Consider the following 276,628-nt stretch of genomic DNA (forward strand, 5'->3'; position numbering starts at 1 on the left):
CCCCCCACCCCCCGCCGCCTGGGGGTAGGGGGAGATGTCTCTTGTTCTTCCCTCCACCCCCAGTGGTGCTACAAGGGGTGGGGGCAGGATGAGTGGGGGGCGGCCAACCTCAGCTGTGTGAAGGATGAAGGGGCTGGGGAAGCAGGGCTAGGTGCCCAGGCGGCCGCGTGTGTGGGAGGGGATGTCCTCAGATGCCCTCCGCCCAGGCAGTCCCCGCTCTGACGTGGGTGCCCCCCCTCCCCGCCCGGATTAGTGGCAGCTTGGCCTGACTCTCCGGGGCTCCTTTTCGCCCCCCGGCCCCGCCTGCTCGCCTACCCTCTGAGCAAGGGGGGGTGGGGGGGCTGCTCGCTCGCCCACCCGAGGGGGCACTGGGTCTGCCCAGGTAAGGGGCTCTGGGGATGGCCAGGGCAGCTGCCGTGCCTGCCAGCACGAGAGAGCGAGTGAGCGTGTGTGTCAGTGCGTGAGGGGGCCGGGGTGGGTGCAGGCTGGGGACAGGCCCACCAGGCAGGCACGCAGGGCTGCCTGGCCGGCTGGCTGGCTTTTGTCCACCGCTCTGTGCGGGCTTTTCTGGTGTGTTTGTGTCTTTGTGCGTCTCAAGCCCTGCTCCATCCTCAAGCCCAGAGCAGCCGTGACAAGGATCAAGGATTCTGCGGGGCCTGTGGCCTGCAGGATGGAGTGGGGTGGGGGCGTGGGTGGTGGAGAGCTGGTGAGCGTGGGGAAAGGAAGCTTGCCCCCGCCCCCTACCCGGACCCCCGACCCCAGCCCCCCACGAGCCCTCCCTCCTCTCCTGGTGTGGCTGCTGGCCCAGGCTCTGTCCTAGCAGCCAGGGTCTAGTGCAAGGACTATGACCTGAGGAAGGTGGAGGGGTGGGGAAAGGAAGATGGTGGAGGTGGGAGTAGTTTGGGGGTGACGAAGGGAGTCACTGCCTACAAGATGACAGTGACCAACCCTCTCGGACCTCCTGGCCAGCGCCCCTCCCCCCAATCCTACCATGGCCTCTCCCAGGTCCCCAACTACCAGACTGCCCCACAAGCTGTGCCTGCTGAGGACGGAGGCCCAGTGGAGGTCAGGGGTCAGAGCGGGGAACCTCAGGACACCCCAGAAGTCCATCTGGGAAAGGGAGGCCGGGCCTCAAGGCCTAGACTGTTGCAGACCACGCATGATTGACTGATCCAACTGCGGCTCTTCAGCCCTGACAGCCTCGGGACCCCCTAATAGCCCCTGCCCCCAAGGACCTGACATGTCCCTTGGGCCTGTCTCTAGCCCCGTGAGAACCCCTCCCGCAGGGTGTGGACTAGAAACCCTCCCTCCTGGGCCACGCAGCCACGGACTTATTGCTCCAGGACTATCAGGAGGCAGGCTCCCCTGGCCAGGGACCAGAGTTGGGGTGTTAGGAGGGCAGTGCGAATACAAGCTGGGACCAAGCTGAAGGCCTCCAGAGCAGCTCTGCCTTCCGTGGGGTGGTCGGTTGTGAGTGGTGGAGGTTGGGGGGAACACTCCTGGCCCCCCACACACCCCAGGGGGAGAGCTGAGAGAGGCTGGCTCCCACAGGGAAGCAGGGTGCCTTCGGGGAAGGGAAGCGCCCACTGGGCGTGTGGGTTTCTGTGTGTGTCTGAATCTGTCTGTTTGTGTCTGCTCTGCTCTGGAACCACCCCCGCAGAGCGGCCGAGATGCTTCCAGGGTGGAGGGTGCCCTGCTCACAGATCTGCTCCCTCCCAGGAGCCACTCCCATGGGCGCCTCTCCAGTCTGGCCTGGGAGCGTTGGAAACACTGGGGGGGCCAGAGCCGGGCTACAGGACAGACTGGGGAACCGGGGAGTGGGGTGGTCCCGGCTCCTCGGCGCCCATCTCTTAACTCTGGACACTGATTGAAACTTAAGGCCCTAGGGGGCCAGACCCAGGCTCTCCCGTTCACCCACAGGACTCCTAGACCTTTGGGCCCTGGAATGGGGGGCTGGGAGGGGGGTTCTGAGTAGGGTTTGGGGGTGTTGGGGGAGAGGAGAAGGCCCACTGATGTGCCCCAGGTGCCGGAGTTGGAGAGAAACAGCAGACAGTGGTCCAGTGGGCAGGCTGGTTAGGTCGCCCCCATCACTGACCCGTGAGAACCCGACTGCCCCTGCCAGCTCTGGCACTGCCCCTTGGCAGCCAAGGGGGGGCACCCCGCCCGAGCACCCCGGGGGGGCACCCCGCCCCACCGTGGCCTGGGCCGGCCGCTCCCGCCCTTTGCTCTAGTTCCCGGGCTTGGCACCTATAGTTGGGGGGGGGGGTGCTGCCCGCCTGCCAGGCTCCGGGGCCGGGCCCACGGGAGGGTGGGGCGGCTGGGAAGCTGGCACGCTGCCCTGGGGGAGCCTCTCTCGGCAGGCGCCCGGGTGCCGCGGGGGGGGGAGGTGGAGGGGGTAACAAAGGGCTCATTCTCCCCGTGCGCAGCCGGTGGCATCGCGGGGCGTTGGCGGAAGCCCCCGGGGCTCAGGAGGGGGCAGGCCCAGGCGGGGCGCGCCGAATCACGGGCTCCTGTTTCCCGCAGGGTGCTGGAGGAAGAAACCTGCGGAGCAGCTTCCTGACTCTCAGTTGCGCGTCTGGCGATGGCGATCGGAGGTCCCGCCGCGCTCTCCCTGCATTAGCCGCTCGGCGCGGTTGCTGCGTCCTCGCTGGTGTCTCTCTCCGGGTCACCGGATCGGCCCGTCGCCCTTCCAGGCGCGACCCCCTGTCCCCCGGGGCCCTCGGCCTTTCTCTCTTCCCCCGGACTCGGACACCTCCGACCCGGGGTGCGCGTTTTCCCCGCTCCCCTCCCCCCCGGGGCCCCAGCTGCCTCTCTCCTTCTGGGGGCACCCCGCTCCCTAGCCCCGATCCGGTCCTCCCCGCGGCGCAGCACGGAGTCTCAGCGTCCCATGGCGCAACCCACGGCGTCGGCCCAGAAGCTGGTGCGGCCGATCCGCGCCGTGTGCCGCATCCTCCAGATCCCGGAATCCGACCCCTCCAACCTGCGGCCCTAGAGCGCCTCCGCCGCTCCTCCGTGGGGGGAAAGGAGAACGCGAGAGCGGTGAATAGACCGAGCCGGAGAACGCGTCGTCCCCGCCGGTCCGCCCGCCAGCCGGGAGGCCCGGGAGCCGGCCCATGGGGAGCGCGCGCCCAGCGCCGGCCAAGACGACCGCCGCCCCGCCCGGCCCGTGAAGCCCAGGTAAGCGCGTGCGACGCTGCGCCAGGGACGCGCCCTCTGGACGCTTTGCGAGCTGAGACAGTTCTTCTGGACCCCTTTGGGCCTGACCTGGCCTCCTCAACTCTCAAACTCAGGGTACCCATGCATGCGTGGCTGGTCCGCGCACGCAATGCCGTAACTCCCACGGCATCCCGCTCTCGGGCCTGCGCAGGGGAACCGCACCGCGCGCGCGTGCCACCTGTCATCCCGGTCTCTTGCACGCACGGTTCAATTTTCCCTCCCTTGCCTCTCTCTGGGGCTCGGCTCGTTTTCCCCGCCTCCTGCCCTCCCTCTCTCCCCCAACACGCGGCCAGGCTGCAGGCAGTTCCCAGCAGCGGCCTGGTACTGCCGCCCTGGGGAGGGGGAGAGAGGACTGGAGTGGCCGGTCAGCCGAGGCCCCCCTCTCTCCTGGGCTGGCTAACCAGGCTCATCTTCACGGCAAGGGCGGAGATCCCAGCCCTAGCACACTTGTCCTGGGACCATTCGCTGGAGAAGCCAAAAAAATCTTAGAGAACTGGGAAGAGAAGGGCTTTCTGCAGCCCCAGGTGTAGGGGGAGCCAGCAGCCAGCAGCCCTGGCTGGTATCCTTGCCCGCCCCCAGCCGGCCAGACCTGTGCCTCTCCATCTTGCTAGACTAGCTGGGGGATGGTGGGGGGAGCGCAAGTAGCACCCTCAGGCACGGGGTGGGGTGGGGTTAGCAACGTGGAAAGGGTCTTCTGAGACCCCAGTCCTGTTGACACGGGGGCCGGGAGAAGGAGTGACACGATTTACTCAAGGGCACGTCAGGGCCTCCTTTGTGTCCTGGAATCCATTGTTGCTCCATTCTCTTCCCCTGTGGCTGGAGACCAGGGTCCCGGCTTCAGAAGGCTAGAACAAGTCACCCTAAGAATGGCAGCTTCTGGTCAGGGCTCTGACCCAAGCAGACCATCCAGGTCCAGGGGTCTGGTGGCCGGGAAAGACAGAGGGGTCAACTCCCCACATCCCAGACATGCAGGACCCTGGGGTAGTGAGGTGGGCCAAGGGCCTGCCCTCGATACTGGCAGGGCGCGTGGAGCCAGGTAGCGAGGGGATTTTGTTGTTTCTGCGCCTCCCTCCAGGGACCCTCTCTGGGAAGGAGCCCCATGAGGGCAGGAGAGCGATGGAGACTACACCCAGCTTTCTGAGGGACGCCCCGGCCTGGGAGAAGACGGCCCCTGAGAACGGCCCCGTGGGACAAGAGCCAGGTCCCCCACTGCCCCATGGGGCACTGTGTCTGGGGGAGCCTGCCCCCTTCTGGAGGGGCATCCTGAGCACCCCGGACTCCTGGCTGCCCACTGGCTTCCCCCAGGGCCCCAAGGACACGCTGCCCCTGGCAGAGGGTGAAGACCTCCACGGTCGGGAGAGGAAAGCTAGCTGGCTGGGCGCCAAGGAAGGCCTGCGCTGGAAAGAGGCCGCGCTCACCCACCCGCTGGCCTTCTGCGGGCCGGTGTGCCCACCTCACTACAGCCCCTTGATTCCTGAGCAGGCTGCGGCCACAGCTGGCGCCACCAGTCAGCTGAAGAGTGACCCCTTGGCCTTCCGGCCCTTGCACTGCCCCTTCCTCCTGGAGACCAAGTTCCTGGAGCGAGCTCCCTTCTGGGTGCCCACCTGCTTGCCACCTTATCTGGTGTCTGGCCTGCCCCCAGAGCGCCCGTGTGACTGGCCTCTGGCCTCACACCCCTGGCTCTACACTGGAGCCCAGCCCAAAGTGCCCTCTGCCTTCAGCTTGGGCAGCAAGGTGAGTCGCTGGGGACTTAGGCCATGGGGTGGGAGGGGAGGGCCGGACAGCTCATGATGGTTCCTGCTAAGGCAGCCCCCAGTGGAGGAGTCCCAGCTCTCAGCAGTCCCACGCCCCAAAGTCAACCCCGAACAGTCGGCTCTGAACACCTCACTGGCCCTCGCTGCCTTTAGGCCACGGCAGCCGCTGACTCACCCATTATGCACCCAGGGACAGGCTATGAACACCCTGAGCTTGGAATGCACGGCCTTGCCCAGGGCAAGCTGGGGCAGGGGGTGGGCGGTAAGACGCAAGACCCTCCCCTTCTCTCACTCGACAGCCCTGTAACCCTGTCTAGGACCCCTTCACCATCCAGCTAACCCCTAGACCCAAATATCTCAAACCCTTCTTGGCTCAGGGCAGGCAGGTATCCAGGCAGATCGGGCCTTAACCCTTTTGTTGCTGGATGGTGAGGGCAATGGAAGGCCCTTGAGGGGAGGGTGGAGGGAGGGGAACATGAGAGGGGGTGTCCATGAGCAAGGGGACTCCTGCAGCCTGTCTGTTCCCTGGGGTTCTCGGCTCTGCCCGTCCTTGGTGACACAGGGAACCCACGCCAGCTGCAGCATAACTCTTTCTCCCGTCCTTAGGGCCTTTACCACAAGGATCCGAGCACGCTCAGGCTAGCCAAGGAGCCCTCAGCAGCTGCGGAGCCTGGCTTGCTGGGTTTGACCCCTGCTGGCCGTCTCCTGAGAGCCGGGGAAGGGGAGCGGCCAGAGCCCTGCCCAAGGAATGGCGAGACGGGAGCCGGAAGGCACCAGAATCCAGGCCCGCTTTTCCTGGGGCACACCGACACCATGCCCCGGCCGCTCTGGCCCCCTTGTCCTCCAGGCCTAGGCCTGGTTCATACCTTCAGCAATGTCTGGCCCGTGCCAGGAGGTGGGAGCCTCGGATACCAGCTGGCATCACCAGCCATACCTAGGTGCCCCTCTCCTGGAGCTCCTAACACCCAGGGTGGCTGCTGCCCATCCCAGCCACCTGATAGAGATGAGGGACTCAGCCCATGTGGAAAATGCCAGGAGGGCCTGGATGGGAGTCCCAGTGAAGCAGGGGACTCCAGCGAAGAAGCCTTCAAGGCCAGGGGCCCCAGGGCCTGCCCCCCTAGCCACCACACCAAGCTGAAGAAGACATGGCTCACGCGACACTCTGAGCAATTTGGGTGCCCAGGGGACTGCCCTGGGAACCAGGAGGGCCCAGCAGCTGGGTTCAGGAACCTCAAGAGGGCAGGCAGCCCTGAAGGGCAGGGAGCCACAGGCAGCCCTGCTCCCAAGCGCCCACCTGACACTGCGTCGGGCGTCACAGGCCAGGGCCCTAAAGGCTGGCAGGAATTGCTGGGTGCGTCAGCAGGTGACCAAGCAGAAGCAGAAAGAAGACCGCGTGCTGATCAGAGAGGTAACTGGGGGCAGGGGGGGAGGCAGAGGGAGCTGCCTGCCTGCCTGGGGGTAGGGGAGCAGCCGGCTGAGCTTTGCAAGACAGGGGCCAGCTTCTCCTTCTGCACCTCCATGGTCTGTTTGGGTCTTGCTTCTGTCCGTCCGTCTGCCCGTCTCATCTCCTCCCCAGCCTTGGCATGCTGGCGCCAATGTGATGACACAGTTCAGGGCATAGGCTCTGGAGCCACAGTGCCTGCCTGCCTCCTGACCTTGCCAGTTGATAACAATGTGACCTCGGGTGAGGGACGGCCACCTCTCCTGGCTTCGATGGCTGCACCTGTACAGTGAGTGACAAGGTGACACCTGCCTCATGAAAACAGCTGTACAAGTGAAACCCTGAGATCACGCACATCAGGGACTCGGCGCGGGCAGATCGTGCACGCCCCATGGATATCTGCCACTGCGATTGCCTGCACCGCAGGACCCTTTGGGGGTTACTGCTCTACAAGGGCCTCAGGAACCCCACATTCTGCCCCTTTCTTTCCCAGCCAGCCAGATCATGGACTTTCATACGGAACTCTGCCACGCTTGTAGAGGGTCCCCTCCGCCCTGCTGTCGCAGCCTCAGTTCTCAGCTTCATGGACTGTAAAGCCACACGGGGCAGGACCGTGTCCACCCAGGCACTGGCCACCGTCCCCTTGCACCTGGTGTGCGTCTGTCAGCACCCTCCTGGGCATCCTGGCTGTTCTGAGGGTGTTGCTGGCTCCTCCTCGACTTCTTGGGTTGCTGCTCCTGTGGCTCCGGAGTTGAAATTCCTCTGGCCAGCTTCCACTCCAACGTCTGTCCGGCATTGGGATTGCCTTGTTTTGTTGTCACATGGCCAGTGACGTCACTGGATCAAAGCCAAGGCTAACACTTGTGCAAAGAGGATGAGCACCTCTGCTGCCCACAGCCTGGCTCCCAGCACCCTGGACCACCCCTCTCCTTGCCTCCTGTGCCCATTGGGGCGCTTGGCTTTTGCTCTGCTTAGCCATCTATCCGTTGGTGGGGTGTTGGGGGGAACTCCAACTGCTTCTGAATGAGGCCTCTTGGGAGGATGTTCAGCCATGGGCTTCCCATACGGCCAGGAGAGCCAGACACCTGACCAGCTCCTTTGTCTCTCAACCTCTCCCCCAGGACCCCAGGATGGCAGGGCTGGCCCCCAGGATCCAGCTCTTCCAGCTGGCATTGCTCAGTGCCACAAGTGTGCCCAGGCAGCCGGAGAGGGGGCGGGGCTGAGCTGCCACTCACAGCAAGTACATAGGTGAGTCCATTGGCCTCAACCTCTCCTCTCCCCTCTCCTCTGCCCTCGCCACACCCTCCTCACCTTCTCCTACTTTCTCCCCAGACTGCCTTTGGCAGGGGAGCGGCGGCAGCAAAAACACCAGGAGGAAGAGTGGGTCCCCAGCTCCGAGGAGGGAAGGGCAGCAGCCGACACAGAGAACAGCACCCACCTTGGCCTTGCCAAGCACCTGTTGAGCGGTTTGGGTGACCGACTGTGCCGCCTGCTGCGGAGGGAGCGAGAGGCCTTGGCCTGGGCACAGCGTGAAGGTGAGCGGAGAGGCTCCAGGGCCTGTATTGGGGGTGGTCCCCCCCCCGCCCCGCCACGTGCATCTCCCTCCTCCCCCTGCCCAGCTCCTAGCCACCTGCACACTGCCTGCCGGTTGGTAGGTGTGTGCCAGGATCTGAGGCTGTTAGTGCTGCCAGCATTTCTGGCTGGCTGGGTGGTGGTGATAATGGTAATGGTTGGGGGTGGTGAGTGTGTTTGCTGGGAAATGGTACAGCCCAATCCTCTTGCAGGCTGCAGGGCTTGTCAGAAAACAGGAAAACTGCATGCCAAGAACCCTGGTGGTGGGGGAAGTCCCTGAGGGGCGACTGGGACTGATGGGAGACCCGGGGGCGGGGGGCAGACGCCTAGCAGGCAGGTGTTCTTGTGGTTCTTGGCTCTGGCTCCATAGCCCCATGCAGGATTGTCTCCTCCTGTTCTCGGTTTGGAGTCACGTTGCACACTCCCCTTTCCGGAATCCAGGTGCTGGTCCCTCCCCAGGGCCCTGGTTGCTCACTTCCCCCCTGGTGCAATGAGGAGCCTCTCAGCCTGCAGAGCCTGCCTGGTGCTCCCCACCACCCCTGCTCCTTCCTACCCTTATCCTCTGGAATGTGAGCATCTGTATGGCAGGGTAGAGGCCGAGCAGTGGGATGCAGTGCCCCCTTCTGCTTTCCATCTGCTAACAGTGGATTAGCAAGGATCTTCTCCCCTTAAACTCTGCTGCTTTGGGGTGATGGCAGGACCCACCTGTATCTCATTTTTTTGAAAGGTAGAGTTACAAAGAGAGAGAGAGAGAGATCTTCCATTCACTGGGTCACTCCCTAAATATTTACAACAGCCTGAACTGGGCTGATCTGAAGCCAGGAACCAGGAGCTACCTCCAGGTCTCGCACATGGGTGCAGGGAGCCCGAGCACTAGGCCACAATAGCAGGAAGCAAGATGTGAAATGGAGCAACCAGGATGCCCCTAAGATGCTGACATCTCAGGCACTGCTTTTCCCTGCTGTGCCATCGCGCGGGCCCAAGGAGCCATCGCTTAAGGTTTCCTCTTTTGATAGGAGAATGCTTGAAGAAAAGGTTGCGAAACAGAGTTCATATTTTGTCACGCAGGCTCTGTCCTCCATGAAATGCATTTCTTTCTCCCATGAAGCCCTTACCGTGTGCGTGGATGACAAAACTAGATTTGTACTCAAATGTTTCCTTATATTTCCATTCTGTGTGTGTGTGTGTGTTTTTTTTTTTTTAAGATTTATTTGTTTTTGTTGGAAAGGCAGATTCACAGAGAGAAAAAGATACAAAGGGAAAGATCTTCTGTCTGCTGGTTCACTGCCCAAGCAGCTGCAATGGCCAGACTGAGCCAATCCAAAGCCAGGAAACAGGAGCCTCTTGTGGGTCTCCCACGCGGGTGCAGGGAGGGTCCCAAGGCTTTGGGCTGTCCTTGACTGCTTTCCCAGGCCACAAGCAGGGAGCTGGATGGGAAGTGGAGCATTTGGGACACAAACTGGCACACATATGGGATCTTGGCACATGTAAAGCAAGGACTTTAGCCACTAGGCTGTCTCATTGGGCCTGAAGGGAGAGGTGTTTTTTTTTGTTTTGTTTTGTTTTTTCTTTTTTTTTTTTACGGAGAGAGGCAAGGCAGAGAGGAAGATCTTCTATCCACTAGTCCACAAATAGCTGCACTGGCCGAAGCTGAGTTGATCCAAAGCCAGGAGCGAGGAGATTTTTCCAGATCTCCCGTGTGGCTGCAGGGACCCGAGACTTAAGGCATCCTCCACTGCTTTACCAGGCAAAACGCAGGCGGCTGTATCAGCAATGGAGCATCTGGGACATGAACTGGTGCCCATAAGAAACACCAGACGGCAGACAGAGGCTTAGCGTGCTATGCCATTTCACTGGCCCCTTCATTCTGTTTTAAGAGGGCTGTTGACCCTGGGCTTTTAAATCTGGTGGCACAGTCGACTTGGGAGGGAGGGAGAAGGACCATTATCAGAACTGTAGGGGACAGTGACCAGGGACCCATCCCTGGAGCAGGTGGCAGCGGGGCATGGTTGGGAAGGGGCTTGTTTCTTGCGCTGTTTGGCTCCTCACCGGGGGCCAGCATCACTTTGGCCCTCTGACCCTGCTCTCTCCTGCGGTCAGCAGGCCAGGGGCCAACTGTGAGCGAGGACAAGCCGGACAGTGCTCGCTGCTGTAGCCGTTGCCACCATGGACTGTTCAACACCCACTGGAGATGCCCCCGTTGCAGCCACCGGCTGTGTGTGGCCTGTGGCCGCATGGCGGGCGCTGGGAGGACCAGGGAGAAAGCAGGTGAGATGGGGGTAAGGGCTGGTGGTGAGGTGGGAGTCAGGGCCTCTGCCTTCCACACAGGAAACAGAGTGGTTCAACAACTTGTGCAGGGTTGCACAGCCAAGGGAGTGCTTCCTCGCTTGCCCAGGAGAGAGACTCGGGGTTTCTGGTCTGGCCCTGCCCCCTCCACGGGTCTCAGCTTTCTCTGCATTGGCTTCACTTGGCCATCCAAGGACTCCAAGTTTCCCAGTGTTCCCAACAAACTGCCTTGCAGGGTGCAGTCTGTTCTGGAACATTCTCTTCGGCGTGACCACCACCTGGGGCTCCTTGCGCATTTCGGGGTCTGTGTGTTCTGTAAGCAGCTGAGGCCCACTCACAAGGTCTGCGGCTTGGACCGGGACGTCACGTCCTTGGCCTTCACCCGGCGTGACCTTGCTCTCTCATAGACCTGCAACCTCTCCCTTCCTCTACCCCCACAGGATCTCAGGAACAGACCTTGGAGCCATGTGCCCAGGAGGCCGGGCACCCTGCCTGCTCTCTGATGCTGACCCAGTTTGTCTCCAGCCAGGGTGAGCCATTGTGGAGGGGTGGGGCGTGCAGAGGGCGGAGCCCCCCTGCGGTCTGGCTGTGCCCTGGCCCAAGGCCACGCCCTCCCGGTTGGCTGCGGGCTGGGCCGGGCCATCACGGTCCCTTCTTCCTTCCCACCTGTCTCCACCCCAGCTTTGGCGGAACTGAGCGCCGCGATGCACCAAGTCTGGGTCAAGTTTGACATCCGGGGACATTGCCTCTGCCAAGCTGATGCCTGGGTGTGGGCCCCTGGGAACGGAGGCCAGCAGGTGAGAGGCTGTGGCGGGGGGCCCTGGGGACAGGCGTCCTGCCCGCACGTGGCTGTCCTTAGGGGGTGGGGATTGTCAGTCCTCTGATGGGGTTGGACAGGGACAAGGGAGCGAGTGGCCTCAGAGGCCTCGCCATTTGGTATGCACTTACAACGTTTGTGTTTTTATTATAAAACTTGTCCGGGGTCAGAGCTTGGAATGTGTGTTGTGTGCCAGGCTCAGCGCTGTATAGCTACCACAGAACGTTTGGGAAATACAGACAAGTATAAGGAAAAAATTCTGATTCCACCCTTAACCGTCTGTTGTACTCGCTTCCATCCATTCGTCTACGTATCTGTTGGCGTCTAGTTTGGTACCTGAGGGAAACCTCAGAAAGTTCATGGAAAATGGAATAAAAATATAAGTTTATTTTGATAAAAGAAAGATTGAAATCTCTGCATTTTTTTTAATGATTTATTTGAACAAGTTAGAGAGAGGGAGGCAGAGAGAAAAAAAAGTAGTATGTTTTGTCTGCTGATTCACTCCCCAATCGATCCCAACGTCCCAAGGTGGCGCAGACTGAAGCCAGGAGCCAGGAGCTTCTTCCTGGTCTCCCAGGTGGGTGCAGGGTCCCAAGGCTTTGCGCCATCTCCCACTGCTTTCCCAGGGAGCTGGATGGGAAGTGGAGCAGCTGAACTGGCACCTAACTGGTGGCGTCACGTGCAGTGGTAGAAAGAACTGCTTTACACCAGCTGATGTTGTGTCTGACCCGTTTTAAATCTCTGTGGCTTTGGGGTGGGGGTGGTGGATGGGTTGAGCAGAAGGAGCTGCCAGAGAAAACTGTGCCAACGTCACAACCCTCCTGCAACGGAGACACCCACAAGACCAAGGACATCAAAGAGGGTGAGTGGCCGGTGCAGGAGGGAGGCTGGGCGGGCTGGTTAAGAGAGCCAGGGCAGAGTTGGGGTGAAGGTTGCTGATGTGGGAAGCGCCCCACCCATTCCCACAGAGACCCCAGATTCGACCGAGAACTCTGCAGAGGACGGCGCAAGTGGAGGGCCGCTGCCTTGTCCCTCCCTCTGCGAACTGCTGGCGTCCACCGCTGTCAAACTCTGCCTGGGACATGAGCGAATCCACATGGCTTTCGCGCCTGTCACCCCGGCCCTGCCCAGCGTAAGCAAACCCGTGGGCATGAGGAAATGCTGGGAGAGAGCTGGGGTGGCGAACAGGGGACGGGGTCCCTGGAAGCTGGGGCCAGGGGCCAGGCCAGTGCTGAGCCTGCCTGCCTGCCCTGTGTCCCTCCTGCCCGCAGGATGACCGTATCACCAACATCTTGGACAGTATCATCGCGCAGGTGGTGGAGCGCAAGATCCAAGAGAAGGCCCTGAGGCCAGGATTGCGCAAGGGCCTGAGCCTGCCCCTGTCCCCCGGGCGGCCTAGGCTGCCTCACCATGGGGCTCTACTGTGGCTGCAGGAGCCCAGGCCGGGGCGGAGCCTCCACCTGTTCCAAGAGCACTGGCGCCAGGGCCAGGTGCGGCTGGCTGACGGAACTCCTACTCCTTGAGTTCTCCACCCCCAAGGCGTGGGGGCGTGGGGACGTGGGGGCGTGGGGGCGTGGGGACGTGGGGACGTAGGGCGGGGGGTGGGGGAAGCAGCAGGGCCTAGCCCCGTCCCTGACAGCGGTCACGGCGGCCCCCTGCCCCCATTCATTCCCAGCCATATCTTGCTTCCTTCAGCCCGTGTTAGTGTCAGGGATCCAGAGGACACTGCGAGGCGACCTGTGGACAAGGGAAGCCCTTGGGGCGCTGGGGGGCCAGGTGCAGGCGCTCACCCCGCTGGGGCCTCCCCAGCCCAGCAGCCTGAGCAGCACAGCCTTCTGGGATGGATTTTCCCGGCCTGAGAGTAAGCAGCCGAGAGAGCTACAGCGATGGGGGTGACCCGGAGGAGATGGAGGGGGTGTGGTGGCCATGTAGAAGCTTGGGTCAGCGTCTCTTCTGTCTGCAGCTTCAGGTCGCGCTTCCAAGTCAGACGAAGGCTCTGTCCTCCTGTTGCGCCGAGCTCTGGGGGACCAAGACACCAGCAGGTGTGTCTGAAGCCCAGGTTCCCTTGACCACACCCTGCCCCTGGTCCACGCCTCCCTCTCCCCTCCTCCCCTGACCCTGGCCCTCCACGGTGACTGCAGGCTGCCCTGGGGTGGGGGACAGGCTTGTGCTTGGGTTGAGCCCGCTGACACTGATGGCCCTTCTCCCCTTAGGGCAGAGAACCTGGCTGCCAGCCTACCTCTCCCAGAGTACTGTGCACGCCATGGAAAACTCAACCTGGCTACCTACCTCCCGCCAGGCCCTTCCCTGCAGCCACTGGAACCCACACTCTGGGCATCCTATGGTGAGTGAGCCCTTATCGCTGCCCCTCCCACAACAGACAGGAAGTTTTTTTTCATCTGCTGCTTTACTCCCCAAAAGGCCACAACAGCCAGAGCTGAGCTGATCTGAAGCCAGAAGCCAGGAGCTTCTTTAGCGTCTCCCACATGGGTGCAGAGTCCAAGGCTTTGGGCCATCCTGTACCACTTTCCCAGGCCACAAGCAGGGAGTTGGATGGGAAGTGGAGCAGCTGGGACTTGAACCAGCACTCGTATAGGATGCCAGTGCTTACAGGCAGAGGATTAGACAATTGAACCATCGTGCCAGCCAGGGCACATGTTTAGTTCATGTGCCAAGGTCCTGGGGGAATCCGGGGTGCTTCTCTGACTGCTCCCCATTCCTCTTGCAGGCGTAAGCCCACACCGTGGACACCTGGGGACCAAAAACCTGTGTGTGGAAGTGGCCGACCTGGTCAGCGTCCTGGTGCACGCAGAGGGTCCGCTGCCTGCCTGGCACCGGGCACAGAGAGGTGGGTCCTGAGCCAGAGATAAAGCAGGGTGGGGGGCAAGGGGGAGAACAAGCTTTGCTTGCAGAAGTCCACCTCTGCCTTTTGGGGGGCGCTACCTGAATGGTCCATTCTTTCGCAGATGTCCTGTCGGGCCTGGATGGGGAGGGGCTGTGGTCTCCGGGCAGCCAGGTCAGCATCGTGTGGCATGTGTTCCGGGCACAGGACGCCCAGCGCATCCGCCGCTTTCTGCAGATGGTGAGGAGGGAGCCCATAGCCCTTCTCCTTGCCCCTTGCCTGACCCCAGAAGCTCATACTGTCTGCACCAGCACCCCGCTGGGTGTGCATTCCCCAGGCGCAAGCACCCCCACCGCAGCCCAGAGGAGCCAGCTCAGACATCAGGCCAAGATAATGGGCAGGAGAAAGGGATGATGCGAGTGGACAGAAGGTAGCAAACTCCAGACAGGCAGCGGGAGATAGGACGTCAGAGTTAAGGTCAGGGCAGGTCCCAGGTTGTGGTATTTTGTGTATTCCCATGATGCACACACACAGGCAGGAGCAGACAGAGCAACCTCTTCGTAAACAGGTGGTGTGACTGGGCGTGGCTGGCTGTGGGCTGTGGCATTTTCCCTGGCAGGCTGGGACACCCTGCACTTGCCCCTGGATAGATTTGAATCTCCAGAGCAGGGGAGTCTTGGCCCCCAGCTGGGGCTCTCCCCAAAATCCCCCCTACCATAAGTGCTGACTGCATTTAGCTGGTGACCAACTATAGAGCGTGATGCTGGCATCATAGCTCCTCAGGCTGGACCGGCAGGTGCAAGGTACCCACCCCCTGGTAAGTGGGAATTCCTGGCTATTCTTACCTGTTCCAGATCCATGCTCTCAGCAGAGCTTGATAAAAGTATTGGGTCAGTTACACCTGCTCACCCATAGCTCAGTGCGCAGTCCAAGCCGACTCAGAAGGTTAAAAGCCACTGGGACAAACACCATGTGAGTGAGGGTTGTACACCCAGTTGATTTCCTGGGCGTCACCATGGAGAAGGGACAGAGCAGCCACACGTGGGGTCCCGGAGTCCACCAAAGGCCTCTCCACCCTCAGGAAGAGCAAAGAGCTGAATGCCCTGCCATGGCACCTTGCATCCTTGCTTCTGTCCAGCCAAGTGTTCACTCTGCCACTCCAACTGCCCTGACCACACACATACCAGGGCCCCTACCTGATCTCCCAGGCTCCAGGACTTTGTCCCGCACCCCTGTCCTCCCCCAGCTCTGCCCTACCCTCCTAGCCACTGCTGCCCATTCATTGATCCTTCTCTTCTTTGAGGTATGTCCTGCCCGGGCGGCAGGCACCCTGGAGCCCGGCGCACCAGGCAGCTACTATCTGGATGCGGGGCTACGGCGGCGCCTACGGGAGGAATGGGGTGTGAGCTGCTGGACCCTGCTGCAGGCCCCCGGAGAGGCTGTGCTGGTGCCCGCGGGAGCGCCCCACCAGGTGGGGCTGGCAGTGGTGGGTGGGCTGTGCAGGGGTGGAGAGAGGAGGAGCAGGTGTACCATGCAGAGCTGGGTGGGGTAGGCAGTGGTACCTGATACAGGGAGAGGAGGAGCTGAGACAGGTCAAGGTCATTGGCATTGGCCCCTGCGATGGCATCTGGCCCTGGTCCGGCCAGCATGTGTACTGACAGGGAGGGACTGCGTCCCCTGTGGCACTCCTGTGGCCCCCCCACGCTTGGCCGTGCCTCTTGTGTTACCTGGCCTTGTGCTCTCTGCAGGCTCAGAGGAAGCCAGGGCTGGCAGAGGGAGGAGGAGGAGGCGAGATCGGGAGCCCTCTGCTGACCCTCCGCATCCTCTCCCCACTTCCCGGGTTCTTCCCGGCACAGGTGCAAGGCCTGGTCAGCACGGTCAGTGTCACCCAGCACTTCCTGTCCCCTGAGACCTGCACCCTCTCTGCTCAGCTCTGCCACCAGGGACCCAGCCTGCCTGCCGACCACCGCCTGCTTTTTGCTCAGGTGAGAATGACCCTGGCTGACCTGCTACAGGTACTGCTTGAGGTCGTCCCCCTCTCGCTCCTTCCGCCCCCAATACACACACACACACACACACACACACACACACACACACACACACCCCCACACCCCACCCCCCCCCACCCCCACCCCCACACACACCCCCACACACACCCCCCGGCCAAGGCACCTCTATGGTGGGTGGGTTTAGCAAGTCCAGTTCTTGTGCCAAGGCAAGGAGGGAACTAGGGGTGAGAGTTTGGGACCAGGAATGTGGTAAAAAACAAAACAAAACAAAAACCCCTCTGGGTCTGCTTCTTCTCTCCTAGATGGACTGGGCTGTGTTCCAAGCAGTGAAGGTGGCTGTGGCGACGTTACAGGAGACTAAAAAATAGGGGGCCCCTGGGTGTTGGAGGTGACAAGGGGTGGGGGACGAGAGCAGGTGGTGCCTCTGGAGGGAGGCACTGGGGAGCTTGGGGTTTTGAGTCCATCTCACAAGCGCCACTCTGGGCAACAGGAAGGCATACTGGTACTCGCTGGTGCCTGCCTAGGTCCCAAGGCCGCCAGAGCGATGCCTGCCCCACCCAAGCTCTCCCTAATCCACGGGGTACCAAGCCCACATTGGAGGCAACTGCCTCCTTGCAACTCGCCCCCCTCGTGGCCCCCAACATCCCTGGAGACAACAGCCCTCCCATCAGGGGGACTTGGAAATCATTCTGGCTTAAGCAACTCTGACTTCCGCTGCCTCCCATACTGCTGTTCCTGAACACTTCAGTTCCAGTCGAACACCTGCCCTTCTGGCCGGAGGAGGCTGCCAGCCTGGGGGAAGGCTGGCTGGCTGGCTGGGGTGGGAGGGGACATGGGCAATGCTACTCTGCCGTGCCCCCTTCTCCTTGCTTCCCCATGATATCCGTTAAAGCCTGTGTCCTGACCGCCACTGCCACCATGAGGTTGCCCAGCTCCTGTAGGCTTTGTGGTCTGGGGGAGGGGGAGGCTATGGGAACTAGACCCTTCAACTGCTCCTCTTCCTGGCACCCCTCCCACTAAGGAGCAGACAGAGCCCCTGGGGGTGGGGGTGGGGATGCTTGCTGAAGATGCTTTGGAGGAAGAGTCCTGGACCAACAGCAAGGTGGCCTGCCTCGTTCTGTCCCAGCAGCAGATTCCCAGGGCTCCATCCTGACTTGGAGAGAGCCAGGCCTGGGGCCCCGGGAGAGCCCAGGTCCAGCTCCTTCTGTTCTGGGTGGCCACGGCCACTGTCAGGTTCAGCCTGCCCAGTACGGAGCTTTAATCACACGCTCCCCACCTCCTCCCCACGGTCCATCCAGCCTTCCTTCTGGTGTAGCTCTGCCCACCCCGCTCCCTTCCCGGTGTATCTCAGGCCCCAGACATGGTCCAGCTCTTGTTATATCCAATTTTTCCTGCTGTGGTTTGGGGAATTTTTTTTATTAAATAAAATTTTTTATTATAAGTATAAAATGCTGTCAAAACATGTGGGAAATTGCAGAGTCACCTGTGTCTACCTGCCCCAGCCTAACCCCCACCCGCGTCTGTCCATTGCCTTCTTGTATTTCCTCCAAGGATCTGTTGTACCTAGGGCGGAACAAGTACATTTTGTGCTTGTTCCTGCAGCATTGTAACTGTTAGCATTTCCCTGTGTTGTCCTAACCTGTATTTTATTTTATTTGAAAGAGTTACACAGAGAGAGGGCTTGGGGGAGAGTGCTTCTAGCTCTGGTTCTCTTCCCAAGTGGCCACAACAGCCAGAGCTGAGACAATCCGAAGCTGGGAGCCAGGAGCTTCTTCCAGGTCACCCGTGGGGGTGCAGGGTTCCAAGGACTTGAGTCGTCCTCTGCTGCTCTCCCAGTCCCGAAGCAGAGAGCTGGAGCAGACGTGGGGTAACCTGGACGTGAACTAGCACCCATACGCTGGAGCCACAGGTGGATGATTAATCTGGCATGCCACCATCCTGGACCCCTAACTTGCATTTTTTTAAAAAGATTTTTTTTTTTTTAATTGGAAAGTCAGATATACAGAGAGAAGGAGAAACAGGAAGATCTTCCGTCTGCTGGTTCACTCCCCAAGTGGCTGCAACAGCTAGAGCTGAACCGATCTGAAGCCAGGAGCTTCTTCTGGGTCTCCCACGTGGGTGCAGGGTCCCAAGGCTTTGGGCCATCCTCAACTGCTTTCCCAGGCCACGAGCAGGGAGCTGGATGGGAAGTGGAGCAGCTGGGACAAGAGTTGGTGCTCAGATGGGATCTTGGTGCATGCAAGGTAAGGATTTAGGCACTGGGCCATCATGCTGGGCCCTGCGTAGAAAGAGAGAGAGAAAAAAGAAAGAAGGGAGGGAGGGAGAGAGAAAGAGAAAGAAAAAAGGAAGAAGGAGAGGAAAAGACTAAGAAGGAATGCATTAGAAGGATGCTCTAACTTCCCCTGCCATTCTTGTCCCATGAGCATCTTCCTCCTCGTCGCTCGTTGGAGGTTGAGGTGGTTTCCCTACAGCTACAGAAGAGGAAGTAGGCAGGTTGGGGCGAAGTAAACCATCCACGGGCAGAACTGGGATGTGAGCCAAGTTCTCTGACAGGCAGCTCACTGACTCGCAGCTCTCTGCTGGATTCAGAAACGGGCTAGCCCTCCTGTCCCTCACGCACTGCGTAGCTCACGGCGTTCCAAGCAGCATCAAAACCCATCCCTCATCCCGTGTGACCTTCACTGGCTGTGCCCTGCTGGCACTCCAACACAGGGCCTTTTCTGGGGGGAAGACGATGTCCCCTGAACTATGCCCATCAGGGTCCTTGCAACCCCAGATGGGAGAGACACGGAGTTCTGGGCTCCTGACTCTGACCTGGTCCAGGCCTGAATATTGTGGGCATTTGGGGAGTGAGCCAGTGGACAAGAGTCCTCTCTGTCAAATATTTTTTTAAGAAAATAGTTTTTGGGACACGTGTGCTATGAAAAACACACACACACACACATGGATTTTGAAAGAAATTTTTGGACCCAGATGAGCATCTTTCAGTTCTGTCTTGCACGCACTTCTGGAAGCACCCTCGTGTTGGGTTTTGTAAACAGCAGGTGAGTCAGTGCCCATTTGTCCTTGGACCAGGCACCCTGGGAACAAAGCCAGTCCCTGGGGGGGCCGACCCTGGGACACAGCTGAGGTCGTTAGGCCTCCACGTGCACCAGAGTCAGGAGTTCAATGTCCGCCTTCTGCTGCCAGCCCAGACAGGGCCATGGGCATACCATCCCCGGGTTGGTAACACCTCTTCTTCCTTCCCTCATACAAAAGCCTCAGCAAAGGGCCCGGTGCAGTAGCCTAGTAGCTAAAGTCCTCACCTTGCATACATTGGAATCCCATATGAGCCCTGCTTCCCATCCAGCTCCCTGCCTGTGGCCTGGGAAAGCAGTGGAAAACGGCCCAAAGCCTGGGGACCCTGCACCAGTGTGGGAGACTCAGAAGAAGCTCCTGGCTCCTGGCTTGGGATTGCTTCAGCTCTAGCTGTTGGAGCCATTTGGGGAGTGAATCAGCGGATGGAAGATCTTCCTCTCTTGTCTCTCCTGTTCTCTGTATATCTGCCTTTCCAATAAAAAAAAATAATAATAAATCTTTAAAAAAAAAAAAAAAAGTCCTCAGCAAAGCTAAGGAGTCCATCATCCGTAACAGTCTTTGCCTGGGATTTCCTGTTTGCCCACTAATCCTCTGTGCCAGAGCCCAGCAGTGCCCTGTCTGACATTAACCTGGAGGCCACAAGAAGCCACTCCCAAGACCAGGACACTGCCAGCCCCAGGTGGCTCTGCTGCCAGGCCACTCCCCATCCCCACCATCCACTTGGTCCTGAGCCAGGGATCGCCTCTGCCCTGACCTGCTTGACTGTCCAGCCGTGTCCCTGCCCCTGTGGCTGCCAGCCCCCAGGACCTTCCAGGTCATGTGCTGGCATGTGCGCGCACACACACACACACACTCCTTGGTCCCAAAGTGGCTGGCTCAGCGCTGCCCTGGTCAGCATGCCAGCTGGGGCACGTCTGTCCACCAGGTGCTGTGGTTGCCCACTCCAGCTGGGGAAGGTCCTCCGGGCCTGGGAGCCCCCACTACATCTCCGGGACTAGCCCCTCGCTTTCCCACCCGGGACCAGTGGGGCCTGCTGGACAGGACAGGAGCCTCTCCCTGTGAGAAGTGGTGGGCGGGGGCGGAGGTGCTGTGGAGTTGTGGTTTGGGGCAGCCTTCGCTCAACTGCTGTCTGCTGTTTATCTCGGGACGCCTCCAAGCTCCCAGGGCCCTGCCCAGACATGACCTCACTCGCTTTCTCTCAGTCATGCCCTGGAGGCAGCAGGAGGGAGTCTGGCAGCCATGCTGCGCCCACTTCACAGATGGGAAAATTGAGGGATCACGCACACAAACAACAAATCTGGGTGGAGGGGCTGCTAAGCCTAGCCGCAGGGAGCCAAGTTGTTTGAGAAATGTTGCAGAGCAGTTGGGACCAGCAGCTTTTTAAATTACATTTTTCTTTTCTTTTCTTTTTTTAAGGAAGCCTCTCAAAAGCCAGTGAGCCCACCAGGGAAGCCCCTGCCACCCCGGCCCCCTGGACCTCAGCAGGGGCCATGGCTGGAACTCCTGGGGAGGGAGGCAAGTGTGAGTGGGGGGTGGCCAAGGCCTAAGCCGTAGCTGGAGGAGTTACAGGGAAGCCTCCGCTGGGGCTGGTGCTGGCGCTGGGGCACCCTGCACGGGGTCACAGCGTGGGAAAGCTGCCGAGGCCAAGCGGCCTGTTGAGCCTGCTGGGCCCCCAGCCCTGCCCTCTGCTTCCCTCCTTGGGGCGCTCCACCCGTGGCCCACACCCAGCATTTTAGCTCCTAGCCTGCAGCCTGATTACACGTCTGCGTCCCATCTCTTCCACCAGATCAGCATCTGGGGTCCCTGCATCATGGCCGGCTGTACATGCTGGGGGTGGGTGAGAAGAAAGTCATCTGGGTCGTGACCATCTCTTAGGCCAATGTCCTGAGGGTCCTGAGGACGAACCAGGGACGCAGGTGGAGAGGCACCTGGGGAGGACGCCCTAGGCCGCCGTGACGTCACCGCGCCTATGACCTCATCGCCGCGGCGCCCCGCGCCGCAGGCAGCATGACGTCAGCCTCAGAGCCTGGCGCACACACGCGTGCGCTGCTGGCGTGGAAGGTGAAATGACGTTATGGGCCGCGGGAGCCACAGGAGAGAGGGCGGCACAGCAGGGCCCGAGGCGAGCAGGGGGCTCACTGGGGCTCCCCTATCCCCGGCGCTCCGTTCTCCGTCACGGGCTGGTCCCGCCTCCCGGGCGCAGCCGGCCAATCCGGGCGGGCCGCGGCGGCGCGCAGCCAATCAGCTGACTAGGGCTCTCCCGGCGCTTCCGCGTTGGGCCGGGGCCTCGGGCGGCGACGGGGGCGAGGGGCTCAGGGTGCGGGGCCTTCCCCGCTCGCCCGCAGCCCGGCCGTGGCAGCACCGCGCGGGGCTCGGGGCGCCCATGGCCTCCGAGGACCTGACGAGGGCGCTGGCGGCCGTGCTGGAGGGCAGGGGGCTGCAGGTGCAGAACTGGGATTCGGGGCCCGCCGGTGGGAAGCCGCCGCCCCCGGCCCGGCTGCGTGCAAACGTGTCCTACGTGGTGCTGGCCGTGTTCCTCAACGAGAAGGTGAGCGGACTCCTTCCGGGCCGGACCCAGGCTGGCTCGGGGCGGGGGGCTGAACGGACTCGTAACGGGACCTGTCAGCGGGCTCCAGCCCTCACCCCCTTTCCCCGGTGCGTGACGCCCCTCGTCCAGTTATACAAACACTTGCACCACACGGAGGGAAACTGAGGCCCGGGGTGGGGGACGCAGGTTTTCTCCTTCCCTTCCATCTCCAGAGTGGCCCATTGGCCTCACCTGCGTCTTCACCACTAGCCTGGTGATGGCATAGTCAGACCTACACTGAAGCCTGCCGACGGATTTACTCCCCAGATAGCTGCAGGGACTAGAGTGTGCCTATCCAAAGCCAGGAAGGAGCCAGGGGCTGCTTTTATGTCTTGCACATGGGTTCAGGGTCCCAAGAACTTGAACCAGTCACTGTCCCAGGTACACTAGCAGGGAGCCAGATTAGAAGTAGAGCAGGTTCTGTAACTGGAACCTGTCCATATGGGATGCTGGCCCCGCAGGCAGATGAATATGCAACACCATGGCACAGGGCTTTTGTGGGGAGTGGGCGTTTCAGAACCTAGATGCCATGCCTTCCCATGCCACCTCGGTTCCTCACTCCCAGGACCCCAGGGCCGGGGGAGCGGGCGGGCAGAGATGGGGTGGTCTCTGGCAGTGGCCGGGCAGGAAGGTTGCCGCCAGGGGTCTCCTGTGTGCAGGCTGGAGGGTGAGTTCTCCTTGTCTCCCAGGATGAAGTGCTCCTGATTCAGGAGGCCAAGCGTGAGTGCCGGGGCTCCTGGTACCTGCCGGCGGGGAGGATGGAGCCCGGGGAAACCATTGTGGAAGCCCTGCGGCGGGAGGTGAAGGAGGAGGCCGGGCTGCAGTGCGAGCCAGTGACGCTGCTGGCCGTGGAAGAGCGGGGCCCCAGCTGGGTCCGCTTTGTGTTCCTGGCTCGCCCCACAGGTGCGAGCAGTGGGGGCTCACCTGGGGACGGTGTGGTTCTGGGCTGGCTACCTCCATCCCCCCACCGCCGCTCCCCTCCATCCCAGAGCGCCCGCTGCTGTCCATGTCCTCTGCCAGGTGTGGCACACACACACCTGGCTCTCTTCCTTGCCCCCTCCCCTTAGGTGGAATTCTCAAAACTTCCAAGGAGGCAGACGCTGAGTCCCTGCAAGCTGGCTGGTTCCCACGCACCTCCCTGGCCACGCCACTACGTGCCCATGACATTGTGCACCTCCTAGAGCTGGGTGCCCAGTACCTCCAGCAAGCCTGGCACCCTCCCTTGCTGCCCCAGGAGCTTCCCTGCAGTGTGGTGTGCCAGCGGCTCATAGCTGTCTTCATCGGTGTCCAAACGCTGTGGGTGCTGGTGGGCACGGCGGGGACACCTCACCTGCCTGTCACTGCTTGTGACTTCACCCCCACGGAGCAGAGGGGTGGCCTCAAGGTGGCCGTCCTGCGGCTGCTCCAGGAGTGCCTGGCCCTGCACACCTTGACAGTGGAGCCCAAGGGCCTGCTGGGGCTGCAGCACCTGGGCAACGACGGCTCAGACGGCATCTGCCTGGACGTGCTGGTGGCCGTGGCCTTCCACAATGCGGGTGTCCGAGCCGAGGAGCCCCCGAAAGTTCGGGGTGAGAACTACGCTTGGTGGAAGGTGGCAGATGAGGACCTGCAGAGCCAGCTCCGCCAGAGGCTGCGGGATTGCTCGGTGGTGCCGTTGAACCGATAGAAAGGTGCGGGGGCTCCCCGAGGGAGGCAGAAGCAAGGGAAGGCCAGCAAGGGAAGGCTCCATGTTGGGAGCAGAGCTTGGTCGGGTCCCCAGGGTTTCAGGGGCCGTGGGCCCAGTGACGGGGCCTGATGCTGAGGGACATCCATTGCTCTGCCACACCCTTTTAGGTACCTGGGACTCGGATGGGAGCCACAGGGCCATGGCTGAGTAAAAGGGCATTGTCGTTTATCTTTCCTGCCCCAGTGTGTCTGTGTGGGGAGCACACAACAGGGCCTGCTTGCCCAGTAGCTCCCGGGCCACTAGCAGCCGCCACCCAGACCTCCTTCCCCGGATAGCGTATGCGAAGGTTTTCCTTTTTCTTTCTTTTCTTTGTTTCTCTCCCTCTCTCTCTCTGTCTTACTTGTTTGTTTATTTTTATTGGAAAGTCAGATACACAGAGAGGAGGAGAGACAGAGAAGATCTTCCATCTGCTGATTCACTCCCCAAGCTCCACCACGGTCTGAGCTGAGCCGATCTGAAGCCAGGAGCCCAGATCCTCTTCCAGGTCTCCCACACAAGTGCAGGGTCCCGAAGCCTTGGGCCGTCCTCGACTGCTCTCCTACGCCACAAGCAGGGAGCTGGATGGGAAGCGGGGCCGCTGGGATTAGAACTGTATCTGTATGTGATCCCAATGCATGCAAGGTGAGGACCCCAGCTGCTAGGCCACTGCGCTGGGCGCTGGGCCTGTGGGATGGTTTTCAACTGTGCTTAAGTGTCAGGGAGTGACAACCAGTTGCTACATTGAAAGCTCTGGGTATTGGTCATGAATGACCAGGCTTTCCCTCGGCTGTATGGTAACCACGCTCCAGCTCTGGAGGGCCAGGAGAACCTTAGAATTCCCCGTCCCAGCTGCTCCACCACCAACTCCCTGCCTCTCTTTTCTTCTTAGTGCTCCCCTGGAGGCTGGAGGGAGGACTTAACCCACCAAAGACAACATGTCTTCCAAAGAATGGGACCAAACCCTTGTGTTGGGCCCAGCTCTCGGTCTCTGGGGGGCCTTTACTGGTCCCCCGGCATCATATTGCCAAGACTGGGCACTCATCAGTAGGCGAAAGCTATCGGATGAAGCCCTGCCCCGCGCCACCACTGCCATTCAGCCATGCTGGGCAGCTGGGACAATTATTGCATGTGCAGCTGAGTCCAAGGCAGCCAGTGGTCACAGTCCTCGCCTTGGAGTGCTCCTTCTGCACCTCCCCCCCCAGGACCTGTCAAATAACCATAGTTCCACCAGGCATACCGATATGCTGTGTGCTCAGATGCTGCCTGCCATTCCCACCCCGCACCGGGGTGTCTGCAGGCCAGCAGGCAGCCGTAGGTGAGCCAAGTGCACAGCCAAGAAAAGTCTGGCTCCTGGCAGGCTTGGAAGAGCGTCAGGATTGCATTGCCAGAGCCTGTCTCTATTTACAGCCCCCTGCCGCCGCCGCCACCACCGCCCAGGGCTGGAAAAGGAATTTGTCTGGGGTGGGGGGGTTGAGGGGGTAGAAGATGGGCCTGAATTAGCAGTGGAGCCCCGGGCGGGAGGAGGAGAGAAGAACATACACACAGCCCAGGTCCACCAGCTCACACTGTTTATTGCTGTGCTGTCTTGGGGAGTAACCGTGCAAATAGCAGGGCGTACCGCCGAGAGCTGAGGGCCTGGACCTCCAGCTCTTCATCCGCATGGTCCACCTGCTGGCCGTTGTCCCACACCTGCCATGTGTTCATGCAGGCTCCCAGCAGCATGCAGGCTACTCTCCATCCCGGGAGGCGGGCAGGGAGAGGAGGCGGAGGTCACCAAGTTTTCTCTTTCATGTCACCTCCTGGCAGCCCGAAGCCAGCATGGGCAGGAAGAGGAAGCATGAGGGGGGCTCTGGCCTGCGCTTGCCTCCTGGCCCAGGAAGCCCAGCCAGCAACAGCAGCTCGCCTGTGAGGTAATGCCTGGTGCCGCCTGCCCGCCCTGCGTGCTCCTACAGGTCAGGACAGATTTGAGCCCCGGGGTGGGGCTGCCGCCCGCCCGCCCGCCTGCCCACCCGCCACAGAGGGCATGCAGGGGGAAGGCCACCAGATACCTGTGCCTCTGCCCCTTGCTGCCAGGCCTCTCAGTCAGTATACCCTGAGTAGTCCCCACTGGCCCAAGGAGGAGGGGTGTTCCCTCGGGGATCACCAGACACGGGGCAGGGCCAGCCTCCCTGGTCTCTGACCTCTGTGCCCAGGTGTGCTGGACCTGCTGAGACGGGTTCAGAAGGCGCCAGAGAACACGGCTGCAACTGTAGCCTGGCACCAGGCTCCTGCCCGCCCCCTCCCCGGGGCGGGGCGGGGGGGCCCTCCTTGCCTGCCCCTGGCTGCAGCTGCACCTAAGTTCTCATTAGCAGCTGCCCCCGCCTGGGCACACAGCATGCTTTGGGCACTGGCCATGAGGCGGTTGGAAATTTTGCAAGAGCCTCCAGGAGGATGAAGTGTGATGTGGGCGCTTCCGCTTCAGTCCCCTTTGCTGCCTCGTTCCGTGGCTCAAGACAGCGAGGCAGGGGAGTCGGGCCTCGGCAGCTGCTGTGGTCCTGGGTGTTACACACACACGACTCCTGACCCACGTGTCTTAGCCTGAGATTCTGGCTACCTCGCAGCCATTTCCGTGGCCCTTGCAGTTCAGTCACAGACCTCGGCCCTGAGCACCCATGGCTGGTCCAGAGGACAGCAGGCGTGTGGCACGTGAGTGTCTGGGGGCTCACTTGGCATATGCCAGCCTCACCTCCAGGGAGGGCTCCCAGGGCAATGGGCTGCCTGCCAACCAAGCCATTTCTCTTGCCACCCCCTCCCATGGCATCCCTGAGACCCAGTCCACTGTGGCCCACCAGGTCCCAGAGTTCCTTGACCTGGAAGCTAAAGTACCCCCAGCCCCCGAGGACAGGAGAGACGGAGGGAGGCCACGTGCTTAGGCAGAGGTGCGTGCAGGAAGCTCCTCTGAGCTCAGACCTGCCCTTCCGGGGGTGAGGGGAACTTGAGCTGGGGGCCGTGTGGGGGGAACTTGACAAAAGCGATGGCGGCCAGCTCCTTGCAGAATTCTTCTAGCACCACCACACCCTGCAGGAGGGTCTGGTGGTCCAGCCTAGGAGGAAGGAAGAGAGAGGACAGAGATGGGGTAGGGTGGGGCGAAGGCTGTTAGCTGCTGTGGCGTGCCCAGTGGTCAGGACCTCCCTGGCGGGAGGCTTCTCCCACCCAAACCACCTGCTGGCCCCTGGAACTTACTGTTCTCCAGGGCCCTGACCAGTGAGCTGCTTGCGCACCAGGAGCAGTTTTCCTGGGAATTGGGGCACCCTTTGAATCCTCTGCATCAGGTCCCCTATTACCTACACGGGGTAAGCGGAGAGTGTGAGACGGGAGCTGGCAGGATACCCCCACACACAGCCCGGGCATCCTGCAGCCCTTCCCGTCCTTACCCTGACCAGCACAGAGAAGAGGCTGCGGCAGCCAGGGGCCAGATTGACATAGGGGTCCAGCAGGTACTCGTGGACGTGGGGGTGGGGGAAGAGGGCAAGCCGGGACAGGAGCGAGGTCACTTGCAGGTTCAGGCTGTAAGGCTGAAGGGAACACACGGTGGACGATGCCCGGCGGCAGGGAAGGGGGCGAGCTGGGACGCCAGGCGGCTCTGCACACCCCTCTGCAGCTCTGCCAAGCCTGGGGCCTGGACAGTGGGAATGTGCGGGGGCGGTAGGCTCACGTGATGTGCGTGTGTGTGTCGAACTCCCCAGGGCTGAGGGCCCAGGACGTGTCCCGGCGTGTATAGTAGAGGCCAGATGGCGCCTCCCACCCGAGACGGGGGCAGGGCGGGGGCTGCCCGCTTTCACTCGCGGCTCCCCAACACCCACCCTGTCCCCCCCCGACCCCCGTAGCTCCAGTTCTGGGAGGCCCACCTGATCCAAGATGCGGGCCATGCGGTCAAACAGCACCCGAAGGAATCGGCCCTCGAAGAAAGGCCTGTCAGGTTCCTGGACGTCCAAGGGTGCAGGGGTTGGGGGCCAGCCCCAGGGGGCCACGCGGGAGCTGCACTCCTGAAACTGAACCGAGCAGCAGGGGAGATGTGAGGTAGGGTGCAGGAAGAAACCCAGCCATTGCCAAGGGCTACAGTCGGCTGGCACTCACCAGGCCGTAGGCGTCGTGGACATACGTGTCATAGCCCGTCTCCTCCAGGAAGGCCGAGGTCTTGGCCTCCTCGGGGACCAGGCAGAGGAAGCTGAGAGACAAGAGGCTTGGGTGTGCAGGCGCCCTGGTCTACCCACTCACCCTGCCACGGCAGGGCTGCATCCCACGCCGGACGTGGGGACGCCAACGTGGCTGCCATGGTCTAACCTGCTCCCCACCTGTTGACGATCTCCGTTACTGCCGTCTGACCCTCCTGCTCAGAGCCAGGGCGGGTGGTGGGAGCAGGGGGCCGGACCTTGGTGGAGGGCCGGAAGCTGGAATCAGGGAAGCTGTCGGGGAAGTAGGGGTCCTCTTCCAGGTCCCTGTGGTTGGGCACATGTGTGAGTGTGGGCCTGGCAGGGGCATGAGCGCTGGGCAGGGCTGGGTGGCACTTACAGGGTGTCTTCATAGTTCTCGGGCTCTGGTGAGCCGCGTGCCACATAGAGACGGCCCTCGAGGTGGCGCAGCACCAGGCTGTGGAGCACCTGTTGGTGGGGCTGCTGCAGCAACTCCTCAAACAGCCGCAGCGTGGCGATGCTGATCTGTGTGAGGGACAGTGGCCAGGCAAGTCTGCCACCCACCCCTCCTCCAACCGCCCACCGAATTCTGCTGTCACTAATTTGGTCCTTTCTCCCAAGGGGCCAAGCACAGCGGAAGACAGAATGTGCAGTGAGAACTATGGGCGGGGCCAGCATGGTGGTGTAGGCAGCAAAGCCTCTGCCTCCAGTACTGGCACCCCATATCGGTGCCAGTTCGAGTCCGGGCTACTATGCTTCCAATTTCGCTTCCTGCTTATGCACCTGGGAAAGCAACAGAGGTTGGCCCAAATAATTGGACCTCTGCGCCCACATGGGGGATCCAGGATGGCGTCCCAGTCGCCTGGGCTTCCCGCTGGCCCAGCCCTGACTGTTGTAAACCAATGATGGATGACGTCTTTCTCCCTCTCTCTATAGCTCTGCCATTCAAATACATTTTTTAATAAAAAACTGTATGTCATTCCAATATATGGGAAATACGTCTGCCAATCACCATGAGGCTGGTTTTGGGGGTGGCTCACCCCTTTGGACTGCTAGCATGGCAAGCAGCATTTGGGGAGTCACCCCAAGCTTCCCCCTGGGGGCGGAGCGGCAGGCAGAGTCCTTTCCACCATACCTCATCTGACAGGTGGTCGCAGTGCCCGATGAGGTGGGCACACAGGGTGCAAGGGTCGTCCTCGGGGGTGTCGGGTTGCCGCTCGGTGCCCAGGAGGAAGGCCACGGCTTCCTGCAGCAGCGCCGGGGAGCGCAGCTGCCGCAGCATGGCGGTCAGCAGGGCGGTAGAGGTGAGAATGCTCTGCTCAGACCTAGAGGGAGGGGCGCCTGAGCAGGTGCACGCACAGACAGCTGAGACGGGGCAGGGAGCGACAGCACGCCCAAGGGACAAGGGATGGCACTGTGCCTCCCTGGGCGCCTACGTCTTGGGTCACGCCCCCTTTTCTCTCCAGCAGCCGGGAGGCCCCCAAACAGCCCACGTGGCACACGAATTACACAGACTGTGCGGGTCTGGCAGACAGGAGCCCTCAGAGCCCAGACAGAACCTGCCCTTAGCAGAAGCCAGGTCAGGGCCAATGCCCAGGGGACCTGGACATACTCACACGTGCAGGAGCTGTGGCTGCAGAGTCTCCACAAACAACTTCTGTGCCACGGCCCTTGCCAAGGCCTCGGCAACCACCTGAGGACCACACAGCACCGTCTTACGCCCGCTGTGGTGGTTTCCCACCCACCAGGCAGTACCCGCCCCCACGGCTTGGGCCCCTTGACCCCACGCATGCTGGGGCGAGTAGAGAGAACAGCAGTGTAAGGCAGCCCTGCCTGTGCCCAGCCCTGCTCACCGCCTGTGCCTCCATGATAAGGTGGTCGCAGTAATCAAACCAGCCCAGGAAAGCAGCCAGGGCCTCCTTGCCCGGGAAGGAGGCCTCGTCGGATGGGGCGCTGGGTAACCTGAGGGAAGAGGGGCCCAAGAAGCCTGGCTGAGTGCCCCCTGCCCCTTCTCCTTCCACCTTCTCTTGGTGGGGGTGGGGAAGGCTCTGTGATCAGACGCTTCCCTGCAAGGTACAAACAGCCTGATGGAAGAAGGCGGGGCAGGGCCCAGTGCAACCTCAGGGACAGCGGCTGAGGGCGCTGCCCAGCTGGGCACCCACCTCCAGCTGATGCCCTCTGCGGCAGCGATGTCTGCGGGATCCAGGAAGGCGGGCATGGCGTGGTAGAGCCTGCAGAGGTGCTCGGCGATGGCAAGGCAGCAGGGGCTGCTGTGTGCCAGGTAGGTGGCAGCCGCCGGAGAGGCCACACTGACCAGCAGCAACAGGTTCTCCTGTGCCTTCAGAGCCACCCGGCTCTTCTGAAAAAGACAGGGGTATGGTTTCTAGGGACCCCTAGAATTGCTGCATAGCCCCCCCACCCCATGCTGGGCCACCCTCCCCACGTGCTTGTACCTTGCTCCTGCACAGCCCGAGCAGGGCGGTGATCAGACTGCTCTCCCCGCTGCCCCCATCCGTCTCCTCGGCTTCAGCAGACGGGGGGCTGCTCCAGGCCTGCGCTCCCCGGGGCTCGCCAGGCCGCTGGGGGCCCCCGGCGGGGGCACTGCCGTGGGCTGGGTCCTTGTACCCAAGGCTGGCTGTGTCTCTGGGTGGGGCAATGGTTTCCCTGGATGACTTCTTCCTTCCTATCATCTTTTTCCCCTGCCGAGAGAGGAGTGAGACAGGCCAGAGGTGGGGGGGACGGACGGTCCAGGAGCATGCAGGGTGCGTCAGCGCTGGGAGGGGGAGGAGGCTTAGCCAGCAAAGCCCCCCGAGGGCCTCCTGACCCTTCTGCAGGTGCACCCCCATCCCGCCCAGCGGCCAGTGCTCACTTCCAGTAGGTAAGCCAGCAAGTCCGGGTCCTGCTGGATCTTGGAGCAGAGAACTGTGGTGAACTGTACCTCCTCCTTTTCTGTGAGGGACCCAGGGGCTGGCCCCCCAAGCCGGAGAAGTTTCTGGAAGACAGCGGGAGAGAAACGGAGAAAGAGGGTGCCCTCCAGCCCCACCCCCAGCCATCGGCAGCACCCCTGGGCTCCTGGGCCCCTTACCTGCACGGGCCTGTGGACGCTGAGGTAATGCAACAGTGGGTGCCGCACCTGCGCCAGGACCTTGCTGAAGAACTGGAGCACCTGCTGCCGCATGCCCGGTGGGTACTGCGGGCCAGGGAGAGTGCCCCGTCACAGCGGGCCGCAAGCCGCCTCACCCTACAGCTGCCTCGGCCTCTGCGCCTGCCGCTCCTCCCGCCAGGCCATCACTGACCACACACCGCAGCCAGCCGTTCCCAGCTGCATGCTCGGCGTCTATGGGTGCAGCCAGCCCCAGATCAAAATATGTCTGTGTGTGTTGGGGATGGGGGCAATTGGCACGACGGCAGAGCAGGTTAAGCCTCTGCCTGAGGCTCCGGCATCCTGTATAGGTGCTGATTCAAGCCCTGGCTGCTCCATTTCCAACCCAGCTCTCAGCTAACGCACCTGGGAAAACAGCAGAGGACGGCCCTGAACCCACACGGGAGACCCGGAAGAAGCCACTGACTCCTGATTTCCAATGGGCCCAGCTCTGGCTGTTGTGGCCATTTGGGGAATGAATCAGTGGATGGAAGCTCTCTCTGTCTCCTTCTCTCTGCAACTCTGCCTTCCAAAGAAACACATGGTCTTCAAAAAGAAAAAGTATAGTTATGACAGGCTGTTTGTGGTTTACACGCAAATGGTATACCCCCTCCTTTTTTTAAAAAAAAAGATTTATTTCTTTTTACTGGAAAAGCAGATTTACAGACAGAAGACAGAAACATCTTTCGTCCACTGATTCACTCCCCAAATGGCCCCAATGGCTAGAGCTGAACCAATTCCAAGCCAGGAGCCAGGAGCTTCTTACAGGTCTCCCATGCAGGTGCAGGGTCCCAAGGCTTTGGGCCATCCTCTGCTGCTTTCCCGGGCCACAGGCAGGGAGCTGGATGGGAAGTGGAGCAGGTGGGACAGGAACCAGTGCCCATATGGGATCCTGGCACACGCACGGCAAGCACCTAGCTACTGAGCCATCGCGCTGGGCCCTGTTGCATCCTTTTGTAGGCTGCAGCTGACAGCCCTGCACTTGGGTGTGTTTGGGGGTCCTGGGGCCGGCCCCCATGGCTGCGTGTCATCCTGCTCCTCTCCCAGCACCAGGGCTTCTGTCCACTTCAGTCTGGCACAGGTCAGGGACCTGGGACGCCTTGGCTGGAGCGATGCTGACAGAGCATCTGCCACGAGCGGGATGCTCTGAGTGACAGTGCCAGCCCCCCTCCCCTGCCCATCCCCACATGTTGGAACTAGAAGGAGCAAGGAGAGGCCCCGCTCCGGGCGGCAGGTGCAGGGTGGCAGGGGCCTGCCCACCTCGGCCTTGCCCAGCGTGCACAGAGTCTCCAGGATCTTGTGCTGTAGCAGGTACTCCAGGCAGGGCCCGGCCTCCGCAGCGGCCGTCTGCTGGCCCTCCTCGTACACCAGGATGTCCAGCATCTGCTTCAGCCGCCAGGGAATGTCTGTCTTCTTGGCCGGGGTGTTCTCATCTGATGGAGATTCAGGCAAGAACGGGGTTAGAGAGCGGGATGGGACCCTCGGAGGGGGGCCTGAAGGCAAGCAGGAGATACACAGGTGGAGGTTTAGGGGTGTAAAGAGACCAAAGCCCTCCAGGCAACGCCCAGGTCCCAGGATGCATGCCCAGCTGGAAGGGCGGCCCCAGGCCTGCCAATGCCTCCCCACCACACCCACACTGGCAGGAGCCCATGCTGATTTCCCATGCACAGTCTTCTGAGCAGACAGCTGGCTCACCCCTCTTCCTGTCCGCCCCCAAAACACTGGTTTAGGGAGCATTCCGGAAATGTAAAGGCCTGCTTCCGGGTGAAGCCCCTGTGGCTCACAGGCTCTTTTGGAACTCCTGATGGACAGGGATGTCCACGGAGAGCCCTCCAGGCTGCAGCAGGGACCTCGCTGGGATCTGAGGGCAGTCCTGGCCCCCGGAGGAGTGAGGCCCAAAGGAGAGGCACAATTGGGGTAGGGTAGCTTCTGCCACCTAGTGGACACAGGCAGCATTACTGCTCAACCGGCCACAAGGCAGAGAGCCTGGACCGGCCGGGACAGGCTCTGCGCCCGGGGAGGGAGCAGATAGGTCTACCAGGCTGAGGTTCCTCCCAAGGTCCACAGGGCACTTTTCAACTTTTGGGGGGCTTCTCAGGTTACAAAGAATGCTTTTAACAAAGGCATACGCTGGGGATTGACGCTGTGGCACAGCACATTAGGCTGTTCTTGGCAGCACCAGCTTCCCACATGGGCGCCAGTTCAAGTCTCGGCTGCTCCACTTCCCATCCAGCTCCCTGTTTGTGGCCTCGGAAAGCAGTAGAAGACGGCCCAAAGCCTTGGGATCCTGCACCTGTGTGGGAAACCTGGCAGAAACTCCTGGCTCCTGGCTTGAGATTGAGTCCACTCCTATGTTGGAGTTCTGGGGTCGAGTCCCACCTACTCTGTGTTTCCGATTCAGCTTTCTGCCAGTGTAACTGGAGGCAGTAGATGAAGGCCCAAGGACCTGGGCTCCCGCCACCCCTGTGGGAGGCCCAGACGGAATCTGGCCTTAAGGCCTAGGCTTGGCCCAGCCCTGGCTACGGTGGGCATCTGGGGAGTGAACCAGTGGATGGAAGCCCTCTCTGAGAGCAACAATGTTATTTTTCAAATGAATAAAGCAATATCTAATTAAAAAAAAAAAAACATGAGCGCAGTAATGGGGTCTGCCTACCCCAGGGAAGCTGGGGTGAGCGGAGTACCTCTGCCTTGCACAGTCGGGCCAGGGAGACCCTCAAATGCTCTTGTCTCCACTCATCCTTTCCACAAACTGCCCCAAAGAGCGGCAGGGAGCTGAGAGACCACAGGAGGCCCCAAAGTGGGTCTCCCAGCAGCTCTGTCCTGCCGGCGGCCCCACCCACACCTGGTGTGTGAAGGAGAGATGGGGGGCTCACCTGTGCTCTCCAGGTAGTAGTGCGTGATGCCCTTCCAATGATCCACGAAGGCCTGCAGCAGGTCGATGCCAGGCTCCCGCTGCACAGAGAGAGCAGACGGGCGACTCGTCAGAACACATTGCATCCCGCATGCGTGCCCGCTCGGGGCCGTGGTGGGCCCGGTCCTTTAGGGTCAGGCCTTGTGATAGAACATGGTCACTCTATAACAGAAGGACCCGGCAGGGACACAACAACATACCTGGTCCCAAAGGAAAGGCACCACAAAACGGCACCCGGATAATACATGGCCAAGACGCGGCTTTCAGGTCCCCCTCGAGTCCAGCCCAGGAAAACCCATGTTCCCAGCTGCCCCAGGCCCATTCAGCTGGACAGGAAACACTAACGGAACAGTGCAGAAGGGCCCGTCCAAGGCCTCAGACTGCACCCCACACCCCCTCCTTAGGTGGCAGTGGCCCCCCCTTCTCAGAGGGTTCCTTGACCTTGGCGAATGCTGTTGAGTCCACTCCAAGCAAGCCCCTAGCCTCGCCTCCATCTCTAAGCTCCAGCTGGAACTGGCCTTGACCATGTAACACTCCCCCTGAACTTCTCCAAGGAAAAGGCCACTCCTGGGGCCGGCGTATCAGGTTGAGCCTCTCCACTTGACATGCTAGCGTCCCATATGGAAGCAGTTCAAGTCCTGGCTGCTCCACTTGCAGTTAAGCTCCCCGCTAACGTGCCTGGGAAAGCAGGGACAGATGGCCTGAGGGCTTGGGCCCCCACATTCATATAAGAGGCCGGTAAGGTGCTCCTGGCTCTGCCCTGGTCCAGACCTGGCAGTTGCAGCCATTTGGGGAGTAAACCAGTGGATGAAAGATCTCTAATTCTGCTTTTCCAATAAAAATAATTTTCTCTCTTTTTTAAAGATTTTTTATTGGAAAGGCAGATTTACAGAGAGAAGGAGAGACAGAGAGAAAGATCTTCCATCTGCTGGATCACTTCCCAACTGGCCGCAATGGCCAGAGCTGAGCCGAACCGAAGCCAGGAGCTTCTTCTGGGTCTTCCACAAGCGTGCAGGGTCCCAAGGTTTTGGGCCGTCCTCCACTGCTTTCCCAGGCCACAAGCAGGGAACTGGAAGGGAAGTGGAGCAGCCAGGATATGAACCAGCACCCATATGGGATTCCAGTGAATGCAAGGCAAGGACTTTAGCCACTAGGCTATTGTGCCAGGCCCAATATCCCTGATTTTTAAAGGGGACAAGTGACATTTTCAAGGGGTCACAAGTGAGCCAAGTGCATGCCAAGGACTTAGGTCATCCTCATCTGCCTTCCCGTAAGCAGGGAGTTGGATGGGAAGTGGAGCAGCTGGGACACAAATTGGTGTTGCTATAGGATGCCAGCACTTGCAGGTGGAGGATTAATCCCTTGAGCCACTGTACCACCCCCTAAAAAAAATAAATACAGCATCAAACAATCCCTACTACCCACAAGTGCTCGTCTCTATTTCCTGGTCTTGCACGTCCCCTGCATGTGGCCAGAGAGAGGACACAGCCGGGGGCAGCTCCCTCAGGCCCTCTGCAGGCGGCCCAGCTGCACGCAGCTCCTTCCAGCCTCAGGCCCTAAGCCCAGCAGCACCTCGGGAAGCCAGGCAGCGCTTGCTACGTGTAAGATGCACAGATGTCCTGCGCATGCACCTCCAGGACCGTGCTGTGTAAGGCACAGCAAGCCATCAGGGCAGGGCATCCGGCCGCGGAGGAGGTAGGGGTGTCCTAAACTGCCAGGACTGGAGGGGAAGGAAAGATGGTGCCCACGGGGGTTGTGAGAGGTGTTTGAGGGAGGCTACAGCAGGTGCTGTGGGAAGGAGGGCAGCATATGCCAGGAAGAGCCCAAAGAACGGGGCAGCGATGGGGAGAAGTGAGGACATGGGGCCGAGCACCAGTTGCCTGGTGGCAGCTTTCAAAGCGCCAGGGACCGCAACCCTTCCTCACGCGGGACGTCACGCACACACAGTCCTCCGAACACTCCCTGGGGAGTCCCAGCATGCCATCCCGACGCCCAGCCCTGCGCCGTGGGCTCTGCACACCTTGTCCGTGAGCTTCCCGGGGACCGGGGAATATACATCCCCCAGGAGCTCGCTCAGCCAGCTCCAGGGCATCCGTTCACGCCAAGGCTCCTCCTCTCAGAAAACAGTTATGCCTGTTTCTGAGACAGGGTGTCATCTAGTTACAAATCCCACGGACAGTCTCCAAACCCCTGGCGCTGGACTCCAATCCCTCAGAATACTCCAGCAGGGGAGCTGGCATCGGGCTGCAGTGCCTGGGGTCACCGCCCGTGAGGCTGGCTTCCCATGTCGTGCTGGTTCCAGTCCCAGCTGCCCCACTTCCGACCCAACTCCTTGCTCACGTGCCTGGGAAGACAGCAGAGGACGGCCCAGGACTTGGTCCTCCTGCACCCAGTGGGAGAGCCAGAGGAGCGTCCTGGCTCCTGGCTTTGGACCTGCTGAGCTCTGCCCGTTGTGGTCATTAAGAGGATGAACTAGAGAATGGAAGATCTGTCTCTCTCTCTGCACTTCTGCCTTTCAAATATGAATGAATCTAACAAGGAGAGAGCCAGTTCAGGGGACAGGAATGCTGGGGACATGGAGGGGGTGTGGGACACAGGCCGCTCTCCATGAGGACTCTCTCCTGCATGGGGGAGGGCGCAGTGGGACTGTTCCCCCACCAGGGTCACCCAGCGCTCCTCCAGCCACAGCTGTCACCCCGCGCACCCCGTGAAGACAACCTCACACTGGGTTCCAACAGCAATGCAAAAACAAACTCGGAATTTAGCAACTCCTTATCGTTTCCTGTTACGACGCAAGCACGCATGCGCGCACACACCCAGCCCCCCACCACGGGCTGGTATCAGCCTCACTCCAGACCAGCCTAACTGGCAGCTGCGTCTGAACCCCCACACAGACAGCTGAGAGGCAAGGGCCAGGTGCCCACCCACCCGCACCCTCGCGGTCAAGCGGGTGGCCTGCGCCCGAGGCTCAGAGGGGCCTGGGGGCTCAGGGCGAGGGTACGGAGGGCTCCCAGAGGCCGGGGAGGCCACGCACGGGACAGAAGAGCAAGGGCCCCAAGCCGCATCCCGAGCCGCAGGAAGCAGGAACAGGAAGCTAGCTGGCAAGCTGGGCCTTCTGCCGGTCCCGGACCGGGCAAACCCGAGCCGGGCGCTCCATTCCCGAGAGCGCACCGGCCGGCCGCGCGGGACACCGGAAGGGGCGCTGCGGTCCCTTCCAGGCCGGGAGTTGGGGGTGTCCCCGGCGTCCCCTCTCCACCCCGGGGTGCGGGGAGGAGGGCCGTGCGCGCCCCTTCCCCGCCCGGCCTCCCGCTCCGCGCCCTCCCGGGCCTCACCGCCCCCACGGCCTCCTGTAGCAGCGCCCCGAGCCGGCTCAGCATGATGGCGGCCGGCCGGCTGCGCGCGGCTCCGAGCGGCGGTGCTGGCGGCGCGGGAGGCGGCCCCGGTGCGGCGGCGGCGGAGGCGGGGCCGGTTGCTCCGCCCCGCTCCGGTGTCCCGGCCGAGCCCGGCCTTGGGGGGCGCCCCCACTCCGAGAGACCCCCTTGGCTTCAGGGGGAAAGAGGACTGAGCATTCCTCGGCGCGCAAGGGAAAAAAGTTGGATGGAGCATTCTATGCATTCCGCCTTGAGATGCCGGCAAAGCAGACACGCTGGTCGGGTTAAGCCAAGTTGTATGCTTGAGTCAGCTTGTTAGCTTTCTAAGTGGGCTGATTGAAATCAGCCTTTTCACCCCCACTCCCTCCCCAGCCGCCGCCCCTCTGCCACCCCCAGGTCTTTCTGGCACCAATGGAGGACTGGTGTGTGGTAAGCACAGTACTGCTTAGCACTGACACAGCTCAGCTCAGAAGGGCAATTACCCCCTTCTGCCAGCGTGGGGGTCTGCAGGATCCTGGGACCTACAGCCAACATGGGCTCTCTCCTGCTTGTTTTCTCTGCTCTTATTCCAGGGGCTGAGGTCTCCAGAGGGTGGAGTGGGGAGCTGGGGCAAGCTGGTGGGTGCTGGGTAGTGGAGGCTGCCAGCAGGCTGACCCAGGGTTCTCTAGCAACTGCTTGGAAACCTGTTTTCCAGGAGCCCAGACATGCAGGGTGGTCAGGCCTGTGTGTGAAGAGCGAGCGAGCTCATTTTGTGTTGGGAGCCCTCATGCCGGGTGTGCTTCTGCGGCCTTGACAGGTGCGGGAAAACCAGCGTCTCCCATTCCGGACGATGGCAGGGAACTCCAGGAAGAACAGCAATGAATTGGCAACTTTGTACTGGCATCCCATGTAGGCACTGGTTTGCATCCTGGCTGCTCTACTTCCGATCTATTTCCCTGCTGATCCTGCCTTCGGGAGGGCAACCTGGAGGAGGCTCCTGGCTTCAGATGGACTCGGTTCCATCCACTGTGGCCATTTGGGAAATGAACTAGCCATGGAAGGTTTCTGTCTCTCATTCTCTGTCACACTGCCTTTTGAATAAAGATATTTAAAAAAAAAAAAAAGACACAGCACATGTTCCCCATGAATGTCTTTCAGCTGCATTTCTTTGAAAGACAACAGAGCGAGCTCCCATCTGCAACTCCTCTTGAAATGTCGACCATGGCCAGGGCTGGGCAGGGCTGGGCTGAAGCAAGGAGTTCAGGCCAGGCTCCCACGTGGGTGGCAGGAAGCCAAGGGCTTGCGTGGTGCCTCCCAGGCTCTGCCTTAGCGGGGAGCTGGAGTCAGGAGCCGGAGCCCACGGGAGTTACATTAGACATTATGCTGAATGCTAATAAGTCATCTTGCACGCACTCCCCATGTTCTATACTAAGCATTGGAGAAGACTGATACATTCAATTCTGCTGCCAGGGAAATTGACTGGAAAGGCCTTGCAACAAAATCTCTCCTGTCACCTGCAGGGCCACAAGCAGGGAACTGGATGGGAAGTGGGGCAGCCGGGATTAGAACCGGTGCCATATGGGACGCTGGTGCATGCAGGCAGAGGATTAGCCAATTGAGCTATCATGCTAGCTCCAATAAGATCTTCTTTTCAAAAAAGTTTGGAGAGTACTCTCTAGTTGAATGTTTTACATCTGCGTGTGTCCTTTGAGATTCTCCCCCCAGGCTTTGTTAGAAAGACCGGCCAGCTTCACGTTGAGTGCTCCCAAGCCTCTGGAACCCATCATCTTTCAGAGCTTAGGGTCCAATCTGCCCACCACAGGTACCTTCCAGCGAAGGGGAAGGCGTTTGGGGCAGGAGTTACTGTACTACTTGGGACAGCTGAATCCCACAGCGGAGTACCTGGTTTCCAGTCCTGGCCCAGTTCTCCCAGCTCCTTACTGATGGGCACGCTGGGAGTCAGCAGTGACAGTGCAAGGGACTGGATTCTTACCACTCACGTGGCAACGAGCTAGACTGAGCTGCTGGCCCCTGGCCTCAGCCCCACTGCTGGTTACAGAAGGCAGAGCACTCTCTCAAATCGCCCATTCCAATGCGATTCTTAGCTCACTGTTTATTTCAAAAGTCTTAAAATGTTTATGGGGCCAGCATGGTGGCGTGTTGGTACATCTCCCGCCCGTGGCATCCTGGAAGAGCGTGGTTCATGTCTCGCCTGCTCCACTTCCTAATCCAGCTCCCTGCGAGTGGCCTGGGAACGCAGCGGAGGATGGCTCAAGTCCTTGGGACCCTCTTTCCACATCAGCCAGTCTCCTTCCTGTTCTTCCAATGGAATCTGCACTCCCTTGCCAACCCCCCTTCCCTCTCATGCCCTCAACACGTGGTTCCAGGTCTGTTCTCTTGGAAGGCCTGGCCTAGCCAGCCAACACCAAACCATACCTTCTCCTGTGGCCTGGGCTGAGTCCTCCACCACCCATCCTCCAAACTGCCTGGCCAGTGACAATCGGTTCGTCCGTGGATGCTATACGCTGAGCGTTTCCTGTGTGTGTGTGTGTGGCATGGTGTATGTGGTGTGTGTGTGTGTGTCCCAGACCATGTGATGGACCCTGGGTACCATGGGACCAATGTTGAACTTGCCTGTCACAGCGGGGCGGCAGGGTCTTCAAGGTCTTGGTGGAAAACAGGCCTCATCTCCTTCCACCTCCCGGCTCTTATCTGAAGACCCCCGAGAGAGGAGAAAGACAGGACCCTGCCTGGACCAGCCCCTGCGATCTGGGACAGTGTCATGGATGCTTCCCCCCCTGTCCACCCCGATGGGTCACGGGTCCTCAACTGCTCAACTTCTTCCCCTCCCTCTCATGCTGTTCTACTGGTGGCCTTTGAAGAACAAACAGATTTAGGGACCCAATGCAACCTTTTAATTCCAAGCAGACAGTCAGTCCCCGTGCCAGCAGTGTCACACACGCAGTGGAGAGGGAACAGCCAGGATCTGGGCACGAACCAAAGCCAGACCTGGGTGAAAATATATATTATATATATATATATAATTATATATACACGTACGATCTGGAGAGAAAGCCGGAGTGTGAGTGGGTAGGGCACAAAAGTGAGGTGCGGAGAGCAGCCGGGGGGTGCCCCAATAAATTACATTCTTTAGAGAGCGCAGTGGAGGAGGAGGGGGCGCCTGGGAGTGGCGGTGGGCCCTGGCGGCCAGGACCCTCAGAAGGGACCCACCCAGCCTGGCATGTTAAACCCCCACCAAGGCAAGCAGCAGGCCAAGGTTCCGCTGGCACCTACTCCCGGGGGCGGGGGGACTCTGGCTGCCAGGAGACGGAGTCGTCCGGGGCAGGCGATGGGAGTGGGTCCTAGCTCACTGTGCTAGCAGCGAGGGGATGCTCTGGGTAGACGGTGTCTCCACTCGGGGAAGCCGGGTCTGCAGCCAGAGGCTTGGAAGCTCGGGGGTTGCAAGTGGAGGACAGGACAGTGCCTGGAATGCCAGTGCATTGCTCTCCACCTGCCCCCAGCTCTGGCAGGCAGGGTCCCGCAGAGCTGAGCTCCGCGCGTGGAAAGGGGAGAGAGAGAGAGAGAGAGAAGTGAGCCCTCCCTGTTGGCCAAAAGTGTCCTACTGGGCCCTGCTCCAGGCAGCTGGCTGGCACACCTGGCCCCCTTCCTTCATCCTCCTGGCCTCCTCTGGGGACCCTCATGTTGGAGTTGGGGGCAGCGACAGAGTACGGAGTTGTACCCTGCTTGTCTGGACCTGGATGGACAGCGAGGAAGGACCGCGGAGAAGGAAAGGTGGCCCCCAGCCTCCCTCAACTCCTCTTGGGAACCAAAGCCACGGCTGCCTAGCACCCGTGGGCCCCCACTTCCCAGTGCTCGCAGCTCCAAGTCAAGAGGAGGCTGATTTGGCTTTCCGCTTCCCCTGTGCCCCCACCCGCCCCGCTCCAGAGCCCTGCAGCAGTAGGGAGGGGTCGGCCACAGAAGGGGAAGCAGGGGCGCCGAGAGGGACGGTCAGAAGAGCGAGGCCTTCTTCTTGAGCTCATTGCGCTTCCACAGGGCCAGCTTGCCGAACTCCTCGGGAGACATGGCGAAGACTCTGGAAAAATCCTCGGCCGATAGGTGCCTCTGCGGGAGCGGAGGGGAAGTGGGTGGCCCTGGCAACACACCCCAGCTCTCTCTTCCCACGACCACCACGTGGTGACAGCCCAGAGCCCACCCACCCGCTTCATCCCTGCATACCTCAAGCCGCATGCGATCCACCCCGGGAGGCAGCTTGGTGCGCCCTCTGTTGGTCACCATCAGCATTTCATAGGGGTAGATCTGGGTGGGGTGGGGGGGAGCAGGGGACCACCTTAGCCGGACACCAAAACCCACCCCTTCCTCCTCACCCTGCAGAGGCCACCGGGGTTCATGCCATGTTGCCATCCCTGTCCCCCACCCCAGCCCTGCCAATCACCGACTCCAGGAGGCCCCCACCGCCGAGTGCATTGGGCTCCGCGGGCATGGCCCCGGCCGCGCCCACCCCCACGCTCTCCAGGCAGCGGGGGTCCCCTGCCCCTCACCTTCTGCTCCAGTACACAGGGCAGGGAGTTCCCCCGGTCCATCCTCCCCCTCTGGCCCTCTCCGTTCTAGGGAGACCAAAGCCGCAGTGAGCCAGAGCGGGCAGGGAGACCTGCCCAGCCTTACCCGGGCTCTTTCTTTCTCCAAGTGTCTTCCCCAGGCAACGTGGTGGCCCCACTACCCCACCTGCCCGCCGCCACCTCCAGCCTCCAGCAGCTGCCTGGCCCTAGCTGTAAGGTGCTCCTTGGCCTTCGGCTCCATCAGACGGTGCTCACCTGCAGGCCTGCGGAGAGAAGGGTCAGGGCTCAGAGGCCTGCGCCCCCTACCCGGGCGCTGCCCTGCCCCTCCCTCTACCCTGCCCACATCCCTTCACCAAGGACGCAGGGGCTCACCTGAGCTTCCAGAATCACTCTCCGAGGGACTGAAGTCTGTGGACTGTAGCTGGCGGAGGACATTGGGGGGCGGATCAGAAGAGGCTGAGGAGGACCCCCCAAGCTGGTCCCCTTGGCTTTAAGGCTCCCCCCAGCACTCAGAAGCCTCCCCCCGCACCCCACCATGCACAATGCTCTCAGAATCTCCGGTCCCGAGGCAGACCTTACCCGGCTGAGGGTGGTCCTGCCGTAAGCAGGCAGAGAGGAGGACTTGGATGTTCCTGGGTGCAAAGCTGCAAGACAGAGCAAGAGACCCTGGGTGGGTCAGCCCCTATCCCCTACCTGGCACCAGCAGGGCTCGGGGGAGACCCTCGAGGACTCCCTTGCCACCTGACACGGGCGGGCGTCACTAACTATAAGTTAACGCGCTGAATTCACGGCTCCTTCCGCGCCCGACTGCGCCACGTGCCACAGCCGTATGCGGCTGTCGGGCAGAAGTCATTCGTGACGACAGCAAAGGGAAACATGATTTTGGTGCGAGAACGTTCTGAAAAGCCATGCCCACAGGGGCCTTCAAACTGCTGCTGCAGAAAATGTGTCTTATGGAGTAACTCTCCCTGGGTTTCAAAACAAGTCTTTGAATCACAATAAACCTATCTTTTTCATCTCATTTTCCACTGATTTATTTTTTAAGATTTTTTTTTTAAATTATTGAAAAGACAGACTTAGAGAGAGGAAAGACAGAAAGATCTTCCATCCACTGGTTCACTCCCCAAGTGGCTGCAACGACCGGGGCTGAGCTGATCCGAAGCCAGGAGCCTGGAGCTTCTTCCAGATCTCTCATGCAGGTGCAGGGTGCCAAGGCTTTGGGCCGTCCTCTGCTGTTTTCCCAGGCCACACGCAGGGAGCTGGATGGCAAGTGGGGCAGCTGGACACACACCAGTGCCCACGTGGGATCCCAGTGCTTGAAAGGGGAGGATCAGCCCACTGAACCACTACATTGCGCCCTCCATGAGTCTTCTGAGGCATACTTCGTACAAATCAATCTAAAATTTTAAAGTGACTGAATTATTCTAATTTTACTAACACTGTTAATCAAATTCTATCCTTTTTTTTTTTTAGAGGTGGGAGAGAGGACAGAACTTTTATCCGTCTGCTGGTTTACTCCCCAGATGGCTTTTAACAGCTTGAGGTTGGGTCAAGCTAAAACCAGGAGAGCCACCATCCAGGCTTCCCACATGCATGCCAGGGGCCCGAGCACTTGGGGCCATCTTGCACTGTGCTCCCAGGTCCCTTAGCAGGAAGCTGGACTGAAAACAGGAAACTTGAACTAGTATTCGAAGATGGGATGCCAGTATGAGAAATGGTAGCTTAACCCACTGTACCAGCATGCTAGGATCTAGTCACAGCACGTTATTTTATTTGAAAGACTTACTTAATTTTTTTTTAAATTCAAAAGTCATATATACAGAGAGGAGGACAGAGAGGAAGATCTTCCATCCGATGATTCACTCCCCAAGTGGCTGCAATGGTCGGAGCTGTGCCTATCCGAAGCCAGGTGCCAGGAGCCGCTTCCGGGTCTACCACAAGCGTGCAGGGTCCCAAGGCTTTGGCCTGTCCTCCACTGCTTTCCCAAGCCACAAGCAGGGAGCTGGATGGGAAGCGGGGCTGCTGGGATTAGAACTGGTGCTCATATGGGATCAAAGAGAGGACTTTAGTTGCTAGGCTACTGCGTTGGGCCCTAGTCACAACATTTTAAAGGCTTGGCTTTGGAATACAGAAGTAGTCATTTCCTCCCCTCACCACGGAGACAGGTGCAAACTCACAGCTGTAACACAGCTGTTGCCTTGAATAGGGTCTCTGCCCTCGGGCCTCCACTGACTGTGGTGCCGTGGAACGCGGCCCCTGGGACTCTGCGCTGGAGCAGGTCTCCCATCCCCTTGGTTTCCAGGGATCATCACCGCTCACTGCCGACTGCTTCAATCAGCACTTTTGCTTCCATATTTAGCCTCTGCAGCCTCAACACGACAAAGAGGTTCTGACCATTCTAATACGTTCTAACACACATGGTGTGCAAGCTCCAGTGGACAGAACGACACGGGTTTCGGGACAGTGAGTGGAGAATGCCCGGCTTATCCGATCGCTGTGTGTGATCGAGGCGTTGCGAACGCGCCACAGGAAGTGGACACACCTGCGCTGCGCCTGACTGCTGCAGGTGCATCAAAGCACAGCCGGCTCTCACACTCCCTGGGACTCCTACAATGCGGCTCTCTGACAGTGTGGCTCTCAGAGTCACTGCGCCTCATCACAAGCCTGCAAAACGCACAGGCTCATCAGCTGGAACAGCACAGGCCTCTGCACACAAACGCAGGAATCCGTGTTAGAATCAACAAAGGCAGAGCCGGGCACGATGGCTCTGTGGCTACAGCCTCACCTTGCAAGCACTGGGATCCCATATGGGCACCAGTCCATATCCTGGCTGCTCCACTTCCCATCCAGCTCCCTGCGTGTGGCCTGGGCAAGCAGCAGAGGATGGCCCAAAAGCCTTGGGACCCCGCACCCTCATGGGAGATTTGGAAGAGGCTCCTGGCTTCGGGTCAGCTCAGCCCTGGCAGTTGTGGCCATTTGGGGAGTGAATCAGCAGGTGGAAGATCTTTCTCTCTGTCTCTCTTCTCTCTCCATGAAGTCTGATCTGCCTTTCCAATAAAAATAAATAAAGCTTAAAAGATTAAAAAAAAAGAATCACCAAAGGCACTGGCCTTTTGGCAGAGTAGTTCAGGTGCCGCCTGCAATGCCTGCATCTCACCGCGGAGGGTCTGGGTTCGAGCCTCCTGCTAATGCCAACACCGTGGGAAGGCAGAAGGTGACAGTTCAAGTCATCAGGTCGCTGCCACCCACTTGGGAGGCCTCGAGTGCGTTCCTGGCTCCTGGCTCCAGCCTACTCTAGCTGCAGCTCTTAAGGGCTTTTGGGAAGGAAAACAGGTAGACAAAATATCTACCATGGCCAGTGCTGTCACAGTGGGTGAAGCCTGGAATGCAGTGCCAACATCCCGTACGGACACCGATTCAGCTGCTCTGCTTCCAGTCTACGTCCCTGCTAACGGCCTGGGAAAGCAGCAGGAGGCTGGCCCAAGTGCTTGGGCCTGTACATCCACATGGGGGACCAGAAGAAGCTCCTGGCTTCTGGTTTCTGTTTGGCACAGCCCAGACCGTTGCAGCCACCTGGGCAGTGAGGCAGCACATGAAGGCTCTCCCTCCTGTTCTCTGAAAGACAATTAAAAAAGAAAAAATTCCAAGCAAGCAGGCTGGCTCTTTTTCAGCTAACACTGTTTTTCCTCAAGGCCTGCTGCTCCATGCCCGGCACTGTCATGGCCAGTGCCATGTGCGCTGAGGACGCCAAGTGCAAGTGTAAGGAGCCCCTCCTCCCACCCGGCCACCTCCACCCCGGCACTTACAGCTGTGGAAGGGCGTCCGGTCCGGCAGAGAGCGAGTCTTCCGCCTGATGGGAAGCGACTTCTCCATCTCTTCTTTCAAGATCATCTTGCCCAGGTTGGAGGTCACCTAGCAGGGAGGGAGGGGGTAGGTGCCAACATTCAGATCCTCATCTCTCATCCCTACCAGGTGCAGAACTGGGGACTGGAGGCCGGCCCCATGGTATAGGAAGCTAAGCCTCTGCCTGCGATGCCAGCATCCCATAGGGAGACCCAGAAGAAACTCCTGGCTTTGGAGCTGCTTAGCTATAGCTGCGGTGGCCACTAGAAAGTTGAGCCAGTGAACAGAAGCTCTCTGTTTTTCAAGTAAAATAAATATTTTTTAAAAATCAGAATTGGAAATGCCGTGGGAATTGCAGAAGAGTGGGAAGGAGGGACTGAACATGGTTCCCTAATGGTCTTTGTTTTTTTAAGATTTATTAATTTTTATCACAAATGCATAGAGGAGAGACAAAGAGAAAGATCTTTAGTCTGCTGGTTCACTCCCCAAATGGCCACAATGGCCAGAACTGAGCCAATCTGAAGCCAGGAGCTTCTTCAGGGTCTCCAATGCAAGTGCAATTCCCAAGGCTGTGGGCCGTCCCTGACTGCTTTCCCAGGCCACCAGCAGGGAGCTGGATGGGAAGTAGAGCAGCTGGGACATGAACCGGTGCTCATTTGGGATGCTGGTGCTTGCATGGTAAGCATGTAGCCAACTGAGTCACTATGTTGGGTCCCCCAGTCCGGGTCATTCAGCTCTTTTGAGTCCAAGATGAAGCAGTGGTGGGTCTGGCTGCTCCGTGGGGCTCTGTCTCCAGCCCTTGACCCCGGCAGCGGCCCACGCTCTCATCCTCCCACTCTGTCTTTCGCCATGCCCCCCGTGGCTAGCTAAGGACCCGGAACGGCCCAGGCTGCAGTGGGAGCGCAAGACGGTACCTTACTAAGTTCTTCCTTCTGCCGCTCCCTGAGAGCCTTCATCTCATCTCCGGAGTCATCCTCCTCCTCTTCCTCCTCTTCTTCCGCCCCTCTCCGGGATGCCTTCCGCTTCCTCCATTCCGTCTCTAGGAGACACGCAGGCGGTGTTGGGAGTAGATGCTGAGGTTGGGGGCAGTAGCGGAGGGATGGCGGGGGGAGCCTCCCCAGCTGCCTCTCCGCTGTCGCCCAGTTTCTCCTCCTACCCACGACGGCCAGCGATGGGGGGCATGGCCAGTAGTCCGTCTCGATCTTGGCTGGCTGGTTGGGGTCGGGGGGCTGGGCAGCAGGGAACCTGGATGACTCGATGATGAGGTCCTCAATGAGATGCTTGCTCTGAGGGCTGCCTCCCAGGGACTCTGCCAAGGTCAAGGGCGGGGTCAGCAGATGGGCACCACAGCCCCAGGTCTCACCTCCACCCGCCGAACCAAGAGGAGGTGCCATGCCACAGTCACTCACTCCCCTGCACCCCGCTTCCCGTGGCTGGCAACATGTGGTGGGAAGTAGATGTGCTACTGGGGGGGCCTCACCTCTCTGCTTGTAGATGGGCGGTTTCTTATAGATGTTGAAGTCTGGGGGGGTGGTCTCTGTGGGAGGAGGCAGATGCCAGAAGCCCAAAAGGAAATGGGAGGTCCTGAAACTGGGGGACCTCCCACCCATTCTACTGGCGGCCAGGAGCCCTGGCTGGGGTCCTGGCTCCAGCAAAGCTCACAGCCCAGCCATGAGGGGTTCCAGAATGACAAAGGCAGTCTGCTGGGTCGGGGGGAGGGGGTGGGAGAAGGACAGCTTCACTTACCAGGGTGGTGGAAGTGGGGCAGGCTGGTGCGTGGCGTCCCGGTGGCTCTCGGCGTTGCTGCGTGTGAGAGGATCCCAGAGGCCGGCTCTCGGCCCACACCTGCAGGGAACAGGTGCGACTGCTCCTTGCTGGCACCTCTCCCTACCCTGCCCAGGCAGCCATGCCTCCCACGCCCCACCCAGGGGTTCCGGCTGCTGACAGGCCTCTGGGTTGCACAGGCAGAGAGACACAGAGCTGGCCTGGGGGCCCAGTGCGGCCCTCTGACTCTAGTGACCCCCTGGCCTTTGCACAGCATAGCTTGAACATGTGGCAGAGGTGTGGAGTGGCGGGGGGCATGGGCACAGAGCTGGGCCAGTTGCAGGTGCATGGGGTAGACTCACCTCTGGGGAGGGCGGCGGCGACGTGGACTTGGGCGACAGTGAGCGCTGTGGAGGGAGATGTGAGGGCTGATCAGAGCCACAGCGGTGCGGGGGTGCGGGGGAGGGATTCTATCATTCCTGCAGCCACCAAAGAACCCTTCCACCCCAGCCCAGCCTCTCCTCGCCAGGAGCACCCCCTGCCCCCATCACCCTGTCTCTCGGACCCTTGCTGGCTCCCAGGCTGACCCCCGCCCCCCCCCGCTTCCCAGTCCATCTTGGGTGAAGTCCCAGATCTTGCCAGAAGCAAGAGGAAGCACATGGGCCTAGGAGAAGGTGCCTGGCAGCCCAAAGCCAAGGGAAGCCTCATGGGTGTGTGTGTGTAGTGTGGGGGCAGCCCTAACCTCAGGGCCTAGGAGACAAAGAAACCGGCCTGTGACTGGGGGGGGGGGGGGACCCTGTCCCTCAGTGCAGGTGACAAGCACCTGCTAGGTGTTGATCTCATGCCCCGGACTGTCCTCCAGGGTGGAGGGGACACGGAGCCCACCACATCACACAGCTTAGGAGGTCTGGCTCTTCCTGCCCGTTGCATTCCCCTTCCAGGTGCTATGGCCATGTCTCGCTGAGAGCCACCTCAGCTCTCCACGTGCCAGACCCACTGACCATCCTCCATGTACAGTGCGTTGGTTGACTGGTGGGTTCTTGCATTGCTGGGGCTCCAAGAAAGCCAACTCAGAAGGGCAGGCATGTGGCCAGCACCATGGCCTATCAGGCTAAGCCGTCTCCTATAATACCAGCATCCCATACGAGTGCTGGTGGGTGTCCCAACTGTCCCACATCCAATCCAGTCCCCTGCTGATGGTCTGGGAAAGCAGCAGAGGATGGCTTACGCCCTTGGACTCCGGTACCCATATGGGAGACCCAGAAAATCCCCAGACTACTGGCTTTAGATCTACCCACCTATGGCCACTGCAGCCATTTCAGGAGTGAGCCAGCAGATGGAAGATAACTTACTAGCTCTGCCTTTCTAATAAATAAAGATATTTTTCAAAAAGGGTAGGCATTTGGGACTGGCACAGTGGCAGCTAATTCTCTGGGCCCATTTTACAGATGCAGAAATAGAGGCACAGAAAGGTCAAGTGGCTCCCTCCCCCCCCAAGATTATACACTGAGCCGCTGGCATGGTTAGGAGGCAAACACAGTCACTTGGGGCTCTGAAAGTCACACCCTCCTGGCACTGTGGCATAGCAAGCTAAGCCACCTTCTGCAATGCTGGCATCCCATATGGGTGCAATCCAACTGCCCCACTTCCAATCCAGCTCTGCTAGTGGACTGGGAAAGCAGCAGAGGATGGTCCAGGTTCTTGGGACCCTGCATCCATGTGGGAGATAAGGATGGGTTCCTGGCTCCACCCATTGAAGCCATGTGGGGGAGCTACCCAAGGGATGGAAGATCTGTCTTGTCTTTCTAACTCTGCCTTTCAAATAAATAAATAAGTAAATAAATTTATTTTTGAAAAGGGTAGGCATGTGGTGCAATGGTTAAGCCATCGCTGGAGACACCTGCATTCCACATCAGAAGGCCTGGGTTCGAGTCCTGCCTCTGCTTCCAGTGCTAGGGCTCAAAGTTAGTGTGCACTGTGGGAGGGGGCAGGCGAGGTGGTCCTGGGCTCCTGGCTGTGGCTAGCAGGGTCGGAGGGGGGCAGGGGGTGTAGGGGAGACGCACTGAGCCAACAGATAAACAAGAGGAAGGGCCCATGGGGATTCCACCCACTCCCCGCGCACCTCGCGGCTCCTGGGCAGTTCCACGTGTTCCAGGAGGGAGTAGGTGAAATGCGGCTCGTAGATCATGAGGTCAGGCCGCTCGATGTCCAGGATGGCCTTGTCCTTGGGGATGGCCGCCAGGTCCTTGTAGCCCAGCACCTGATTGTCCATCTTGGTCTGGTGCGGGGAGGGGTGGAAGACAGCACAAGTGGAATAAACAGCCAGGATCCATCTGAGGTCCAGGCTGGCCTGGCTTGGGCAACCCAGGCTTCCAGACAGTAAGACCTTCTAAGCGGTCACTCCTCTGGCCTAAGCCCTTTGGGTGTCCAAGGAGACAGAAAGAGCCTAGCAGAAGCGAATTGTGCAGAGGGGACCTTCTCTACATCTGGGGCGTCTCTTCTAGCTGGCACCGGCAGGTGTCCTGCCCCTCCCCCTCACTCCCACCTGCAGCTGCTGCTGGTCTCGCCAGGGGTTACTCACCACGATGGTGGAGGGAGAGCCGGGCACACTGGAGTCGCGGGAGGAGCTCACGCTCCCGGGGGAGGTAAGTGGTTGCTGGGGAGAGCGAGAAGGCGGGCGCGTGGGCATGTGGGTGTTTGTGTGCGTGTGGGTGCGGGGTCTACCCTAGGCTAGGTGGCGCCCTCGACTCCTGCGCCAACCTCCCCACCCTTCCCCCAGACGTCGCCCGCTTTCTTGGGGGCCGGTGCAGTGCCCTGCAATCCTCCAGCCCCCTACGCACCTTCTGTAGCCGTTCCATGCAGCAGGTGCGCGCTCACCAGGCGGGGTTACTGATGGCGCTCCCTGCGCGCGGTCCCCGGGAGAGAATGAGGCGAGGCGTCAAGCACCACGGTGCACCACGGGAGTCCCAGCTGGACGTAGCGTCCTCATCCCTTGGCGAATGTGGTCCAGGCCGGGTCTGGAGGGAAAAGGGAAGTCGGGGTTCTAGAAGGGGAGGGTGGGGGTGGGGTCCCGGAGCTCCCCAGGCAGCCCCCAAGTGAGTGTGCAGGCGTGCCGCAGGCAAGGCAACAAGCCATTGTCCGGCGGCAAGGGAAATGACGGCAGGGGTCGGTCACTTCCCATTGACGCTGCTATTGCGGGCCCTGCCCCTGCGAGGCCACACCTGCGCTGCCCCCGCCCTGCCCAGGCCAGCAAACCCAGCACACACCGAGTCAGACCTGGACGAGGGAGGAAGCAAGCCTGGGGCAGCTCACACACGGCCTCCCTGTCCTGCCATCACGCCCTTGGCACAGCCTGGCTCCCACCAAGCTCTTGCCGGGTCCTCCTAGACAGGCCGCCCCGGAGCTGCTGTGCCTGCAGTCCCTTAGGCAGGCATTAAATAAATACATCTCAAAGGATGCCCGCACCCCACGCATATCAGAATGCCTGGACTCCAGAACCTGTTCCAGCTCCTGATTCGTTGCTTGCTATAGGAGACCTGGGAAGGCACTTGCCAACCTGAACGGAGATCTCAGCTCCCTGGGCCTTAATTTGATGTTTGGGAAATGAACCAGCAAGACAGGAAATCTGTTTCTCAAATGGTAACATTAAAAAAGGAAAAAAATAAGTATATTAAGGGCTGGACCAGCACTGTGGCACAGTAGGTTGAGCAGCCACCTGCTAACGCACCTGGGAAGGCAATAGGGAGCCAGGTGGGGTTCCTGGCTCCTGGCTTTCGATGGTCTTGTCCGGCTGTTGTGACAAGTGAAATCAGTGAATAAAAGATCTCCTTGGGATCGAGGCGGTGGCATAGCACGTTGATCCTCAGCCTGTGGCACTGGCATCCCATATGGGCAACCAGTTGATGGAGGAGGCCCCAGGGGTAGAGGGGAGCGCATGCCAGCACCTTTGCCCCTAGCATCACTCTGTGTCTACTGCTGCACTGCGGTGGGGGCGGGGGCGGGAGGACGGGGGGGCGGCAGCGAGACCGGAGGGTCATCTGGTTTCTCCAGGATTTTTGGAATCCGAGCCCCTCAGCGAGACCGTGGCCATCAGAGTCCCACGGGGAGTCTGGTGCCGTGGCAGACTCCACTTGTTTTGCAAGTCACCACTCCTTGTGCTGTGCTGCTCAAAAGGTGTCCGGGTGTGGGCCGAGTGGCTCGCTCTCTCCCATCCCTGTCTTTACTTTGCTGCTGTCAAACCTGCTTACTCCCTGCGACCTACGTCCCTCCTGCCGCCTCAGTCACCTACTGCGTTATCCGTCCAAGAGAAGCTTTTGGAACAGCCTCCGACAGCATAGGCCAACTGGGGGCAGCACCCATGCCAGACCAAGCCACACACTGCCATGTGCTGATAAGATAGGACAGACGGCTGCAGGGGCCACGGAGACAGGGGAGGCGGCACAGGTGGGATTTGGGGGCGACATCTGAGGCATACCCCAGTTGCAGTCATAGTCTATGGAAAAAGAGCGTCTTTTTGCTTAAAGGTTTACCTGAAAGGCAAAGTTCCAGCAAAAACAACAACAACAAAAAGGAGCGAGGGAGGAGAGGAGACGAGACAAAGATCTCCCTCCAACTGGCTCACTCCCCAAAGGGCCACAACAGCAGGGAGGCGAAGCCAGGCTGAAGCCGGGAGCTCCATGGGGGTCTCCTGCATGGGTGCTGGGGCCCAGGCACTTGGGCCATCTTCCACTGCCGTCACAGGCTCATGAGCAGACAGCTGGACGGGAAGTGGAGCAGCTGGGACTTGAACTGGCACCCACAGAGGATACAGGTTTCATGTGTTTTGCCTCCAAAAAGGGCTTCTCAATGGATAAAGCGGTGGGCATGGGGAGGGTGGGGAAGAGGGCACACTTGGTATATGTGCTGCCGAAGCGAGCACAACATGGGGACACTTGGGATGTGTCTGGGGAATGGCAGATAAGGCTGAGTCGTGGCGTAGGGGGGTGGGTGGAGGCAGACATGCGTTTGGAGTGGGATGAGGGGGCCCAGCCGAGGGCAAGGTGGGGTTCTGTGGGCAATGGAGGCCATTGAAGATTAAGAATTCTTCGGAATCCATTGCTCAGATGTAGCTGCCGCTTGAGACCAATCAGTTAGGCAGAGGGTGCAAGGTGCTCAGGCTGGGGGGCAATGGGGGCGGGAACAGAAAGCGGGCACATGGAAGAGACCCCAGAGACAGCAGGTGCCAAGCCTGAGGTGGGGCAGGTGGCAGTGTGTGTGGCCATAGCACAAGTCAGGTTGGAACTCACCTTAGGAGACAGGTGAATAGAATGAACAGGAGGCTGGAGGAGGGGTGAGGCTGAAAACAGAGATGGGGTGTCCCTTTTCCTGGAGGTAGGAGACTGCCAAGGGAGGAGGAAGGGACTGGATCCCTTTAGAAACAAAGTGCAGGGTCCAGTGTGGTAGCCTAGTGGTTGAAGTCCTCACCTTGCCTTCACTGGGATCCCATATGGGTGCCAGTTCTAATCCCAGCAGCCCGACTTCCCATCTAGCTCCCTGCCTGTGGCCTGGGCAAGAAGTGGGGGATGGCCCAAAGGCTTGGGACCCTGCACCTGCGTGGGAGACACAGAAGTTCCTGGCTCCTGGCTTCGGATCAGCTCAGCTCTAGCCATTGCGGCTGCTTGGGGATTGAATCAGCAGACAGAAGATCTTTCTGACTCTTTCTCTGTATATCTGCCTTTCCAATAAAAACACATAAATCTATAAAGAAAGGAAGAAAAAGTGCCCAAGTGTCTGCTGAGCTTGGTGCTGATGTCACCCCCTCTCGGAGTAGGACAATGGCCTGAGTAATGGCTGCCAGATCAGGGCGTTGGGGTGGGGAGTTCAGAGCGAAACTCATCATAGGTATATGGGGTCATCCAGGAGGACCCATGGCAGGCACGTGGCTGAGCAGTTACGACACAGCTGGGACACCTGCAAATTGATACAGATTGCCTGAGTTCAAGTCCCGGCTCTGCTTCTGATCCACCTTCCTGCCAAAATGCAAGTGGCCCGGGAAGCAACAGGTGCTGGCTCCAGTATTTCGTGTTTACTGCCTCTCAGAGAGGGAGGCCCTGGATGAAGTTCTGGGTCCCTGGGCTTTGACTGAGCTCAGCCCTGGCTGTTCTATTTGAACAGTGAACCAGCAAGTAAAAGATATTTCGTCTCTTCTGGGCTTTCAAGTAAATAAATAAAATAACCATTATTTGGCAAAAGACCCACACTCACGTGTGTGTACAAACGCTAGGCTTCTGCACAGCCACCTGGAATGGGATTTAAAATCATGTCTGAGCAGCAGCTACTATCCCCAACGAGACTTGGAAAAAATAACCAGGCTTGGACAAATTATTAAGCTCCCATCTGCTCCACTTCTGATCTAACTCCCTGCTAATGGCCTGGGAAAGCAGCAGAGGGTGGCCCAAGCCCTTGTGACCTTGCATCCACATGGGAAACCCAGAAGCAGCTCCGAGCTTCTCTGTCCTGTCCCCAAGCTCCTTTTATGCACCTGTTCATGTGCACACCAAGCTCTTGTGGCCTGTCAGCATCAGCTCCGTGCAGGGAGCCTGGCTCAGGCCTCCATCTCCCTGCCTGTACACTGCTTTGTCTCTCTTTCCCCCAGCATCTCCAGGAACGTCTTCATTTCTCCCTGGTCTCATGGCCTGTCTATAGTCACAGCAGGGGTGGGTGTCTAGCTGAGCTATGGAGCTTGGCAAAGCCCCCAATCCCAAATTGGAGCTCGAGGATTCCAATTTCCTAAAAATGTGCACCTGGAGGCAGGCAGCACATGACGGCTCAAGCGCCTGGGCCCGTGCCACCCACATGGGAGACCCAGATGGAATTCCTGGCTCCCTGCTTCATTCAGCCTGGCCGAGCCCCAGCTACCAGACTTGGGTGGGGGGCATTTGGGGGAAGTGAAGCAGTAGATAGAAGATCTCTCATCCTGTGTGGCTTTCTCTATGCCTCTCAAACAAAAGTTTTAAATATTCAGCGCACACAAAGTGTGTTTCCGACCCTTGCGAGGTCATGTAGGACTAGCCTTACAGAATCAAGTTCTTACTGCTAGAATTTCAGGCTATTGGAGTAGAAGAGTGAATGTATGTGTGTGGTCAGAGACAGAGAGAAGGAGAGAGAGGTGGGGAAGATTCTTCTTTTAAATCACACTATGCCAGAAAGCTGTCTACACCCACAGACGGCCCCGCCCCCACAGCACTGTTGCTGCACCTGTTCCGGGTCTGCCCCTCTCATCCACGCACACTCCAACCGTGCCGTGAGCTCCCAAGGCCCTAAATGACCTCTGTGGACACAGACCCAAAGGGCAGGCTGCAGCAGGAAGGGCGGAAAGGACAGAAGGAAAACAAAAACGCCATGGGGGGCGGAAGGCAAGCCCAGGTGGCGGAAGACACTCCTGGCTCCAGGCAGACACGGGGCACAGCTTCCCTCCCCCCCCATCTCAGTCCCACCCCAACCCCCTGCCTTATCTGAGCCACCAGCCCAGCCCCACCTCACACCACCCACCCTTGCATCTCCAAGGCAACTGCAGCCTGCAGGGATGGTGCGATAAGACCCGCCCACAGGGACCTTCCGCCTGGTGCCCATCCACACCCATCACCACACGGCCCTGGACCCAGGTAAAGATTCCTCCTGACTTTGCCTTCCTGCACAGGGCAGCCTGGCAGCCTTGGGCAGTGCCTGTCATGATAGGGACAATCTCACATGTTCTGTCAGCCTTCCTGCTTTAGAGACGAAGACAAGATCCGTGGCGAGATTAACTTGCCAAAGGCCCCACAAGGCAGCAGTTCCTCCCAGATCTGTCCACCGGTCCCCAGGCTACTTCAGCCTGAACCAGGGGCCCGGGTGACCCTGAGGGCTAATCCTGCCAGAGGGAGGCATCCTGGCCCTATGTCACCAGATCTCACCTCTAGTGGGGGCTGGGGAGCTGGCAAGGTGGCAGGCTGTAAGCGGGTCTGAGCTCAGGGCGCACTCTGCCCAGTGTTCCCTCCCCCTCGTTCACAAGCCTGGCCACCTCCTCCCCTGTCTTTCTCTAGATTCTTCCTGCTTTCCCTTCTCCTTTCCTCTCTCTTTCTCAGTCTCCCTCCCACCCAGCCACACCCCCGCAGTTACTGTAGCAACAACTCAAAGCCAGAAATAAAGGCAGGATCCAAGCTAGGTCACCAGTTCCCAAAAACAGCATCCTAGGGTGGAGAGGAGTGAGGTGGGTGGGGCTGGGGCAGGGCAGGGCTGTGTGTGTGTGGGGGGTGGGTGGGGCTGGACCAATGGGGTCACCCCTTTGCCAAGCCAGGTTGCTCCCCCTCCTCTTCCCTGCCTTCCCTAACTCCTCTCCTGGTTTTCCACCCCTGTTCTGTGAGCTAGGGCCAGGCCTCCTGCTCAGGACCCAGCAGGGATCAGCCAGCCCAGGGCCCACCTGCTCCAAGTCTGTATTTACAGCTGGTTGTGTGGCCCGTGTTGATGGAAGGGACTTGCATCTTCCACTCAGCAGCTCCGAGAGGAACTGAACAGACAGCTACCCACCCACCCAGAGGTGGGGCTGCTGACCCAGGCGCTTGCCGGCAGCTGCTGTCGACAGAACAAGACTCCCAGGTGTGCGCAGCCCTCATACACACAGCTGCACACGGGACACCCCACAGCCTGTCCTGTGGCCACATCACACCCCCACTCTCCCAGCGAGGCCCCCCACACCATGACATGCTCTGCTGCTGTAGAAACGCCCACTGGCACCCACCCACGTACCAAGCGCTCCTCCTTGGGACCCAGAGCAGGTGCCAGCACTTGCCCCCACGTGGGACACGTGGCCACACACACGCACACAGGCCTCACCTGTCCTGGCACCCCTGCCCTCTCATTTCACAGCTCCGCAGCCTGCCTCCTAGTGCAGCTCCCCTGATTCTCATAACCTGGTAACCAGGCTGGGGGTGGGGGAGCACAGGAAGGGCACAGCCAGGGTCAGGGAGCCCCAGACACCCCCTTCCGGGCACCATGTGGGCCTACTTTGCCCCAGCCATGGCAGCACATCAACAGAGCCCAAAACAGGGCCCCCCCTCCCTCCGCCGCGGCCTCCAGTGTCCGGCAGCCTGATGGGAGGGAGGGAGACAGTGGCTTCCTCCACCCTTTATTCTCAGGGCCCAGCATTGGGATGCCCAGGTCAGGGCAGCTTGGCAGGCAGCTTGGCAGGCAGCAGGCATCTGCATGGATCCCATGACCCCAGCAGCCCCTCCCCAAACCACAGCGCAGTTTGATAAAAATCAACCCCGGGCAGGTAGGACAGTCCCAAGTGCCTGTGCAGAGGGGGAACCTGGCGCTGACGGCCCCCATCCTCCTACTCCCCGTCCTCTGGCCACCTACCTCTTCCCCACGCAGGAGGCCCAGATACCCCGAGCCCCCCCAGGGGGTGGTGCGGGGCAGGGGGAGGACCCAGCCCCCACCCCCGGTGCTCAGGAGTCTAGGTGCAACCAGCCGCGTCTCTTCCAAGAACCCAGCTGAGCGTTCCCCCAACGGAGCACAAATAACAGGAAGCGCGCAGGCTTGGGTGGGTAAGGGTGGGAGCGGGCGTAGGAGCGGAGCTGGTCTGATCTCCAAGGGCTCTCAGCCTGCTGCTCCTCTCCACAAGCCAGGGCCGTGGGGAGGCGGTGTGGTGCGCGCGCACGGGCGCGGCCAGGCGTCCCCGCGCTCTGCCTACACTTCTCCCCAGCTCCGGCAGCGAAGCGCGTGCAGCCAGCGGTGGTGGCAGCGGCTGGGAGCCGGAGGGCCGGGGTGGGGTGGGGTGGGGTGGGGTGGGGGAGGGCGTGGGTTGGGATGCGCGAGCTCTTTTCCACCCCAGCGGCTCAGTTTCAGACAAGAGGAGCATTAACCCGGCGTCATGACGAAGCACAATCTGCCGGCCATCCTCTCCCTGCACGCACACAAACAGCAGGAAGAGGGCGCGTGGCGGCGGTGGGAGCCCCATGGATAGCTAAGGGGAGCCGGGCGGGTATGGGCTTCTCCCGGACCCCATCATCTTTATCAACAGCAACAGGGCCCCCTGGGAGAGGGCGGGCCCTGCCCCATTGGAGGGTAGGAGCAAGTAGGTACAGGTGCCAGCTTGGTCACCCCAGGCGTAGCCTTGGCGGGAGCTTGGAGACTGGAACAGCACTTGGGTAACCTGAATCCCCTGGGAACCGCGATAGGGCACGGCGGAAGCCATGAGAAGCATCCCGCTTTCCCTCACAGGGCAGTTTCATGAAAAAAAGGAGCAGTACTGACCGTCCACCACCCACCCCCGCCATTCCGGGAGGGGGCTAGGGCGCAAGGAGCGCACTAGGGAACGTGACTTGCCGCTTTGGGGGCAGAACCTCCGTCAGCCCAGGCTCGTCAGTCACTCAGTGCCTTTGGGGTGTGCCCTAAGCAGGGGAGGGTAGCAGGGGCCAGACCCCCATGACCCAGCTCTGCCTGGCTGCAGACTTGCCTACCTAGGCAGCCTGGCCGTCGCCCTAGCAACCACTGCCGGTAGCCGGTCAGCTGATGCCATCAGTTGTGGCTGGGGGAATCTGGGGAGGGGGCTCTGGGGCGTATAAATGGAAAATTACCAGTGTAGGAGTGGGTGGGGTGTTGGGGGTGGGGACAGGTGCGTGTCCTCAGGGTCTCTTTCTGGAAGAAGAGGAGTGCCGTGCACGAGGGGCAGGCAGCAGCCTTGCCACCTCCAGGGTGGGCTCCTGAACGCACGCAGGAGCGGCGAAGCCGAGCGCCGCCGGAGTGCAAAGCAGGCTGCGCCCGCCAAGGCAGCGTCAGAATCCCCAGAATCACCTCGCAGGGAAAGGCTGGTGCGAGGGGGGAAGGGGAGGGGTGCTCGCTGTGTCAGCGCTGCCAGCTCTGCCCAGTCTCGTTCCTGCCTTTTATCTCCTCCAGCCCCACCCTACTAACCTGGCATCGGGGTCTGCCAGAGGCCAGAGGCCCCTATTACATACAGTCCCCCAGCTATCCATTTCCCAGTCCGCCGCCACCGCCACAGTGGCTAGGTGTTGGGGGAAGGACAAGGGCAAGCACCAAGGACTTGTGTATCCCACCCCTGCCTGTATGGTCCCTGATTTCCCGACCACCAGCTGCTGGCTTGTCTAACCCTCCCCCACCAGACCCCACCCCAAGAGATATGGCTTCCGGTGCAAGGGCCCCCAGAGGCTGGCTGGAATGAGCCTGCCGCTGGGAAAGACTGGAACGAGGTGGGTCCTAAACCCTGGGCGGGGAGGACAGAGCGAAGATGGGGGTGGGGGAGTGGGGCAGTGAGGGGGAGGGGCCCACGGGAGAGGGCAGAGCGGAGTGGGGAGAGGGGGCGATTCACGCGGTACCTTCAGGGGCCCGGGGCCTGCGGCAGGAGCGCAGCAGCCTCCCTGGCGACAAACACCTCCATCACCGGCTGTATCTCCTCCCCGCCTCCCGTTGCTAAGACAACCCACCAGCAGCCCGGCCGGGGCTCCGGCAGGGGCGGGGAAGAGGAAACGTGGCTCCCACTGCCTGCTCCCCAGTGATGGAAGAAGACTGCCTGATGGGAGCTTCTTGGGCTGAGCAAGGTTTCCGGAAGCCCGGGCAAGGTGAATCTCCCCTCCCTTGTTCCCTCTGGGGTTCCTTAGGGTGAGGAGAACCCTAACTCAGGGACACTCGGCTCTGGGAAGATTAGTCCCCTGCATGGGTGGCAGGCAAGGGAGCGCTAAAGACCACCCCTGGATGGGAAGTTACCCCGTCTCCATTCCTCCCAGCCCCCACCCAAATCCTTAGTCTCCTGGACCTGGAGAAAAGCCAGATCCTGGGCTAGCTCCCTGCTAGCTGCTGAACCCCAAGTTGAGTCCCTCCCGGGAACTCATGCTGGTCACCCACTATGGGCAGCCGTCTGTGGCCTGTCCAGCCAGTGGGGACCTGAACCCCAGGGACATTGCAGAGTTAGGGCTCCCTCTGTCGACCCAAGGAGTGCCAGTTGCCAAGGTCACTCTAGTGCAAGGGATCCTGGGGCACCGGTTTCATGCACATTCCTCAGCGCAGCCAAGAGGCTGCAACAGGGCCATTATATCCTCCTTCCCCTGGCCTGCCCATTTGTGCCCTGCACCCAGGGCACCGCACAAGCCTTTGGTGCCCCTAGCTGAACTGAAGGGCGCCCTGTTCCCAAGTCAGGCTGGGATGACCACAGGCCAGCTTCCCCAGCCCTACACTACACTACCGCACTACACACATACACACACCTGCCCACCTGCCCGCTGGCTTACCTTCTGAAGCCCTGAGTGCTTGTGTCCACGGCAGGCAGGCAGGCAGGCAGGCAGGCAGGGGTCTCAGGTTCCCATCCCCAGCCAAGGTCACTGGGCGCCAGCGTCCTGAGCAGGCCCTGATCTTCCCCCCAGGACACACATCACAAGCTTCTCTTGTCCACCTCTCTCTCGGTCTCACTCCAGTGCCCCCTGGACCCGCCCTGTGCACTGACCTACCAGAGCCTGGGAGCGCCAGGGGTGCCCCTCCACTGTCTAAATATTAACTCCTGTGCAGAGGCTGGCAGGCCCAGGGCATGGGGAGGCGGGCACAGCTGCAGTGGAAGGCAGGGGAGAAGCAGGGAGGGGGCCGCACCTTCTCCCTGCCAGCCTCCAAACCCTTGCTTCCTTGAGTTCCAAGACCACGTGCTTCCTAAGTGTCCCAGTCATTCTCTACCCAGGCCAGTTGCCCCTTCAGCATCTTCCCACCCCCTAGGGATCATGCAATACCCCAAGCCTTGTGCCCTGACCACCCTTCTCAGTGCCCACTCGGCTGACCACAGACGGTGCCCATCTCCAAGGGTACATGTGCCCATACCTCCACGTGGGAATTAACTGAAGGTGAGGGGAAGCGTCTGGGCCACCTCCAGAGCTCGCACATGCTCCCAGCAGTTCTCCCTTCTGTCCCAGCAGCTCCTGTTCTGTCTCTGCCTCCTCTCGGAGATCCCAGAGGCTGCCTCAAGAGCCCAAAGTGTCAGAGATTTGGAGAACGCCCAGCCAAGAGTTCCAGTTAAATTTCAAGGGCCTTGAGAGATCTATGCACCGTATGCACTAACTCGTGGGCTGGTGTGGTGCCTAGAAGTTGCTCGAGAAGATATATTTAGATTAGCTGTTGAAGTACCCCCAAAAGACCCTTTGTTCCCCCAATCCACCTAAGCATGGAGGGTGGACACAAGCCCACAGCCCCTTCAGTCCTCCTCTGCCTTGAGATGCAGCAGGCTTCCTGGCCAATGAGAACGCTTCTGCAGCTGCCTACAGAACTTAGCAAACGTGTGCTCTGTGCTAAGGTCAGGGGTCACCTGCTGACGAACAGAACCCGGACAGAGACCCGAGTCACTACAGTCCAGGACAAGCTTAAGGTGAGGGTGTTGCACCAAGTTTGCTGGAAGTAGAATTAAAGTTTATCTTGATGCCAAAAATGAAAAACAAAATCTAGGGCTAGTGCCATAGTGTAGTCGGTTAAAAGCCCCTGCCTGCAGTGTGGTACCCCCACACGGGCACCAGTTCAAGTCCCGGCTACTCCACTTCTGATCCAAGTCCCCTGCTAATGTGCCTGGGAAGGCAGTGGGGGAGGGCCCAAGTCCCTGAGCACCCACACGCACACGGGAGACCCGGAAGAAGCTCCTGGCTCGAGTCCAGCCCACCTTTGGCCACTGCAGCTATTTTGGGAGTGAACCAGTGGGTAGAAGACCTGTCTTGCCTCTCTTTCTGTAACTCTGCCTTTCAAATGAAATCTTTTTTTAAAACTGAAAATCCATCTAGACAGAAGATTTCCCAAATAGCCCATGGAGGGTCAGGTGTTTGGGGCAAGTAAGAGGGCCCATGGGTGACGCCTCCATCCCACGTGGACCGTGTGCCTGGGTTAAGGCCTAGCTATGCTACCAGCTAACATGCACCCTGGGAGGCAACAGCGGATGGCTCCAGTTCTTGGCTCTTCAACCCCCACATGGAAGACTCTACTTTAGCCTGGCCCAGCCCCATCTGTCTCCAGCTTATAGGGGAGTGAACCCATAGATGGAGGATCTCTCTCTCTCTCTGTCCTTCAAATAAATAAAACAAAAACCAGGGGACTCTAGAGGGGTAGCTGTTTGGCCCCGGTTAAGACGCCTGTAGCTGGGGTGAGCTTTTGGCGAGGAATTAAGACATCACTGAAGAAATCCACACTCAGAGCCCAGCATGTTGGCTCAATGAACTAACCCTCTCCCGTCAAGCGCCAGGATCCCATGGGGCACTGGTTCATGTCCTGGCTACTTCACTTCCCATCCAGCTCCCTGCTTGTGGCCTGGAAAAGCAGTGGAAGGTGAGCCAAAGCCTTAGGACCCTACACCGATGTGGGAGACCCGGAAGAGGCTTCTGGCTCCTGGCTTCAGTCTAGTCCAACCCTGGCCATTGGGGCCACTTGGGGAGTGAATCAGTGAACAGAAGGATCTTGCTCTCTGTCTGTCCTCCTGTCTGCCTTCCCAATCAAAAGGAATCTTTAGAATGAAAACTGAACAACGAAGTTCGCCTTTCTGCCAGCGCACCCCCGGCAGGCGGTGGGTAAAGGGTGATTTGGGTACTTGGCTCCTGGCTCTGGTCTCCCTATGGGAGCAGCTGGCGCCAGGAGATACTTAGGGTTCCAGTCTCCCATGAATGAAGGTTCTCAAGTCCCCTTGTTGGTGTCATCAAGTGCTTGCAAGCCCACAGGGGAGGCTGAGAGGGCTCTGTCTGCGTGCACACATTCCGGGGGACCTGGCGAACAGAGCTGAGGACAGCACCCCGAGTTCCAGTTCTGCCAGTGCCCTGAAGGGGGGCTGGCCAGGAGTCCCAGCAGCCACATGAAGGAGCCGTCTGGTGCCAGCGTAGCCCACAGGCAGGGGAGTTTGCACCGTCTGGTTCATGAATTCATTTGATCTTGGTTCCATTGAGGCAATCCCTTGGCATTTGATCAATGGATAAGCAGGCTCACAGAGGCCCTTATGAAGATCCAACAGCACTGTGCTGAAGGGCAGGGGGGCACTGCCTCACCTGGTTTAGGGTGAGGTTTGTTGGGCCCACGATGCAGTGCCCAGCTGTGGAAGAAGGCTGCGAAGCATACTGTTGCAGTCTCTGAGAGGGTCCCAGGGGGTCCCCGATGGTGCAGAGTCTGGGGGGGCACTCACAGCCCAAGGGCACATGGGGTGGCCACGTGGGCTCACCTCTCGTGGAGGGGGACAAGGAGGCCAGTGGCTGCCCCCCCGGACCAGGCTGCCCCCTGCTGATTGCCCACGGTAGCTTTCTCCTCTGTCTCACATTTTCAGGGCAAGGCAGGGCTGGGTGAGATGGGTCTCAAAGTGACTCTCAGCCAGAAGTCTCTAATCAAAACAGACATGGGGCAATGGGAAGGCTGCCCCCGCTTCACTGCATCCCAACCCCAAGAGGTTTTTATTAGCAGCTAGCACCACCCCACGCCTGGCACCATGCCACCTGCCTGGGTGCTCACAGCTTCAGAGGCCAGGAAGCCTGGTGAGTATGGTTTAGGGTCCCCGAGGAGGCCTCCTTCTGCTGCCCACCAAATCCCCACCAAGGGGTGCAGCACCCAGCCAAAGACCCAGGGCCAGAAGCAGGGCAGCGGACACCCGAGGCCCAGGCCGGGGGAGGCTGCTCCCTGCAGTGGCACCAGCTTCCCTCCCTGTTTTCTGTCCGGCCTGGCCAGGTCTCACCTGCAAGAACCAGAGAGCCAGAACAGTGAGGGCTTTCTGGCCCTCGGCCCCCAGAGGCCTGCCAGTACCGAGCAGGTCAGAGGGAGCGAGGGAGGGGCCGGAGGCCGGCAGCAAAGCAAGAGGCCAGACAAAGGGGCCGCTTCCAGCTTTGAAGCGGTCTCTAACCCCAGCGAGGGTCTGGATGGGGCGGGGGGACCTGAGTGCCCGGCTGGTGGCCAGGAGTGGGGGGGGGTAGAGGGGAAAAGGCGGCTGGAGTTTTAAAGAATGTCTCAAATTCCTGAGGAAATCGGAGGCTTTGATAGGTCGCCCCCCCAACACACACACACACACACACACAGTCCTTGCCTCCTCACCTGGGGAGCCCCCAGTCCTTTGTCCTGAGGTAATTGGAGGCTGTTGCGCGCCAGGTTGAAAGTCCCATTGAACTCGCCAGCTATCCGCCAGCTTCCCATACAACACCCCGGAAAACTGCCCCCATCCCGACGCCCCCACCTCCACGCCAGGATAAAGGTTCTTTGTGATGGGGGTGCGATTATGATAAGTGGGAGGGACGGGGTCCCCACCTTCTAAATCGTCCAAGCTTTGGGGAAGGACTCTATCCAGCCCTGGCCATTATCAGCTCGCGCTGCAGGCGCGCCCACCTCTCCTATTTGCAGGCGACTCCGCGACCCCGGCGAGGCAGACACGGGGCTCCTCTCCGCGCGACCGGGAGCCACCCCTCCTCGCCCGCGTTTTCTCCGAAAGGCGCGGGGGCAGGGGAACCTGAAACTGGGGGCGCGCACAAGACGGCGGAGCGGGGAGCCCCTGCCAGGAAGGGCCGCTCGCTCCGCTCCCACATCCCCGTGATAAGACTCGCCCACTCGCGAACGCGCACCTGGCGGCCCCTTCCCCAGCCGCCGCTAATTGGGATTTACCTCAGGTGTGGCCCCCGCCCGCGCCCCAGCGGGAACCCGGGGCGGGAATGATGGAGAGGGGGGAACTGAGACCGGCTTCCGCCCGCCGCCGCCCTCCTTCTCCGCCCCCGGCCCTCCTCACCGGAAAAAAGCAATGTCGCCGCCCGCGAGGTGTGCGTGTGTGTGTGTGTGTGTGTGTGCGCGCGCGCGCGTGCCGGGGAAGGGGCGGCTCCGGGCCCCTGCGCGCCTGGCGTTCGTCCCCCAACAGGTAGCACGGGACGCGCCGCGCGAGTCCAGGAAACCGGAGCCCGCGCGCGGGGAGGGCCGGCCCGGGGCCCAGCACGCCTGCACCTGCGCGCATCCCGCGGCGCCCCGCTCCCTCCCCGCCCCAAGCCCCGGCCGGCGCGCCGACAGCCCGTGTGCGGGAAAATTTGTTTTATTCCGGTGCTGGAGGCGGGTAGGGGCTAGTGCGGGCGGAGACGGGGGACACGCCGGGATCGTGCCATTCTGCGTTGTGGCCAAGCTCTCGTTTGTCCCCCCCCCCCTTTTTTTTTTGCGTCCCCAGAGATGAAACACAGAAACGTCTGGCCAGAAGGGACTCGGGGCGGGGGGGTCCAGGGCGGGGTGCAGAGGCTGAGACCGGCTCCCTCCCGGGCTTGCAACGCCTCAGGCGTGGTGCGTGCGTGGCACGAGGGTGACGCCCCCCGGGCTGGGGTGGTGGGTGCACCGGTGGGTGGGCGGGCCGGGGGTAGGGAAGCCCTGCCGGGCCTTTCTTGCGGCAGTCCTGCCCTCTCTCCTCCGCTGGAGGCGCTAATGCTTCCGGGGCGCCCCTCCCGGCACCCCCCAGCCCAGCCCAGTCTAGTCTTTGGGTCGCCAAGGGACGCGGGGTGGGGTGAGGGGGATGTGGTGCGGGGAGGGGACTACGTGAGGGGCTGGGGTCGCCGGGTGCGCTTGGTCCGGCGGGTGGGGGCCGAGCCCACGAACTCGAACTGCTTCTGCCGCTCGGCGTGGTTGGGGAAGGGCAGCTGGCCCTGGTAGAGGCGCTTGATGAAGTGCGCCTCGCGCTGGTTCTGGCGGCTGCGGGACGCCTGGCGGGGCCGGCCCTTGCGCGTGAAGGCCATGAACCAGCCCTCGTGCCGCGCGTTCTGGAAGGCCGTGTAGTTGTTCTCCAGCACGATCTCGGTGAACACGCAGTCCTTGCTCTTGCCGCTGGGCTGCGTGACAGACAGGGAGCAGGAGCAGAGAGGGGGGTGGGGGAGAGCGGGCGAGTTGGTCCACCCACCCTGCCTGGGCATCGCCGGGGGCCCGTTGCGGCCCGAGGCCTTGGCGGGCATGCACGTGAGGGCTGCCGGGTTGGGGGCTCCGCGCAGAGGGACCCTCCCGTCCCCTCCCCCGTCCACACCGGGGACCTTGGATTAAGAGGGTGGATCCCTTGGTCCCCTGCTGCTGGGCAGAGCGACCGTTTATCCTCTCCTGGACTTGGCATGAGCTTGGCTGGCTGAAGTTCAGGGACAGCCTCCGCCCCCCACATGGATATGCGTGAACTTGCACCTGCCTCGCGGGCACCTGCCGCTCCAGCCCCTCGCCCTGAGCCGACCCTCCCTCACCTTGCCGATGAGCTTCCCGCGTTTGTTCATACAGATGTACTTCTCGCTCTCTGCCCCCTTGATGCGCACGCGGCTGCCGAACGTGTCGGTCTCCACGATGAGCTTGGCTGGGGTGTGGGAGAAAGAGCTACGTCTGCCCATCTGGCCCTTCGTCATCTGGCAGGGCCGCCGGCCAGCCTGGCCATCCCAGGCAGGTGAGGGCGTGGGGGCACAGCCAGGTCCGGCCATCGGGCTCCTTCCTCCAAGGGGGCTTCTTTCCCACTCTGGTCTCGGGGACTTGAGGGTGAACGCATCCCCTGTCCTACAGCCCCACCCCTCACCCTGGACGGGGGGTGGGGGAGGCGCCTGGGGCCGGGGGTCCCGGTCTCACCAAACTTGTTGCCGTCCTCGGCGGTGGCGGAGATGCGTCGCCCAGTGACCTGCACGTGTTTGCCGCTGGTCCGGCTGTAGAGCTGGTACTCGCGGATCTGCCGCCGGCTCAGCTGGTCGGTCATGGCACCCTGGTCCCTCACATACTGGTTAAAATTAGGAGACGGGTGATTCTCCCCCTTTGCGGTTACCAAGGGAAAAATAGTGTCAATTTGCTTTGGGCGACAACCACCGCTGGTCCATCGGGGGTGGGAGGGGCGAGGCAGGGAGGAGGTGAGTGTGTTGGGGACCCGGCAGGTGATGTGTCCTGCCTGGGAAGGGCATGATGGCTCCGGACATTTCTGAGGCCCCTGGCTGAGCCAGCCAGCTCCCTCCTCCCCAACCCCTCCCCTAGGCTCTGTGTCCACCTGTGAACAAGGGGGCATGGCACATGCTGTGTCCCTTCCCTGGCTTGTCCCTGCCCTACTGGCAGAGTAGAGCTTTCCGTTCACTCCCCAGGTATCTCTGGTCCTTGGAGGGAATTTGGGAGGTCGGGGTGGGGGTGGGGGGGATGGCTGCTCTGATAGCACCAGTTAGGATCCAAGTTCATGGTCATCTCCTCCTCCCCAACCTCCCCTCCCTGACTCAATTCTTGGCTGGACCAGGTCCCCTGGCAGCCTCTCTAGGCTCAGGGTGAGCTAGTTCTTGGACAGAGGTAGGTGGAAGCCAGGTATGTTGCCACCTGCCCACCTGGGCAGAGACAGCACCCTCTCTGCCCAGGCACTGTCCCAAGCCCTAACCCATCTAATCTGTAAGGTAGGGCGAGGAAAGAAGCAGGGGTGCGTGGCCCATGACATTCCCTCAACCCGCTGCCTCGCTCCCCACCTCTCTCCACCTGGTCGCTGTTGGTCTGGGCTCCTGCCTCCGATCCTTAATCCTAGACCCTGTCCCAGCCATCTGGACAGGGCCAGACTGGGATCAGACTGTGTGAGGGAGGGGCAGGCTGTCTCCAGGAGGAAGAGGGAGGTGAAGGGGCAGTCTCCTTTAACCTGTGTGCGTGTGTTTGTTTTTTTTGGGGGTATTAACCCTTCAGCTGAATCAGAGTGTCTGGGGGGGGGCAGGACCCCAGGATAAAACATTGTCTTTGGGATGCGTGTGGAGTGGTGGGGAACCTGGCCAGCCTGCTAAGGGGTGGGGTGCGTCCCACCCTCTTCCCAGCCTGGCCCAGGTTCAGGCCGCCCGCCCCTCTTGGCAGCCTGTCCAGGTCAAGAGAGAAGCCCCCACTCCCTGAAGCCCCCTCCCCTCCGCTGCACAAGCCTTTTATAAAAGCAGCCCCACGCCCCTCCTCCCCAGCCCACAGCCCACAGCTCCCCTCTCCCCACGGGACCTTGCCTGTCCCTTTCATGTCCCCGCCGCAGGGGGACCTCCCCTTGCAGCCCCGCAGACAGCTGCTTGTCAGCCAGCCCCTCAAGCATGGCTGCCGGCTCTCCCCGCCTCCCAGGGGGGCGAGGGGGAAAGGACAGCGTTGCCACCTTCCCGGAGTCCTGAATGGGGCCTCAGGCAGGCCATAAACGGCCCTGCTAGCCGCACCATTGTGCTAATTCCCCCTCCAGAACAGGTTGGGCCCACCCCTCTGCCCCCTCCCGGGCCAAGCTGGGGGGTGGGGGCTTTCTTCTCCACTCTTCTCTGGATGTGTGAAGCCAAGGAGGGGGGGATGGCGGCGAGACGGAGGAAGAGGGGGGACTGCTTCTCTCCCACCCCCCCACGGCTTCAAAGGCAGCCCCTTTCCCCTGGCCCAGAGAGAGGGGGAAAAAAAGGCATTTACCTACAAAACAAGTCCCCCCTTAGAGGCAGGGGCAGAGGGAGCGGCCTCCCGCCTGGGAAAGCCGGGGCGGCTCCTCTCACGGTTCTGGGCCAGTGCATTTTAATAACTGCACTTCCATGGAGAATCACAAAAAAAAAGGGGGACCAAGAGTCTTGCACACCATGGGGGGGCAAGGGCGTGGGGGTGGGAGGCGTGCGTGACGGCAGTGGAGTGTAGGGGCTAGGGGAGAGTGCAGAAGCTGACCCCGGTGTCTGGGCCTGACCCCCTTGCCCTAGAGGTGAGGGGTCACCCTCCCCCATGCCCCGTCCCCTGCCCCCAGACACCTGCATCCGTGCGAGTGGGCTGAGGGTGCTTCACACCCGGACCTGCTTCACCTGAGCCTGCATCCCTCTCCCCACCCAAGACTCCAGCCCAGTACCACACACTAAGCCTTTTAGGGAGTCCCCATAAAAACAGGAGAGGAGTGTGGGAGAAGAGAGGCAGAGACCGCCCCCACCTCCGTGCCCTGTGTCTGTCCCCCCCACCTCCCCTAACCCTTAGGTGAAATGGAAAGATGGGGGATGGGGGAAGGTAGCTGGAGGAGCCGGCCTACCTGGGTTTGACAGCAGAGCATCAGGACTTGCAAGCACCTGTGAGGGGAGACAGGGCAGGCCAGGTGTGGGTATCCACAGCACACCCGAGGGGCCACAGCTGCCGGCCTGCCCGGGAAGAGGGGGGACCTGGACCTAGGCTGCGTAAGGCCAGCAAAGTGCAGCCAGCGGGCGGTGCACTTACACTGTGAGGCCTGGTAGCAGCCGGCCGGTGGTTCTCATCGCGACACACTTTTTGGGGTGCTTGCTCCCTGCCTTCCCCAAGTCCAGGAGCAGATGTGGGCAGACCCCAGGAGCAGAGTTCCAGCGAAGGAAGCCCAGGTCTGTGGAGCCACAGGTTTTTGCAGGGGTGGGGGGAGTGGAGGAAAGGGGAGGAGGAGAGGGAAGGCGAGGGGGAGGAGGAGGGGATGGAGGGTGTAATTGGGAGACTGAGGCGTGAGGCCAGTGAGGCTGCGAAGTGGGTCGGGCAGGGGGAGCTGCCAGCCTTGGGCTGGGCTGCCCCAGTGTGCAAGGGCGGGGTGTAGGGGGGCGGAGGACAGAGCCCCTGCAGGGAAGCCTCCGGTCTGAGGGGCTCGCCAGACTGATGTCCAGACAGCAGTGGTCAGTGTGGGGCAGTGAGAGAAGACCAGGTCCCGCTCCTTCCTTCTCAGGGTCAGCTGGCTCCTCCGGGAGCCCTTCAGGCAGCACAGTGGTACCCCATTTCCCCAAGGGTGAGCCACAGATGTAGAGCAGGGCCTAAGGTCTTCATAGTCTTCCTCCTCCTCTGGTAGCAGCAGGTTCTGGCCTGAATTCCCCAGAAGCCGTGTTAAAAGGAGGCGGCTCCCTCCAGGGGGTAAGGGGGTGGGCTCAGCTGGGAGCAGGGCCGCTGCTCTTCCAGTCTCCCCCAGCTTGCCGCCACCACCAAGGAGGGATCAGTAAGAGCAAGTGGCTGCAGGCAGTGGGCACAACAGGTTGTGGGGCAGGGCAGGTGCAGCTTGGGGACTTGGAAGGACCCCTAAGGCTTCTCTCCCAGCCCGGTTTCAGACGGAGGCTGGTGGGCTCACAGGCCCAGGTGGCTAATCCCCTGGGCAGAAGCACCCAGCGTTCTCTTCATGCCACCTCCAGCCCCTGGCTGCAGGGTGCCAGGCCGGCTGCAGCTCCGTTTTGCAGAAAGGGAGGAGGGAGGGAGGGCAGGGAGGGCCAGTGCTCCCGCTGGTGAATGAATACAGAGTTCTGGATTGCCAGGTGCTTGCCTGGCTCCTTCTGCAACCATCAGTGCCGACTTCCTGCCTGCCACTGGGAGGCAGGACTGGGGCCTGGCGTGGGGGCTCCCTGGGGAAGTCCTCCCATGGAAAAAAGCAGAGCCCCAAGTCTGGTCCCCGGCTCCCCCAGGAGACGTGGAGGGGGCAGGGAGGGAAGTGGGGAAAGACCGGATGAGGTTTGTTTACCCAGAGAGATGAGTAGCCTAGTCAAACTCTCACCTCTAGGTCCCTTCTAGCTAGCTGAGCCATGCGAATCCACAAAGTGGTCTACCACCCTCCCCAGGTACGCGGCCAGCTCCTCCCTCCCCGACTCGAGGTACCGGGCAGCAGGGTGTGGCAGGTCAGGTGTATTGAGCCAGAGCTGGTCTGGGGAGGGTGGGGTCAGCATAACCTGTCTGGGGTTGCAGGGGGGGAATGGAACTTGGGCACCAAACCGCAAAGGATGTCTAACCTGGCGGGGGGCGGGACTTAGCCAAGTTCTGCTCCCTGACTCCCCAACCTCTTTCCACCTGTGAGACTTGGAGAAGGACAGGGATGAGGCTGGCACCCTGCGGGGACTTGGTCCCCTGATGTTTTTCGTGCTCTTCATTCTGCCCATCAGTTTAGGTCCCTTTGAACCCCTTCCACAGGGTGCTGCACACAGCTGCAGCCCCAGGGCTCTCAGATCCAAGCAGGGCTAATGGTCTCCCAGCAGAAGCAGACAGCACAGGGACAGCTCAGGCTTGTGGTGCCATGATGGAGGGGTGTCCTCCTGAGCACCCCAGCCAGGGGTGGGGGGGGGTGGAGGAGTGGGTGCGGGGAGAGGGGCTGTTCAGGGCCTTGCATCCTGGGCACTCTGTGTCCAGCCTGGGTCTCCCTGGTAACGGATGCTGCAGTCTTGCTGGTTTAGGCGTTGTGGGGCACAGCCGGGTAGCCTGTCCCTTGGCAGTTGGTACCTGCAGTCTTGGCTCTCTGATTCCGCTCATGGACAACCTGTGGTGGCCCCATGCAGGGAGGGAGGCAGCGCAGCCTGTGTGCTGGCCTTACACTCTCTTGCAGGCTGTGTGGCCAGTCTTAGGTTCCCAGTTTATAATAAGGAAGTGGCCCTGGCTGGGCCTTGTAAGTGCAGTAGGTTAAACCGCTGTCTGCAATGCTAGCATCCTATTAGTAGAGTCTCAGCGGCTCTGCTTCCCACCCACTCCCCGCTACCGTGCCTGGGAAGGCAGCTGACAAGGGCCCGAGTGCTTGGGCGCCTGCACCCATGTGGGATCCTAGCTAGGGCTGCTGGTGTTTGGCTTCACCCTGACAGCCCAGACTGTTACGTACATTTTGCGGGGGAGCGAGCCAGAAGACAGATTTCTCTGTCCTCCCCCTGTCACTTTTAAATTAAAACAATAAAAGGAACTGGCTGCCAAGGCTGTCCACACATTGCCACCAGGACCATCACCTGAGATAAAGGTGATGAATCCAGCGCCCCCTTTCTGTGGCTTAGCCTCAGTTTACATAAAAACAGGGGCAGGCATTTCCCCCAGGAACCCCCAATGAGCAGGCTAGGAGGGCTGGCAAGAGGTGATAAGAGAACTGGCTGGGCTGCCCGGCTTAATCTCCACCCCTAGTGCCAAGTTCAGTACCCCCAGCCCGGGGTGTCTATTAGCTGCCCCTGTCTAACAGCCCAGCTGCAGGCAAGCACCAACCAACCACCTGCTTCAGCAATAGGTGGAGAGAGGCTGGGATGGGGGTAGAGGCAGGGCAAAAGGCATATCATACACAGTCTGGCTCCAACCTGTCTATTTCCGGGCTCTGAGATCTCTGCTGTAGGTGGCTGGATAAACCACGCCTCGCAATGCCGTTAACTGTGCAGTGGATGTGGCTGTGTGCAGGTACACTGCCCTGGACATTGGCACTCACTGGGAGCTACAGACGGGATCGGAGACCACCTGGATGCCTGCCTCTCCCTCCCCTCTTCTCCTTTGCAGAAGGGTCAAAAGCAAGGGCTCTGGTTTCCACGACCACCCAGCAAACTGTGTGACCTTGGGCTTTGGGGTGTGGCAGCCAAGCTGTCCATACCCCACTCACTGCGTGCAACCAAGATGCCCATGAGGTCCAGAGCTCTGTGAGTGGCTGTGACTGCAGGCTTACAAATTCCTCTAGCCTCCCCGGGCCTTATGTGGGCTCATGAGTGGGTGGGCCGGTCCAGCTCCTCGTCCTGGTCCATGCCTGTTCTAGGAAGGGGCTGGGAAAAGCCCAGCGGGCACACACATTCTCTCAATGAGGCAGGTGGCAAGCCAGAGGCACGCATGAGGCACACCTACCCTCCCCTCAGGGTCCTGCCTGACATCTGGCTTTTCTCCAGCTGGCCCCTCCCTAGCAGGTCCCAACACAGTTCTGTATGTGACAACAGCGTGAGGACAGGGTGGCAGGGGTACACACCTCCCCCGACCCCATACACACTGGTCCTGAGCAGGGACCCCCCTCATGGTGGCATCAGAACCCGTGGAATACCTGTGACACACTGTTAGCTGAGAGCAGAGGCCAGGGCTGGGCAGGGGCCCAGGAGCTAAGGAGGTGTGGTGTGTGTGAAGTGGGTAGGTCCCAGGAGGAGAGAGGGCGAGTGGTGGAGAAGCCGGGGTGCGGTTTTATGGCCACCCTTTGCTGGGCATGAAATTGGGGAAGGCGGCGTCCTTGCCATGAGGATGGGAGAGCTCCGGGGTGGGAAGGGGGATGTTCAGATATAGCAAAACTGGGTCCAGCGCTATATGGTTAAATTTTCACCTTGCATGCGCCAGGATCCCATGTGGGCACTGGTTCCTGTCCTGGCTGCTCTACTTCCCTTCCAGCTCCTTGCTTGTGGCCTGAAGCAGCAGCAGAGGATGGCCCAAAGCCTTAGGACCCTGCACGCGGGTGGGAGACCTGGAGGAAGTCCCTAGCTCCTGACTTTGGATCAGCTCAGCTCTAGCCATTGTGGCCACTTGGGGAGTGAACCTGCAGATGGAAGATAGTTCTCTGTGAATGTGCCTTTCCAAATAAAAATAAATAAAATATTTAAAAGAAAAATCAGGTACAGCAATCTTTATTGTGACTCCCTCCCCACAGCCCCTTGCCCCCACCCTAGAACCCATGGCACTTGGACACAGGTGCAAGGTGGGGGGTGGGTGCACCTGCTCACACTGAGGGCTCCCCTCACCACCCCCGCCACCCCCCACCGCCAACACACAGCTCCAGCCACTCTGGGCTCCTCCTCATTTCTTGGGTCCTGGCTTCTTGGGGCGGGGTGTGGACTTGGCCTGCGGGAGAGTGGTGAAGGGAAGGCTCTGGTCTCCAGGTCTCTCCCCCGCCCTCCGCAAGAGACGCCCCCCACCCTTCTGAGATCCACTCACCTTCTGCCCTGGGCTCCTGACTTGAAGATTAGACCTGGGGTGGAGGGGAGTGGAGCTGTGAGGAAGGAGGGGAGGAGCCAGCTCAACTCAATGCTGGGCTGGGCCCCCCCTCAGGTCCCTCAGGCAGGCTGTTCCCCCCCAAGGCTGGGGGGGAGCCCTGCGCCTTGCTCAGGGACCAGGGACCAGCCTGCCTTTTAAGATACGATTCCCCATCCCCTTAACTCTCATCTGTTTTTCATCTAGTGTCTTTTACCTTATAAAAGGAATGTTAACCACCTTGCCCAAAAGATGGCAGGCAAGAAGTCACTTATTTACATGTGGGAGTCCTGGTGGTGGGGAGGGGGTGTCAGACTTCTCGATATGTGAGATACAGTGAGAATGAACGATTTGCTAACTTCTTAACTCCCGCCTCCTGCAGGCAGCTGATTGTTCACGGTCCTCAGGTGGCGGGCCACTGAGCAGACAGGACACTGTGCTGGGAGACAACGGGCAAGGCCTCCCTTCCTGCTGTTTCAGTGATGTCATGGCACAGAATCTCCCCCAAGCTTTGGACGAGTCCTTTGGAAGGTCCCAGGTTCACAGAAAGGTCATGCCCCGGCTCCAGGCTGTCGTGTGTGTGTGTGTGTGTGGCTGTCGTGTGTGTGTGTGTGTGTGGCTGTCGTGTGTGTGTGTGTGTGGCTGTCGTGTGTGTGTGTGTGTGTGTGTGTGTGTGTGTGTGTGTGTGTGTGGCTGTCGTGTGTGTGTGTGTGTGTGTGTGTGTGTGTGTGTGTAGGTATGTGTGTGCCGTGTGTGCCCACATACCATGCGCTCTCTAGCACTCTCGCCTGTGCTAACAGATCTGGGTGAACCTGGTAGATGGAAACAGTTACCTCAGCACCTCGTCTTCCTTGCCCAGCTTCTTCTTCTGGGAACAAAGAACAAGCATTATGAAGGGAGCTGGGCGAGGGCCAGGGCAGGCGCCCTAAGGTCCGCGAGGCTCCTGCCGAGCACTTGGCTGTGGCTGCGGCCTGTTCTGCACAACAGCACCTTGGGGGGCCCCCAGCCGGCCCGGGATCTGGGTGCCAGGTGCTTCCCAAGTCCCTGAGAAGAGCCAGGCTCTGTCACCCACCTTGGCCACGCTCGCTTGCTTCACAGACATCTGCCTCTTGGTGGGTTTCCTAGGGCTGTCCTGCAGGGAGGTGTCTGCGTCACTGTCACCTTCCTCATCCTCTTCCTCCTCTTCCTCTTCTTCCTCCTCTTCCTCTTCTTCTTCTTCCCAGGATTGGTCTGACGTTTCTGGGTTGGCAGGGGAAAGGAGAGGCGCATCAAAGGCTTGGGGGCCACGCCTACCTCCCATCCAGGCTGCTGTGCCCTTGTAACCCCCATGTGCCCCTGTGGGGGACAGGGCTGGTAGGGCTGCTCTGGGCCAGCTCCCATAGGAGGCTGGTGTGGGGTGCCTGCAACTAGTGGCTGAGATGTCCTAAGGGGGCAGGGGGTGGGGCAAGTGAGTGCCCTGTGGAAGAGGGGCTGGTTAGTGGAGAGCAGAGGTCAGCCAGCAGTGGGCAAGCAAGCAGAGAACTGGGCACTTCCACTGCAGGCTCTGACCGTCACACTGCCCTTCGGGGTACTGGTTCCTACAGTTCCAGAAGGGTTCCTGTGTTCTGAGGCCTCGCAGGTGCCCAGCCCTGCACTGTGGGCCGTGCACTGGCACCAGGTCTCTGCCGGGACTCACCGTAACATTCCTTACCGCTGAGGAACATGGGGCCCGAGCCGGCCCGCAGCTGGAAAGTGACGGGAGGGGAAAGGTCCACTGAGGACAAGGCAACCTGCAAGGGAGAAGGAGGGGAAGGGACGGGGCAGGGGTGCTCAGGGCTCACCCCTCCCTCAACACGCACTCGCGCCTGCTCAGGTGGGTGTGTCCAGTACAAGAAGGTTGTGCACCTGGCCAGTCCTTGCCACCAAGATCATCACAAGAGGGGCTTCTAGGCAGGGGTGAGGGGCAGCTGTGAGCGGGAGGAATGTATCCCCACTCCCTGGATATAAGAGGTGCCAGGCCCTGCCCCCTGCCAACGTCTGCCCTGTGAGTACATGGCCAGTTGGCATGTACTCTGGACGCCAGGGAGGGAGAAATGCAATCAACTAGAATCTTGACCTTACACTTATGGGAGTCCCTCAGGCTCTGTGGGTTGAACCTCCAGAAGGTTGTGGCAACCATGCCACTGAGATGCCCACCTGATGCAGCTGATGCCCGGTGCCCAGCAGAGCCTGGCTTGTGCTTGACGTCACCTCTGGACATCCAGCACAGTCGATGGACAGCTGGCAGTTTCTCCCCATTGCCACGGCTAAAGAATGCTCTAGAACAGCGGCGAGGATGGCTGGGGGTGTCTGAGTGTCTCCCACTAGCCAGGCACTGAGCTGAACCCGCCCGCCCGCCTGCCTGCCTGCCTTATTTCATTTCAGTCCTCAGAGAGGCCCCTGGTGGCGGGAGGAGGAACCCAAGGCTTTGCAGAGCAGCTCAGAGCTGTGGGACCACAAGCAGGGGAGCTGTGAGGAGAGGCGACACCAGGCAGGAAGGGGAGTGTCAGGTGTCAGACAGGCAGTGGGGCAGGTGTGAGAGCAAGGGCCCAGAGGATGCGCCTGCCAGCAACCAGCGCCTCAGAGTTTCAGGCTTACCTCTGGCCAAGAGAGGAGGAGGAGGGGGAAGAGGGTTACAACCGGGACCCCTGGGGGAGGCTGGCACCCCTACTAAAAGGGGTCCAGCGTGAGTGATGAAGATGCAAAGTACCCAAACCCCAGGACTCCCAGCGAGCCTGCCGCAGGCTCGGCCTCCAGGACAGGCAGAGAAGCAGGAATGAGAAATCTCCTGTGAGAGCCAGATGGGGCCTAGTGGGTTAAGACCCCCAGTTCGCTGCTGGAGCATTTGGGCTCAGTTCTCCACTGTGGTTCCTGACTCCAGCTTCCTGTTAATACAGGAAGTCAGCAGCGATGGCTCACAGGGTTGCTTCCTGCCAGCCCCGCGGGAACTCTAGCTGCTGTGGGGCTCTGGGAGCAGGAGCCAATCACGGGAACAGTTTTTCGCTTGATAAAATTTGGATAATAAAGAGCCCGGTCACCCTTAGCTGTAGCCCTCACTTCTGTAAGGCCTCCGTGTGCTTGCTGGGGAATGCCCAAAGCAGGTGACGTTAGCGTGAGATCCCAGGCTGGTCACAAAGGTCCTGTAGTGAGGAGTAGCAGCCCACACGCACGCCCTGCACTGGGACACTCCTCAGCCCGACACACAGCACCCAGGTGGAAACCCTCAAAGAAGACCAGCTCCCCCAAGAAAACTGCAAACCACACAAGCCCACTGCGGTCGCAGAAGGAGAATGCCTGCAGACCAACACAGCTAGGGACTGGAGAACTCTCAAGCTGTGAAACCCTGAAATGGGTTTGGTTAAAGGCAAATGTACAGGGGAGGGCCGCCTGCAATGCCACGCTTCATATCTAAGCGCCAGTGGGAGATCTGCTTGCTCCACTTCCCACGCAGCTCCCTGTGGCTGCACCTGGGTGAGGATGACCCAAGCGCTCGGGCCCCTGCACGCGGGAGACCCGGAAGAAGCTCCTGGTTTTCGGTCGGCCCAGTTCAATCCTTGTGGCCGTAGGGAAGTGAATCAATGAATGAAAGATCTCTGTCACTCTTTCAAATAAATAAATCTTTTGTAAAAAATAGAAAAACAGAGGGCAGCACCAGAGTATAGTAGCTTAAGCCTCTGCTTGCAGCACTGGCATTCCACGTGGGTACCAGTTCAAGTGCCGGCTGCTCCACTTCTAATCCAGCTCTCTGCTAATGCACCCGAGAAAGTGGTGGAGGATGGCCCCAACCCTTGGGCTCCTGCACCCATGGGGGAGACCCGGTTCCTGGCTCTGGGCTTCAGACTGGCCCAGCTCTATCCCTTACAACCTTTTGAAGAATAAGCCAGCAAATGGAAGATCTCTTTCCTTCTCCAACTCTTCCTCTCGAATGAAAAATATTTGAAATATTTTAAGAAGCACAAAGCTGAGAGAATGTGTACACAGTAATCAGGAGGAAAAATAAAAAGAGCCAAATATAGCTTTTAAGGTATGAAAAAGTGAAACTCTGGGTCTGGCACGGTAGCCTAGTGGCTGAAGTCTTAGCCTCGCATGTACCAGGATCCCAAATGGGGGCCAGTTCATGTCCCGGCTGCTCCACTTCCCATCCAGCTCCTGCTTGTGGCCTGGGAAAGCAGCAGAGGACGGCCCAAAGCCTTGGGACCCCGTACACGCGTGAGACATCTGGAAGAAGCTCCTGGCTCCTGGCTTCAGCTCAGCTTAGCCCCGGCCCTTGTGACCACCTAGGGGGTGAACCAGCAGATGGAAGATCTTTGTTTTTCTCTCTGTAAAATCTGCCTTTCCAATAAAAACAAACAAACAAACAAACAAACAAAAAAACACACAGAAAAGAAAAGCAAGTCTAGCATTTATGCTAGGAGCAAGTCACGTACAAGCCAGGAGCACAAAAGGACTGATATTTAATTCCTATCACCACCACAATCATGGATTAAGTCAGAAAAAAACTCAGAAGTATGTGCCCTGGAAAAATGTCTGTTACAATTTAATCCTCATCATGATTGAAAAAATATGTATTTGAAAGGCCAAGTTACAGAGAGCGACAGACACAAAGAGACCTTTCTTTGGCTGTTTCACTCCCCAGCTGGCCGCAACAGCCAAAGACGGGCTGGTTCAGTCAGGAGCCCAGAACTGCACTGGGGTCTCCTGCACAGGTGCAGGGACCCAAGGCCTTGGGCCATCCTCTGCTGCTTTCCCAGGTGCAATAGCAGGGAGTTGGAGTGGAAACGGAGCAGCCAGGACTCGAATGCAAGCTCATCTGAGATTGGCAGCTTAATCTACTACACCACCACACCATTCCCCCCCACCCTTCCTGCCCTGCAAATATGGCAAAAACAGAGTGGGACTCGAGGAGTCCTCTTCGGCCTGACAAGCAGTGTTTGCCAATCACTCCACAGTGGCCAGGAAGACGACAGGTGTCAGCTCCAGCATAGCCAGCCAGCACAGAACTGGCGGCCCAGCCCCATGACAAACAGGCCAACAGAAAAAAATCTCAACTTGCCATTATTCCCAAACACAGCAGATCGACGGGAAACGAGAATTTCAGCCAAATGCATAAGCCATCCATGGTGTTTCAGGCACCGGCAGGCAACGTTTTAAAAATGTGATTTGGGTTGCATGTCAGGGTTCCAGAACTGGCTCCCGCTTCCACCTAGAGCACGCCTGGGAGAGGGGAGGTGCTGGCTCAGGTCGTCGGGAGATGGAGTGTCTGACCCAGCACCTGGCTTGCCGTGGCGAACGTTCGGGACGGTGAACCGGTGCCTGGGAGCTGTCTGCCTCTTGGCCACTCCCACTGATACAGCAACTTCGAAACCGTGATGGTGGAAGAGCAGTCATTCCACCTGCTGCAGTTCCCCACAGGCCCGGCACAGCCACACTCCTGGAGAAAGCCTACACCTGCCCTGCCCTGGGGTGGGGATGGGGCTCACCATGGGCAGGACAGAGGTCTGCAGGCAGGCAATGGTGATGGGTAGGACCTTCTTGTCTTCCTGGCCTGCTGGGGACATGACCTCCACGCGGTGCAGCTCGTCTTTCGCTTTCTCTCCCAAGCAAATCTGAGTTGCAAACAGACCAACAGACGTACCTCATCACCCTTGGGAGACGGTGGGAGAACCCATGTCACCCGTGGGGTCTGCTTTGCCCTCTGGCGTCAGGGGTTGGAGAGGGAGTGAGGAAGAGGGGGCACCCACTGTGTTCAGCCACAGCCTGCAGTACTCCTTCCCCTCCATGCGGGGCTTCCAGGTGCAAGTTCGCTTCTCTTGACTCAGCTCACATCCTGCAAGCGAGAAGGGAGGGGTGTGGAGAGGGCGGTGGGCAGGGCTCTGCCCTGGAGCTGGGGGCTCGCTCCTCCTCACTCACCCCAGGGCAGTATCCTCACAGGTCTATCCCCCGTGTTGCTGTCGCTACTGAAGTTCATGATGTCCGTCTCGCGTGGGAGCTGGCCTGGGTGGCAGACAGGACAAGGACGTGCTGTGAGAGGCCGGCTCCCAGGCCACGCTGGCGCTCACCCTGCTGGGTAATGTTGAGAACTGGCCGGCAGCATTCGCTGGAGAGGCCTTGGTTTCCCCCACCCCCAGGTGCCTGCCACACTCAAGGGCTTCTGAGAAGCTCCTAGACAATGACTAGTGGGCAGAACGGCCCAGGAACACCCAGAGGGGAGCGGTGGAAGGCCGCCGGATGACAGGTGCCAAGCCAGGGTCACAGAAAGAGCACCTTGTGGTTAGAGTGGCTGCAGGGTGCGATGAAACGCACAGGTTTTCCCAAGGAGGACGAGAGAAGGCTTCAGGTGGAGGAGGCGCCGTTTCCCGTGATGGGAACAGTACACACCGCTAATGCCTGCCGATAGCACTTGTACTCCCCCTAAGATGTACAAAGGGTGGGGGGCTGGGGTTGTGGCACAGAGGGTTAACCTGCCACCCATGACAACGGCACCCTATATTGAGCAGTCCCAGCTGCTCCACTCCTGATCCAACTCTTGTTAACGCATGGTCTTCAGCCTGACTCAGCCCCGTGCTATTGTGGACATCCGGGGGGTGAACCAGCAGATGAAGGATTCTCTCTCATTTTGCCTTTCAAATGACAGTTAATTCGTTTTTTTAAAGATCTGTCTCATTTATTCCAAAAATACAGCTACAGAGAGTGAAAAAAAAAAAAAGGAGAGCGCTGGCTAGTTCGCACCGAATTCCGCACCGAATTCCGCACCGAAGGGCCAGGCTAACGCCAAGGGTTTCTTTTACACCTCTGGTATTGGCATCAGGTATCCGAGTGCTTGAGCCGTCTACCACTGCTTTCCCAGGCACACTCACAGTTGGACTGGCAGGGGAGCAGCGGAGACTCCAACTGGCACCCACATGGGATGCTGGCACCGCAGGCACTGGCTTAACCTGCCCAGCCACAATTAAATCTTTAAAAAACAAATAAAACAGCAGTACTTCTATGGGGGAGAAGATGATATTAGAAGCAAGGGTGGGGTTTGCGCTGGGGTCCCCTGGCTGCCCTTGGCACCCTCCCAGCCCTTGTTGGGTATGACCTGCATGAGGGTCAGGGGTGGAAAAGGGGTGCAGGTGCCCAGATTGGAGGCTCGTCCCCCTCCCCCTGCGCAGCCCCCCTCCGGGACGCCCCCGACCTACGGCACGGCTTCGAGCTGCCCTCACGCCATCACCGGCCTCCTCCCGCTCACCAAGCAGCAGACTGCCCACACCTGGCTATTAAGAAGCCTGGGGAGGCAGCAGCAAGGATCCCGGCAGCCCTCCTCCCCAGCCCCTCCTCCCCAGCCCCTCCTCCTCCTGGCCTCACCTGCAGGGGCTGTTAAAGCACACGGGGGAGGGGCCCAGAGGATCCTGCCTTCTAACAAGCCCCCAGGTGCCCAAGCGCCTGAGCGAAGCCATCCTGCAGGGCTCACGGGCAGGAGAGGGGGTGCTGCTGTGACCCCCCCTCTCCCCCAGCCTCCCAATGGCCTGGCATCACCAGTCTTTTTAAGTTCCTCGTGGAAGGACAGAGGTGTTTCCGAACTGGTACGTGAGGCTCAGCATCCTTTCAAGTCAGCAGGCGTTCTCATGGAAAACTCGCCTTTTGCAATTTTCGCCAATGTTCAGCCTGGGCTACTCTGATTGGAGCAGTATGGTTCCTTCCTACTTCAGATCGATTGATTGGTTGGAAAGGCAGAGTGCCAGGGAGAGCAGGACAGATCTCCCGCTGGCTGGCTCACTCCCCAGATGGCCGCAGCAGCTAGGTTCAACTGGGATGCGAGCAGCCTGCCGCGCCAACCTGCCGACGGCGCATCTGACTTGAGAAGATGCTCAGCATTTTCAGTTAGACATATTCCAAAGACTCTTCCCTCCCATCTATAGCTTGCTGGTTCTTTTTTTTGCTTTTTAAGATTTATTTATGGGCCCCGTGCAGTAGCCTAGGGGTTAAGTCCTTGCCTTGCACGCACCAGGATCCCATATGGGTGCCGGTTCGCATCCCAGCTGCTCCACTTCCCATCCAGCTCCCTGCTTGTGGCCTGGGAAAGCAGTCAAGAACCGCCCAAAGCCTTGGGATCCTGCAGCCTTGTGGGAGACCTGGAAGAGGCTCCTGGCTCCTGGTTTTGGATCAGCTCAGCTCTGGTCATTGTAGCTACTTGGGGAGCGAGTCAGCAGATGGAATTTCTTTCTGTGTTTCTCTTTTAAATCTGTCTTTTCAACAAAAATAAGTAAATCTTTAAAATATATTTATTTGAGGGGCTGCCATGGGGGCATATCAGGCTAGTCCTCCGTCTATGCTTCCAGCATTACCACACGGGCATGGTTCAAGTCCCAGCTACTCCACTTCCCCATCTAGCCCCCCGTGATGGCCTGGGAAAGCAGTGGAGGATGGCCCAAGGCCTTGGGACCCTGCACCCGTGTGGGAGACCTGGAAGAGGCTCCTCGCTCCTGGCTTCAGACTGGCTCAGTTGTGGCCACTGTAAGCCAATGTATTTCTTTGTATTTTCTTCTCTGTCACTCTGCCTTTCTTTAAATACATGAAATTGTTTTTGTTTAAACAAAGAGTGACAGAGACAGGGGGAGACACAGAGAGCTACCAGGTGGCTGTAATGGCCAGCGCTGGGGTCAGGCTGAAGCTAGGAGCCAGGAACTCCATCTGTGTCTTCCACGTGGGTGGCAGGGACCTAAGCACGTGGACTACCTCCTGCTGCTTTCCCAAGCTGTAAACCAGGATCTGGATGCAAAGTGGAGCCGCTAGGACTTGAACCAGCCTCGTGAGGAGGGACGTTGGTGTCGCATTTGGCAACTTTACCCACAATGCTGCAACACCGCCCCCTGCTGGTCCATTTTGGAAGTGGTGTCTTTTTTGAGAACATCCATTTTAAATTGTGATGAAGTCCAATCTTTCTTTTTTTCCCTTTGGGAGATCATGCTTTGGGGCATCTTAAGACATCGTTGCTTGACTCAAGCTCATGAAAGTGCCCTCCTAGCCTCCCTTCTGCAGCCCGTGGGTTGGCGCTTTCCCCTTTAAGCCTGTGACAGGTTCAACTATGTAGGCCTCTCGGGACTCAACTGGGTGTTCCAGGTGTTGCCATCTGACCCCAGCCTGATAGCACATCATCCCGATGACGAATTTGACAGCAAATTTCGAAACCAAGAAGCATGGCTTCACCGGCTCTTTACATGATTGCAAAATATTTTCGGCTTTTCCATATTTTTATTTATTTATTTTTTTATTGGAAAGGTAGATCAGACTTATCAAAGGAGGGAGAGAGATCTTCCATCCACTGGTTGCCCCCCTCCATCCCAATGGCTGCAACAGCTGCAGCTGAACCAATCCTGAAGCTGGGAGCCAGGAGCCTCCCCTGGGTCTGCCACATGGGTGCAGGGGCCCAAGGCTTTGGGTCATTCGCTACTGTTTTTCCAGGCAGGGAGCTGGAAGGGAAGTAGAGCAGCTGGAGCATGAACTGGTGTCCATATGGGATCCTGGCACTTGCAAGGTGAGGATTTAGCCATGGAGCCATTGTGCCGGGCCCCAGATGTTTATCTTTAAACTGATGTATTTGAAAGGTCCAGTGACAGAGAAGGAGAGACAGAGAAGCAAAGAGATTTTCCATGTCTTGGTTCACTCCTCTAATAGCCCATGATGGCTAGGCCTGGACTGGTCCAAAGCCAGGAGCCAGGAGCTTCTTCCGTGTCTCCCAAACAGTTAGGCCTTTCTCGGCTGCCTTCCTAGGCACAAGAGCAGGGAGCTGAATGGGAAATGGATCAGAAACGGAACCTCAGCTGGACTACAACGCCACAATAAGCGGCTTAACCTGTTACGCCACACACCAGTGCTGACGTCACTGAATGTTACAGTCACTTCTTGCTTTTCCGCAGCCAGATTTTTTAGGTGTTTGAGGACAAGACGTTGCGTGTTATCCTGTTAAGCTCAATCTACGTACCTCACGTGCCACAGCAAAAGGTGTCTCCACGTGCTATCCCTGGACTGCCCGAGGAATGCAGAAATACAAGCAGGTTGTACACGTCACAGAAATTGGAATTACGGGTCGGCCTTGTGGTGTAGCGAGCTAGCCCGCTGCCTGCGACACCAGCATTCCAGCGGGGGAGTGAACAAGGCTTAACTTCCCTCCTTTCCCTGTACCTTTTTCCTTTTAAAAAAAGATTATGTCAATCCAAAAAGCCTCTGTGACCCATGCATTTGATGGGGTCTTCAAAAAATCCACGGAAGGGCCTGGTGCAGTAGCCTAGTGGCTAAAGTCCTCTGCTTGCACATGCCAGGATCCCATATGAGCGCTGGTTCATATCCTGGCTGCTCCCACTTCCCATCCAGCTCCCTGCTTGTGGCCTGGAAAAGCAGAAGCAGTCGAGGACAGCCCAAAGCCTTGGGATCCTGCAGCCGTGTGGTGTGGGAGACCTGGAAGAGGCTCCTGGTTTTTTTTTTTAAGATTTATTTTTATTTATTTATTTTTATTGGAAAGGCGGATATACAGAGAGGAGAGACAGAGAGGAAGATCTTCCTTCCGATGATTCACTCCCCAAGTGAGCACAACGGCCGATGCTATGCCGATCCGAAGCCAGGAGCCTCTTCTGGGTCTCCCACGCGGGTGCAGGGTCCCAAAGCTTTGGGCCATCCTCAACTGCTTTCCCAGGCCACGAGCAGGGAGCTGGAAGGGAAGCGGGGCTGCTGGGATAGAACCGGCGCCCATATGGGATCCCGGGCGTGCAAGGCGAGGACTTAACCACTTGCGCCACAGCGCGGGGCCCGAGGCTCCTGGTTTTGCATCGGCTCAGCTCCAGCTGTTGTGGCTGCTTGGGAAGTGAACTATCTCCTCTGTAAATCTGACTTTCCAACGAAAAAAAAAAATTTTTTTTTTTGAAAAAGCTCATGGCAAATGTGCATCAATGAAAACGCTGTTCATGACCTTCAAATATTTTGGATCCATTTTACCTTTTCAGTTGTCCGTAAGCTTCTGAGATACTCTTCCTATTTGATCTTGCTGAATTCACTCATTCCAGGGTTTTTTTTTTTCTTTCTTTTTTTGTATTTAAATAAAGGCATTGTGATTAAAGTTTTGCATCCCCAGTTCTGATCTGGGTGACTTTTCCTTCTTTTGTCTGTCTTTTACCTTGCTTAGGACCTTGTACTAAATGGGGCAATGTTGAGTAAAGGGGGGGGGGTCAGGGACAAGCGCTTAATAAAAAATAATAAAAAAAAAGATTTGCAAGGCAGAGTTACTGAGCCTGAGCTGCGGCCGGGCTTGGCTCTCACGTGGGGGCAGGCTCCCCAGGACTGCCGGCACGGGAGCAGCTGGGACCTAGAGGGGCTGCCAAGGTCTCGGACCGGCCCGGCCCTTCTTCCACACGTCCTTTTCAGGCCGTCGGCCCCGCTCCGCCGAGTGTGGACTCGCCAGGAACCGGTTCCTTGGCGCACGCTGAGGTGACGGGTCCGAGAACGAGGTGAGCGTCGCTCTCGGCGGCGACCAGGACGCAGAGCCGCCTGCGCCTGCGCGGACCGGCGGGGGCGTGGCCAGCGAGCGACGGCGCGTCCTTCTGACGCGAGAGGCGTGCGCAGTCACTTCCGGGCTGCCCTTACCCGGTCGAGTCACGGCCATGGCCGAGTGCTTCTAGAAGCGCCGGCTTTTTCCTGTGCTGGAGCATCCTTGGCCATTCCAGTGTGTGCTGAGTAAGCCCAGCGTGCAGCTGTGCAGGGGGCAGCAGCAGGCCGGCAGCGGGCCGACCCGAGAGCTGGAGGCTTCCTCGCGGTCCGGAGTGTTTTCCACACCTGGCTCCCTCCACACTGGAACGTCCTGTTCCCTAGCCAGCAACTGCTTGCCATTCCTGACGTATGGCAAAGTTGCCAGCTCACCAATGAACTCAGGCACCCACAATCAGTATGACCCTGATGGGTGCCCAGCCTTTCAAACTGACGTTAAAAATCTTGAGGCTCAGGTGTGATGTTTGAAGGCCCTCTTTTGTTAGTCACGGCCTTTCGGGTCTCCTGGGACAGTTCTTCCTGTCTTGTGGCAGCACTGGATGTCTGGACCGGTTGGCTGGTGGCCAGTGGGGCCCAGGCGGTGTCTTCACTGCCCCTTAGTTGCCTCTGCAGGGTGAAGCTTCTGTGGCTGGCGAATGCTTCACAGAACCCCAAAAACATTTTTTTTCAGGGGAAAAGTCATTCGCTGGGTGGGGGCATGTTTTGGAGAATAAAAACTTACTGCTTCTTTATTGGAAAATGACACTTCTGTTCAGAGTTGTAAAGCCTGATGCAGTTTCCAGCCTCCTGTAATTGACCTCACTGTGGGAAGAGCCCAACACTCCCGGGCCACATCAACAAAACACACAAGTTTGCAGTAAAATGCTGGCATCTCTCGACGTTAAGGTACAAAAAGTGTTCAACACTGACCCCAGACAACCAAACTGTTGAACACAGCGCCTAGGAAATGAAATTCTAAACTCCCAACTGTGGTTTCAACTGAATCAGTCAGAGGATTCCTGGGGGAAACTGGAGTTTCACATTTATCAGGATGAATCACATGGTACTGCTAGTTGAGGGGTAGGCATTCAGCCAGGAGGCTTAAGTGCCTGTACCCCCACACTGAGGGGCCTGGGCTGTTCCCAGCTCTGGGTACGGAGCACAGCTTGCTGCTGGAGACCCTGGAGGTGGTGGTCATGAAGGCTCAGGCGATTGGGACATTCACGTAGGGCACCAGGCCCAGCCCCAGCAACTCCCCTAAAAAATAAACTGCCCGATTGTGACCTAAGGAGAAAGGGCAGTTTGAGTGTCTCCTCTGAGAGCTGTCGGTTAAGGAAGGAATGGCTGCACTAGCATGCCAACGGGGGACAGGACAGTGAGCGGCCAGGAAAGGAGGGGCTGGGGCTGGGCTGCCTGAGGGAGGGCCCTCCTGGGGCAGGTGGGCAGAGAGTGGTACAAGTCAGCAAAATCCCCAAGCTGTATCTTGGGAGGCTTGGAGATGGCAGGAAACATTCCTGTCTGCCTCTCTGCTCCCCACTTTTTAAAGATTTACTTATTTTTTATTGGAAAGGCAGATATACAGAGAGGAGGAGAGACAGAGAGGAAGATCTTCCACCCAATGGTTCACTTCCTAAGGGGCTTCAACAGCTTGAGCTAATCTGAAGCCAGGAGCCAGGAGCCTCTTCCAGGTCTCCCACATGGGTACAGGGTCCCAAAGCTTTGGACTGTCCTCTACTGCTTTCCCAGGCCAGTCCTGACTGCTTTCTAATCATCAGAATGTAGTGTTTGGCTTTGGGGACAGTTTAAGGCTAGGGGGGTGACAGCAGTTCCTAAAGGGCTCAACCAGCAGGTGGCAGGCACGGTGTACGCACACAAGGCCACCGAGTGCCACTCAGTCCACGGAGCGTCCGTGCATCTGCAGTACGCGGTATGAGCTCCTCGCTGTTGCTGGCAACATCCCTTCTACCGGGATCACACAGGCTGTCCTGGGATCTCTGCAAAATACACCAGGGGACGACACTTGTGCTTGAAACCATCAGGAACAATTATCAGCACACAACAAAATTATTTTGGGGCTGGCATCACGGCACAATTGGGTAAGAGTGGCACATCCCATATGGACACCAGCGGGGAGCCCAGATGCTCCACCTCTGATCTTCCTCCCTGCTAATAAACCTAGGAAAGTCTTGCAGCTGAAAGTTTGAGACTTTTGGCTTCTGCCTGGCCTAGCCCCAGCCACTGTACCCATTTAGGTACAACCAGCCGATGGAAGACCCTTTCCAAAAACAAAACAAAACAACCCAAAGCATCCACAACATAGACTTTGTTCAGTTTCTCCTTCCCTGCTGGTAGCCATGCGACGAGTGAGGGTGAAGTGAGGGACAGTGGCTTTCCTTACCAGGACCCCACTAAAGCAGTCCTGGTTTTATTGCGGAGGGAGTCCGACGCGGTGCAGTGGGTGGGTCCCGGGGCCTGTGCTCCCGCTTGGGGAGTGCATGTTCCCCACCCTGCCCCCCGACACACACTAGACGTGACGGCTGAGGCGGGGTCAGTAGAAACCATTGAAGTTTATTGGCGGTCACAATGCTTACACTGTATGCAGCAAACACCCTTACAAGTCTATCCGCAACCTGATCACGCCAGAAAGGATTCACCACAGTCGCTGGGGGAGGGGAGAAGTGGGGGTGGGGAGAGAAAGAAAAACCAAACCCAACTGATGAGTGTCCCATGGGCAAGAGCTGAGCTAGGATGTGTACAACCAGCAGCAACAGTTGTGGATAAAGTACAAAGCAAACAGCTCTCTCTGTCACTTTGCCTAAGTCAACTTTTCTTTAAATATCCCAAACATTTCTTGTGGTTTTCATTTTATAAAAACGTATGCTTGGAAGGGGGTGGGGGAGTGTCAGCTGCTTCATGCTAGGTAGGCCTTGTTATTGAGAACCCCTCCACTGCGGGGGCCTCCTCAGGTCACACATCCACGCGTGCAGGTGCGTATATAAATATCCACACGCATACGTCCACACACACCGCCTCAAGGGCTGGGGAGACAGCAGGCCACACGCAGCGGAGCCTCCGGCGGCCTCATCCAACAGTCGGCAGCCACGCCAATCTGCTCGGGTCTCTGTGGTCTGCAGGCCAGACTACCACACCTTGTGAAATCCAACTCTCACGAGAGGCGTATGTCGGAGGAGGAGCTGCGGGGAGCAGGGTGGAGGTAAGGGCACCGAGCACTGCTGCTGCCGTGATGTGGCACCGTCGGAGGTGCCAGCTACGGGGCGGGGTGGGGCTCTGGCAATGGCTTAGAGTTCCTAATAACAAGGGTTAATACAGTAACAGGGTGTGATTGCTGGGGGGGGGTGAGGAAAGGGCAATAAGAAAAAATATACATTTGGAATTTTTACTTTTGTTTCTGCCTCTCTACACTGTGTCACTAAATATATCTCTGTCCGTTCACACGCCCTGTCCAGTAAAGCTCCAGGCCACCAGGAAACACCTCACGCGCACACACAGCCCCTCACATCCGCACTGGTGCACTAGACTCTGTAAAAAGTTTTCAGTCACACTTTTTTGTTTTTAAACTTGAGTCAATATAAACCTTGTTCAAAATGTTATGAAAAAATGTACATGTTTATACAAGGCAGGTTGTGGCAGGACATTGGGGGTTCCCCCGTCGGGCGGCCCCGGAGGAGGGGCTGGAGGCGCGGGCGGCTGTGTCTCCTCCCCACACCCTCCCACCCAGGCCCCAGGAACCAGCAGCGCCCTGCCCCGAGGGAGTGCACCCACGCCCTTCCCCAGGGAATTAGCTAGGTGACCTCTGCCATCTCCCTCACGGCCGGGGAGGAAGGGACCAGGGTCAGCCAGGCCCTCTCCCTCGCAACTGCTCCCCTCTCTGGGCCAGACCAAGGGGACGCTGCTCCGCACAGGTCAGTCCGAGGAGATGTCAGCTCATCATGTCGTTGCTGTTCACGCCGTACGTGGAGTTCTTCATCGAGTCGTTGACTTCTCGACGGAACGCGGACAGGTTCTGGGTGAACCTGCAGACAGGATGGGGATGGGTTGGGGAGGACAGTGCAGGGAAGTGGCTCCAGGAAGCGGAGCCTGGAACCGGCGGTTGTTAAGGCCGTTCGCCTGGGCCGATGGGTGCCAAGGAAAAGGCAGCTCCCATCTGCCCACTCTCTAGCAGCGGTCTCCCCGAGGGATGGGGAAGGAGCTGCAGAGGCTGAGGGCAGGAGGCCAGTGGGCTCCCAGGGGCCGCCCAGCACCTGCCCTGTGGAGAGTGGGGACAAGCCAATCAGATGAAGGAGTGCACTAAACGCACAAGAAGAGGTGGGCCGTGGAGTTTACCATGTGAGTGTAAATGCAGGAAATCTAAATGCAGACCAGGCCTCTCTGGCGAAACCCGGCACCTGGGTTCTCTGGGGCTGCGCATCCAACAAGGGACTTTAAAGACTCAGTCCAGCGAAGCAAAGGATGTTATTGTGCTCACTTTCGAAGCAATATACACTGACGTTTTACATACACCTGGTACATATGCTGACGATACAATTGTGCCTGCTTTCTGCCGTAAAGCCGTATTTATGGCTCCTGCCTGGACAGCACTGCCCAGGGCCCTGGAATACGGGCACCCACAGTGGTGCTCAAGGTCCTGCAAAGCAAGGCTGCCCGGGTCTCTCACAGGGTCTGGCACTCACCGGTCTCTGTTTTTCGTGAGCAGATTGCGCTCGATGCCTTCCATCAGGTTTTCGAAGCACAAATGCATAGCCTGCTGCTTCTCTGGTGGCTGGCTGTTCACGATACTGTTTCTTAGGTCAGAAAAATACTGTGGGGCGAGGAGTGAGAGAGATGGTAAGAGCACGTGGGGGAGCAAGATGAGCTCACTGTCGTTCACGGGCTGAGGGGTGTTCTCCAAGGAGGGGCCAGCGCTAACTAACTTGGGTCCTTTAGAACAGCTCAGGTCAGCACTGGCAGGGTTACGTTGTTGTCCCCTTTAAAAATCAGGGCTATTGGGCCCGGCACAATAGCCTGGTGGCCAAAGTCCTCGCCCTGCATGCACTGGGATCCCATATGGGTGCTGGTTCATATCCCAGCTTCTCCAGTTCCCATCCAGCTCCCAGCTTTTCCCTGCCCGGGAAAGCAGTCGAGGATGGCTCAAAGCCTTGGGGACTCTGCAACCACGTGGGAGACTTGAAGAAGCTCCAGGATACTGGCTTTGGACCAGCTCAGCTCTGACTGTTGTGGCCACTTGGGGAGTGAACCAGCGGATGGAAGATCTTTCTCCATGTTTCTCCTTCTGCCTTTCTAGTAAATAGATGAATAAATCTTAAAAAAAAAAAAAAGAAAAAGAAAAAAAAAAAAACCAACAAAAAACACAAAACCCACTAAAAAAGCCAAAACTAAAAACCTGCAAAATCAGGACTATTTCATGTAAGCCCTTCACAAGGGCCACCTGACCCAGATCCCTCGCTGATGGCTGAGCCGCGCATACGGGTCCCTGACTCGTCGCCCAGAGGAAGACGCCCCTGTGTCCACACGGACACCCACACCTGCCCGTGCAGCGTTCAAAACACCGGCAGCACACGCTTAGTCAATGGCTCGCTTCCCCTGCTCAACGACCCCTGGTATTGCTTCCAGGCAGTTGCTCATTTTCATCCATTTGAAAGGCAAAGAGATATCTAAGAGAAATGAGTGAGCGAGATTGTCCCTCTCCTGGTTCATTTCCCCAAATGCCTTCAAAAGTTAAAGCTCGGAGCAGGCAGCAGCCAGGAGCCTGCCACTCAAGCCAGGCTGGCTCCCCGAGGGCACCTATCGGCAGGAGGCTCAAAGCTGGGAGCAGACCTGGAAACCAAACACCACGGCAGTTGAGGGGTTCCCAGTGGGCTCCTTCAACTATTGCACCAAACACCTGCTCTCCGGGGTGTTCCAGAAGGCAAGCAGAGGCCGGGACACAGACCACTGGTTCCTACAGTCTTCACTGCCTCGTTTACCTTTTCATTTAGGAGTATCAAGCCAAGCAGGGGCCGGGACATAGACCACTGGTTCCTACAGTCTTCAAAGATGATGATGTTCAGCACCGTGGACAGCATCTACAGGAGGAACAGAGACTGAGGCAGTGAGCTCGTGGTGGCCCAGCCTCTTCAGCGGGTAAGCCACACAAGTGCTTTTGGAATTTTGTTCTAGTCTTTGATCTCAAGGTAAGCCTTCTTTCTTTCAAGATATTCCCATTCCCGTTCTTCAATCATTTACTTTACAAATGGACTGTTCCAATTCACAGTGACGTGTGGGGAATGAAGCAGAGTCCAGCAAAGAGAGCAGGCCAGACCACTCTGCACCTTCTTCAGATCCTGCACAGGGTTCCTGTTTGGCCAACAGGAGCGTAAGCCTGCAGCAGCAGGCTGCTTGGCTGGCTGCGAGCTTGTGCCCCGTGTGCAGCGCAGCGGAAGGACGGTGCTCATGAGGTCGGCCCAAGGCCCATGTTAACTAACACTTGGTGTTTATTTCAGCTAGTCTGCATTCAAAATTCCCCGTGGTGAACACTCCAGTCCAGCTCAGCAGCCTGAGTGCAGTGAGATGCTGCCACCCGCGTGGCCTCCACCTGCGGCCCCTCACCTGCTGGATCATCTCGGGATGCTGCTGCATGATATGCAGAAAGCGATCGCTCTCCTGGCTCAGTGGGGTCGTCCTCTTCTTGGTGCTGCGTGACAGCTGCTTGAAGAGGTATGTCACGATGTGGTCCAGGCAGGAACAGCAGCCTGTGCACACCATGGTGTCTGTAGGAGAGAGGGGACGGGCGGGACACAGCTACCGAGCTGCTCGTGGACCTGGGAGAGGACCCAGGAGACCGGGAGCTGGGGCCTTTTCAGCCAGGGCTCAGCGTGCTCCCGTTAATTTCCAAGTCTCAAGATGGGTGTGCAGTAACGTGACAGGAATTAAGTAAACAATCTGTCATCACTTTTCAAGATATTTATTTGAACGGCAAAAGGACAAAGACACGCACCCTGCATCTGCTCGTTCCCAGCCCGGGTCAGGTCGAGGCCAGGAGCCTCACTCTGTCCTGGTCTGCCTCGTGGGTATTTGGAGAATTACCTACTTTCTCAGAGCCCTTAGCAGGGAGCTGGGTTGAGCTGCACCCAAGTGGCAGTTCAGGTCAGGGCGTCTCAATGCGAGCCCCGTGCTGACGCTGTGGCTTAGTGCTTAGCGGATGTGCATGTGCCTCACGTGGGACCCAGGCTGACATGCCGCAAGCGCTGCTTTTGTGCCACAGTGGCCTGAGTGTAATCTACTCTCCCAAGAAGCCTGGGAGGAAGGCACTGCATTTTACTGTACGCGAGGAAACCAGTCAGGGAAGGTTGTGCGGCTTGCCTGAAGGCTCTGAAGCTGGGTGCCGAGCCTCCGGAAGTCCCAACAAGCCTGTGCTCTCGTTATCTGGGGGAGCTCCAGGGATTCCCACTTCCTCAGCCCGCAAACACCAAGTGGCCTGTCAGGTGGGTAGCACCTCTAGGGGAACCGCAGGCTTGCTCAGCCTTTGGACAGGGCTGTGGCCTTCAAGGAGTCAGCGACTGGGTTCCTGTGGGGCTGGCAGTCTATGCGGAGGCCCCTGGGGTCCTGCCGGGACTGGTTGCAGTGGACATGGCTGTCCCCCCATCGGCAGTGAGTGCAAATCGGGGAGGCGGCAGTGGTGGCTCACCCACTACAGGTCATCCAAGCCATTCTATGTCACTGGCCACACCCTGTGACCACTCCACAGGTGACTCAACTTTATGGTTTGCTCAGCCTCACAGAAAAATGCTTCTCATTGTCTGAACACACTGTTGGGATGGCTGGAAGGTGGCCAAGAAAACACCAGGTGGCAGGAAGCGGAAGAATGAGGATGGACCCTTGCAGGGGAGGGGCAAGAGGCCCTTCCAGGCCCCCAGAGACCCTCTGTGAGCTGCAGCTGCGCCCCCGTGTGTTACCGCCCCCACCCGGGCGGCCCTTTCCTGCTCACAGCACTGGTGTGTGCTTGCTAACTTGCGAGGCACATGTCCAGCTTGTCCAGTGACTTTGTTGTCACCTCTTCCTGCTACCTCCTCGCAACCAGAAGGCCTCACCCAAGGCCACTGCAGCACCCTGGGCTAGCACCCCTACTGTGTGTCCCTGTCACCCCAGAGGCCAACTCCGCAAGGACAGAGGCCGTGCTGGACACAGCTGTCACCATTGCATTGCATGGTGCGCCTCCCCTCAGGCGCTCCACTCAGCTAAGAGGCAAAACCTAAGCCATCCAGCAGGCCAGCCGAGTGCTTACCAAGTGCAGTGAGTCCTTCAGAAATGGAAGAGAGGATATACATGATGACATGGGGTTCCAGGCTGGCGATGAAGTTCATATGGTCCTGGGTGAGGACTTCCAGTAGTGAGTAGTAAGACTGGCTGAGCTTGGGGTAATCCTGAGAGCAGGAAGGGGGGAAAGGCCACCTTAGGCGCTGCGCACTTCAGTATCAAGATCTGAAATCAAATTGCTTGATCCCTTGCACTTGGTTACAGCATACACAAGCCAGCTAGTCACTTCTCAGAAAACCAGGTAACTGATGAGCCTGGGAGAGCACGGGGTGCGCACGCAGCAGGACGTACCAGGAGGTCGCTGTGGGGAATGGACAGGAGCAGCTTGATGAAGGTTTGCAGAGCGTTGTCAAGGGCGTCGTCACCATAGAGACGGAAGACTCCGAAGTTGACATAGCTGCCACTGAGGGCGGCCTTGAGCATGGAGAAGCAGATGGAGACGCCCTTGAGCTTCAGGGCGTAGACCTGGTCCTTTGGCACCTCTCCCAGGGTCAGGACACGATTGCCTGAGAAAACACGGGACCCTGATACTGAGCTCCATCATGACCGATGGTTTTCAGACCAACATAATCTCATGCCAAAGGGCACACCAACGCCAGCAGGCCAGGGTGGGGATGGAGGACAGCTGGCACTCCTGAGGAACACAGCTCACTGTGGCAATGTTGCCCTGGCCACTGCCAGGGCTTGCCTGAGGCCACACATGGCTCACAGTGTGGCAAGTGAGATGCAAGTCCGTTGCAGGAGACATGGTCCCCTAAGCACTTACCATACATTGTGATCATCTTGCTGGTTTCCCGGAAGAGTAGGATGCCGTTGGGAGAAGAGACGTCGAACTGCAGCCTCTGGGACCTAAGCAGGGCACAGAAAGGTCAAAGGCGCTTTCTCGGGGACCCAGAGAAGCTCCTGGCTTTAGAATGGCTCGGATCCGGTCACTGCGGCTATTTGCCGGGGTGGACCAGTGCATGCAGGATCTTCCTCTGGCTTTCCCTCTCACTGTAAATTCGCCTTTTAAAAAGAGGGAGAGAGACAGAGAAAGAACCTCCCATCTGCTGGTTTAATTCTCAGACGGCTGGCAACCAGCACGGTGGACCAGATCAAAGCCAAGAGCTTCCACGTCTCCCCTGTGGACGGCAGGGGCCCTAATACTTGGGCCATGTTCTGCTTTTCTCAGGCTTTTAGCAGGGAGCTGGGCTAGAACTGGAGTAGCTGGGATGAGAACTGGAACCCATATGGAAAGATGGTTTTGCAGCTTTCCCTGCTATCCTATATGCCAGCCCCTGTAGTGTGTATTTAAAAAAAGAAAAGAAAAAGGCATTTATTTGAAATGTGGGGGGAGAGGAGGAGGAGTGAGGAAGAGAGAAGGGCAGAGACAGGGGCTGGAAGTGGAAGAGCTGGGACTTGGGCACCCATATGGGATACCAATGCCACAGGCAGAGGATTATTCCAAATGCTACAAGAGCCAGAGCCAGGCCAAGCTGAAGCTAAGCCTGGGGGACGCCATCTGGGTCTCCAACGAAGGTGCCAGTGACCCAAGTACTGGAACCCACGTCTGTTGTCTCCCATGACTGCTCCAGCGGGAAACAAGAGCAGGCAGGAGCTGCAGCAGGCGCTACGACGGGGCTGTGGGGTCCCAGCGGCTGCACCACCACGGCCAGTTGCTGTTTCTTCCATCTTTTAAAGACTCACTGGACTCTGGCTGGGTAAAGGCTCTCATCCACACTGCCTCTCCCTGGTGTCCCCTGCCCAAGTCCAATGAGTTCTTCATGGCCCAGACTGGAAGAACCCTGGATGCGTCCACTTCCTGTCTGGTCACCCATTCCCCAGCCCCCATCCCACCCAGAACACCCCTGCCTCCACAGGCCTGCTTGACTCTCACTGGTCACTCCCAGCACGAGGGTTGTGCTGTCCTTCCTATGGTACTACCCTGCTTTATACCGTCCACAGCACTTCAGTGACTAGCTGAAATCACCTCCTGTGCTGGTTTTTATTGTCTGTTTCTCTCACTGAATGTCAAGTCAAGGAGGGCAGACAGCTGGGGTGTCTGGCACAGAGTAGATCTTTCCGTTCTCTCTCATATCAATGGACAGCTCAGCCTCTGTGAACACCACCCACTCTCCCCAGAGCAGCTGGAAACTTCTCAAGAGTGCCGCCAGAGGAAGATGCACAAACTTGAAATTCCAGCAAAGTTGTAGTACTCAGCCCTTCCCTTTCACAATCTCTATGGTGTTGCAGAGATCTACACTTTTTTTCCATTTTATTTGCAGTGCAGAGAGAGCACTGGTTCACCCTCCTAGTGCCTCCAACAGCTGGGCTGACCCCGGCTGAAGCAAGGAGCTGAGAATGCCATCCTGTTTCTCATGTGGACGGCAGCATGAGCCGCGGTCTCCCATGATGTGCACTAGCAGGAAGCTGGACTGGAGCAGCCAGGACAAGAACCGGGTGCCTGGAGGGGATACAGGTGTACCAAGTGGTAGCTTAACCCCGTGGATGTGCTCACCACATTTTAGACTAAAGTAAAAAACACACAGCAAAAACTCAGTGGCACCGGCAACCCAGAGAGGCTCAGGCGCTAATCCCAGCTGCTCTGCTTCTGGCCCTGGGGACAGTGGAGGACGGCTCAAGTCCTTGGGCTCCTGTACTCGTGGGGAGACCCAGGACTTCCTGGCTCCTGCTTTAGACTGCCTCAGCTCTGGCCGTGGTAGCCATCTGGGGAGTGAACCAGTGGATGGAAGATCCATCTCTACAACTCTGCCTTTCAAACCAGTATGTCCTCTCTCTCTCTTCCCCCTCTCTCTCACACACACACAGACAAAAAACCTCTCAGGGCCCTCTGCACTGACAGCAGGTGTGTCCTCTCCTCTGACAATGGATCAGGCACGAGGGAAGGCAGACTGTCCCACGAGCAGGCCGCTGGGTTTACCTGTTGTGAACGAGTTCCGCCATGAGCTTGAGCACAGGCGTGGTGCAGGCTGGGTCATGGTACCACAGCTCGATCGCCCGCTGCAGGATCGGCATGTAGGATGGGTATCTGCACACAGCAAGCTAAGGAAGAGTTCCTGCCTCCAGAAAGCATCCTCAGCACCGCCCAGGTACAAACAATCCACGTGCACTCCTTCCTGTGGCAGCAGACCTGGCGTGACTAGAAGATGCTGACGGCAATGGGCAGCTGCTAACACAGCCCAGCTCCCACAGCGCCTTCCTCTTACAGAACACCAGGTGTTCACGCTGCTACAGTGTCCTAGGGAGCAGCTATTTCCTCTCCCTCCTGACTAGCGAGGTCCTCGGCGGACAGGCTGCTGAAGGCTGTGAGGTCTGTGTACACGCTGATTCTTGAATGGGCTGGATGTTTCTCCCTCTCGCATTTCTGCGTGTGGCCAGAGGAGAGACTGGGCAACCGGCTCACATGCACGGACCTCACGTTAGGCAGCAGACCGCTGCAGGAGGCCGTGCACAGACCTCCGGGGGAGCTTTCGGCTTCTGAGCCTCGCAGCACACCTTGCTCTCGGCAACCCCCGGCCCTGCCAGCGCCTCCATCAGCCAGTCACACGCCAGCTGAGGCTTGGGGGCTACAGTCCTAGTTTGCGTTAGGATACATCCATTCAAACAGCATCATGAAGCTGGTCTTGGCGTTGAAGGCGAAAGCTATGCCCCTGAGGTCTCGCACCAGGCCAACCAGAGTGCGCTGAAAGAGAAGCGGGGCAACAGCGGAGACAGTCAGACTCCAACCATCTGACGGGATGCCGCACATCCACGCCCAGGTCTCCCCCCCACACCGTCAACGACATCCTGGAGCGACCTTCCCTGTACTAGACCGGAATCTTCTCACATGAAAATTACTCTGGAAGCTTCTGAGAAAACAGGATAGTTACTGGGCAACGGCAGCAAACACAGAGGCTGACACGGTAGTTAAGAGATTAAAGCAATAATGCCTACTTCAAACGTGGGAGGGGGGCCAGCACAGTGGCTTAGCAGGCTAGTTCTCCACCATCCCATGCAGGTGCTGCTCTACTTCCTGATCCAGCTTCCTGCTTATGGTTTAGGAAAACAGTGGAAAACGGCCCCAAATCTTGAATCTCTGCATCCACATGGCACACCAGAAGGAGCTCCTGAGTGCATGAGCTCCGGCTGCTGCAGCCACGTGGGGAGTAAACCAGTGGCAGGAACATCTCCCTGTCTCTCCTGCTATCCATACCTTAATGCGGGAAGGTCCAGTGAAGACGCAGGGCAGCTACACATCTAATGTCTTAATGACTTATCTCAGGAACTCCCACCCTGCCCATGCAGCCCAGGAGGCTCATGTCCCTTTGGTCGGGGTGTCTGAGAACCTTGAAGCTTTGAAGTAGTCTGCCCTATAGCAAGAGGACGAGGCCTAACGTTGCCAACAGTGTGGCCATGGCCACGTGGCAGGCGGGAGGGAAGCACAGTGACACTGATGGGGTGGCCCTGGGCGCCAGGAGTGCCTCTAGAAGCAGACTGTAAGCAGTGTCAGAAGGTGGCCGCGGCGGGAGCCCAGCTCACTGTGTGTGACCACTGCTATACTTCTGCTGAACAGTGCACCTCAGAAACAAGCAGCTCTGCCAAGCTGATGCCACGGAGCAATGTTCCCAACCACACGGGACACAGAGCTGGGCTCACAGCGACAACCAACTTTGGGTTCTTTTGGCTCATTCTGCTTGCCTTGTACAGGATAATGTGAACAGAAAGGGGTTGGCACTCATGGACAGCTGTCAAGTACAGCCTTGCTACTGACATTCGGGCATCTTCACGCCCACTCAGCTTTGAATGGTGCCTGCCTCCAGCCCCCTAAACCCAAGCACAGTACTGTGCTGCTCAACAAGGCCATGTTCCGAGAAAGGCAACGGCAGGTGCTGCGGCTGCTGTGTGAAAGCTGACCTGCATGGCACAGCTCCTGTGGCCCAGCCACAGGGCATGAACCATTAGGGGTGTGGCCTGCTCTTTAGGCAGATGCTCTTACATGGTGCAAGGCTACGGAAGGAGAGGAGCTGCACAAAGCGGTGCTGCTCCCGCAGCCCTGTGTCCCGCACAGAGCAAGAGCCCGGCAGGCACTGTAAGGAGAGGTGAAGGTCAGAGCCAGGGCACGTCTGCTCTGTTTCCCAGCGAGCCTCCCGACCTCGGGGACTGCAGAGAGTGGGTCAGGAGGGCGGGTGCGCATGAGGGAGGAAGAGGAGGAAGACTGCAGTCAAGAAAGGTCTTCTGTCTCATGTGTCAAAGAGTCCTACTGGAAATGAGAAGGTAGGAAGAAGGAAATAATGACGAAATTTTACATTAAATACTATGCTATAAATACCATATTAAAACTTGTGACTTTTCATAATACAGAATTACTAAACACTATTAAACTATACAGATAAAAATGACCACAGTGGAAGATTTTCACCCCATTAAAAACTAATATACACAAAGAAGCTTACGTGATTATATTGGGACAAATTACGTGATTATATTGGGACAAGCTAAGGAGGCAGAAGCACAAACAGCCCGAGAGCAGAAAACGTGTGAACAGAGTAGAAATGAATGAAACAGAAAACAGAGAAAATGCAGGAAAAACAAGAAGGGATGGGGTTATCCGGCCAATAAAACATTATTCATTTCCCAAAAAGGTTCATGAAATGGAAACTGTAATAAACCTAAATGGAACAGGGGAAGGGAACATAACTAAGACACTACAGAGACGAGAAGCCTAGTGTGGAAACCAAACCACTTAATGCTGATCATTTGAAAACTCAGCAAAGTGGATCATGAGAACGGAGGCCTCTAATATAAGCAAGCATTACGCATGTCCTGAAATGCCAGACTTGGAGTGGTCAGCTGACCGGGGAGACAGTCCCTGGGTAAGGGCTGTTCTCTGCCCGCTGGCCAAGCAAGCCCTCCCAGGGCTGCCCCCTGTGGAAACGCAGCAGCTCGCAGGGCGGACACTCACCTTGGCTTCCTGCTCGTTGAAAGTGTTGGTGCTGAACATCTGGGCCACAGCCTCGAACGCGGCTGTCAGGGGAAGCATGAACTGCTCGTACTGATCTTCATCCTCTCCTGCAAGGGAACAAGCCAGAGCTGGCTGCACAGCAACCGCTCACAGGCCGGGGCCGTGCGAGATGGGGAGGTGGCAGACCCTCTTCGCCCAGTAGGTTCTTAGCAGTACGTGGGGAATGAAGTGAACACATACAAACATGCGTGCACAAAGTACTGGGTCACTCATTCGTGTTCGAGAGAGAACCACATGAAACCCAAAGCCCAAACAGGCGCTGGTGGGGGCTTCAGTTGCGTGAACATTTCCCCCCATAATCTTCCCTAATCTGAGGTTTTATCATTTCATGACCTTAGTACATTGAATAGAAACAGCTCACAACCTCACAACAAGTGAACACCAGTGATGAGCTGTGTGTACACTGCTCCCACAGTGCTAATGCCACAGAGTCTGCCTGGCCCATTTGGGTTGCAGACTGGATGATAACAAACTTTGCTGTCTGTTTTGCGGGGCTGGCGCCAGGGCTCGACAGGCTAATCTTCCACCTTCAAGTACAGGCATCCCATATGGGCGCCAGTTCTAATCCTGATGGCTCCACTTCCCATCCAGCTCCCTGCTTGTGGCCTGGGACAGCAGTTGAGGACGGCCCAAAGCCTTCACACCCTGCACCCACGTAGGAGGCCCAGAAGAAGCTAATGGTTTCAGATCGGTTCAGCTCTGGCTGCTGTGACTATCTGAGAAGTAAACCAGCAGACGGGAGATCTTTTCTGTCTCCCAAACTCTCTGTAAATCTATTTTTCAAATACATATATATATATATAAGTGTGTTTGTACCTCAGAGAGGGAAGATGGAGGAGCTATCCTGCCAACAGAATTCACTTAGGAAGCTCAGTCTGCAACTACCTTAGGGAAAAGCCAGTGCCATCAGCTGGACGGTCACTGCTGCTCTCCTTCAGTTACAGGGACCAGAAGTTAGCGACAACACAGTCACTGTCGACGGCAGGAGACTGCTTATCTAGCTTTCTGGCTTCAAGTGACAACTGAGGGACAGTGCCAGATGACTTCCTGAGACTCTAGGGCTGCAGTACCTAAGTCCACCATGAGGAGACGCCCGAGCGCTGTGTAGAAGGTAGTCCGACACCGCATGTCTGTCAGGTTGGATTGATTGTTAATACCCAAGAATGAAAAGTGCTCGCTCTATTGGAAAAAGAAAACACAGAAACAGAAACAGACTAGTTATGGAGGAAGAAGCACTGACGGGGGCACGCAAGGCAGCCCTTCCAGGCCACTGTGTGGGGGGCACGCAAGGCAGCCCTTCAGGCCACTGTGTCGGGGGCACAGGGCAGCCCTTCAGGCCACTGTGTGGGGGGCACAGGGCAGCCCTTCCAGGCCACTGGCTGCGCGGCTGCTCCCGGAGCACCGGAGGACACTTTCTGCTTTTACATCCTCACTGTGACCTCCTAAGTTCTCTGAGGTGTGAGCGCTGGGCATGACGGTCCCTCCGGGTCCCAGGGAGCAGCGCTCCTGGCCTAAGTGTGCCCTGGCCGTGCCGTGGGAGCCACGGGCTGGCCTGCAGTGGGCATGACGGTCCCTCCGGGTCCCAGGGAGCAGCGCTCCTGGCCTAAGTGTGCCCTGGCCGTGCCGTGGGAGCCACGGGCTGGCCTGCAGTGGGCGTGACGGTCCCTCCGGGTCCCAGGGAGGTCCCCCGACTCTAGCACTCACCGTGTGATTGTTCAGCATGAACTGCACTGCACTGAGCTTCACCAGCTTCCTGACGCTGCTGTACGTGGAGGCCAAGCACGAAGTCAAGGAACGCAGGGCACACACTCACCAAGAAGCTCCCAACAGGTGGGAACTTCCCAGGACCAAGGACTGCTTATCTCGATTTTCTAAATCACTTTCCAAGAGTAAAACACACGAGGCAAAATGTGTTCTCTCCAAAGCAGTACTGAACTCACCAGGCACAGAGCACCCAGCCCACACTCCTGTCTGGGAGGGAGACAGTTGAGCCCTGGCACTTTTCGCTTGGATCCACACAAGTCCCAGAGCAGCTGTCCTCAGCATCACTTTCCACCTCCAGCTCAGTGCAGGGAGAACCGCTGGGCAGAAGCCACACACATCTTCTCTCCTGCAAAGCTTTCCTGGGAGTGTGTGTTTCCAGCAGACCCAATCCAGGTCGCACTGGAGGGAAGCTACTACTTCTGTTATAGGGGAAGTTTCCAGGAATCAGCTGTCAGGAAAATTCAAGGGGGACTTGTGTAATTGCTAAAGATAACGAAAACTGGTCACACGAGTGTGGTACAGATCTGAGCCAGGTATCCCTCAGCCAGGGATAACCCTGTAGGAGATGACAGGCCGGGTGCTGTCATTTGCAGCCTTGTTATTGGCACACTGTCATCTGGGGCAGTGCCCTTGATAGCTAGGGATATGGAAGCTGCCCGAGCCCACCGAGCTGATGCGCAGTGAAGGCCACGGGCGGCCATGGCCCACACACTGGTGGCTGTGCACAGCGGCCGGCTTGGGAAAGGATATCCAATGGAGAGGTCATTCAGAAGCTGCAACGTCTTCGACGTGATTGGTTCACAACGGCCCCAGTACTTCAAGTTGGTGATGCTGCAGGACACAGAGAAAAAAGATCGAGACGCTTTTGATTTGCCTGGCTTCCTCAAGGACTGAGAAGAAGATCATCCATTAAGTCACCACATAATCTGCATCACCAATTCACAGACATCACGACCACAAAAATATATATATAGAAAAAAAAAGATAAACAAAATGGGTATAAAATCTCCATACTTACATTTGATGGACTAGAAAAATTATGCTTCAGATAATCTTCACTACTTGGTTCCAAAGCTACACTGGCCCATACCCAGGCCCTTGGGATTCTGGGGGCACTCCAGGGCTGATCTCTGCAGCAAGGGTAAGAGATTCCTGCGGCAGTGATAACATGCAGACGTATGCAATTCTGCACCTGCACCATCCACTGTCAGCTGCAGAACTCTAGTAGCCCTTGCTTCTGGGTGCGAGGCTGGCAGAGGCCTTTAGGCCCCCTTCGCTTCTCCTCTGAAAATACGGACCAGCTCACGGATGAGCAGGATAGGGCTGGGACAGTTGAGAGCAAGCAAAACGTCATGCTGCACACAGCCCTGGGCAATGAGTCCTAATGTGTGCTTGGATGAACTGAGCTTCCTAAGTGGAGAATATCAATGAAGGGCACAATGTTAAAAAAATGGGAGGGGGGGCAGGCCAAACAGGAGTGCCACCCTTGATGATGTAGTTCAAATGACCACAGAGACTCGTGGAGGGTGTGACGCCTCCCCAGAGGGACAGGCCTCCTCCTGCAGGAGTGAATGCCTGCACTGGCACCCCCGGTAGTGTGGCTGTCAGCTGACAGGCCGGGTGCCAAGTGCTCACGAGGGAGGGCTGTCTGACGCTGAGCCAGGGTTCCACCTTGGTTCCGGAGGCTAGAGGAGTTCTCCGCAGGACAGAACTGAAGCCTTGCCTGCACGAGCCTGGAACGCGCTGGGGCCGGGCCATGTCTCTAAGCACAGCTTGTCACACACTCAAATGCACAGTTTCCTGATGCAAACAACCAATGCTGGCGCGTCAAGGCGCCGGCGGCACAACGCCAAGATGCCACAGCACAGCTGCAACAGGACTGCGAGGGACGCCTGCTGACGGCCCCAACACTTACATCTTCCCGATGAAGACGCTGAGCACCATCGTCTCGTCATTCAAGCCCAGCACTTCCGAGAGCCGGCGGTACAGCTGGGGGCGTGTGAAGGGACGAGAGAACCAAGAAGGCAGATCAGAAGGCACACTCCAGTACTGCTCTGGTCCACACTCAGGCGTTAGGATGTGGGGGACAATGGGAGACGGACTACTGAGGGACAACTTGGAGTCCCAGCATCATTATATACTGGAGAGATGCTGAGCTATCTCACTGGTCTCCTGCAATTCTGAAATGACAGAAACTCTGCCAAAAGCTTCCGCTGTTCTGAGCAGTAATTCATGTAGAGACACTGAGAGTTGCCAATTTAGGGGAGAACAACAGATGTTCTGACTGGCCATTTGTTAAGCATATGGAGAACTAGAGAAATGGACCCAATTCTTCGATGAGTCTCCCAGAACCCTACAGACTCAGAGAAAACATTTGGACCATTCCAACACTTAAAATCCGGAGGCCGCACTGCACTGTTGTCAGTCATTTCCCTCCATCAGAATTCCACAAACAAGCAGGGAGAACTAAATGGAACCGACTGTGAGTCTGTTACCTTGGAGGATTTCTGCACCTGGTCCCCAATGTAGATCTTACGAAACTGTTCAAAAAAGCTCAGCATGGCCAACTCTAGCTTCTCGTTACCCGCCTGGGCCAAGCGAGAATCTGTTAGGTTCATCAGCTGGAGCACCCTAGGGGAAGAGGAGCAATGATTCTCTCAACAGCAGGAGATCCTGGGCACTCTAGACAATCCGAGCTGCCAGAGCAGCCTCCACTCTCGGCCCGCTCTGCAGGGGCCCTGGCCAGGAGGGAAGGGCAGGGCACACAGCTGCTCAGGACAGCAGATGGGGGAAGAACTCACAACCAGCTTACAAACAATGGCAAAATGCTGCCAGGAGGGGTAACGGTCTTTCTGAGCTTTGGGCGAGGCCTGGGGAGAACAATCTGCCGGTCCCAGTTCATCCATCTACGTGAGGGAGACGGGACCAGACTAGCAGTTCTCAGCCTGTTTGTTCACAGACACAAAAGAGGTATTCGGGGGCCGGTGGCACTTGGCAAGGACAAAGAGCAGTGATGGGATCTGGGATTGCACCCCATTTCCCTGGACCCCTCTTTCTTGGAATGTGAGTGACTGACTGTGTAAGCACGCTACGAAGAAGTGGGTCACCTTACATTTGACAGTGTAAGACAGGTACAAGCTGTGACAGATCCTGAACGAATCAGGCCCAGTCACTGCACTCCAGCTGCGAGCCAGTCTAAAGGATATCGCCTAGACTCAATTCACATTATGATACACACACACTATCATATCAGCTGCAGAACTGGAAAGGGATTAGATTTTCTTCTTACTAATCTTTGCTTGGTTCTCTCCAAAACAGCAGTAGTACAACGCCGCAGGGACTTGCCAGGGTCAAGGCACCTGAGGGCAAATGGGCATTTGATGAAGAGGTAGAAAGAGAGTGTGGTGGACTTTGAGGAGATGGGCTCAGGCCCTCGAGGCGAGCCGCGCTGGGCAAGGGCACACAGCCTTGGCACGGTGGCACTGGCTGCCCTCCTCACTTGCCATCTCCCGGAGAGCACAGCGGTCTCCCAGAGGCCACAAGGCCTGTGACGGCAGGACAGACTGGACGGAGAAGCAGATCTGAGGAGCCATGCCACATGCTAAACAAACTTGCAAACGTATAAACTACTGCCACTCCTCCATTTAGAAAAGCTATTTTTTTGTTTGTGTACATGTTATTAGAGTGAATAAACTGACAGTAAGACTCACCTCTCTGAGAAGCAGAGAGGGAGAGCGAGCGAGCTTGCAACTGTCTTGGGTTGGTGGGCTGACCAGCAGCCGCGACCTCCAGCCAGGTCTCCCAGTGGGTGCAGCTGACCTAACCACCTGAGCCTTCGCTGCTGCCCCCAGGGGCTGCGTCAGCAGGAAGCCGGAGCCAGGAGTCAGCCAGCCACTGACGTAGGAATTCTCATGAGACACGGGCATTTTAACCAGCATCTTGCCTGTTCTATTTTTTTTTTTAAAATAAAACAAAATATTCTTTGTGGTCCTCACATTTCAAGATTTACAACCAGAGATAAAAAACAAACAAACACCTTGAAAATCTCTGTATTAGGATAATCTTCCGTGCTAGTGCCGTGTGACACAGGTTAAGGAACTGCCTGCGGACTGGCGACCACACTGAGTGCTGGTTTGGGCCCTTCCTGCTCCGAAGCCTGGGAGAGCAGCAGATGGTCTAAGCACTCGTCACGCACAGGGAACCTTTTGCTGAAATCTGACGCTCCATGCTGCAGCCTGGCCTATCCTTGGGCTGCTGTGGTCATTTGGAGAGAGAACCAGAGGATAGAAAACTCCCTCACTCTCAGCCATTCAAATAAATAGATTTCAAAACAAACCCTTTATGGGACAACTCTGTGTGCATAAAAAAAAAAGTCCTTAAATCAGGTAAATTTTTAGAAATCACTAACTGTGTTATATTTTCCTTCCCTTCAATTTAGAAAAGACAGTTTCCAGGGCCCGGCAGTGTGGCCTAGCGGCTACAGTCCTCGCCTTGAACACACCAGGATCCCATATGGGCGCCGGTTCTAATCCCGGCAGCTCCACTTCCCATCCAGCTCCCTGCTTGTGGCCTGGGAAAGCAGTTGAGGACGGCCCAAAGCTTTGGGACACTGCACCTGCGTGGGAGACCCGGAAGAGGTTCCTGGTTCCCGGCTTCGGATCGGCGCAGAAGCAGCTGCTGTGCTCACTTGGGGAGTGAATCATCGGACGAAAGATCTTCCTCTGTCTCTCCTCCTCTATGTACATCTGACTTTGTAATAATAATAATAATAAAAGACAGTTTCCAGTCAATGTTAACGCTCACTTAAACATTTTCAGTGAAATGAGAATCACACAGAAAATGCCCTGAGACCCGGGAGGTGGGCAAGGGTAGGGGCTTGCAGTGTGAGATTGCACAAGCTCTGTGAGTTCCACGTGTGTCCATATCAGAACTAATTTCCCCTCGTGGCCAAAGCAGCTGCATTTCCCCAGCTGAGCTACTGCTTCTAGAGTTTTAGTTCTGTATCCAGCACCTCCTTGCAGGCTCACTGACAAATGTTTCTCCAGCAAACAACCTAAGGTTCTCGCTGCACTTAGCAATCGTCTCCGGTTGGATCCGTGACAGTCCCTTGTTCTGATGAGCCACCGGCTCCCTAGGCCTGACCTCTGCGTGGGGAGTCGGCCTGAGACGGAAGACAGCGGGCTTGCAGAGTACTTACCGACAGACAAGCTCGCCGTCCATCGCGTCTTGCTCATCAGTACTGGCAAAAGACACCCGGCCGCCGATCACTGCTCCGATAATGTACACCAGCCACGTCAGCCGTCCTGCAGCAGGAATAGGACATGAGCGCCACCCCCAGGGGAAGGCTCGTGAAGACACGGCTCCCTGTGCCCGCCCTTGACCCACTGAGTCTGCTCGGGTAGGCTGGTGCCAGGGGCGCCATGTTCAGCAGCTAGTCAACGTCCCTCCAGCAGACAGGGTTATTCTGGGGGCAGTACTTCCAGTGTTACGGCGCCCACTGCAGACCTGGCTTCCATTACTCTTCCCAGTGTCCCGTGGCTTTTCCTCACCCACAGCATCCTCTAGTGTCTACGCTCAGGCAAGTCCACACTCACCCTCCTGCACAGCAATGTCCATGGGGCTGGCACTAGCGCTCTGCAGCAGCTCCTGGTAGGACTGGGCCGACTGGTCGAACAGCTGCACCAGCAGTGCGCATGTCTTCTCGTACTCGCAGCGTCCGATGGTGGACAGCTGGTCCAGCTGCTGCTGCACCAGACCTGTATCCTCCAGAGGGTCCTCCAGGCCATCTCTGTCCCAGGGAAGAAGGCAGCTCTCGTACGACAGGTCTACCGTTCTCTCTCTTTTCACAATGTAGCCCCTATTTCTACTGAGAGAAGCTCATGTGTTCCAAGACTTTCCAGGTAGGGAGAATATTCAAAAACTGAAAATGACCTTGCCCTGGCAGCAGGCTCTCCGTAGCTGTTTGGCTTCCCGGAGGCCCGAGACCTCGCCATCCCATGCCGTCCAGCTCTGGGTTCTAGAATCTTGGCTTCCACTTGTGCTCGACTACCGTGACTAGCATCGCACAGTCACAGTGTGAGGCCACTGGGGCAGAAGAGTTCTAGAATGCAGTCTCAGGTCTGAGAAGGCAGCGGGACCCGCCTACCACCCGACACAACACCCTCAATAGGGCCGCAACACACCAAGTTAAATGCAATGATGCTTCAATACTAACAAGGTCTATAAATGATCTAATGTCAGTTCATGTTAAGCTTTACCACTGAGTGAATTTTTGTGCTGTTTAAGTGAGAAGACTGTTTTCACATCTTTGATTCTGGAATTACGGATGAGACACTGTGGACACACATTAGGTCCTGCCGTGGGGGCTTCCAGATAGTCACATGGCGTGTGACGAGTTCTCTGTACTGTCACAAAGTGTGCCAACAGCAGAACCCAGAGCCCCAGCTGCTCACTGCTGCACGCTTCCCACGTGCTGTACCCTGCACGACTCACATCCACTTAGTCATTGCAAGAACTTCAGCAGTAGCTCTGTGATTTGTGTTTCACAAATGAGGGAACTGAAAAGGCAGCTTGCTTGCAGAACCCAGAGCCACACCCCAGGGCACCTCACTAACACTCCTTGGATGCTCCCGGACAGAAGCCATGAGCTGACGGCACAGGCTGGTCCTGAGGGCACTCGAATCACAGGTTTGTCAGGTTTAACAGGTGACAGAATGCACCCGACACAGCAAAAAGATCATTTCACTTTGCGAGGTCACTGTTGAAAGACCTGACGCTGCCTCAGCTACAGGCTTCTGGTCCGCTTCACAGGCAAGGGAGAAAGCAGTACTGTAATGCAATCAGCACCCCGTGGCCTCGAGACCCACTTGTAGTAAGTGCTAGAATTAGAGCTGGTAACAGATTACCTACTCTTACTTGTCCCCTTAATTTCTTGTACAAGTTCACACTGAGCACCTAGAATCCGGCACTGTGCCTGAGGAAATCAGTGCTGAGGACAATCACACAGGGACGCCTGGGCTGAAAGCAACAACGGGAGGCCGCCCCGGATGTGACAGAAAGCATTCTTTCCGGCTTGCTCCTCTCAAGTGCCACTCTTGGCCAAGGGAACGAGCCAGCAGCACAGCGTTAGTTCGTGCAGGACTCCCGACCAGGCCTCCCCTGGCTGGCAGGCGTGTGATCTGCTGTAAGCCTGATGCCAGGCGAAGCTGAGCACTGCTGGAGGGTCTTACCTCAGTATAATGTGCACGGACTCCAAGCGGGACGTGATGTAGGCTTTGGTGACCTCAGGCGTGTAGGTTTCCAGCATGTGGGGCTCTGTGGCCTTGACATATGGCACAGAGGCCGCCAGTCGCTGCCACAGGCTCAGGAGATAGTGTACACTGTTTGGGGCAAATTCCCAGTGCTAAAGAAAGCCAAGAAAAAAAAAAAGCAGAGGGCACGCTTTTTAATTCTGTCCACCCGAGTCCTGAGGCACACGACAAAGGGGAAAGACGCTGCGGTGTAGGAGATCAAGCTGCTGCCTGCGGTGCTGGCATCCCTGGGGCTGCCGGCTTTAATCTCGGCTGCTTCACCCGAGACCAGGAAAGAGTTCCAGCCTTGGGCTGGCCCAGTCCGAGCAGCTGAGCCACCTGGCAAATGAGTCAGTAGATGGAAGATTTTCTGTCTCTCTCCCTCTCTGTAACGCTGCCTTTTGAAATAAATATTAAAAAAATAAAACAAAAAGATAAGCCTTGATGGACTTTGTTTCACATCATGGCAAGTAGTTCAACTCGTTTATCTCTTACATTAAGTTTTACTTATCAATTGTTACTGTTTTCCAGGAGAGAAAAAATAAATCACAACATTTCACTGGTTACTCTTAGAGGACTGAGATCAGCCCTACCCTCTTCTGAAGTCGAGTTTTCACCCCACGCTGTCTTCGCTGTGGGACGCTCAAGAGCTCCACGGCGGGGGCTACTGTAAACTGCCAAGGAATGGTGACACTTGTCACTGAAGTAGTATTTATTATGTCACAATGCCGGTAAGGACATTCCCCAGTGTGCTCCTGTCACTGTTCTGGGCACTGGGCTCCTTCCTCTGTTGAAGATGCGGACAGAGCAACGGCCTGGCCTTGGCAAAGCACAGTCTTTGAATGTTCTTCTGTCTACATGCTGGATCCAAATTCTAAACACACTGTTGAATCACAACGATTTCAAAACTAATGTGATATTAAACTTATTTTTAATCGACTTTGAAGTAGCAAAGTACTGAGAATATCTCTCTTCGTGCTACTTTCCTTGGACTGCTTCTTGTTTTAAAATTCATTTATTGAGGACAGTGTGATGGCTCCACTGGAATGCAGGTGCCAGCATCGCATATGGGCGCCGGTTCATGTCCCAGCTGCCCCGCTTCCCATCCAGCTCCATGCTTGTGGCCTGGGAAAGCGGTCGAGGACGGCCCAAAGCCTTGGGATCCTGCATCTGGCACAGGAGACCTGGAGACCAGGTCTCCTATAAATCTGCCTTTCCAGTAAAAATAAATACATCTCTGAAAAAGAGAGAGAGAGAGACAGATCTTCTCTCTGCTGGTTCACTCCCCAAAAGGCTGCAACGGCCAGAGCAGAGGCGACCGAAGCCAGAGCAACACAACACATCAGGAGCTTCCCGCTTCTGCCCTCACTCCTGCCGCATTCCCCAACTACACCCTGCCTTCCTTATTTCTATTTTTTTCCTCTAGTTTTTACACTAGCATACTTTGGATTTCCTTTCTAATCACAGGCTCAACACGGCAACAGGTAAAGATATCAATCAACAACTGACAAGCAGAAAACAATCAGAGCTAAAAAAATCAAAACAAAACCCAGAGCCTGCTGTTTCTCAGCTGTATAAACAAAGGCTGTACAATAACCCAATCCAGAATCTCACACTCCCACTTAGATTACATTTTGTATTTTGCATATTAGCTAGCATAGCATAACACTATTACTAGTGTTTGGATATAAAATATGCAACAAGGAGCGCCGTTCTATGCTGTGAAGTAAAACCCCATTGTAAGGAAAAGCGGATGTTACGTGACTCTGGAGAACTTGCTAGAACTGTACGTGCCCAGGCTCCAGGGAGGACTAAGGCAGCAGCAGTTGTGGAAGTCAGACCAAGGCGGCTGCACTTTGTCCCCAGGTCCCAGTGGGAAGGCCCACTCCTGTGCTCTTTTTAAACTCTTCTCTCCCTCCCCATTCCATCTCTGCTTTCTTCAGGGGCCTGTGAGGAAACGCTGCCTAATCTAAAATGTTACTTTAAAATCCCATGGTTCTCTCACTGCACCCCTTGGCACTCCCTGCACACAGATGCAAAGACTACAACAGCTACCACTGTCTAGGGTCATGGCACATGGGTACATTCACCACCTTGGGTAAACACATGTAAAGCTGAAGCCGAGCAGTGACAGCAGGGCTTCTGCCGGAGAAGGCCGACACGGGCGGGCACACACCCACCTGCAGGCTGGTCACCGTGAAGTTGGCGATCAACCGGATGACTTCAGGGTAGTTTTCCACCTTTACCAACTCTCCCAGTTGGTAGTTACTCTTCAAACGGGCCAGTAGTCTGCAAAACTCATGGTAATTGTTTGGGTCTGACAAACTCTGGAAACAGAACATGAGGAAATAAAACATAAAATGCGAGTCAATATATTACCAAGGACACACACGTGGGATGACACTAGCCAGGCAGAACTCGGTTTTGGAACTTCCTTGCAGAAAATGACAGGGCTGTACAGTCTGTAGAACACATTTTATCAATGGCGCAGTTCCCTTCTCATCTTGTCTGCTCGCCTGGCAGTCACCCTGGGAATGACTCCCAGCCGGACCAACAGACCGCCAGCAGAGCAGGAGCGCGGTCCTCCAGGCTCATCGTAAAGCTGACCGAGGGCAGAAATGGGCAACACCGAAGACACGACTGGCCTGCCTGCTCCTTGTCAACAGAAGAAAACGGTGTCAAAGGTGCAGTGCCCATCTGCCAAGCTGCTACTAAGCACAACTAAACTACGGTGCCAACGCTACAAGTTTCCTCCTGTATTTACACTAGGTCATCAATACCATTGCGAATGCACGTGACAGCATCTTGTTATGTACCTAGGGTTGGTACTATCGATCCGCTCACATATCGCAAAGCCTTTCTTGCATCTACCTTCTGCTAGTAGTCATCCCTGGCACAGGGCCGCGCTGCAGAATGCACTGAATGCGTAAATGTGTTTCACAGGCACAGCAGCAAGGATGGACACTCAAAGGTAGTGGTCAGGGGCCACCTGCGACTCCTGCATCCCTTTGACTTCAGCCAACGATCCAGCTTCCTGCCAGTGTGTAACCCGAGAGGCAGGAGAGGATGGTGAGCATTCAGGCCTTTCCACGCCAGCTCTGCCGCAGACCTGCACCAGCTCCCAAACTCTGGCCTGGCCCAGCCCTGGCGAGTGCAGGCTTTGGGGGTCTGTCAGCAGGTGGATGCTCTCTCTTCTAAAAGATTTTGAAAAAGGTGGGAGTGAACTAAGTATACATACGCGAACTACTTTTTGTGACTTTTCTTAACATTAAATGGCAACTAAGTTATGGAATAAAAACCTGGAAAACAAACATGTGCCTTCCCTCTTAAACACAAACCTACAGGGCGTGGGTTGAGGAATAAACATTAAAAATTTTAATGAAAACAAAAGAGACTTCTCCCTTCAGTTCTCCTCAGTTCCTTGGTTAAAAGAGCCTAGCTCCACCCCGAGTTTCCCGCCACCCAGAGAACCCTTCCAACAGCTCTGGCACTTACCTTTTGGGCAGACACTCAGGGTACGCCTGCAGCTCAGGATCACACGAACCGTCTAAACACTGAACTTCTCTTCCGAGTGGACATACTTCTGACTTGCAACAACTATGCACACACTGATCCTCTACATACATAAATTCTCAGAAACGTCTTACCTGTGGGTTTTCCAGTATTCGTTTAACACCATCAACCAGGTGAGAGAGGAACTTGGCCCTCTCTGCGTTGTTAAACAGGGACCTTCTCACCGAGGCGATCTGCACTAAGCAGGATAATACCTGAGACAAAGGCACAGCACAAACAGCAGATTAACAAGGCGCTGCTTCTATTTTTACCAGACAACCCTGCCTGTCCCTAATAATGTTCTGAAATGGTCTTATTAAAGAAAAACCAGCACGAGATCCAAGTTGATAAAAGCAACTAGCCAAATTCAGAGTTTGGAAATCTGCTCAGAGGTGCTTTTCTTAGGTAACTCCGGTGGCTTCTTTGAGTCCCCTTTGTGCTCCCCACTCAGTTTACTCATATGAGGGCAAGACTTGCCATTCACCACTGGCTCACTCCCCGTCGGCCTGGAGCAGCCAGTCACAACGTGGGAACTCTCCAGGCCTCGAACAAGTGGCAGGGACCCAACCACTTGGCCTATCAGCTGCTGGCTTCCAGAATGCGCATCAGCAGGAAGCTGGAATCGGACAAAGCCAGAGCTCAAACCTAGGCACCCTGTCTGACACAAGATGTGGGTGGCCCAGATGGGAGCTTACCCACCAGGGCAAATGTCTCTTCCTGATTCTTATTAACCTACTACATATTGAAAACATCCATTCAGTTTATAATTTAAAATAAAGCTTCAGATTTATTTTTATCTTCTGGTTTTAATCAAGGTTTTGTACATGATACCATGATGAAATAACCATGCCAGAAAAAGCCCGGAAAAGTCAGCTTTTGCACTGAACACTCCCCCCTCCCTTCTCTGCTTGCCCTACCAGATCTTTCTTCTGCCCTTCCCAATCCCACTTTGCTTCCCAGGAGGCTGACCTCTGTCAACAATAGCCAAGGTCTCTGTAGGATTTCCCTGCGTTTTCTGGAGCACTTGAGATATGTGAAATACTATTTTAGAATCTGCATGGATTTCAATATTTGACGTCAATTATTACATTAAAGGAGAAATACATTAGGACAAAATTTTTAATGTTACTAGGGCAACGGAGCAAATAACCTTCCATTATTACTATGTAATGTATGCCTGCAGCATTTTCAAAAGATTTCTGAGTGGAAACAAATCTTACTGATTCCACCAGCACCTCAGGTGAAGCTCCAGTCCGTGGGAATCTGAGGTGAAGCATTAAGAAACAAGATGAGGGGCCCGGCGCGGTGGCGCAAGTGGTTAAGTCCTCGCCTTGCACGCCCGGGATCCCATATGGGCGCCGGTTCTAATCCTGGCAGCCCCGCTTCCCTTCCAGCTCCCTGCCTGTGGCCTGGGAAAGCAGTTGAGGACAGCCCAAAGCTTTGGGACCCTGCACCCGCGTGGGAGACCCAGAAGAGGCTCCTGGCTTCGGATCGGCATAGTATCGACCTGTTGTGCTCACTTGGGAGTGAATCATCGGAAGGAAGATCTTCCTCTCTGTCTCTCCTCTCTGTATATCCGCCTTTCCAATAAAAAATAATAAAAATAAATCTTAAAAAAAAAAAAAAAAAAAAAAAAAAGAAACAAGATGAGGAAGCCAGTCCCATGGTATAGAGAACTAAGTTGCTGCCTCCAGCACTGGCATCCTATATGGGTGTTGGTTCAAGTCCCAGCTGCTCCACTTCCAATCCAGCTCCCTGCTAATGTGCCTGGAAAAGCAGCAGAGGACGGCCCAAGTGCTAGGGATCCTGCCATCCATGTGGGAGACCTGGAGCAAACTCCTGGCTCTGGCCCGCCCAGCTCGGCCACTGCTGCCTCCTGGGGAGCGAACCAGCAGACGGAAGATCTCTCTCTGTTCATTATGACTTTCAAACAAACAAACCAATCAATCAATCTCAAAGAGGAAAAAAGGAAAGGGACCAAGATGACAGCAAACCAATTCACTGTCCGCAGTAGCTGTGTGCAGACAATAACCATTTAGAAACCACTATGTTTTACTGTCAGCACCCCGGGGCCACAAGTTTAACCTCCAAAGGCGAGAACTGACCGCATTATCTCTGCCTTATTTCTATGGCTTCATGCAGCAAATGAACAGAAACTCATTCAACACTGCTTCCCTCTACAAATAACCCTCCCCCTGGAAATTGGGCCTGACTCACCAGAGGTGAAAATGAAGGAGGGATGGAATGATACAGGTCAAAAAACAGCTGCAGAGTCGAAGCATCCAAGAACGCTACAAAAGACCAAGGTTGTCACATTATCGAGCGTGTCAGCCACCGCTGCTCATACTTCCCACAGCAAATGAGTCAGTGGACCCTTCTGACGGTTCTGCTTGCAGATATTTCCTTAGAAAGTGATAAACCAACAGGAGCTTTTGTCTTCCATTTCCTTTTAAGGAGTGTGTATCGGTCTTGGCTCCTTTAAGAAGCACTCCTATGGCTGGCTCACGGATCGCACGGCGGCTTCGTTTTACCCAAGAGGGTTTTGTATTTTCTTCACTCATGTATTGTTTATTCAGCTGCACATTTTTCAGCTCCATGGTGCTGTAATTTTTTTTTTTACCTTCACACCTGTTGTTGACTTTGTTTCATGGCTTCTTATTTAAAGGAATGTATAGTGATGGTGTAATAGAGACTACCATATGCAGATATGAAGATACAGTACGCATCCCTACTTCCAAATCAAAGATGGACTCCCAACAAAACTGTTGGACACATCTGGACAACGGGATGAACTGTCTGACTCTGTACCAGTAATGTCAGGGAACACTTAAGTAACAGACTGATGGACGTATGACTGCTTATGAAGGACTATACTACTGTAACAATACGGGGCAAATCAGAAAGCGGTGGGGCGGGGAGATCCTAGGTCCTATGGAATTGTACCATAAAATTAAAAAAAAAAAAAAAAGTAAAGAAACATTCCTTGTAATTCTTGGGGAACTTTAGACAATCCAAATAGTTCTTTTCAAACTTCAAACCAAGAATTTTATGTTTTTACATAAAAGCCCAAGTTCTGCTGTGCCGTTTTGCTTACCTGGGCAATGACAGCGAGAGGTAAAACCCACACCTAGTGTCCCTCGGTAACTAGAGCTTCTCCCCCGGCAGGTGTCTGTAGGACCCCCTCCCGGCCTCCAGTCCCCCGCCCGCCAGCACTCCAGCACCAGCCAATTCTGAGCTTCCCCAGAGCACACGGGGCCCCCCTCCCTCCCCGGGCGCTGCGCGTGCTGTCACCTGATCTCCAGCTGGTGGGGATTTGCACCGTGCACAGGTCGTCTGAGGACTCGTCCGTGGAGGTGCCGATGAAGTCAAAGTTTAGGCAGTTATGCGTGAGCTTGAGCAGCTGCATGAGTAAGCCATGCTGACTTTCATCATTCAAGTTTAGATTCTTCCCCGAAGCCTGTAAAAGTTACCATGTAATGAGCCCCAAACAATCACTCCTCCTCGATCAGCTTGTTCCTGGGCTTGTGATAAGGTGGTTAAGCCAGAAAAATGAAGCCACCCTGCGAAACTGCTACTTTCTCTCACCTACTGCTATTGTGAAACTGCCCAGCCCCTATCAGAATCATGAAGCCGACATGTAAAGAAAGCTTCCTTTTTACATGTTTGTTCCACGGTGTAGACAAAGGGGCCACAGGGAATTAGGGAAATGTGGGGTGTGGTCGGTCACTAGTACCATCAACACCACAGCAGCTGGGCCTCAGAGCTCACACGCCAGCCTGCTCATGACCAGTCTTTGAGAACATCTTAAGTTTTCTCCAAGCTTTTCCCCCAGGGACTTCAACAGCTTTTGCCAGACGGCCTGCCTAACCTGAGGAGTGTCTAGGAGTTCTGAGCTAAAAAATGAGTGAAAAATACACAAATAGTATTTGAAGGGACAATGGAATAAACATAAAGCACAAAATGACCAGCAGTCAGACACTAATGCCAGGCAGTGCCCACAGGGAGCACGGAGCCCAACCCAGCTACAAACGCAGGGCACCCTCAACACACACACACGCCAACGCTCCGCTTCCAAGCAGGTAATCTCCTATGTGCTACTGTCTACCCCTTAGCTCCCTCAGTCTAAATGGATGCTGAATATGCACGCTCCCTTCCCTTACAGATGTTGCTGCTTTATTTGCCGCTGTGAACCCAGCAGGGCGCGGGAAGGAGAGCCTCGCTCTGCCTCTAACATTGCATCTGAACCTGCTCTCAGAGCCAACAAGCCAGACGCCAGAAGGCCAGCATGCTGTCACCCCACGTGGGCAGACTGTATCAAACAACAAGAATTCAAGCTTTGTGGCAGACTGGATTCCTTTAAGAACAGAGCCTGGGGTAAGGGTCCACATACTGCTTCTCACAGGAAAATCACCCACCGTGTCTCTAACTTCAGTGGTCACTCTGTAACTTCCTTCCCAACTCTGAGATGTGTGTCACGTGAGGGAAGAGGACAGAGTCTCAGCGGTCGGTTAGGAACTATGTGCAGAGCGAACTGGGCAGCACGAGCTCACCTGTTTCAATAAGTTGCAGGAAAGCGTGAAGATATCGAATAATGACGAGTCCCGGAAAGAGGAGGCTATTTTTCTGTGCTTGGTCAGAGGATGGGTGGTATCTGCCTGGGAAGAAAACAAAAAGCCAATGCACAGTTTGGAATTAATTGCTAAGAAGAAAAATTTTTTCATGTAGACTTCAGATAAACAGAAGATTTCCAACAGAACAACACAACCACAAAATCCATTTCTAAGATTTCAGTTATTGCTAAGCCAAGGTTAGTGAGACGATGCAGAGGTGCTGAGCTGCTCCTGGTAACCAGCGTGTCACGTCTCTCCAGCTTCCAGCAGAACACAGCAGGAGGGACCTCAACTACAGCCACGGTCTGAAGAGCAAGGACCATGCCTGTACACCAACTGTCTTCCTTCTCCGACCCAATGCAACACAGCGTCGAAAGCGACAATTTAGTCCAAACAGCTGTTGCTCTCTCACTTCCTCTGCCCTTACTGTAGTACTGAACTGTCCTTGTGGCTAAGGATCAAACCCTTTGCTTCTCTGCTATGCCTCGTACTGTACAGAGTAAGCGCTCAGCAAGTGGCAGGAAGAATTTCAGGGTTCCCAAGGGAATTTAGTCTAGCGACCTGCCAGAAGCTTCCACCTCTTCTATTTATAGGCCAATTTATCCAAAAGGGGGATAAACGCCTTAGCCACGTTTACAAGTAATGCAGCTATATTTCTGATGAATAACTGAGTCCTCTCTGATTTTATTTCTATGTTCACATAGGAATGGTAATAGTAACATGTTTTCTCATTTGAATTTATCTCTTTGAATTACCGACAACCAAAAACCTTCCCAATTCCAGATTCAGGGTCACTGCTAACACACGTCACTTACTATTCTAACAATATAGTATATATTAACAAGTAAGGGTTTCCAGTCATATATAATATTCTATATGTCCTTGAATAATCAGACTGAACATAATGTTACACATATAAGACAAAGCTGCATCATTTTCTCAAGAAAGACAAACACAAGTTTTTTATACTAACATGGGCGCGTTTGCTGGGTCAAGCTAACACTGAGCCCAAGCGTGCTGTGTTCAGCTGACGCATGCTCTCCCACCCACGACAAACCTAACAAGAATTACATTGAACACCAGCTGTCATCAGCGCGGGCTCTGGAGGACGAGCTGGGTCCGAATCCAGACATCCCTGCTTCCAACTGGGAAACCTCAGGGGCAAACTATGGAACCTTCAATGCCTCGGTTTCCCCAGCCCCGTGCCTGCATCACGGGGGGCTGTGAGAACGAATCCAGTCCGCAAACGTGCTGTGCTGTCAGCCGTCACTGCTCTGGGACCTGCTGCTCACAGGACAGCCTGGGACCCAGATCAGACCGCAGGGCTGAGCAGGCGGGAAGCAGGAACACTTAAGGTATCTGACGTTAATGAAATGCCTGCACGATGAAGAGCAGCAGCAGCGGTGACTCTTCAGCATTAATGTGCTGACAGCTTAAGGTTGGATGTTATAACTAACACTAATGTTGGCCTGTTCAATAATTACAAAAGTAAGCGACTGAAAAAATCCTGGCTAGAGAAGGGAGAGGCGGGGGAGGCCAGCGGTGTCTCCTCTGTAGCACTCCGTGACAGCCAACAATTACCCCAAACATTAACTGGCATTTCCAGCAGAATGCTTCCTGCATTCTAGCCGGGTAACTGCCAGCGATGCCAGCGGCCGTGCAGCTGCGCTGCCCAGAGGGCACACGGGAGCAGGGGGCCACGACTGACACTCACTCCTCTGGCTTGTTCCTTCGGATTCCTTCTCTCCTGTTAGGCAGGTGGTATTTCACGATGGCTTTCACCTCAACTAACCAAGGCACGGAGGAGACGGGAGGGCAAAACCCTCTGAGGAGAGAAGTGACCAGGACAGACAGGCGGCCTGCACGTCCAGAGGAATCCTGGGAGCCGTGCTTCATAAGGCATCAGCACTGACCGCCAAAGCGCACAACACGGCGAGACACCAAGACCGGGGACGACACGGCACTTACTTCAGTGAGGAAGGCTGTAGCACTTACTTGATTAATTTCATTGGTTAGCTGAGATAAAATTGTGACGCCGATGATGCAGTACTCAACGCTATCCTGGGTAGGGAAACGGAAGGCAGGAAGAACTGGCGTGAGCACTCACACTTTGGAATGACAGACCCCTAGGTCATCGATAAAACTGCCTGGATGAGGCAGCAAGGAGTTACAGTGCTTCACAGAACATAAAAGTTAACTGCCATAAAGGAAGGCTGCTCAATCTGCCTTCACTGAACAATTTAAACTTCCATATTTCAAAAATCCCCTTAAGTATCACAGCCTGCATATCATCAAATGATACACTGCAAAGCAGAGAGTCAAGGTAAATGATGAATGAGCTCAACTTACAGAGAGACCACGCACAACAGTGAGACAGGGGCAGAGGATCAGAAACAGGGCACAGTCTTGGAATGTGGAACAGTGCGCTAAGCTGCCGCCTTCTACGACAGTGTCCTAAGTAAGTGCTGGTTCGTATCCTGCCTGCTCCACTTTCCAACCCTGTAGTGGAGGATGGCCCAAGCACTGGGCCTTGGTGGCAAACCTGGCTGGAGTTCCAGGCTCCTGGCTTAGGCCCGGCGTGGCCCTCGCTGCTGTGACCAACTGAGGTGTGCTGACTCTACCTTTTCAAAGAAGTTCTTACATCCTTGGCAGGGGAGGGTGTTTGGGGTGCCCGCACTTCCTACTGGCCTGGGAGGGAGTCCTTGCCTGGCTCCCGATTCTGTCTTCCTGCTAATTCATAGGTATGTACATGTGTGTGTGTGTGTGTGTGTAAAATAAAAATATTTAAAAAGGCATAGATAGGAAGGTCACAGAAAAATACATTAGTAAAATAAAATGAAAATCTGCCTACTCTCATAAATGAAATAATGAGATATTTACTTTTTAGTTTCAAGTTGGACAAACAAAAAATTTAACAATCTGTTAGCACAACTAGGTCTTTTTTGAGGGGATTTGGAAGTACGTTTGAAAGGCAGATACCATCCTTTGATCAATTCCAAGGCCAGGCCAGGAATTCAGAGACTACAAACATGCAAAATGTCCATCCTACCACAGTCTAAATGTCCATCTGTTAGAGACGAGTTATTGCTACCTTGCAATGAATTAAAACCACACAAAACCCAGGCACGCCTGCAGCCGACTGCGTGCAGACATTCCCTCGTACATGCTGTACTCATACTGTACCTGCAAAAACCTGGTGACGTCCGTGATTGCATTTCTGAAGACATAGTCGTCCTTCTGACAGTCGAACCAGCCCAGCTTCGTGATCCTGGCATATAACTGGATCAGTGCTTGTGTCACAAAAGTAGCCAGCTTTGGCCGGGTGGCAAGGTAGTTGAGCACATAGTTCCCTACAAAACAAAAACACTCCGTAGAGCAGACAATCCTACAGCAGGATGCGAGATGGCAAGCTGGGGTCACTCACCCTAAGCCCTGTTAATGCTTTATCAAGAAGAAATGGGACCCCCAACGTGAGGCTATTTTACTGGTCAGCATGGACACTGAGCCACTACAGCACAATGCCAAGCAAACACACACGATACAACCAGCACACCGCTGAACAGGCTTAACTCTTTCAGAGACGGAACATTTTTCTACTTACGAATATCTATTCGTTGTTCCAACGGGAGGGGGTTGTTTGTGCGTGATATAAGCTTCGTAAGGCATGTAGCTGCCAGTAACTGGGAGTAGGAAGACTGCAAGAAGGAGAAAAGAACTTCAGATTGTACCGTCAAGGTGTGGCAGCCACAGCCTCTGCGGGAAGGTCACCTGTTCCGCTCTATTCCATTTTCGGATTTTAGAGGGTCTGCCACTCTGCGGAAAAAGGAGCCCCCGACGGCATGGGGGTCAGCTGGCTCCACCGCGGATGAGGAGGCCCAAGAGAGCAGCCAGATGGTGCTGGATCCCACACGGACACCTGCTTCCCTCAGACAGACCCCAGAGGGCACCTTTTCGGAAAAAGACACCACAGACTAGCAGAAAAATCTCTTCCCCTCAAAATCCTTGTCATAGATCTCAAACCTGACGACAGAATGACACGAGGAGGAAAAAAAACGGTTAGCGTGACCTCCCTCATGCCGTGGTTACTGCCCAAACTCGCTCTTCAGCAGCTCTAGTTTGGGGACAGTGGATGACAGTATTAAAATTTTCAAAACATACTTGTGAGAAAGAGAACTTACATCCCAAGCATCTTCACATTCTCAATCCTAATTGTATGTGTGTTTAAATGAGTTTTAACTTTATGAAGGATCAAAATATTCCATTTGCTCACAGCATATAGAAAGGAACCATGTAAGAATTCCTTATTTGCACAGAAGTGAACATGGACCGCGTGTCTGCAGCTGCCTGACAAGTCAACTGCTTCCGCAACAGCCCTTTGAACGTCCTTTCATGGCACCCGCCCTGTTTAGCCAAAAACAGGGATTTTACCAGATCACACATCGTTCAAGCTTTTATCCTGATCAGTGCCATGCCATTTTCAAGCTGAAAGAGGTTTGAATTTCATTTTTAAATCTATAACTTCCTGGCATTTTCACTGTCAAGGTCATTTTCCTTAGACTTACTGTAAGGCAATGGCATTGGAGAGGAAAACCCAGAGAGAACAGAATCTCGTAGGTGACAAGGCCTGCGGACAGGAAGGGTCACTCACACCCAGCCCTGTCACATGCACAGAGACAGAAGTAAGGGGTCAGCACTGTCAAGTGTGGGATAAGCTCTGCCCACTACAAGGGGCATTCCACACCAGAGCACAGGCTCCAGTCCTGGCTGCTCCACTACCAACCCAGAGCCCTGCGAATGTGCCTGGGAAAACAGCAGAGGACGGCCCACGTGGAAGGGCAGGATGGAGTTCTCGGCTACAGCCTGGCAGTGTTGGCCATTCAGGCCATGTTGGGGAGTGTACCAATGAACAAAACTTAGCAAAGAAACAAACAAATGTTCGTCGTGACAAGGACAGGAACAAATGACCACAAACAATCTTTGTGGTGGGCTACCTGGCTCTTGTCACCAACCGGGCACGTACGGTGCTGTCGGTGCCAAGTCAGGAAGGCGCAGTCCCCCTGAGGCCACCCCATCTAGTCAGAGTCTACGTTGCTAAGCCACCGTCTTCCCCTCAGAATCTTTCCAATCTTACGTACACTTCCTCTTTCAAGGAGTAGCTGGCACTTGCTCAGGCAATCGGGGCTGTTGGTGAACTCCACCAAGGCTTTCTCCGCCTGCAGCCGGGTGGCTGTATCTGTTGTCTCATACAGCTGTTTGCACAGATTTTCTAGTTGGGCCAGGCTCTGCAAGATCAACGGAGAAAGGAATTGGATCAGTCAGCTGCACACACAAGCACTGGGCACACAGACGCACCCATGGACAGATCAGTCAGCTGCACACACAAGCACTGGGCACAGAGAAGCACCCACGGACAGAGCCGAGCAGTGTCGCTAACTCTGACCTGACAGGAACCACTTCACTCCAAAGGCGACATGACGAAAGGCTTATTACCACATCCATTCACGTTGTCTTGACCAGTCACAAATGATGTTTCTCCCTGTCCGAACACCCACCCACCAGCTAAACTTTATCAAAACCGGTCAAAACTGACTTATCCTGTCATTAGTCAACACTAAACGCACCCGTACATGACGCAAGCACCCTCCCCCCAGCTCCCTCTGGCTGTCAGTGCCAGTCCCTGGAGCAGCTGCTCTTAGCTGCCTGGGTAGTGGACGCCTCCAGAGAGGGCCAGCCTCGGACGGTTACCCACCTTCCACGCCGGGTGCCTCATGCCTCAAGTTCAGCACACACTCTTCTCCCACTGTACTTTAACCTCTGGCTTGGGCTGCAAATTTAAAACGGGTCCAAATAAATGCAACCCTAGCATCTGCTCACCAGGAGATAAGACAAGGGGCACGCCCCAAACAAGCCCTGCTCTCCAAATCTTGAGGCAGCCCCGGAGGCAGGGAGGGTGCGGTGGGTGTGTGCACTTCCGTGCAAACCCCACAGGGATTCACGTCCAGCTCCCCTGAAGGAGGTGCTACAAGGCGCCCGGGGGAGAGAGAGCACACTTCCCAGGGCAAAGAGGAAAGGCTTCGAACGGCGGTCATCAGACCATGTCTGAGCCCATTTCCATCAGGCGAGGAGGACCGGGTCTAGCTTGAACAGTCCTAATATCAGAAACGACCACGCACACAAGGGCGAAAAAAGCCAGTGGTTAAAAAACAACAACCATGAGGTCTGTGTAAACTGCCCGAAATATCCTGTAGTGGTGGTCTGCACAAGACTTTTCACCAACACTTTAATTCACATGTTATTACTTTATAAATCAGTTTCCCCCTGCACAGGTATGCCTTGAGGGCAGGATTCCTATTTTACTCCACCTGATTAATAACTTTCCAACATTAACCTAAAGCAAACAGGAAAGACAAACACTGCGAGTCTGGTTCATCAGACTCACTTCAGAGCTCCCACGGCCCACAAACAACCCGAACACTCACAACCAAGCCCAGGGGTCCCCCAGGGGTCTGCAGAACCAGGCTTAGGGGTAACTTGCTAGTCTGACTTCAGGGGCCCCAGGACTCTGTCCAAAAAGGCTTAGGTCTAACTCGTCCTACTCCAGGGGCCTCTGTGATACCCCCGATTTAAAAGCGCAGAGCACACTGCCATGCCAGTCGGCTCCCAGGCAGAGCAGCAGCACTGGGCGTTACACATGGCACAGGGACACAAGCCCTTCCAGGCAAGGCCAACTGCACACACCCCACCAAACGCTGCTCAAGGTCATTTGCACGCTTGCCAGTGCTGGCTCACGACCACTGAAAATGTGGTCAGTCTAATGACAAATCCCCACATCCCTGAGCGGGTAAAGCTCCTCCGTGAGATCTTGTCTCAGCACTGAGGTCTGAGTTTTATTTCCTCCTATAAAACAATGCACTTACAAGAGGAGGAAATGTTATTTCTGAGAGAGGGAATGCAGAAGACAGCAGCAGCAGGAGGCAGTAAGACGGTAGTTAGGGATAAGCCCAGCACGGGGCGCTGGGGCACACGGGGCGCTGGGGCACACGCGACACTGGCGTTGAGATTTCCGAGACACTCCCCGAAGGGGCCTGCTGATTAGGGCGCTGGCTGCTCCCCCTCCGTGCGACTCGGTCTGTGTTGATCACAGCCAAGCTGTGCACGTGACGGCGGCTCAGCATCTGTCACGGGGCGCTCCTTACTGCCAGCTTGGGTTATGCAGGCTTCTGTGGCTGTGTCTGCCTCGCTTTAATTCAGCAGACAAAACAGACTGCAGGGTAAAGTCTGATAATGAGTTCTCTACTCGCAAAACAAGACTTTAAAAAAAGAAAAAAAAAGTAATTTGACCATTTAATCAACAGTATGAAGAACTACAGTTCTATTTCTTTGTTTCTAGAACAACAAATGGAAAACAATTCTGTTTTCCCTAGCAATTAGCGGAAAGCTCCAGAACACACAGGTTAACAGCCGTGCCACTGGGCTGCCCAGACTGCCACGAAGGGATAAGGGATGAGGTTTACATTTATGCGCTGTGGTTCCTTTGGCTTCCAAAGCAAACCTAATGGTGGGATTATTTAAAATTCCCTTTTTTGCGGGGAGAGGGTGGGTGGGTGGGGAAGCAGCAAAGACAAATTATGTCACAATTGTCTGAGTAGCCATTAAAACTAAGAAATCATTAATACTACAGTAGTATTGGTATATGCTTTCTACCAATTTAGCAAATATTTGAAAATGGTTGACAAAGGCTGTTATTTGCAGAAAAATTGATACACGGGCCTGTTTTTTTTTTTGGTTTGTTTTTAAAATCACGTCAGCTCCCACATGAGGGAAGGGCATGATGTGGTATCTTGCTGTGTCTGCTTTATTTCATCCCACAGGATGTCCTCCAGCCAACCACCCTGCTCAAACGACAGGTCCTCACTCCCGAGTGGAGCTGAGCAGCATCCGAGTGTGTCCGCGTCACCTGTTCTTTATCCACCCAGCTGCTGAGGGACTCCTAGGCTCAAGCTCGGTCTTGGCGACCGTGAACAGTGCTGCTCTAAGTCGGTGAACTGGGATCTCTGACACAATGAGACCGGGTCCCTTGGGGGCTGGACCTCTGCGTTCCAGAAAAGAAGCTAGTAAATAAAAGATCTTAGTCAGAAAGCTATCACTTCAAGGGAAGGCAGGGTTAGTAAAACCAACATCAACTACATTTTTAATCTATTAGAAAAGGTACTTTTGTTGTCAATGACTTTTATTGTGATATTATCTAGCTATCACAGATAATTTAAGAGAAACCTAAAAAACCATATTAGAGTGTATGTTGTCTGTGCTCTAACTTATAAAAGCAGCCTGGATGAATGAATCGAGCGACTCCCTCTGGGACGTGAGACGCGTTCAGCGCGCATGCTGCTCTCACATTCCTGTAACTGCTCTCTCTGTATAGTTACGTCACTCGGCAGGCAGGAGAAATCATCGCAACTCTACAGGGAAAGATTTTTGTTGTTGTTGTTCTAAAATCTGTAGTGAGACTGAGTGACCCAGCCTGTGGCTCCGTCCCCAGTGCTTGGGGCTGCTGGGTGCAGCAGGGGTCAGGTGCCTGGAAGGCAGCGCGGGCCTTTCTCCCAGGGCGGTCAGTCACCGCTCAGAGCGCACACCAGCAGGGAGCTGCAACTTCAGCCCAGACACTCGGACACTGGACTCTGGTGTCAAGTGGCATCGTTTTTCTTTTTTTAAAGATTTATTTATTGGAAAGCCAGAGTTACAGAGACAGAGGGGTACCTTTCATCTGCTGGTTCACTCTCCAAATGGCCACAATGGCTGGGGCTGGACCAGGTCCCAAGAACTTTTTCTCCTGGGTCTCTCACTTGGGTGCAAGGGCCTGAGACCTTGGGCCATCCTCTGCTGCTTTCCAGTGTGTTAGCAGGGAGCTGTGTGAGTTCCCAGGATTCTCACTGGTGTCCATATGCAATAACAGCAGCTGAACCCACTGTGCCACAGCAATGGCCCCTCAAGCAACTGCCTAAGGAAATTCTGAGCTATATTTTTCTCTAAATGAAATCATACCAAACCATTTTATAAATAAATGCTAATTCCATCATCAAGCAGAATTAACAGATAAGTTTATAAAACTAAAAGAGCAAAAAGTGAGTGGGAAGGTTAATTTGTAAACATCCCTGGCGAGGCTCGCCCTGCGGAGCGGAGGGCAGTGCTGCCAGGCTGGGCGAAGCTGGCATCTCCTACGGCCTCCTCTCGCTGACTGCGACAAGCCTGGGCTGAGGCCGTCTCCCCTCAGACCCGCATTCACCAGCAGTTCTCAGGGCCGGGGGTGGGCAGACTGTTTCTCAAAGTCACCTGAAGAAAGCGGAAGACCTTAACATGTTACGTCAAGAGACCCAGACAAGGTGAGCAGGCAGAGGAATGAGAAAACACCAAGGTGAACAGCATGAGACTGAGATGGAGGAGGCCCAGGCCAAGCTGGCTCGCTGTGGCACTGCCGCCAGGGGAACCGACTCACACAGCGGACAACTGCAAGTGGGGATTAGGAAGGCCAATGCGTGGATCCCCACGATCCAGAATCTCCACTTCCAGGTAAATACTCCAGGAAGCGTCTGAGGCTCATCAGCTAAGCCAAATGGTGGCCAAGGAGCGTTCCTGGCAGCACGGCCGGCTTCACTTCTGCCCTGCGTGTTGTGTGTCCGTTACCCAGGCATGCTCGCTGGCAGCAAGCTCCTGGACTCACACACACACCTGGGATTGTTCTGCACGTGTAGGCAGACGCCACAGCTCTGATCCTCCAGGTGCTTCCTGTTCTATTATCACCTTCTTATAGAAGGTTGCCCATTATCTGTAACTGCACCTTCTTTCTAGAACGCTCCAGCTGTACACAACTCAGGCCTTCAGGATGGACTTGCCTCACTTTCTCAGGCTAGAACTCACACAGGATTTGGGGACACACTTGGGAACACTCTATTTCCGAGGTCCTAACAAGGCTGAGGAGCCCTCTTTGCTCGTACATGCCATGTGATGTCTCCTGCTCCTGCTGTAAAACTAGATAAACACATATTTGCAAAAGTGATAATGCGACGCTGGTGCCCTGCATGCCTCAGATAAGAGGCAGGCTTGCCAGCACAGGAATGAGACTGCAGAATTCTACACTTCACTTCAAAATACTCATCAATACTAACTTGCAATAAACACCTACAAGCTTTGCACTTGAGGTAGTATTTGGCTGAAATACATGTAAACAAATCAGAAGTAAAAAGCAGACTGCGCCTAGACACCTCCTGGCACCCGCAGCAGCCACTTAGGGTGTCACCAGAGGCCGAGGAGCGGAGCGGCTGCAGAGGGGCCAGGCTGACGGGCAGCTGCCAGCACTTTGTGAGAAGTGAGACGGTCAGAACACAGCAGGTGTGTGCAGGGAGGTGTCCCCAGCGAGCAAGCTGACCCTCAGACCCACCCCTCTGCAAGCGCTGGGTTCTGGGCTCGGCGAGTTGCAGCAGCAGAGCCCCCCAGGTCTCTTTTGAGTTCTATCTCACTGCCAAACCTGGTTTAAAAGAGTAGCAAGGAAACGCAGCAGAGACGCAGCGGCAGAGAGGGAGGTGATGCGGACAGCCTGGGGTGCCGCTGGGCAGGGCAACCCGCAGAGTCCTCACGGGGCGGGCAGGGGAAGTGAGCGGGGCTTCTAACATGAGTTTTAAAACATGCTTCCAGGATCTGCAATTCCATGACTGACTGCACTACACTATTCTTCCCATAAATACGTTATGATGAAAAGCAAGAAAATATTGAAAGTAAAATGATTGGGGCTGGTGTGTGGCAAAGCACGCTAGTCCCCTGCCTGTGGTGTGCCAGTTCTACCTCTGGCTGTCCCGCTTGCAGTCCAGCTCCCTGGCAGTACACCTGGGGAAGCAGCAGCACCTGGTGGGGATCCCTGCACCCGCACAGGAGACCCGCAAGCGCCTAGCTCCTGGCTTCAGGCTGCTCCAGCTCTGGCCAGGGCAGTGCTTTGGAAAATGAACCAGCAGGTGCAAGATCTGTCTCTCCTCCTGATCTCCATAACTTTTCAAAAATAAAGCTTTAAAATAAATAAATGAAACCATCATGAGGACCAGTTCCTTTGAGGAGTGACCCTGAGATCTTCGTCACTGCTGCACAGCACCTCTGTCCACAGTGTCAGGGACGGGGCACAGTGGGACACAGCCCTCTCGGGGCGGAAGGACAGCACAGGGGAATGGTTAAGATCTCAGGCAACAGATAAGGTCAAAGAGTGGGGGAAATGTGTCAGTTACTCGGGTCATTCCAGGCATGGGATCCCAGCGCATGCAAGGCAAGGACTTTAGCCACTAGGCTATTGTGCTAGGCCCAATATCCCCGATTTTTAAAGGAGATAAGTGACATCTTAACGGGAACAGAAGTGATTCAAGTGCGTGCCACGGCCGTGAGAGGCTCAGCAGAAGCACATACATCCCGCAGCTGCTTCCTGAGGAGGGGCTGGGGAGCAGACCCGACCCGTGCTGACGTATGCTGCTCACCCACTGGGCGGCCCGAGGGCAGCGCTGTGACCCGGCCACTGTCCCCGAGTTTGCTGCAGTTCTGTTCTCCGATGCCCGTAGGATGAGTGCGGAAGGGCTAGCCAGGGCTCCTACACGCAACAAGCCTGGCAAACGCCTTGGGGAAAAACGACATCACGCCAAGTTTGTTCCTCGAGCTGGCCCCGAGCTCAACGGTAAGGACTCCACCTCAGCTGTTAAATGGAGCGTCTTTACACAGCAACATAAATGAAACAAGCGGGCACACACTGGCTGGTGACACTGCTACGAACACAGGCTGGCAGGCACCCAACCCTGCATGTCTCCTCCCAGCAGTAATTCAGCATTGCTAACTCAGCATTCCCAGCCAGCATCACAGAACACAACCCCAAGCGACGCTGCGAGTCAGCTGGATTCCACATATTCCTCTAGGAAAGAACCACGTACTGCCTCCACCGAAAGGCATTTGTTCATTAATTAATTAATCTAGATATGTTATGTCTAAGTTAATGTCTGGTTTCCTTAAATTCTTGCACAACTGTCCTGATGTTGACCGAAGCTGCCATCTGTAGTAATTCTGTAGGCGCTGTGGTTCGCGTGTGTGAGCAGCAATGCACACACTGGCTGGGACAGAGGAGCGCCAACTCCCAGACAGGCTTCTGGTGGGACCCAAGCTCGGGTGGCAGACGGAACACACATCCATTTGCTCTCCTGCCCCCAAACCCAACCCAAACAAGGAAGGGCATAAAACACACAAACACAACCAGAGCCCCAGAACGCTACAAGGACGAGGACGACACAGGAGCACCAGAATTCTGGCACACACACACACACACACACACCCCGCCTGTCTGACAGCATCCGCTCAGACGTTCAGGAGAAATGCTTCCGCAGAGGCGAGGTGAGCACTGCGGGCGCCACGGGCACGTTCCCACGCCTGCGCGGATGGTCCTGGCCGAGTCCAAGCTATCACCAACCACTCTGAATTTAATAAGCTGCTGTGTGTCCAGCACGTTCAGGGATGCCCACTGCCAGAGCAGGTGACTCACAACTAACCCTATTCAATATACACGCACACGTCCATAATCAATACAAGACCCTCGCGTAAGGTCCAGAATCCTACACGGGATGCCAAACTTACACACTCAATCTGCATCTAAATACAATGGGCTCCACATGATATTTTTTAAAAGGTTTATTTGTTTTTATTGAAAAGGCAGAGGGGAGGAGAGAAGAGAGGAAGATCTTTTGTCTGATTCACTCTCCATGCAGCCGCTATGGCTGGAGCTGAGCTGAACCGAAGCCAGGAGCCTGGAGCCTTTTCTGGGTCTCCCATGCAGGTGCAGGGTCCCAAGGCTTTGGGCTGTTCGCAACTGCTTTGCCAGGTCATAAGCAGGGAGCTGGAAGGGAAGCAGGGCTGCCGGGATTTGAGTCAGCACCCACATGGGATCCCAGCACATTCAAGGCGAGGACTTAAGCCACTAGGCTAGCACGCCAGGCCCCCTATATTAAATGTTTAAAAGGCGAAGCTAATCAGAGATAAGCACCTCTGCTTTCTGCTAACAGGGCTCTCAACGGATCAGACAACCCAGGCCTCAGAAGGAAAGGTAGAGTGTCGGTCCCGGGCCGGAGCCGATAAGAACACTGATGATCAACAGTTTATTAGTGGCATCAGACTTTATACACTGAGGGTCATATGGGATAAGGGTGGGGGTATTGGATCCCCTTTTATCTTGTCTATCTCACTAAGTGTTCTCATAGGCATGCTGTCCTCTCAACTGTTCTCATACAAACGAGGCATCCGTTCAGTTGGAGTCCTGTGCCCGCTGACCTTCCAGGGTCACCATGTCCCACACAGGGCCGTGTGGCACGCCACTGCTCCAGCTCTCATCCCCGGCTCAGCGCTGCTTTAGCTCCCAGCTGCTCCATTTCCAGTCCAGCTTCCAGCTGGCGCTCCTGGGAAAGCAGCAAAGGATGATCCGAGCCCTTGGGCCCCTGCACCCACCCAAGGCTCTGCATGGAGCTCCTGCTCCGGGCTGTGGTCTGGCCCGGCCCGCTGCTGCAGGCACCGGGCAGTGGGTCTGCAGATGGAAGCTCCAGCTCCTCCCGGCGTATCTCCAGTGAACGAATCTGTTGTTTTTTCTAAAAGGTAACTTGAAACTAACATAACAATCTAGCAGAGGAGTTGCAATGAAAGCAGTAGCGATGCTGTAAAAGCAGGCGGACTGAACCAGCAAAGCTGACTGACTTGCTGAGAGAATGACTGACCCCACCAGGGAGCAAGCACTTGCTCCTGCAGTATAAGAACATCAAATGTTTCTTCAAGGACGGTGACTACTGACGCTAATCAGTAGAACCTCCTTTCACAAAGTCCTTAAATGTCTATGAACCAAGTGAAATGAAAGAATCCACGCTTAAGGAAATGACACCATTTTAGATGCATTCAGCTCAACTGGATATTGAAATATTTTAGGCTACAGCTGTGAGTTAAGCATAAGCCCACTTAATATGTACGCTAATTTGTTTTAAAACTTCAAACACAACAAAATGTAACCTCATTAAGAATGATTTTAATCTTAGGGCCTAGTGTGGTGGCCTAGCAGCTAAAGTCCTTGCCTTGAACGCGAGATCCAATATGGGAGCCGGTTCTAATCCTGGCAGTACCACTTCCCATCCAGCTCCCTGCTTGTGGAGGCAGTCTAGGATGGCCCAAAGTCTTGGGGCCCTGCACTCATGTGGGAGACCTGGAGGAAGTCCATGGCTCCTGGCTTCAGACTGGCACAGCACTGGCTGTTGCGGTCACTTGGGGAGTAAACCTACAGTACCAGCATTTCACACGAGCACTAGTGTGTGTCCCGTCTGTTCCACTTGTGATCAAGCTCTCTGGGACCCTGCATCCGCGGAGAGGCCCTTAGCTCACAACTTCAGCTCATCTCGGCTAAGCTCTGGGCAGTAAGTGGAGAGGCTCTCTGACTCTCCTCCCTCTGTAAAACTGGCTTTTCAAATAAAAGTAATTTTTCTTAGAAGAATTGTTTTTAATGTGAAAGGTATAGACACAGGTATACAGATAGAGACAGAGGAAAATTCCCATTGTCTAGTCCACTCCCCAGATTCCTGTTGCTGCCTGAGCTAAGCCAAACCCAAGTCACAATGCCAGCTTTCAGAACAAAATGCCACGGCCTTAGCTAGCTCCCCGTCGGTCATGGCTTGGTCTCCTCATGTTCATCGCGATACCCTGCCAGCTAGTCTCTAATCTTCTGGGGGTAGGATGGGCGTTTTGAAAAAGGATCTGAAAAATTCAGATTACAATCAGTGTAGAACAGTCAAGTACAAGAAACTCTGGCATTAGAAAGAAAAAAGACTCAGTCATCGGAAGTCTTTCTATGCTATTCGAACACTAAAAATGCAAAAATGTCACCGTATAGGCAAACCTACACCTGCCAACTTTTTAGGCTATAGAGAGTATATAAAAAACAATCTAAGAACAGGGGTTAAAAATAAATTATCCCATCTTATCATCAATTTGGAGGCATCAAAAGGGAGCATTTTTCATATTCCCAGAGAAAAAAATTAGGCAAATAAAATCTTGTTTCCATGAAGATAAGATACCAATAAAACTTTCCCAAAAAGATTTCTAGACAGCAGTGCAATTATCCAAAACATTTAGAAGCATAACAATAAACGCAATATGCTCATGTTGCTCACTGAGAAGCGTACACCGGGGCCTGGCACGATAGCTCAATGGCTGAAGTCCTTGCCTTGCACACATCGGGATCCCATATGGGTACCAGTTTGTGCCCCAGCTGTTCCACTAGTCATCCAGCTCCCTGTTGGGCTCTGGGAAAGCAGTGGAGGACTGCCCAGGCCTTGGGACCCTGTACCCATGTGGGAGACCGGGAAGAAGCTCCTGACTCCTGACTTTGGATTGGCTTAGCTCTGGCCATAGCGGCCACCTGCGAGTGAACCAAAGCATAGAAGATCCGTCTGCCTGTCCTTCTCCCTGTAAATCTGTCTTATCAATAAAAATAAACAAATCTTTTTAAAAAAAGCTCCTGTGAGAGTCTCTGGATGAGAATTCTTACACGATATATTTTCTTTTCTTTTTTTTTTTTAAGATTTATTTTTATTATTTTTTATTGGAAAGGCGGATATACAGAGAGGAGAGACAGAGAGGAAGATCCTCCGTCCGCTGATTCACTCCCCAAGTGAGCGCAACGGGCCGATACTATGCCGGTCCGAAGCCAGGAGCCTCTTCCGGGTCTCCCACGCGGGTACAGGTTCCCAAAGCTTTGGGCCATCCTCGACTGCTTTCCCGGGCCACAGGCAGGGAGCTGGAAGGGAAGCGGGGCTGCCGGGATTAGAACCGGCGCCCATATGGGATCCCGGGCGTGCAAGGCAAGGACCTTTAACCACTTGCGCCACCGCGCGGGGCCCTAAAGTGTCTGTTTATAATGAGTATTAAAATGAATATTCCAGGCAGTCAGAACTAAAACTGGTCTCCATGCACAGCTCTGCCTTAAGCAACTGCAGTCTGAGTTTGCACTGGCAGGTCCGTCTGCATGCAGATTTTTTGGGAGCGATCCATGAGTTTGAAAAACCTCACAGATGAACTGCAAAGCTTAGAAATACTGAAACATTTTTAAAGAGAGTGGGCATGTTACGAATCCACAAAACATGTAAGGGTAATAATCCATTTTATCAATACTATAAAATATACACAAATATGATTTTCAAATTTAAAATTTGCCAAAAGGTAGCCCCCACTTGGACCACAGTGCGTCAGGCAGAGGCGAAGCTGCAGTGTTGAACCACAATCGCAGTGCGCTCCGGCCCGAGGCCGCAGGGAGCCCAGCGCTGCAGGAGCTGTCCCCGGGAGCCGCTGGCGACACTCGCCCCCGGAGCCGCGGGAGCCGCTTCTGCAGTCCGCTCTCCCCGGAAACTGCAGACTTGCAGTAAGAAGGCATCTCATGATCCTCCTGATGTTTCCCCGGATGTGACACATGCAACACAACGCACTCCTAGGTACGAAGCGACTGCTGAGCTGACCAGCTAGGCTAGCAGCCAAGTGCTGCTGGAGAAGCTGGCCACGCAGACTGTCTAGTGTGAGGGGCTGGCATCCCTAACCTGGTATTGTTCAAGGGTCAGTTAATAACATGGCGATACAGACTGCCCCATGCACAGACACACGACGGACCAAAACACAATATACATATAAAAAAAAAGACAGTTCTTAGAGGCAATAAAGTTATCTTGGGGCACACGAGTACTTTGTTCAGAAGATATGTCCCCATTTGCTAATGCAAGCTTCCAAGCAGCCTATGTTTCCACACGAAGCTTCATCTTCAGCATTAGACAGCCATGACCTGCTCTGTGGCACACTTTACCCTTTTGCTCAGAAAACATCCTGCAGCTGCAGCTGAAAATCAGAACTAAGATGTCAAACAAAATTTAATTCCTTGGTTTTTCCACTGCAGTCATGGAATGAGCCTTAAAACTGTACTGATTTAAGAGGCAGGGATTGAAGAAGGGAACACCCCACCTGCTCCCAGCACACCTCTGGTCCCGGCTCCTGAACCTGCACGTGTCAGGACTCGGGTCCGCGTCCGTCCACGTGGGGTGGCAGGAAGGAGACCGTGAGGCATCACCTGTGCCAGCCATGTGTGCAGCAGCAGGAAGCGGAGGCCAGAAGCCAGAGGGCAGCAGCACACGCAGGCGCTCTGCAGCAGCAGGCAGGTGTTCTGACTGCTAGGACGAGGGCCTCCCTCACTCAGCTCTGTCAGTCTGCTCCTCAAATTCCTGCTCATATCTTTAGCCTCCTTTCTCCCTGGGCTCACTGGGCAGCAGGCAGAATGACCACCTGCCATCCCGGACCTTGCCACAATCCACTTCTGTCCGTCTGGTTCACTTCTCCCTGCTACCTTCCCCTAACACCCCTAACTAAGGTAAAAATGAGAAATCGCTTCTCCCACGTATTTCCCTGGGTCCCTGGACTTCCCAGCTCCCAGCACAAGCTGCTGCGTGCCTAAGCACTCTGAAAGCAAGGGCCACGTCTATTTTATTCTCTGCTTTATCTTCTTCCACAGAAGTAAAATATGCAATCAAACAAAACGACTTTCTTGGACAAACTTATTCTTGTCTAAACCCTCAACTATATTTACTTGTACTTTGTCTTTCATTGCACTAACTGCAAAACAAAATCAGAATTTTAATGGCTGGAAAAGGAAAAAAATCTCAAATTGCTTCTGAAAAAAAGCAAAAACACCAGCACCAAGAGAGCATGCAGTATGAACTCTTCTTATCTAGCTTCAAAACGATCACACCAATCCTGCCGCATTAGGATAATAACAATATTATTTTGGGTATCCTGGACATGTAATAAGTTATTGCATCCATAAATGAAACATTCTAAATATTTAGCTGTGGGCAAAGCAAACAGAGGATTTGGTAGAGAAGCGCTAACTGGTCTAGAGATGCTTTCTTAATACTCCCACATGGAAAAAAAATAAACATGAGGCAAGCTACTGCTTGCTGTTTCTGTTTAAAAGCAAGGGTCAAAATAATATTTGAATATTAAACAACTTGTATATATAAGTTAGGAAATGATGATTTACACGACCATGAAGTCTAAGGTAGAAGAAATTCAAACCACAGTCCATCACCTCATCAATAGCCGTGACAATGATGCTATAAAGTCGGCAGAAGGAGAAGAAACGTTTGAACTGTTTCAGACCTCCGAAGAGGACGTGCACCTCTACTCCCAGGACTGCGCTACAGTATCCCACTTGCCAGTTAACATTTTCTTGCTATATGGACAGAAGCACAATCTAGAAGCACAGTCTAACAGAGAACATGGCCTGGCACACACTGGCTACACCCCTGCCTTACAAGCACCGGGATCCCATATGGGCACCAGTTCATGTCCTGGTGGCACCACTTCCCATCCAGCTCCCTGCCTGTGGCCTGGGAAAGCGGTTGAGGATGGCCCAAAGCCTTGGGATCCTGCATCCACACAGGAGACCCAGAAGAAGCTCCAGGCTTTGGATCAGCACAGTTCTGGCCACTGCAGCCACTTGGGAGAGTGAACCAGCCTATGAAGAACTCTTGTCTTTCTGATAAAAATAAGTAAATCTTAAAAAAAAAAAAAAAAAAAGCACACCTGACTTTCCTTGAATGTGCTCATTTTCTATAATTTTTAAATACAGGTATACCACAGGTATAAACAGCTTAGTTTCTGAGACTAGCTGCCAGTTCTGTGAAGCCTGGCATTTCCCTTTGTCCTCCCAACAGAAAGGAAGGAGGGGTCAGCAACTGGGCCAGCTGTTAACATCTGGGGCCGCTTGTCCCCATCAGAGTCGTGACTCTGCTTCTCCACCACGGGAGACAGCAGGTGAGGGAGCCTGCCACGTGGGGACTTGGTCGGGATTCCCGGAAGCAGCATCAGGACCCCTGGGTTTCAAGAGATAAAGTTTGGAGAAGAAAAGAATAAAGAGGGAGAGGACAGCAAGTGTTTACTGGCATGGAAACTCTGCAGAAACGTCCTCAGCTCTGACCTCTGCACCCTCCTTTAGAGCACTCACACGAAACAGACCAGAACATGAAAGGGCAAGGAGGAAAACCATCAGAAACACTTGACCTCAGACCCCCGAACTCTTGAGTTGGCGAAGTGCAGAATTCAAAGGTCCAACTTCAGCCTCGGACAGGAAAGTAACCAAGAGCAGTAAGGCCACGTCTCGTGAAAGGTTTGGGCAGACGCTCCGCACACTGCTGCCTCTGTTCTCCTCTGGAACTCTAAGTGCTCTCTCAACAGTTTCATAAAATACCAATTTGCTCTTCATGTTTACACTACTATATGATCTGTGAAGAAGGTTTCCCAGGACTTCACCAAGCTAGCAAATAAGGAAGGCCGGGCACACGGACAATGGGCAGACTTACAATCTTTCTGAAGGAGTCCTTTCTGGATGCCCCTGAGACGGCAGCTCACGGAGCGTGAGGAAAGACAAACGCGGTTTCTCAGGAGGACCGCGGCAGCAGGACCAGCCTAGGGGACCAGCGGTCAGCGCAGCCAACGCCGTCCGGCGACCCACAGCCCCGAGGACGCGCTCCCCTGGCTGTGCAGTAATGCACGCCAATGAGTCAAACACGCCAACAGCGCGGCTGAGGTCCTCGCATCTCACGCTTACCACACTAACAGCAGCTCAGGCCGCGGCAGCGAACTGCAGGAGCGTGCCACTGGGTTCCACTCAAGCCTTACAGTCACTGTAAGTCCCAGGAAGGGGTACTTACTGCAGGCAGTTAACATTTTACAACATCTGAAAGCAACTAGATGGGTGTTACCATGCACACGGGCGGCAGCCCGGCCTGCTAACAGATGAACGCCTGCGATGCCCTGCCGGACATCTCAACTGTGTGTAAACGCCTCGCCCTGACCCTGCTCTTCCTTCACATCTGGCCCGCGAACTCTTCACCCAGCTGTGTGGGTGTGGAAACCTGCCCCTCCCTCGACGCGTTCAGCCACCTGTCATGTCCTGCCCGGGCCCAATCTCAGCGATATCAATCTCCCAGTCTCCACTTTTGTAACTATTATTTCAGTTAAGGTCTCAACTTTGCTTTAAATATTTACTTACTTAAGATGCAGAGTTAGACAGATTTTTCAGCTGTTGGTTCATCCCTCAGATGGCTGGGCAAGGCTCAAAGAGGCTGGTACTCCGTCCAGGTCTACCACGTAGGTACAAGGACCAAAGCACCTGGGCCCCCTTCCTTCGCTTTCCCAAGAGCATCAGCAGGGAGCTGGAGCAGGAGTGGAGCCCCTGGGGACTCAAACAGGTGCTCACGGTGGCACCACAGAGGCCTGTCACTGCTACCACTATTTTCTTTTAATATCTACCTATTTATTTATTTTTTTGGAAAGTCAGATACACAGAGAGGAGAGAGGAAGATCTTTCATCTGATGATTCACTCCCCAGGCGGCCACAAAGGCTGGAGCTGAGCTGATCCAAAGCCAGGAGCCTGGAGCCTTCTCTGGGTCCCCCATGTGGGTGCAGGGTCCCAAGGCTTTGGGCCGTCCTCGACTGCCCCCCAGACCACAGGCAGGGAGCTGGAAGGGAAGTGGGGCCGCCAGAATGCCTTTTCCCACAGTGTTCCAGGAACACACATGGCTTTGGCACGCTCCTCTTGCTCGGAGCACAGCAGGCCTTCCCGGATCGGCCTTCCTCATCCATCATCGTAAGCAGGAGGACCAGCCCTGTGTGGTCTCACTACGCCTGCTCAGTGTCCTCACTGCACACATTTCAGCTATCAACGACTTCACAGACACTGAGCCTTATTCTCACTTATATGCCCACTGTCTAGCAATCTGATATACAGGGTAAATGATCAAAAAAACACCCCCCGGGGCTGGCGCAATGGCTCAACTGCCTAATCTGTCACCTGCAACTGCTGGTGACCCATATGGGGCCGATTCGTATCCCAGCTGCTTCATTTCCCATCCAAACTCCCTGCCAGTGGCCTGAGAAAGCAGCAGAGGACGGCTCAATACTTTGTGATCCTGTATCAGTGTGGGAGGCCCAGAAGAAGCTCCTGACTCCTGGTTTCAGATTGACTCAGCTCTGGCATAGGAGTCATTTGGGGAGCAAACCAGTGAATAGAAGTTCTGTCTCTCTCTTTCTCTCTGCAAGTCTGCCTTTCAAATAAAAATAAACAAATCTTAAAAAACAAAACAAAAAACCACCCAGGGGGCCCAATGCAAAAGCCTAGTAGCTAAAATCCTTGCCTTGCATCAGCTGGGATCCCTTATAGGCGCCAGTTCATGTCCCAGCTGCTCCACTTCCCGTCCAGCTCTCTGCGTGTGGCCTGGGAAAGCAGCGGAGGACAGCCCAAAGCCTTCTGAATTCTGAGCCCACGTGGGAAGGCTGGAGGAAGCTCCTGGCTCTTGGCTTCAAGTTGGCTTAGCTCCAAACCGCTGCAGCCATCTGGGGAGTGAACCAGCGGATGCAAGATAATTCTCTATAGTTCCTCCTCTCTGTGTATCCACCTTCCCAATAAGAAAAAAAAAAAAAAAAAATAGACAAAGACAGGAGCCAGAAACTCCAGCCAGGTCTTTCACACGGGTGACGGGGTCATCTTCGCTGCTTTCCAAGCTGCAGAAGGAACTGGACTGGCAATGGATCAGCAATCAAACCCGTGCTCATACGGGTGCCCATGCCACAGCAGGCAGCTTAACCTGCTGCGTCACAAAGCCAACCCCACAAGTACCATTCTAGACATAATTCTGAACAGCCAACAGGTGAGATGTTCAGAGTCCTCGTGAAACTCGGGCTGGCTTAAGAAATGACAAGACACTTGGAATCAGAAATGACAGAAGCCAGCTGAAAACACCTTTCTGAAAACCCCCAAAATACCCCTCTGTCTGCGACCTTTCCTTATCGTGACGTACAAGGGCATCCCTCCCCAGTGCGACTGCTGTGCTACTTCAGCAAAGCACTCGGGGGACACGGGCACAAGGTCTGCACGCAGCATCACCTCTGTGCCAACAAAGTAACTCAATTCTTACATGGCAGTTCTGGCTTCTTTTCAAAATGACCACTAAGAATAAGTTCAGATTCAGTGACTCCGACAGCAGCAGCTGCAGGGAGCCTGCACTGCCGGTGAAGGTCCACTATTCTCCCATCTGTGAGCCCACCACAAATACAACGGGCTGGCATGGCGGTACAGTAGGCTAGTCCTCTGCCTGCAGCGCCAGATCCCCGTCTACAGCCCGAGAAACAGCAGAGGGCGGCTGCACCCGCGTGGGAGACTCAGGAGAGTCCCGGCTTCGCGTCAGCTCAGCTTCAGCTGCTGCGGCCGTTTGGGCAGTGAACCAGCGGACGGAAGATCAGACTCTCCGTAACTCTGCCTTTCAGACAAAAAAATATATAAACCACTCCAAGTCTGTATACATATGGGGAATTTTAGAAGGTTTATTTTTGCAAATTGTTTTGGAAAAGGATCTACTCAAATGTGTGGTTTTTTTTTAAATCCTTAAAGCAGTATGTGCAATACTCCTGTTTTCCTTTGAGTTAATAATCTCCTCTCACAAGAACAGAACATAACATGGGTTAATATTCTGAACAGGAAGTAATATTACACAGGGTACATACACCCAACAGGGAGGACGCAGACCTGGCTGGTTTCCACTGACACTCAGGATAGAACTTCTAACCTATGCTCCGTGTGTCTTCTAATCCCTTCGGTTCACTGGGAAGTTCCAATTCCAGGGTAGCACTCTGCAACAAAAACGCACGTGCTGATGGAAACATTCCACAGCGGCACTGTGCAGTACAGGGGCTACTAGTACAGCACCTTGTGAAACGTGCTGAGATTGAAAAGCAGTAACAAGTGCCTGGTGCCTACCATCACGCACAGTGCAGCAGGGAGACCAGATGCCAGGATAAAGTCTACCAAGCAGCTGCCAATTCTGATCTGGTTTTGATTAAAAACCTGGGTAGGCCCGGCTCGGTAGCCTAGCAGCTAAAGTCTTGCCTTGCATGTGCTGGGATCCCATATGGGCGCCAGTTTCAATTCTGGCAGCTCAGCTTCCCATCCAGCTCCCTACTTATGTCCTGGGAATGCAGTTGAGGATGGCCCAAAGTCTTGGGACCCTGTACCCACGTGGGAGACCCGGAAGAAGTTCCTGGCCCCTGGCTTTGGATTGGCTCAGCTCAGGCCATTGTGGTCGCTTGGGAAGTGAATTAATGGACAGATGATCTTCCTCTCTGCTTCTTCTCCTCCCTGTGTATGAGACTTTCCAATGAAAACAAATCTTAAACAACAACAACAACAAAAACAAAAAACCACAACCTACTTGGTGAGCCCCTCTTCCAGCCAGAAGTCCCATGATGGACTAAGACATCACCAAAGACACACTAGAAGCTTCCAGTCATCTGCTGTCATTCTCGCTTTCCCAACTCCCCAAAAGGTCCTAACCTCTACCACAATCATCATCCAAATCTTCCAAGGACCCTCAGTCCTTTCAATTTACTTCAAGAGAAGCTCCGGGAATGGGTGTTGGGCCCTGTGCCTGAGAGCCATCGCTCCCTGCGGTCTGGGTTTAGATCCCAGCTCTGCTCCCATTGTTCCCTGCTGCTGCAGCTGCTGACAGGCAGTGGGGATGGCTCCTGCAAGGTCCCTGTCACCCACAGGGGGATTTGAAACGCATTTCTGCTTCCTGGCTTTGGTTTACCTTAGCTTTGGCCACTGTGGGCCGCTGGGAGGCAAGCCAGAAGGGAATTCTGCCTTTTTCTCAAGTTAAAAACTTCAAAGCACTTCTCTGAGCATAACTTCTCCAATGTCTATCTCATGGAGTTGTCATGGGAATGAAGTGATACGGTACAAAGCAGCAAGCGGCTGAAAGCCCAAGGAGCGCTGCGGAGACACGTCCGGTCCCACCATCTCTTGGCACATGGGTGCACCTGCGGTCCATGGGAGACATGTAAGGGGCAAGTACCACGAACATGCAAGGCCATAGCTGTGCAATTCCTCCCTCCCAAGATTTGGCTCCCCACGCGTACTCATCTCATCGCACTGAGAACTCCCCGTTAGTACATGAGAAGTGAACTGTGTTCCTCAGTCGGACGGCAGTGGAGAAAAAGGCAAACTCCTGACTCAACGATCTCCCCAGCTCCACTGCGAGGCAGCTGGGAGCAGGAGACCAGGCCGGCCTTCCCTGCCATGTGTCTGCACAGCAACAGCCGCTCATTAGCAGCTGCCTAATAACCACCATCAGACACTCTCAAGAATATAATTCTTTAAATATTCACTTTGCCGGGCAAGTGTTTGATGTGCAGGTCAAGATGACACTTGAGATGTGAAGTCCCATGATGAGAGCCTGGCTCTGCACCTGACTCCCCACTTGTGCCAGGACACACCCCAAGAGGTAGCAGGTGGAGGCTGTGCCACCCAGCAGGCAGAGGCTCTCTCCCTTTCAAATAAAGAGACAAAAAGACAGAAAACAGCTCATTGTGCGTGGAAGTGCTCAGGGCCATGTACTGTAGCACTGACCCTTCAAATGATGCCAAGAGACACGCGTATAAATCAGCTTCCCCAAAACAAAATACAAACATTTTCATCAAAAGGAGCAACCTCTAATTCTAAAGCTCATGAATAATCTTAAGTTGTACGGCAAAATGTTGTGTAGGTATAGCAGCGTAAGAAGACAGGAAATACAGCTGGCGGCGTGAGGCGCACCAACTCCTGGATCAGACGGAAAGACACAGAGCAGGACTCTTCCGGATGCTTCCTCCACTAGGCGCATCTCAGCTCCTTACCCAGCACGGTGATGCTGTCTGGGCCTTACTGCATCGGTTTCAAGCGATGCCACTTGTGCACACGGAGCCCCTCACTTCTCTCATGGCCTTCAGACAGACTAGACTAGACTAGTACAGACAGACTAGACTGTGCTGCCACTTGCCAGTTCACTCCCTACACAGTACTGGGCGGTTCACAGCGCCCATCACATTCCTAAATTATAAAACAAAAACAAAAACCCCTAAGCTTAATAACTAATGCTTCTGCCCCTCATACTGAAGTCACACTCTCAAATGACCCAGCCTGAACTCAGAACGCACATTTAAAACTCAGATGACAGGGCAGCAGTTGCTGTGGGCAACTGCAGAGACAAGCATCAAGTGTGGGTCGTTCCTGGCGGAGCAGCAGGGAGACTTCCGGCACACAGACATGCACCTGCCTCGGGCACTGGTTACAAAGGTACGTTTACCTGGTAAGAACTCATGAGGCTGACCACGGACTGTCCTCACCTACAGGCAGGTAATACTTCAATCAGAAGTTTAAAAGATCTTACTGAAACAGAAAAGGCATCAGTACTGACCTCAAAAACACAAAACGATACACTAGGAGAGACCCAGACAGGAGCACACAGCCTACAGGCGGGTCACAGCCAGCCCCAATCCACTGGACTCCCTGAGGAGCTGAGGCCACCAAGGAGCATCCCCAGACTCCCCACAGGCAGAGCGCAGCCCAGGCCTCACCCCACAGTCTCCCTGAGTATCTGGGGAGCATGCCCAGACTCCCCCCGACCTCGCCCCGTGCAGGCAGGCCTTCACAGACAGCTGAACTGCAGAGACCAGAACCACCTGCAGCAGCCCCGCTCAGATCCCCGACCCTGAGAAAAGATAATGATGTTTAAGAAAAAAACAGCAATGATGCAGTTTCCATGGCTCCTCTTCCTCAGACATAATGAAGTGAGCAAAGCAGCCCTCGGCAGTTGTACCTACAGAGAGCCATTAGCTTATTGGTTTAAATTGGCAACTCTCCCCTCCTCAAAGGACTGTGGCACAATATTGCTTTCAAATCCCAACTAAGAAAGAAAATACAGCTGGTGGTGATGCACATCAATTTCCAGATCAGATCAGATGGAAGCTCAGCTCTCCATAACGCAGACACGGATCTTCTGCATCCTCCACTGTACTCCTCTAAATTAGACATTATCCGTCAGTCATGGAGTCTGCGTTTTGCTGCATCAGTGTTCAAATGATGCCTTCTGTATATATTTGCATTCCTTCACTGTTCTTCAGATCTCTCCCACTGGAGCAAACACTCAGTCACGAAGGAAGCATGAATACATCCGTCATTTACTTGCAAGACAGAGATGGAGAGAGACAGACTACGATGCCATCATCAGCCCCTTCACTCCCCAAATGCCTGCAAAGCCAGGAGCTAGGAAGCCGCGCAGGTCTCCCCGGCGCACAGCAGAAAACCACAGCACTGGCTCTGGGCCACGTTAGCAGCACACTGGAGGTCAGGCCCAGGGACTACCTTTACCAGTAAGCCACAGGCCTGCCTCAACAGACTGTTTTTAAAAGGATAGCATCATTCCTATAAATGCACACAGAAGCTCTGTCCAGGAGGGTGAGGGACGCAGCTGCTCCAACATTACCTGGCACTCCAGTGGCATCACCGGAAATCAGCTAACACATTCAGATTTGTTACTTCTGAAAGCTGCCCCAGGACAGCCTCTGGATGCGACCTTTGGCCATCGTCCGGCGTCCTTTCACCGAGTCTTCTCGGGAGGGCCTCACACACATACATCAAGTAAATTCTGTCTTACTTCTCTGGAAAATGCTGCAGAAATTACTGCTTTTTCCTCCTAGAAATTGCAGAAGTTACACAGGACTCCTGTCTCAGAAGAGGCTCCCCACAGTGCCAATCCAGTGCCAATCGTTTCTTTGCAGGTGCAAGGAAAGAACCACCGAATTCTGCAAGGACCTGGCTTGTGGTTCACTGTTACACTTTAACCTGCTGCATGTAATGATTCCTCGCAACTCCCTCCTCCCTCCGGTTACCACTGGCAGTCAATATTTAATGACTGGGCCTGAAACTTCAAACCATGACTATTTTGAAATTACTCTGTCAGACACTAGTGTGTTAAGATTCCATGTAAAGCCCAATGCACACGAACCTCCAAACCTGTTCACTTACAATGACTGTGTATTTAACATCAGAAGACAGCACCTAACTAAGCACATCCCCCCGCCCCCCACACTAAAGCTAACACCCTTTCCCTCGATCACTGCTGCACCTCCACATCCACCCAGCGCAGGAGGGACACTGAATCTGTGCTATCTTCATTTCACTGTATGTATGTATTCTTTTTAATGGAAGGATGGGCAACTGCAGATAACCCAACACCAGTGAACTCCTGCCCATCCTCAGCTGTAAGCACTGCCTCTGGCGTAGAGCTAGATAAGGTTATCTGAGACCAAGAGCAAGAAACCCCATCACAGCAAGGAGCCGCTCAGGGCCACTCCTCCAGAGGCAGGGCTCAGAGACAAACCGGATTCAAGTCTTCCATCAGTCAGGCTTCATGGCACTTGACATCTTCCACAGGATGATGCGCAGGGCTTGAGCCTGAGAATCTGAGAACTTGCCTGGCATCCAACATTGAGAGAAGCACCAGATACATAACGACTCAACTCTGCCACTCTACACATGCAACCTCTGATGTGCCACTGTCCTGCAAGACACACCAGACTCTTCCAGAAACCTCACAGTGCCATGGCTCAATGGCTAAATCTTCACCTTGCAAGTGCCAGGTTCCCATATAGACGCCAGTTCCTGTCCCGGCTGCTCCACTTCTCCTCCAGCTCCCTGCTTGTGGCCTGGGAAAGCAGTCCAGGATGGCCCAAAACCTTGGGACCCTGCACCCGTGTGGGAGACCTGGAAGAAGATTCTGGCTCCTGGCTTGGAACTGCCTCAGCTCCAGCCGTTGTGGCCATGTGGAGACTGAACCAGTGGACAGAAGATCTTTGTGTTTCTCCTTTTCTCCATAAATCTGATCTGCCTTTCCAATAAAAATAAGTGAACAAATCTTTAAGAACCAAAGCACTTGGGTGTCGTGGACTGGCCTCGTGGACTGGCCTCTCCTGCCTGGACCACGCACATCACCCTCAGCAGGTCTTTGGCCACGGTGTCTGCCACCCTCAAGCTGCAGAAACGTTCCACGCTAAAACTCAGCACTCTCGCAAAGAAAAGCAATCTGCCCTGGTCTCTCTAAAGAGAAAAAAATAAGTTCCCTCACAAGCGCATCCTGTCGCTGTAAGGGCCACCGAACACTCATTTCGAGTGACGCAGTACTGTTCTTCCAAGCAAATAAAGGGGACTGGCACTGCGGCCAGCTGTGGTGGGGAAAGCTGCTTCCTGCCTCACTGCCATCCTGTCTGCCCTACTGCCGACCCAGCACCCTGCTAAATGCTCCAGGAAAACAGTGGGAGACCGCCTTGGTGCCTGGGCCCCTGCCACCCACATGGGAGACCTGGAGAAAGCTGCCCAGTGCTGACCAGTGTGGCCATCTGGGGCCTGAACCAGCGGACGGCAGACAGATGCCCTCACCCCCTGCCTTTCTCTCCGTAACACTTTCAAATAATCCTTTTTAAAAAGTAAACAGAGTAAGCCTAAAACACTGACCAACATGCTCCCCTCTGATGTTAGCAAGTCAGTAAGTTCTCGCTTTAGGTGAGTGAGTGAAAACAATCTCCTTCCTGGAAATACATTCTCCATTGAGAAACAAAAAAAAACCGCAATGAAGACATTTTTGCTCTGACATATTTTGACTTGCTAATAGAAAAGACAACAGACAACAGCTTTGCTTCAAAACGGCGAACCACGCAGAGGTTAACGCTTGACAGGAGACGTAACAGCCGGATTTTCATAAAAAGCTCCGACTTCCTCCTCACTACACAGCATCAGTCAGCAAACTACCAGCTACTCATCCCTGCCTCTGGAATGCTCAGGGCCGGGCACTCCGCCCACGCCCAGGAGACAGGAGCCAAGGCACAGGTCCCCACAGCCGGACCCTGCACATTTCTTCATTTGATGCTTTGCCTGCTTACTACTCTTTATAAGCTTTTTTTTTTTTTTTAAAGCAAAGGCCCCAGGCTTAGAGAAATTTCTTGCAGAAATGACCATTCTTGAGTGCCCTGGCTTTGTATCAAGTTTTGCTGCTAGTTCTGAAAGAGGCCATGACGCTGGCCTTGAAAGGCACATCATCTCAGGGGGTGAAGTTTCTTGATACAATACTGCCCCGCTTAACTTGTTGCTTCGCCCTGCGAAGACCTTAACCACCTCTGGGCCTCACTCCGATGCGCTGCCCTGAAGCAGCAGCCTGCAGAGCCGCTGCGCTGAATCCGAACCCAAGCAGACTGCGGCTCTCTCATCTCCACTTCCCGACCAAAACACGGAGCCCGCGTGCTGGGTTACCCAGAAAAGCAGCAGACGCGCGCCGCAGACCTACCAGGTCCAAGGCACAGAGAGGGGAGGCGGGGAGAGAAAACTTTTCCTAGTCTGCAAGTAACGAACCCCTGTGCCCTTCCACGCCTCTGCTGCTAGTCAGCATGGGCTCTCCGTTCCCTGCAGGGCCAGCACTGACTGCCTGCACGCCTTTTCGACCCCTCTCCCACGGCGGAGGGGAGCCTGACACACCCCCTTCACCCCGGGGCTCACGGGAGAGGGGTTGGGCGCGTGGCCCCGGGCGTGGGGCATTCGGAAGAAGAAGACGCGATGGAGACGGGCCGAGGCCTGCGCTGGCATTTTGGAGGACTCGAGGCAGCTCGGTCTTGTGTTGGAAGGCGGGAGTGCAAGGCCCCGGGAGGACGAGGGGACAGGCACCGGTGCGCGTGTTCGGGGCGACCCAGAAGGCGGTGGCGGGAAGCAGCCAGGAGAGCGAGGTTGGGCCGCGCCAGCTCCTCTCTCTCTTTTTTGTTACTCCTGGAGGACCGCCGGCGGGTGTGTGTGCGTGTGCGTGCGTGCGAGGACTTCCCTCTTCCCCAGTCCGTGAGCTGGCGGGAAGCAGAGGACCGGCCGAGGCGCCGGGATCCCGGCGAGCAGGAGGACGTGGGCTGTGCACGCCGCGGCCCCTGCCCTCCTCCTGCTCCTCCTCCTCCGGCCCGCGCCGTGCGCGCAGGCGTGGGGGGCCGGGTGGCTGGGTGCGAGGGCATGCAAGAGACCACCACCCCGCCAATCCCCGGAACCCCCGAGCCCGGGAGAGGCGGGAAAGGCCCCCGGAGCTCCGGGCCGGGCGTCCGTGGGGGAAGCCGCGGCCTCACGAGCCCGGAGCCGGCCCGAGCCTGAGGGCCGCGTGCGCCACCCCACCAGCACCGCCAGCACCCCCCCCCTCCGGTCGCCGCACTGCCCACCTTCCCCCGTGGCCGCCCCCCGCCGCTCCCCTCACCTGCACATGATCCGCCATTTTGCTCCATTCATGCTCCTCTGCGGCCCCCCCTCCCCCCCAGCGCGCTCCTCGGCCGGGGCCGCCGCCGCCGCCGCCGCCGCCGCTGTGGCCGCTGTTGCCGCTGTTGCCGCCGTCGTCGGCGTCGGCGTCGCCGCTGCGCCTGCGCGCTGGGGGCCCGTCGCGCTACGCTCGCGGCGTAGCGGCGCTCGGCTGCGCGGGCCCGCCGCGGCGACGCACGCCGGCCTTGGAGAATGCGCAGCGCGCGCGGACGACGTCAGCGGCCCCGAGACGCCGGGTGGGAGGAAGCGGCGGGCGCGGAGGAGACGCCGAGGAGGAGGAGGAGGAGGAGGAGGAGGAGGAGAAGAAGGAGGAGGGATTGTGTGTGTGGGGGAAACAAAGCTTTGTTTACATGGTGCTTTAAAGGGGCCGCGCTCTGCGGGCCCGGCCTGGGAGCTGGCGCTGCGGGCGGAGGAGGGTCTCCCGGAGCCCGGGCGCGGGATCCTCTCCATCCCTTCCACCACAGGACTGGTCCTGGCGGGAGGTGTGCGGGTCAGGCGTGGGTCCCATCGGGAACTGTCAGTGTTAGCCACACACGGGCTGCTGTTTCCCAGTGCATTCCAACCCCTGGTTTCTGTCATCCCCCGAGCCCCCTTCACCTCCCACCTGCTCCTTGAAGCTGGGGGAAGGCCTGTGGATGTGTCTGGGGCAGGGGGTAAGGCCAGGAGGGGCATGCACAGCTGAGTCTGCCCTTCTATCTTGTGGGATACCGCCAGGGCTGGAGCTCGACGTAGCGTTGTTGTCGCCGCCTCTGTCTTTGCCTAGTGTGTTTTCCTGGTTGGACGAGGTAGAATGCACCTGCCAACTACATTACCCAGGTGTCCTGGCGGCTGCGCGCAGATGGATTGTTTTAGGGCATTGGAGGCGGCAGAGGTGTTGTAGCGCTTTGGTTTCTGTCTTCCAGCGGCCTTCAGCGCCCCATCCTTTCGCTCCCTGAGGTGCAAAGAGGAAGAGTGTAGGAGTGAGGAGTTCCGAGAACTTGCCTGGCCCCGCCGTGGTATATTCTTAGTGCCTACGCTCACAGGGTCCTTACATTCCCACCACATGCCTGACTGAGTGGAAGCAACAACTTCCTGCTGTTCTAGGCTCATCCTGTATCCCGCACACTTGTTTTTCTTCCTGGGCCCCTCACTCCTGGGGAGGTGGACCTGTCGTTGACCCACTTGCTCCGAGCAGACACGCAGGAGTGATTCCACAGGGCCCATCAGCTGCCCGACTTCTACACCTGATAGCCCAGTTCAGTATAGAGCAGGGACCGGGACCATAGTCTGAGGTCCACCTATGGCGTTGGCACCCCATATGGGCACTGATTTGAATCCCAGCTGCTCCCTGCCTTTGGTCTGGGAAAGTGGTCAAGGACAGCCTTAGACAGTCTTAGACCCCCGTACTCATGTGAGAGACCCGGAAGAAGCTCCTGGCTCCTGGCTTTAGATCGGCTCGGCTCCAGCTGTTGCAGCCATTTGGAAAGTGAATCAGTGGGTGGAAGAGCTCTAACTTTGAAGATCTACACCATGGCACCAGTCCCCCCAAAATAGAGCTTAACAGGAGCAACAAGAAGAAAGGAACGTTTTTCCTCCGGTGAGCTGTTTTTGTCTCCTGCTGATTTCCAGTCTCAGTGGTCACCTCTTCAGAAAGGCTTTTCTTGGGCCCGGCGTGGTGGCGCAAGTGGTTAAGGTCCTCGCCTTGCACGCCCCGGGATCCCATATGGGTGCCGGTTCTAGTCCCGGCAGCCCCACTTCCCTTCCAGCTCCCTGCCTGTGGCCCGGGAAAGCAGTCGTGGCCCGGGAAAGCAGTCGAGGATGGCCCAAAGCCGAAGGTACTTCGGTGTTTTTCTTACCGCCAGGCTTCTGTTTGTCTTGCCGGTCCCGTGTCCCTCGTACCTGAATAGAGTGGGTGCTCAGAACCTAAACGTGGAATGGGTTTGCTTCTTCATGTCTGTCTCCGTCAGGGAGGGGTTTGTTGGACGTGCGGGTGGGATGTGAACGGGAACAACCCTGAAGTGTCATGTGGATGTTAAGCAATGTTGTTGCTGGGTTGTAGCCCCTCCCCAAGGCTTCAGAACCCTTTCTTGCTACTGGGAGAAGTAGTTCAGACAATGGAGCAAGAAAGTAGGGCCCAGCACCTACTGGTCCCTGGCTTTGGACTGACCCAGCTCTGGCCATTGACCCAGCTCTGGCCATTGCAAACACTTGGGAATGTGCCGACAGAGGAGAGCTTGCTGTGTCTGGCCTTCTCTTTCTCTGTAGATCTGCCTTTGAAATAAATAAATCTTAAAATAAAAAAAGTTATAAATTTCTTGGTGCTGTGGTTTCCTCTGATCTCGGTCAGTCTTCACTCTTGCTGCAAGAAAAACCACTGTAGAAAAAAAAAAAAGCCTTCCATCGGGTCAGCACAGTGGTGCAGCAGGCTAATCCTCCTCCTGAAGTGCTGACACCCATATGGGCAACAGTTCATGCTGGAGCTGTTCCACTCCGATCCAGCTCCCTCATAGTGACCTGGGAAAACAGCGGGTAATGGCTTGATGTTCCTGGCTTAAAATTGCTCAACTTTTTTTTGACCATTTGGGAAGTCAGTCAGTGGTTGAAAGATTTTTCTGTCTCTTCCTCTCTCTCTAAATCTGCCTTTCCAGGAAAAATAAATATATCTTTAAAAAAAGAGAGAGAGAGCGATCGATCTTCTATCAGCTGGTTCACCTCCCCAAAGGCTGCCATGGCTATAGCTGAGCCAGGAGTCTCTCCTGGTCTCCCAAGTAAGTGCAGGGACCAAGGCTTTGGGCCGTCCTTGACTGCTTTCCCAGGCCACAGGCAGGGAGCTGGATGGGAAGTGGAGCAGCTGGAATGATAATCAATGCTCATATGAGATGTCAGTGCCTGGAGGTGGAAGACTAGTTGGTTGAGCCATTGCACCAGCCCCCAAATAAAAATGTTTTTAAGGTTTTTTTTTTTTCTTATTGAAAAGTCAAATTTACAGAGAGAAGGAGATACAGAGAGAAAGATGTTCTGTCCACTAGTTCGTTCCCCCAAGTAGCCGCAATGGCCAGACCTGAGCTGATCTGAAGCCAGGAGCCAGGAGCTTCTTCTGTGTCTCCCACGTGGATATAGCGTCTCAAGGTCTTGGGCTGTCTTCTGCTTTCCCAAGCCACAGACATGGAGCTGGATGGGAAGTGGAGGGGCCCAGGATACAAATGGCACCCATATGGGATTTCGGCATGTTCAAGGTGAGGATTTAGCCACTAGGCTATTGCATCTGGTCCCAAACAAATGAATTTTTAAAAAGAAAAAAGTGGTTCCCCACGGCTTGATAATTCAGGCAGACGTGGGGGTTCTTGGCTTCTACTCAAAGGAAAGGGAAGCCAAGAGGCACCTGAAGCCCTGACTGGGACCTTTCCAACACTTTGCCTTCCCCGTGGTGGATGCTTAGAAACACTAAGGGCCTCCAGTGCCCTGCACTGCTCTGCTGTGTCTCGGAGCAGTGTCTGCAGGGGGGCTGCACGAAGTGGGGGCGCTGGGCATGAGTGTGCCACTTGAGGGTCCCCAAGAAGAGTCAGAGGGGCCTTGAAGGAGCGCAGGCGTGTGGCTCTGCTGCCGTCTAGCTGTCGCACGGGCCCTGAGGCTGGCCGACCCCCAGCAGCCAAGCTAGGAGGGCACAGGGCGTCCTGCCTTACCTGGGGCTCAGGCTCAGGGTTGGAAAGGTTCCCTGTCATCTGGGAAGCGCGGGTGCCCCCCTGTGGTTCCCGATGGAATATGTCCACTCAGGACCCTGAGGGTGGCAGGGGACTCTGTCCCGTTGCTGCTCTAAGCCTGGTCCGGTGCGCTCAGCGCCCCCTCCTGGCAGTCAGCACCCCAGACCAGCTGCCTTGATTTTTGACATTTGCAGCAAGATGTATGTGCGGAGTTCAGAGGCATGTTGGTGTTGACACTAAACCTCCATCTGCAGCGCCTGCATCCTATTTGGTGCCGGTTCGTGTCCTGGCTGCTGTACTTCTGATCTAGGTCTCTGCTTGTGGCCTGGGAAAGCAGCAGAGGATGGCTCAAAGCCTTGGGCGGCTGCACCCGCATGGGAGACCCAGAAGGAAGCTCCTGGCTCCTGGCTGGAGATCAGTTCAGCTCTGGCTGTTGGGGCCATCTGGGGAGTGAGCCAGGGGGTGGAAGATCTCTGTCTTTCACTCCCTCTCTACAAAAACTGTCTTTTAAGCAAAAGAAACTGCTCTCGCAGCCTCCCCACCCTCATCCCCCCAGCCCCTGCTTCACATGATGAGCCCTCTCTCCTTCCCATACAGGAAAGCTGCTTCCAGATGGAGCTGAGTCTCCTTAAGGACTCTTGAAACAGAAGGGGTGTCGCCCAGTTCCATGCTGCTAAACCACTCCCTAAGGTGCGTGACCTTGATTCCTCCCTTGGGTTAGGGGGTCAGCCTGTTCAAACAGGTGGCAGAGTGCTGTCCTCCCAGCACTCCCCCCACTCGTCTTTCCAGGCTGCTTTGTGTTGCACCCACAGGAGGACGCGTGTGCACAGCCTTTCCTGCCTTTTCTGGGCAGCTGAACCCCTGCGGTGGAGAAAATGGGACAGGGTTCACTCCAAGAGTGTGTGCTGGTCCGTGTCTGCTTCCCACAATCGTTCTCCGTGCAAGTGTGCTTTTCTTTTTAATTTTTAGTTTTTATTGGAAAGTCAGATTTACAAAGAGCAAAGACAAAGATCTTCCACCGGCCAGGTCACTACCTAAGTAACCATGATCGTCAAAACTCAGCCAATCTGAAGCCAGGAGCCTGGAGCTTCTTCCGGGTCTCCCATACAGGTGCAGGGTCCCAAGACTTTCGGCCGTCCTCGACTGCTTTCCCAGGCCACAAGCAGAGAGCTGGATGGGGAAGTGGAGCAGCCTGGACACAAACCAGTGCCCATATGGGATCCTGGCGTGTGCAAGGCGAGGATTTACCCTCAGGCTCCCATGCTGGGCCCCCAGGTTGCTTCTAAGCATCTGGTTTTGAGTCAGATTTCTCTGAGGAGTTGGGATTTCCTAAAGCAGTAGGTCTTCTCACATGCAGTGTGGATTCTGAAGAACCTCAGTAGCAAAATCCCAACCATTTGTTTGTGGCTCATTGCTACAAAGAAACCGCGCAAGCTTGCAGGCCAAAAGGCCCATGTGACCTTTAGCGGACTATGTCACCTTCAGCACTGATGGGTCCCAATTCTTATGAGTCAAGACCCACCTAAGTCTGGTTATCTCACAGGTGGCTGCATGTAATTAAATGGGTGCTTCCCTTAGTTGCTGGAGGCGTGGACTGTCCAGCCGAAATAGGTAGGGAATGTGTGCTATTTGCCCTCACCTTGCAGGCTATTGTGAATTTCCCCTTTTCAAGCTATTGTGGACTGCCCCTATGAAAACCCTATGAATGTGCTGTTCTGGGCCACGCTGCCAGTAAGGGGTGTTGATCCCAGCCGGCCGGCTGGCCGGTCGGTCAGCCAGCTGCCTGCTTTCAACCAAGACCCCAGGCTCAGATGTGCTGAGCTTGAATAAACCATCCTAGTGTACTTGGACCGACTTGAGACTCCTGGTGATTTCTGGGGAATCTCAGAATCTGGGCACAACAACTGCGCTTGGGAACCCAGCAAAACCGTGACCCGGGGCCAAAGTTGCTCCCTGTGGTACAAGCTTCCTGTCCTGGCTGCTCCATCTCCTATCCAGCTCCCTGTTGATGTCCCTGGGAAAGCAGCGGAGGATGGCCCAAGTCCTTGGGCCTCTGCACTTGCATGGGAGACCCTGACAAAGCTCAGGGCTCCTGGCTTTGGCTTAACCTGCTGCCGGCAGCTGTGTTTGTTTCTATCCTGCCTTCTTTGAGTGATTGTGTCGATGGTCCAAGTGCATACCTGGGCCTGAAATCTTTAACTCTGAAGGATTTAGCTCAGCCAGGAGCTTCTTCTGGGTCTCCCACGTGGGTACGGGGTCCCAAGGTTTTTGGGTCATCCTCAACTGCTTCCTCAGTCCACAGGCAGGGAGCTGGATCAGAAGTAGAGCAGAACCCCTGCCTCTTTTTTTTTTTTTTTAAGACAGTAGTGTAGGGCCCAGTGCGGTAGCCTAGCAGCTAAAGTCCTTGCCTTGCACACTCTGCGATTTCATATGGACGTTGGTTTGTGTCCCATGGGCCCCACTTCCCTTTCAGCTCCCTGCTTATGGCCTGGGAAAGCAGTCGAGGACAGCTCAAGGCCTTGGGATCCTGACTTTGGATTGGCTCAGCTCTGGTCATTGTGGGTGGGCACTTGGAGAGTGAATCAGCAGACAGAAAAGAAAGAAAAACAGCAGTGTAGCCACAGCACAGGATCACAGGAGGTGGAGAATGGTGAGCCAAGAACTGGGGCTACGGAGACCATGGTGGAAGCCTAACACAGGAGCTCAGGTCTGAAACTCTCGAGGGAGTAGCACAAGTGACTACAAAGAACTGGCTGTCAAATGCAATCCGTAAAATTACACTGTAGACCCGTGGGTGACACAGCTTAGAATCCTGCCCCAGGCAGAACCTGCTCACCAGAAGTGCAATGACCAAGAGCAAAGGAAGAGACAGAGGCACAATGAGTGTTACAAAGACTCCCTTGCAAAGGAGCAAAAGCCTTTGTCAACCTCAGAGTTCACTGAGGGATACATGGAAGAAAGGTGGGATAAAAAATTTTAAAAACTTGTTATAAAGCTTGTTATCAACAATGAGAAACACGTCCAGGAATTGAAGGAATATGTCACACAGGAAATAGTGACACCAAAGCAAAATCAAGCACAGTTATTAGAAATGAAGGACACGATGAAACCAATCGAAAGCCCTGTGGAACACCTCAACAATAGAATGAATGTAGCAGAAGAAAGAATCTCAGAATTGGAAAATATTTCTTGTCACAATAGGGAAGCAATCAAAAAGCTGGAGATGGAGCTGACTCAGATCAAAGGAAGTATTCAAGAACTAAGAGATACTATCAAAAGACCAAATATAAGAGTCACGAGAGTTTCAGAAGGCCCAGAAAGCAGTAGAGGATAGCACAAAGCCTTCAGACCCTGCACGCATATGGGGACCCAGAAGAAGCTCCTGACTCCTGGTTTCGGATCAGCTCAGCTCCAAGGAGTGTACCAGAGGATGGAAGAGCTTGCTCTCTCTCTGTAAATCTGCCTCTCCAATTTAAAAAAAAAAATCTTTAAAAAATGGACAGCAGTCAAGTAAATCAAACAATGAACAAACCATTGCTAAAATGACAGGAGCAAATGACCACTTATTCAAATTAACTCTGAATGTAACTGACTTAAACTCTTCAATCAAACATCGTAGATTAGTGGACTGGAGCAAAAAGCAAAACCCATGTATTTTTTGCCTATATGAGACATCTCACCAACAAAGATCAGCGGAAATGATGTCTCATGGATTTTGATGTTTTTGTTTTTACTTTCGTTTCTTCAAAACAGTTTTTTTTTCTTATATTAAATTGCTCACTGACTCATAGGTCATATAATAGCACCATTTTCTTCAAGAAGGTTCTTGATTTTCTTTTTCATTGCTTCAGCGACACATAAGTCGTTCAGTACCATGTTATTGAACTTCATGGTGTTGTAAATTTTTGCTTTTCTTCCTGTTGCTGATTTTGTATTGTGGCTTTTCATTTAAGGGACTGCATAGTAGCTGTGTAATGGAGATGGTCAGATCCAGCTGTGAGGATACAATGCAGTAGGCATCTTTACTTGCAGATCAAAGATGGACTCCCAATGAAACTGTTAACTATGCCTTGACAATAGGATGCTGGACTCTCTGCCATTGTCCATGCCCACAGTGATGGACATATGACTTTATGAAGAACTATGCTATTGTAATAATACAGGGGAAATAAGTGGGGGAGGAGAATTTAGGCAGAGGATCAGGGAAATCCCAGAGCCTATGACATTGTGTCATAAAATCATAATCAAATGAAAAAAAAAAAAGATATATGGGAGTGGGAAGGCAGACATCAGCACACGGACAGAAAGGGCCTGGGGGCCTTTGGGTAAGAAGGTCGGGCCGCAGGCCAGCACACTGCACTGCTGGGAGACCATGCTTGGGGACCTGCATACTCACTGGCATGGCAGGGGGATTAGGGGGCTGGCGCTGAGGAGTACTCAGAGAAGGAGGTCTGGGGATGTGTAGGAGAATGCGACAGGTGAGACATGACTGCTGCAAGGCTACTGCACTTGCAGGTAAAGGTGGGGGCTGAGACTGGGAGGTTTGGAATGAAACTGGGGGACCTTTCAGGGACAGATCGGTATACCTGCCCACATGGGCGACCTGAGCTGGCTTCTTGATATCAACCACTGCCCACTGGCACACACAAAAGCTAGGGCTGGAGAGCCTGCCTGGTAGGGCTTGACCACAGTACCCACCAGTGAGTATCAGGACAGGGGGTGAACTATGCTAGACTAGACTTTGACACAAACTGGCGTGTCAGAGAACCAGGTCTGGGGGCAAATCCTGTGGGGGAATTGTGGGCTCATCTCTGTGGAACTGCCATACCAGCTGGTTTGCTTGAGGGCTGAGGTTGGTGACAGGCTGAGCTAGGCATGACTTTGGAACTTATGGGAACTGGGGTTGTGATCAGGCCAAGCTGGTCCAGGCTCAGCACCCGCAGGTGCTAAGAATTGGGTGTAGGGTAGGCTGAGCTGCAGTATTCACCAGCACACACAAAGGCTGACACGGTGGGGCAGACTGCCGGGTAAGGGCCTGACACCCGCTGGCACAAGTGAGATTTGGATCTGAGAGTAGGCCTGATGGGGAGACTTGGGAAACTCCCCTGGTGGGCCATAGCTCCCAGTGGGGAGCATGTGTGTTGGCTGGGTGTTGGTCAGGGTAGTGCTGCTTCACTTGGGGGGGGTGGGATGGCTCTGGGGGTGTGGACCAGGCAAGACCAGGCCAAACCACTGGCATGAGCAGGAGCCAGGACGGGGTGTGGGCCACGCCAGACTAGACTATCACACTTATTGGTTTGCATGAGAGCCAGGGATGGGGACAGGCTAAGCAGGCCTAGGCTGCAGCACCCCCCAGCAAGAGTTGGGACTGGGGGCAGGCCACACCAGGCCAGACTGTAGCATCCAATGGTAAGGGACATTATGAGGGTTAGCCCATGCTAGGCTGAGTCACAGCAACCACACTGGCATGTGCAAGATCTGTGGCTGGGAGCAAGCCTAGTACGGGAACTTGAGGGATGCCACAGGTGGGCTGTGGTTCCCGCTGGTGAGTGTAAAAGTTGGTAATGGGGGCAGACCAGGCTGAATACGGCTACCATATCCCTCTGCATGTCTGCGGGCTAGATCTAGCATGTGCCAAATGAGGCTAAGCTGTAGCACCCATTGGCACTTGCGAGAGCCAGAATGGGTGTGGAATGGGTTGAGCTAGATCTTGGGATCCGCTGATCCACATGTGAGTTGGCTCTGGGGGTGGGAAAGGCAGGGCTGCACTGTAGCACCCACTGGTGAAAATCAAAACAGAGGCTGGGCCAGACCCAGCTGGGCAGGGCTGCAGCAACTGTCAGCCTGCATATGAACTGGGTTTGGGGGAAGACTTGGCCAGGCATATGCAAGGGCCAGGGTAAATGTTGACTGATTGGGCTTTGCCACAGCATCTGCTAGCAAGCCATGTCTGACTGAACTGCAGTACTCCCTGGGAGGTGCAAGATCTAGGATGGGGACTGGGCCTAATAGGGAAACTGTGGGCACTCCTCTGCTGGGCCGCAGTTCCTGCTGGTGTGCATGAGAGCCAGGGCTGGGAGCTGGCCAGGTTGGACAAGGTGGTAGCACCTGTTAACATAAGTGTGAACTGGTTCATTTTGTAGGATGGGCTGAACGAAGCTGCAACACCCATAGGTGTATGTGAGAGTCAATTGGGATGTGGCACTGATGGGAGTAGTCTGCTGTACATACTGGCACGTGCAGGGGCTGGGGTGGACCTGGTGGAAGTTATTGGGGTTACCCTAATGAGGCTGTATTTCCTGCTGGTGTGTAGGGGTTAAGTCTATGGTAGGCTGAGCTGGGCTGGGCCATATCACCTGTTGGGACGTGGGGCTGGGGACAGAACTGACCAACTATAATCATTAGTGTGTGTGTAGGCTAATGTAGGTCACAGATACTGTATTGGCTGCCACATGCAGGTCAGGTCTGGTGGTCACCCCAGGTGAGGTGGACTCCCAGCTAGAACACTGGATTAAAATTCCAGCTACAGGGAGAATCGTAGGATTTATAGTTCGACCTTGGAATGTATGTATTGGGAACGGACCTCTTTGATTGCCGATGCCCATGCAGTGGGTGGCATGTCCAGATCCATAAGGGGGACTTGATGGGCGGCTCAATTGGGTCTGAAGAGGACATTGAATGCCAGTCAGAAGGTGGAGAGCAGAACAGATTGAACCACTCTCCTGGCCAAGCTTTGGCAGCAAGTGTCTGGATAAGTGGTTGTCAGCCGATGGACCTTGGAAGGATTTTATCAACCTTGGAGCAGCAAAACCAACAGTGTCTCAGAACGATCAAAATGAGTCAAGCAATACCCTCAGAACATTCTTCTCCACATCAAGGTTTCTAAGATCATATCAAGTGAACATCCCCATTTGGCAGCCCGGGAGTAATTCCCTTCTTCTCCCTTGTCTCTTCCATCCCTCAGCCCCAGCCCCAAACAGGAAAATAGAGAAAGTAAAACTGACAGCATTTGTCCCACCCACCTTCGCTCTGCCCCCTCCGCCCTGTACCTTGACACTTCCAACCCTGCTCAGTGGTCCTCATGGGCCTTCATTCTTGCCAACTATGTAAACAACATCAAAAGTTAAATAAAAACAAACTATAAAGGTTTTAAAAATATGTATGGGCAAGAGTTTGGCCCAGGAGTTAGCACTGCTTGGGACACCATCGCACCTCAGACTCCCTGGGTTCGAGCCCCAGCAGTGTCTGCGATTGCACCTGTCTGCTTGCGCTCACCCGGGGAGGCAGTGGTGATGGTTCAGGTTGTTGCTTGGGCCCTGCCACCCACATAGGGGAGACCTGGGGTGAGTTCTCAATCTCCTGGCTTCCGCCGGGCTCAGCCCTGGCTGTGGTATTAGCAGATGAGAGAGCTTACTCGCCACGTCTCTGTCTCTTTGCCTCCTAAATAAAATAAACACGATTTCAAAAGTATGTATTTAAGCTGTTGTGATTGTACGTCACTTCCCAGTACTGCTTTTGAGTATAGCACATTAAGCAGCTGCCTGTGTCGCGTGCATCCTGTATGGGTACCAGTTCAAATCCTGGCTGCTCCTGCTAGTGTGCCTGGAAAAGCAGAGGAGGATGGCCCAAGGGCTTGGTCCTCTGTACGCATGGAGATCCTGATGGAGATCCAGGCTCCTGGCTTCAGCCTGGCCCAGTCTTGGCCAAGGAAGCCATTGGAGAAGTGATCCAATGAATGGAAAACCTCCCTCTCTCCCCCTTGGTATCACTCTCTCTGTAATTCTACCTTTCAAGTAGATCCTTAGGAAAATCACTTCCTGATGAAACCGGTGGCTTTCTGCTGCTCACAAAGCCTGGAAGGACAGAGGCACCCGACAGGCACGATGTGGTTGAAGAGCTGGCCCGTTCTCCGGAGGGGACGTTCCTGTGTTGGCAGGTGGGCAGGGCGAAGAAATGTTCCTATGGAGTGGGAAGGTGGCGTGTGTGTGTGTGTGTGCATGTGTGTGTGTGTGTGTGAAAGAGAGAGAGATTGTCTGGTGAGTGTGTCCACACGGGCTGACTCGTACCTCCGTGTGCTGAGTGTGGTCCAGCCGTTACCAAGTTCAGAGACCTGGCTGCCAGCTGGATGACCTTGAACAAGTGCCTCAGCTCTCTTCAAGCCCTTGTGCGGGTTACGGTTTGCTAAGGGTTCTTTCAGCTTCCAGCTCAGGAGGCGTCTCTAGCGCCCTGGGGGCCCTGCTTCCTTGGGTCGTGCCTGGGTGCTGAGGTTCTGGGTTGTCTTTGTTCCTGACTGTACTGCTGACTCCCCGCGCTGCTCTCTGTCCCTGCGTGGCTGCTCTCGGAGGAGCTGGAAGGTAGCCTTTTGGGATGTTTGTTTCTTCTTCTCATTGGAGATTCAAGAAGCTTGAGTGTGCAACTCATCAAAAAAAAAAAAAAAAAAAAAAAGAACACGCACACAGAAAGCAAGAAACCACAGGGCCTGTCGTCAGCCAGCAGACCAGAATAGTGCAGAAAGCCCTAGGCAGAGAGGAAATGAACTTGAGAGAAGGGGGAACACACAGGCCGAGAGAGGAGGAGGAGGGGGAGGGCGGAGTGGCAGGAGGGAGCTGAGAGCCCTGAGATGGTCAGAGCATGGAGGCGGTGGCCGTGAAGCAGGGCTGTCTGTACCTGCAGCAGCAGCAGGCGTTCGCAAAGGTGGGAGCAAGGGGCCCGGGCACCGGGGGGGCTGGCAGGGAGGGAGCTCCAGGCTCCGGGTCCCTTGCTGAAAGGGGGCTAGAAGAGCCGGAGTTGCACCTCAGAACTCTCCGTGGGCTCTCCTTCCCATGCCATGTCCCCCCAGCCTGCGCCCGGGCTGAGGGCTCAGGCGGGATGGGGAGGGAGGGTTGGGGTGCTGACTTAGCTCTTGTGCTCTTGTACTCTAGCCACTTCCTCTCCTGGAAGAGAGCAGCCTGGACAGGGATGGAAGGAATGGGGGGTGGGCAGAGGACAGTGTAGGACCAGAGTGGAAGGTCCTCATTCCTTTCCCACCCTGGTGAGGGTGCATCTGGTTGACCTGAAGTTGGGCGGAGTGGCGAGGCGGCATGGTGGGGCTGCTCAGGGAGTTGTTGCTCCAGGGGTGTCCAGCCTCCTCCCTCCTTGGCCTTATTGAAATAGGAAGTGTGCAGTCTCCATGCCCAGCCATCCACACCCAGGTCATTCCCTGTACCCTGCTGCTTCTCTCTCTCTCTCTCTCTCTCTCTCTCTCTCTCTCTTTCTCTCTCTCATTCTCTCTCATTCTCTCTCTTTCTCTTCTGGCCCTACCTGTCAAGCAGAAAAATTCAGGGGGCTGGAGAGAAGTTTCTGGAGATAGTCCTCCTCTTAGGACTGGCTTAGCATAAGAATTGTGCCTCTGGTGGAGGGGTAGGGGGTGAGGCTGGCACTCCTTTCCCAGCCCTCCGCAGCTTCCCAGCCATTCGTAAGTATTCTTTGCTAGACCAACACCTGCCGGTGGGCCTCCCGTCTGCGGGCAGGCTGCACACCGCTGTGGTTCAGGGCTGTGCCTCCTGGTGCCTTAGGCAGCCTCTCTGTTTCAGCTCTTAGTCTTGGCTGCTTCTGGTCCAACTCCCATTCCCCATTCTCTCACTTCAGCCGGCCCTGTTAACTACCCCGCCCCTTCCCTGCAACCATCCCTTCCCCATCTCCCACTCTACCCCCCCCCCCCCCCAAAAGCCCTACTCTCTTTGCCCTGCGCTCACAAGCTCTCTATCTCCGGGGTGGCTCCCCCTCCCGGCCCTCGGGCCCGCGCCCCATCTCCCACGCATCTGAGCTCAGAAATGGCGCCGGTTCGGGGCAGTGCTGTATGCGGAGTCGGGCTGCGCCCAGGCCCGCCTGGAGCTCCAGGAGAGCCTGGAGAAGCCGCCGCCGTGGCGGGGAGAGGCTGCCCGGAGAGTGATCCGCCTGAGCGACTGCCTGCGGGTGGCTGAGGCCGGCGCAGAGGCAAGCAGCCCCAAGGACACCAGCGCCTTCCTCCTGGAGACCAAGGAGCGTGTGTACCTCCTGGCAGCCCCCACAGGCGAGCGCAGCGCCTGGGTGCAGGCCATCACCCTGTTGGCCTTTCCTGTAAGTAGTGGGACCCCGGGGAGCAGAAGGGACAAGGGTGGGGGATGGGCAGTGGACACTTCCTGTGGGTAGGTGTTTGGACGTCAAGGTCAGGGTGATGGAGCCTTCCTTAGTGGTGTGTGGGTGTTGGGGTCCAGAATACAGCAGGCTGGGGTCAGAGGTGGGCTTTTGGGGTTACCCAGGTTGGTGAGATGTGGCCTCTCCCCTTCTCTCTCCCCCATCCCTTCCCACCCCCAAGGAACAGAGGAAGGAGCTGCCGGGGCTGGAGTGGAAGAGTGGCCAGCCCCACATGGAAGACAACGAACTGTACAGCCAGGCAGCAGGTGAGGGCTGGGGCTGTTCCAGCTCCCCCACCCCTCCTCCACCCCCAACTCCGGGTGTGGCTGGGAGGAGGTGGGGGGCCCTGAGTCTTCCTGCCTTGTGGTTGTCCCCAACCTGGGCCAGTCGTCTTATCAGCCTTTCCTCATCACTTCCTGTGCTGCCCAAGGTTGGGGAGAACCATCTCAGTGCAGGTTCACCCCTGACCTGCCCAGGCCCCTCTGCTGGTAGCGGATAGAGGACAAGGCATCCTATGGGATGCTGGTGCCCAAAGTAGGAGGTTTGGCTTGCTATACCACCACACCAGCCCTATTCTTTCTGACTTTGGCTGCACAGGTGCCCGGTGGCCAGGAGCTTTTGGCTGGGTGAGGTGAGAGGTGCCACTTTCAGCTTCTCTCTGTCCTCAGGCTGGACTGGGTGTGTGTGAACACAGACATTGTCCACTTTCCATCGAAGCCCCACCCACTCAGGGCACCTGTTAGCATCCACAGCTGAGGCTGGGTCAGACTGGTTTAGTGGAAGAGATGGGGTGAAGACCAGACTATGTGTGTGGCTCTGGGGACAGCAGCTGGAAGGATGTGGCCAGCTCCGGCGGTGGATGTGGCTGAAGCCTCTACCTGCAGGAGGTGGAGCTACAGGGTACCTGACCTGGCTGTGGCCAGCTCAGCATTTCCCATCCGCCTGGAAACGGGGTGATTTCTCCTGGAGGTCCCAGGCAGCCTCGTTGAGAAGCCTGTAGGCCTTCTCTTTTCCACTTGCTCTGTTCTCTTGACTCTCCAGTGACTCCCTGCAAGGAGTTTGAGGTGACCATGAGGCCCACGGAAGCCAGCGAGCGATGTCGGCTCCGGGGCTCCTATGTCCTCCGAGCGCGGAAGAGCACCCTGGAGCTATGGAGTGGCACCGAGCCAGGCACGCTGCTCTACGACTGGCCCTACAGGTTTCTGCGGCGGTTCGGGCGGGACAAGGTGAGTGTGGGGGTAGCTAGGGCAGGTGGGGTTAGCACAAGGCAGGGCGAGGCCGGCGGGGCGGGGGTGGGGGTGGTGAGGCGTAGGGAGAGCCGCAGCGGGGGTCAGGAGTAGTGGCGGGCCAAGAGGCTTTCCTCGCTGGAGGCAGCAGGTGCCGGTCGCGGACACGCTCTCCTCGCTGGAGGCAGCAGGTGACCGGGGCTGGAAGCGCGCTCCTCCTCGCGCTCGGCTGGAGGCTGCAGGGTTCCCAGCCAGAGACTGCAGCTGGAGGGAGTAGGCGGGCCAGCCCAGCACCCCTATCCTAGCCCCAGTGCAATGACCTTCACCTTCTCCTCCTCCCCAGGTGACTTTTTCCTTTGAGGCGGGCCGGCGCTGTGTCTCTGGAGAGGGCAACTTCGAGTTCGAAACCCGGCAGGGCAATGAGATCTTTGCAGCCCTGGAAGAGGCTATCCACGTGCAGAAGCAGGCCGAGTCCCCGGGCCAGCTGCTCGAAGCCCGGCCCCGCCCGGAGAGCCCCTACTCGCAGCCGCACGACTCTCTGCCGCGGCCGACCCCCTCCTCCAACACGCCCGTGCCTGCCGCGCAACCTCGGGGCCCCGAAGGGGAATACGCTGTGCCCTTCGACGCCATGCCACGCTCGCTGGGCCACAACCTCCTCCGGGGCGCGCTGGCGGTCCCTCCCCAGCTCCTGCTGGACCCTCTGTACGACAGCATCCTTGAAGAGCAGGTGTCGCCAGCACCGGAGCACATCTATGACGAGCCCGAGGGTGTGGCCACGTTGTCCCTCCGCGATCGCCCCGACGAGGCTCCTCGGGGCCCCGAGGCGTGGAAGAGGCGGGCCAAGGGCCAACGGGACTTGTCTGCCTCTGGCTGGCCCCAGGGAGCCGAATATGACAACGTGGTTCTGAAGAAAGGCCCCAAGTGATGCTAAAGTTTGGGGGGGTGGGGGTTGTTAAGCGCTGGCCAGGTCCAGTGCTAGCGGATGGAGATGGAGGTGGAGGTGCCGGAGCCTAGGGAAGGGGCTCCACTCTCCACCCTGCCTCATTTGGGGCAGAGGGGTTACCCCCTGCAGGAACTGCCCTGGCAGCTGTTTTCCTCGCAGGTTTTCCGAGATCTCTGTAGCATTAAAATGTGTCTGGAGTGTCTGTGTGTGGATGACTGCTCCCGGGTCGGCACCTCCGGGGTGCACGCCCATTGACTCTCATTCAACTGCTAGGTCCCCCTCCCGGGACCTGTCCTGGGCCCCCATGCACCTGTGCCTTTGAAAGTGACGGTGCACTGGGGAAGTGCTTGTCTTCATATATTTATTTATTTGAAAGGCAGAGAGAAAATTGTTCGCAGCAGCCAAACAGCCAAGGCTGGGGCAGGTCTCCTATGTGAGGTAGCAGGGGTCCAGGCACTTGGGCCAGCATCTGCTGCTTTCCCAGGTGCACTGGCTGGGAGCTGGATGGGAAGTGGAGCAGCCAGGACTGGAAGCAGCACACTGAACCAGGATGCTGATGGCTTAACCTGTTGCACCACAACTCCAGCCCCTTCACCCGCTGTAAGTGAAGACCCCAGACGGGGTAACTGGGGAGGAGGGGTGGTTTAGGGGAGCACCAGCGAGCTTCTGCCCCTGCATCTGATGGGGGCCTTTCTGGGGGCACAGCAGGGTGAGATGGAGGGTGAGGGGAGGACAGGAGCTGATTTGCTTAAGGAAGCTACTTTGTTTTAATCCATTCATCCACCCAAGGGGGCATAACCCTCCTGACTCAGACTCAGCCCTTGCACCTCTCAGTAGCACCCATCCACTGAAAGTTGGGGATGAAATATCTTCATTTCCTTTGAAAGATTTATTTACTTGAAAGCGAAATTACAGAGAGATCTCCCATCCGCTGGCTCACTCCTCCAGATGGCTACAGTAGCTGGAGCTGGTCTGATCTGGAATACCATCCAGGTCTCCTACACAGGTGCAGGGATCCATGGGCTAGGGCCACTCCCACTGCCTGAGCCAGGCACCTTCACAGGAAGCTGGCTCAGGCAGTGGAGCATCGGGGATTTGAACTACGCAGGCAGAGGCTCAGCTTGCTACGCCACAGTCCCAACTCCCTACTTTCCTGCTTTCTGCCACATGCTGGCTCAGTGGGCAGGTGCACCACGTGAGAGTTGAGTTGCTGAGGCCCTGTCATCTCCTGCCCTGTCTCCGTTCCTCTCTGCAAAACTTGCTCTCCCGGGGCGGGGGGGGGGTGGGGGGATGAGGGGGTGGGGAAGCAGTTAAGCTGGCCTCCTACACGAGTCCCAGTTTCAAGTCCTGGCAGCTCCATTTCCCATCCGGCTCTCTGCTGATGCACCTTCTGAGCAGCCAGTGGACTGCTCAGAAGGGGTGAAGGTAGGATGAGGCACAGGTGTCTGTCCTGGGAGGGAGACTTGGGGGCCAATAAGAGGAGAAAAGTAGGGTCAGGGCCAGTGCTCCCTGCTTATGTGCCTGGAAAAGCATAGAAGACAACTCAGACACCTGGGCCCAGCCACTGGCCCACTCCCCAAATGGCCTCAACAGCTGGAGTTGGGACCGTCTGAAGCCAGGAGCCAGGAGTTTCTTCTGGATCTCCCATGAAGGGACAGGGAGGGGCCTCTGCACTGAGGGCATCCTCCATTGCTTTCCTGACTGGAAGTGGACTGGCTGGGACTGGCTGGGACTGGCTTATGAGATACCAGTCACTGCAGGTGGAGGCTTAACTTGCTATACTACTGTGCCACCACACACACACACACACACACACACACCCAGCTGAAGTCTGAGCTTAGATCTTTGCCCAGCTTAGTGCCTTATGCCTTCTGTTGATGTGGGCAGCAGCTAAGAGGGCAAGCTCTCCGCCCACAACGAGGAAGCAGCTGGCCCTCGACCACACACTACGTTGCAGAGCCCAATGTTTGAAGCTTGGGCTTCAAACAGATATTTCCAACATCCGAAGGGTTTGCTAGGATGTAGGCCCTTCGTCAGCCCAGGAGACGATGATGAAGGGGAAGATGTTTCTGACTAGGTTATGGTGGAGTTGAGACCCTGCTTGGCACACAAGCATCCATGTTGGAGGGTTCCGGGATGGGACCCCTGGTTCTATGCCCTTGGCAGGCTGGGGTTCCTGCCACTCCCCACCTTCACTCCCCATGGTGGGAACACTGCACTCAAGTTCCCGGCTGGTCATCGTGGGCATCTGGGACGTGGACAGAAGGTGACAGCTCTCTGGCTCTCTATAAAGCATTGTAGAGACAGCACCTGCAGATGGTGGCCGTGGGAGATGGACAAGGAGGTTTACTAGAAAAAGCCAGGTTCTAAAAAGCCGAACTTCACTTCTTTTTTTTAAACAGTTGGTTTTTTGAAAAAGATCTATTTACCATTTTAAAAACATTTGTTTACTTTTATTGGAAAGGAAGATCAGATTTATGAAAAGAAGGAGAGACAGAAAGATCTTCCATCTGCGCAGTCACTCCCCAAATGGTTGCAATGGCCGGAGCTGAGCCTGTCTGAAGCCGGGAGCCAGGAACTTCTTCTGGGTCTCCCGCATGCGCACAGGGTCCCAAGGCTTTGGGTCGTCCTCTACCACTTTCCCAGGCCACAAGCGCTCAATGGGAAGTGGAACAGCCAGGACCTGAACCAGCAGCCACCATATGGGAACTTGCAAGGTGAGGATTTAGCCATTGACCCATTGCTCCAGGCCCTGAACTAACTTCTTTCCCTCCGCTCCCCTCCCCTCCTCTTCTTTCTCTAGGGAAGTCCTGAAGTTTGAAGAGGGAACAGGACAAGCCCTGGCTGGGAAACGAGGGATAAATGGGTCTCCCGGGTACGTTGCCTCCTAAGGTTTGAGACTTTGCCCCTCACTGAAGGAGTTTGGGGGCCGCACCTGTTGACATGACCCCATTCCTACCCCGACTCCCACCGAGGCAGGTCTGGAGTCTCAATTTAGGCCAGACCACCTTCCCAGCACCCGATGTGGTCATCCGGCTCTGCCCAGCAGGGGGCAGTGTTAGCCCGTGGAAAAAGCCACCGGGGGTGTGGCGACTGTCAGCTTTGGGGTGGGATGGGGGACTGGGCGGTGGCTCTGGCCTAGGAGAAGGGCATTTACTTGGCTGACTTTCAGCGTCCCGGAATCCCACCTTTGCTGGGGTCTTGCATCCCAGAGGGGTGAGGTCTCCAGCTGAAAACTGCCACGTGTTTGCCAGGGCCACCCAGTGACTAGCTCCCACGGAGCTCCTGGGGGCCTGCCTTCCCCCTCTCCTCCCCTCACTGTCCAGGGCGAGCCAGTGAGCAAGCGCCTCTCTTCCGCGCTCGGTCCCCTAGCCAGCCGGGCGCCTCCGGAGGGCGGTGTGGGCAGCGTGGGTTCCGGAAGGGCGTGGCTGGGCTAGCTGCCTGCCTGCTGCAGAGGGCCCTAAAAGGAAGCCGAACTTTGACAGGGGACAGTCCCAGCTGGAAGCAGGGGCCCCTCTGGGCTCCGGGGTGACACAGGGAGAGGAAATTTCGCACCAGGACACGTGCAAACTGACTCTTTTAGCTAAATCCGCGGAGGGGAGGTCCAGGTGGGCACCCCACGTGGATAGGAGTCTGCCATGGGCACCTGCGGCCATGCCACCTTTCTGCCTCTCTTTCCTCTGCCTGTATGTGTTCCTTTTAAAGAATATCGATGGAGGCTAAGTTTTAAGCAGCTGTCTGCAAGGCCAGCATCCCATATGACCAATGGCTCAACTGCTGACCGGGTCCAGCTCCCTGCTAAGGCACCTGTGAGGGCAGCAGAGGTGGCCCAAGTGCTTGGGCCCCTGCACCCACGCGGGAGACCAGGGGGAAGCTCCAGGATCCTGATTTTGACTTGACCCAGTCCTGGCTGTTGTGACCAATCGGGGGAGTAAATGAGCAGATGGAAAGATCTGTCTCTCTCTGTTTCTCCCCTGTAACTCAAGATTTTCAAATAAAATAAAGAGTGAGAGGAGGAGCTCTTCCATCTGCTGGCTCACTCCCTAAATGGTTGCACCATGAGGCTGGGCCAGGCTGAAGCCAGGTGTCCCGTGTGGGTGCAGGGGTGTGAGCGCTTAGTCCACACCTTACCTTCTGGTGCTTTCCCCGGCACATTAGCAGGGATACTGCATCGTAGGCACAGGCTGTGGGTGAACCTATTGTACCAAAACGCTGCCCCGCACCTTCTTTCTCTTTTTAGAGCCAAGAGATGTGTGTGTGTGTGTGTGTGTGTGTGTGTGTGTGTGTTGGGTCCGACAGTGTGCTGGGTGCACACACACTCCGGTGTAGGTGTCCAGCACGGGGCCACACTCAGAACCCCAGAACATACGCTGATCTCTCAGGCTTCTGCTTGCGCAGACTCCTCCCTCGAGTCTGCCAACACCACCTTTCAGCTGTGATGCTAACCAGCCTCTAGCCTTCTGGGTGCTGATTCAATTAGCCAAGGTGCCCACCTCCTGGAAGGGCCATTTAGAAACTCGACAGGGTGTGGGTATGGAGTGAGGGCAGCTGGAGGACTCAGGCTGGACAAGGTGGGAAGCAGGAAGGAAGGCCAGGGGCAGGGAGGAGCAGAGTGAGGGGTTTTGGGAGGGGGCATCTAATACCCAGGTACGCAACTGGCTTCTGGACATATCCACTGTTGTCCAGCATTAGACGGAGCCAGTTCCCCTCCAGGCTCTGACCCTGTGGCCTCTCTCCCGTGCCTCTCCCTGCCTTCTCCCTGCAGGGGATGGCTCCTGCAGGGGAAGCGGGTGGGGAGCGTGCAGCTCTGACGCATTTGTGGGACTGTTGGAGCTGGGGTCACACCTCGGCTCGAGCAGGGCATGGCCTAAGTGTCCAGAGAGAGAGCTGGCACGCTGCTCTGTGGGCTAGAAGAACTGTGGCTTGAGACGAGGAATGGGCAGCCCCGTGAGAGTGCTCCTGCACCCTAGCCTGGCAGCTGGCCCCTTGGGCACCCAGCGGGCTCCTGGCTGGGTGTGAATGCCAGCACAAGGAGCTCCCGGGAGTACTAACAGGCCCCCGCGGAGGAAGCTGGGCAAAGGCAGGGCACAGGATGCAAAACATTGAACAATAATATAATACTGGAGGGACAAGGCCCAGTGGTGTCGTGAAGGATGTTTGCTGCCTCTCCCACTCTACTGCAAACCAGCTGTGCCTCATCCTACTCCTGTTTTGTAAAGTTTATTTATCTATTGGAAAGGCAGATTTACAGAGAGAGAGAGATCTTCGATCTGCTGGTCCACTCCTCCAATGGCCACAACAGCTAAATCCAAGCCAGTCCGAAGCCAGGTCCAAGAACCTGAGCCGGGCTCTGCTGCTTTCCCAGGCCACAACCGTGAAACTGGATCAGCAGTCTGTCATCAGGACTTGAACCGGCACCTGCATGAGATGCCGGTGCTGCAGGTGGAGGATTAATATGCTGAGCTACCACGCTGGCCCTGCATTCCTGATTTTATGCCCCAAATGCCTGACACAACATGGGCTAGGAGAACCATTTTTAAAAAAAGATTAATTTTATGTATTTTAAAGATAGAGTTACAGAGAGAGAGAAAGGAGAGACACAGAGGAGGGTCTTCCATGAGCTAGTTCACTCCCCCAAAAGGCTGCAATACCTTCGACTTGGCCAATCTGAAACCAGGAGCCAGAAGTTTACCTGGGTCTCCCACACGGGTACAGGGTCCCAAGGCTTTGGGCCATCCTCTGCTGCTTTCCCAGGCTACAAGCAGGGAGCTAGATGGGAAGTGGAGCAGCTGGGACAGGAACCGGTACCCATGTGGAATCCTGGCACATGTAAGGCAAGGACTTTAACCACCAGGCTACTGTGCCGGGCCCAGATAATTATTTCTTGATTGAAACATTAAGCGAAGCCCCCTGTGCTTGGATGGCAGGATAGGGGCACAGTTGCTCTGCAAGGTAGGATGCAGAAACATCCCCCTGCTTGGGCCCCCCATTCCCTCTGCTGCAGACCTCACTGAGCAGTTGCAAACGCCTTGAGGTTGACCAGATGTTGGCGGGCAGCCAGTCCTGCAGGTCCCAGGTTCCAGGCTAAGGGCAACCTTGGGGCTGAGCAAACTGCTGGCCTTCCAAGGGGTGGGGTGTCTTGAACTAGAGAGAGGCCCTGAATAACACCCAAGCCTGAGTCTTTCTTTTCCGCTCCAGGCCGTCAAGGCTGGGTTTATTTTTAAATCCCTCTCAGAGATGCATTGATGGTGGATAGGAATTTATTTACAGCTGTACTTAATGCAAAGGCCCACTTGAGTCATGCCGAGGCCACGTGTCCGGAGGAGGACCACTTTGGAGCTTTTATGCACTTACTGGATGGTGGTGGGGAGGCTCAAAGGGTGAATCCTGAATCCTCCCAGCGTGGCCCTCCTCCTTGGCGAGGATTTCTCCCCCACCCCAAGTCCCGAGGGGAGGCCAATCCAGTGCAGCTCAACTGTGGCTCCTTCCCTGGTCCCCGCTGCTGCCAGGAAGGCTGTGAGCCCCCTGGCCTCTGTACTCCTGGAGAAGCGCTCCTCCCTGGGGTTGTCCTGGGCTTGAGGCCGGAAGGAGCACTTTCTCTGGGCCAGGTAGCTATGCAGCAGCTGCGGGGGGCCCAGTTTCTGCCCTACAGATAGGAAGGGCTGGGGCAGATGGAGGAGGCCTGGTAGGATGTGGATGCAGGGGGCCATGGCCTGTGTGGTGGTCAGCAGGAGAACTTGGGGTCTAGAGGAGCTTGGTGGATGAGCGGAGCCTCCCGGTGCGCAGAACTCTGAGAAATCTCAAGGTAAGGAACGGAGCAGTTAGCGAGTTGGTGAGCGGGTGGGGTTGGCTCGCCTGTGCTGGGCTCCGTTTCTCCAATACTCCTGGCTGACATAGAGTGGGGACCTGGTTGGCTGAAGGGCAAGCCAGGATGGCCTCAGGCAGCCCAGCTGCACTGAAGGCTTGGCAGGCCCGTTCCATGGGATGTGGGGAATGGCACTGGGAGATGAGGGGTGCCAGGCTCTGGGCTCTCGGGGCTGCGCGGGGTGCACGGGTCTGCGTTCTCTGTCTCTTCTGTGCTGCCTGTCCAAGGGGAGGTGGGGGACGAGTTGGTAACGTCTCCTCCTCTCTCTGGACTTTATTTGCCACCTGTAACATGGGAGGCCCAGATGAGAAGACCTGCTGGGGTCCCACTAGCTCCACTGTACTGTGTGTTTTGGGGGAAGTTGCCAGGATAGCAATGCCATCTTTATATTAAAATTATATATGTATATATATATAATTTATATATGTATATTTATTTATATTTAATTTTCATTGGGGAGGCAGACTTACAGAGAGAAGGAGAGACAAAGATCTTCCATCCACTGGTCCTGAGCTGATCTGAAGCCAGGGAAGTGGAGCAGTCGGGACAGGAGCCAGTGCCCATCTGGGATCCTGGTGCACGCAAAATGAGATGTAGCCACTAAGCCATTGCCCCGGGCCCTTTTATATATTTAAAGGTCAGAGTTGGGCCTGGCGCAATAGCATAGTGGTTAAAATCCTCGCCTTGTACGTGCCGGGAGCCCATATGGGCGCCGGTTCTAATCTCAAAGGCCCCACTTCCCATCCAGCTCCCTGCTTGTGGCCTGGAAAAGCAGTCGAGGATGGCCCAAAACTTTGCAATGCAGCTCCCGCATGGGAGACCCAGAAGGGCTCTTGGCTCCTGGCTTTGGATCGGCACAGCACCAGCCGTTGCGGCCGCTTGGGGAGTATCCTCTTTGTATATCTGCCTTTCCAATAAAAAGAAATAATAATAATAAAAAAAAGTCAGAGTTATACAGAGAGAAAGAGAGACAAGGAGAGAGCAGCTGGAACTTGAACAAGTACCCAGATAGGATATTGGCACCTTAGGTGGGGACTTAACTTGTTATGTCACAGTGCTGGCCTCACCCAGGCTTTATTTAAATGTGCAGCGGGGGCCACTGCCAGGAGTCAGTCTAGAAAATTGGCAGGTGAATTCCAGAGTGTGAGGGACACAGAAGAGAATTCATTCTGAAAGGAAGGAGACACAGCCTTTAGGGGTCTCTGGAGCAAGCCTGGGGCCCCCATGCACAGTAAGGGACTGAGCAAGGCAGGCACCCTGGCCTGACCAAGGAATGAAGAGTTAGCTGCAAGGCGATGAGTTGCTTGGGGCCGGTGCAGTTGTCGAGAAGCGCACAGGCTGTGGATTGCGTGAGTGAATGAGCCCACGCTGGAGCTGGGTCTGAGTGTCTGTCTCTAGGAGCTACCACCCAGCACCCTTCCTTCACCCTCACCTGCGTGTGTAGCATCCCTCTCGTTGAGGTTGGCACAGGAAAGAGGAGGGACCATTTCCTTGCTTTGTGGCAGGAGCCTCAAGAGTTTGTGGTTGTTGCACATGCAGCAGCAGCAGCAGCAGTGGGGTTGGTGAGATGGCCCTAGTGCCAGATGACACCAAGAGCCACCTCCTGGGGGCATGGCCAGGCTCCTCTCTCCTCCTGGGGGTGGGGCACTTTCCTGTCTTGGCAGGTGCCTCTGCTTGAACCTAGAAGTGGGCTTTAGAGAGCCGTCTCTTCTCACACCGCGGGGCAGCCAGCCTTGACCCCCGGACAAGAGCCCCTGCTTCACGTGGCTGTGGTAGCCACCTCTGTAGGAACGAAGTCGTGGTACAGAGGGCATGCCTTCTCGGGGGCACCTGCTGTGGAAGCTTGTGGAACATGCTCACCGCTATGTTTCCTTCCTGTTGACCTCAGGGGGCTCAGAGCACGGGGAAGGTGAAAACCAAGTCTCACTTCTCGACTAGGCGTCACCGTAACCCCAGAGTCTGCGGTGGCCAACAGTTACCTTGGGTGTTATCAACTTGGTACCTCTTAGCTCATCTGAGCTTCCATGAGGTGTCACCACAGGGTCAAGACCCAAGATTGTCCCCAGAGGGGTCAGAGCAAAGAGATCCCAGCAGGAGCCCTCTGTTTCCTGGCTGCCCAGAGGCTATGCCAAGTAGTAAGGCCCAGTGCCAAGGGCTCTGGGCAGAGGGAAGCTTTGGCCCCTATGGGCAGCTGACCAGGCAACCAGTGGAGGCCAGGATGCTGTGGTTTTCCCACTTGGAGCATGCCTGGGCATCAAGGCAGGACTCCAGGGTCTTGGGAGCCAAGAAGCAGCCCAGGAGAGTGGCCCAGGAGGCTGCAGCAGAGGCTGTCGGAGAAGGACCCTAGAGAGGCAGGGGCAGGAAGAAGGCTGTGTGACCCATCTGGTTCAAACCTCTTCTTTACAGAGGACAAAGGCCCAAGGGCCCAGGCTCCGGAGCTGCAGGGTGAGGGTGGGAATGGTGGGGGGCAATGATCAAAGCAACCAGTTGCCTGAGCCATTAGCTTTGCCGGTCAGCTGCCTCAGCACGCATCACTTCCACATGTCCCAGGTGAGGAACCTGAAGGTCCAGCAGTGAGTGGCCGAGACCACCTGGCTCGTGTATGTGTGTGTATGTCTGTGTATATGTGCATGTGTGGGCAGATGTGAGTGTATGCACCCATGTGTGCAATGCACATGTGTATACACACACGTATAACATGTAGTGTTCATATATGCACAACCTATGCATGTGTATATGTGTGTAGTGTATATGCGTGTGTACGTGCAGTTGGATGTCAGTCCTCCACAGACGGCACTGGGGGCTGACTAGGGGAGGAGGTGGCCAGTGGCCTCCCAGTCTGACAATCCCAGTGTCCTCCTTGTACCCTGAAAGTCCCGTCTGTGCCCCAGGGCCCCTTGCACTTTTCCAGGTTTTGTGGGCTCTAGGCAAAGAGGTGACTGGCTTTGGGAACTAGAAAGCAACTTGCTCTGGGCATGGGTGACCGTGAGAAGCTGCTCGACCGGGCACGTTAGCAGGGAGCCGGATGGGAAGCAGCGTTCATCCACGATGCCAGCAATGCAAGCAACAGCTTAATCCTCTGCCACAATACCAGCCCCTAGTCCCACAGAGTTTTTAAAAAATACCCTCATATTCCCACCTAGGCCTATTTTAAAGCTGTTCATGGACTATTAGTTTACAGAGCTCCCGAAAAGCCTCATGGTCGGTTGGCAGTGTAGACCAATCCCAGCCATCACCCATCTTAAACGCTGGAGTTCCCCTTCTTCCTGAGCCGCCCCTGATTAAGCTAGCTGCAGGCCAAGAAGGATGCTTTGACAGTTCTCATCTTGGGAAGCCTGAAAATGGCTTCATTTCCTCCGCTCAAAAAGAACTAGCCATAAAGGATTCATGGAACACTTCCCACCATAATCATTTCCTGGAAGGGACTTTGGTGAGTTTGTTCAAATCTTGGTTTTTTGGATCTGGGTGGATTCACCCCACAGTGGAGGGTCTGGCCTAGAGAATCTCAACTAAAGCCACAGCAAGAAGCCAGACTCCATCTCTCCAGCTTGCTCTTCCTCCGTATCTCAGCCCCGTTCTGGTTCTTGCAGGGACCCATAAGCAAGGAGCTGGATCAGAAGTGGAGCAGCAGGGATTTGAACTAGCACTGGTGTGGGATGCTAGCACTAGCAGATAGAGGATTAGCCTGTTATGCCACTGCACCAGCCACACCTCCCTACCACCAAGCCCCTCCCTGCCAACCTTTTTAAGATTTATTTATTTCCATTGCAAAGGCAGATTCACAGAGAGAAGCAGAGACGGAGAGAAACGGTCTTTCATCTGCTGGCTCACTCTCCTGAACAGTCATGATAGCCAGAGCTGGGCAGGCCAAGCCATGAACCTGGAACTCCATCTGGGTGTCTCACGTGGCTGTAGGGGCCCAAGTGCTTGGACCATCTTTGGTTGCCTTCTCAAATGATCAACAGGGAGCTGGATCGGAAGCGGAGCTGCCAGCTCTCACACAAGAGTGCCCATGGAGGACCCTGATGTCACAAGTAGAGATCCCATCTGTGGTGCGACAATGACAACCCGACAAAAGAAAAACCTAGACAGACTGCACAAGGTAGACCGTGAGCCATCTCTCTGTCACCTCTCTCCCCAACTGCCATGTGGCAGCTGACCCAGCCCTGGCTCTTGTAACTGTTTTGAGGAGTGACCCAGCGGGTAGAATCTGTCTCTCTCTCTATTTTGTAAGTTTGCGTTTCAAACCAGTGAAACAAATCTTAAAAAGTACAGCCAGCCTTTGAACCCTGAGAATGTATCAGCAATTCCAAAAGGCAAACCAGGAATTGCTTTGCCAACTGCCATGCCCCGTGTGGTTGCTGGTTCCCTGAGCCCTGATGTAGGCCAGGGCCGGGACCAGGGTCTGCAGGAGGCAGATGCTGGGGGGTTCTGGAGAAGTTGCAGTATGGTCTTGAAAGGAAAGCACACTTCTTCAGGGTTTGGGAGGCCTGTTGGTCTGCGTGCCTTGGCAGGCTTGGGCTTGGAGGCCGGCCATAACTGGTTTTCTAGGCGTCCACACGGCTGGCTGTTTGACGGAGTCTGCTCACGGAGGCTGACTCCAGAGCAGCTCCTGTGGGTCTGTTGCTCCCAGGACTAGATCTTGTCGCCCTCTCACCAGGCTGGCAGCCGCGGTATCCGTGAAGGTGCCCATCTTGCAAATGGAGGCACACTTGGGCACAGAGAGGGCAAGTGCTGAGCCAAAGGCTCACCGAGGTGGTGCTGGGTTAGACTGCAGGGTGCTCTGTCTTGACGGTGAGATTCCCTCTTCCCCCCACCCTCCCATCCCTGCCTCACTCTCCCTGGGAGGTAGATGTCCCTAGCTCTTGGGTGGCCTGAGTCCTGCTGCATGACCTCCCAGCCCTCTTCCTTCTGACTCCCCACAGATGGAGTCTCCTTGGCCATTAGAGGCAGGCACAGGCTCCACTATCGCAGGAGGCATCTGCAGGGGAGGCGGGCTGTGCTGGCGAAGTGAGAGCATCCTGTCTCCAATTAAAGTTCGGAGGATCCATCTTCCAGTTCAGCCCCCTCCGAAATTGACATTTATTAGGTTGTCAAGGCTGATTTTTCTTCCTGGCCCTTTCCTGCCCCCAACTCGTGTGTGTGTGTGTGTGTGTGTGTGTGTGTGTGTACACATGCATAGATGCAGCAAAGCCTATATTTTGTTTAAAAAAAAAATTTAAGAATGTCTACTTCCTGATGGAGTGGGAGGTGGTGACCCAGGGGCAGATGTGGGCCAGGAAAGGAAGGAGGCAAATCTGGGATGAGGTTGGGTCTACAGGCTGCGGGGAGGGAGGCCAGCTGTGCACTAAGAGGTTGCCAACTGTGTGATTTTGGAAGTGCCTTGCTGCCCACTCTGAAGGCCATCTCTCCCTTGTGCACCTTGGAATCTGAAATTCCACTTGGAGGAATGTGAATGTATTCATTTCTTTCCTAAAGTGTATTTTATTCAATTAAATTTACTTTGTATTTGAGAAGGAGAGAGAAAGAGAGAGATCCAACAACCTTCTATCCACTGGTTCACCCCCAACATGCCCACGATGGCCAGGATTGGGCTGAGGCTGAGCCGGAAGCAAGGAGCTCAATTCCACTGGGTGACAGGGAGCCCAAGCACTTGCACCATCCTTGCTTCCCCCTGTGTCTGTGTTAGCAGGAAACTGAAGTGAGAAACAGAGGCAGCACTAGGCCAAGCACACACCTGCTGAGGTCTCTCTCTCTCTCTTTTTAAAATTATCTTATTTTATTGGAAAGTCAGATTTACAGAAAGAAGGAGAGACAAAGATCTTCTGACCACTGATTCACTCCCCAAGTGGCTACAGAGGCTAGAGCTGAGCCAATCCAAAGCCAGGAGCCAAGAGCTTCTTCCAGGTCTCCCACGCGGGTGCAGGGTACCAAGGCTTTGGGCCATCCTTGACTGCTTTCCCAGGCCTCAAGCAGGGAGCTGGATGAGAAGTGGAGCAGCTGGGACACTAACAGATGCCCACGTGGAATCCTGGCACATGTAAGGCAAGGACTTTAACCACTAGGCTACCGTGCCAGGCCGAAGGTCTCTTTTTAGAATGTGAGTAAGGGCTGTGTGAACTCACTAACCTCCCAGAAGCACAGGATGCGGTGCAGGAGGAGGCCCCCAGGATGAGCCCGTGTCCTCCTGTGGAGTGTAGACTGCTCAAGGTCACTCATCGAAGGACAGCGATGGCATGGCGGCCATCAGCTTGCTCCTCTGAAAAAAAAACTCTATCCTGATGGAGCCTGGTTCGTTAGCTGGGCTTTCTGGGGTGGCACAGGGAGCCTGCCCTCCTGTAGGAAATGGCAGAGGCTGGTGAGGACAGTGTTAGATTCCTGCATGCTCCAGCTATTGGAGACTTTCCACCAACCTTCAACACCCATTCCCTCCTCGACTCTAGCGACCCCTTTTTCTTGCCACTCCTTCTACTGTGACACCCTATTTGCGGTTAAATGAACGCGTTTTTAAACCCAATGTATAGGTCCGAACAGGAAGCAGTTGGTTGCACAAGAAAACCCAGTTATGACTTGCCAGAAATAGGTGGTGATCACAAAAATAAATGTAATGAAATCAAAAGAGTGTTATTCAAATCTAGTTAGGAGCCTCGCCTGCTGAAAGCCCTCAGCCTGCCGATGCTTTTCTCTGTGCAAAAAGGAAAATTACCAAGTGTTGGGGGGGAAGGCACTGGAAACCTGATAGCCCCCAAATGAGACTTCTTCCTGGAGGCTCTGTCAGTGTCCCAGCGTGGGCTCTCCGCGGCTGGCTGGTTTAAAGCAGCAGGAAGCTGCTTGCTCAGGTTCCGAGGCCAAAGTCAAGGTGTCAGTGCGGTTCCTGCTTTTTGAAACCTGTAGCGAGAGCTAGACATGAGGATACAGTTTGGGATACTCACATCGCACATCAGGATGCGTGGGCTCAAGTGCTGGTAGCATCTCTGGTCCCAGCTTCCTGGGAGGCAGGCAGATGATGCCCTACGTTCTTAAGTCCCTGCTTCAGACTGGTTTAGCTCTGGCCTTTGTGGCCATTTAGGGGAGTAAACCAGTGGATGGAAGCTCTTTCTATCTCTGTTTCAGTGTGACTCTGCCTTTCAAATATATATTTAAACTAAATATTTAAAAAAAAAAAAAGAAATCGAAGACTAGAAAGTGATTCTTGATGGCATGTCAAGCTATGAGATATTGGTGTGACCAATCAGCTGCCCCCCAGCTTTGCCCATCTCAGTGCCCTGCTAACCAGGCTCGGATGTCCCCCTTTCCCGCTGGGGGCCTGGCTTCGATGACAGCCACCTGGGAGTAGGTGGGCCCTGGAGGACCAAGGGTGTGGCCGGATGCCGTGGACCGCATTCCCCGTTGTGACTTCTGATTCCATTTGGAGCCGGCTGAGGCCGTGGAGTAATCGAATTAGGCAAATATTATGGGGAAGAAAATGGGCCTGTAAGTAGCTTAAAGTGATGGAAATGACCTGAAGGTAGCCATGCAAATGGTCTGTATAATATCCTATAATAGCCTTGTCCAGGCAGCCCGAGGAGGCAGGCTTGCAATAATGAGGTGTCTGATTAGAATAATGTTCAGTGGGAGAACGTGCGAGTGTCCGCATAAATCAGGCCGGGAGAGCCTCCCCAATTAGTTGGGCAGGAGACGGGCAAGGTAGGTGCCGTCTCCATACCAGGGGGTCTGCTGTGTTGGCTTGGCATGGGGTGAAAGACTGGGGGAGTATCGGCAGGGGAAAGGATTCAGCCTTCTAACTATGCCTGGGATGGCAGTTGCTAAACCCTCGCTCCCTGGGCCGTGTTCTGGTCAATCCCCACACAGGCTTGTTTCATAGATTAAACACAGTTATTTCTCCTGGGAGGTCAAGTTCATTCCTGTGTGGTGCCTGGCAGCACATAGTAGGCCTTTGAAGAAAGCAAGCTATGCAGGATTACGCAGCAGCAGCAGTAGAGACATAGCTGTATTCTCATCACCCACAGTGTCTTCTTCTCGACATGGGGTCTTCAGGAGGCAGGCAGACCCTGGTTGAAGGCATCTTTCCTGGCCTTCTGCTCCCCCAGCCCTGGGAGAGCTGAGCCCTGTTTTCAGCAAATGGCTGCTGGAGAACTGTGCCTCTTCTGCTTTCATCCATCCATCTGTCTCCACTCCAGGGTGCAAGAATGGGGCCCAGCTGCCCGACAAACCTGAGGTCTTTCAGTAACCACACAGGGAGCGAGTGGTGAGGCATCCATTCTTTGTGTGTGTGTGTGAGTGTGTTCAGACATAATTATTATTTTTAAGGTTTATTTTATTATTTATTTGAAAGTAGAGTTAAAGAGAGTGAGACAAAGAGAGATCTTCCATCTGCTGGTTCAACTCCCCAAATGGCCACAACTAAGTCAATTTGAAGCCAGGAACCTGGAGCTTCATCCAGGTCTCCCATATGGGAGCAGGGGCCCAAGCACTTGGGCCACCTTCTGCTGCTACTTTTCCAGGCCATAAGCAGGAAGCTGGATTGGAAATGGTGGAAATGGAGCAGCTGGGAATCAAAGCGGCGCCCATATGGATTGCTGGCACTGTAGGCAGGGGCTTTATAGACTATGCCGTGGCACCTACCCCAGATTTAATTATTAAATATCCCTTATGGGTCAAGGTCAGGTGCACGGAGAGAGAGAAAACAGAGAAGACCACCAGGCTTGATGGAGGACAGCCAGGAGTGGTTACAAACTCAAGGGTCAACACACAGCCCTGGGCAGGTGGATAAGAATACAGGGACTCTCCCAGATCCACCTGCTCCCTTGTACGCCCTTTGGGCAGCAGGGCCACTGGCAAGGTGGTGGACTACCTGCTCTCCTGACCCCCTCCCGGCTCTCCTGACCCCTTCCCGGCTCATCTCTGAAGAGCATCTCTGGGTTTCTTGTTTCAGCACCTGGGAAAGACCAGGATGCAGCCAAACCATGCATCCTGCCCAAGACAACACAGCTGCCAAACCAACGCATGTGCGACACTCAGTCACAGGCAATCCCAAAGCCCTCAGGTGCAGATGCCTGTGTGACTGCCAGGTTTGCGTAGGGTCCCCACGCACATCTTCAACGTCTGTGGGCACACCCACGTGCCACCTAGAAGTGGCTTGTTTTGTTTGATGCCCGGGTGCAGCAATTTTGGCAGATTGAAAATGAAGGGAATGCTGAACTATGTCAGGAAAATTTTGACCTATAGGCACTTTGGTATGATCACTCAAAATCCAGATAAGGAGGCTAATGCCATGAAGGAAGTGGCTGAAGGCTTCCCATCGTGTCTTGGCTGCTCCACTTCCCATCCAGCTCCCTGGGAAAAGCAGCAGGTGATGCTCCAGGTACTGGAGCCCTGTACCCTCATGGGAGACTTGGAAGAAACTCCTGGTGTTGGCCTGTCCCAGCCCTGGTTTTGATGCTCATCTGGGGGAGTGAACCTGCAGGTGGAAGATCTTTCTCTGCCTGTAGTCTTTCAAACAGACAAACAAATAAATACATCATTTTTAGTCTAATAAATAAATTGGTAAATAATAAATTATATACAAAGTCTATAAATATGAATACAAAGTAATAAATAAGTTAATACAAAGTAGCAGGTGTTTATTTTGTCCCAATTCTGCAGGCTGGGATAGAGGGTCAGGTCACCTCAGGGCTGGTTTCTGCTGAGGCCTCTCCCCTGGACTTGTAGCAGGTCACCTCATTGTGTCTCTCACAGACCCTCTACTCTGCACTGCAAAAAAAAAAAAAAAAAGAAAGAAAGAAAGAAAGAAGAAAAAGAGGGACATCGCTGAGGTCCCGTCTTCCTTGCAAAAGGACACCATTCATAGAATGGGTTTCCGGAAAGCCCATGAAAATTCTGAGACTGGCGCCAACATGGTGCTCAACAGGCTAATCCTACATTTGTGGTGCCAGCATCCCCTGTGGGCACCAGATCTAGTACTGCCAATCTGGCTCCATGCTGATGGTCTGGGAGGGCAGCAGAGGATGCCCCAAGAGCTTGGGTACCTGTACCCATGTGAGAGACCCAGAGGAAGTTCCTGGCTTTCATCTGGCCCAGCTCTGGCCACTGCAGCTATTAGGAGAAAAGACTAGCAGGCAGGAGATCTTTCTGTCTCTTTTTCTCCCTGTAACTCTACCTTTCAAATATAAATAATCATTAAAAAAATAAGAAAGGATGGTAAAACACCCCAACTTCTGGACAACACAGATGGAGTCCCAAGTCACGGACTGCTTTGGCTCTGGGGCCCGGAAAATAGGAAGTTCCAGTTGCCCACCTGGTTGTGGAACGTCCAGGTGAGGACTGGGTTTTGCTGCAGTCCCCAGTGTCAGCAAGGGGGACCAGCGGTCCTCGCTGTGCACAGCCCTGGGCCGGAAGCTCCCTCTGTGCCTCTTGTCCAGGGCAGCACAAAACACATCTGCTTGCACCAACCTGAGCTTGGGCTGTTCTGTCTTTAGGATGTTCGCACTGCAGGAAGAATTCTGGCCATCACAAGTACCTGGGGGAATGAAAAAACATTTCTTTTTTTCTCTCTCGCAAATAAATAAATACATGTATATATGTTGTGTATATATATATATATTTTTAAAGATTTATTTATTTTCATTCGCAAGGCAGATTTACAGAAAGCAGGAGAGACAGAGAGAGGGAGAGAGATCTTCAATCTGCTAATTTACTCCCCAAATGGTTGCAATGGCCAGGGCTAGGCCCATCAGAAGCCAGGAGCCAGGAGCTTCTTCCAGGCAGTGACCCAAGGACTTGAGCCATCCTCCACTGCTTTTACAAGCCATAAGCAGAGAGCTGGACTGGAAGTGGAGCATCCAGGACATGGACCGACGCCCATTTGGGATGCAAGTGTTGCAGATGGAGGATTAGCCTGTTGAGCCGACATGCCAGTGCTGTTTTTTTTTTTTTTTTCTTTTTTTCTTCCAAACACACTTAAGGAAATTTCCAGAGTTAGATAAGATCTGTCCCTCCAAAGCTGTCCCCCTGGGGGACATGGTGCATCACTGATGTCACTCTATTCATTCCAGGGTCTTTGTTTTAAAAATACCAATAATTCGCAATTCTGAGATGCCTGCTTGGGTCAAAGACACGCCAAGCACTTCACACACCAGGCCTCATGACATTCTATGAAAGAAGAATTGTCCCTTCAGGAACAAGACAAAAGCCGTTCTATTCCAGCGGCACCCAGCCTCATCAGCCAGCCCCCACAACTCTAATCCCTAAATGCAGTAGTGCACTGGGCTCCAGATGATGCAGAGTCTGTTTCCAGAAATCACGTCTCGTCGTGAAAGGCGAGGAGAGACCCCCATAGCGAAGAGCCAGAGAGTGTGTCGTGGGCTCAGCTGGATTTCCCAAAAAAGGAGTTCCAGGAATATTTTGCTGCATAGCAACATCTCTGCGAGAGGCACCTTGCCTCCCAAACCGTGAACTCTGGCATGTGAGCGCACGTGAACGCGTGCACGCGGATGGGTGTGGTGCACTGTGTGTGCCCGTGCATGTGTGGGGGTGGGTCCTGTGCCAGACTTTAGCCTTGCACCCAGCTCCCCTTTGAGAGGGAAGGGAACATCTGAAGGCATCGCTGAATGGGCAACAGACATGGCCACCACCTCGCCCTCCGTGCCCGTCCTTCTTACCCCACTCACTGCCCTCCTGGCGTCTGCACACCACAGCCCAGAAGGGGGTTTTGCTTCCCACAGAGTCCTCCCTTTACGTGCAATGCACCAGCTGAGGGTCCTCAAGGGTGCCTTTGGGGTTGTTGATATTCTTCCCTGAAAGGGACCTTTGAGATGGACTTTTCAAAGATTTATTTATTTGTATTTGAAAGGCAGATTAAAAAAAAGATTTGTTCTATTTTTATTGGAGAGTCAGATATACAGAGAAGAGGAGAGACAGAGGGGAAGATCTTCTGTCCGATGATTCACTCTCCAAGTGGCCGCAATAGCTGGAGCTTGTGCCAATCCAAAAACAGGAGCCAGGAGCTCTTCTGGGTCTCCCGGCACCCATATGGGATCCCGGTGCATTCAAGGCGAGGACTTTAGCCTCTAGACCATGCCGCCGGGCTCAACAATGGAGCAGCTTTGAAGCAACCCAGAACATCATGCTGGATGGTCTCTGTAGCCCCACAAGCTCCCACTGCAGGGTCCTGGCTGCTGGCTATGGTCCCTGGTCTGAGAACAGGTGGTGATGGTGGCAGCGGGCAGACAGCCACAGGGGCCCTGGAGCTGTCCTCGGCTCCCTCCCCAGAGCTCTTTAAGAGGACTGCTGGGGCTGGGCATGGAGGACAGCCGTGAGACTCCTGCCACTGCTGCCTGGCCTCCGGGGACACTTCAGCTCCTGGCAGGATTGCAGGAAGAGAGCTTTTCTTTTTTTAACCACTTTTTCTCCTGCAGTGACCCACTTCTGTCGTTGAGGCTTCAAGGCGTCATCATCATCATCCTCATCATTATTAAAGGACAGTCATTATTTCCTGGGCTGTGGTTGGGAAGTCTCCATTTGGAATACCACTCAGCCCCTAGGGTGGGGAGAGCCCAGGAGAGTTTAAGTTCTACCACTCCTCCTTCGTCTTCCTCCTCTTCCCCTTCTTCCCCTTCTTCCCCTTCTTCCCCTCCCCTCCCTCTTTTCCTCCCAGCCTCTCTTCCTTCTCCTCTGCATTTTCCCTCCTCCCCTCCTCCCTGCAGCCTCCCCCTTCTCGCTTGCTGATCAGCTCCTTCTCCCATCTGTCTGCTTCCGGGGAACACTTGTGATGTGACCTGCCAAGGCCGGTCCAAGGTCTCAGAAGCCCATGGTCTGTAAAGATAACTAGGAAGGGGGTGAAGGGATGCCTGCTGGGTGATGCCCACGGGATCACTAGCCACAGCTGCTTCCCTCAGCAGTGGCCACTTCCTGAACTGCTCTAGCTGCAGCTGCCTTTCACACCCAATTAGGAGAAAGCCCCAGCGACCCCGAGGCACTTCCCGAAACCCCAGGTAGCGGTCCAGCACTTGGCCCTGTCTCCTCTCCAGCAGGACGCTTCATTAAAGCTTTTAGCACGCTGGCGGTTGTTTCCTGACTCTGAGCAAAAGGTACCCACCGAAGCTTCAAGCTTTGCTGTAACCTTTGAGAGTTGGGTGTCTCCCCAGCACTTAGCGGGGGTAGCTCTTACACTCTCTTCCCCACCCAGTTCATGTCTTGCTGTCCTCGACTCAACCTTGACTCAGGAGAGGAACCTCCATTGGAACACACGTGACGTGGTGCAGCCCTTAGGGCTGGCAGCTCCTGGGACAACCAGCCAACGTCCCTACCTGGTTTCTCCTAGCACCCGGTAGGGGGACCTTCTGGGGTCTTGACCTGTGGCTTCTTTGGTCATGGTCTCCCCAGGCCCTGTAGAGGATTAGGCCATTTCTGAACAGACGTTTTGAGACCTGGTCAGTTTACAAAAATTCATGAATGTGAGTGAGCTGTGTGCAAACCTTTGAGGCAATAAACAAAACTGGAGCTCAAGGGTCAGGCCCTTTCAGGAGCTAGGCTTGTGGGGATGACTGGGGTGGGTGGTGGTTGGAGGGCATGGGGCATGGGGCAGGGGGCACACCTGTTTATCCTTCATTGCAGGTTCACTGAGCTCATACTGGAATGCAGCAACCTGGCTGTCTTTTTGTCATATGAAATTTGCGTTTGCTGCTAATGAAATTAATCACAGTGGGCACTGTGGTGCAGTGGGTTAAGCCACTGGCTGTAATGCTGCCATCCCATGGTCGACCGTTGGAGTCCCAATTGCCCTATATCTGATTCAACTCCCTGCTGATGTGCCTGGGAAAGCATCAGAAGCTGGCCCAAGTGCTTGGGCTCCGGATACCCACAGGGGAGACCCGGAAGAAGCTCCTGGATTAGGCCTGGCCCAGCTCTGGCTGTTGTGGCCATTTGATGGAGTGAACCATCAGATGGAAACTCTCTGTAACTGCCTTTCAAATAAATAAAAATTTAACTTGATGATCAGAAAACATTCAGGAGTCAGAATGATGGCTCAATTGACACATCCTCTTCCTGCAAGTGCAGGCATTCCGTATGGGCACCAGTTCATGTCCCAGCCGCTCCACTTTCCATCCAGCTCCCTGCTTGTGGCCTGGGAAAGCAGTCGAGGACGGCCCAAAGCCTTGGGACCCTGCATCCACATGGGAGACACGGATGGTCTCCTGGCTCCTGACTGGGGAGTGAAGCAATGGAGGGAAGAGGTTTCTCTGTAACTCTGCTGTTAAACAATAACTTTTAAATTGATTATTAGAAAACATTCAGACTTTGAGCAGCAAAGACATCGCACATGGAGGGCGACAAGTCCCCTTATCTGCCTGCTGGAACAAGGCAATCCATAGTTACTATTCAGCATATGTCCTTACAGGTGGTTTTCTCAGTGTATTCATTCACTCTCTTATTCATTCACTTGGGAAAGGTAGGGTGCTACTAAATACTACTGCCAAATCTCCTGGTGTCACCTAGCCTCGCACTGTGTGGTCCTGGTGTCACCTAGCCTCGCACTGTGTGGTCCTGGCTATCACTATGTGAACAATGGCTGTATAATATTTTGTACTGATGGGCTGCTGAATTTGGCCAGGTGTGGAGGAGCCCTGGGCAGGATAACAGTCACGTGCTGGACCCCTGCTTCTCTCTCCCTTCCCCCAGCAGCTGCTTTTTCCCTCTAAGCCCCCAAGCTCTGGCTTTCTTCCCCAGAGAGGCTTCGGGGCCGCCTGGGATCCCCAGCGCTCTCCTATCCACATGCTGTTGCTAGCCAAGACTCTCCTGCCTGGCTCAGACCTCTTGGTGTGGAGTAAATGTGTGGTGTGGAGGGTCTTGCCTGGCCAACCAACAGGGGTGAGTGGAGCCTTCCTGTCCCAGAAGGGCAGAGGGGGAGCGGGGCGGGGAGCAGAGTGTGATGGCATTTGGGAAATTTGATGATGTAAGCAAAGCCTCTTCCTCCTCCTGCTTTTCTCCTTTTCTCCTCGCCCCCTCCTCCTTGTCTCCTTCCTCCTCCTCCCTCTCCATCTTTGCCCTCATCCTTTCCTCCCCTTCTCTGGCCTCTCCCTGTTCTCAGCCCTTCCTCCTCCCCCTCCTCTCCCTCTTCTGCCCCCTTCTCTCTCCTTCCCCCCACCTCCTCCTCCTCAGGTGTCCATGAATATTCATGAGGAGCTCACCCTGGGAGACCTCCAGCTTTGCTAAGGAGCTTCTCCTGTACCGGAGGCCAGGGAGGCCAGGCACTGGGGCCAGGCTCTCCCTCTCCTCCTCCTCCCTGCCTGGGAGTGCGGTGGGAGGCAGAGCTGGGGAGGGCTGGGCAGTTCCCAGTGTGTGGGCTTGGGTGTGAGTTGTTGTCTGGGGCCTGAATTCCTCCTCTCCTTTCTTTTTGCACATGCACATTGGTGACCAGGCCCGCGAGGCAGAAGCAGGGCACAATCATGGAGACCTGGCTGGAATCCCAGAAGGGACTTAGAACAAACTGCGGATGGCTCAATAGGTTACTCATCCACCTGCAAGCACTGGCATCCCCTATGGGTGATGGTCTGAGCCTCTTCCGGGTCTCCCATGTGGGTGCAGAAACCCAGGCTCTTGGCCCCTCCTCTTTTTATTTTTTAAAGATTTATTTATTTATTTACTTAAAAGATTTACAGAGAGAAGGAGACAGAGAGAAAGATCTTCCATCCATTGATTTATTTCCCTAATGACTGTAATGACAGGAGCCAGGCGTTTTCTCTGGGTCTCCCACATGGGTTCAGGGTTCCAATACTTTGGGCCATTCTCCACTGCTTTCCCAGGCCATAATCAGAGAGCTAGATGGGAAGTAGAGCAGCCGGGACATAAACCGGTGCCCATATAGGATGCTAGCAGGTAGAGGATTAGCCTATTGAGCTGCCATACTGGCCCCCTTGGATCCTCCTCTTTTGCCGTTTTCCTAGGTACATTAGCAGGGAACTGGACTGAAAGTGGAACAGCCGGGATTTGAACCGGCATCCACAGGGGATGTTGGTGATCAGGTGAGAGAAATGGGGTCTCAAACCCAGGCATTCTGAATGGGAGTCCTGGTATCTTCCCTCCCTGCTCTCCCCTGTAGCCAGGTGGGTCTTTCTAGATGCCACACCTTCTGGGCTCTTTGATGCCAGCCTTCCCTTCTTCCTCTAGGCCCCTCCCAAATCCTGTAGGCAGAGTGGAGGAGCCACTTCACTTTGTCTCCTTCCTGGATGCTGGAATTCTCCAGGGAGTTGGGTGAAGCTGGGATGGGCAATGCAAGGGGGCCTGGCTGGGTTACAAGAAGCCCAGCCAACAGTTAGGTTGGCGTATACCTGCCTGAAGACCCATGAACCCTAGCAGCAGGCAGTGGGGGACCAACTGGGCCCGTTGGGTGGGTGGGAGCAGTGAGTGCCTCGGGCATCCCCACCAGAATCGTCCCTAAGGTTTGGGGAGACAGGGGCACACAGCTGAAGATGATGGGGACTGCCTTTTTCTTCCTGCCTGGACAGAGCAGGTGACACTAGCTCTAGCGGGCATGACGAGTGAGTGTGGGTGGAACCTGTCTTCCTTGAATTCTCCAAGGCCTCCTGTTTTCCATAATGTCTTCCCAAATGCTTTTGTAACCTTACCTCCTTCCCTGCCAGGGCCCCCCAGCAAAAGCACCCCACCATTACTGTATTTCCCTAGCTTCTTTCCTTCTCCTGTTTCCCAGCCACCATTTCCCAGCCCCACTCTGCATCTCTGGCTGCTGTCATATTAACTCCCTGCCTATCTGGCTCCCATCTTCCACCTCTACCCATCTGAGCCCTTCCCCCACTCCACCCCCTCTGGCAGCTCATTGCCATCTGTCTTGCCAACACTCCCTCCTGTGCCCTGCCCAGCTTCTGCCCCCATCACTGTCACCCTCCCGGCTCTACCACCCCTTCTCTGCCATCCCACTCTCCAGGACAACCCTGGCCAAGCCCCCGGTCCCCAACCATCATGCCCATCATGCTTTGTGCCCCTCTTTCCTCTCCTCGACCCCTCTCCCCACCCCAGGGTGGGCAGGCAGTGTGGAGTGCAGCAATGCAGGCAGACAAGAGAGAGCGGAACCTGGACTCCCCAGGCGAGGGTCGGGCCTGCTAATTCCCCCGCTTCAGGGTGAAGGCTGCTGAGGCCTCATTCGATTATGTCACATCCACTCAGCCGCTCCGCCCAGCTGATGCAGAGCAGCCGGCCCCGTGGGCCCCCGGCCAGCCAGCACCTAATGGCAGGAGTGTACTCTTTCTGCCCGGCCGCCCACGATGGGAGCTGGCGGAGGGGGGCCTCTGGGAGCAGGATGGGACCTGGCTGTCTGGCCTTAGGGCTCCTGGCCCACCGTGATGGACTGGAGTTTGTCCCTTGCACAGTAATCGCTGTGGAGTTGCATTTCAGTGCCTCTCATTCCATCACTGCCCTGTGGAGCTGCCTGCCCCTGCCTGTGGGAGCCCGTTGCTCTGGTTCTCCCATTCTCTCTCTCTCTCTCTCTCTCTCTCTCTATATATATATATATATATACACACACACACACACACACATACATACATGCATGTCAAGAATATTTCTGGTGTCCTAAGCTGACCAGTTTGGGGTTACTGGCACAGGCAGTGGAGACCAAGGACAGTGCTGGCTCCCCTCTCCCAGGACAAGGTCACTGTCCTTCCCAATCCGAGCTTCCAGAGAGGCTTTCTGGGCCAGGTCCAACCAACCCTTTGTCCTGGCTCCCCCTAGCCCATGCATCACATATGCTCATCAACTCCCCCCCCACCGCCCGACCCCACCTCGCCTTTCAAGGCCTGCCTCATGCTGGAAGCTTCCAGAAGCCCCCTTGCCTTTCAGCTCAGAATGCTGAGGCCAAGGGAAAGGTTGCGGCCATCCCAGGTCACATGATGGTGCGGGTCTGCAGAGCCAGAACTTGTCTTGCAGTGTGTGTTTGTTGGTCTTTCTGCAAAGTTCCCTTGTTCCAGGCTGATGGGGTGGGGTTGGAGCTGGCCCGCACAGGCTAGGGAGTCCCTGGTCTGGCAAGCCTCTGGAGGGAGCGTGTGGACGCTGGTGCTTTGGGGGCACCATAGCACTTAATTTTTTGCACCGATGCTTTTGTGTTCCTGATGGCCTATTGCCTGGACACTTGTCCCTTAACAAGGCAGCCCTGTGGTCCCTGCTCCTGCCCGCCCGGCCTTCCCAATTCTCTTCCCATTAACCTCTCGGTCAGATCCCTCTGGCCCCTAGAAGCATTTGACACTTCCTGCTCAACCCTCCTGCTTATCCTGGCCTGGGGAGTGTGGGATGTGGGGTTCAAAGCGCTGAAGATTTCTCATCATAGATTCACTTCTCTGACTTAGGGGTGACCAAGCTGCTGAGGGCTGGTGTCTCCAGGGGGACAGGCTTGGGGTGTGGCCGCTGAGATACTGCCTGGGACACTTGCATGCCAGAAGGGAGTGTCTGGGCTCCATTCTTGACTCCAGCTTCCTGCTAATACGACTCCAGCAGGCAGTGAATGCTGCTGGCTCAAGGAGCTGAGTCCCTGACAGCCACATGGGAGATCTGCATTGAGTTCCTGGCTACCTGTTGTGGCCTGGCCTTGCTCCTGCTGTTGAGGGCATCTGGGAAGGGAGTCGGCAGATGGAAGATCACTGTCTTTCAAATAAAGAAAAAAAAAAAAAGAACAGAGATCAGTAGTATGATTTACAACTATGCATATTTCATATCTTGATGTCCCCGAGCATAAATTAAAAATGAATAAGTTTATATAAAATTTTTAAATTTATTTTTTGGAAAAACAGAGAGACAGAATCGTCCAGTTGTTGGTTCACTCTTCAAATGGCTGCAGCTGTTAGGGCTGAGCCAGACCAAAGCCAGGAGCCTGCGATTCTCTGTTTCCAGGGTGGGTACAGAGGCCCAAACACTTGTTTTGTCCTTTAGTGTTTTCCCAGGTGCATGACCAGGGAGCTGAATCGGAAGTGGAGACTTGAACCAGAGCTCTTCTGGGATGCTGGCACAGCAGGTGGAGGCTTAACGTATTATGCCATGGTGCTGGTCCCCAGGGTCAGAATTTGAGCTCGAAAAGTTCCATGCTCCTGTTACCTTCCAAAGTGACGAAGGAAAACACGGGGCATTTGAGGGTGTGGCACGCTCTGTTTTGCACACAGGGAAGTGGATGTGTACTTGAGTCACTGCAGGGGCGGTCCGACGCCTGGCTGCATTTGGGATCTGTGCCAATTATGACAGCAGAGGAAGAGAGTGGCACCAGGGAATCCTCCTGGTCCCCTGGCCTGGTCTTGGAAAGTGGGCTGGAGAGGCAGGGTTGAGAACAAGCAATCCTCTCCACCTTACAGAGGGAAGAGAGCTCAGTTCAGAGAGTGTGACATCATTCCTCTGTCTTTACTTTAGAGCTTGTATAGTGTCTATGCTCCTGGAAGTTCTGGCTTCCCCAGGAAATCCTCCTGACTTCCTCCCTCTCTTCCTTAGGTGCCAGAGTTCTCCCATTCTGGAGCCCCTGCTGCCTATCCCTGCCCTTGGCACCTGTCCGAGGACTGGCACCTGCCAGTCTTCTCCAGGTGACCTCAGGGCAGGGATCAGCTTAGAGGTCATTGTGGAGGTCCCTGGGTGGACCCTGTAGATGGGAAAGGAGGGTGGCAGGGGAAGGAGGCAGAGGAAGGGCCAAGGGGAGAGGGCAGCAAGCAAAGGGGACAGGCCCAGGTGTCGTCTTTGTGAAGCAAGATGGGGAGAGGTGGGCGCCTCGGAGGGACGGGGCATCACCTTGGATGGCTGGACTCTGGGAAGGGTCCCATTCTTTCTTAGCAGAGAGAGCATCTGGGTATGTGTGTGTGTGGAGGGAGGGCAAGAGAGCCAGGACCCTCTCCCTCCTCCCCATCTTGTTCCTCCCAGGGGGTCCAGCCCTGGCTCAGGGAATGGGGAGGTGTTGACGCTTCCTGGTGACAGGAGATAAATGGCTCCATTCTAAGGAGCTGCTCCTTTTCCAGTACCGTAGCAGCTCGGCTTTTGACTTCTCTGCCTTGGGGTTTTAATTAAATGTCAAATATAATTGAGGGCTGGAGCACTGATGGGTGCATGAACACCAAGTTCCCTGTCTGCTCTTGGTGGACCTCTCTGATACTCATCTAATCTGGGGGAAGGGGCTAATTGTTCATTCTTCCTTTGAATGCCAACTGAGAAAACATTGCATTTTCCCCTTTCCTCAGCCTGGGTTTGCAAATAATATTTGGAAGAATGAGAAACAAAACAAACTAAACTAGCATATATGTTACATATACAGAGAAGGAGCCACAATCGGGACTGGATGATTTGGGGACCAGCAGTAGATTTGATTTGCAGTTCCTTTTCCCCGAAACCAGGCTGTGGATACCACGCTATTGATCTGTTCTCTACTCAGCCATTGGGGTTTGGGGGCCTGGTGCAAGCTGCCCCATCTTCTGCCTCTGGCTGCTCTGTAGGAGCCAAGATTAGGAAGCCAAGTCTGTCTTTCCACGGTTAGGTGGAGTCATTGCCACAGTTGCTTTCCAAACCTGTGTGGTGCGGAGGAAGATGCTGAGGCCCAGGGCAGGAAGCAAGTCAGGACACCTGCACCCTGGACGGGTGGCAGATCCAGCCACACCCCTCTACAGCACTTAGAGCGGCAGCTGAAGGAGGCAGATGATGTCACTTTTTGAAGCAACTAAGGTGATTTTGTTTCCAATCCATTCTATCAGTTTCGAGTGGTGACTGCATTCAATCCGTTAATAATACAAAAGCTGTTCTGGAATGCTGTTAATGGTATAAGAGTAGCAGTCTGGTGTGACATTGTAAACCTTTGCCTGTGGCGTCAGCACCTTCCATGGTTGTTTGTTTGGGTCCTGGCTGCTCCACTTCCAGTCGACCTCCCTGCTAAGTCGCCTGAGAAATCAGCAGAGGTTGACCCAAGCCCATGGGTTCTTGCACCCCATGGAAGACCTGGAGGAAGTTTCTGGCTCCTGGCTTTGGATCAGCTCAACTGCGGCTGTTGCAGTCATTTTTTAGAGTAAATGGGTACATGGAAGCTCTCTCTCTCTGTCTCTCCCTCTTGCTCTGTTATAACTCCACCTTGCCAATAAATATCAATAAATTTTTAAAAATAAGAATAGAAAGCAGTACTGGATTCTGCTTGGGGGCATTCGTGTCTTCTGGGGGGTGGGGTGGGGTGGGGTTCCTAGCGTTACCTTTGCTGCCAGATGCCATCATTTTCCAAAAGCACGAGTGTGGTCACTTGTTGCTGCTTGGGAGCAGTGTCTGCCTCTCCGTCCGACTCCTTTGCATGATCATATGGCCTTTTCCATGCCCCTACCTTCCCACACACCCTCCATCCTGCAAGCTGCCATACCCAGCTCTCTGCAGCCACAGCCCCTGGACTTCCGTTCTACCCTGTGGCTGAGTTAGGGCTGCGTTAGGCTACGAGTCAATGGGGCTGCTACCCACCGGGCTTATCTGGCCCACAGGTTGGGGAAGGAGGCTGTGGCCAGGTCTGGGGATGCTGCCACAGCCCTGCCTTCCTTCTCTCTATTTCTTCTAAGGTCCGTGGAGGATTTCTACTTCTTGACTTTGTCTTATTTGTACTCCACATCTACACCTGTCAATGTAGGCCAAATGGCATTAGGGTGGCTTTGGGCATCATTTTTATATTTCTAAAAAAGATTTATTTATTCATTGAAAGAATTATTTATTCAGAGTTACACAGAGAGTAACAGAGACAGACACACAGAGAGGGAGAGAGGGAGAGAGATCTTTTGTTTGCTAGTTCACTCCCTAAATGGCTCCAACAGTCAAAGTTAACCCAGTTTGAAAGTAGAAGCCAGGAGTTTCCTCCAGGTCTCCCACGTGGACACAGGGGCCCAAGGACTTAGGCCATCTTCCGCTGCTTTCCCAGACATGTTAGCAGGGAGCTGGATGGGAAGTGGAGCAGCCTGAACTCAAAACAAATGGGATGCTGGCATCCCAGGCAGAGACTTATCTTGCTATGCTGCAGCCCCAACACACTTCTTTGGGTCATCCTTTACTGCTTTCCCAGGCCATAAACAGAGAGTTGGATGGGAAGTGGAGCAGACAGAACATGAACTGGCACCCAAATGGGATCTCAGCACTTGCAACTGGACCATCAGCCTGGGCCTGAGTTCTGGAGGCTGGGTACAAGCTATCTTTGAGCCATGGCCCTCTCTCTGAGGTTGGCCACTTCACCCTGTCAATCCAGGAGGCGAGTGGGAGGAGAGTGTGGGAAGTGTGGGCTAGGGCAGGCAGCTAGAAACGGCTGCTTCCTGTTCAAGTTGTGCAGGACACGCAGAGGGAACCAGGGACATTCCAGCAGGTGGCTTGTCAGCTCTTCCCCTGCTGGGACACCCATGTGATTCTGGGTGTCCCAGGTTCGCTTGTCTCTGCCCTATGGTGGGGGCAGCGGGAGGATTTCACTTCCTCCTTTGCCACCTTCTGTTTCTTGGACCCTGTACCAGCCACTTTGTCCCCTCTGTCTGACAGGAGGATGAGGCCTCCGCCTCCAAAGTTGCTCTGAACATTAGAAACCACCAGGGCTGTCTTGTGGTGCTCTGCATGAAGTTGTAGTCGGTGGCACTGACATCCCACAGGGACACCTGTTTGAGTCCCTGGCTGCTTCACTTCCTATCCAACTCCTTGTTAATGCACCTGGGAAAACAGCGTAGATGGCCCAAGCATTTGGGTTTTTGCACCTACATGGGAGACCTGGAAGAAGGGCTTAGGGATATGCCTGGCTTCTGCATGTGGCCCTGTGGTCATGCAAATAAACCAGGAGGACCCTGCCCCCACTCTAGGTGCATGGGACAAAAAAGATAAGTAAATTGGCTCTGGACTGTCTGACCACACCCTCTTTAGAGCCTTGGTTTTCCCATTTGCAGAATCAACAGACGGACCTGGGCTGTGTTTCAGTCTCTTCTGGCACCTGCTGAAGTTCTGGCATCTGAACTGTCTGCAGTATTTTCCTTTTCTTTCTTTTTTCTTCTCTTGTTTTCTTTCTCGTATTTTTAAGATGTATTTATTTGACAAAGTTATAGAGAGATAGCAGAGGGCGGTGGAGAGAGGAGAATCTTCTATCTGCTGGTCCACTCCCCAAATAGCCACAACAACCAGTGCTGAACTGATGCAAAGCCAGGAGCCAGGGGCTTCATCTGAGGTCTCCCATGTGGGTGCAGGGGCCCAAGCACTTGGGCCATCCTCTGTTGCTTTCCCAGGCCATTAACAAGGAGCTGGATCAGAAGCAGAGCAGCTGGGGGTTTAATCCGCAATGCTACCACACCAGCCCCCTGAGACTGGGTTTTAAAGATGCCCTGCTTGCCCAAGGGATCCAGATGACTTCCCATTTGTGAATGGGTGACGTTGGACCTGAACCTGTGGCTGTCCCAGGCCGCGCTTGGAGGAGAAGAGAGGGAAGGGGACAGAGTGACCTTGATGTTGGAGTCCTGTGGCCAGCTGGCGCTCCCGGGGTTGAGGGAGGGGCCCTGCTATGTGACTATAATTCTGAGCAGCCTCGAAATTCCTCCTTGAAAAACCGTGTCTTTGTGATGTCTGCCGACAAGGACATTAACGAACTCGTAGCCAACTCCCCACGCAGGGAGGGCCTGGCTGGCAGACAGAGGCAAGCTTACAGCACGGGTCAGAAGTCCGTTGAGCGTACCTCCCCATGTGCCTCGCCAGCCCACAGATGCTGAGCCACGGTCACGATCATTGGCAAGACGAGGATGATGACTGCCAGCTCTGGGTAGGGGGAGCAGGGCCAGATCAAACCGGGGATCCATACACAAACAGCAGCCTGGGTGCCAGGGTGGAGCCTGGGTGGCAGTGCTACGAGGACCCAATTTCCAGAGAGCTAGCCTCTGAGTTAGCGGGCAGAGTGGAGACCAGCCTGGGGGGATCTAAGAGGCACAGTTTTCTTGGTTAAGTGGAAGGAGGCTCAAAGCCCCTGGAAAGAAATTATGATGTTTTCTAAGCATGGCCTATGGAGGCCTCGCATCTTGGGCTGCCCATCCCCTGAGCAGATGGCATCTGTGTGAAGAAGTGAGAACTCCCACTCTGGGTGACCGTGCCCTTGGGCAGCCTGAGGACTGCTGGGATATTCCATCTGCCTTCTCCGACTGGAATGGGGATCCCAGGACGCTCTCCTGCACCCTGCCCTAAACTCCGATCAGCTCAGCCATTCCATCTCTGACTCAGATGAAGACAGACAGAGCAGGATGATCAAATTTTGAGATGACAGTTGGAAGGGATAATTGAGATCCAGAGAGAGAGCGCGCTGAGGATTTGAAAACATCCTGACAGCCCGAAATGATGCCTGAAACAAACAAGATGAAGTTTAGCAGGGACCAATATTAAGCCCTATATTTAGGCAATAAAAATGAATTATGTAGGCACAGAATGGGGGGAAGAAGCGTGACTTGGGGGAATTTCAAGGCAGAATTCCGCAGCCGGCACGTTGAGTCTGTGGGCTGCCTGATGGGGGCAGCAGAGAGCAAAGCCGCGCTAGAAAAAGCCGAAGCTGGCATGGGACGATGCATGGCCACGCAGGCCCGAGGGGCGCAGGTGAGAACTGAGTTGGGGCACAGATGCTAACCCAAGGGCGTGGGCTAGTGTGCATGGACTCAAGGGTGGGCTTCCTGCTCACCGCCCTCCCGCGCCAGCTCTGTCCACACCACTCAGCCCAGTCCTCTGCCCCACCTTGGGGGGTGATTCACAGTGACCAGAGCTCAGAGGAATCAGCGACTGGAAATGGCCAGGCGACAGAGATGGCGGACAGATGAGGGATGGCCAGAGATGAAGGCTGGATGCGGGAGGGATGGCTTCATGGGGGATGGACCAGATCCTGGTGTGTGACACAGGGACTCAAGCAGATGCTCTGTTCCACATGGGCCCCCCGGCTTTCATGAAGCCATGAACGTCAACTCATGCAAGGGCCTAGAACACCTCTGTGCTGCTTCTAGAACTTTCCCTCTGTGGCTAAAATGTCATGATTGTGATAATTACTATTTTTGGGAAGGAGAGGGAGATGGAGAGAAAGGAGATCCTCTCTGGGCTGGTTTCCCCAGTAGCAGGGGCTGGGCCAGGTGGAAGCCAGGAGCCAGGTGTCCAATCCAAGTCTCCCACATTGGATCCCAGGGGTGCAAGTCTTTGACCCATCATGGCTGGATGCAGGCACGTGTGACATTTGCAGTTGTCCCTCCCTCTCCTGTCCCCGACACCACTGAGCTCCCCTGGGAAGTCACCACAACCCCCCAAATGGGGGTTTGCAAATGCAGGAGCCGTTAGCAGCTAGTCAACAGCGTCAACACGTGAACAGGGTCAGGTCTTGGGGGAGCTGGGTGTGTGAACCATTCAGAACCACGTTGTATGAAGCTGCAGCACCTGTCTGCAGATGACAGCTGACCTTGTCTTCCTCACGCCACGGGAAGGGGTCTCTGGCCCCTCCCGCACGTCCTTCCGCACAACAAGTGAACCAGCAGTGTGCCAGGGATCAGGACTCCATTCAGTAAGCAGATCTCTGCACCATATTAAGCTGGCATTTTCAAAAAAGACAGGCTTATTTATTGGAAGGCAGAGTTATGGGGTGTGTGTACGTGTGGTCTTGTACCCACTGGTTCACTCCTTAAATGGCTACAACAGTTGGAGGCTGTACTCATCCAGAGCCAGGAGCCAGGAGCTTCTTCTGGATCTCCCACATGGGCGCAGGGTCTTAATGATCTGGGCCGTCCTCTGCTGCTTTCCCGAGTGCATTAGCAGGGAACTGGATGGGAAGTGGAGCAGGTGGGACTTGAATTTGTGTCCAGATGGGATGCTGCTGCTGCAGGCAGTAGCTGAACTTGCTAGGCCATAATGCCAATTTCTGGGCAGACTCTTGACGTCATTCTGCCTTGCTCTGCTGAGCTGCCGATGGCTATGCACCCTCTTTCTCCACTTGGAAGCCTTGCCTGTTTGAAGCAGCTTCTAAAGATACCTGGGAATGCAAGAGGTAAGATTACATACTCTGTACAATGACTTTGCAATTGTGCTATGGACACGATTTCCTTGTTGTCACCAGCGGGGGTGTGATGGAAGTGATTCTGCGTGTATTCAATGGAACCTGGGCCTCTGTGGGGAGCAGGCCTGGTCTGGGGCGAGCTGCTCAGACGCTGAGCAGCTGGTCTGCTTGGTTCGAGGGCTCAGTGTACCTATGGGTGTTTGAGTGGCCAGTGCTGGTCCTGACTCTGGCTGGGTGCCATGGTCACTCCCTCCAGGGCCTCCTGAGTGCCTGGCCCTGGATGGAGGGGAGAAACCTGTCGGGGTGCCATCCTATAGGCGGCTCGCCCAGAAAGGTCCTGGGAGCCATCTTCTGTACTTAGCGTGTCTGGAAGAAGTAGACCGATTCCTTCTTATTTCAATTCTGCGTCCATCAGTTGGACCTCATCACATCCCCTTCCTCCCCCCAGCTGGGAGGAGGGAACGAGATTGGGCTCTGATAAGAAAAATTGCTATGCAAATGTGAGAAATCATCATTCCCATTCAGTGCTGCTTGAAAGTGATTTCAGAAATGACAGAACCATTAGGATCTGGGAGCCGACGGGACCGAGAGGGTTTGCCTTTAAACAAGCTGGAGGAGGCTGAGGGTTCTGGGCGCGATTGTGGAACTCAGGCCGCAGGAAACCCTCTTTGCCAGAGAGAGCGGACCATCCATCAACTTCAGAACACGCATGTCCTGAACACGGACCATGTGGCCGCCACTGAGGTGGGCGTCGCAGCCGGGGAAGTTGTTATGGGATGAACTGAAGCCTCCTCCAAAACTACACTGGCCAAAGAATGGACTGTATCTGCAGATGAGGACTAAGAGGAGGCCATGGGGTGGGGGGCATGTAGTTGGTGTCCTTAGGAGAGGCACACCTGGACACTGGCAGAGATAGCAGAGGAGTGTGTCCTTGGCCTAGCGATTAGGATACTCAGGTCCCATATAGGAGTACCTGGGTTTCGCTCCTGGCTCCAGCTCCGGGTCCAGCTTAGCTTCCTGTTCATGTGCACCCTGGGAGACAGCCAGCAGGTGATGGCTCAAGTACCGGGGCCCCTGTCACCCACGTGGGAGATCCAGATGGTGTCCCAGGTTTCTGGCTTTGGCCTCAGCCTAGCATCTGGGGAACAGCAGGTGGGAGCCCTCATTCTGCCTCTTGGTCTCTCTAGTCAATGAATTCATTAGATGGCAGGTCAGACGAAGAGGGAAGAAGACAGGACCGGCACAGGGAAGGGTTTAAGGCATTGGCTGGAAGCTCAGAGATCAGGGGAGATGCAGATTTGGGTAGTTGGCCCAAGAAGTAGGTCTACCACTACCATAACACACACACACGCCACTCCCTGGGGAGCCAGCGGCAGCACAGGCTGCTCCCCAGAGCCCCACGCTCCGGCTGCAGGCACAGCCCGCCCCTGCTCTCCAGGGGCCAGTCGGCTGTTTCTGTGGTTTGTTTGCCGCTGCTCTCCAGGCAGATGGGGACTGCTGGCTGTTCATCAAGTTAGCAATTAACAAGTAATTCATTAGGCGCCTAATGAACAAATTATTAACCTGGCAAGCCATGTCCAGCCGCGGACTGGGGGGAGAGAAATGGCTATTAATAAGGTCTCCAAGTGGCAGGTGTGGTTTGGTGGTTAAGGCATCGGGCAGAATGACAAGGGCACGTGGGTTCTGGACTCTGGGGCCAGATCGCTTTGACTTTGCTTGCGCTGTTTGGCTGTTCTGGCTCTGTGTGTGTGTGTGTGTGTGTGTGTGTGTGTGTGAGAGAGAGAGAGAGAGAGAGAGAGAGAACCAATTGCAATTGGATTCAGTAACAGTGGATATTCAGGCCTGTGATTCTAACTTTCCAGGAATCTGCCTCCCCAAGCTACCAGCAGGTGCACCACCCCAGTGCACTGCCCTCCATTTGCCTGCCCAGGCTGGATGGAAACATTTCTGTAACAAAATGAAGTCCTGTCTATAGGCCAGTACAGCTCCCTAAACAATACGGTGTAACAATTGTTGAGACAGTGCACATCTTATTAGGTGCTACAAGCCATCTGCTGCTGATTCAGTGTGTAAGGTGTGGTTTGATCCTTCAAGTTTGAGCATGGGGAGATTTGGGGGGTCTGGAACCCATCTCCATGGAGACCTGTGACTGATTGTCCTCACCCAGTGCTTCTGAGATGCTTGGAAGGGTGCAGAGGGCTGTGCACTGAAGACTGGAGCTTCAGGATGCATGCCTTAGAGTTTGAGGAGAAGCAGAATTTATAGAATTTATTTTTGTGCAAAGAAGTTTAAAAATCCATGCATAGTTTTTTTTTTTAAGAAAGATTTATTTAGTTTTCTTTGAAAGGCGGAGGAAGAAAGAGAAAGAGAAAGAGAGGAAGAAAGGGAGAGTGATATTCCATTTGCTGGTTCACTCCGCAGGGGGTCACAATGGTTAGGGCTGGGCCAATCTGAAGCCAAGGGCTGGGAGCTTCCTCTAGGTCTCCCACGTGGGTTTAGGGACCCGAGTGCTTTGACTGCCCTCCTTTGCTTTTTCCAGGTGCAGTAGCAGGGAGCTGGATGGGAAGTGGAGCAACCAGGACACGAACCAAAGCCCATTTGGGATGCCAATGTTGCAGGCAGTGGCTTTACTCACTGTGCTAGAGCACTGCCTCCCATATCTATCTATCTATCAATCTATCTATCAATCAATCAATCTATCTATCTATCTATCAATCTATCTATCAATCAATCTATCTATGATCTATTTACAGCCTGTATTTCCATGAACATTTTGGAAATGCCCAATAGAGCACACGCTCTGTGCTCATGAAACCAGGTGATGCTGTGAGCTCTGGCTGGCTGGCTCACTCAGGGAGCATCTGTGCAGTGCAGTGAGCCCTTCTAGAGTTCTTACTAGCAGGTGCAGCAGGAACCAGGCCCTCTGAATCGCATCCACACACCTGGGTCCAGGAGTTGTACTAGAGGGAGCATCCTGTTTGAGATGCTCAGCAAGGGTGGGGGCAAAGACCCAAAGATCCTAGAGCATCCATGGGCAGCTGGACACCCTGCTGGGAGTGGGGAGGGTATCCTAATGGTCAGATCCTGCAGGGGTTGCTGGTTTTTCTTGGCCTGTTATATTTCCTCCTACAAACCTGATGCCTGTCAGGGAAGTGGGGAGATCTCCTCTTTTTTCAAGGTGGTGGACATAGCAGCTTTCCAGTCAGCCCCCAAGAACTGTGGGCCCCAGACCATAAGAATCCGTTGAGCTAGCACTGGCCAGTGCATTAGGGTGATGGACAAAGGGCATCTGCTGTGGTTGGGTGAGGGCGTGGTGGGAGCCGGCACGTCCCCCGTCCCCATCTCAGTCCCTTCTCCCGGGGACTGCTGTCTCCCATTAGCCAGCCAGCAGCTTGCATTTCTTTAAAACGTGTTTGTGTCCGAGATGAGTAACAAGATGCTCTTGGAGAATCTGATTACTGATGGAGATTGACTGCAAAAAAAAAAAATCATTATCAGTTTTGCTGGTTCTGGAAAGGAAGGTACTGATGGTATTGATGAGTTTCCAAATAAATCGATGTTCACTTTGCGTAGGCACATGAGATAGTCTCTCCAGCAGGTGGATGACGGGCAGGTAATGGGTCAGCCTGGTGGATGGGCAAGCTTGGAAACTGGAGAACCCTGGCAATGGGGACTCTGGAAAGGATAGGTTGGCAGGAACAGGGAGGTGCTGACTGTGGGAGGGTTCAAGGCTGGCTGGACGCTGTGTCCTGGCTGGACTCTTCTAGGGCTGTGGTAGGGCGGTCTGTAAGGGGCTTGTTGGGCTTCTTGGTGGCAGTTCCCTGCTGGCCTGGCACTTGTTACCAAGAGTTGTCGCCATGTCAGGAAGGTAGAATTAAGGTTTCAGCTTCTTCTCTTTGAGGATTTATTACGTTTTCATTTGAAAGCTCCATAGAGGAGAGACAGAGACGTTTTAGCAGTAGCTCACTCTCCACATGGAAGCAATGGCTGGACCTGGGCACTCCTTCCGGATCACCCATGTGAGCACAGGGGTCATCCTTTGTTGCTTTTCCAGGCATGCTAGCAGGGAGCTGTGTCAGAAGTGGAGCAGTTAGGACTCGAACCACTGTCCATAAAGGGATGCCAGTGCTGCAGGTGGAGGCTTAGCTTCCACGGCATGGCACCATCCCTTCAGCTTTCTTGTAAAAATGTATTTATTTTATTGATCAATTTGAAACGCAGAATGTCAGAGAGGAGATACACACACCATTGGTTCACTCCCTGAATAGCTCTAAAAGCCATTTAGGCTGGGCCGCGCCAAAGCAGGAGGTCTCCTCCCTGTATATGAACCGTCTTCTGCTGCCTTGCCAAGTCACATTCACAGGACGCTGCAGTGGCTAAGGTTCAAACCTGCAGCCCGGTTCCAGGTGTGACAGAATGACCCGTGGTGGCTTCACCTGCCAAGGCTGGCTTCATCAGACACAGAAAGCTGTGGGGGTGACCAGGCCAGAGGGTGCAGAACCTGGGACCGCACTGCTGACACGGAGGGACCAGACAGTTCATCTTGTGTTGATCGGAGCGCTCACCACTCCGACTGCCGCTGGTGTGCTAAATCTTTATAGCATTAGATTTTAAAGTCAAGCCCATAAGCCAATCTGGTCTGAATTAGAAGAACTTAAATGGCAAGAAATCCTCCGGTCAGATTTATCAATTTTTCCTAAGCAGAGCAGGAGGGGAGGGGATGGAAGGGAAGCGTTTAAAAGCGTTTGCATCATTTGGAGCCCAGAAAAGCTGGGAACACGGACGCACCATTGGAACCAGCTGGGTAACCTTGAGCTTGAGCCCCTATGCTTAGGTGCTGTTGGGGGTAGAGGCATCATTCACTCATCCATTTATTCACTTACTCAGTCATTCTTTCAGCAAACACCTTTTTCTAGAAGTCATTATTATGCCAGTCTCCGGGGACACAGAGTAGGCAGGAGGTATCCAAGAAAGGACACCCAGGGACAGCACCATGGCGTAGTAGGTTAAGCTTCCACCTGTGGTACCAGCATCCCCTGTGGATGCCAGCTTGAGTCCCAGATGCTCCACTTCCTATCCAGCTCCCTGCTAATGCACCTGGGAAAGCAGCTGAAGATGACTCAAGTGCACCCATGTGGGGGATCCTGAAGAAACTCCAGGCTCCTGGCTTTGGATCAGCCTAGCTCTCGCCATTGCAGCTATTTGGAGAGCAAACTAGCAGACAGCAGGTCTCTTTTCTCTGGCTCTCCTTCTCTCTGTGTAACTCTGTCTTTCAAATAAAAATCAATAGCCAGGAGCCTCTTCTGGGTCTCCTGCATGAGTGCAGGGTCCCAAGTCTTTAGGCCATTCCCAAATGCTTTTCCAGGTCACACACAGGGAGCTAGATGGGAAGTAGGACCGCTGGGATTAGAACCAGCGCCCGTATGGAATCCTGGCATATTAAAGGCGAGGACTTTAGCCAATAGGCTACTGCACTGGGCCCACAAATCAATAAATCTTAAAGAAAGAAAGAAGGAAAGAAAGGAAGGAAGGAAGGAAGGAAAGAAGGAAGGAAGGAAGAAAGAGACAGGCAATGGGATCCAGAGGCCTCGGGGTCCCTTCTGAGGAATGGGATGTCCCTCTTTGTCTTGGAGTCCTAAGTCACTCAAGTATACTCAAGTATATGTTGTGTCCATGATCAGAACCAGGGCTGCCCCTGGGTGTGTCAGTCCATCTCAGACCCAGCACAGAGGCCTCTCCCGCTTGCTGGGCTTGGCTAAATAAAGACACAGCCCTTGTGGGGCACCATGGGGCTAAGAGGGTTCCCTGGGGAGACAGCAAGCAGCAGGAGTTGGCCTCCTACAGACTAAGCAGAGCTAGTCAGATTCCTGGGAGTCTGCCTTGACCTTGGGCAACCTAGCAGATGGCCAGTGCTGGTATGCTGGGCAGCGAGTGTGTGTGTGTGTGTAGGAGGCAGTATGTGAGGCTGTGCCATGTAGTCAGGGTCTACCAACTGCAGCCTTGGCATCAGCACAAGGCTGGGGGTATGTGTGTGGCTAGCCCAGTGCCAACCTCAGCTGGAGCAGGGTGTGTAATTGGGGGCAGAGGGAGGGGGCAATGAGCAAGGCTTTTTTTTTTTTTTTTTGAGTTTTCCCAGAAGGGCCCCAGGGAACTGTGTGAAGGGGGCAGGCCTAGAACCCTTGCTGGGAACAACTGGGATTGATTCAAGGAGGAGATTCAAGGACTTGCTCTCTGTACTGGCTGTGTTAGCTGACACAGAAACTGCCTTGGGTGCCTCTTCCTTACCTTCCACCATCTGCTACTGCGCAGGAGCAGTGGACCCGCTCTGGCTCTTCTGGACCCAACCTTCATTTCTAGACCAGTCGAGCACTGGAAAGCTCCCAGTCCTAGGTGTAAGGCGGACCATGCTGGAGTCCTGGCTGCTGGCTGTTTGCTTGGGGATCTGAAGCACGGCTCCAGGGCTACCTTAAGTTAGACTTTGCAAGCTTAAACGGGAAGCTAATTTCATCTTGCCTTCCTCCCAGGAGTAAGGGCTTGGAGTTGGTAAATAAAGCAGAAGTGGGGAGCTTGCTGCCCATGCTGCCTGCTGATGCTTAAGGGGGTATTGATGGCTTCTGGTGTCAGCAGCTTGCCTTCTCCTCTTGGGGGCCCACAGGCTTTCTTTCTCTCTCTAATGGGTTACCCAGGGGGCTTCTAGGGTGATCCCGACAGGGTGGGTATGGCTGCAGAGAAACATCTGGGGGCCTGGGGCAGAAGCTTAGTAAACGAGCCTTTCCCTTCCCCACTCCCTACTTCTATAGTGGAGCACTGAGCACACTGACTGAAATCAATTAGACCAATCAATGCCCCTGAGTGCTGAGTGCATCTGCGCCCTCCTCAGGCGCCTCCAGCACCCTCTCTGAACGCCCACCCTGCCCCAGGACAATGCTCACTCTAGGCATGGGTCCCGTGGGTGAGCTAAACTTTCTCCTTCCAGGTTGGGTCCTGGGAGGTAACGGCGGGGCGGGGTGGGGCCCTGGGGATCTGGAATAATCCCGTGCCCTGGGAAAGAGAAGCAGCCTGCAGAAGGCCAGTGGAAGATTCAGGTCCTGGGTGCCACGTGCTGCCCTGGAACTCCAGCGTGGAACACCAAGGATGGGGCCCTGCCGAGACCCCAAGAAGAGTTTATTCTTTGAAAGTTATAAACAGGAAGCCACGAATGTGGTGATTAATGCACGTTTCACCTCCAAGGTGGGAGACTGACATTGTTTTTGCTCATGACAAAGCCTGCAAGGGCCTAGGCTGGTCACTCTGCTCTGACCCGGTCACCCTCTGGGTGAATGGTTTCATCCTGCATTCCACCTGTCCCCCAGCACCCTCCTGACTGGGCTCCTTAACTCTGCCACTCACCTCCTCCACCCCTGCACGCTGATCCCTGCTGTTGGCCAGGGGAGGGTGGGGGGAAAGGACCCCTCATTTTGGAGCTAAGCCAGCCACATGGTTGCCTCCCAAGTGATTTCTGCTCTCTGGCCTCCACAGTAGCTGTCAGGGTCAGTCTTCTGGGACACCCTTGCTTCCCGACCTGCTGCTTGCTCCCAGGTTCGCAAGCCCAGGTCTCCCATGCTTAACTCGATACTACAGTGTCCCTAAGCTTTCCTTCCCACGGTGGCCAGGCTGTGTGCAACCCCACTGTACCCGTCTTTCAGTTTTCCAGAAACCGAGGGTGCTGAGTCTTCCGTTGTCTCCTCATCAGGTCCTGGGGTACCCTGAGCTAGCCCCTCGCCTTGATGGTGCAGGACTAACTCTACAAAAGCTTCCTCAGGGACCAACATCTTGACGAAGTAGGTTAACTCTCTGATTGCAGTGCCGGCATCCGATATGGGTACTCTACTTTCTATCCAGCTCCCTGCTGATAGCCTGGAAAAGCAGAAAGGATAGCCTAAGTGCTTGGACCACTCCAGCTGTGTACTCCAGGGACTCCATTCCACTCTACAAACAGGAGTAGAGAGAGGGAGAGATCTATATGCTCTTTCCTGTCTCCTGTGCTAGGCTCTTGGATCTATGGGAAGAAGGGAGGAAGGGAGGGAGGGAAGGAGGGAAGGAGGGAAAGAGGGAGAGGTCTTTCACCTGCTGGTTTACTCTCCAAATGACTGTAGCGGCTGGAGCTGGGCTGGTCTGAAGCCAGGAGCATCATCGGGGTCTCTTACGTGGGTGCTGGGGCACAAACACTTGAGCACTTCTGCTGCTTTCCCAGGTGCATTAGCGGAGAGCTGGATGGGAAGTGGAGTACTCAGGACTCTTAACTGGCACCCAACCGTGATGCAGACACTGGAGGCAGAGGCTTAACCTGCTTCTATTTTTGTTTATTTCACGTATTTGAAAGTCGGAGAGATATCAAGAACTCCTATCTGCAGTTTCACTTCCCAGATGCCCACAACAGCTGGAGCTGAGGTCCAGAAATCAAAACCAGGAACCAAGAAACTACACCCATGTGAGTGACGGTTAGAACCCAAGTATTTGAGCCCTTACCGCTGCCTCCTAACATGAGCAAATAGCAGAAGTGGCAGCCAGAACACAAACCCGGGAGCTCGGATGGTAGGATACGGGGTCTCCAGCACAACCTTAAGAGCTACACTCAATGTCCACCCTGTTTCATGAGCACGATAACAGACTCTTGGCCACGTAGAGACAGGAGGAAAGAGAAGGTGCCAGGTCAGAGTGCTCAGCAGCCACCACAAACCACACACTGGCTGTGGCTGGGGCCACCCACTCACTCTTCCTGTAAGAGTCTCTGTAAGTTTCCAGCCCCTCACTTGCTGCCACAGCCCCCTCTCGCTTGCCCCTGTAGGAGCTGAGATGAGTATTCGCTGCTGCTTTGTCTGCCCACTTCCCTGCAGGAAAGGAAAGGAAAGGAAAGGAAAGGAAAGGAAGGGAAGGGAAGGGAAGAGAATGGAATGGAATGGAGAGGGTTTTTTTCTTCTTCTTTTTTTTTCTCAGCTGTAGATAAAAGAAGGTGGAAAAAACCCTAAGTTTGGGAATTGGCATTGTAGCACAGCATGTGCATGTGATAACAAAACAGGTGCCTTGGGGGGCGCACTGCACCACCAGGAGATCCTGGAGGGAGAAAAAGGTTAGAACTGTTCCTGGCCAGACTCCTGCCCCTTGGTCTCTGAGTCCATTCGCTAGCAGCATTCATCTCTTAGCCTACACCTGCCTGAAGCTAGTAGGACCTTAGAAAGCATCCAGAGAACTGGTCAGATGTCTGGTCCTGGCCTAGGACTCGGGGTGGGGTTGGGAGTCGGGGAGAGGGCAGGCGGGAAGGGACCCCCTGGACGGGACCCTCTACCCAGCTAGGGCTGCAGCTCTAACTCTGGAGCCGGGGCTTTTGCCCGCCCCGCCCCTTATCCTTTATCCGCCCCAGGGAGAATTACGGGAGAAAGTGAGGGATGCGTGTACGCGGCGCTCCCGGGGCCGGGAGAAGCCGCGTTCCCGCCTAATCCGTCAGATGAAAGTTGCTCCCTCTAGCTTTCCCAACCAGCTACGTCTGTTGCTTTTGAGCGCGACCCCTCCCTTCGCGGCCAGGTCGATCTCCAGCCTCTCTCCCCCCACTCTCTCTTCTTTTCTCCCTAGCCAGCATTTTAGTTCTTTCTGAAAAGCCAAGACCAAGCACCACGTACGCAGCCCAGATCCGGTTCGGGTCAGTGCGCCGAAAGTTGAGGACACACTACCGCGCGCCCCCAAGCCCGGTACCCATGTTCGGGTGCGCGCGCCTGTGTGCACGCGCGCCGCAGCAAGTCAGGTGCGCGCGAAGGGACCCGGCGTGTAGGGCGGCCCTCGCGCCCCAGGGCAGGCGGTGACCGGGTTAGGGGGGTACGTCTGGACACCCGGCGGCCTGCGCCAGGTGTACCCGCGTGGCCGCAGCCACGTTGCCGCGCCCGGTTCTGCCGGAACGTGCCCGCAGTCTCACTTCTGCCCTTTCCCAGCCAGAAGCTGCCTTTTCGGGTCGTTGATTGTAAAATTCCGTGACTAAAGCACGCCGGGGAGCCCGGCCCACGGGCAGATGGATCCAACACCCCCTTCCTTCCCGGCGGTGGAGGGCGGGTCCCCGCCAGGAGCTTCTCGGGGACCAGCTTCCCCGAGTCCGGGCGGTCGCCAACCAGCGTAGAGGAAGTGATGGTTGCCCGAGCCCGGCGGCGGAGCCCACAGCCCGGGTCGGAATGGGAGCGCTCCCCGCCAGGGCTGGGGGCGCTCCCCGCCAGGGCTGGGGGCGAGCCACCCCCGTCTCCCGCGTCCGATCCCTCCGACACGGAGGCGAGGGGAGGGCATCCGGGCCGAGCAGTCTCTTTCCTTCTGCGAGCTCAGAGGGGGAAGGGGAGACAGGGGGAGAGCGATTGGGGAAGGGGCGTCTGGAAGGGCCAGGAGGCTGGGGCGAAGGGCGGAGAGGGTTGAGGCTATGGTGGCGTGAGGGAAAGTTCTGGAGCTCCGCGTGGGAAGCCCGTGTGTAGGTGCGCGCGGGGCTAGACCGGGGCAGGTGGGGAGGGTGGTCTTGGAGGCGCTGGGGGGCCGGGAGGAGGTCTTCTATCCGTTTGCACCTTTGGGGACACACTCAGCATGGGTTCCTGGTCTGGCGGAAAGAGGCTGTAACCCGCTGAGGGTGGAATCCTTTTCCAAGCCCGTGGCACCAGGTTGGGTTCTCCCGCCCCTCCCTTGGCATCCAGACCCTCTTCGTCATGGTGTTGGACAGGGCACCGGGGACTCCGCGCCCTTCGGCTTGGGCTCAGCCTTCCAGGGCCTGTGAGACCCCGCGGCTCATGGGGCGGGGGGCAGCAACCAAGGAGGGTAGGAGGGTGCAGTCGCTCGCGGCGGGGCGGAGGGCGGGATGGGGAGGAGGAGGGAAAGGATGCAGAGGCTCCGGTGGGTTTGAACCCGAGCTGTACAGCCGGGGAGCCAGTCAGTTCCCGGCCCGGGCTCCAGGTTAGTACAGCGAAGGGCAGGCGACGGAGCGCTGGGGGTGCGGACGGCGGAGCTCGTCTCTCGGCCAGCCTTTCCCGGCGCCACCGCCACCGCCGTGTCGCCACCGCTGCGGAGTGTGGCTGCTGTGCGGCGCGCCCGCGCCCCAGCGCCCCGCGCGCCGCGAGCCGCCTGGGAGCTGGAGCGCCGAGCCCGGGGCGCAGGAGAGGGGCGCGGGCGCGAGAGCCGCGGCGAGGGAGCCGCGCGGAGGGGGGAAGGGGCGGGCGCAGGGAGGGCGGGAGGGAGGAGCGGGGAAGAGAGGGAGAAGGGGAGGGAGCGAGCAGAGCGAGGGAGAGCTGGAGAGAGCGAGAACCGAGAGCCAGAGCGAGGGAGACCGGAGCAAGCGAGAGAGAAGGAGGAGAGCGTGGAGGACGCACGCGGAGCCTCTTGGTGGCTAAGATTCCAGCAGGAAAAAAAGTGAGGCGGTCCAGGGTGAGCGGGAGAAGATTTTCCGGTTTTCTTTTCTTTTCTTCTTCTTCTTTATTTATTTATTTATTTATTTTTTTGAATCTGTGCTTCGTCTGGGTCCGCGGTCCGCGAAGCTCCGAGTGGATCGTTCCCGGGGCGCTGACACCCGTCGGTGGATTGCTCTCTCCCGTGTGCGTGTGGCTCCGAAGCCCGTCTCGCTGCTTCCTTCCAGCCCTCGGCTCTCCGGCCGCTCGCCAAGCCCCTCCTGGGGCACGCCAGCGGGGAGATCGGGCCCGCGTGAGTGTGTGGCGGGGAGCCCCGCGCGCCTTCCCCGGACGAGCTCAGGGATCAGGGCTGCCGGCTGCCGAGGCAGGCGTCCACCTCGCTGCTGGTGTGTGTGTGTGTGACTGTGTTGGATTCCGGGGGGCCGAGGGGGCGTCGAGAGGCAGCCCGGCGCTCTGCTGCCGCCCCACCCCCTCCAGCCAGAGGCGAGAATCGCCGGACTCTCGGATCCGCTCCGGTTTCGCTAGCTGCTGGGATCTCCACCTTGGATTCGCGGCTGCTTGTTTCTGCTCGGCTGTTATTATTATTGTTGCCGCTGCTGTTATTTTATTTTTCCCCAAGGGAGAAAGCACAAAAAAAAAAAAAACCCCAAAACAAACCAAAAACAACTGTGGGATTTAATTAACATGATCTTGGCAAACGCCTTCTGCCTCTTCTTTTTCTTAGGTGAGTACCCGCGGACGGCGGCGAGCCCGGGGGAGGTAGTGCTGGTGCTGGTGGTCGTGGGGTGGGCGAGCCGCTCGGGGTCGCGCCTTCCGCCGCCAGCGTGGGGCCGGGCAGGTGGGGCGCGCGGGCAGGAGACGGGCGCGGAGGGCGCGCGGCGGTGGAGCCCCAGGCGAGGCCGGCTTGGCGACTCGGGGACCGACGACCACGGCGTCCCCGCACACACACTCCCGCGCGCGCGTGCACGCACACAGACACGCGCACACTCGAGGGCTCGCATACCTTGGGAGCGCGCCCGTTTCTCCATTAGACCCTGGATTCAAATTGTGGCAACTTCAGGGGAAAAAAAATTGCAGTCAACTCTGGATCTGGAAGATGGGAGGGAAGGGAGATAGAAAAATTCAGGCCCGGTCCTTAGCAGGGGCCGGTGGGTGAGCGCTGCGCCTTGAGTCCGTGGAGGTGGCGAGGTGGCGGGGGCGGCGACGCAGGGCGGGGATTGGGGATGTAGTGTATGCTTCCTCCTCTGGGCAGCTGCAAGGCCGGACTGTTGTTGGGAAGGGGTTCAGCTGGCTGTCATCCCCATCTACTGGTCAGCCTCCGGGGCCAGGCACCCTGACGCCCTAGCCAGTTCCCAGTGGCTGTGCTCCCTAAAACACTTCTCAAGTTACTCCCTTTCCTTCTGCCAGCCAGACCCTGGGTGGCGTGAGCAGCCTGGTTGTCTTCATCTCTGACAGCAAGGGACCCCCTTAGCTGGGGAGGAAAAGTAGGGTGGCAGAGGGAAAGTTTGCTCATCCCCTCCAGTGTACAAGGTGAGGAGGGGTGAGGAAAGAAGAGAGCTGGTTACCAGGATTCCGCCCCCTCGCCAACCCTCTCCTGCCCGGGAGCCCTACTCCCCTCTGCAGTTGCTTTCCTAGCTTTTTCTGGACCTGCTCTCTGTGCTGGGGGGGAGGAACCTGAGCCGGCTGGGCTGGAGGTGTTTGTCCAGAGAAGGTGGCCCCCAGGTGGAGGTGAAAACCCGAGGCTCAGATGGGCATTGCCTCTGTGTGTGTGTGTGTGTGTGTAAGCAGCACACAGCTCACTGTGCTGCCTGTGCCCTGCAAGGTGGTGGGAAGAGGTGGGTGCTGGTCCTAGCAAGATGTGCACCTGCCGGGTGGAAGGAAGAACCCTGCAGACACTCCCCCTCATATCCCCGGGGAGGGGGAATAATCTGGACTCTGTGTGTGTTGGGGGAGAGAAGGGAGTCTGATGTTGATCAGGCCCGGGGCACTGGGCCTTGCCTGCTTCCTTCCTGCCCGCTCCTCATGCCAGGCGGGAAGTCCCCTGGGGGGCCTGGCATTGCTCGAGGGTGTGGCTTTCCCTGGGTCCCACCTACTGGCTGGAGGCAGTTCCTTCCTGGGGTGGGAGGAGCCATGGGTGGTCCTCCCCACTCCCTCCCCACAGTCCTGGAAGAGCAGCCCTTTCCAGGCCCGGACCTTCTGTTGGGATATCCTCACTGCTTGTGCGGAGAGGGCCAAGGCGGGGGAAGCTCCCCGCTCTTTCCTGAAAGTGGCAGTGAGGGTCATGCTTGGGGTGGGTGTGAGTGCATGGCAGGTGGCGGCGTGTGGAGTGGGAAGGCACCCCCTGGCATTCAGGGTGGGGAGTGGGTATCCAAGCTGGCCAGGTCCCTCTCCGTTCTGAAGCTGGACTGAGGAGCTTAATGAATGCAGTGATGACTGGGGGCGTGGTCAGAGACCCTGGTCCAGTGCTTAGGATTCAGTTGGTGGCGCCCTCCCCCACCCCTGGCCCTCTTCCTTGGTGATGAGTGGAGCTTGGATGGGAATTCTGCTGCGTGAGGGGACAGGGTTTTCTGGGGTGGCTGCAAGGGGAGAACCTTTCCTAGGAGCACAGGCCTTTGGTGTGCCCTGATTGGAGGTTCCTGGGTGAGGTCTGGCATGAGCCAGGAAGGTTGGGGACCTGGGTGGAGTGAGTGGCTTACCTGGCCAGCCATCTTGAGCTCCAGCGTTGGTGTGCTCAGGGCAGGTGAGCGAGGGGCTCGCTTAGCGTTCCTGAGGGCGCTGTCAGCCCTAGCTGTGCCTCCTGGAGCTGCTCCACGCTGTGCTTGGTGGAGCATGGGTTTTCTGGCCATCTGAGGCTTGGCAGCGTCACCGTATCATGGCCTGCTGCCCTTGTCACCGTTAGGTTTTTGGCCGAGAGCTTTGGAATAGCACCATTCTCTTCTAGGCCTGGCCTTGAGTGCCTGTGAGAGTCAGATGGCTTGGTTTTAAGATGTCCCAGTTTCTTGTCTAGTGTATCCCTGGCTGGGTGTCATGTGCCCCCTTGGTAAGACAGGGGTGGAAATCCTTGACGTTGAACCTGTCAGGGATGTGGGATGGGTTGGCTGTGGGGGAGGGGGCTCTGAGGCAGGTGGGATAACGTCATCATGACCCTCACCCCCCACCCCCTTAGGCCTTTGCCGACGGTTCCATACCCAGAAGGCCAGGGTGCAGGGAGGGCCTGTTCTCTGGCAGCCCTCTGCCCCACACAGGTGGGAGGGAGAACCCAGAGCTAGCTTGGCGGTGGGGACAGCAGGTGCACACGGGGGCTACCCCGGTCATTCCAGCTGTTGCTGTGTGGCCCAGAAGCCCTCGGTGCTGCTCAAGGGGTGTGTGGCAATCTGTTGAAGCCAGGGAAGGAGAGACGCTGGCTCAGCTTGTGCAGTGTGGCCGGGGTTCCAGCCAGGAGCCTGCAAGACTCCACTGCTGGTCCACACTGCTTCCTCCTCTCATCCAGCCTCTGGTCTCTCCTTTTAGAGGACTGGGCAGCAGGAGAAGGAAAGGTCTTTGGCTCTGGCCCTTCAGGCCGTCCTGGCCACCTCCTGACCCCTTTTCCCACCACCAGCGGTTTCCCCCGGGGGCGTCTGGGCAGTGGCTCTCCTGCTGTGCAGTGCTCTGCCTCTTGGTGTCGCTGTCCCCCTGCACTAGCACCCCCCTGAGCAGGTCCTCCTGGGGGCGTTGCAAGGGAGAGAGAGGATGGGTTTGAATGGGGGAACTTGGCTCTGCTGTGTTCCTGGGAGGAGACTTCTGGCCTAGGGTTTTATTAGGTTTCGGGGTGGAGCGGCGTGGAAAATGCCTTCTCCAGCACTCTTTGTGTCCTGGAAGAGGCAGTCATGGCTCTGGGCTGTGGCTTGGGCATTTTCTTGGGAGTGAGGTGGGGTGCAGGATCTGGAATTGGGGGCTTAGGAGAGAGGGCGAGGAGACCCCCCCTCCCCACCAGATGTCTATGTGTCGGGAACTTGGGTCTGGAGTTCGGCTTTGAGATGGGTGGACGTGGCTGGTCCTCATCTTCCCATTTTTTCCCCCTAGCCTCCTTCTCCTGGGCAGGCTGCTGTGTATTTGCATCTGCTGGCAGAAGTGGGCTGGATTTAGGGGCTCAGTGAACGGGGGCTGGGGGATGCTCTGTGCTTCCCAGCTTGCCTTGTTGCTTGGTGTCTCAGAGGGGGAGAGGATTAAAGGGAGAAAGGGCTTCAGGATAGCATGGAGGGGAAAGAGAGAGAGAGAGAGAGAGAGAGAGAGAGAGACCATTGGAAGAGCAGAGAGGCAGCAGCAGAGGTTGAAGCAGTGCATCCAGGCACTCAGGCTGGGCCGGCCTGCAGCACCAGCTTTTGGAGGGGGCTGTGGTGGACCTTGTTGGATGACGTATGATGGCCAAGTTGGCAGGTTTTTGCTTGGTGCTAAAGCTGAGTGAAAAGGTGTGGTAGGAACCCTACCCTAGAGCCAGGTTCAGCAAGCCAACGTAGCCTTGGATTGCTATGTCCCGTCTCTCTGGGTTTGCCTCAGTTTCCCCCGGGGCTTGGCTGGCTGCGGGGTCCATGTGTGGTCCCCACAGGCTGTGACGGTCGTTTCAGGCTATTCTCAGGGCCTCCGCTGGCCTGGTCCGCTGGCTGCAGCTGAGATCTCTGGGATGGGGGTGAGATACAGTGCCTCCCCACAACAACCCTGCCCTGCCCCGTGTGCAGGCCGCAGCATCCCGTGGCCCAGTGCGGTCCTCACCCAGCCTCTGGTGCTGGGAACCCTTGGCGAAGGCCTGCTGAGTCAGCCTACCTCAGCGTGCCTTCCTGTGAGATGGGCGCGGAGGTTTCCAGCCCAGCCCCGTCCCGAGCCCCCAGACCTGCGTCTTGGGTGGGTGGCTCCTCCGCGGCCCTCATTCACGCTTGTCTTCCCTCCCCCTCCTACCACTTGCCGCCCAGACGAGACCTTCCTCCGCTCTTTGGCCAGCCCTTCCTCCCCGCAGGGCCCGGAGCTCCCCCACGGCTGGCGGCCCCCGGTGGACTGCGTTCGGGCCAATGAGCTGTGCGCCGCAGAATCCAACTGCAGCTCTCGCTACCGCACACTGCGGCAGTGCCTGGCTGGCCGGGACCGCAACACCATGCTTGCCAACAAGGAGTGCCAGGCGGCCCTGGAGGTGTTGCAGGAGAGCCCCCTCTATGACTGCCGTTGCAAGAGGGGCATGAAGAAGGAGCTACAGTGCTTGCAGATCTACTGGAGCATCCACCTGGGGCTGACTGAAGGTGAGTAGGGGCGTGGCTGATGCCCGGCCAAGTGGCCACCTCTCCATGGGGATGGCAATGGGGACCGGGGTGGAGGTGCAGGTGGCTTGCAGTGGCTTGCAGAAGGAAAGGAGTACCTGGAGGATGGAGGGCCAGGCTGGATACTGCGTGTCCAGGTGTTTTCTCTGCTGCCCCCAGGGTCGGGGAGCGTGGGCAGTATGTGGCTGGGATGGGGGTCTTTTCTTTTTTGGCCAGCAGCTAGCACATGGTAGCCAGCTGTGAGCCACTGCTGATGGCTCTTGGACTGTCCCCAGTGATACCGGCTTCTTCTAGAGAGGAGTCTGTTCCCAGAATCTGACATCCTGGGCTTGGCGTCAGAGGCCGGGCCCTGCAACGTCCCAGCTACAGGGACCTAAGGGGAGGTGGGATGGGCAAAAAGCAGGTGTGAGAAGGCTGTTGAGTTGAGATCCGGAGACTGGCTGACCTGTGATTACAATAACTGAGAGCTATTACAGAGACAGAGGGAGAGAGAGAGACCTTCCATTGCTGGTTCACTGCCCCATTGGCCGTGTTAGCTGGAGCTGAGCCAGGCTGAAGCCAGGAGCCAGGAGCATTATCTGAGTCTCCCACATGGGGTGTAAGAACCTAAGCACTTTTGGGCCATCCTCCACTGCGTTCCCCGACACAGACCCAGAGAGCTGTATGAGAAGTGGAGCACTTGGGACTTGAACTGGTGCCCGTAGGGGGTTGCCGGTGCCACAGATGGTGGCCTTACCCTCTATTGCATGGTGCTGGCCCCTGATCCCTAAATTCTTAGACTGTTTGGCACCCCTACATTGCCAAATGAAGTGTAGGGAGGCTCTGGGACAGGGAGGTGATGGGGCAAGGGGTTGGGGGAAAAGGAGGGTTCAGCAACTCCTAGAGCTTGCCGGGAGCTCCACCCCACTAACAGGGGCTGGGTGAGGCTCCTTCAAGGAGCTCCCCAACCCTACCCAGGCCTCCCTTCCTCTAGGCTTAAGCCTGGGTGGGTAATCGATGCCTGAGCCTGAGGCACTCTGCTGTCTGCCCACCCTTCGCCACACACACGCTTGGTCTGAGTGACCACCATTGATTTCTTTTCCCTGAGGAGGTACCGGGAGGGCCATTCCTTTCCTGCCCACCACCATGCCTTGGGCAGGGGGCTGGGCAGTCTGGTGCGGTTTTATCCCATTCATAAACTTGGAAGAGCCTAGAGCCTAGTGGAAAGAGAGGGAGGGAGGAATGAAGGACTTGGCTTGTAGGAGGTGATGTCCCCTTGAACGTGGACAGCCCCTTAGGTGGAAAGCAGAGAGGGGATTGTACCTTTCTCATGCTTGGGGCAAATCCAGAGGCTGGCTCATCCTTGAGTAGTGATGTGACCAACCGCAGGCAGGTGGTCTCCCTTGCCTGGCCTCTTGCCCATCCTTCCATCCCTGTCGCCTAGCCATGTCTTATGAAATAAGGGAGTCACAGGAGATGGGTGCTGGATGTGCCATAGGCTCTGGATGTGTGTGGAAGTCTTGCAGGGAGAGCTGGCCACGTGGGGAGGGGGCAGGCAGTTCCTGTCTGGGGAAGGAGACAGGGATGCAGTTTTGACCTCGGGAAGTTGAGGAAGAACTTAGCTGTACGCGTTATTGAGCGTCTGTCTCCCTGTGCACCTGCTCCATCCTGGGCAGACATGCCGGGCAGGTGGAACTGCACCTGATGTCACTTCTTCCTTGTAGGTGAGGAGTTCTATGAGGCCTCACCCTACGAGCCGGTGACCTCCCGCCTCTCGGACATCTTCAGGCTTGCTTCCATCTTCTCAGGTAAGTTGCCCTGGTCTCGAGGTCAGGTGTCCCCTCTCCCTCCCTACCCCTGCCCGGCTCGGTTACCCATCTGTACAGGAGGAGGAGCTTGTGCCGCTTGCCTCATCCAGGTAGCCCTCTGTCTTGATTGAGGCTTTGTAGGCCTGGCTGTCTGGGGTGGATCCCGGGTCTGGAACTGGTTCTTTGGCCTGTGGGTCCTTGTTGCTTCTCTCCAAGCCTTGGCTTTCCTGCTCGGTTGAGTTGCTTTGCCTCTCAGTTTTCACGGCTGGTTTGCAGGTGGAATGGCAGTGCCTGGATTGTTGCCTTGTTGTTGGTGGACCCTTAAAACCCTCAGCTGCCCCCCCTCCGCCACGGCTCCTGGAGAGTGGGGAGGGACAGGGGCAGGGACCCTTGCTGGCTGTGGCCCTGGGTGCAGGCTGAGCACCCCTCTGTCCCCAATCCCAACTGGCACAATCTGAACTCCAGCATGCTCCCATGTGGTTTAGAATCTCACTGGCAAAGGGGGCGTCACACCGATCCACAGTCACCAAGCAGGTGCACTGAACATCCCTTCAAAAGCTCCCTTTGGGCTGAGCACATGAAGGTGCTTGGGCAAACCCGTCTCCAAGATGTTTTCATCCTCATCTCTGAGCAAAGTCCAGAATGAGAGGCGCTGGGCTGCTGTCCCCAGGCGTTTCAGCAACCGGGTCTCTATCCTGTAGCCACCGTGGGTGTTAACTACCGTCCGTTCTGCTGTGCTTGTTTATGCTTCCAGAACCACACTGAGGAGGTGTCTCTGGTCCCTACCTGCTCCCTTCTCCCCCTAAGCTGCCCTGGCTTTGGGGGACAGAATGGCGGTGGTGGGTACTGAGAAGGACCGTGCTGGGCGCTAGCTCAGCCAGCCAGCAGTGCCCAGGTTGGAGGCCTACTGAACTCTGTGGCTTGTTCTTCTTGGCTTGTGAGGTCTTGTGGCATTTGAGGGATCCCGAACCCCGGGGCAGGCTGCCAGGCTTTTGTCTGAGATTGACCAGAGCTGGCTTGTTCCCTTGGAGGGTCTCTAAGGGTGGAAAGGGGGCTTGCAGGTGTCCACGCAGTTTTGTGGTTGTCTCGGAAATCTGCGGCGATTCCTAGGCCCTTGACTAGGCGCCCACATTAGTGATTTGCCCGGCAGTTCTTGCAGGAAAAATGCTTTGTGCATTGTGGGATGTTCAGCATCTACCTGGCAAGCATGCCCTGGGTGTGCGTCTTGGTTGCAGACCCTGCTATGCCAGGTGTCTGCACTGTGGCTGTCAGCTGAGAACTCTGCTTGAAACAAAGCCCCTTAGATGAATTTTTAAAAATTATTTTAATTATTATTTAATTGTCATTTATCTGAAAGGCAGAGTTACAGAGAAAGGCAAAGAGAGAGAAATCTTCCAATCTTCCATCTCCTGTTTCATTCCCCAAATGGTCACAAGAGGTAGGGCTGGGCCTGGTGGAAGCTAGGAGCCAGGAACTTCTTCTGGGTCTCCCACATGAGTGCAAGGTCCTCAGGCTTTGGACCATCCTCTGCTGCTTTCCCAGGTCATAAGCAGGGAGCTGAATGGGAAGTGGAGCAGGCAAGAACTTTAACCAGTAGCCATATGGGATCCTGGCACTGCAGGCGGAGGATTAGCGTGCCATAGCACTGCGCCGGCCCTGGGTTTCATTGTTTAAAAAAGTTGTTTTTATGATGGCCTCTCCTAAACAGCAAAATTAGGTACTGAGGCATAGGGTTTGGTTGCAAAGGATTGGGTTTTGGGAGTTCCAGAATCCATGGTAATAGTAAGATCTGCCCTGTCTGCTCACTTGAGAACACATGTGCTGTGCCCTTCCTCGCCTTGGCCCCCCGACTGTTGGGAAAGCCTGCTGTGGTGTGACTGGATGTGGTGTTTGCATGCACCTGCTGAAAGACATCCCAGGCTCCTGTGAGAAGGACTGTCTGGGCGTGACCTTGGACTCCAGGGGCAGCAGATGTCTGAAGGGAGGTGGATGCCTGAGATCCCCCTTGCTGGACCATGGCGGGCGCGCTGGGCTCTTCCGTCCTACTTCCTCCAGTCTTGCCTGTGTCGTGATGGGCTGGCCGAGGTCCCTTCTAGAATGTCCTGATTCTCACATCTCATTAGACCTCAGACAGTGCTCCTGGCAGGTGCACCCCACGGTGAGGCTGCCTTGGGAGCCTCAGATGCACCTGCGCCGGTCCTGCCAGCAGCCCAGGTGCCTGTCCTGTGTCCCCCTGCATGTTTTCCCTTGACTGATTTCCCTGCCCCTTGGCTTGCTCCCTGCATGTGGCCTCTCCATAACCCAGCTCCTCCACCCCCTGCCATTTCCTGGGCTCACATTGAAGCGTCTCCCTAAGCAGGAAATCTTGACTTAGTGGACTTGACAGTCCCTGGAACTAGGATGTTGAGGAGACAAATGAGGAAGTTACTCTGTAACCCAGCTACCTGCACCCTCTCCCCACCCTGGCTCCCTGCTACTGGGAGGTAGCCAGGACCCGGGGGGAATCTTGCGTCTGTGTACTCTGAAAGGATCCCTCCCCTGCCGTCCGAGAGGGCTGGCTTTGGGGTCTTGTCACCCACTATGTGTGGTGTAGGGGCCCTGTGTGGTGGGCTGACGCAGGGAGTGAAGCAGGGAGATGGGTCCTGTTTGCAGCAGCAGTGTACACAGATCTTGAAAGTACCATCTGGGGTTCCTAGGAGGAGTCTGGGACACAGAGGTGGGAGGGTTGGAGGAGGGAGAGCAGAGGCCTTGAGCAGACTAATCCGGGTCTGATCTTGCCTTGGTTGCTCCAGGCTTAGCGGTCTCAGGTCTCCCTGCAGCCTTTTTGAGCTGGCGCCTGTTGGTGTTGTGTTAGTGGTCTTGGCATGTTGGCATTGAGCAGGAGGGGGTTCAGGGCACCCCCTGCGAGTGAGGCTGTGGTCAGGGATTACCCTCGTCCCTGCCCAGTGTGTTTGATGGAGGCGGGAAGTCATTGGGAGGGGACGGAGCAGGTGGTGCAGCTAAAGCTGATTGGTGACCTTGTGTGACCTGGAGCCATCCATCAGTGAGGGGGGCAGTGGGAGAAGAGGCCAAATGGGCTGCAGGGCCACCAGGGCTCTGCCTTATAGAGGAGTGATGGGCAGGTGGCCTTGGTCGGCTGGGGTCTGGAAACCTCTCCTGCAGCTGGAAGGGAATTTGGGGGTCATGCAGGCCCACCCCTCCACCTGACAGGGTAGGCAAATGAAGACATGGGAAAGAGAGACCAGGGCTCCACTTCTGGTCCCCTCCTGGCCCAGTGTGCTTCTTATGCAGGTGCTTCTCCTCTTACTTACTATGGGGCTGGTAGAAATACCTGCCTTCTAGGGTTTTTTATAAAGACCCATGTCATGCTGGCTGTGTGTGCTTCCCCAATACCTGGTGTGTTCCAACTAAAATGTGTAGCTGCTTGGAAACGGTCATGGGGGAGGCTGCTTGGCTCGGGAGCTGAGTGAGCTGTAGTAGTTGGGTTTGCATCCTGGCTGTGGCTCATGCAGACTCCCCTAGTGATGGCACCAGTAATTGGATCCCTGCCACTCAGCGTGGGAGACCTGGACCAAGTTCCTGGCTCCTCGCTTTGGAAACACACTCTGTCTTTTGGTTCTGTGCCCCTGTCAGGCCTAGAAGCTAGCTCTCAGTGAGCCGGGGGTTGGGGCTGCCTTTTTGGTTGCTGTTGTGTCCAAGCAAGAACTCGTTGTGGCATAGTGTGTAAAGCCACTGACTGTGAGGCCAGCATCTGGTAAGAATGCCAAGAGTCCTGGCTGCTTCACTTCCAATCACGCCCCATGCTTATGCACCTGGGAAAACCGTGGAGATGGCTTGGGTGCCGATGTTCTTGGCACTCCAGGCTCCTAACTTTGGCTTGACTCAACCCTGCCTATTGTGGCCATTTGGGGAGTGAACCATTGGATGGAAGCTCTCTCTCTCTCTTTTTACGTCTACTGTGCCTTTCCAGTAAGCAAACCTATATATATATATATATATATTTTTTAGTTATTCGTTTTTATTGGAAAGGCAGATCAGGTTTACAGAGAGGAGAGACAGAGAGAAAGATCTTTCATCTGCTGGTTCATTCTCCAAATGACCACAATGGCTGGAGCTGATCCCATTCAAAACTAGGGACCAGGAGCTTCTTCTGGGTCTCCCACATGGCTGCAGGGTCCCAAGACGTTGGGCCGTCCTCTGCTGCTTTCCCAGGCTATAAAATGGATGATAAGTGGAGCAGCCAGGAAATGAACCGGCACCTGTATGGGATCTTGGAGGTTGCAGGATGAGGATTTAGCCTTGAACCATTCTGCTGGACCCAGTAAGTAAATATTTTTTTCTTTTCTTTTTTTCTTTTATAAGATTTATTTATTTTATTGGAAAGTCAGATATACAGAGAGGAGGAGAGACAGAGAGGAAGATCTGCTGTTTCACTCTCCAAGTGCCATATTGGCCGAAGCTGAGCTGATCCAAAGCCAGGAACCAGGAGCTCCTGGCTTCTTCTCTCACATGGATGCAGGGTCCCAAGGCTCTGGGCTGTCCACTGCTTTCCCAGGCCACAAGCAGAGAGCTGGATGGGAAGCGGGGCTGCCGGGTCACAAAATGGTGCCCGTTTGGGATCCCACCATGTGCGAAGCAAGGACACTAGCTGCTAGGCTATTGCATAGGGCCCCACACTTTGGCTTTGAAAGAGGAAGTCCCCAGGTCCATCATGTGTGAAACTCCTTCTCTTTGGTTGCTAGCGTTGTCACTGCGAAGTGAGGATGAACAGGCCATTGTGGGAATAATTAGGATGCCAATATCAAAATCTTAAATATATGCACATGTATACACATACCTTCCCAAATGCCAAGAATGCATTTCCAAGGAACAAAGCACTCAGACGTGGCTAGAATGACCCCATTCAGATGTGTCCCTCACTGATCTTCTTGTTAGATAAGGTTTTATTCATTTTTATTGGAAAGGCAGCTTTACAGAGAGGAGAGACAGATCTTCCATTTTCTGGTTTACTTCCCACTACGCTGCAACGGACATTGCTAAGCTGATCTGAAGCTGGTGGCCAGGAGTTTCTTCCAAGGACCTAGGCCATCTTCTTCTGCTTTCCCAGGTCATAAGCAGGGAGCAGGATGGGAAGTGGAGCAGCTGGGATGTGAACTGGCACCCATATGGGGTGTCAACACTACAGGTGGAGGATTAGCTGGTTGAACCCCCCGCGTGGACCCCTCCTCCATTGATCTTGGGTGAATCTGCAGTCTGTATGTCGGATGGATTCCCGGTGGTGGCTTGGGTCGCTTCCCCTGGGGAGTGCTGGGTGGCTGTGAGGGAGGGGGGACAGGGCCAGGTGTAAGCCAGCAGCCCAGAACTCCATCCAAGTCTCTGATGGGCATGTTGGGGATTTGAGTCCTCCCAGGGCGCGCAGCAGCAGGAAGCTTGGTCGCAAGCTACAGGGACTCCTGTAGGGAACTCGGACATTGTCACAGTGATGTGCTGGACACCTGCCTCTGGAGGACCCACTTCTAAACAGAGCTGTGCTGCATATGGGCTGTGGGCGTTATATCCCATTTCATCTCTGAGTCCTCCAGGGTGTGGGCAGGCAGGTGTTCTGTCCTGTTTAACAGGAAGAGGCTCCCCTCCTGGCAAGCAGCCCCTGGCTGGGCAGCAGCCCCAAACCTCCCCAACACCTCCACCACCCCCTTGCTTCGGCAGCTCAGGCCCCAAGACCAAGCCTGGCAGAGGGAAGCATTGCATGCCATGACCTGATGCCGGAAGCTCTGGGGAACCAGGAGTCCTTTGTCCCTCCCTCCAGTGACTGCTCAAGGGACACACAGTGGGAGCATGGGAGGGGTCTGCTGGCTCTGATGGCCCCAGGAAGAGGTCAAGCAGTAGGTGGGTGCAGGCCACTGGGCTGCTGCATGTGGGCAGCCCTGAAATCTTTCCCTCTGGCCTTTCCGTTGTGATCTTTGCTGCCTTCCATCATGCCCTGTGTACTTGGCTTATTTCTTGGTCCCTCTTGTGTCTCTGGAGTTGGCTGGCCATTTGGCCTGGTGCCTTTTTTTTTTTTTCTTATGATTTGAGTCTGCTTCTCCCCAGAGCTCTGGTCTGGCCACCTGCGTTGCCAACCTTTGCGGCCCTGGCTGGCTAGTCGCTTGAGCTCTGCACCTTTTGAGCCTTCGCCGTTTCTGACACCTTCACGGGCACGGTTCTCGGGCGTCCTCGACTGCAGTCAGAGATTCTATTCAGGCCTCCTCCTTTCGTTCCATGTAACGCTGTCACCATCTGTCCGGTGCTCAGGCCAAAAACCTGGGTGTTTTCTTCCATCTCTTCCCCCCTCTCTTCTCTCATTCTCTTTATCTCTCTCTCAAACACCTTCTCCTCTCTTCTTTCTCGTCTCCCCTCTCTCCCTTCTCTTTTCCCTCTCTTCCTCCCGTCTGCTCTTCTCTCTCCTCCTCTTTCTCCTTTATCTCTTGCTCTAGTCCTCTCTCCCCTCTCTCCTCTCCTTCTCTCACTCTCTTGCTGTCTCTCCCTCCTCTGTTGTCTCTCCTCTCTTCTTCTCTCCTCCTCCTCCTCTCCCTTCTCTCTCACCTCCAGAACTGGCAGCATTCTCCCTGCAGGAGGTGAGACTGGGCTCACTTTAGCCATCTTTGCCTGTGGTCACCATCCAACGCAGGTTGCCACTGTCTGTCACTTGTTGCTGCGACAGCTGTCCCCGGCCCACCCCTCCTGCCCCTGCTCTGCGATGCTCCCTCTCCTGTCTGCCAGCCAGTGAGCACGTGGGACTTGCTATAGGAGTATGGGAAAGACTGGGAATGGACACGTTGCGGACGAGGCAGAGGTGCATGGTGGGCGCAAGCTGGGGGCTTTTCGAGCCTCTGGTTGGGAGGCTGTGCCCCGCCTCTGCGGCAGCCTCCTTTCTCTTCCGTGGGAGATGAGTGAGTCAAGGGTGTCTCCAGGGCTGGGGCTGGGAGCGTGACTTTAACTGGGTCTTTGGAGAGTGCCAAGAGCTGTTTAATCCGCCTCATCTGCCCTGGGCAGCTGTTTTCCATTTCTTCCTTGGCACATCTCAGCTGTCCCCAGAGGGGCCTGGGAGAGCCGCAGCAGGGTGGGAGCCCCATAGCATGCGCCCTGGCGGCCTGGCCTGCATCTCTGAGTGCTTGAATCCTTGCAAGGTCTTGGGTGGTCTTGTCAACTCCCTCTGCTGGGCTGGGCTGGGTTGGAAGAGTGAAGCCTCATTCCTGCCCTTTGCAGACTGAAGTGTGGGGTGGATTGGGGGTGGGTAGCTGTGTCTGGAATCCTCTGTCTCCTTTTGTCTTCCTCACTGCATGGGGACTTGGAGTCTTCTCTGGATAGAAAGGCTGCGGACGTGTTGGGAGACGCCCCCTGCTTGGTGAGGGGCCAGCCTGGGGTCCTGTCTCCCAGTAGGGGAGTGGGGCTCCCTGGTTACCCTCTCTCCCTAGGAGAGGGAGAATCAGGGTGGGGGCTAGTCTTCTGGCAAGCAGGCAGTTGCTGTGGTTCTGTAGATTTCTTGATTTTATTTATTTTTTTCTTCTAGTCCAGGAAACTTACCAAGTTTGGGCCCAGGGGTGTGCATTTCCCACCCTCTAGCAAAAGCTTTTGCTCTTCCAGCTCCGAATGGAAGCCACAGAGGCTATAATTACACTGGCATCAACGCAGGCGCCTGCTGCGAGCAGGGATGTGCACCTGGGGAGCGTGCACGCAGCCGCAGCAGCCGGTGGCCTCAATTAGCTGCTGCTCCCTTTGCCCGCTCCTCTCCTGAGCCCATCCTGCTTGGCTACCCTGCTGCTTGAGCCCTGGTCGGATCCTCACTCACTTCCCCTCTCTGGTCCTGCCCATGGAGGCAGGGTCCCTATTTTAACCTTCTGTGCTGACATGCATTTTCGGGTCTTGGCCTCAGGGTCATGCTTCTCTCGTTGGCAACCTGATCATCTCTGGCCGCAGCTAGCTAGGCCAAGGGCTTTCAGTTCCCCCCCTTCCAGGAATGCCCATGTCTGCCTCAGGTTCCAGAAGGTTCACTCCCAGCTGTTAGGGTCAGTGAAGGAAGTCATCGGGTGAGGATGGTTATAGCACAGAGTGGGGTGACCTGGACTAAGGTAGTGGCAGAGGTGCTGGTAAGAAGTGGTTCCCGGGTCTTGTTTCCATGTGGGCAGTTGGATGACGGGTCTGGGATTCAGGGAAGAGGTCCAACACTGGCGATCTGAACCTGTGAGTCCATAGCGTCTTGGTCACATGTGAGGCTACAAGTTGAGTCCTAGGGAACAGGTGCAACGTTGAGAAGAGGGCAATGAGCCCTGGGTGGGGGAAGACAGGACTTATAAAGCAGGCTTTGCAGAGGGTGCTGGGCATCCGGCAAGGAAGGGAGCCAGGTGGGCAAGGGTGAGCTCTGTGCCCAGGGCTGCTGCTGCCAGGCTGGGAGTGGGATGTCTCAGGGGCATCTGACGTGTTATTTCCTCCTCCCCCTCTTCATTCCCCTTCCTCACCTTCTTGTCCAGCACTTGGCTGTGTGTGGAGGTGGAATTCTAGCTTTAATGATCCAGTGGTGAGAATGCGGGGAGCCAGGTGCTACATGTTGCTCTCACCTGTGTCCCTCCTGCCCAGCGTGCCATTCAGGGCACCCAGAAGAGTGTCTGGGGGTGATGAGTGGGTGAAAGGGCAGAGCTGGTACCTAGAATAGGGTGAGGAGTGATGTCGCTCCCGCTCTGGTTTGCTGCCAGCGTACCTGATGAGCTAGGGATGGGCTCCTGCCCACTCCAGGATTTGGTCTCCCTATCTTGGGGCGGCGGGGGTGGGGGGAGGTCTTAGGTAGGAAGGCTTTGCAGAAATGGGTGCCTGTCCCTTCTTTCTGCCAGTCACTAGGACTCTCTAGGTGGGGATCAGTTGACAGTGCAGGGGTAGGTGGGCCTCGTGATGAGTGTTCCCCCCCAGAACAGCTGGAGCCTGGCAACTGCTGGGAATTCTGCTCTGTGCCCGTGGCTTTCTGCTCTGTGGACTGTGGCACAGATTTTGCAGTAAAGATTATCGTTGGCACAGCTCATGATGTGTAATGGCTTAGGCTGGGCCAGATGCCAGCCTGAGCACCTTGGGCACCTGTGGTTTAATCTTGTGAATTCTCACCACAAATTTCAGGTGCAGATCCTGTGATATGACCACCGTTTTACAGACAAGGAAACGGGGGCAGAGAGCGTGCACATGCAGGCCTGTCAATCCTTGGCAGCTGTGTCCTCCCACCGCAGGCCTCTGACTTCTCATGCTCTCTAAAGATCTATTTATTTGAGAGGTAGAGTTACAGAGAGAGAGAAGAAAGAGAGGTGAGGAGAGAGATTCCATCTGCTGGTTCATTCCCCAAATGGAAGAGGAGGAGAGAGAGAGAGATTGATTCCATTTGCTGGTTCCCTCCCCAAATGAGTGCAACACCAAGAGTGAGGCCAATCTGAAGCCAGCAGGCAGGAGCTTCTTTCCTGGTCTCCCATGTGGCTGCAGGGTCCCAAGGCTTTGGGCCATGCTCTGTTGCCTTCCCAGGCCACAAGCAGTGAGCTGGATGGGAAGTAGAGCAGCTGGGAGTGGAACTGACATTCATACGACTTGACAGATGAGACAGCTTAGCCAGCTGCGCCTCTGTGTCCGCTTCTGACGGCTCTTCCTCCACACCCTTCTCCTCCAGGGACAGGGGCAGACCCAGCGGTCAGCGCCAAGAGCAACCACTGCCTGGACGCAGCCAAGGCCTGCAACCTGAACGACAACTGCAAGAAGCTGCGTTCGTCCTACATCTCCATCTGCAACCGCGAGATCTCGCCCACCGAACGCTGCAACCGCCGCAAGTGCCACAAGGCCCTGCGCCAGTTCTTCGACCGCGTGCCCAGCGAATACACCTACCGCATGCTCTTCTGCTCCTGCCAAGACCAGGCATGTGCCGAGCGCCGCCGGCAGACCATCCTGCCCAGCTGCTCCTACGAGGACAAGGAGAAGCCCAACTGCCTGGAGCTGCGCAGCGTGTGCCGCACCGACCACCTGTGCCGGTAAGGTCATGGCCAAGGTGCTGATAGGTCCGAGCCAGCTCCCTCCATCCCGAGGTGTGAGTGGGGAGTGGATTCTGCAGCCTGGTAGTATTGGGCTTGCATCCTGGCTTGATGACTTGCTAGAGTTGACGCAGTTTTCTGGGTTTCCATGCCTTCACCCCCTGAGACAGGAAGAGCGGCGTCCTGTAGAGTAACGGTGAAGCATTTAATGACGTGTCCAAGGCTTGGCACAGGAGTGGCGGGCAGTCAGGTTAATCAGTCAGTGCAGCCTCATGACTGAGAAATGTTTTTGGGTTCCAACGGGTTGCAGTCTGGCTCTTCATCAGTTCTCATGTTTCTCCTGTCGGTTGTGTACTAGTCTCCATCGAACCCCTGTTGTGTACAGTGTTGGGTTTGAAGGCCTGCTGTTGTTGAGGCGAATTTGAAGCTCTTGCAAGGGGCACCCAGGTTCAGTGGGATGATGCTGAGGGTCCCTAGAAGAGGCAGTATAGGGGTGGCACTGGCCTCTGCCTGGGTGCTCAGGGTGGGAGGGTCTTGAGATGAGCTTGCACGTAAGGCAGGGGCTCTTGGGGTGTGGGTCCTGGTGGGAGGTTGGTGTAGAGATGGCAATTTGCTGCCCTAGGTGATGGTGTTTATGGATTTTCTGCTGTGTGCTGCATACTACTGCCGTCTCACTTAGTCCCTCAGTGGAGGGTTAAGGAAGGCGTTTGTGTCAGCTCTGTGTGTTAGGTGAGAAGACGGGGTGGTGACTGGGTGATGTTCATTTCCATTCTGTATTGGCCACACCTCATCCTGCATGGAGAGCTCCGTGTGTGGGGAGCTGTCCACTGTTGAAAGAATAAAGACTACTGAGCGCTATGGAGTCAGAAGGTGGAGGTGATGCAGGACAGGCGTCCCTTTGGCTGTGACTGGGGTTAATTGGCCTTACCTGTGCGGTTTGGTTGGGTGCCTGAACCTAGCCTCTGAGGTCAGGTCCCCTATAGCAGGGCAGGAGGGAAAGCTTGATGGGTCCTGTACTTCCTTGAATATGGGGGAAGAGCACATGCTGATTCTTAAGTTCTCTCTGTTCTAAATGCTGAAACAACCTCAGCAACACATCAGGCCCAGAGACAGGGCAGATGAGGAACCAGCCTTGAGGTGTGTGTCACTCAGGGGCTCATCCATGCTAGGGCATAGGCCAGTGCCCCCACAAAACTGGGGGACTTTAAGAGGTTGGTGCTGCGGTCTGGGAGTCCAGTCTGAACTTCCTGACTCCCTCATTGTTGGTGTGCAGGTGGAGGGAGAGAGAACAGGGTGTTGTTCTCTGGTGAGGTGGAGGTGTTTGGAGTTGGCTCAACTGGATGGTTTTCTTTGTTTTTCTGGAGGTGATTGCTGTGGTCTGTGTGTGGCAATGTTGGGAAGCGGGGCCTGGTGCATAGGGTCGGGTGATGGGGCAGAGGGGTGGCTGGTGAGGGAGCCCAGCCTGCTCCCTCTTCTGACGGCACTTGTTTGTATTTCCACCTGAGCTATCAAGGAGCATGGGACCTTTACCAGGAGCCATGCAGATGTCAGCATTAAACACTTGGGTTTCCCAGGCCTGTGTCAAACAAATCCTGCTCTTTTTAAAATTAAAAAAAAATTAAAAAGAATTGTAAAGATCTGTGACACACACACGCACACACTCAGGGCTCTCATCTGCTGGTCGACTTCACAGATGCCCACAGCAGCCAGAATTGGGCCACAGTTGAAGGAGTGCTCTGTGAGCTGCATCTGGGTCTCCCATATGGGTGCAAGGTCCCAAGCACTTGGGCCATCCCCCTCTGCTTTCCCAGGCCATTAGCGGTGAGCTGTATCAGAAGTGGAGCAAGTGGGATTTGAAATTGGTACCCATAGAGGGTAGTCTGATGCACCACTGTGCTGGGCCCATGGTGTGGCCTTTTAATGTATGTATAAAATGAGTATTGCTCATGTTGGAGTAGATTATACATAATTCACATATGCCTCGCTTCAGAGTTTGTTTGTGTTGGTGACATTCAAAATCCTCTCTGTTAGCTATTTGGAAAAACACAGTTAATTGTTGCCAGCCACAGTTATTCCTGTGTGCTGTGGAGCAAGGAATTACGGCTTCCATCCAGCCACACCCAGCACTCCGTAATAGTTCCCATTACCTCCCTTCCCACACATCCCCTGGCCCCTGCAACCGCAATTCCATTCGCTGCTTCCACAAGGGCAGCGTTTTAGCTTCCACCTAAGAGGGAGGACACGCAGTTCTTGCCTGTCAGTGCCACCCTCATTCTCCTTTACACCATGACCTCTAGTTCCACTTACGTTGCTGCAGATGGCAGGTTCTTGCTTGCTTGCTTTTATGGCTGAATAATATTCCATTCTGTATCTAAAGGTTGCGTTTTCTTTATCCGTTCACATGTCAGAGGCCACCTTGGTTGATTCCACATCCTGGCAGCTGTGAATGGAGCTGTAGCAAACACAGGTGTGTGGGTGTCTCTTCATGCCCCTTTGTCATGTTCCTAGAAGTGGGAGACTTGGAGCTCAGGAGAGCTCTGTTGCAGATTGTCTGAGAAACCTCAGTACTGTTCTCCACTGCGGCTGCGCTAATTTACGCTCCTGCTTGGCATCCTTGCCAATGCTGGTTCTTTCTTGTCCTCGTGGTACCAGTCATGCTGATGGCAGGGAGGAGGCGGTTTCTCCTTGTCACTTTGATTTGTACTTCCCCAGAGGCACGTGTGATGTAATCTCTATAGTCTTTACAAATCACTTGTGTCAGGTATTTTCTATAGTAGCCCCAAAATGGGGATGGGCCCTGTCTGACCTGTGGACTGCCTGCCGCCTGTGACATGATCTCTCTTGGCCCAGCCAAGGCGCTTGCAGGCGCGACTCGAAATCCACTAAGCCCCACGACAGGCTGAGTTTCCAGTTGATAATTCTGTGTGGCCTGTAGATGCTGCTTTTAAAGATCCAAATAGTCCTTGGCAGAAAGGATTGAACTTGAACCTGAGGGAGAAGCCCAGAAGAGGCAGAGACCTGGGTGAAGAAGTTCACACTATGGCCCATCTCTCCCATGATCCTCAACCCTGCTCAACACGCTTACCCATGTGCAGGTTGAAAGCACAGTCCTGGGAGGGCCGGCGTTCAAGCCGAGTAGATCTGAAGCTGGTTAACTTAACACGCCTGCGACCCATGCCTGAGTGCTTGGGTTTGGTATCTGGCTGTAAACCCCTGCCTCTGGCTCCCTGCTCATGTGTGCTGTGGAAGGAAGGGCATGGTGATGGTTCAGGTAGCTGGCTTCCTGCAGACCCATGTGGGAGACCTGGAGTTTGGGTTCCTGTCTCCTGGTGTTGGCACCATTGCTGCCTCTCAAACAAGCAAAAAGGGCCATAGGGAAGGGATGAGGGTGGAACATGCATTTTTAGGTGGGATGATTGGAGACAGGCACTGGGGAGAGCAGAACCCGGGGTGCATGGTGGCAGCAGGTGGCAGGTGGAAGTGGCCACCTGCTTTCTCTCAAGGCTTCAGCCGTGTTCTGGTGGGTGCACCCAGCCTGGATAGCCTCATCCTGTGCTCAGGAACCCTTTCCCTGCTCTCCTTAGCCGTCTCCAAGGACCTCCGGGCTCCTCTGTGTGTGTGTGGTCCTGATCTGTCCAGGTGGTCTGCCTTTTCCTCTGACTGGCAGAAGGGAGGAGCTTCCTTCCTTCCTTCTCCTGCGGGCGAGTGTGAGCCACTGACCACATGGATCCCCTACTCAGCAGCACCTGGGACAGTGCCAGTCATAGCCTGTGGGGGACAGAGCAGGAGGCCTGGGCTTAGCCATCCGTGGTGCCCTTCCTCTCCTAGGGGTTGGTACCCTCCAGACCAGGACAGACAAGTGTGCTACAAGTAGGGTACTGTTTACTGTGAAAAATGGGAATGCCCCAGGCCGAGGTGGTTGGAACAGGAACTGGAGACGCCTTGGAGCCTTCCTTTCCAGGATGGTTTCATGAATGGAAGCAATTTTGAGTTGGGGTTTGGGAAACCAGGGGTGCCCTTCTGTAACCCCCTCGCTCCTGAGCCAATAGTGTACAGCGTAGCCCCGCTGGCCAGGCCTCCCCTTGCCTGGCTGTTTGCCTGTGTGGGCTGGGGTTTATCAATGCATGGCTTTTGGTCTGCGATCTTTGGGTACAGCTCTGCCAGAGCCATTGTCACCTGGCATTGCATTCAAGCAAGGTCTCTGATTGGCACGGTGTGGGGCATCACCAGTGGGATGTTTAATGGACTTCCTCCCGTGCTGCCTCTTGTCCAAGGAGCCGTGCTCAGACCAGGCTGTCTGCACACTGGGCCTTGGCCCATCGCAAGCACTCAGACATTCTCCCACGCTCTTAGGACCCAGGAGGGTGGTTTGGGGTCAGTGGCTCAGGGCTGGAGCTCCCAGCCGGGTGGAAATTCAGAAGCTGCTTGTTCAGTTCCACTGTCTTTGGAAGTTGCAGCCCCCTGGGGCAGGGGCATCCAACCTCTCCCTATGCCTGCATTGGTCTGAATCTTCAGGGCTGTGGACTCAGCTTGTGCAGGGCCTGGGAAAGCGCAGGAGGAGGTATTTCCACCCTAGTCATCTGATCACAGAGCTGGGAGAGCCTCCTATGGAATTTGGCTTGACGGGCATCGTCATCTACAGTTTGTTTATCTATTTGTTAACCACAAGCCTTGAGTTCAGAGCCTCTCCGCTTACACTCATTGCAGAGAGGGTCTCAGTGTGTGTGTGTGTGTGTGTGTGTGTGTGTAGCAAGGGGCTTCCAAAAAACCAGAAATTCTGGTGTCTTATGTGCTGGGCTGCTTTCAGGCCTCCTTGGGAAGGGGCTGTCCAATGTACCCCTCCGCCCCTGCCTCTTCTTTTGCCAAAAGGATATAAATAGCTCTGTGCTGGCCCCATGCCATCCCCTGGGCTGTAATTTAACCTCGGGCTGCTGACAATGGGTTTTAATAGAGTCCAGGCCGGAGCTGTCCCGACAGCTGGGGGGCCCCTGCGTGGTAGACAGCGTCCTTGTGTGAGAGGAAGAGAGGACATTCTATAGTGGGGCACAGGGAACTGGGCTCCCCTCCTTGGAGGTCATCACGAGGGAGTGGGGGGCCTGGGAGCCTCTGGCAAGGCACTGCCTCCTGCCCAGCCTGGGCAGCGTGCATGGCACACGTCTCGGTTTTGACTTTCGGCTCCATGGGCCTGTCTGCCAGCTTCTTCGTGGCTCTCTGAGAGCCACTGGCAGCTGTGGTGAGTGGATTATCTCCAAATGTCAGCGGATGATTGTGGGTGGAGCCCGGGATCGCTCCTCACTTTCTTTATGTGATGATCACTGTGGAAGGAAGCTTTGACACGAGGTCTCTGGCCTGGTAGTAATGGCATCTTCTGAGGAGAAGGGAGAAGAAGAGGAGGAAGCAGCTGTTGTTGGAAGCCTCTGGAACATACAAGTGGAGACATCCAAAGCTAAAAATTCTTGTTTAACTGGAAGTTGAGGAGAGAGGCATGAGTTTAGGGTAGAGACTATAGGAGTCAGGAACATCATGCCTAAGGAGCAGTGTGGCTTGGTCTGGTGTTAGGCACGTGGTGGGCACTTGTTTCTTTAAAGAGCATCTAAGCTTGCTGGGGCAGACCAGACTCAGCCATGGCACCTGCCAGGAGGAGGCTCTGCTCCATTCAGTGTCTTCAGGGTTGAGCTGCTTGGCTGTGGGCCTTCGGGAGGGGACGGTATGTGGACATAGGGCCAGGAAGGGAAGGCAGGACCAAGCATGGTGGGAAAGAAAGAGGAGGACTTGATGTATGTGGGTGGGACAGGTGCGAGACGGGAGATTTGGCACAGTTGGGCAGTCCTGGGCTTCCCACCTGCCCACACCCAAGTCTAGCAGGCACCAGGGTCTTCTCAGCTTGCTACTTCCTAGGGCGATGAAGGAGTCGGGGGTAGCCTGCCCTGGGTTAGGAGTTGTGTTAAATCCCTCACCATCAGCCTTCTGTAGCTGCAGTTTCTGTATCGCCTCACCCTAATGCAGATCGAATATAATGAAGCAAAAATTGCATGTGTGCTTAACATGGGCATTTTTGCTCATTATTATTCCTTAAACAATACAATATAGAACGATTTGCATAGCATTTTCATTGTGTTCGGGATTGTAAGTAATCTAGAGATGATTTAAAGCATATGGGAGGAGGTGTGTGGGCTATATGCAAATCTGTTTTTAAAATTCCTTTTCAGTTTATTTGGAAGACAGAGAGAGTCTCTTCCATCTGCTTACCTACTTCCCAAATGCCCACAGTAACCAGGGCTGGGCCAGGTCCTAGCTGGGAGCCAACAGCTCTAGCTGGGTCTCCCATGTTGGGGAGCAGAGTCCTCTTTTGCCTGCTACATCCCAGAGTGGTGTCCAGTAGCAGGAAGCTGGCATTGGGAGCTTATCCAGTCTCCTGTATGCCAGTGGGGACATGGGATGTCAACTTCCCATTCAGTGTCTTGGACGTCGTGATGAATGCCTGCCTCTTTTTCTTCTCTTTTTTGCTTCTGTGCCAATATCGTGCCATTTTATTTAGGGGGTTTGTGCATGCCCAGGCTTTGGTGTCCGTACAGGGCTTTGGGGTGGGAGTGTTGTAGAATGAGTCCCTGTGGATGTGGAATGTGTGTGTGTCCCCTCTGCCAGGAGCCAACTGGATGTTCTTGGTGGGAACTGGTGTGAGTAACCCCATCCTCTAGGAGGGCAGGTGTGGGGCTGGTCAGGGACGTTTGTTCCTCCGTTCCAGGGTGTGTACCGCCAGTATCCCGGCTGTTGGAGCATGAGAAAGGGAGATAGAGCCTGTCTCTCTTCCCTCCTGCCTCGCCCTCCATGTTCACTCTCTCTCCTTCCTTCTTTCTTCATTCTCAAAATAAAATTCACTTTCGTGTTCTGCTGCTGGTTACGAAAGTGAGATGTGCTCAGAAATAATCCTGGCCAGACAAAAGAAGGAATGGACTCCCAGCCCAGCACCCCAAAATAGGCCCCCTGTCTGCACATATATGTGTCATTTGAACAAAAGTGGCGATGCCAGCGATTTTTTTCCTCCAAATACAATGTTCACATTTCCCCATCTTGGTACACACGGTTACCTGGTTCTTAATGAACTAAGTAATCCCTTACAGTTTTTGCGTGCCCGTAGGTGGTTTGGGAAGTGTGTGTTTGTATACTCTCTGTTCACTCCTACTATTTATTTTCTTCTTATTATTATTTTTATTGTTATTTTTAATTTGCTTGAAAGGTAGAGTGACAGAGAGAGGAGGAGAGAGAGATTTCTCCATTTGCTGGCTCACTCACCTCATGTCTGTAGGCGATGGTTGAAGCCAGGAGCCTAGAACTCTTTCCAGGATGCCGACATGGGTGCAGGAGCTTTGCACTTGGGCCATTCTCTGCTGCCCTCCTGGGTGCGTTAGCAGGGGGCTAGATCGGAAGTGCAGCAGTGGAGAGTGGTGGAAGGGTGGCCCAAGAGCTCGGGTCATTGCTACTTACATGGGAGACCTGGATAGGGCTCCTGGCTTACACCTGGACCGGCTTTGGTTGTTGAAGCCATCTGTGGAGTGAACTAGCAGATGGAAAATCTCTTTTTATAGCTCTGCTTTTCAAAAATAAACCTTTAAACACAAGCCAGGTGGAGGTGTTGAGAGCAAGACCATGGTCACTTGGGACAGTCCAGGTTGTGGGAACTTTGAAATGTTCATGAAAATGAAATTCAAGCATTATTTTTTTTTGCAAACTTTATAAAAAGGTCTTATTCATCTGCAAGGCAGAGCAATAGAGAGAAGGAGAGAGAAAGAATTTTCCATGTGCTGATCCACTCCTCAGATGAATACAACAGCCAGTCCTGGGTCCAGCTGAAGCCAGAAGGCAGAAATTGTATTCAGGTCTCCCACATTGGGGAAGGGACCCAAGCACTTGGGCCATCCTCTGCTGCCTTCCCTGGTACATTAGCAGGGAGCTGGACCAGAAGTGGAGCAGTTGGGAGTTGAGCTGACACTCCTATATGGGTGCCAGTCTCCTCCCAAAGTAGCTGCTTTACTTTTGTGTCACAAAGGTTTGTGCAGTCCATGCTTAGTTTTTTTTTTTTTAATCGGAAATGACGTAATGAAAGTTGAACTGATCTGAAGCCAGGAGCTGTGGAGCCTCTTCCAGGTCTCCAAAGAGGGTGCAGGATCCCAAGGATTGGGCCATCCTTTACTGCCTTGCCAGCGTTAGATAGGGAGCTGGATGGGAAGTGGAGCAGCCCGGACATGAAGCAGCTGGGGCCCCGCAAGAGAGTCTCATGTGTCCCAGCAGAAGGGGCGGTAGGCTGGAAAGAAAGCTGCTGTGTTTCCTCCTGCCCCCCCCCCCTTTTTTTGAGATTTGTTTATTGAAAGGCAGAGTTACAGAGAGAGGGAGGGCCCCACGCTCCTGTTGTCCCTTTATGTGGCTTTGAGAGACATGGACCAAAGGGAGTCACTGTGAGTGAGTGGGTGGATAAAGGAGGGTGCCCGTTTCACAGGCTGGCGGTGCCTGCTGGCTGGAGCATCCTGCCCGGTCTGCTGCACCTGCTCTCCAAGCTTGGAAAGTATCCCTTCAAGCCAGCCGGGGTGGTTTATAAGAGGGGCTCCAGGGGTGGGTGCTTGCCTTGGCACACTTCATGCGGGTTAGACCGAGGCAGCCACACAGAGATCGCCAGAGATCAGGCCTTGATCTGTGAGGCTGCTATGGCCATGAGGACCCACCAGTTCAACCTGAGCCAGAGGTAGAGCAGCTCTTGAAAGATGAAGTAGCCAGAGCCTGGTGAGAGAGGTAGAGTTGTCTGTCCCTGGTGACATAGCCAAGCAAGACTGGGCTGCAGCTGGGGGAGGTGTCAGGTGTCCGAGCCCAGGACATGGCTTTGGCTGGAAGCTGTGGTCAGAAGGCCTGAGAGCAGTTGAACCTTCTGGCAGCCCAGACAGCCCCTGGCACCCTGAGGGCTGGGTAGCAAGGGAGTGGTGAAGTGGAGGTGTTAGGGGTCCTTGGAGTCCAGTATGCCCCACCCTTCCCGCCATCACCCCCTTTCTGCCTGAAGCTTTGGGTCTTCTCTCCCCTTTGGACCAACCTCCCAAATGTCAATGGCAGGGAGGAGGTGGGGGAGGAGCAGCAGGAATGATGACTTTGGGCCCCTCTCCTCCCCTCCCCCTGTGGCTTGTGCAGGAGCCTGGGGAGGGGGGGTGTTTGGCTTCCTGGACCTCAGTGGAGAATTCTGTGCCAGACAATCATCTTGGCGCTTTCATTGCCTTCTGATGCTCTTCTAACTGTGCGGGGTCGGCTATTAACTGGTCATCAAACCTCAGCCTCTAGCCCATCAATAGTCATAAAGTTGGGGAGATAAAAGCCATCAGTTTTCCATTATAGCTGAAAGCAATACTGTAGATAGCTATTTTTTTCCGAACGCGGCAGATAGATGTATTTTAACTAGAGCAGGGCTTCCAGAGGCCCACTGCCAGGGCTTGGGATAACCTGACAGCCGGTTCTGTAGCTGGGGCGTTGGCGGGGGGCTTTCTCTGCCTCGCACTCTTATTCTTTCTGCGTGTGCACATCTTCAGGCTGGGGGTGGGAGCCGGGCAAGGCTCAGACTTGGGACTTTTGCACTGTTGTGGCCTCGGCTGATCTTTTTCCGTGGTCAGATGCATGGAGCTATCCTCCGAGACCCTCCTCTGCTTGAGCCTGGCTATTTGAGCAGGTGCTTCCTTGGCCTGAGGGGAGCCAGTGCAAGGGGAGTGGAAGGTGAGAGGGGTGGGGGCCCGCAGGCTAGGTTTGTGTGGAGCAGGGTGCTGGGCAGCAGTGGGGGTGGCTGCCCTGATGTATGGTTTCTGGAAGCTGCCCGCACACAAGCCGCCCATTTGGAAATGGATTTTGCCATGAACCTGCCTGGCTGTGAGCAGCCGTCCGAGAAGTCCTTGGAATGAGCTTTTGTGGTTCTAGAAGAATCTGGAGCAGAGGGTGGTGTCTGAGACCCCCTGCCTGTCTCTTCCCTCAAGCTGGTTTGGGCAGCCACCAATCCTGGCCTTTCCCAAGGGATCACTCGCCCTTCAGGGAGACCTTGTAAGACCCATCACGCAGGCTGCCACTTCTTGAAGTCCTTCTCTGTTCATGGGCTCCCACCACGACCTGGACAGAGCTCCTCTGAGCACGAGTCACAGTCATCCTATACACAGGTCCCATTTCCCAGAAACTCTGGGGTTCCCTGCCACGCAGCAGGAAATGACCTGCTCGGCTCATGCAGCTGTCCTGCTTGGTCCTGTGCGATTCCTCCTGCCAGCCATGCAGGGGCTCCCCGATGGGTGCTGAGTCTCTTTGCACCCCACCGCTGGGATCACCAACCCCCTGTGGTTGTGAACTCTATGAATCCCAGACAGACCCTCCCTCCTTTTCCCCCAGACATCCATCTCCATCACATCAGGTGAGGCTGCCCTGCTGTGGGCTCCCAGGGACCAGCACTCAGGGCCTGCTCACCTGCTTGGCCAGCGCAGCCCTCAGCCAGTCCTGGGCGTCTCCCTCTGTGTAGCAAGGACTACATTTGAGCAGCCTAGGCCTCTGGGTCCTGCTGGGCACACTGGAAGGGTGTGGAAGGTGCAGGAGCACCTGCCTCCTGCCATCTTTGTTTTTTTCTGTCCCTCTGTTGCTCCTGTGGGGATGTGAGAACAGCCTGTCTCCGGCACCCTGAGTCCCTCTGGCCCAGCTGCTTGTCTGCCCACTCCTGCACCTGCCCACTCACACCTGGTGCAGTCAGCGGGTGTGCAGCTCTTGGACATTCTCTGTCTTTTTTGAAGATCTATGTATTAAGAGGCAACATTACAGAGAGAAGGGGAGAGAGCGATATGTATCTTCCATTTACTGGTTTATTCCTCCAATGGCTAGAGTGGGCAGGGCTGAGCCAGGCCAAAGCCAGGAGTCAGGAGCTTCATCCAGGTCTCCCACATGGAGCAGGGGCCCAAGCCGTGGAAGTGGAGTAGGCAGAACTCTGATCGCTGCTGCTCGGAGGGCATGCTGGCACTGCAGGTGACAGCTTAACTTCTTCTTCTTCTTCTTTTAAGATTTATTTATTTATTGGAAAGGCAGATATACAGAGAGGAGGAGAGACAGAGAGGAAGATCTCCCATCCGATGATTCACTCCCCAAGTGAGCGCAATGGCTGATGTATGCTGATCCGGAGCCAGGATCCAGGAACTTCTTCTGGGTATCCTACGTGGGTGCAGTGTCCCGAGTCCCAAAGCTTTGGGCCGTCCTTGACTGCTTTCCCAGGCAGCAGGGAGCTGGATGGGAAGTGGAGCTGCCGGGATTAGAACCAGCACCCATATGGGATCCTGGCGCGTTCAAGGCAAGGACTTTAGCCGCTAGGCCATGCCGTCCAGGTGAATTTTTCTTCTGCCATACCTTTCATTCTGTGTCTTGCCCCCTGACCCTTGAACTTTGGTCTTAGCAGAGCCCTGGTGGGCTGTGTGTGTGTGTGTGTGTGTGTGTGTGTGTGTGTGTGTGATGCATGAAGCACTCCCGTGGAGAAGCAGGTCACTTTCTTGGATGCCCATTTCTGCTCTGTGTTTCTTGTGCTTGTCACCAGTCACCATTTAAAAAAATTATTTATTTATTTTATTGGAAAGGTAGATTTACAGAGAGAAGGAGATACAGAGAGAAAAATCTGCCTGTTGGTTCATTCCCCAAATGGCTACAAGGGCCAGACATAAGCTGATCCGAAGCCAGGAGCCTTTTTCGGGTCTCCCACGTGGGTACAGGGTCCCAAAACTTTGGGCTGTCCTCGACTGCTTTCCCAGGCCACAAGCAGGGAGCTGGATGGAAAGTGGAGCAGCCAGGGCACAAATTGTGCCCACATGGGATCCCGATGCATGCAAGGTGAGGATTTAGCTACTGGGTCATCGTGCTGGGCCCCAGTCGCCATTCTCGTCCCACATTCATGAAGTGGCCTTGCTTGATGGATTATCTTAGTTCAAATTCTCAGACCCACCAGGTCCTGGTGCTCAGGCTTTCTGCTTGTGGAGGTTTCCAGAAGATTTGGGCTTGACTTAATGACCTTTGACCTCAGACGTCTCCTCTTCCAGTTGGCTGTGTGCCCATTGCATATGAGGAGGCCTCATGGGAGATGACTTGGTCAGTGCTGGCACAGGCAATGCCTGCATGGGATCCCAGGCCTCGATCAGGGATGAGGCACCCAGCCCTCTGACGTCAGTGGGAGATCGGATGTTCTTGTTATGGAGGTGGAGGCTGGGGGCAGAGCCAAGACTGAGGGCTCTGAAGGAGGCAGATGGGGTCTTGCCTGGATCTATCAGGGAGTGGTGGGAGCCTTCAACTGGTCATATATGCACGTGGGGACAGGTGTGGGAGAGCATTGCATGTGCAGTGGGGACAGAGGCCAGTACCTGCTGCACTCTGTGGGCCTGTCTCAGGCTGGCAGTCTGGAATTCCTTAGCATATAGATTTTATTTTTTCTTAACACTCTTTTTGTAAAACACTAACCTCAGCGAAGGGGGAAGGAGGAAGAAAATACGGGAAAAAAAAAAAGCTGAGTTCAGCAGCCGCGGTTTGCTGTATTTTTCATCTTGCATCAGCAAGTTGGGACCACAAATAATCTGGTCTTACATGCTCCAGCGAGGCAGTAGCTTACGCTTCCGCTCTCCTCCTGTCGTTGTCACCGTCGCTCCCTTCCTGGGCTTGTGGCACAGGTGTACCCCCACCATACACACACACACACACACACACACACACCCAGAGTTAGGTGGGAGGAGGATCTCCCCAGGGACGCACTGGCCAGTAAGGGGCTCGCTAATTAATTTCTGAATGAAGTGCTGAAATTGGCGACATTGGCTTTGTTAGCTGAGGGAAAATGTCACTTAGAATAGATGTCGCCCTGATGAATGGCGGCTACTGAGATGTGCTGGGCGCCCTTTAGTCTATATAATGAGGGAGAGGATGAGGGCTTGCAGAGCTGCTCAGCTAGCTGCCTGATAGGCAAAAATTGGTGTTGACACGGCTGACTCTGGAATGGAGTCTGGGGCATGGGATGGGAGCTCCCACCCCAGTGCTTTCCTTGGGGCCAGACTGCTCTGCTGGCTGTTCCTGCTTTCTGGCAGGTCTAGGGCTGTGGTGTGCAGGCTTCTAGTCCACTCTGTCCACATCTGTTTCCAGTCCCTGCCCTACAGCCCTTCAGGTCAACTGATTTTGGGAATCAGTGTGGTGGGACTGTTGCATGCGTCCTCTTGCATGTAAAGAGGAAAGATGCTCAGTTGGCGTATGCCAGATTCCTGTCTCTAGAAGGTGTTTTTGCAGGTGTGGGTTGGTCTGGTCTCCCTCCACACACTGTACTGAGTGGGTGTGCCAGACACACAGTCACAAAAGGGGTTGTGACATTCTCAGGTTATGGAGCTCAGGAGGCAAGCAGATGTTTGGGACTCAAATCCCATGCCCTGTCCCCATCTCCTTGTGCATGTCCACTGGTCTCAGAAGGACGCTTTTCTCAGCCCTGCTCCTCAGGGACCTGTTGGTCTCGCCTCTGTAGGTCCCCAAGGCACTTGCTCACACTTAGAGTGCTGCTTAAGGAGGTGTGTTAATTCTGTAGGCCACTGCGGCCTCTTTCAGCAAATGCTATTACCGGCAATAGCCACAGTTGTTTCCCAAGGTCCTAACAGCTACCGGGCAGCATGGGTGGAAGGATGAACGATGGTCTCATGTAGAGGGGAAAGTGAGTGTTGAGCTGTCCTCGGGCCCAAATGAGTGTGCCAGGGATGAATCTGTGGGCTGACAGCTAGGAGGGTGCCTGTAGTTGTGTATTTTCAAGGAAATATGTTAGAGTTCTCAGGCTTTTCGCTGCTTACGGGGAAGGTCTCCATGCTTCCAGGTATAGCATCCCATCCATCCATCCATCCATCCATCCATCCATCCACTCACCTACCCATCACCCACACATTAATCCACCAACCCACTCACCCATCCATCCTTCCATCTGCTTATTCATCCACTCACCCTCATACTTGATCTTTCACCCACATATTCGTCCAACCATTTGTCTATTCACCCCATCTACCATCCATCTTTATATCCACTCATCCATCCATCCCTTCATCTGTTCACCCCTACTTATTCAACCATCCATCCTCCATCCATCCACACATTAATCCATCCATCCATCCATCCATCCATCCATCCATCCATCCATCCATCCACTCATGTATCCCTCCATCCTATTCATTAACTCACCCATCCACCATCTACCCAGCTACCTACCCATCCACCTATGTATCTGCCTGCCTGTGCACCTCCAGCTTTTGCTCATCCAGCCACCCACCTTTCCCTTCTTTTCCTTCCCCTCCATCTAGTGGTTGCCAAGTCCTCATTGGGTGTAGATCACTTTTTTGGGCACTGAGGTTTCAGACATGAGCAAGATGGTTTCTGTTCTGAAAGAATCTGCAGTTTAAAGGGAGAGATAGGATGAAAGATACAAGATCATGGTGCTGGTGTGAGGCAGTGTAGTAACTGGAGCCTGCAAAGTGTGGCTCCAAGTTGGGGGTGAGACATCTCAGAAACATGTCTGGAACAGGTGTGTATAGGCAGGGTTCTGTAGAAGAGGTTTACTGAAAGACAAGTTTGCATGATGTGTTCCTGGCAGGCGGAAGGCAGCCCAGAATCAAGATGACATGAAACATTGTGGTGGGGGAATCATCGGTGCTGCTGCAAGACTTGGGGTGAGGGAGAAGGTCCTCAGATGGCGGGGCGAGCATCAGGTATAAAGACTAAAACTTGGTTGAGAATGGTACTTGGGCAATGGGATCGTAAGAGAAATGCTTCATCTTAGGATGACTTGGAGGGAGGTGGACCAGCTGCTTCTGGCATGGTGTTTTGTAGCAGAAGGGAGGGTCTCAGGGTGGGGAGAATGGGAAGGAGGAAAGAAACCCAACCTGAACCACCAACCAGAACCCTATCAGCATTCAGAGAAAGTTGAAAGAAATCTTTCAGCTGGCTGGCCACCTAGCTCAAGGCTAACCACAGTCTTAACACAATAATAAGTCAATCCTCACTGAATAATTAAATAGAGAGCCTTCATAAGTATTGACTTAATGTGACAGCAAGTCTATAGTGACTTGGGGTTTGCTTATGTAAACACAATCTCTTGTTCAGCTTACTTAGCAGTTCAATGAAATAGAACAGTCCTTCAATTAAAATCAAATGATGCATACATTTAATTCTTTTCTTTCTTACTGCGTAATAATAGGTTTGGAACCTGGTGAAGGGATAGGGGAAATGGAGATGAGAGGGCATGCCCAACACCTGTGTTTGGAGGATATGAAGAGGTGTGTCCAGCAGTGTCTCTTGTAGGTGACCTTAGTGCCTACCTCCGGTGTCCATGGTGGCAATCCAGAGGGCTTGGGTTGGTCTCACTTCACCCAGACCCTCTGGACCCACTGTTCTGGATCCTTGATGGGGTTTAGGGTCTGGCTGATGGCTTCAGTCAGCTGGGGTCCAGTGGCTCTAGCCACGGTCCTTTGCCCATGGATACCTTCAGGGCTCACCCAGAGTGTGATGGGTGCCAGGTGAGCTTCTGGGAAAAAGTGGGTGGGCATGTGAGAAGGAGGAAGGTGGCACACAGGGATCGTAGGGTTTTCCCAACGGGCATACCAGTCCTGCAAGCGGAGGCTGATTTTGCTACACAACTGTGCCAACCTGCATAATGACAATCTTAATGCCACTTTATTAATAGGGAGTAGCTTCCTTTTTGAAATTTACCTTTGGGGGGGCCAGTACTTTGGCTCAACTGGCTAAACCTCCACCTCTGAGCAACACTATGGCTGCTCTACTTCCCATCCAGCTCCCTGCTTGGGAAGACAATAGAGAGTGACTCAATGTCTGGGGACCCTGCACCCACGGGGGAGACCCGAAAGAAGCTCCTGGCTCCTAGCTTCAGATCAGCTCAGATTCAGCCATTGCAACAACTAGGGTAGTGAACCAGTAGATGAAAGAACTTTCTCCCCCTCATTTTCTCTGTAAATCTGCCTTTCCACCTGCAAGCATCAGGATCCCATATGGGTGCCAGTTCATGTCCTGGCGGCTCCACTTCCCATCCAGCTCCCTGCTTGTGGTCTGGGAAAGCAGCAGAGGATGGCCCAAAGCCTTGGGACCCTGCACCTGTGTGAGAGACCTAGAAGAAGCTCCCAGCTCCTGGTTTTGGACGACTCAGCTCCAGCCATTGCGGCCACTTGGGAAGTGAACCAGCAGATGGAGGATTTCTCTCTCTCTCTCCTCTCCTCTCTGTAAACCTGCCTTTCCAATAAAAATAAATAAATCTAAAAGAAAATAATTGTGGCAAAATACATGAACATCAAATCGACCCTTTTAACCATTTTAAAAATAAAATTTATTGATTTTATTTATTTAAAAGGCATATTGATGGGAGGCAGAGGGAAAGAGTTTCCATCTGCTGGTCAACTTTCCCCATTCCCCTAAATGGCCACATCAGCCATTCCTGAGCCTGCCTGCCTGCCTTCCTTCCTTCCTTCCTTCCTTCCTTCCTTCCTCCCTTCCTCCCTTCCTCCCTTCCTCCCTCCCCTCTTCCTCTCTCCCCTCTTCCTGCCTTTCCTTTCCTTTCCTTTCCTTTCCTTTCCTTTCCTTTCCTTTCCTTTCCTTTCCTTTCCTTTCCTTTCCTTTCCTTTCCTTTCCTTTCCTTTCCTTTCCTTTCCTTTCCTTTCCTTTCCTTTCCTTTCCTTTCCTTTCCTTCCCTTCCCTTCCCTTCCCTTCCCTTCCCTTTCGTTTCCTTTCCTTCCTTCCTTCCTTCCTTCCTTCCTTCCTTCCTTCCTTCCTTCCTTCCTTCCTTCCTTCCTTCCTTCCTTCCTTCCTTCCTTCCTTCCTTCCTTCCTTCCTTCCTTCCTTCCTTCCTTTCTTCCTTCCTTCGTGCCTGGGCCTGCTGGCACCTCCTGGCTGGGCAAAGAGCTGTGCACAGGTGCTTAGGATGCTGGTGGACATGCAGTGGATGATGGCGGGTTTCAGTTTTCTGGAGAGGAGTGGGCTGCTGCTGTCTGGTGGTCTTGGAGGAAGTGGCTAGAGGGGGTGGTCAGGCTCTGACATGGCATAGCAAAGGCAACCAGGAATGCCTGCTGGGGCCTGGCTCGTTAGAACCACACAGGATGCCTGTGCAACAGCTGGGGTTGGGATTATTGGCAGGTGGTAAGACTGCTATGCTGTGATGGACATGGGTAGGGGGTGTGATTCAGGAGGAAAAGGCATGCAGCTGCACCTTGTGCCTGGCTCTTGGGAAGCCACCAACCCTGGCCCCAGTCCCTACACTTCCCCGTCCACCTTCCAATCTCCCTAGCTCCCAGGGGGACCTGCCTCAGGCAGAGGAGGCAGGGAAGGCCACCAGAGGCAATTCCTGTTTCTTTCATTATGTCCCCTCCTGCCACAGGTCTCGGCTGGCCGACTTCCACGCCAACTGTCGGGCCTCCTACCGGACGCTCACCAGCTGCCCCGGGGACAATTACCAGGCCTGTCTGGGCTCCTATGCGGGCATGATCGGTAAGTCCTTCCCTTCCACATGTACGCTGCACCCTGAACGTGGCCTTTGCTACTGCAGACCAAGAGCTGTGAGAGGGACTTGAGGGAAGACATCCCTGCTTGGAGGAGGAGGAGGAGAAAGAGGAAGAGGCCCCATCCCCTTTTCCTGGGGGAAGGGAAACCTTTATAAAGCTTTTGTGTAAGAAGAGATTGCATTGGTTTGATTTGTGCTGAGCAGTTTGCGCGAGTAGTTTGATCAATGCTCTACCTGGACAGGGTGTGTGGGTCAGCATTCGCATTTCACAGATGAGCAGACTGAGGCCCAGGGAAGGTGCCTCATTGGCTCAGCTTGTGCCCACACGCTCTGGGTTCCATACCTCCTGGCCGTGAACTTGTGGCTTCACCATGGCCCCCTTGCTCATCAGTGGAGGAGAAAGCAGGGTGCCTCTCTGCCCTAGTTGGGGTGTGGACCTGCTGGGGTGTCCCCTCCACTCTCTTGTCCCCTCACTGTGCCTAGCCCTGTGCCCTCTGCTGAGCCCTGTTAGTTGTTGGGATAGCAATGCTCAATAAGAATTGTGCGTTGGGATGCATGGGTGTGCGTGTGCACAAGGGGGTCTGGGGTCCAGAGGCAAGGCCCCACTGCTTTCCCGTTCTTCCCTTCTCCCGGCCAGGTTTTGACATGACTCCTAACTACGTGGACTCCAGCCCTACGGGCATCGTGATATCCCCCTGGTGCAGCTGTCGCGGCAGTGGCAATGCAGAGGAGGAGTGTGAGAGGTTCCTGAGTGACTTCACAGAGAACCCGTGCCTCCGTGAGTTGGGGATGCTGTGTGGGAGCCCTTGGGTGCACCCCAGCATTTACCTCCTTCTTTTTGCCTTCCCTGCGACAGGTGGTGGTGGTGGTGGTGGTGTGTGTAGCTCTTGGAGACTGACTCCAGAGCAGTCAAGTTCATCACGGTGGCCTTGAGCATGCGTTGAGTGAAGGATGAAGGTTAGGGGCTTCAGAGCAGCTGTCCTCTCTTCCCCTCTCCCTGTAATGCGTCTGTTTCCTCTGTAGCTGGTGACATCACCTTGACATCCCTGGGCCCCTTTCTCAGTGGCTAGAGAGCATGTGCATAGAGGGATTCAGCAGCCACAGCTCCGATCTTGGCAGGCTGACAGCCAGTGCTGCCTGGGCCGCATGGAGCTCCATCTCTTCTCCTCCTCTTCCTTGTGTCTGTCTGCCCCTCTGTCCTTCCCTCCTGCCTGTTTGCACATGTTGCGTGGATAATGCCTGTTGCTCATGAGCATGTGTGTCTGATGGAGGAGGCCTTAGGAGGACATCACAGGATGGGGGCTGGATGTCTCCATGCCTGAAGGCTTCTCAGAGGATGTGTAGCTGTTGGTGGGTGGATAAGGAAGGCAGTGGTTGCTTGAAGAGGCAGGGTCAGTGTCCCCTGGACTCCCCAGAAGCCCATGGAGGGAATTAGCCCAGCCACATGGGGTTGAACATTCAGTGCACGGGTAGGCCAGCGTCTGTATCCTAAAGTGTGGCCTGGCAGATCTGAAAATGGTGGTGGTGATGAGTAATGGGAGGGCCGTCAGCTGACCTTGCCCAGACAGGATCTGCCTCTCTGGGCAGTTCACCTGCTCCTGTGTGGAGATGGTGGGGTTAGGGACAGAGCTGCACCAGCAGGCTGCAGAAGCTGGGGAACCAGGGTAGGGAAGAGAGGCTGGTGGGGAGAGAGCTTCAGCAGGTGGCTCTACTGATGGCAGGTGGGGTGAGTGTTAGGAGGAGCCGTTGAGTGCAGAGTTAAGCGGCGAGATGGCCCTCCAGGTGTAGGACAGAGGTAGGGCTTGCTCTTGGCTCTTGGTGATAGGGTTCAAGCCTTGGGGACAGAGCCTGATGCCAGGAGCATGGTCTCCAGTGAGTTAATGCCCATGGCATGCGAGTTGGGGGGCAAAGAGAAGGGCTGGTCCTGGGGTCCTTGGAATGCCAGTGTTAGGGACCTTGCAAGTGTCTGGGCGTGGCTGAGGAGACAGCGGGCTCTGTGCCCAGGCACTGGGGGCTGAGAAGCTTCTAAGGAGGGGGGCTGCAGCATCGATATGAGGAAATAGTTTTCGCCATCCTGGCACTGCCCGCTGCCCGACTCTTCTCTTCCCCTCCTCTATCCTTCAGTCTTTGTTTGCTCTGGTGTCTGTCCCATTTTAGCCTACCTCTGGCTGCTCTCTTCTCTCAGTGGGTGCCCCCTCCTCCGAGGAAGGTGGTACGGTCAGGGTGGGGGCAGGTGCAGAGGTGATGGGTAGAGGGCCCCCTTGTCACTACATCCGCCTGTCTCGCATCCACACTCCAGGAAACGCCATCCAGGCCTTTGGCAACGGCACAGATGTGAACTTATCTCCGAAGAGTCCCCCCATTCTGGCTACCCAGGCCCCTCGGGTGGAGAAGCCACCTTCTTTGCCAGACGACCTGAGTGACAGCACTGGCCTGGGGACCAGTGTCATCACCACCTGTACATCCATCCAGGTGAGGACCGTGGGCCTGGAGCTTGGGGAAAGAGGGGAGGGTGCACAGTGAGCTGTGGGATCTGGGAGATAGCAGGAAGCCAGCAGCAGAGTGGGGAGCAGTTTGCATGGGGCCAGGAGGCAGCCCCAGAGAGCCTTCCCTGGAGTCTGGGAACCTGGGTGGTGGGGAAGAGCTGCAGGGGGTCATTTATCACCAGTTCGTTCATTTAGGTGTTCCATTTCACAAGTAGTTTTTGTTTCAGATTTATGTGTTTTTTAAAAACTTTATTTTTTATTGGAAAGTCATATATACAGAGAAGGAGAGGCAGAGAAAGATCTTCCATTCCCTGGTTCACCCTCTAAATGACCACAGTGGCCAGCACTGAGCTGATCCGAAGCCAGGAGCTTCTAATAAATCTCTCATGTGGGTACAGGATCCCAAGGCTTATGGACTGTCCTCGACTGCTTTCCAGGCCACAAGCAGGGAGCTGGATGGGAAGTGGGGCTTCTGGGATTAGAACTGGCACCACTATGGGATCCTGATGTGTGAAAGATGAGAACTTTAGCTGCTAGGCTATCACACCGGGCCAAGATTTATGTATCTGAAAGGCAGAACAATGTGGGGGGCGGGGGGAAGGAGAGTCAGTCCATCCTCTGGTTCCCTTCTCAAAAGGTGACAAGAGCCAAATCTGAAATCAGGGGCTCCACTCTGGTCTCCCACATGGCTGACAGGTGCCCGAGCACTTGGGCCATCTTTCCCTGCTTTCCCAAGCAATTAGTAGGGTGTTGGATCGGAAGTGGAACCCTTGGGACTTAAAAACCAGCACTGTTTATGGGATGCTGGCATCTTAAGCCATAGCTTAACTCATTGCACCCCGACAGCCAGTCCCTTGTGAGTGTTTGACACCTGCTACACGGCAGTACTGTATGAGACACCAGAGAAATGGAATGGTCACAGTTTGTTAACTGTAATTGCTGTGTCGTGTGCTAGTAGACTGTGCCTGCCTCATTGAATGTGCTCAGACAATGTTGGTGCTCTCGTTTCACACCCAGGAGACTAACCTGGAGGGATCAGGTGACATAGTTAAGATTACATTGCCAAATGTTCATTTGTCCATCCATCCACCCGTCCTTCCATTCATCTGCCCATCCATCTATCCACTCATACCCCAACCTGTCTGTCCTTTCATGTATCCATCCATCCATCCACCTACATTTTTTAAAGCTTTATTTTTTTATTGGAAGGACAGATTTACAAGAAGGAGAGACAAAGAGAATGATCTTCCAACAGCTAACTCACCCCTAAGTAGCTGTAATGGCCGGAGCTGAGTTGATCCAAAGCCAGGAGCCAGGAGCCTTCTCCAGCCTCCCACCTGGGTGCAGGGTCCCAAGGCCCTTGGCCATCCTTCACTGCTTTCCCAGGTCACAGGCAGGGAGCTGGAAGGGAAATGGGGCAGCAGGAATACTAACCAGCGCACATTTGGCATATGCAAGGCGAGGACTTTTGGCCCTAGTCCACCGTGCTAGGCCTCATCCAGGTCTTCCAGGAGTTTCTGGGGCATGCTGACGAAGAGGTGGCCACCTTCATGGGTTTTGTCATCCTTCTGGTCTTGTTGAGGGTAAACAGGCCTGTGGTGGTCCTGTCATGGGGGGCCCTGTGGCACTGTGCCTCCCCACTCAGCATCTCTGTGGGCTCTGTCTGGGAACCTGGTTCTAGGAGGGCTGCGTGTGTGTGTACATGCGTGTGCACACACACACACGCACGCACATGTATACAAACCAAAGGGTCCACAAGCCCCCAAAGGAGAGAAAAGGAATTTAGATGGAGACACTATCAGGGCGGGCCAGGGGTCCAGCCAGGATAAGGTGGTAAATGGGTGCAAGGCACGGTGGCTGGTTCAGGCAGGACTTGGGAACCTGAATGCTTCTGTCTCAGTCCCAGCTAGCAGATGGGGCCACAGCAATTAGGCTGGTTGGTGCCAGGCAGTAGGGACACGGTTCTCAATGGGATGACATGCTGGCTGAGGTCCATGGTGGGCATTCATGGGGCCTGTGATGAAGACTGGAGCCAGTCCTTGGGCTGAGATTCTCCTGTACAGGGCTGCATGCTTGCTACTGCCCCTCCCTGTCCCCAGGGCTCTGCTGCCCAGGCACTGCTGACCTCTGCAGCCTTGCCAAACTCAGCATGGAGTATCTGATGGCCTGCTCCCTGCACTGGACAGTTCTTAATTTCACTGGGCATGTTTGAATGAGCTACGGACAGGCAGGAAGGCAGGGGGCTTGCGGGTCCCAAGCCACAAACACATAGATAGTTTCCAGTTCAAGTTCATGGTAGAGTGATGGGCCGCTCAGCTGTTCAGAACATGTCCCCCATATGCCTCTCTGGGCCCTACCTGACCACTCCAGTACCTCATGACACTCCTTCCTTGCCAAGCGCTCCAATGGCTTGCACCTGGCAAGGTTGCCCGGCTGACATGCAGTGTGGCAAGTATCACTAATCAATCACAGCTCCCCTCCCCCACTGAGTCCAGACAAGGGTTCATTGGCATCTTTTTTTGGGACTCAGACGCTGTTCCTGGTCTCTGGTGTTCATTCATTCATTCATTCACTTGGTTTTGCATGATATTCAGTATAGCCCGTGCCGAGTTGCTGTTGGAAGCCACATGATGCTCAGGGCAAAGACAAGAGGATGTAGTGTTCTGCAGGTGCAGACACCTGCCATCGTTGATGACCGCTCATTGGTTGGGTTACACCTGTGTCCGTTGGGAGCTCATGGGAGTCAGGACTATGCTGTGTGGGGTTAATCCAGTGCTTCTTGTCATGTCCCCTGTGCCTGATGCCACCTGTGCACAGTCACTCTGCCCATTGGTCTTACCCAGTGCCTTCTGTCCCACAGGAACAGGGCCTGAAGGTCAACAGCTCCAAAGAGTTGAGCATGTGCTTTACAGAGGTGAGTGCACGAGGGTGGGACCTCGGGTCCGCCTCAGGCTCACATCCCCACCCTTGCCTGTCCTGCATAGGTGCTGGGGGGCAGGCAGGGGACAGGTGCACAGGCTGCAGCGTGGCCCTCGCCATCCCCCTGTGGGGTGGGTCAGGGGCAGAAGCCCTCTTGGCCCTTTCTTACTCTCGCCCACGAGCACATTGGGGCCTCTGCTCGGCGCTGGTTCTGGGCTGTTAGGAACATGGAGCGGAGGGAGGAGACACACATTAGCATGGCGGGTTTGGATACTCAGAGCAGAGGAGATGTGGCTCTCCCCTCTCCTCTGAGGACTCAAGTCCCTGGGGACCCTGCGAGCCTATCTTTGAGGTCTTCATGCATTTGCCTTCTCATTGGGGTGCACAGGTCTTGCTCCCCAGACACAGGGGAAAGGAGGGGCCTGCTGCTTCCCTCCCTCCTTTGGCCAACCAGACTCTGAGGAAGCCCAGCCAGGCCAACAGAGGGCAGAGGAGGCTCCCTCTAGGCAGACAGACGGTCAGGGGTTGGGGCAGCTGGAGGGATGCCTGGGTCCCTGGCTCTATCTGACTGCAGCCCTGCTGTTGTTTTTTCTTTTCTTTTTTTTTTTTTTTCCCAATCTCCTCTCCATTTTCCGGATCTCTGTCTCCTCCTCCTCGTGCCGTGGACTCAGCTGACGACCAGCATCATTCCGGGGAGCAACAAGGTCATCAAACCAAACTCTGGCCCCAGCCGAGCCCGGCCGTCGGCTGCCTGGACCGCCCTCCTGCTCCTGATACTCAAACTGGCCTTGTAGGCACCCCTCCCTGGGGAACTGTGTGTTGGTCCAGTTTCTGGAAAGTTCCACAGACAAGAACTGCCACTGGACAGGATGGAAGAATACGCAGACACACACGGGCACCACATGCACCTTGCAAAAACAACGACAACAAAAGTTTTTTCCCACCTTGTTTCTCCCAGGTTCTTTCTCTGGAGAAGTTTTTTTTCTAAAGCCAAACAGACAAGCAGGGTGGAGAGAAACACCGTCCATTCGCTCCAGGGATTTTCTTCTCTGAATCCTGCCGAAGCAAAAGACCAAGCTGCCCAGAGGCTGTGTGACTGTACCTGCAGCAGGCTGAGGCAGGACAGGCCCGGCTGGGCACCTGCCCTGGGGAGGGGGCAGAGGGCTGTGGGAGCCCATGTCTGCCATCCTCACCTCTTACCTGCTAGATAGAGCAGGGGTCCTGCTTCTGTCTCTGTCCTCAGCGGGGGGCTCCCAGGAGTGTTTACGTATGTCTTGGGGATCCCCACGGATGCCTGTGGAGGGGGCCGTGTGCCCTGAGCTTCCTGGGTGGTTCTGCCTGCCTGGGGCACCTGCTCCAGAGTGCTGCTTCCCCCCCTTCCACCTCCTCCTCCTCCTTCTGAGTGGTGGTCAGAAGTTTCAAGTCCAAGAGAAATGAAGCTTTGCTGGCGTCATGGTTTCTTGGGGGTCTGTGGAGGAGGTGACCCTTGGTGGAGAAGGGGTGCTGAGTTGCAGAAGAGACTGCCAGGTGGACATGCGTCTCTCGCCTCTCCATGTCCCTTCTCTCTCTCTCTCTGCTCTCTTTTTCTCAGTCTCTCTCCGAGACCCAAGTCAGCTGCACATACAGTCTCTTTAACCGTGTGTACATATACATCCACATTTGTGTATCGTGTGGTTCTCCGTTCTTTCCTTTTTTTAAAGAAATGAGACTATCAGAATAATACCCCCAACAGATGAGCGAAAATGTATTATTGTAAAGTTTATTTTTTTTAATGACGTTGTCTATAATGGGAACGGATGGCTCCCGGCCTCCACTCTCTCTGGCTCTTGTGTGCTCGGCTGCCGTCGGTCTCACTGGGCTGTGGCTGGGGGGCCCCTGGTCCGCATTCACGCTTAAGCTAAAGGTTCCAATAAATGTTCTTGGAAGCAAGTCGCCTGCCATCTTGCTCCTGTGCAGCGGTGCCAGCCCTGTTGGTGTGTGTGCGTGTGTGTGTGTGTGTGTGTGTACGAGTGAGTGTGTGTAGGAATCTCCCCTGGTACTCCTGGCTTATCCCAGATAGACAGCTGTGAGAGCAGAGACCTGATGGAAGATCTTCCTGTCCTTCCCTGCATAAATCTGATCTGCCTTTCCAATAAAAATAAATAAATCTTAGAAAAAAAAAGTTAGGACAATGAGTGAGCTGGCGTGAATGAGAAGGGATTTTTTTAAAAGAGATTTACTTGTGTATTTCAAAGTCAGAGTTTGTAAACAGAGAGGGGAAAACACACACACACACACACACACACACACACATACACCTTAACTCATGAGTTCACTTCTTCCTAATGGTCACAACATGCAGGGTTGGACCAGGCTGAAGCCAGAAACCAGGAGCTTCTTCCAGGTCTCCCATGTGGGATGGTGGCCCTAGCACTTGGGCCATCTGCTGTTGCTTTCCCAGTATATTAGCAGGAAGCTGGATGGGAGGTGGAGCAGCCAGAGCTGAGCCCATATGGGATATAGTATTGCATATAGCATCTTTACGTGCAGTGCCACAACACTGGCCTCTTAGTTTTTTTTTTTTTTTTAAGGCAGACAGACAGAGACTGAGACAGACATAGAGAGATCTTCCACCTGCAGATTTGCTCACCAAAAATGCTTGCAGCAGTTGGGATGGAGCCAGGCTGACACCAGGAACCCTGAGTTCCATCCTCGCCCTGGCTGCCTCCCAGGTGCATTAGCAAGAAGCTGAGGGCAAGGGCAGGGCCGGAAATCAAACCCCGGAATGCCTACACGGGATGTGGGCATTCCAAGGGGCGCCTTTGCTGCTTGCCAAACACTAGCCCCTGAACTATGGCATCTGGAGGTGTGTGTGTGAGTGTCTGCTCCTTGACTTCAGTCATGAGGGTTGGCATTCTCTGAGTCCTCCCTGACCTTGCAGCTGCCCTAGGCATCCTCGTCTTTGCAGCTGGTCTCTCTTGGGTTTTGTGGGTTCCATGTGCTCCGGATATCAACTCTGTGCTGGAGTCTCTTTGGTAATGGAATGCCCGGTCAGACTCCCTGGCTGGTTCCCAGAGGGGTATGACCAATATGGCCCTTGGCTCTGTCTTCTCCCTGGGGCACTGGCCCCGGGCAGCTGAGCCTCGGTTGTCAGTTGCACAGCTCCAGCTTGGCTGCTCTGAGTACACGTGACTCTGCAGGTGGGTGTCCAGGAGCTCCCAGGGTTGTGGCATTGGGAGAGGGAGAGATCCCTGCAGGTTCACCTTGAGGAGAAACCCTTGGTGGGTCTTGTTGAGAAGACTCCATCCGGTGTGCAGCTGTGTCTTCTGCGGGGTTGATAAGACATTTATTTTCCTCCGAATCTCTGTCCTGTTTCTTCTTTAGTTCAAGTCTGAGCTGCAGGAGCCACATTTGCAAGACATCGTGTTGCAAAACCTCCCATCTGTGTCTGCCCCTTCACTTAGCAGTAAGCCTGCACCGCCACACCCTGCTGAGACCTCTCTGACACTTGCTGACTTCACATTCATTCTCACTTTCTGTTCACTCTCCCTTCTGCGTGGGCTGTGTCACTCAGTGGGAAGTGCCTTGGCCAGAATGCAAACATCTGGGTTTGCATCTTGGGCAAAACCCACTTAACCTCTTGTGTGTGTGTGTATGTTTAATAGATTAATGGATTCTTTTATTATTTTTATTTGAAGGGTAGATTTGTAGAAACAAGGGGGAAGAGAGAGAATCTTTCATCTACTGATTTGCTCTGCAAATGGCTGCAACATCTGGAACTGGGTCTGTCTGAAGCCAGGAACTACGCAATTCTACTGGGTGTCCCATAGGGTGCAGGCGCCCAGCACTTGAGCCCTCTTCCACTGATTTCCCAGGCTATAAGCAGGGAGCTGGACTGGAAGTGCAGCAGCTGGGACACGAACTGATGCTCATAGGCCATGCTGGCTTCATATGTATGTCATATGAATTCATATCAATTTTAGGGTGGATTAAAAACACAGTATGGGGTTGGGGTAGGAATCACAGGTGAGGTGTTGTCATTTTAGTCCACTATATGTGAGTGTTGGTGACAGTTGGTCAGTTGAGCCTGGGATCTGTATTTTAGCTGATTGGTCAGAGGGACAGACTGAAGGATGCACCTTCGCCTTCCTTATTGTAAACTCTAATCTGGGGAGAGTGTTGGAATGGAGACTTGGCATCTGCTTCCAAGAAGAACACAATTGATGTAGACTTGGTTTTCTTCTTAGAGATACTTCCTGAGCACCTGCTCCAGGTCCAAGGGCCTTGGGTACAGCAGTAAACGAAAAACAGACTCATCAGGTCCAGTACGCTGAGCAGAAGATAGCCATTATGGGATCTATTTCCTGGAGAAAGAGCAGGAAGGGCAGGGAGAGGCATGGCCTGGGCTGAAGGCAGGAGGCGCAGGCTGGAATGGGCCTGGGCATGATTGCCTGGACTGGTCTGGCCAGGTGAGTGTGAAATCCTTGAACCAAAGGCATGTGCAGCAGGGGGAGTTGTACCTTCTGCCTGAAGAAACCGGACTGGACCTACCGTGCCAACCTTGTGGCTAAATGTCCATTGTACATCTCTCAGCAGAGAACCCAGCAGGAAGCCACTGACAAAAGCCTCCATGGAGAAACTTGGGCAGAGAAATGAATGAGGCTGTAAGTCAGAAGTTCATGAACATTGTGAAAAAGAAAAAAAGGAGGCTTAAAGGAGAATGTTGCAGTCAACACTGTTTGCTGTGTAACTGGAGGAAACTGGTATGTTGGTGTGTGTGAGTAGATATTTGTGTATTAGCACATGGAACTAGAATGGTTAACTGTCAAACCAGAAGAGGAAAAAAAAAATCTTACCTCGTGTGTGGAAAGAAGGAAAATAGAGTGTGGAAAGGGGAATGTGAAGCAAAGTAGACAATGCCATTCACAGCAAAATAGCAACATAAATACTGTAAGTGGATTAAATGCCTAATTCAAATAATCAACTCATAAATTGGATTACAATGATCATATTTAGGAATGTATTTTCTACTAGGGATATATAGAGGGGGCTTGGAAATAAAGGAACGGGAGAAATTGCAAGTGAGTAGACCAAGAGAAAGTCAATAAGGAGAAAGAAGAGGAACACTATATTCCAGTAAGAGAAATAAAGAAAATTACAAAGGTATTAAAAATTATGCAAATAGATAGCTAGCAACACAGCCTCAAAGTTATGTAAGTGTGCATATATAAAGTAGTAGAAGTTTCTACAGCAGTAGAACTTAGGGAGAAATAGGCCAATGAACTATTTCATTAGAATATTTCCAAAATATTCCTTTCATAAGTTTATAGAGCATGTAAACAAAATGTATTAAGTGTATGGAGAATTCGAATGGCTGTCTTAAGAACTCAAATGTACATCTACATGTGCAGTTATAGCACATTGTCCCTAACATGAAATCGAAGTTCCTTTGAGTATATGTAGACATTCATAAAAGTGACCACACATCAGGTGACCTCCATGAATTCCAAGGAGTCAACACCATACAATGTTTCTTACTCCAAAAGCTCTCCAAGCTTGCACATTTGGAAACTGAAAAAACGGAAGTTTTGGATGAAAAACCAAGTAGTAGTGACAGTTGCAGCATCTTTAGAGGTCAATGAGCGAGTCAGCCACGTGGTCACAGGTAAAGCCACAACGAGGGGCAAAGGCATAGCCACAGGTGCTTTGCTTAGAAGACACGAGTTGTAAGATCGCTAAGCACCTGTCACATGAAGCTGGGAAGGGCAGCAGTAAAGGGGTCCTGGAGGAAGAGAATGTCAGCACATTACAAGCAAAACCAAAGAGTTGAGCAAATAGAATACAAGCCTTTTGAAAAGATAAATAAGATAGAAAAGCACTGACAAGACTCACTGATGAAAATGTAGTTACACAGGGGGCTGCATGAGAAAGGAAAGTGAGATGATAGCTTTTTAAAAATAGTAAAACAATATTTCTAAGAAACAGTAGGGAGCACCAATAAATTTGAAAAATTAGGTCAATCGTATGCTTTCCCAGGAAAGTGAGAAATTGGCCAAGAATAAATAGAAAACTTGGACAGAGTCGTAACGAGTCAAGAAATTGAAACCTCAGCCAGTTCCTCTCTTCAGAGACCCAGGCTCATTTTGTTTTACACTTGAGTTCCACAAAGCATTTATGGAGAAAACAGTCGCAATCCTATGAATGCTATTCCAGAAAATAGAGAAACGGAAAAAACCAAACGATTCATTTAATGGTGTGATCTTAATTATTGCCTTAAAACCAGACAAGGTCTGGAGCGGAAAAACATAGGCCCATATCACCTGCAAGAATGGATGAAAAGAATTCTGGATACAGCATTAGCTATCTGGACCCATTGGTGTCTGAAAACGGTAATCATCACCATCGTGGTGGCGAGTTGACACAGGGTGGCCTGCAGGCCAACTCACCACCTAGACAGAGCAAAGAAGAAGAGCATCCTGGGGTTGGAGAAAAAGCATGTGGTGAAGTTCAGAGTCTATTAATAATGGGAATAAAAATGATGCCAAGGATCAAGTCCAATGTCCATTTATAACAATCATCATCACCAGCATCATCACTACCATCAACATTATCACCACCACTATTATCATTATCATTATCACCAACATTATCATCATCATATTTCTCAGGAAGCTAGAGGTGGCTGAGGCCTTCCCTGAGTCTATACTGCTCTGGCCAAACCTCAGCAAACCACTCTGAGTGGAGGAACATGGGGGTCACTGTTTTACGAAGAGTGGGATGGGGTTGATGTGGTGGTGATGAATGAATGCTGATGCATGTTCTGTCTGCTCCAAATCCAATCCAGCTCCCTGGTAATGGTCTGGGAAAGCAGCAGAGGATGACTCAAGGCTTTGGGCACCCGCACCCACATGGGAGACCCAGAGGAAGCTTCTAGCTCCTAGCTTTGGCCTGGTCCAGGTCTGGCCATTGTGGCCATCTGTGGAATGACCCAGCAGATGGATGATTTTTGTCTCTCTGTGTGTTTCTCCCTTTGTTTCTGTAGCTCTGACTTTCAAATAAATGCATGCATGTTCTTAAAAAGGGGTAAAAAAAAAAAGTTGACATGTACCTACAGCTCGGCGCAATCCCAATTCTTCTTGGCCTATTTTCCATCCAGTAGTGGTGAAGGCTGAGGGCTGAGCACCTGCAGGGACTATTCTATAGAACAAAGTTCTCTTGGCTGGTGACACCAAGAGCTCCCATCAGTTCTGTAAATCTTAGAGATGGCCAGGACAAGAGTGTGACATGATCTTCTGAGGAGTGGACAGATGCCCATGTCCTACAACTTTGTACCTGGCGTCCGCTCCAGGTCCACAGAGAGAAGGAGAGACTGAGATGCAGAGAGAGGGAGAGCTCTTCCTTCTTCTGCTTTACTTCCCAAATGACTGCAACCATCCTTGAGCCATCCTGCACTGCTTTCTCAGGGTCATTGTCAGGGAGCTAGTTCAGAAGTAGAGCAGCTGGGAAACTAGCCGTTGCCAATATGGGATGCCAGCCCCGCAGGCAGAAGATTAACGTACTACACCATAGCACTGCCCTGATCTTAAGTGTATCAGACACGTTCTCACCCCTGCCCATACTATGAGCTCTCATAACAAACAGAAAAACAAAGGACATATTCTCCTCATAAGAATCTAAGATTCTTGCGCAAAGATACGGAATTTCATGAAACCCACAAAGTATAGCCCAGCCCCCAGAGGGCCCAGCTGCTCTGTCTCTCCTCTCTTGCCTGCTTACCATCTTCTATTCTCTCCTATGCCTTTTTGTTCTCACTTGTCTATTATTCCAACTCCTCTGGCCTCGTGAGAAACAGGGATTACTGAAGCCATCTTCCGTGTGCATGAACGCGTCACACCCTAAATCCAAGGGGCCTATAGCCTCCCAGAGTCAAGTTCAAATTCTTGCGGTGGCCTAGCAAGTTGAGCCTCTGCCCGAGGCACCAACATCCCCTGGTTTGAATCTCAAACTCTGATCCAGCTCTGTACTAAAACACCTGAGGAAGCAGCGGTAGATGACCCAAATGCTTGGACACCTGCACCCACACGGGAGGCCAGCAGGATGCTCCTAGCTCCTGATTCAGACTGGCCCAGCTCTGGCCATTGTTGTCTTTTGGTAAGTGAAGCAGCAGATGGAAGATCTCTCTTTTTCCCCTTTCTCTTTATAGTTCTCCCTTTCATATAAAAAAACTAATCAATATTATTTATTTGTTTCTGCAAGAAGATTTGTGACAGCCTCCGCCTTAGGTCCGGAACCTTCTAAAGTCCAATCAAGGGGACAGTGAGGAGGGTGTCCCCTGGCACAGACACATCTGCCGGGGCTCATGTCTGCAGACACTGACTGTGCGGTGTGGTATCTATGAACCTGCTGCAAAAGCAGAACTGCACGCTCTCCATGCTGAGCCCAGCTCCGGACGGGAGGGAGAGGGACCTGGGGAGGTGGTGGTGGAGAGAAGTCTTGGTGAATTCCACCTTGAATGTGAGATAATGTCGACTGAAGAATTAACTTTGTAGATAACGTGGATCTGACGATGGGCTCAGTATTCAAAAATTTGCTGGCAAAAGCCCAGGCAATATTTTATGACTGTCAAATGATGCTGCTTGGAAAGTTAGTTATTAACGACTCAGGAGAGAGGCACTGAGAACGTGTTGATCAAGGGGGTGCAGGGGCAGGAGGGGGCGAAGAAGAGTCATCACGTGGGTTTTCAGAGGGCAGGCCAGGGCTAGGAGGAGCGGGACTGGCTCCTGGCTCTCCCCTGCCTCTTGAGTGACCCCAGGGGTGCCGCCTGAGCCTCCCAGCCTTGGTTCTCATCTGCCACTCACGACACGCATCACGTGTGAATTCTTTTCAAGCAATTACAAGCTCAGGGTTGCAATCATCGATCATGGCAAGGGGTGAGGACGCGAACGCTTCCCCTGTCTGCCCCAGCAGCTCGTGCTGACCTTTGACCTTTCCGGCTTTGCTGCATGAGCCCAGAAAGGTTTGCAGGCCATTCCTTTCCCTCATCCCGAGCCTGGGGGGCCAGTTTTGCTAGCGGGGGGGGGGGTATCAGACCAGGTCCCCTTAGTCCAATGTCCCCTGGCTCCTTGGTGATTTGCTTCCATTTGTGCTTTTAAAGTGACTGCTGTGGAAGGTTAGCTAGTTGAGCCAATGTGCCAGCCCTTGATGTTTTTAAAGTCATTTTTGCAATTTTGGATGTACAGTGAGGGCTATATATGTATATATTTTGATTTGTTTTATTTTTATTTGAAAGACTGATTTTACAAAGAGAGATAGAGAAACAAAGAGAAGGTCTTCTATCTGTTGATTCACTCCCCAAAGTAGCTGCAATGTCGAGGGCCAAGCTGATCCGAAGCTGGGAGCCAGCAACCTCTTTCAGGCTTCCATGTGGATGCAGGGTCCCAAAGCTTTGGGCCACCCTCCACTGCCTTGCCAGGTCACAGGCAGGGAGCTGGATCAAAAGCAGGGCAGCTGGGATCCAAACTGGGGGCCACACGGGATGACCGTGCCAAAAGGCAGAGGATTAGCTTGCTGCACCACCACAACAGCTAGGGCTGGACCAGGTGGAAGCTGGGAGCTTGGAGCTCCATCTATGTCTCCTACATGCTTAGGACATCCTCCACTGTCACTGCTCACTCCGTGCCTTCTGTGGTCTCCTCTTTTGAAGCCCTTAGGATCCCACCCCAGCAACCCCATCCAATCACCTCCCCGGGGCTCCACCTGTAAGCACCATCACTAGCTAGAGCCTTTACGCTCACCCACTAACGGTGAGACTTTGGGATTTCAACGGCTGCATGAGTTCGAGGCACCGCATCCTGTTCACACCACAACAAAGGCACCATTTTTTTTTTAAGAGTTGTACCTCCCCGCAACCCCGCCTTTCTTCTATCAGTCTGTCCCCCTTGCTTTTCATCTTAGTGATAAAAGCAAAATACGTTCAGCAGAGAACATTTGAAAAATACAAAGTGGTATAAAGACAGAAATGAAAATAATCCCAGTTCTACCACCTGGAGACAACTATTATTAGCATTTTAAAGACTTCCTTGCAGTGTTGTTTTTTTTTTTTTTTCCTGTGTATACCTGCAGTTTTTAGAGATTTCTCTACCTATTGATTGGCTGGTGAATGCTGTGAATTTTTTCTTCTTTGGATTTCAGATAATCTTTGAGGCCTTTTTCCCATTGACATTGAATGGCAGCAAAAGTGGGTAGTGCATTTGATCAGTCATCAGTTAGTAGATGTGAAAGTTATTTCCAGTGTTTTGTTCTTATATGATACTGCGGTAAAAACTGTCATTCATCAATCTTTACCTGCAGCTTGGGTTACTGAGACCAGATTTCTAGAAGTCAGGTGCTTATGACAGACTGTTCTGTCCAAGAACTTTCTAGAACATTTAGGTGGATATGATGGTTCTTGCTTTTTGCTTTGATTGAATCACTTTAGACTCCAGGTATAAAATATTAGGAACCATCATCTTCTAGAAGATGTTTTCAATTGTTGTTGATCTTTACATAGTTGATCAGGGTGGAAAGGATCGAGGGTTTGGGAAAAGTGATTGTGGCCACTCTTTCCAGATTTCCTATCTCTTCTTCTTGTACCTGGGGGAAGCGGGGAAACAAGAGGAGAAGCCATACCCCAACCTCCCGTCTGCTCCAGCACCCAGGGATGGGGAACGGCCACCCTATGTCAACCCAGGGCCCCCGATGTGGGAACCATCATCTTATGGTACTATTATTATTGCTATTCATAAAAGATTTATTCATTTATTTAAAAAGTAATGGATAGCAATGAGGAGAAGCAGAGGGAGAGAGAGAGAGAGAGAGAGAGAGAGAGAGAGAGAGAGAGAGATCTTCCATTTGTGGATTCATTCTGCAAGTGGCCACAGTGGCTATGGTTAGGCCAGGCTAAAGCCAGGAGCCAGGATCGTCATCGGGGTCTCCCATGTGGGTTCAGGCACTCGGGTTGTCCTCAACTGCTTTCCCAGGCAATAAGCAGGGAGCTGGATCAGAAGTGGAACAGCCTGGACTCGTATTGGTGCCCTTATGAGATGCTGCTGTGGCAAGTGAAAGCTTTATTCCCTACATCACGGTGCTGGCCTACTGAATACTGTGATTAAAAACGTTTAATGATTATTCATATATTTATTAGTAATTTATATTCCCAGCCTGTTTTTAACTGGCATATTATTCTTTTACTTGTTGAGTTTGAGCTTGCCACATAATCTAAGAGGACTGCTTAAGTATAAGCTTATGTTATCTTATTCCAAAGTACCATTTGTCTAAGTTTTTTTTACAGTTTTTCTTTCTTTCTTTTCTTTCTTTTTTTTGTTTTTGTTTTGAAGACTTTAATCCCACGTGTAGAACTTTCTTAGTCCTTCTCTTTGTAGATTTTGCTCTGTGTCTGGTCTCTCCCAGCATAAGATAAGTTAGTTATTCATCTTTCTCTCTCTCTCTATATATATATATTTGCATTATACTATGAATTTAAAGGATTTTTTCTAGTTATCAAATCATCTGCTGGGAGTTTATTTTGATGGAAAAAAACAATTTTCATTTGTTCATCTAATAGTTAACCAATTGTTCCAGATATTTCTCCTCCTACTATTTTCTAGTGACATGTATATTGGAAATCAACTCAGAGCTAGGTATGCATTTATGGATGCCCTTGAACTTGTCTGTGAATTACATTGCTTTTTCCCATCAGTTTGGCACTCTTTGATTGCTGCAGTTACAGGCCGTTTTAATACCTGTCACAGCAGGCTCCTCTTATTATTCCTATTTTTTATAATGTTTTTGCGAGAATTTTTGGCTTTGATCTTTACAGCTGACCATTGGAAAGACTTAGTTAAGCTTTAAGAAAAAAATGTATTTAGAATAGAAAATGTATTGTTAATTTGGAAGTGGGGGGGGAGAGAGAGAGAAATGTCTATTTGTGTATATTGATTATCTACCCTTTCTATCGCCTGTCTGTATCTGTCATCAGCTATCTACCTATGATAGATTTTCAGAGAGAGTGAGTGAATGAGAGCATTCCACAAATATACTGACCAGGGCTGGGCTGGGTTGGAGTTGGAAGCCCACAACCCATCCAGGTCTCCTCCACAGGTGCCAGGCACCCGGTGAGTTGAGCCACCACAACTGCATTCCAGGGTCTGCACAGCAGGAAACTGGAGTCAGGATTCAGAGCTGGGTACTGCTTGTCATTCCAAAACAGGTTGAAGTTTATAAACGAATGGGGTGCATTGTTGACTTCTTTCCAATGCATAGACTCTGTTAACTGCCTGTGTCTCATTGGTACTCTCGTCCATCCTCATTCATGACTTGGCTCTGGATGTCTGGTCTTGCATAGCTCTGGGAAAGGGGCTGTGGAGCAGGTGCAGGTTGGTTGTGTAGGTGCGAGGGCTCAGTTGCGGCCACATCCTGGGGAAGCTGGCAGGCTCAGGGTATCAATGATCAAGATGGTACTCAGATGGGACCTCTTGGCTCCTAGGACGTTAGGAAGTCACATCAATTAAAAAAAAATCTGGTCATCTGGTATGTGTTCTGCACCATTGGTCTGATCAGACCGCAGTCACCATCCTGGGACTCTATACCCTGCACCTCCTTCTTTTTATTTATTTTTAAATTTTTAAAATTATTGCTATCATTTTGTGATACCGTTCCATATTCCCTTATCCCCTCCCCAATTCCCTCTCCCCCCCCAGTTCCTTTATATCATTACTAACATATAGTTCTTCATACTCAGTCATATGTCCATCATTGCGGGCATGGACAATGGCAGAGAGTCCAGCATCCTATTGTCAAGATATAGTAAACAGTTTCATTGTAAGTCCATCTTTGTCTGGAAACAGAAATGCATACCACACTGCATCCTCACATCTGGATATTAGTCTCCATTTCACAGCTACTGTACATCTCCTCAAATGAAAAGTCATGACGCAAAATCAACAATAAAAAGAAAAATAGAAATTTACAATGCCATGAAGTTAAACGACATGTTACTAGATATGACAGTCTCCATTACACAGCTACTATACATTCCCTTAAATGAAGAGGCACAAAACAAACTCAACATCTAGGAGAAAAAACAACACCAAGAAGTTAAATAACATGCTATTAAATGACTAATGTGTAGCTGAAGAAAAGAAAATCAAGAACCTTCTTGAAGAAAATGATGCCACTGCATGATCTCCCTGTTGGAAAGTCTTTCTCTTCAGGGTTTCCTGATCTGGGCGAGAGGGACGAGTGGGAGGAGGTTGAGGACGAGAGCAGTAGAGAGTGGGCTGGTCCAGTTTCTTGGAGCAATCTTGTGATTCCCAAGCAACCTTTCCTGGAAGGCCTCACCCCTTTGAGAAGCAGGGAGAAGGAACTGCTCCAGGAGAGCAGAGAGGAGGAGGAATTCACTGCTGTTGTTTCCCGATCTTTTCTAGAATGTAAACTTTGGGTTGTGGTATTAATCTGTCTTAGCTTTTTATTTATTATTTGAGAGCAAAAGGAAGTTATGTCTTCATTTTTGTAGTTTTTATTTTTAAAATTGTGTACATAGTTGACAGGGATCCATGCTCACCTGGGCTTCTAATTAGAGTAGGGAGGGTTGAAGTATGGAGGTGATGGCTGCTGTAGCTTTGCCCAGCCCAGTCTGCCTCCAGCTCTGGCTTTTGCATTCACCAGTGGGAGCTGCAATCTAGTCCCCTACCAGGCCCACTCTCAGCCCCAGCTTTTCAAGTGTCTGTTGAGTTCTGCAGCCATGCTTGGCCTAGCCCTTCAGCCCTCAGTTCTTGAGCAAACCATCAGGTGTTGCAGTCCCACAGAGTCAAGCCCACAAGTCCTCTACAGAAATCTGCCTCAAATCTGGTTCTCTGGCATTCCAGTGGATGTTGCAGACTAGCCTTCCGTGGCCCACTCCTGTTCCCATGCTTGTGGAAGGGCACTGTGGCCTAGCCCTGCCAGGCATGTCCCCCATGCCTGAACCATGGCTTTGGTGTGTGCCCGTGGGCCCCACGTGATGCTACTCAGCCCATCCCAGGTTTCCCAAGTGGGCAGGTGCCTTGGCCTGACCCAGATATGCCCTCTGATTTTCCTTTCTAAACTACTCAGTCTCAGCTCCCTTGCCTACCTGGTGGTGCTTCCAGCCTGAGACGTAGCTTTCCTCTATTAGTTCACATCCCCAAATGCCTGAGACAGCTGGGACTGGATCAAAACCCAAGTCTGGATCTGGGAACTCCATCCGGGTCTCCCACATGGGTGGTAGGATCTTAGCTACTTGAGCTGCCCTCATGGCTGCCTCCCAAGGCGCCCATCAGCTGAAAGCTGGAATCAGAAACAGAATCGAGGCTTAATTCAGGTGATCTGAAACAGAATGCTGGCAACATGAATGCCGTTTTGACTTTTGTACTCAACGCCTGTCCCTCCTGATGTGAATGTCTTCAATGCAGAGGCGTTGTTCTTCCCTGCGCTCACATGCGTCCATCCCGGTCCTCGTGCAGGGGTCTCACCTTTCCTCCCGGGCTCTTTTCCCTTGCCGTGTGTGTATACACACCTCACACACCCATGGGGGCAGCTCCCCTTTCTCCCTTGCCTCCCCAGAGTTGGGCTCCGTGTCAAAGTCACACAGGGTTGTCTAATTATAACAGATTAGTCCATTAGGATTTACGCCTTTCTACTTATTGGCTGGAACTATCCATTTCACAGCTGTGGCTCCGCATCTAACACGCTAGCAGGTGATTTAAATATAGAAAGCAATTTAACCTACTTGGATACTGAGGCATCTTGCTTAATGCAGTGCATAAATCCTGCGGCTCTTTGCTCTCGGCTCTCAAAAGGGCAGCCAGCAGTTTTCGTGTCCCGAGAAGATTTGGCTTTTCAAGGAACTTACACTCCAAGAAGGGGACTCTAGGTGTTGCGGGTATAAGAAAGGAAATCTTTTCAATGAGGCCAGAGGTTGTTTCTAGGGCAACCAAGCATTTCTCTCTCTTCTTTTTGAGGACTGTCATATCCTTCATTGAGCTTGTGGAGTCTGTTGCAGGAGGGCCTCTGAATTCCCCCTCTCTTCTTCACTTCATTTTCCACAGCAGCAAAAAAATGGCCCAAGTCCTTGGGCCCCTGTACCCATGTGGGAGACCTGTAAGAAGCTCCTGGCTCCTGTCTTGGGACCAGCCCAGGTATAGCTGTTATGGCCATTTGGGAAGTGAACCAGAGAATGCAAGATCTGTCTGTCTCTCTGTCTCTTCTTTTTAATTTATATATCTGCCTTTCACTTAAAAATCTTTTTTAAAAATGACACAGTCTTAGTCTTGCTGCTCCTAGCCCCGGCTCAACACCCACGTCACAAGAGAGCCCCATGAAAAGTGTGATTTGTAGGTGATAGGGGACATGTGACTTGTCATTCCCAAAAAAGTATCTGTTCCAAATTGCTTCCAGCAATACAACTCCAAGCTTCAAACTTCTTTTTTTTTTTGAGGTTTATTATTTGAACAACAGAGTTACAGAGATGGTTGGGGAGGAGAGAGAAATCGATCTGTACGTTCACTCACTCGGGTCATCTGCTGTTTTCTTAAGGTGCATTAGCAGGGAGCTGCATCCGAAGTGGAACAGTCAGGACATGAACCAGCTCCCATATGGGATGTTGGCATTATAAGTGGTGGCTTAACTCACTATGCACAATGCCAACCCCTCAGTCCCTAGTTGACCCCAGAACCCAACTCCCAGGTCCAAATGGGAAGAAAACAGTGATCCCAATTGAGGGCTGAATAGAACCTTCTAATTTACTTGGCAGGAACAGATGTCATGTCCTTGCATGTCATTTACAGTTTTAGGAACACAATGATATTCCCCTCCCTCCCTGGTCTTTCATATTTTTCTTTTACATCTTGGCAAAGACACACTTTCAGCTTACTTTATAATCACAAGCTGGATCCCCAGCTGTATAAAGAACCTGACAAGTGGAAAGCTGTCTCAACTAGTCATCTCATGGGTACAGTTGGTGAGTGTGGTCAACAGCTCATCCCTGGGAGCCCACGGGGGTGGAAGGAAGGCACCTGCCCTGCCTGGCATCCTAGTGGTGCCCTTCACATTGGGCTCTTGCACTTCTCTGTTCTCATTGCTGCTCCCTAGACTCGCAGCAGCCTCCCATGGCTTCCGGCTGACTCTTCTGTGTGTGGGAAAGCCCAGGTTGCTCCTGGGGTTTCTGGGGCTCTGAGCCTTGGAATGGCTTTCGGCAAGGACAGCTGGCTCTCTCAGTGAGGTGTGATTGTGATTGTCACACTTAAGGTCTCTCTGCCTATCGCCCCCGTGACACCACATTGTGTGTAATGAAAATTAAACAAGGTGCAACTTCCGACGACAATAACCCGTGTGAGTCAGCTGCGCCTTCAATAGAGGACTTGATGCTTTTTCTGCAGTGACACTGCCTTTGGCGCTGTCGATCTCAGTTGGCAGCAGAAGCCCTCGGAGCATGTGGGTGGGAGTGGGGAAGAGTTGAGTGTCATGGTTGGTGATGGGCAGAGCTGAGTGCAGGCTGATTCAGCACTCATACACACACTTAGCCTTTAGGAAGCATTTGTCTATCTCTTGTTGTTGCCCTGAAATGCGAAGGATGCATGATAGAAATTTGCTCTTGATTTTACTCTGCCGTCCATCCCCCATCAATCCCCTTCCAGAAGGCATGGCTCTTCCCCTCCCGTGCTTCACACCTGTTGCTGGAGGGAGGTTGCCCAGCCAGAACATCCAATTCTTTGGTGCTTCTCCCGCCCTGACTCCTCCCTTGTGTGACTGTGACAATGAGCTCTGCGCTGGTGGCTTACCAGCAGAAGCCAAGTTGTTCACTTGCAAGCTTGGCTCCCCAGACCTTCTCCCTCTCCGGCTGTCTCTTTTCTGGCTGAGTGTGGCGTTTTTTTCAGGCTGCCGTCACACAATATCATCTACCACACAGAACTGAAGCTTAAAGTTGTGCAAGCAGTGCAAGAAGTGCCCACCCCATCCCAGTTGGGTGATTGCTTCCTTTCTGGGGAGTCTGGAGGAAAGGTGGGGTGGCTTGCTCTCCTGCAGTGCTAACCTGATTCCCATGAGCTCTCCTCTGCTGGTCTCATCTGCTCCCCAGGGCCCCAACTCCTTAACACGGTCACCCAGAACTTCTGCGTGAGCCAGCCAGGAGCACACCACATCCCTCTTGTGCCTGAGTCCCTAAATGACTGTGCAGCTGAGCAGGATCAACCTCTCTTCCTGCCAACTGGATCTCAAGGGAAGTCCTTCAGTATCGGGGTTTGCCCGTTACAGCAGTTGGCACAGCTGACACTCCCTACCCCACCTCGAGGCCTCCCTTCACTTGCTTGGAAGAGGCAATCTGCAAACTCCCCATTAGTCTCTTGGGGGGTGCCCCACATTTCCAGTATCGTAGGAGGGATTCTAATGTGGGTGGTGATAGACACCATGTCTCCAGTTCCTGGAAATGAAACTAGAAGTCAAAGCCTTTTTGTCGCGACAAGGTGCACACCAACTGTGCCACCTTTCGGCTTAAGCAGTATAACGAATTTCTATGCTCTCGGTTTTTTCTCTGCAAAGAGGCATTTTAAGCCCTACCTGGCAGGATCACTGTCAGAAGGATGTGAGAGCAATGGATGGCCAGTACTAGGCACATAACAGGCAACACACACACTGACTTTTGCATTTATCACATGTCTGTTTGATAAGACCCTGATGAAAACCAAGGATTCGTGCAACACCGCTGGAGAGATACAACTCACAGGTTTACCTTCCGGTAGGATCCAGCCTGCTGGTGGCATAAGACAGGAGCTGAAACAGTGGGGCATGTGGAGGTGACCCCAGGGAGCCATTCTTGGCCAGAGGGAGGCTTCCAGGAGGAAGAAAAGAAGAAGCAGAGATTTGTTTTTGGGGTTTCTTCAGGCAGTGGGGCTTGAAGAATGGAAATCCAAACAGGAGCTTGGGGCACTGGTTTGCAGCTTGTGTGCATGGCTGACCCCTTTTGCCATGGCCTGGGGCAGAGAGGAGTGTTGAGTGTTGGAGAGAGCCTGGAGGAGGTTGGAGGTGCCGGGCAGGTGATTGGTGCATAGTTGTTGCAGCAACCCAGGCAGTGCGTGTCTGCACAAAGGGTCACATTACTGCCATTGGCTAAGCCAGCCTCACAGCTCTGAGCCCTGAGGTGGCAATAGCTTCATCATGGTGCCTGCACAGGGACCCAGAGGCACTCAACGGTGCCCAGCAAGGCACCGCGATGAAGAGCTTAACTCTGTGCCTCTTGCCCTGTGATGGAACACCAAGAAAAGTGCAAGTGACACACAAGGATGGGGCAACCCTGTCGTTGGCACCCATTTCCCTCATCCATTGCCACCGTCACCACTGGATCATCTGAGAGAGTGGTTCCTGCTTGGGAGACCCCCTCCCACCACTGCTGAGCTTGTAGCCACAGGCCAGTCCAGCCCCTGTGGGGGCCAAGTGTTGGTGGACCTGTCATGTTGTGCCTACTGCCCACTGTGCTGAGAGGCTCCAGGTCAGTGACGTAGGCACCTGCCATTTCCTTCCTCCTGGGTCTCCGGTTGCTACTTAGCTGCCTCAGATTCCTCTGTGTTCGGCGTTTTCCAGGTTAATTAATCCTATTATTATCATCACGGTGCTTTATAATTAGGCACACCGTGCAATTATATCATCTATTCCTCCTTACTCATGTGTCAGTTGCCAGCCAGAGACCATGATGAGTTAGTATTCTCTCACCCACGCTGGATCATGCTACCCTCAGCCATTCTGAGTTGGGGTGGCTACTGTCTGCTTTTGGGGGAATCCCTGCTTGGGGTGGGCTTCGGGGATTGTATGGGGACTATCTGATGGCCCCAAAGAAGGTCTCTATAGGTAAAGTGAGGGGACAGGAGCATTCTCATCTGGACTGGGGAGAGAATCACCTGCTTATGGCCCCAGCCGTCTCACCTGGACCTTGCAGAGGCGTCCCCTACTGCCGTGTGGGTCTAGGTCCAGCACACTCTACCAGTGCAGATTCATCTGTGTGTTTGAAATGGAGGGATGAAGGGAGGGAGAGAGAGAGAGGTAATTTTCATCTGCTCATTGACTCCCTAAATGGCTTCAATGGCTTGGGCTGGGCCAGGTTGAAGCCAGGAGCCAGGAGTTCACTGGGATCTTCCATGTGGATTGCAGTACCCAAGTACCTGACAGTTAAGTATCAGACCAAGAGTGGAGGGCTGGTGCTGGTCGCAGGCTGGGAGGGTTGGGGTGTTTAGAGTCGTGCTCCTCCCTACCTGTGCACTGTGATACTCTGACCTGCTGGGGTAGACCTTGTTGGCTGAGGTGACTCTGCCCCTACCTAGGGCTGCCTGCTAGAGACAGTGAATACCCTGCTCTCGCATATGTTATTAATGCAAGACCCATCTACTACATGTTTACCTCCTGCCTATCTGTTCTCATGGTCTGAAATATCCCATGCTGGGGGCCACACAACCATGGTCTCCTTGCTGCCCAGTGCTTGCTGACATGACCCAAGCCAGCCTGTCACTGTGTTGTGCAGGGCCTGTAACCCTGACCTCACATGGCCTTATGCTTATGCTCTATCATAAAAAATATGTATTTTTATTAGAAAGGCAGGGTTATGGAGAGAAGGAGAAAGAGATGGAGAGAGAGAGAGAGAGCGACGGGGAGAGAGAGAGAAAGCAGAAATCAGGAGCCAGGAGCTTTCTTTGGATCACCCATGTTGATGCAGGGGCCCAAGCACTTGGGCCATCCTCTGCTGTTTTCCCAGGTAGGTGCATTAGCAGGAAGTTGGATGGGAAGTGGAAGCAGCTTGGACTTGAACAGGTGACTATATAGTATGCTGGCGCCATAGGCACAGAGGTTTATCCTGCTACCGCATGGTACTGCCCTCCCACCCCCAAACCTGCACCCTCCCACCTCTCGTTTCTAAATGAACTGTGCACAACCGTGAGACCTTCCAGTGCCAGGAGCCCGTCTACGTCATCCCTAAGTCACCTTCCCCAGTAGAAATCCTGCAGGTGCATCTTAACACAGGTGCCTCGTGGGAAGGGCAGCCTGTGGTCCCCAGTGCCTGGGGCCTCCACTTGTTACACCTGTCTGTCACAGAATGGACTCGGAGTGGGGACAGGAATAACATTTCTTCCTCCCAGGAACCTTTGGGAAGTCTGTGTACTTTCCCCACCAGGTTTGAATCAGCCAGCTGAGGACATCCAGGGTGGGAATGGGTGCTACCTGGGACCCTCTTCTGGGGTAGGGAGGGTGGGGAAGAGCCAGGGAGGCACAGGCAGGCTCTAGCACCTCATGTTCCCAATTTGCTCAGTGGAGCTCACAGCATTTGCCTCCTTTATTTCTCAGGATGTGAACTGGGGATGACTGTGTAATTCCTGGGGTGGGTGTATCTTCTCAGAGCACCACCCACGCCAGGAAGATGGCCTCAGTGACAGGAGCTTTAGGGAGGTCTGGGTGGGTGGTGCAGGATTCTTCTAGCCAAGAGGAGGGGGTGTCTTGTTGGCTCGCTCAGAGTGTCTATAGTTCCAGCCACCTGGCGAAAGGGGCCGGCTTCCCTTTAAGCAGCCTTTCAAAGGAGGAAAAGCGAGCTAAAAAACCACAGCAATGACGATAATGACAAACACAAGGGACTGGTGCTGTGGTGCAACAGCTAAGCTGCCTCTCATTGTGCCAACATCCCATATGGCTGTTGGTTCATGTCCTGGATACGCCACTTCTGATCTAGCTCTCTGCTTATGGCCTGGGAAAGCAGTGGAGGATGGTCCAAGTCCTTGGAAGTCTGAGCCCATGTGGGAGACCTGGAGTGGGTGCTTGGCTCCTAGCTTTGGATTGGCCAAGTCCCAGCTTTTGCAGCCATTCGGAGAGTGAACCAGCAGATGGGAGATCCCTGTCTTGTCCTCTCTTTGTGTGACTTTCAGATAAATGGATCTTTGAAAAAAAAAAATAGTGACAAACAGTACAAATCAATCTGAAAAGAAACTTGGGGTGCCTGGCTGGTTTCATGGCCGAGACAGGTGTGGCTGCCATGGTGCCCTTGGACATGGGCATCTTAGGGGTAGGAGTGGGCATGCGAGTGGCAGAGGAATTTCTAATGGTTTCTATCAGGCTTGGTTTCCATGCCTCTCTCTATGCTTAAGGTTTTGCGTGACTCTTGAGCTTTTCTGGATTGAAGGAGGAGTAAGCAAGGACCAGTCTGGTTGATAGGGTGGAGGTATCAGCTTTGGGTGTCCTGCTCCATAAAAATGACAGAGCAGCTCTGGCCTGGCGATGCAGCTCTGAGGTTTCAAGAAGCCAAGGACCTGTACCTTGAGGCTTGATGGCAGAGGAACAGGTGCCAAGCTGGGGGCTGAGGGATGCCAAACTGCTTTCTCCAACCTTAGTAAGTCTCTATGATAGTTTTCCCTCATTTACCCTTTCCTTTCTCCCTCTCCCCCTCGTTTTCATTTCCTTTGAACCTCAACTGATGCTGCCCAGTCCCAGCTTCTCGGTGTAGAGATGAAGGCAGCTGGGAGTTTGCCCTTGAGCGGTGCTAATTGGATGTCTTGGCCTGCACGGAATTATTAAAAGCCATCGACTCGAGCTGAAAATGGAGTTTCCCTTGATCTGACAGTACCATCCCACCCTCCTGGAACGAGACCCCTCAGGCTGCTCCTGAACTTGTGCCCTTCTCTCAGCTTCCTGGGGGAAGGGCGTTCACAGTGCTGCCCTTTCAATTGGCTTGTCCAGCCGGCTCCTGTGTGCTGCCTGTGTGAGCCCAGAGAACGGTGCTCACCTGCCTGCCTTCCTGGAGGAAGCATCTGTTTGTTGAGCTGAGTCCCCTGAATAAAGTTCCGCTCTGAGGTCGCTGCTGCTGTCCCTCTGCGGGATGCGCGTGTCTGTCTCCTCTTGAATACAAATCTTCTCCCCACGTTGGCTGCTCCCTGCCTAAGAGCTGGAGGATGGGTCTTTATTGAGTGCATTCATTGCATAAGATGGCTCAGGCCCTGTGGAGCAGGTGCTGTTGCATTGCGTTTTGCTTGTCCGGTGGGCTAGGAGTTCTGGGGGCTGGGCAGTGGAGCATGCTGGGATGCTGCCCTCCTTGCCCAACCTTGCTAAATCCAGTGACCTGCGCTTCTTCATGCATGCTCCTGACTCACCCCGGTGGCAAGCAGGATCCTGGAACCCCAAGGATACCTCTGAGCCTCTGACTATGTTGGTTCTCTGGTGTGAAGGAATTGGGATTTTTCGCTGACCTTCTCTGTGCTGGATTATTGAGGCGAGAACAAAGCAATCCTGAAGTCCTATAAAAGTCAATGGGGAGGTAGGGGAGGTGGGGGCGGGGAGAAGAGAGAGAGAAAGGGAGGCAGAGAGAGAGAGAGAGAGAGAGAGAGAGAGAGAGAGAGAGAGAGAGAACTTGCTGCTTTTGGAGACCAGCCAAGAGCAGGAGATAGGCTGTCCCTTAGAGTACCCCCAGGGGAGCTCAGGTCTGCAGGTGCCGTGGTGTTCAGCCTGGGGACACCTCTGTTGGACTCCCAACACCCCCACCCATAAGAAGATCGGCTTGTGTTGTTTGAAGCTGCTCGACTGGACACAGCAGCAAGGGACAGACTCACAGGATCCATCCCCCATGGCCTGCACCTGCCTGAGGACTTCAGCTGGGCAGCTTTCATGCTGTGGCCTCTGCCTGTCTCTGGAGAACCTTTCTCAAGAGTCTCAACTTGACCAAAAGGTGAAGGATGTGAACAGTTCCTGGGCTGCAGAGGCATTTCAACCCCAGATCCTTGAGGCTCCCGGCCTTCTGAAACTCCCACAAGGCCCAGGTCTGCATCCTTGCCTGTCTGCCTGGGAGGTAGTCGGTGTTTCTCTGCTTCAAGGTTAGACAGATTTACAGAGAGGAGAGACTGAGAGAAAGCTCTTCTGTCTGCTGGTTTACTCCTGAAATGGCTGCTATGGCTGGAGCTGAGCAGACCTGAAAGCAGGAGCCAGGAGCTTCTTGGGGGTCCCCATGCAAGTGCAGGGTCCCAAGTTTAGACTGTCCTCTGCTGCTCTCCCAGGCCACAGGTAGGGAGCTGGATGGGAAATGAAGCAACCAGGAGACCAACTGGCATCCATATGGGATGCTGGTGCTTGCAAGCAGAGGATTAGCCAATTGAGCCATCAAGCCATTCCCCTCTCTTTGCCTCCTTCCTTGTGGCCGCCTCCTGAGTCACTGGTCTGTGCCCTCCAGGGGTTCCCAAATTTCCTTGGGCACACAGATATCCTGCAAGTTTCCAGCAGCATCACCTCCTTGTAGTAGGGTTTTCATATTTGGGGCGGGGGGGGGGGCTTTGGCTGAATGGCCAAGGTCAAGGTTAATAAAAAGGTCAAGTGCAAGGGCCTTGCCCACCCTGTTGGTCATTGTCTTGCAATCCCTGATGGTATGAATGATACTTGATGGTCAAGACACGCCGTCCGCAACTCTCAGAGAAAGGGTTGGCAAGACCTCAGCCAAGGTTGTCTCCCATTGTCTTTCTCCTTGGGGAGAAAAGCAGCCGAGGGTGCCAAGTTCACCCCTGGCCAAGTTTTCTGCTATTTCACTGGCTACAAAGGAGGTCCCTTTAGCCCTAGTCTTATCTAAAAATCTCCTTGATGTCCGTGCCTTCTTCCACTCCCTCACACCTCTGAAGATCAATATTATTGCAGAAGTGAGAGATCAAAGTTTTCCAAGTGGTGGGTAAGCGGGGGTGGGCATTGAGGAGGAGCATGGAGAGAGAGCGCTTGCGAAATACATTTCTGAGACTGCCAGACACATGAAAGCTTTCTGTTACCTTTCTTTTTTCTATCCCCCCCGTCTCTCTCTTTCTTTCCTATCCATCCCTCCCTCCCTTCCATAAACAAAGCCATGGCCTTAGTCACATCTTGTAAGCCCACTCTGCTTATATATATAAAACCAAAGCGAAACACTTCTAATAAAGCCCTAACAGTCCTGGCCATAAGCAGCTGCACGAAAAGGCGAGAATGACACACAAGTGTCAGGTTAGAACAACAAAGTGGGCCACGTGACTGGGGATTTATTGTCTAGTAAGTGTGCTGTAAAGGCCCATATCATTTCATGTGCTTGTTAAATGGCTCCTGGGCTTGGAGCCCCAGGGACACACCAGCACCATTTCAGCCATGAGGTGAATCAACCTGGGGGTGGTCCCTTTGCCACTTCTAGCCATCTCTCCCCAGATGGCCAGGGCAGGGAGGAGCGAGGAAGAAGGCAGGGTCAGGGAACCAGCAGCTCAGGAACTGGGGTGATGACCCTTGCAGTTTGCTGGAAAACCAGCCTTATGGCCGTAGTGGTGACCTTGTGCCCTTGTGGCTCTATGCATACCTCCTTGTGTGGGTGGCTTGTCTCATGAACAGGGCATAGGGAAAAGTCAAATGAGCTTGGAGAAGCTTCGGCGGGAGGAATATGGAGGGAGAGAGAGAGAGAGAGAGAAAGAGAGAGAGAGAGAAAGAAAGAGAGAGAGAGAGAGAACAGAGCATGATAAAAAGCAGCATTGTTCAGCTCTGGATGCACTTGAAATGCTTTAAAAACATTTATGCCTGGCCCCATCTCAGACCGTTAAACTAGAGTGTCCCAGGGTGGGGTGTAGGTATGGGACTGGTTAGGGCCTCCCCTGGCAGCTGTGCCATGCCCGCGGGTGTGATGCACCACCCTGGGTGATCATTTTGACCAGTGCCCACTACTGCTGGCTCCCTTATTCTCTTGCAGTCACCACTTACTCCTCCATCCCCTCCTCTGTAGCAGTACCCGATTGCCCAGGCTCGAGCCAACCATATTGGCTGCATCAGTCAGAATGCTGTCAGCAACCTGGCTGACCCGCTCCCCATCTGGTGCTTCTCTGCTGCGGACAGAGACTATAAATGAGAAATGATGAGCCATGTTTTCAAACCAAAGATGCTGCCAATGGGACAGTCCGTCCTAACCAGCCTGCCTGGATGGAACTAAAGATGAGGTTGGAATGCGTCTTGATGTAAGCATCCAGGACTGCTCTGCTGGGGTGGTAACTGGCTGCCCAGCTGGGGGTCGGAGATGGTGGGGCACTGCCTGGTAGGACACACAGACTCTGGGTTTAAATCTGCTGCCTTGGGGTCAGTGTTGTGGCTTAGCCAGCAAATCCTCTGCCTGTAGCGCTAACAATCCTATATGGGAAACTTTTGAGTCTCAGCTGCTCCACTTCCAATCCAGCTCTGTGCCTGGGAAAGAAGAGGAGGATGGCTGCTGGGATACTTGGAAGAAGCGTTTGGCTCCTGGCTTCAGGTTGGCTCAGTTTCTGGTCATTTGTGGCTGTTTGCGGAGTGAATCAGTACATGGAAGATCTCTCTTGCTCTGTAACTCTGACTGTCAAGTAAAATACATAAATCTTTGAGAGAAAAAATTAAGTATCTAACTTGCTTTACACATGGATGTATGTTTCTCTGCATGGGGCAGAAGTCTGGACTGTGAATATTGCATGGGGTGATGGTGGGCTCGCTCTGCTGGCTAGATGGAGAAAGACTCCTGAAAGATGGAGTTTGGTTTCCATGGGAACCTGATGTGGGTGTGTCAGGACCACAGCTGAGTTCCATTTGTTGAAGCTAGGAGCCTGGATTCTGCCCTCTGCCTCCTGTCACCATGATGTCTTCATTACCCAGTGCCCCATGCTCTCTCACAGCTTCTACCCTCCCTCATTCAGGCTTGTGAAATCCCTGTTCTGCTTTCCCCTCTCTCTCTCTCTCTCTCTTGAACTTTTGAAAAAACAAAACTATTTATTTGCATTTGAAAGGCAGCTTTGCAGAGAGGAGAGACATTAGTACAGACCTTCCCTCTGCTGATCCGCTCCCCCAGTGGCGGCCATGGCTGAGGCTCTTCCAGGCCGAGGCTCTTCCTTGTCTCACGCTTGGTTGCATGGGGAGCAAACATTTAAATCAGCTTCCGCCATTCTCCCAGGTGCATTAGCAGGACGCTGAATTGGAAGTGGAGCAGCCGGGATTTGAACCAGTGACCATATGGGATGTTGGCTTTGCAGGCGGAGGGCAGAATCTGGATATACAGAGAGAAGGAGTGACAGAGAGGAATATCTTCTGTCCGATGATTCACTCCCCAAGTGACTGCAACGGCCAGGGCTGAGCCGATCCAAAGTCAGGAAGGAGCTGGGAGCTTCTTCCGGGTTTCCTATGCGGGCACAGGGTCTCAAGGCTCTGGGCCGTCCTTGACTGCTTTCCCAGGCCATACGCAGGGAGCTGGATGGGAAGCGGGGCCCTGGGATAAGAACTGGCACCCATACGGGATTCTGGTGCGTTCAAGGTGAAGATTTTAACTGCTACGCTATCGTGCAGGGCCCAGCAGCTTTACTCTTCATGCTGGAGTGCTGGCTGCTGCGACCTCACCTTCTAGGATCTTATTTAAAGGGCTCAGTTCAAGGCCAGACTTTGCTGGAAGGAAGCCAGGGAGTTGGTTACCTTGGAGCAGGTAAGGGACAAAGGACCTCCAGGTCCTGCAGCTGAAGCCTCATCCTTGTTTCCGACTGTCTGACACTGCTCGCACCCAATATCCTTGATTCCCCCCTCCCCTTCACACAGATGGATGGCCCACGATGTTCTTGCCTCAGTCTGGAGCTCTCCTCTTGTTTCTCTGCGTCCGCTCCATTGACCCCCAGGACTCTCTTGCCCTTGGGCTGCAGCCTGGCTTTAGCTTACAGACCCTGATGGCCGGATAAGAGGAGTAGGAACTGGGAGTCCTTAAGCCCCAGGGCACTGCCTGGGGTGTAAGTGGATCTCCAGCTCTAACTTGCCTTTCTCCTGCTGTGCAGCTTTTGTCTTTCTTTCTTCCTCTGGCCCGAGGCAATGGTGTGGCTGATCCCGAGCGGTTTTCTCTGAGCCCTTAAAAGAATTCACAAAACTGCTCTCACTTAAGGCTCCTCCGAAATCCACCTTGGGCACACCCACAGAAGCCCCGCTGGAAAGCAGCTTTGGATGGTACCATATCCAGCCGAACACTTTGCAATGTATTGTTTTGTCTCTCCACTTGTTGAATGGAGTGAGCTTCTTAAGGGACAGTGTGATGACCACGATGGCCCTGTGCTTGACCTGCACTGCTCCTGTGAGGAGGGTCGTCCTGTATATGTGTCTGTGGCTCCTTGGAGAGTACTTTTGGGGAGTGCCTCCTGGTGTGTGTGAGTGTGTGTGTGTGTGTGTGTGTGTGGACAGGGCAAGCTTGGCTTAGAGCCCAAGCTTGGGTTGAGAAAGAGGCACTGGTACAGGACCGCTGGGGCCTGGGAGGAAGTCAGGAGGCAGATACAGAGCAGTACTGGCTGATGAAGGACTGTGTGGGCAGTTCAGTGGCCTTGCCTCTGCTGGTGAGCAGTGGGCACAGCCTGGCAAAGAAGCGTCTCGTGCTACGTGACATGCAGAGGCATGATCATGGAATGATGATTGGTGCAATCAGAAGGTCCCTCTGGGCCTCCAGGCTGGCGCCATCCAATATAGCTGCCACTCAGAGTCATTTCGTAGCTTTGCAGGCTCTGAGATGTGCCTGGTCTGGGTGGTTTGGACTGCAGCTGCAAAAAGCACTCTCCATTTCAAACACACAAAACCAGCTCCTGATGAATGTTGGCGTCCACTATGTGTTCGCATGATTGTGTTGCTGTATATATTGCGTTCAAGGGAAGATGCCAGAAATGGGGCCTGGCATGCAGCTGCCATGCAACCCCCATACCAACTACCTCCCTGGTAATGTTGCAGGGATATGGACTTACATCACAAGCCTCTTGCGCAGGCATGGTAGGGAGCCCCTGCAGAGGGAGCCCATAGGAGCTCACAGCTGTGGGCTGCAGGGTAAAGGGTTCTACATAATTGAGACATGAGTGTCCCCATGCTTCATCCAGGCCTGCTTCCTCCTGGAACAATGGGCTCCGTTGAGCCGGCCCTTTGCCCCACAGCTGGAAGTCCTTGAGGGGCAAGACCCCTGCTTGTACATGAAAAGGGCCTTGGAGAAGGCTCCCTGTGACCTCTGGAAGGGGCACACAGGATCCATTCTTTGGGGCTGTGGCTGTGACTCTAGAGAAATGTGACAGCCCAACAGGCCAGCCCTTGCCCTCGGGGCTCTCTCTCTATTCTGTCTGCTGACCTCGGGGTCTTGTCCTTCAAGTCTCACTTGGGGCTTGGGTATAGAGGGGGATGAAGGGATGAGGGTTGGGGTGGGCACAGCCCCTGTGGGTCAGGCCTGGCGCTGCTCAGGTTAGGGTTCTTGCTGCTGCTTTCCCACACAAAACCAGCTCTCCCAACCCGACTCCCAATTTCTCTCCCACACTGCTTCTCACTGGGGCTTGAGGCATTTTCGGAGCAAAACTTACACCTGCTAGGAGGAGGGGTGACTTGCTCGCCTCCCAGCCAGTCTCAACTCTGTGCCCTCAGATCATAGATGCGACAGATGTTGTCATAGTGGGGGCGCTGTCCTCGAGTGAGACCTCCAGGGAGAGCTTTCTGCTGCCTCAGCGCCCTCTTCCTATTCCTCCCTTCTCCTCTCCTTTCCATTCTGTTCCTTCCTTCCTTTCCTTTCTCTTTCTTTCCAGACTCATTTATTTGTTTGAGTGACAGAGGGTGAGAGAAGGAGGTCTTTCATTCACTGATTCCCTTCTCAAATGGCTGCAAAGGCCAGGGCTGAGCCAAGCTGAATCCAGGAGCCTGGAGTCTCCTCTGGGTCTCCCACATGGGTGCAGGAGCCCAGGGATTTAGGCCATCCTCTGCTGCTTTCCCAGATACATTAGCAGGCAGCCGGATCAGACGTGGAGCAGCTAGGACTTGAACTGGCGCCTGTATAGGATGCTGGCATTGCAGGCAGCAGGCTTACCTGTTTATATGACATCATCGGCCTAATGCTCAGCTCCATTTAAATGATTTCTAAGGGTTTCTTCTGTCTCTTTGCCGAAGCTCTGAAGCTTGGTACTGCTGCGGCTTGAAGATGTCCTTAAGCCACCTGGTGCTGAGATGAAGGTCGGATCCGTCCTGTCTCCCTCCGTTTGCTGCTGAGGCATTAAGTCACCAATGTGGAAAACCCATGTTTGGCTTGAGAAGGGAACTTCAACACAACGACTTCTTCTCACTTCTACTCAGAAGGCAGAGAAAGAGAGAGAGAGAGAGAGAGAGAGAGAGAGAGAGGAAGATATGGAGCCTCATCTCCCATCTGCTGCTCCATTTCATAATGCCTGCAGCAGCCAGAGCTCAGCCGGGTGGAAGCCAGGAGCATGGAACTCAGTCTGTGTCTCCCACGTGGGTGGAAGGAATCCGGGTATTTGGCTTCTCCCCAGCTGCCTCCCAGGGTGTGCATTAGCAGGAAGCTGCATCCAAGTGGAGGAGCTGGGACTTGAACCAGACACTCTAATGGGGGTGTCCCAAGCAGGTGCATTTTCTTATTTAATTCTTGAAGCAACCCTATGAGATCAGCATTTTGGCCCTCCCTTTTTCCCTCACTTCTCAGAAGCAAATAATGATACAGAGAAGTTGAGGTGCGCAACCAGGGTCTCACAGCTCCCACGCTGTGTCACCCAGTGCCTGGTGGTGAGCACTGAGGTCCCTAAACTGGATTTCCCTGTCTCACCCCTTGCCCTTCCCCCTCTATCCAGTCTGGAGTCCTTGAGAGAATTGTCCCAGCCTGTTTCCAATGTGTGACCTCTTTTGAAGGGTAGGGGCGAGGCAACCCCTTGTGAGCCTGGCCCCTGGCAAATGTGCAAAACGGGTGGAATGAGGGGACTTCAGCCAGCTGTCTGTTCTGTGGTGACATGTCATTTCAGACTTGACCTGTGTTAAATTGCCATGTGTAATTGACAGGCTGTTCTTCCCTCCCAACCTTTCTCACTCCTCTTGCTCCCATGAACCCAGAGGAGAAGGAGGCCACCCTGACAGGATAAGAGCCTGTCACAGGCGTCCCCTCGCTTTGGTGGGACACTGGACTTGGATGGAAAGTGACATCTTCTCTTTGTGTCTTGACCTTCTCTCCCTCTCTCCTGCCCCAGGGGTTCACAGCCCAGAAGCTGATAGAGAAGGACAGGCCTGCTGTTATTGGAACAAGCACGCCAGCCGTACAGCCAGGGCCAGCCTCTCCCTGTGGCGATGCATGCGAGGCGGTCATCATTGGCCTGCTCTGATCCAGATGATCCAGCCTGGGCAGCCTTGGTGTGACCTGCAGGGACCACTTGATTTGGGCCAGCATCCTTTACCTTAGTGTTTGTCTCTGTCCCCTGAGCCCATGGACAGAGGGTTCTATATTCCTTTGTACTGGGTCCTGGGTCCAGGCACAAGA

General features: G+C 55.0%; 9 protein-coding genes and 1 long non-coding RNA gene across 22 annotated transcripts; 5 read left to right on the forward strand and 5 right to left on the reverse strand.

Annotated features, from left to right (window-relative positions):
• Positions 1-4,262: 4,262 nt before the first annotated feature.
• Positions 4,263-17,348, forward strand: HR (HR lysine demethylase and nuclear receptor corepressor). 3 transcript variants are annotated; one of them, XM_040971273.1, is made up of 18 exons: positions 4,264-4,950; positions 5,577-6,378; positions 7,533-7,659; positions 7,744-7,946; positions 10,087-10,251; positions 10,710-10,799; positions 10,951-11,066; positions 11,867-11,948; positions 12,055-12,218; positions 12,358-12,576; positions 12,782-12,947; positions 13,056-13,128; positions 13,300-13,430; positions 13,815-13,934; positions 14,053-14,168; positions 15,232-15,399; positions 15,785-15,913; positions 16,240-17,348. In XM_040971273.1, exons 1-18 carry the CDS (start codon positions 4,333-4,335, stop codon positions 16,303-16,305), a joined length of 3,555 nt encoding a protein of 1,184 aa, XP_040827207.1. In that variant the 5' UTR covers positions 4,264-4,332; the 3' UTR covers positions 16,306-17,348. The 3 variants fall into 3 exon arrangements, with proteins under 3 accessions (XP_040827208.1, XP_040827207.1, XP_040827206.1); XM_040971272.1 differs by having other exon boundaries at positions 4,267-4,950; positions 13,050-13,128; XM_040971274.1 differs by lacking the exon at positions 15,232-15,399 and having other exon boundaries at positions 4,263-4,950.
• Positions 17,349-21,398: 4,050 nt separating this feature from the next.
• On the forward strand, positions 21,399-25,181 carry NUDT18 (nudix hydrolase 18). Of its 2 annotated transcripts, XM_040971281.1 has the most exons (4): positions 21,399-21,563; positions 22,292-22,505; positions 22,670-23,272; positions 25,114-25,181. In XM_040971281.1, the coding sequence occupies exons 1-3, from the start codon at positions 21,399-21,401 to the stop codon at positions 23,266-23,268; spliced, it is 978 nt and encodes a 325-aa protein (XP_040827215.1). In that variant the 3' UTR covers positions 23,269-23,272; positions 25,114-25,181. The 2 variants fall into 2 exon arrangements, with proteins under 2 accessions (XP_040827215.1, XP_040827214.1); XM_040971280.1 differs by lacking the exon at positions 25,114-25,181 and having other exon boundaries at positions 22,670-23,301.
• Positions 24,861-36,955, reverse strand: FHIP2B (FHF complex subunit HOOK interacting protein 2B). 4 transcript variants are annotated; one of them, XM_040971276.1, is made up of 17 exons: positions 36,865-36,955; positions 33,495-33,573; positions 31,882-32,054; positions 30,565-30,669; positions 30,349-30,471; positions 29,933-30,178; positions 29,642-29,835; positions 29,333-29,441; positions 29,096-29,172; positions 28,615-28,804; positions 27,859-28,004; positions 27,642-27,785; positions 27,424-27,514; positions 27,195-27,338; positions 26,721-26,861; positions 26,530-26,630; positions 24,861-26,389 (listed from the first exon to the last, which is right to left on the reverse strand). In XM_040971276.1, exons 1-17 carry the CDS (start codon positions 36,907-36,909, stop codon positions 26,251-26,253), a joined length of 2,247 nt encoding a protein of 748 aa, XP_040827210.1. In that variant the 5' UTR covers positions 36,910-36,955; the 3' UTR covers positions 24,861-26,250. The 4 variants fall into 4 exon arrangements, with proteins under 4 accessions (XP_040827210.1, XP_040827209.1, XP_040827213.1 ...); XM_040971275.1 differs by having other exon boundaries at positions 29,642-29,838; XM_040971279.1 differs by lacking the exons at positions 24,861-26,389; positions 26,530-26,630; positions 36,865-36,955 and having other exon boundaries at positions 26,759-26,861; positions 27,631-27,785; positions 29,642-29,838; positions 33,495-34,166.
• A 2,819-nt stretch (positions 36,956-39,774) lies between these two features.
• Positions 39,775-58,495, reverse strand: DMTN (dematin actin binding protein). Its single transcript, XM_040971282.1, is given in 17 exon segments — positions 39,775-41,004; positions 41,119-41,199; positions 41,442-41,507; positions 41,715-41,722; positions 41,832-41,880; positions 42,039-42,103; positions 45,266-45,371; positions 46,217-46,341; positions 46,459-46,611; positions 46,783-46,839; positions 47,049-47,129; positions 47,132-47,147; positions 47,429-47,473; positions 49,189-49,344; positions 49,648-49,722; positions 49,907-50,083; positions 58,418-58,495. Coding segments are annotated over 16 exon segments (1,215 nt in total). The 5' UTR covers positions 49,925-50,083; positions 58,418-58,495; the 3' UTR covers positions 39,775-40,890.
• On the reverse strand, positions 50,383-68,059 carry FGF17 (fibroblast growth factor 17). Its single transcript, XM_040971283.1, has 5 exons — positions 68,029-68,059; positions 65,634-65,811; positions 65,264-65,370; positions 64,578-64,870; positions 50,383-50,394 (listed from the first exon to the last, which is right to left on the reverse strand). Coding segments are annotated over exons 1-5 (600 nt in total). The 5' UTR covers positions 68,050-68,059; the 3' UTR covers positions 50,383-50,393.
• LOC121150407 lies at positions 58,142-72,121 on the forward strand. Its single transcript, XR_005882965.1, has 7 exons — positions 58,142-58,291; positions 58,517-58,660; positions 60,370-60,441; positions 62,362-62,566; positions 63,171-63,273; positions 65,298-65,457; positions 72,084-72,121. It is a non-coding gene; the product is annotated as an uncharacterized LOC121150407 (long non-coding RNA).
• A 1,367-nt stretch (positions 72,122-73,488) lies between these two features.
• Positions 73,489-80,260, reverse strand: NPM2 (nucleophosmin/nucleoplasmin 2). The gene is made up of 7 exons (XM_040971373.1): positions 80,196-80,260; positions 78,588-78,671; positions 78,419-78,504; positions 78,158-78,283; positions 74,335-74,428; positions 73,732-73,898; positions 73,489-73,527 (listed from the first exon to the last, which is right to left on the reverse strand). Exons 2-7 carry the CDS (start codon positions 78,643-78,645, stop codon positions 73,489-73,491), a joined length of 570 nt encoding a protein of 189 aa, XP_040827307.1. The 5' UTR covers positions 78,646-78,671; positions 80,196-80,260.
• A 6,461-nt stretch (positions 80,261-86,721) lies between these two features.
• Positions 86,722-146,044, reverse strand: XPO7 (exportin 7). 4 transcript variants are annotated; one of them, XM_040971287.1, is made up of 28 exons: positions 145,928-146,044; positions 120,838-120,984; positions 119,304-119,397; positions 118,886-119,052; positions 117,698-117,763; positions 115,643-115,747; positions 114,384-114,549; positions 113,310-113,383; positions 111,188-111,307; positions 109,721-109,867; positions 107,481-107,653; positions 105,846-106,039; positions 105,449-105,554; positions 102,747-102,882; positions 102,167-102,240; positions 101,002-101,082; positions 100,192-100,255; positions 99,558-99,666; positions 98,428-98,534; positions 96,080-96,168; positions 95,407-95,514; positions 93,253-93,335; positions 92,778-92,992; positions 92,455-92,593; positions 90,780-90,940; positions 90,158-90,256; positions 88,865-88,992; positions 86,722-88,207 (listed from the first exon to the last, which is right to left on the reverse strand). In XM_040971287.1, the coding sequence occupies exons 1-28, from the start codon at positions 145,943-145,945 to the stop codon at positions 88,114-88,116; spliced, it is 3,264 nt and encodes a 1,087-aa protein (XP_040827221.1). In that variant the 5' UTR covers positions 145,946-146,044; the 3' UTR covers positions 86,722-88,113. The 4 variants fall into 4 exon arrangements, with proteins under 4 accessions (XP_040827221.1, XP_040827218.1, XP_040827220.1 ...); XM_040971284.1 differs by having other exon boundaries at positions 117,671-117,763; positions 145,928-146,042; XM_040971286.1 differs by lacking the exon at positions 145,928-146,044 and adding an exon at positions 121,452-121,558.
• A 12,193-nt stretch (positions 146,045-158,237) lies between these two features.
• On the forward strand, positions 158,238-162,188 carry DOK2 (docking protein 2). 2 transcript variants are annotated; one of them, XM_040971289.1, is made up of 5 exons: positions 158,238-158,360; positions 159,477-159,764; positions 160,003-160,087; positions 160,863-161,047; positions 161,391-162,188. In XM_040971289.1, exons 1-5 carry the CDS (start codon positions 158,298-158,300, stop codon positions 161,970-161,972), a joined length of 1,203 nt encoding a protein of 400 aa, XP_040827223.1. In that variant the 5' UTR covers positions 158,238-158,297; the 3' UTR covers positions 161,973-162,188. The 2 variants fall into 2 exon arrangements, with proteins under 2 accessions (XP_040827223.1, XP_040827224.1); XM_040971290.1 differs by having other exon boundaries at positions 160,009-160,087.
• A 44,181-nt stretch (positions 162,189-206,369) lies between these two features.
• GFRA2 (GDNF family receptor alpha 2) lies at positions 206,370-248,259 on the forward strand. 3 transcript variants are annotated; one of them, XM_040971291.1, is made up of 9 exons: positions 206,370-207,001; positions 211,224-211,544; positions 213,266-213,349; positions 223,026-223,380; positions 240,803-240,912; positions 241,563-241,703; positions 243,225-243,397; positions 246,272-246,325; positions 247,002-248,259. In XM_040971291.1, the coding sequence occupies exons 1-9, from the start codon at positions 206,962-206,964 to the stop codon at positions 247,122-247,124; spliced, it is 1,401 nt and encodes a 466-aa protein (XP_040827225.1). In that variant the 5' UTR covers positions 206,370-206,961; the 3' UTR covers positions 247,125-248,259. The 3 variants fall into 3 exon arrangements, with proteins under 3 accessions (XP_040827225.1, XP_040827226.1, XP_040827227.1); XM_040971292.1 differs by lacking the exon at positions 211,224-211,544; XM_040971293.1 differs by lacking the exons at positions 211,224-211,544; positions 213,266-213,349.
• Positions 248,260-276,628: the final 28,369 nt, after the last annotated feature.

Source organism: Ochotona curzoniae, unplaced genomic scaffold (genome assembly GCF_017591425.1).
Source record: "Ochotona curzoniae isolate NIBS_2020 unplaced genomic scaffold, NIBS_Ocur_1.0 contig_21, whole genome shotgun sequence".
Lineage (NCBI taxonomy): Eukaryota > Metazoa > Chordata > Mammalia > Lagomorpha > Ochotonidae > Ochotona > Ochotona curzoniae.

What these genes read in the sequence shown, in the direction of transcription:
- XPO7 (XM_040971284.1), bottom strand. An exon ending in TACTCCTTGAAAGAGGAAGT is followed by an intron (nt 119,398 to 120,837) that starts GTACGTAAGATT and finishes TCCTTCTTGCAG; the next exon opens with TCTTCCTACTCCCAGTTACT. An exon ending in AGGTGCAGAAATCCTCCAAG is followed by an intron (nt 102,241 to 102,746) that starts GTAACAGACTCA and finishes ACACGCCCCCAG; the next exon opens with CTGTACCGCCGGCTCTCGGA.
- DOK2 (XM_040971289.1), top strand. Translation starts at nt 158,298, where the DNA reads ATGGAGGCGGTGGCCGTGAAGCAGGGCTGTCTGTACCTGCAGCAGCAG. An exon ending in AGCAGCAGGCGTTCGCAAAG is followed by an intron (nt 158,361 to 159,476) that starts GTGGGAGCAAGG and finishes ATCTGAGCTCAG; the next exon opens with AAATGGCGCCGGTTCGGGGC. An exon ending in TCACCCTGTTGGCCTTTCCT is followed by an intron (nt 159,765 to 160,002) that starts GTAAGTAGTGGG and finishes CCCACCCCCAAG; the next exon opens with GAACAGAGGAAGGAGCTGCC.
- NUDT18 (XM_040971281.1), top strand. Translation starts at nt 21,399, where the DNA reads ATGGCCTCCGAGGACCTGACGAGGGCGCTGGCGGCCGTGCTGGAGGGC. An exon ending in CCGTGTTCCTCAACGAGAAG is followed by an intron (nt 21,564 to 22,291) that starts GTGAGCGGACTC and finishes CTTGTCTCCCAG; the next exon opens with GATGAAGTGCTCCTGATTCA. An exon ending in GTTCCTGGCTCGCCCCACAG is followed by an intron (nt 22,506 to 22,669) that starts GTGCGAGCAGTG and finishes CCCTCCCCTTAG; the next exon opens with GTGGAATTCTCAAAACTTCC.
- GFRA2 (XM_040971291.1), top strand. Translation starts at nt 206,962, where the DNA reads ATGATCTTGGCAAACGCCTTCTGCCTCTTCTTTTTCTTAG. An exon ending in CTCCTATGCGGGCATGATCG is followed by an intron (nt 240,913 to 241,562) that starts GTAAGTCCTTCC and finishes TCTCCCGGCCAG; the next exon opens with GTTTTGACATGACTCCTAAC. An exon ending in CCACCTGTACATCCATCCAG is followed by an intron (nt 243,398 to 246,271) that starts GTGAGGACCGTG and finishes TCTGTCCCACAG; the next exon opens with GAACAGGGCCTGAAGGTCAA.
- NPM2 (XM_040971373.1), bottom strand. Translation starts at nt 78,645, where the DNA reads ATGAACTTCAGTAGCGACAGCAACACGGGGGATAGACCTGTGAGGATA. An exon ending in AGACCTCTGTCCTGCCCATG is followed by an intron (nt 74,429 to 78,157) that starts GTGAGCCCCATC and finishes TCTCCCTTGCAG; the next exon opens with GTTGCCTTGTCCTCAGTGGA. An exon ending in CAGCGGTAAGGAATGTTACG is followed by an intron (nt 73,899 to 74,334) that starts GTGAGTCCCGGC and finishes CTGCCAACCCAG; the next exon opens with AAACGTCAGACCAATCCTGG.
- FGF17 (XM_040971283.1), bottom strand. Translation starts at nt 68,049, where the DNA reads ATGCTCTGCTGTCAAACCCAG. An exon ending in TGCTCTGCTGTCAAACCCAG is followed by an intron (nt 65,812 to 68,028) that starts GTAGGCCGGCTC and finishes GTAACCGCAAAG; the next exon opens with GGGGAGAATCACCCGTCTCC. An exon ending in CGAGGACGGCAACAAGTTTG is followed by an intron (nt 65,371 to 65,633) that starts GTGAGACCGGGA and finishes CCCACACCCCAG; the next exon opens with CCAAGCTCATCGTGGAGACC.
- FHIP2B (XM_040971275.1), bottom strand. Translation starts at nt 36,909, where the DNA reads ATGCTGAGCCGGCTCGGGGCGCTGCTACAGGAGGCCGTGGGGGCG. An exon ending in GCGTCCACAGGCCCGTGCAG is followed by an intron (nt 30,472 to 30,564) that starts GTAAGGGGCCCA and finishes GCTGTCTTCCAG; the next exon opens with AAACTTCTCCGGCTTGGGGG. An exon ending in GCGACCACCTGTCAGATGAG is followed by an intron (nt 28,005 to 28,614) that starts GTATGGTGGAAA and finishes TCCCTCACACAG; the next exon opens with ATCAGCATCGCCACGCTGCG.
- HR (XM_040971272.1), top strand. Translation starts at nt 4,333, where the DNA reads ATGGAGACTACACCCAGCTTTCTGAGGGACGCCCCGGCCTGGGAGAAG. An exon ending in CACTCACAGCAAGTACATAG is followed by an intron (nt 7,660 to 7,743) that starts GTGAGTCCATTG and finishes CTTTCTCCCCAG; the next exon opens with ACTGCCTTTGGCAGGGGAGC. An exon ending in CCGCGGGAGCGCCCCACCAG is followed by an intron (nt 15,400 to 15,784) that starts GTGGGGCTGGCA and finishes TTCCCGGCACAG; the next exon opens with GTGCAAGGCCTGGTCAGCAC.